Source organism: Balaenoptera ricei, chromosome 2, assembly GCF_028023285.1.
Source record: "Balaenoptera ricei isolate mBalRic1 chromosome 2, mBalRic1.hap2, whole genome shotgun sequence".
Classification (NCBI taxonomy): domain Eukaryota; kingdom Metazoa; phylum Chordata; class Mammalia; order Artiodactyla; family Balaenopteridae; genus Balaenoptera; species Balaenoptera ricei.
In genome coordinates, this window is record NC_082640.1 from 145,544,072 (window position 1) to 145,832,429 (window position 288,358).

At 38.4% G+C, this 288,358-nt stretch overlaps 4 protein-coding genes across 8 annotated transcripts; 3 read left to right on the plus strand and 1 right to left on the minus strand.

The window, feature by feature from the left end:
• The first annotated feature begins 10,134 nt into the window (after positions 1-10,134).
• TOMM20L (translocase of outer mitochondrial membrane 20 like) lies at positions 10,135-20,327 on the plus strand. Its single transcript, XM_059914315.1, has 5 exons — positions 10,135-10,270; positions 10,493-10,536; positions 15,834-15,915; positions 19,155-19,297; positions 20,274-20,327. Exons 1-5 carry the CDS (start codon positions 10,135-10,137, stop codon positions 20,325-20,327), a joined length of 459 nt encoding a protein of 152 aa, XP_059770298.1.
• Positions 19,955-33,943, minus strand: TIMM9 (translocase of inner mitochondrial membrane 9). Its single transcript, XM_059914316.1, has 5 exons — positions 33,822-33,943; positions 31,420-31,508; positions 22,368-22,432; positions 21,918-22,013; positions 19,955-20,913 (listed from the first exon to the last, which is right to left on the minus strand). Exons 3-5 carry the CDS (start codon positions 22,404-22,406, stop codon positions 20,779-20,781), a joined length of 270 nt encoding a protein of 89 aa, XP_059770299.1. The 5' UTR covers positions 22,407-22,432; positions 31,420-31,508; positions 33,822-33,943; the 3' UTR covers positions 19,955-20,778.
• Positions 33,944-34,500: 557 nt separating this feature from the next.
• On the plus strand, positions 34,501-139,797 carry KIAA0586 (KIAA0586 ortholog). Of its 4 annotated transcripts, none has more exons than XM_059914319.1 (32): positions 34,501-34,580; positions 35,068-35,349; positions 36,563-36,633; positions 39,085-39,154; positions 40,117-40,186; positions 45,141-45,315; positions 46,064-46,285; positions 48,290-48,443; positions 49,698-49,865; positions 50,869-50,992; positions 55,285-55,417; positions 56,032-56,249; positions 56,654-56,726; positions 58,154-58,381; positions 59,333-59,507; positions 62,807-63,001; positions 64,461-64,648; positions 66,456-66,569; positions 68,110-68,190; positions 75,381-75,574; positions 76,896-77,014; positions 81,696-81,895; positions 85,665-85,824; positions 86,238-86,457; positions 87,044-87,297; positions 88,406-88,482; positions 93,474-93,608; positions 98,207-98,384; positions 106,578-106,732; positions 110,617-110,725; positions 132,586-132,651; positions 139,490-139,797. In XM_059914319.1, exons 2-32 carry the CDS (start codon positions 35,094-35,096, stop codon positions 139,639-139,641), a joined length of 4,734 nt encoding a protein of 1,577 aa, XP_059770302.1. In that variant the 5' UTR covers positions 34,501-34,580; positions 35,068-35,093; the 3' UTR covers positions 139,642-139,797. The 4 variants fall into 4 exon arrangements, with proteins under 4 accessions (XP_059770302.1, XP_059770300.1, XP_059770301.1 ...); XM_059914317.1 differs by having other exon boundaries at positions 34,511-34,605; XM_059914318.1 differs by having other exon boundaries at positions 34,511-34,605; positions 35,090-35,349.
• Positions 139,798-215,057: 75,260 nt separating this feature from the next.
• Positions 215,058-224,931, plus strand: DACT1 (dishevelled binding antagonist of beta catenin 1). 2 transcript variants are annotated; one of them, XM_059915724.1, is made up of 4 exons: positions 215,058-215,487; positions 217,707-217,839; positions 218,926-219,081; positions 221,884-224,931. In XM_059915724.1, the coding sequence occupies exons 1-4, from the start codon at positions 215,143-215,145 to the stop codon at positions 223,782-223,784; spliced, it is 2,535 nt and encodes an 844-aa protein (XP_059771707.1). In that variant the 5' UTR covers positions 215,058-215,142; the 3' UTR covers positions 223,785-224,931. The 2 variants fall into 2 exon arrangements, with proteins under 2 accessions (XP_059771707.1, XP_059771708.1); XM_059915725.1 differs by having other exon boundaries at positions 221,995-224,931.
• Positions 224,932-288,358: the final 63,427 nt, after the last annotated feature.

The window sequence follows — 288,358 nt, forward strand, 5'->3', positions numbered from 1 at the left end:
TTGCCATTGTATTTTTACCAGTGATCCTTATGCACAAAGTCAGACATTTAGAAGTTGTCTTTGGTGTTCTTTTCATAAAGTGATTTAAAAGTATCATTTTAAAAATGTAAAACTTGTTTAACAGTCTAATCCCCAACTTAAAATATTCTTAAGCTGATGAGTTCTTTTTCCTCCTCTCCTTGTTTCTTCTTCCCTTCCCTCTTCCATTACTGTCATGCAGTTACAGACAGACTTTTGTTCCATTACAGGAAGACTACAGTATGTGATAGCATTCATCATCAGTGAAGGTTGAATGACTCTTAAAATGGAGTTGGCACTAATAGGGAATTTCTAACAAATACGTACTTGGTGTTTTCAGCATATAAATATTTTTTTAGTCCTTCACATTTATTAACAAAATCAAATGATGTTTTCCATGTTGAGAAGGACAACAAAACCTTTTTTATTCATAGAGACCCATTATATCTTTTTAAACAGAATAAGAAGGGCACTGTTTATAATTCTGGAATTTGTAGTTAACATAATTATGAAGCTATCTTCATTTTGTAATCTATACCATGCAAAATTCATTTTAAAAAGTTCTACTTTTGAAAAACTTAAAGAACTTCCATGTAAATATAATAAATGATTACTCTGCACAGGTAATTGGATTTCTTCTCAAGGCTAAGTTACATTAAACAAGACAATCTGATTCAAGAGTCTCACCAGTTTAGGGTTGCCAGATTTAGCAAATAAAAATACAGGATACCCAGTTAAATTTGAATTTTAGTCAAATAACATAATTTTTCAGTATAAGTATGTCTCATGTAAAAATTGTTATTTATCTGAAATTCAAATTTAACTGGGCATCCTATATTTTATCGGCAAATCCCACAACTAATTCCTTTACTGTTATATTCCAGTACATGTTATCCTCTAGAGAACCTTGGTCTCTGATGGAGGATAATAAACTGCTGAAGTTTCTCTTGGTTTCCAAGGATGAATCGTCCTGAGAAGTCTGTAAGTGATTTCTAGAATTAACCATTTCCGTGATGCAGTCATTATCTCCACAATTGGCCCTGTAATAGCTAAGCTTTAACAAGATAGTTGTGAACACAAGATTTTACTGGTAGTGTGCCTTTGATGGGGCACCTTTCCCACCAGTTGCTAACTGCTCTCAGAAATTCTCTTTGATCCTTATCCAAACCTACTCTTAAATAAAAACCTAAACTAAATCTGACTGCATTAAAATTAAAAACTTCTCTATGACAAGACATTTAATAATTATGAATAGAGCCACTGTAGATATTCATTTCTCGGGTAAACACCTAGGAGTAACTTTTGTATGACTGTACCATTTTGCATCCCCACCAGCAGCACACAAGAGTTCCAGCTGCACTACGTCCTTGTCAGCACTGGATATTGTCAGATGTTTTTGTTCTTTAGCAGTTCTAATAGTTGTGATATTTCGAAAGGTCAAGTGATTTGCCCATGTTCAAACAGTTAGCTAAGTTATAAACGACTGCTTATAAATCCTACTGAGCAGAATCCCAGACCCTGTAAGTTCTCCTTAACCATACCACGTGTTGGGGAGGATGCAGAAGAACTAGAACTCTCTTACCCTGCTGGTGAGAATACAAAATGGTACAACTACTTTGGAAAATTTTTGGCAATTTGTTAAAAATTTAAACATATGACCTAGCCATTCCACTCCTAGATATTTAGCCAAGAGAAATGAAAGCATGTCCACATATAGCAACTTTATTAATAACAAATACTTAAAACAACCCAAATGCCCATCCACTGGTGAATGGATTAATAAATTATTGCATATCCATACAGTGGAATACAACCCAGCAGTAAAAAGGAACAGATGATACAGGCAACAAATTCGATGAATCTCAATTATGCTGAGTGAAAGAAGCCAGTCAAAAAAGAGTACACACTTTGACTGCATTTATATAAACTTATAGAAAATACACATTAGAGCGACAGAAAGCAAGTCATTGGGTTTTTGGAAAGTTGGTGGGGGTTGTGGCATGGGTGGCCTGGGAGGGGGAGATTACACAGGGGCCAAGGAAACATCTGGGGGTGACGGTTGTGTTCATTATTTTGGTTGTTGTGATGATGGTTTCATGGGTGTACACATATGTGAAAATTAATGAAAGTGTATACTTTAAATGTGTGCAGATTGAATGTAAAGGAAAACAATCTTCTAAAACAAAAAAGGATAGGGAACATGCAAACCCAAAGTCACTGTGGTTGGCTAGTACAAAACTCAAGTTTAATCAAGTCAGTGGGTTTTTTTTAGCCTGGGGAAAGCAAGGAGAGATTTGTGCTTTTTCCCACCTACATATGTTATGACCCTTTTGAGGTTCCTTCATCTAACCAGAAATCTTAAGATCTTCCTGCTAACATAGGTAAAATAGACCCAGTATATTATTTTTCAGTGTTGAGTATAAATAGAAATCCTATTTTTCATAATTTACTGAAGCTAATATATGTAACCTTTTCCTCTAATTTCTGAACATTTCTCAAATACCTTTTTGAAACACTGATGCTATTAAATTGAATATTTTACTGTAATGACTTTGAGTAGTCACTCTTGAATTAGATTTTATGTGACCTTCATTTCTTGTTACTAGAGTTTATACTGTTTCATCCTGTTTAAGTTGCTAGTTTAATATCCCAAGATTCCTCCCTTATAGTTTTATTATACTTTCTCTGATTCACTGTGTCTTCAGCCTCCATCTGTTTTCTTCATTGTTTCAAGGTTCCTTCTCTCCTCAGTGCCAGTCATCTGCCTCACCTCCCTTTAGCCTTCTCTTGGAACACATCCTCAAGCATTTAACCTGGCCTCTGGCAATTTTGCTGAGTTATATCTTACTAGTCCTAAATAATTGACATAAGAGATAAGGAAATGGTTAATGTCTAAAAGAGAGTAATAATATTAAAAGGACTTTACATGCAGAAATCAGTGGGGTTTTTTTTCTTTTCATTCATTGGATCAGTAGAGTGCTTTCATACCATGTACTGCTCTGGTAGAGTAGGATTTTAGCACAATGGACTCAATTTGCCAATAATAGACTTCAAAAATAAAGAACTATCTTTAAAATTGATAAGCCTCTAGCCAGGCTGATTAGGAAAGGAAATAGAGAAGACACAAATTACCAATGTCAGGAATGAGAAAGGTGGCATCACTGCAGATTGTATCTATAGCTATTATAGGGATAATAAAGGAATACTATGAACATCTCTATGCTAATAAATTCAACAACTCAGATGAAATAGAAAAATTCATTGAAAGACACAGATTTCCTAAATTTTACTCAAGAATAAATATATAACCTGATTAACCCTATATCTGTTATCAAATGGAATTAATGTTTAAAAACCTTCCCACAAAGTAAACTCAAGGTCCAGCTTCACTGTGAATTCTACCAAACATTTAAGGAATACATAGTACTAATACTAATTTAAGGAAAACATAATACTAATTTATCACACTCTTCCAAAAATTTGAAGATGAAGGAATGCTGTCAATTCACTCTATGAGGCCAGCTTTACTCTGACACCAAAACCAGACATTGCAAGGAAGGAAAACTAAAGACCAATATCCTTAATGAATATGTATGCAAAAATTCTAAACAAAATTTTAGCAAATAAAATCCAAAAACATATTAAACGGATAATACAACATGGGCCAAGTAGGGTTTATCTCAGGAATGTAGGGTTGGTTTGATATTCAGAAATCAATATAATTCAGCTTATTAAATTAAAAAAGAAAAACCATCAGATGCAGAAAAGGCATTTGACAAAACCCAACATCCGTTCCTGAAAAAAAAAGCTCAACAAACTGGGAATAGAAGGCAACTTCCTCAACCTGATGAAGGACATCTATGAAAAACCTACAGTTAACATCATACTTGATGATGAAAGACTGAATTATTTTCCCCAAGATTAGGAGTAAGACAAGGAGAGCCACTCTCACTACTTCGATTTAACACTGTATTGGAGGTTCTAAAGCATTCAAGAAAAAAGAAATCAGAGGCATTCAAACTCGTGAGTTTAGCAAGAATGTAGGATGCAAGATTATAAAAATCAAATGTATTTCTATGTACTAGCAATAAATAATCAGAAATTGAAATTTTAAAAATATCATTTACAATAGCATAAAAACATGTTACAATGAATCTGACAAAGGATGGAAAGACCTAAACTGAAAACTACAAAGAATTCCTGAGATAAAATAGAGACAATCTATGAGGACATGTACCTTGTTCATAAAACCTAATACTGTTAGGAATTTTTTTGCTTCTCAAATTTAATCCCAATCAAAACGCCAGGAGGCTTTTTTGTAGAAATTGATAAGCTAATTACTAAATTCATGTGGAAATGCAAAGGACCTAGAATAGCCAAATCATCTCAAATAAGAACTAAGTTGGAGGCCTAATGCTACCTGATTTCAATAATTATTATAAAGCTATAGTAATCAAAATGTTGTTTTGGAACAAAATAGGGAGTCCAGACCCATAGAACAGAATAGAGAGTCCGGACTCATGGAACAGAACAGAGAGTCCAGAAATAAGCCTCCCATGTATGGACAATTGATTTTTCATAAAGGTGCAAAGACAATATAATGAAGAAAGGACGGTCTTGTTAAAGAAATGGTGCTGGAACAATTGGACATCCATATGCAGAAAAGATGAACTTGGAGCCATACCTCACACCATATACAAAAACTCAGAACAGATTACAAAACCTAAAACCATAACACTTTAAAAAAGAAATCAGGAGAAAATCTTTGTGACCTTGTGCATAACTGGGTTAGGTAAAGACTTCTCAGATACAACACCAAAAGCACAATCCATAAAGAAATAATTTGATAAATTGGACTTCATTACATTTTAAAACTTTGGCTCTTGAAAAGACATTGTTAAAAGAATAAAAAGACAAGAAACAAACTGGGAGAAAATATTTGCAAAGCATTTATCAGATAAGGGACTTGTATCCAGACTATGTAAAGAACTCTAAAAACTCAACAGTAAAGAGCAAACAATGCAATTAAAAAAAAAAAAAAAAAAGACTAAATATTTGAACACACACTTCTCCAAAGAAGATACATGAATGTCAAAGAAGCACATACAAATGGTGTTCATCAAGAGAATGAGAAGGCAAGCTACAGACTGGAGAAAATATTTGCAAAAGACATACTTGATAAAGGACTATGTCTTAGTCTGTTTGGACTGCTATAACAAAAATATAAACTGGGTGGCTTATAAACAAATAACTTATTTCCTATAGTTCCAGAGGCTAGGGATTCTAAGATCAAGGTGCCAGCATGGTCCAGTGAGGGCCTCCTGGAGTAGAAAGGGATGGGTTGTTCTGTGGGGCCTCTTTTATAAGGGCACTAATCCCAATCTTGAGAGCACCATCCTCATGACCTAATCACCTCCCAAAAGCCCCACCTCCTAATACCATCATTAGGGATTAGGATTTTAACATAAGAATTTTGGGTGGACACAAACATTCAAGTCATAGCAGACTTATCCAAAATAAAGAAGTCTTAAAACTGAACAATAAGAAAACGAACAACCAGATTTGAAAATGTGCTGAGGCCCTTAACAGACACAATCATTGACGAAAATAAACAGATGGCAAATAAGCACATGAAAAGATGCTCCACATTATATGTCATCATGGAAATACAAATTAAAATAATGAGATATATCACTACACACCTAATTAGAATGCAAAAATTCAAAACGCTGACAATACCAAGTGTTGACAAGAATGTGGAACAAGAGGAACTCTCATTCATTGCTGGTGGGAATGCAAAATGGTACAGCCACTTTGGAAGACAGTTTGGCAGTTTCTTACAAAGCTAAACATACTCCTACACATGATCCAGCAATCCTGCTCCTTAGTATATACTGAAATGGGTTGAAAACATGTCCACACAAAAATCTGCCCAGATGTTAATAGCAGCTTTATTCATAATTGCCAAAACTTGGAAGCTTCCAAGTCCTTTAGTAGGTGAATGAATGAACTGTGGTACATCCAGACAATGGAGTATCATTCAGCGCTAACAGAAATGATCTATCAAGCCATGAAAAGACATGGAAAAGGCTAAGTACTATACGGTTCTAAGTATGTGACATTCTGTAAAAGGCAAAACTATGGAGACAGTAAAAAAAATTAATGCTTGCCAGGGGTTGGGGAGAGAGAGGGATGAACAGGTGGAGTGAAGAGGATTTTAGGGCAGTGAAACTATTCTGCATGATACTATAAGGATGGATACATGTTATTATACCTTTGTCGAAATCATTATACATTTGTACAACACCAAGGGTGAACCGTAATGTAAACTATAGACTTTGGGTGATAATGATGTGCACGTAGGTTCATTGATTATAACTAATGTGCCATTCTAATGTGGGAGGGAGGAGTCTGTGCTTGTGTGGTTTCAGGGGGTATATGGGAACCCTCTGTACTTTTCAATCAATTTTCCTGTGAATCTAAAACTTCTCTAAAAAAATAAAGTCTATTTTTAAAAAGTGTTCAATATCATTAGGCATTAGGGAAATACAAGATAAAACCACAGTGAGAATCCACTACCTGCCTATTATGTTAAAATTTAAAAAGGTTGACCATACCAACTGTTGGCAACAATATGGAGGAAGTGAAACTCTCATATACTGGTGTAGCCATTTTGGAAAAATGTTTGGCAGTTTCTTAAGAAATTAAACAGACTCCTACCATATGATCCAGCCATTTCACCTTTAGGTATTTACTTCAGAGAACAGGAAAGATGTATCTAATAAAGACCTGTATACAACTGCTTATAGCAGCTTTGTCTTGTTTTCTTAATCCTTTTAACTTTATTTTTGTAAGTGCTAGTCTTTTTTTTTTTCTTCTCTTTTTAAATTTTGGCCACACCGCACAGCTTGTAGTTTTTCAGTTCCCTGACCAGAGATTAAACCTGGGCCACGGCAGTGAAAGCCCAGAATCCTAACCACTAGACAACCAGGGAACTCCCTCAGCTTTATTTGTAATAGCCCAAAACTGGAAATAATCCAAATGTCCATCAACAGATGAATAGTTAAACAAATTGTAGTATATCCATAAAATCAAAACTATTTACCAATAAAAATGAACTACTGATGAAACAACATGGATAATCATTATGCTGATTGAAAGAAGCCAGACAATAAAACAGTACACATTGTATGATTCCATTTAGAGTCGATCCTGGAAAAACATCGGTTTGAACTGCCTGGGTCCACTTACACATATTTTTCTCAATAGTAAATGCTACAGTACTACACAATCTGGGGTTGGTTGAATCTGAGGATATGAAACTACGCATACAGAGTGCAGACTGTAAGTTATACAATTTTTGACTGCGCAGAGAATTGGCACTCCTAACCCCCACTTTGTTCAAGGATCAACTGTATATAATAATCTAGAAAATGCAAACTATAGTGACAAAGCAGAGGATGGTGGGGGAGGCAGGGAAGGATGAGCGGAAGAACAGATTAAAAAAAGGGGCCAAGGAAACTTTTGGGGATGATGGATATGATTATTATTTTGATTTTGGTGATGGTTGAATGGATGTATACATATGTCAAAATGCATCAAATTGTACATTTTATTTTTTTAATATTTATTTATTTGGCTGTGCTGGGTCTTAGTTGCAGCACGCGGGATCTTCAGTTGCGGCATGTGGGATCTTTAGTTGTGGCTTGTGAACTCTTAGTTGTGGCATGTGGGATCTAGTTCCTGGACCAGGGATCGAACCCAGGCCCCCTGCATTGGGAGTGCAGAGTCTTAGCCACTGGACCACCAGGGAAGTCCCAAATTGTGCACCTTAAATATATGGAATTTACTGTATACCAATTATAACCTCAGTAACGCTGTTTAAAAGAAAGAGAGCTATCATCCATCATAGAACAATTATTAATGCTATCTCAATTTTGAAAAAGCTTTACTGGAATTCTTTTTTTTGACTGCGTTGGGTCTTCATTGCTGCATGCAGGCTTTCTCTCTAGTTGCAGTGAGCAGGGGCTACTCTTCCTTGCGGTGCGCAGGCTTCTCATCGTGGTGGCTTTTCTTGTTGCAGAGCACAGGCTCTAGGCGCACATGGGCTTCAGTAGTTGCAGCACGAGGGCTCAGCAGTTGTGGCTCATGGCTCTAGAGCGCAGGCTCAGTAGTTGTGGTGCACGGGCTTAGTTGCTCCATGGCATGTGGGAATCTTCCCAGACCAGGGCTTGAACCCGTGTCCCCTGCATTGGCAGGCAGATTCTTAACCACTGTGCCACCAGGGAAGTCCCTACTGGAATTCTTATCACCAAATTAGCAAGAGTGGTGTCTATATTTGAGAAGAAAAATCTACCCTTACTTTAGAAACTTGCTTGAAAATTTTTCAATTACTTTATGGCATGGTCTCCGTGGCAATTTCAACTTCAGTGAGCTGTTTATTTCTATTTGCCTTAATAGTTCTCCTACCTTTACATGTCACTGTTTACTTTGTCCCTGAACACCCTGCTAGTCTCCACAGTTTCCCTGGCGTCACCCCTCTCCATGTACCACAGGGATTAACTATGAGCTCAGAGGAAGTGAAGGATGGGAAGTGGGGGACAGGTAGAGTAGTTTTATTAGAAGACAAGAGCAGTCAGCCTAGAAAAAGATCGTTTGGAGCTGGACTAAACCCATCACCAGGATTCTGAGCTTAAAACCACTCCCAGATCACCAGTAACACTGGATGCTGATGCTACCCTATCTTCTGTTTGCGTTTATAATCAGGTTTTGACAATAGCCCAAGCTCCCAAATAGAAGAGTGAGTTATAGGAAGAAACACACAGTACTCAAGAAAACAATTACATGCATGTAACTTACAGCGACTAACTTTTTAAAAAAAAATTGATTAATTAATTAATTAATTTTTGGCTGTGTTGGGTCTTCGTTTCTGTGCGAAGGCTTTCTCTAGTTGTGGCAAGCGGGGGCCACTCTTCATCGCGGTGCGCGGGCCTCTCACTATCGCGGCCTCTCTTGTTGCGGAGCACAGGCTCAGTAGTTGTGGCTCATGGGCCTAGTTGCTCCGCGGCATGTGGGATCTTCCCAGACCAGGGCTCGAACCCGTGTCCCCTGCATTAGCAGGCAGATTCTCAACCACTGCGCCACCAGGGAAGCCCCCGACTAACTTTTGAATAGTGAGAGCATGGGCTGCTTCTCAGCCCCAATGGAAGTCACAGCAGAGATGATCACCTTGCTATGCACATGGCAGTAATATCAGGAAATCATAAGTAGCAACTGAATAACCAATCAAACAAAAAAGAAGGTCCTTACCTAGCTTATGCCTTCTCTTTGGCTTGGTATAAAATCAAATCTCTGATATTTGGAATAAAGTCTTACTTCCTTTCTGCTATGTCTGCTGAATAAGGCAAGTATTAGAAAGCATCTAGTTTAGTAAGTGTCACGGGCCTCTTGGAGTTGATTTTGCTCTGGGACCTTTGGCTGTCAGGCCCGGCCCAGACCAGCAAATTAACGTTTTTTTTCTAGGCTAAATTATTATTGTTGTTACTATTATTATTACTTCAACATGCCTCCTACCTCCTGCTATTGAGCTAAGGTGGCTGGGGACTTTGGACTGCTGGGTTCTTGCAGGTGACAAAGCATACCAGGTTGCGGAATACGGACAAGTGTCCAGGTGCTCGGTGGGCAGTACTGTGAACTAGGAGATGACCAGAGTTATGACTCAAATTTGCAGTTGAGGGAACAGAGGCCTAAGCCTCAGCTAACCAGATTCCCGACATGCTGTGATTTGCCTGAATGGGCGTCGTAGGCGGAGGGGCTGGGGTGCGTTTGGGTAAGGGGTTCGTAATTTGGAGCGCGACCGACCTGGGTTCGAACAGAGCTCTGCTACTCAGTGGCTGTGAGCCTCCCACACGCGTCCTCTAGGACCCTGGGTTTCCTCCTCTATCCGCCGGCCGAGGTGCTAGGCGTCGACGCTCAGCTCTTCACGCCCGCGGCCCGGCGCACAGGAAGCCCCGAGGCGGGGAGGGGCGCCGCGCCGACGGCCCCTGCCGGCCGGCCGGGCTCCCCGCGCTGGCGGGCCCGCGCCCTACGCTCGACTCGTGGGACGCCCGCGGCCGAATGCCCTACGTCCGCACAGTCCTCGGCCTCCTGTCGGGCCTGGCGGCCTGTGGCGCGGTCGCCTTCCTCGGCTACTGCGTCTACTTCGACCGGAAGCGGCGTGGCGACCCCGCGTTCAAGCTCCGCCTGCGCGAAAGTGAGTGCGACGGCGGCGGAGGCGCGGCGGGCCAGGCTGGGCGGGCCGCGGACGCGCTGACCGGGCCGGTGGCCGCGCTGACCGGGCCGGTGGCGGAAGGGCTGACTGGGCCCACGGAGCGAGGCCGGGCCGCGGGCGCCGCCGCCGCCGCCGAAAGGCCCGGGGGCCGCACGCCGGCGTGGGGACGGCCGCCGACCAGCACGTGCCACGTTGTGTTTGCAGAAAGAAGAGCCCAGCAGCAAAAGGCTGAGGGACGGGGCGCCCAGGTGAAGTGCTTTAGAGACGCCGAGGTGGCGTTACAGTGAGTAACCTCCCGCCGATGCAGATGCCGGCTCGGCCTCAGGGTCTCAGGCCGCTTCCTGAGCAGCCATTTCCCAGCGCCTCTCTGCCTGCCCTCACCCCGTTTCCGCTCAACTTACGTTTAGTTTTTATTGTCCGCTGCGAAAGGAAAGGAACGAAGGAAGAACCATTTGGGGTCGTGAAAAGGCAGCTATACAGTAAACGTGGTAGGAGAAGGCGCTCCGTTTAGTTTATAAAAAAGAAGAAAGAGGAGCCTTTGCCCTGCCTGAGCAGCACCAGACACTTAGAAACCCACGCCGGGCCACGGCCGGGTGACAGTGCCGCACCGCCCACTCCTGTCCTACTGGGCCTTTCTTCTTGCTCAAAAACAGAACATATCCTCTTTTTCTCCAAAATGGAATTTGATGAGTTGTTTTTAAAGATAATCACAATCATCTTAGCGATCGGTCCAACTTAACACATCATTTCCCAAACAGAGGGTTCTTAGGTCCTTCTATGAATTTTCATTCATTCAGTCGGTCGACGCCCATTTGAGCGCTTCCTACGTGTGAGGCGTTGTTCTAGGTGTGGCAGAGGTTAGCAATGGAGAGGGAAGACTACCCCCCACGTAACAGGAGCACAGAGGAGGTAGAGGATCACTTTCAGGGCAGGGTTATCATGGAGGTGTTCTACGGATCTACTGCTCCTTTAACCTTAGTGGCTTAAAACATTATCTTATTTTGCTCCTGAATCTGCAATTTGAGTAGGGCTGGGTGGGGATCACACCTTTCTGCTCCGCTCAGCTTCAGCCAGGTTGACCCCAGGGCTAGGTGCTGGGTCATCTGAAGGCTCACTCCCTCACACGTTGGGCAGTTAATGCTGGCTGGCCACTTAGCTGGGACTATTGCACAGAACACCTACACATATCCTCTCCATGTGGCATGGTCTTCCTCCTCACAGTATGGTTGATGCGTCCCACTGGGCAAGCAAGTGTGTGATATATTTGTGTGTGTGTGTGTGTGTGTTGATACACACAGTTGACCCTTGAACAACACAGTGGTTGGGGCAACGACCCTTCCCTCAGTCAAAAATCTGAATATAACTTTATAGTTGGCCCTGCGTATCGGTGGTTCCAAATCTGAGAATTCAACCAACAGCAATTCAACTGTAGTGCCTATTTATTGAAAAAAATCCACGTATATGTGGACCTGGGCAGTTAAAACCCATATTGTTCAAGGGTCAACTGTATATATGTATTTATACATATATTTGTGAGAGAGAACATGTGGGCGCGTGCCAGGTGGTGCCACTTCTACCGCATTGAGGCCCACTCAATTTCAAGGGGAGAGGAAATAGCCTCTGGCTCTGGGAATATTGCTGTGGCTGTTTTTGGAACATGCAGTTCTTCACAGAAGACTTTGGAAAAGAGGTGGCATCAAATGAGTGTGGAAGGATGTGTTAAATTTGGGTCCTGGTTTCAGGGGAGACAACATTCAGGATGAAGGGAACTGAATGTACATAAAGGTGCAAAATGGGGGATCTGCCAGGCCTATTCAGTAAATCAGTTTGACAAAGGAGTCCCAGTGGGGGATAGTGGGAGCTGAGGTTGGAGAGCTAAGTAGGGGCCGCATAGGAGAAGGCTTTAAAGGCCAGGTTAAGGAATTCAGATTCAATGGGGGAATTACTGAAGATTTCTGAATTCAGGAATTTTTTAAAAAAGAAGGAAAGAAAAAAACTTTTTAGGTTACATCAAGCAGGAGTGTGCTAGATAGAGTGGAGGAGAAGAAAGTTATTGCAGTAGTATAGGTGAGAGGTAATCAAAATCCTGAACTGCGGTGGTGTCAGTGGCAACCGGTGATGAGAGATGTGAGATAAATTTTGCAGAAAGAATAGATAGTTCTTGCTGACTGATGAAAGGGTCATGGAGAGCAGGAGTCAGAGATTTCTGAGGTTTCAAGATGGAGTCTCTTAGAGAAAAAGGTACAATTGACAAAGTTAAGAAAGCAGGACAGGGAGTATCCATGGCTGGGCATGAGAGAGATGCTTTCCCTGGGGCAGAGCCTGGGTCAGCTCCATGTCTCTCTCCTTCACTGCCCTTATCCATGGTTGAAGTTACACCATTTGTTTGTGTGATTATTTGATTAATGCTTTCTATTTATTAGAATCAGCTCCATGAGGGCAGACCTTCTCTGTGTTTTTACTCTCCATTGTCTCTCCAGTGCCTAGAACAGTGTCCGGTACATTGTAGGCGCCTAGCAAATATTTGTTGAATATTGTTTATTGTAGGCAGAGAGAAACAGCTCATGCAGAGGCACAGACTATGAAATTGCAATATTTAAAGTGTTGTGGCCAAAGAGATAGCTGAGTGGTAGTTTGGTGTCTTATTGTGGAGGGCTTTGAATGCCAAACCAAAAAGTTTTGATATTTTTCTGTCGTGGCGGATAACCAGTGATGGTGATTTTATTTCAGAGAATGGATGCAATTTTTTTTTTTGGAGTATGGGGTGGAGGAGGGAAGTCAAAGGCAGAAACATCAGTGGCAGTCTAGGTGGGAAATGATGAAGATCTGGATTATTTCAAATGAAGAAGAGGCAGAAGCAGGATTTTTCAAATGTTCTTTTATATAATCCTCATAACCACTCTGTTCTTCTAGTTTTATAGATGAATAAACTAAGGCACAGAGAGATGTCTCTTCCTACTTCCAGGATCTGTCTTCCTTCTCACACCAGGCCCTTTTTGTTTCCCAAAGTATGGTCTGTGGTCAATCTGCATTAGAGTTACCTGGGGCATTTGTTAAAATGTAGATTATTTGACCCAAGCACCAGCCTTTCTGATTTAGGAGGTCAGGGGTAGCCCAGTGGTTATGGGGGCAGTGATGCTCAGACTTCAGAATTTATAAGACTCTTCTGAGGAGCTCATTAAAAATGCACATTCCTGGGCTCTACTTAGAGAGACTGATTTGCTAGGCCTGGGTGGAGCCCAAGAAAACTGCAGTTTTAATAGCTCCTTCAGCCCACCCTTTGTGAAACGCTGCTCTCAGATTCTGCATAATCCCTCATCTCCCTGGAAGCTCCTTCCCTTCTCCATAAGTGATCTCAGGTGTACTGCTCTAGACCTGGGGCCCCAAATTTTGCCTGCCTGCCAGACTCTAGCCTAGATGCTCTGTTGGCATCTCAGCTTTGTGTGTTCAGAAGTATATTCATCATCTCGTCCCTTGCCACTGTTCCTCCTCCTCTGTTTCCTTGTGATGCTTCTGATAGCCCTAGGCTCCCTGCTGTGACCCAGCTCATCTTGCTTAAATATCAACCTCATCTTCCACAATCCCCTTATTTTTCTGTTGTCTCATACCCTATTCCCTTTCTATTTCCATTGCTCCTATACTACCTCAGGCTTTTATCACCTTTTACCCAGGATACTGTAATAATTTCTTAACTGTCTCACTGCCTCTTTTCTTATGCTCTCAGAGTAAATTCCTTCTAAACCGCAGCTGTGTATATGTAACACTTTGCAGTAGCTCCCTACTCTGCAGATGAAAGACGAACCCTCTCAGCTTGGCACCAAGGACTTCGCACCATGGGTGCCTTCTGTATTGACAGCCTTATTTTCCTAAGGATTAGAAATAATACATGGAAAGTTTTCAGTCCATAGCTGGCCTTCAGTAATTGGTAATTATTATTGTTGCTCCATGCACCCTATCATAATCCAGCTACATAAGCTCACTTGATATTTTTCCCTGCAGTTTGGCGTCACTTGTACTTTCTTCATCAGACTTTCACTGAGCTTCTGCACATCTCAAATGCTATCTTTTCTGAGAAACTTACCCTGATCTTCCAACCAGATGGAATGTACTATGAGCCCCAGAGACATTGGACTTTGTTGTTAATGTGTTATTGATCTCAAGCATACTTGTCTTTTCTCTTGGTTAGACTCTGGGCTCCATGGGGATGGGCACAGGAGTCTTGCTCTCCTTCCCCTTCCAGCTCTCCTTAGAGGGTCCTGCTCTTGGCTCACTAAGTATCTGTTGAATGAAACCTGTGGTTGTTACTGATCATCAGCATGTTTGCTGATAAAAGCTTAACATATGATCTCATCTGCAGGTTTATGCCATTTAAAAAAGAGAATTCTTGGGGAAAATAAACAGAAAAACTCTCTGGATAGAAAAGACTGAAGCTGAAGTGACTGGCGGTGGAGTTGATACTTTGGGCTAGAGATTGCCCACTTTAGCTTTAAAGGCCAGCCCTTGGCATGGTACCAGTGATGATGCCATCCTGTGAACCTCGTCACCTTCGTGAACCAGCCTGCAGCAAACCACAGCATCCTTCTGAGTATCACCAGCTGCCCGGCCAGCCCCCGCCATGCCCTTTGCTAAATCAACAAGCACGGTTAATACCCTAGGCAAGAAAATAGGTTTGCAACATACAAAGAAAACTACCTTTGTTATAGTTGATTACAGTGTGATTTCTCCTATGTGTACTTAGCAAACTGGGTAAAATATGGATGAAGTTATTACAAACATCTCAACCAAACTTGAATATGCCATTTTTTTTCATTTGTTTGTTTTAGGAGGGAGCTTCAACTTTTTTTTTTTTTTTAAATTATAACATGGGCTAAATTTAAGAAATTACCCTAGTCTTCTGACTTTATTTCTCAGAGTTGTTAGATCTAAATGGCAATATAACTCATGAAAGTATATTGAAAAGTACAAGAGCTGATATAAAATGGTAATCAGGGTTCCAGGTGTCAAGGGATTAGAGAAGCTGAAGAATAAAACTGGCCAGGCTGCAGCCTGGCAGACGCTGGATGTGCTGGTTTAACAAGGCACCATCTAGGAAGGCCATCAAATGTGCACGATGACAAGTCACCGCCATCGCCTGCTGTGTATTCTTTTTTTTTTGTCGCCTGAAATTATAACTCCATTTTAAGAAATTGTCTTAAATATAAAGAACAACTGTATTTGTCATGTTTGGATTTAGAGACTAGATTCAAGATGTGCTTTTAAAATAAAAGTTAAGGGACTTCCCTGGTGGTCCCTGGTGGGGTAAGACTCTGTGTTCCCAATGCAGGAGGCCCGGGTTCGATCCCTGATCGGGGAACTAGATCCCACATGCATGCCGCAACTAAGAGTTCGCATGCCACAACTAAGGAGCCCGCCTGCCACAAGTAACACCCAGTGCAACAAAATAAATAAATAAATAAATAAATAAATAAATAAAAAGTTAAATAATTTTGATGAGTAACCATATACCTTACATTTATTACTGTTAAATATTCTGTTACTCTTTTAGTTGTGGGATCCAGCAAAGAATGAAAAATTACAACAACTTTTTCTGCAAGAGGTACGAATGGGAGAACTTTGGTTATCCAGAGGTAAGAATGTAAACATTCTTTTGTAAGCAGTTATTTATGATAATTTACATTTGAGAAATATTTATGCATTGGTATTTGTATGTCAGATAACTTAACTAACTAGACGTGTTAACCAACTTGCTTCAGTTTAAGAGAAACTGTCCCAGCATTTCCACTTTATTACACTGTTCCAGCTCCACGATGTTATAGTTAGTGTTAGTTTTGGTTGCAGTCTTGGAAGTGGGCAGATGGAGAAGCAAAGCCAAATACAAGAACACCTTATTTACTGTCAGATAAAATTCTAAGTAAGTGAGTTTTCCAAATGACTAAATGTTGTATGAATCAAAACTTAAAAAAATTTTAACTACTTAAGGATACTCCCTGGATATAGGGGCAATTAAAATACAAAGAACCTTTCAGCTTTAACATTTTTTGAGCTGGGATAGTATAAATATGGAGAGGAAAATTATGAGTTATAAAACAATTATTTTATTACATTTTATTTTTACTTTATGTTTAAGAGCTATCATGTAATAGTTTAGATTTAGAGGTGAATGTTACAAATATTGAGATGATGAAAACAAAAATTGCAAACTTGAGTTTTTAAATTTTTCTCTCTCAAAGGTGATTAACATTATTTCTATGAGCCCCTAAATTAGCACTTTTAGGGTTATATACTTCTACTATATTTTACTTCTGAAATTCTCATCTTGGTTGCTTATTCTTTAAATCCCCCACCAAACCCAAAACCAATTACATAAGAATCTCTGGGGTGGGACCCAGGCATCAGAATTTTTTTTTCTTTTTTCTTTTTTTTTATTGAAGTATAGTTGGTTTACAATGTTGTGTTACTTTCAGGTGTACAGCAAAGTGATTCAGTTATACATATATTTATCTATATCTGTTCTTTTTCAGATTCTTTTCCCTTATAGATTATTACAAGATATTGATTATAGTTCCCTGTGCTATACAGTGGGTCCTTGTTGGTTATCTATTTTGTATTTAGTAGTGTGTATATGTTAATCCCAAACTCCTAATTTATCCATCCCCCTCTCCCCTTTGGTTACCATAAGTTTGTCTTCTCTGAGTCTATTTCTGTTTTGTAAGTAAGTTCATTTCTGTCATTTTTTTTAGATTCCATATATTAGTGATATCATATGATACTTATCTTTGACTTACTTCACTTAGTATGATAATTTCTAAGTCCATCCATGTTGCTGCAAATGGCATTATTTCATTCGATAATTTCTAAGTCCATCCATGTTGCTGCAAATGGCATTATTTCATTCTTTTTTTTTTTTTTAAATAAATTTATTTATTTATTTATTTTTGGATGTGTTGGGTCTTAGTTTCTGTGCAAGGGCTTTCTCCAGTTGCGGCGAGCGGGGACCACTCTTCATCGCGGTGCGCGGGCCTCTCACCGTCCCGCGGAGCACAGGCTACAGACGCGCAGGCTCAGTACTTGTGGCTCACAGGCCTAGCCGCTCCGCGGCATGTGGGATCTTCCCGGACCGGGGCACGAACCCGTGTCCCCTGCATTGGCAGGCGGATTCCCAACCACTGCGCCACCAGGGAAGCCCTATTTCATTCTTTTTTATGGCTGATAATATTCCAATGCACCACATCTTCTTTATCCATTCCTCTGTTGACGGACATTTAGGTTGCTTCCATGTCTTGGCTATTGTAAACAGTGCTTCAGTGAACATTGGGGTGCATGTATCTTTTAGAATTATAGTTTTCTCCAGATGTATAGGCGTCAGTATTCTTTAAACCTCCCTAGGTTATTACAGTACACTGGTTGAGAACCAGTGTTCTAATGCAATAATTTTTCACCCAGTTTTCTGTAATCTCAGTTTTCTGCACTCCCTTCTGCCACCACCCCCAGTTTTTCCTACTTTGCTGCCAGGTAGTTCTGTAGCCATCTCAGTTGTGTTTATGTCTATATAACCAGAGGGACGATAGAGCCAAAAGTTTTAAGAGAAATTTCTGATTAGCTGATTTGATTGCATTTATTGGTTGGTTGATCTAATTAACCAAACTGATTATTGTTTTTAGGTTACATTAGCTCCATCAACTTGCGAGGCACTATTATATCTTATTCTTTCTTTAAAAGGTTTGATACAAAGTGTTTATTTCCTACTTAGTTATATTAAATATGTCAAAATGTCAACTTCTGTTATTACATAACACCTGAAGACAGGCAGCACACTATAGTCTCAAGGTTCAGAAAGTTAGGTTCTGTTACTAATTCTGGCATTAATTAGCTTTGAAACCTTAAATTATTTCACTGATCTTTGCCTGTTTCCTAAAACGAGGTAGTGAGACTAAGTGATTACATGTTTTAACTTAAAGAGAGACTCTATCATTAATTTCCACTCTTCACAAATTTTCATTCTTAGTTACTTTACAGCCAATCATCCTAAAACTCATTTTAAAATTAAAACCACCTAGAAATCAAAGTTCATAAATCTCTTCTCTTCCCCTGGATATGTAATCCATGTTACACTAAGTCTTGTTTCAGCTCTTTGATAATACAATCTATGTTTTAAAAGTCTCATTTAGCTAGAACATCAAGATGTTTCACCTGTAATACTTCATCGATCACATATGTAGAGTTAAAGATAACTTGTATCAGTAACAGCAGACCCCAGCCTTTTTAAAAAACTCAGTACCTCCCTCTTGCATACCCAAATAGCAGAACATGAACACTTCCAATTCAAGAGTGCACTTTTAAATAGTAATTTGGGTCAGAAAGTTATTTAATTGGCAGCTCAACATTTTCCCCTTTACACTCTTTACTCTTTTTGCGACTTGTTTAAATAATCTTTATTTTTTTTTAAATATTTATTTGTTTGGTTGCATCGGGTCTCAGTTGCGGCATGTGGGATCATTTGTTGCGGCATGCGGGATCTTTCGTTGCGGCATGCGGGCTCTTCGTCGCGGCGGGTGGGCTTCTTTCTAGTTCTGGTGCACAGGCTCCAGAGCACGTGGGCTCAGCAGTTGCGGTGCGTGGGCTCCAGAGCACGTGGGTTTAGTTGCCCCACAGCATGAGATTTTAGTTCCCCGACCAGGGACTGAACCCATGTCCCCTGCATTAGAAGGCGGATTCTTAACCATTGGACCACAAGGGAAGTCCCCTAAATAGTCTTTAGTTTGATGTGCTTTTTTAGTTTCAGTGCTTGGTGCTTTCTTGGTAATTTGTAGAATGTATATTTTGAAGAGCTTTAAAATTCTGCTCTAAACTTATAAATCTGTTTCAGGGGAGCATCGAATGGGGGTCGAACATCTCAGCAATGCCCTTTTGGTGTGTGGGCAACCACAGGAACTTCTGAAAGTTTTCAAACACACACTTCCTCCCAAGGTATTTGAGATGCTGTTGCGCAAAATTCCCCTTATTTGCCAGGTAAGCACATACTTAATTATCTTTGTGAAATGAACACTGTAAATAACCATGTTGGGCTTGATTACATAGAAACAGCAAAGTATTGATATGTGTGTGAATGGCCCAAAGTTTTAAATGAGTAAGATCTCTGAATTTTTGTTTGCTTTTCTTGTCTTAAGATGAAACAAGCTTATTCTTTCATGTTCCTTTGACTATAATGAATTGTATATTTTGAGTATTATACATGTTTCAACATTTCAACTTTAAACATTGTTAACACTGTTTATCTTTGTACTTTCAAAGACATCACAATTATTTACTGACTGCAATGTGAACAGAGGTCTCTAAGTTACATGGTATTGCTAGTTAAATGACCTAATGGCTTAAAAATTAGATGTAATACAGAAAACTGTAAATTATCAAAGCAGAATACTTGTACTTTCCAATAATATGACAAAACATAGAAATCACTGGTAAATTTAAACATATATAGGCTAGTTAGTGTTCTCTTGAGTACAAGTTTATATTGGTAAATATAAGCAGACTGATACCTATTACTAAATTGGCTCATGAATGGATATCATTTGATACCAAACTGCTGGGTGTACTTATGCATCAACTAGAGTTTCCTGCAGTGCTTGGATTTGTTTTAGGATTCATTTAGCTCTAAGACACTACTTTAACTTTGGTTTACTTTTTATTATATTGATCACATGCAGTAGCTGAGAGTACACTGTATATTGTTGGTCTGACTTGGAATCATTCATGTTGGATTCTCAGCTTTTGAATAAAACACAAAGCAATATAGTCTCCACTAAAGCACAGTAATCAATTCTTAAACATTCACAAGCTAGTCTCAGATGGGATGTTTCCTGAAGATACATGAAAATGTAGCTAGGATAAGAATGTGTGGTGCCCACCCTGACACAAGAAGGGAGGCAAGAAAAGGATTGTGCATTAAATTGATTAGCAAGTAACTATTTTATGTATTTACCAGCAATTTGAGGCAGACATGAATGAACAGGAATACTTGGAGGATGATCCTGATTGAAAAACATTTCAATGTATCCACAATCCAGTCAGAATGCTGTGGTACTATATAGTATAAACTGCTCAGTGATATTTCCATTTATTTTCCTTTTAGTAATAAAAATTTTTTTTCTATCTTATACATGATTGAACACATATTTTGCTTTAAAATTAACAGTCATAATTGAAGAAACCATGGTTTATTTCTCTAATCAAGTGACCAAGCTGCTGAATCTTAAGGCCTCAACAAGTGTTGCATCTTATTATTTTCATTGAACAATAAGACCCATTTTGATGATTATTCTGGTAAATAGCAATTTTGTTTTCCCAGTGATTTCTGTTTGCCAAACAGTCATGACAGATTGTTTAACATGGTGGCTACTGCTTTCATGGGATTCTGTCAGGTGAATCCTCATTTCCAGTGCAACAGGTGTTGGCAATCTTTCATCAAAAGTCCATGCATTAGGACTTCTCTATCGTGGTTGGCCAAGGAGTCCTGCTTTGGCAGCCAGGGCTTCATTCTGCTGAATATGATATTCCTGAAATCTCATAGATATTCGTTGAGTCATTTTTAAATATTTCTGTAAGCAATGCTCTGAACAGGTGGTCTAGAAATAAAAAGATCCAAGAGGCAATACAAAAGTATTAATTAAAAGAAATTGCATCTATTCTAAAAGAATATAACCAGTGGGTACTTTTCTTTTCTTTGAATATATCTGAGAATTAAATGGTATTAATGAGTAGCAAGTGATCATAGCTTTCAATTGTTAATACTTTCATCCATTTACAAAAATTAATATATACTGAATGCTTACCAGTTTGGAGGTAATAAAAACAATGGTAAGTAAGTCCCTGCCTTCTGGACTAGATTTTCTGCAGGTATGTTTCAATATTAACTGAAATCCCACATTCCCATCTCTTATTCTGATTGTTAAAATGTAGGCCCAGTATCAGGTTTGTTCTTTTTTAATGAGAAACTCCATTCTCAACATTCTTAATTTTCAACTTTTTACTTTTTAATAAGACTATTGTACTTAGCATCTCTCAAACTTTGTCATTTATTTAACAAACACTTATTGATTGCTGGTTATATGTTAAGTTCTTGGCATGAATATTTATCAACATATTCCACTGGAGGAATTTTATGTCTCTTTTAGCCAATATATAAATGTTTTGAAGAGGATATTAAAAGTTAAGACTTCTAATAGGATTAGGCAATATGAGCCACCAAATTCAAGCTCTACTTTTTCCAAAATTAACCTGAGTTCTCAAGGTCAGATAGGAAAGCCATGTCAAGTTTCTCTAGCCTGGCCATCTTGAATGAAAGCTAATTATTAAGAATCTTTGCTTTGGAACAATGTATTCAGCAAGTCCCAGGCATCTTCTCTGAAAAAGTCTGCCGTAGTTCAGTGTGGCTGTGATATTAAATTTGGCATCGTTAAACTCAGTGCCACGGGTCTTTGGCTGCTTCAAGTTCCTATGAGCAATGGAACGTATAAAAGGTAGCCTAAATTCCTGTAATAACTAGGAACAAGCAAAATGCTTAGGGGGATCCCATTTATATTGTTTATGATGAGCTTAGAGAATTTTTAGTGGGCAACACTTTTCATACCTCTTCAGGTTTTATTTCTCTTGTTGTGAAGTCTTTAACACAGTCCAAAAAGCAGGTTTCTGTAAGTTTATTGTAGGTTCCAAGAAATTCCTTAAACTACAAACAAATCAGAAGGTTCTTTAATATTTGGTTTTTAAAACAAAGATGTTTTAAATACTGATGTATTTAGGCAAAATACCCTGTAATACTTGAAATCAAAGGTTCTTTTGCTACCTTAAATGGGTATAATATGATCTACAAAATATAGTCAGATTTTCTAGTTGAATATTTATTATTTCCTGGATTATCTTTCAAATTATCTGAAAAATGAATATGCTTCATATCATTTAACATCCATCTGTGGAAATGAAATATAAATAGTTATTTTGTGAGATCACTTACTGACATGGTTATATCCAGTAGTGCCTTAATTTTTTGCAAAATCCTTTTTCGTTAATTATAATACCTTACCTGTTTTATCTGATCAGATTCTGGTATTTGTGCAGCCATATTCTTTTGGTACGTTTATTAGTCACCTGATTTAAAAGTAAAAAGTTTGTCAGTCTGTATACAAATGTCTTTAGGCTAGTTGAAGGTAATCAAAACAAGCATAGATTTTGAAATAGCACTGAAACAAGTCTACCTGAAATTATTGTTTATATTTTATAAATTTCTGATTATGTAATTATATGCCCCACCCCCAATCTCCCAAGTCATTAATAAGAACCTTACAGTTTAGAACTCGCTTTTCTTAATGCTAGCTATGAGAACCAAAGGCCCTATCTAAATCTCCAGTTTTAAGACAGTTTGCTCTGTTACCTTGCAAAGCTACGTATTAAAGTCCCATGCGTAGTAGGGTTTTATGGGAAAGAGCTCTCTGGTGTCTTCCTATAAGTACTTAAGTTAACTATCCCCCTGGTTCCTAATACAACTTAGATCTGTGCTACTAAAGATCCTTTTACTATCTCTATGTAAATGCAAAGGTTCTATTAATTAACAAACACCATCCACTTATTAATCAACAACACTCATGAAAGAGAGTTCTAAAAGACTCTAAGAGGATGTCACAGGAGTTGTACATTCTACAGTTCAAAAAGGGTACTCACAGAGACTTACCAGAAACTTCTGAACATATGACACTTTTGATCTAACTTGGGGGCAACAGAGAAGTGAAGATAAGGAAGTCAAAGAGTGTTTCTGAATTACTGGGATTTTCACATATCCTAAATGGAGGACCCAGGATCAGTTAATTCTGATGTAAGAATGTATCACGTTATTTACTTATTCTATCCTGGCTAGTTCTAAAACAGATGAAATCTCATAAACTGGATGTGTATATCATTCTTACTAGTTCATCAATTATTATTTAAAGTGGCTGTGAAAAGCATGAAATTTTCATGAAGCTCGCATGGAGATTAAGTAGGAAATTCAAGCTTAGGGCAGAGTGTATGCTACTATCATGAAAGAAAATTTTCATTTTGATTAACAAATACTATCAATGGTAATTCCACTCCAGCATTCCCAACCATGTATAAAACTTTACCTCTTTTGCATTTATTCTTCCCTCCTCTTTTGTCCTTATCCTGTATGTTCACAAGTATTACTGCCATTTTTAAAAAGTTATTTTTTCCACATGCAAGGGAAAGCACCAGTTCTTTTCTATTTGCTATCCTAGTCTCATTCCAAAATTCTGACTGTCTATACTTCAGAGAATCTCTGGTTTAGTAGTAACAGTTATAAACTATCTTTTCTATTAAAATTCTTCGATATCTGCTACGAACAATGCAGTAGAGGTTTCAGATTAGCCCAACATTCAGGCAACTAGTGTTCCATAAACACCTAAAAAGTTACCAAGAATGCTCTTTATTCCTATTTTACTTCCCAGTTTTATAAATAATATATATATTTTAACCACATAAACTACCTGAAAAATACCAGGAATTAACCGAAGGTCACAATTTTTCAGGTATTGCTGTGACTATCATCATTGATAAGTCCCAGGTAAGATACTTCCATTATAGTTACTCTTTGCTCACTTAAGTCATGAAACACTGATTCCACACCCTCCAACTACAGAACTGCATAGAAATACAAACCTAATTATTCCATTATTTTCTAATATCAACTTCAAACTTATTTACAGTTTGAGATCTCAGCAGTTACTATTTTGCTAGATAGATGTGGGTAGATATTCATTCAGTAAACATTTATTTAATGTACCAAGTACTGTGCTAGTTATGAAACCAGCCATGCTTCTGAGGTAAGATGCATCTTTATAGCTGCTATAAAATTTTATCACTAACCAGCCAAGAAGCAGAGAATCCTGTAAGTATATCATACAGTGAGGTTTAGGATTTGTGCTTCTGGGAAGATGGGGTAGATGTGCTTTTCCCTATTCTTCTCACTAAGTACAACTAAAACCCCTGGACATTACACATAAAACAAACATAAGACTAAAAAGTAGAGAGGAGAAAGTATATTAGTTAGGGCCCTTGGGACCCGAGAAACATCACAGTAGTGAATTCTCTCCCTTGTCTGGGGTCTCATATATCACACACTTGGAACTGAAAAAGCTGGCAATCTGCAAATGCCAGTTGGGGTAGTCAAAAAGCCCCTCCCTACCCCCAGCCAAAAGTCTGCCTTCTCTAGCCAAAAGGCTAGGAAAGGGGAAGCCTATAAAACAGAAATCTTTTAAACAATAACTGCTGTACTCCAGGCCAACACAGAAAAAACTTTGGTTCTTATCCCCACCCACATCAGCATAAGCCAGATAAGATTTCCACCCTTACTAGGTTGTAACGAGACACTCCAACTCCCACACCAGAGTAGTGTCAGAGAAGGGTGATTAGGGAGCAGGGACTTTAATTCTTGCTGGGCATTAATAAGGACCCCTCCCCCAAGTGTCAGTGGAAACTGCATGGGGAGCCTAGACTTCCACCTCTGTTGTCAGTGATGAAGTATCTTTCTCCCTCCCCTCTCAGGTGGTATCAAAGGAGGCCTAGTTGAGATTCAGGACCTACATACTGCCCCATGGTAGTCAGGCCACATGCCCTCCTATGGTGTCAGTGGAGGCCACATGGGGAGTAGTAATGAGGCACTCCAGTCCTCAGCCAGGGAGACACCAATGAAGGCCTAGTAGAGAGCCGTAACTCCTACGCTCACCCAGCAGAAGTGAGGAACATCACCCCCACCCCCTGACACACACACCCACACCCCACCCACCTTCTCTAGTGACAGAGTGAGGAACTTGGACTTCTACCCTCACCTGGCAGTAATAAGGTGCCCCCCCCCCATGAAGCAGTGTCAAAAGCAGTCAGCTAGAGGAGAAGGTTTAAACAAGATCTAGAGTCTCATAACACAAGATGCAAAATGTCCAGGTTACAAAAAAACAGAAACAAAAAAAACTCATTCCAAGAACTAAGATCTTAAAAAAAAAAAAAGATGTCAAACACTGAGATGAGAGATGTTAGAATTATCTGACAAAGATTTTAAAATAGCTATTATAAAAAATGCTTCAATGAATAATTAAGAATGTTTGAAACAAATTTAAAAAATATAAAACTCAGCAAAGAAATATAAGATATCAAGAACCAAATGGAAATTTTAAGAAGTGAAAAATAGAAAAAACCAAAAGAAGCTCAACAGACAGAATCAACAGCAGATCGGAGGGGACAGAAAAAGGAATCTGTGAAGGAAGGAGGAAAATAGAAAATAGAATTATCCAATATGAATAACAGAAAAATAGAATTAAAAAAATGAACAGAGTACCAGGAATCTGTGTGACTGTAACAAAAGAACTGACATTTGTTTTATTAGAGTCCTGGAAGAAGAGAAAGAGGGCAGGGCTGTTAAAGTACTAAAATAATGGCTGAAAACTTCCCAAATGTGGCAAAAGAAGAGAAGCTTACAGATTCAAGAACTGAATTGCATTCCAAAAAGCGTAAACACAAAGAAATCCACATCAAGATACATCGTAGTCAAACATTTAAAAACTAAAGACAAAAAATTTTGAAAGCTGCAAGAGAAAAGTGACATCTTCTATAGGGGAAAAACAATTAGGATGATAGCAGATTTCTCATCAGTCAACCCAGAAACCTGTATCTAGCAAAAATATCCTTCAGGAATGAAAGTGAAGTTAAGATATTCTCAAATGAAGGAAAACTAAGAATTTGGTGCCAGCAGACCTGCCTGAAAAGGATTAAAGTTCTGAGCGGAAAGAAAATGAAAAAAGGAGACTTGGAACATCAAGGAGGAACAACATAGTAATAAAAATAGGAATAGGTACAGTACCCTTTCCTTTTCTTCTTGAGTTTCCTAAATTATATTTGACAGTTGAAGCAAAAATTATAAAACTGTCTAACATGGTTCTAAATGTATATTTTAAATGGGGAAGGTAAAGGGAGGTAAGGCTTTCTCATTTCACTGAAACTGGTAATATGCTGACACCATTAGACTGTGATAAGCTTCGTATATGTCATGTAATACCTAGAGCAACCACTAAAAAAGAACATAAGGAGATACACTCAAAAACATTACAGATTAATCAAAATAAATTACAAAAAATATTCAAATAATCCACAGGAAGGCAAGAAAAGAGAGAAACAAAACCAGAACAAACAGAAAATAAAAAGTAAAATAGCACATTTAAGCCTTAATAAGCAATTACATTAAATATAAGTAGTCTAAAGAATCAATTAAAAGACAGATTGGCGGAGTGCATTAAAGAAATGACCAAGTATATGTTGTCTATAAGAAACTAACTTCAAGTACAGTGATACAGACAGAGTGAATACAAAAGGATGGAAAATGATTTATCATGCAAGCATTAATACAAAGAAAATAGTGGATATATTAATATCAGATTAAGTAGACTTCACAGCAAAGGAATTTACCAGAGACACAAAAGGACATTAAGGGTCAATCCACCAAGAAGACATAGTACTCCTAAATGTGTATGCCCCAAGCAACAGAGCTGTAAAATATGTAGAGAGAACTTAAAGGAGAAAAAGACAAGTATAGTTGCAGATAACAGGAAAATCTCTGAACATCTGGAAAATAAATAACACTTCTAAATAATCCATGAATCAAAGAGGAAGTCTCAAGGAACTTTTTAAAAAAGTCACTGGACTGAATGAAACTGAAAATACAGCATATTAAAATTTGTGTGACACAGCTAAATCAAGTGCCAAGAGGAAAATTTTATAGTACTAAATGCATACATTAAAGAGGAAATGCCTCAAATCAACAATCTATTTTTTTTTCTTTTTACCTCAAGAACCTAGAAAAAGAGCAAAATAAACCCACAAAGCATGTAGAAGGAAGGAAATAATAACAGAAATCAACAAAAATGAAAACAGAAAAGCAACAGACAAAAATCAGTGAAATAAAGAGCTGGTTCTTTGAAAAGACTATAACAGACAAACCTCTAGCAAGACTAACAAAGAAAAAAAGTCACATATTATCATTATCAGGAATAAAACAAGGTATAGTACCATAGACCCTGCAGATATCAGAAAAAAGGATAACAGAACTATGAACAACTCTATATACATAAATCTAACAACTTACTCATGAATTTACAATTATCCTGATATCAAAACCAGACAAAGATACATACAAGAAAACTACAGAAAAATATCTTCATAAAATAGACATAAAAATCCTTAACAAAATAATAACAAATATAATTCAGTAATATATAAAAAGAATTACACACCTCTAATAAGTAGGGTTTATTCTAGAGATGCAAGGCTAATTCAATATTTAAAAATCAATAAATGTGATCCACCATATTAACAGATGAAAAAACAAGTCATGATCATATCAATTGATGCAGAAAAAGCATTTGACAAAGTCAGTACCCATTCATGTTACAAACTGAAAATTAGGAAGAGAGGGGAACTTCTTCAACTTGGTAATGTGCACCCACAAAAAAATCCTACACCCTGTACTACATAGTTAATGGTGAAAGACTGAATACTTTCCCCTAAGACAGTGAGCAGAGCCGGATGTCTGCCCTTACTACTCTTACTGAATATGCTGCTGGAAGTTCTACCCAGTGCAGTAACTCAAGAAAAAGAAATAAGACATATAAATTGTAAAGGAAGAAAATAAAACTGTCCCTCTTTGCAGATGACATGATTGTGAACATAGAAAATCCCAAAGAATCTACAAAGAAACCCTAGAACAAGTCTGCAAGATCACAGGATACAAGATAAACATGCAAAAATCAATTGTAAAAACTAATTTTCAGTGTTACTGAAATTAAAAATACAATACCATTTATAATCACTCAAAAAGAAAAGATTTATGGGTAAATCTAACAAGGCATGTACAGGACTTGTATGCTGAAAACTACAAAATGCTGATGAAAGAAATCAAAGACTTAAATAAATGGAAAGACACATTGTGTTCATGGATTGTAAAACTCAGCATAGTAATGATGTAAATTTTCCCAAAATTGATATACAGGCTTAATGCAATTCCTATCAAAATCCCAGTAACATTTATTATAAATATAGACAATTATTTTTAAATTTATATGGAAAGCAAATGGACTTAAACAAATTCAAAAAAAGAATAATAAAGTGGGAGGAATCAGTCTACCTGATTTCAAGACTTATTACACAGCTACAATAATCAATATTGTGTGATTTTGGTGGAAAAGCCGACACACAGATCCATGAAACAGGATAGAGAACCCAGAAATAGTCACAGAAATATGCCCAACTGATTTCTGGTAAAGATGCAAACGCAGTTAAGTGAAGATAGCCCTTTCAACAAATGGTGCTGGTACAACTGTACATCCATAGGCAAAAAATTTAACCTCAAAGTAAGTCTTTCACTTTATACAAAAATTATCTCCAAATGGATCTGGGACTCAAATATAGAACATAAAACCATTAAAACTTTTAGAAAAATAGAAAATCTTTGGGCTTTAGGGCAAAGAATTCTTAGACTTCACATCAAAAGCAAACTACGTATCTGATAAAGAACTAATAACTAGACAATATAAAGAAGTCTGCAAACTCTATAGTAAAAACACAAATAATCCAATTAGAAAATGGGCAAAAGACACCTCACCAAAAAGATATAGATGACGAATAGGCACATGAAAAGATGTTCAACATCGTTAGCCATTAGGGAAACAAAACCACGATATATATAGCATTACACACCTATCAGAATGGTTGAATTAAAAAATATAGTGACACCACCAAATGCTGGTGAAAATGAGGAAAAACTGGATCACTCAGATATTCCCTAGTGGTAATGTGAAATCATATAGCCACTGTGGTAAACAGTTTGGCACTATGTTAAAAATGTAAATGTACAACTATCATATCATGCAGCAATTGCGTTCCTGGGCATTTTTCACAGAAAAATGAAAACTTATGTTCACACAAAAACCTGTACATGAATGTTTATATACACTTTATTCATAACAGTCAAAAACTGGAAGCAATCCAGATGTTCTTCAACAGGTGAATGATTAAACAAACCGGTACACTCATACCATAGAATACTACTCAGCAATAAAAAGGAATGAGGTACTGACACACGCCAACAGCCTGGATGAAACTCTAGAGGATTATGCTGAGTGAAAAGCCAATCCCACAAGGTTATATACTATATGATTCCATTTATATAACATTCTTGTAATGACAAAGTTACAGAAATGGGGAACTTATTAGTGGTTGCCAGGGGTGGGGGAGGAGGAAAGTAGGTGTTACTATAAAAAGGCAACATGAGACTTTTGAAATGGAAATGTCCTGTACCTTGACTGTATCAACATCAATATCCTGGTTGTGATATTGTACTACAGTTTTGTAAGATGTTACCATTGTGGAAAGCTGGGTAAATGACACAAGGGAACTCTATTTTTTCTTACAACTGCATGTGAATCTACAATAATCTCAAAAAGTTTGAGGTTGCCCAGCTTTCTAATCCCTGCCAAAGAACAAGGTACAGTGTGCATTGTGGTAAATGTTAGCAAATGTTCAGAACTAGAGTTCTTTTGGCTTCCTACTCAGAAAACAGCCTGAAAAGATCCAAGAACTGGTAAGATAACTTTTGTGGTTAGGTGTTAAATGAAGACTTTGTTTTGTGGGAACTTAAAAAAAAAAAAAATACAAGAGCAATAAAACAAGAATTAAAGGAACCTGGTTTACCAGCAGGCCTCTAGCTGAAAGCACAAAAGGTTATCCAAAGACCTGTTCATGTTCGCTAATTATAATGCCAAAATCAGCTTCTTTTTCCTGTTCCTATCCTAGTATTTCTTCAGGTTAAAATTCATATATAATATGACTTTTTCAAGCAGAGGTCAGAGAGGCAGAAAGTATGAAATCTTTAAATGTTGTGTAACACTGCTGACTCTACGTCACTTCCCTCTTGGTATACAACTCATAGTGACAATTGGTGATTGTTATTGGGAAGTCTTTGAAGAGATATAGATGAGGAGCACCCCCAAATGTTGTTTGTATGAATTTTCTTGATATTGTCTTTTAATATACAGTCCTTAACAGTATATCTCCTCCTTTAAATGAAATAAAGTATATCATAAGAGTAATATAACCTATTTCTTGAGAATTTGGAAAATAAAAAATATTTCTACTACTCAAAGACCACTGTGTTAACATTATGATTTCCCTTTCTCTAGAATCATTCAATTATATATTTTATTTTTTCAAATATCTTTCCAGACCCACAGCTGAACTCAAGAGCTAACAGTCAGGGGACTTCCCTGGTGGTGCAGTGGTTAGGAATCTGCCTGCCAGTGCAGGGGACACGGGTTCGAGCCCTGGTCCGGGAAGATCCCACATGCTGTGGAGCAGCTGAGCCTGCAAGCCACAACTACTGAAGCCCAGGCGCCTAGAGCCCGTGCTCCGCTACAAGAGAAGCCACTTCTTTGCACACAGCAAAGAAGACCCAGTGCAGCCAAAAATAAATAAATAAAAATAAATAAATTTATTAAAAAAAAAAAAAAAGCTAACAGTCAGCAATTTTCTTAAGTCTGCCTATATCTCCAAAGCTCTTCTCTGTGGTCACCAATATCAAGATTATGGTATACCTAAGTGAAGGCAGTTGTTCCTAGAAAATATTGGAGACGGTTGAGTGAGTAGATGATTTTCAAATTTACTTGCTAGTTTGTGTCTTCTGAGTCTTCCAGCATTCTATCTTGCACTTATTTAATCATTAGTTATGTTGACTGACAAAGTCCAACAGCCATACAAACCACCTGATAGTGAGAAGCGGTAGAAGCAATGTGGCTGCCCTTTTATTTGGTCCTAATTACCAGATATTACAAGCAAATGTTTGGTACTGTAGAGGCAAATATCCAATCAGGGGATACCTTCTGGTTATATCCCTGAAACCTGAAGAGGGAGGGAAGGGATAGAGAGTTCTAGCATCTCTGGCTTGGGCCTTAGGAATGATTACAGCAATGCTAAGTAATTTTTGTGTCAAACAAAATATATCATAAAACCAGGGAACTTAAGAGAATTGTTAGTCATCAAGCTCAAACCTTTTCTGATGCATGAGTTTCCTTTCTGTTCTGGAAAAGTAGTTGTCCAACCCTTGCTTGAATGTCTCCAGTGAGGCCTGATTTCTCACCTGAAAAATGAGGGGATTACAATATGACTGCTGAGGCCCCTTCAAGCTTTAAGTCTGTTCGATGAAATCTAAACTTCTGCTGGCTAAGTCATTTTTTGAAAAGCCTTTTCCTTTTCAATAAGTGAAATCAGTTTCCTCAAGCTGTTCTGAGGTTACAGTTATTTAGCATATGTGTTATTATGTATTAAAAAATACTTAATATCCTATTTTGCCAGGTAATTTGGATGTTCAGGTGAACACACAAGGACAAACAATTCCCAGAAATTTCTGAGTATTAAAAAAAAAAAACAAAACTAATCAGGATGTGGTGGGGAGATACCCTCCATTTAGTCTTTAGAATCATATGCAGATTTTTACCAGGTCTGGAGCCAAATTTCTAATTCTGTTCAAACTTAGTTTACAGTAAGTGATTCTTCTGATGTCCTTGACCACTATCACTATAATTGATCCTGGCCTCAGCATGGCTGGTACTGGTAATTGGTAATCTTGTGATTCAGGCAAGGATCATGAATGGATGATAAAACTACTGGGTGATAGGTTGGGGAACAGGATATATGCATTGTATCAAAGCATCTCCACAGGTTACTTATCACAAAAAGAAAACTGTCCCTTTACATTGGGAAGATCTGCCAGTCACCACCTTAACCGGTGTGGTACCACCTATGTGCTATTCTTGACAAAAATGTTTGATGTGATTGATTATGAGGGAATAATTAGGAACAGCCATAATTTGGGACTATGTGTAAGATGACTAGACTGGTCTTTTCTAAAAATTAAAGTCATAAAGGAAAGGGGTAGAAAGGGCTGTTCTAGAATATGAGACTAAAGAATTATAACTAAACAGTTGTGAACTTTGGAACTCAAAACCATTTTTGAGTTTTAAAAGACTTTTTGGGATAATTGGAGAAATCTGAATATGTTATCTTAGGTGTGATAGTCATATTGTGGCTATGTAATAGTATGTTCTTAAGGAAATACATGCTGAAGAAATAAGGGTTAAAGGTCATGATGTCTGCAACTTGTAAGTGGTTCAGCAAAAAAACCCTGTATATCTCTCTCTATATGTATATATAGAGATATGAGAGTGGGAAAGAGAAAGCAAATAAGTAAAAGTGTTAACAACAAAAAAGAAATGAAAGAACAATCTTGTGAGCCATGTTTTTTGTTCCCGGGCTATCTGTTCTTTATTTGATAGGTCAGATGTCTAAACTGATCTGAACTAACTTGCTAGATTGACATAAAATAGGACTCTACCACATGTCCCTTTACTTTAGATCATTTGCAGCAGCTTTAGGAAATTGTGCCTGATTAACTGGCAACCCTAACTTATTAATCAGAGCAAAACATTCTTTTGAAAGATCACTGCATACTCCTTTTGGGTTTAAAGGATGGCTTCAAGTCCTTAAAGGATGAGCCTATGAGTACTGGACTAGATGGGGGCAAGACTACTTGGGTTTTAATCCCAGCTCTGATTAAAGGGTTGTAAGATCCAAAACAAGTCACATTTTTAATGAGTTTCTACGCCTATGAGCACACCTTAGAGTAGAGGGGAAAGGTCACTTTTTCTTTTACATATAAGTTTCACCTAGAAAATAAGGGAGATAAATCACCTCAAGTCTCTTACAGCTCTGACACTGTCATTATATCTTTTAATTTACATAAATTATAAAACAAATTGTGAACAGATACTACCTAAAAGCCTGGTAATGAAGGAAATGTAACTGAAATACAGAAACTCATCAAGATTTAAAAGGTTCTCTAAAGCTGAGCCCTTAAGGTCTCTTTTAATCCTAGGATTTCTTCTATCAAAGTAGACAGCTGAGATGTAAAAATAAATAAAAATTTGTTATTTAACGTTTACATCAGATTACATTTTTTGCTTTGATTAATCTTTTAGTAATGCGTAAAGGGAAACGTTTAAGTAATGCATCCTCGAAAATTAGCAAATCAGATAAGGTGTGTTGGCCCTGGTCTTCTGTCTAGAGAGAATTTTTCAGTTAAAGGAGGGTTCAGCTCAAGGTCACGGGGTGGATGCCTTAGTCTAACTCACTGTCCCAAAACAAGCCCCCGACTCCCCAAACCTGGGTTGAAGGTGGCTCTGAGCCTCGAATTCGACCCTCGCCACAGTGATGACACTGTTCCGAGGCAGGTCCCAAACCCGCTCTGGGGACGCGTTGCCCGGCTCTGCAGCCCCCCATAGCCCCAGGTACCCGCGGCGGCCTCCTTCAGAGACCCTGCCACTCTTCCTGAGGGTAGCTTGCAGCCCCCCGCCTGGAAACCCGGGATTCTGTGGACAGAGAAAAGAGACCATACTTAAGGATAGACTCTCGCATCCGACACCAGTAGGAGGTTGCGGGGCTGCGCTACCAGTCGAGTCTGGGGGCGGAGGATCTGGGTCAGGGCCGGCGCCGCAGCCGCTGGATGAAAGAGAACACGTGGGAATGGCGATGTCAAATAGCTCTTATACCTTACTTCGCCGATTCGTTATAATGCCGGACACTCTAGAGGAAAAAGCTGATTTCATAAATGAATTTTAAAATCCCCTGAGAATTGATTGTTTTGATTGTCTGCTTAGACAAAGCTATTTCTGACTTTCTCTTCAATATCAACACGAATCTGTTGAAACTTTTTGTAAAACTAATTTACTTAATCTCGCGTCCCTAACGGTCTCCAGGAGCTACCCTGTAAACAGTCCCTAATAAACAAGATTGGTATTATCATCTACGTCGGGAGCTCTTCAGGTCTTGGATGAAACTCCCGAGTGTTATTCAATGTTTTAAGTCTTGTGGGGGCAATGTACTGCCTTTAATAAAACAAAAAATTCACACCCGTTTTAAGCCTTTTATGTTGGGAGTTTGTTTCCACCCGGAGAGGGATGGAAGAGCACCGGAGAGCGTTTAGCTTTTTGGTTGGCTATTTGGGACGATTTCATGGCGCGCGTGCGTGTTGTGTCTGAAGGGCGGGTTTAAAAGGAAGTAGGTGTTGACCCGCGGGCAACTGAAGCTGTTGTCAGGTTAGACCTGTGACTCCTCTGCTGCCGAGGGTTCGGAAGACGCAGAGGGGTGAACTTAGGTGTCTGATGGTTGCTTCTGGAGGGGTGTGTAAGACTCTTTGGCTGAAGAAAGCTATTAAACTTCTTATGTGGGTGATTTTGAAAAAAATAGCATTTCGGTTTTACCTGCTTGACTCCCTCTTCTCAAATTTTAACTCCGCCTCCACATCTGGTTAGTTTTGCACTGCCATCTCTCCGGTTGGGGAGTGCTCTGTGTTATTGTTATTATTGCTTATGCGGCCATTCTCTTGCCATCCTCACTTTCAGATTCATTGGCATGGTGCATAAATAGACTGAGTGGGATTAATGGGTAAATATGTTCTAGTCGTCTCTAATCCTGGATTAAATACCAAATTGAAATTTCTGGCTTTGTGCATAGTCTGTTGAGAAGTTTTATTTAAAAGTTGATGACTGCATGTTTCAAAATCACTTGAAATTCACGTTTTCTTTATCATACTCCCACTTTATTTCTTCTCCCCTACCCCTGCCCCCCCGAAATCCTCAAAGCGGTGAAAATTTTGTTCTGAAGTTTTATGGACCCAGAAGAAAATTCTGTTCATAATTGTGGGACTAGTTTTGTTACCAGTGATATGAAAGGCTCTGAGTTTAACCCGGAAAAGAAAAAAAAGGTTAAAATACCAGCGAGGAGACTTCGTGAGGTAGTTTCTCCAAATCAGGGAGATAATTTGGCTTTGCTGAAATATGAGTTGTCCCGTGTTCCTCCAGCGTTGTCTGCAAATAAACGTCTTCCTGTTAGAACTGGGAAGAGCTTGAATGGAACGTTATGTGGTATGTGATTCCAAATAGTTTCAACCAGTTTTCACTTCTGTAAATCTTTAGTCTTTATTTTCATTTCGTTTTTTGTGCTTCAAAATTTAGAGGACTTTTAATGTTTAAATTCCTAAATATATGTCTAGTTTGTACAGGCGTTTGAAAAGTGACCCCTTTTCCTGGGAAAATGGCCAGGCACCGACAGTCTACATCGAATAATATTGAACAGATAGAATGAATAAAACATTTCGTATTTTGTTTTTTCTTTGCGTGTTTTTGGCACACTATTCTTGTCCACATCTGTGATGGACACACTCAACTAGTGTGATGTGCTTACTTTTCACCAGTAGTGCTGGCTTTTTACCTTCTGTTTGGATAGTAGAAAAGCACAATTTCTGCCTTTTGATGGCTTCCATGTCCCAATTCACTTGTCTGGAGCTCCCTGAAAGTGAACATAGCATATGCTCTGCCCACTTCCCTGGTAATCAAATTAATGAATATAAGTGCAAAAAACGAAAGAATAAATAAAGCAGCTTTTATAGTGCTGCTTTTGAGGGGTACAGCATAACATAGGCCTGCTGTTAAATTAGGCTTTTATATCATGTGCATGTTTTGTCCCTGGCAAATGATTGTACCCATAGTTTGTCCAAATCCAATAGTGTAATGATATATTTTATAACATTTTATACTTATCTCATTTGATTGTCAGTTCTGAGCCCTTATTTTCCAAAATATCAGATGTAAAAACCTTCATCAGGATATATTTAAGTACATTTTAAGATTTTTGCATGAAGAGTGGCTTCCAATTTAATTAATTGCATTAATATGGAGTTTATAGTTCTTTTTTTTTTTTTTTTTTATTTTTTTTTTATTTTTTATTTATTTATTTTTGGCTGTGTTGGGTCTTCGTTTCTGTGCGAGGGCTTTCTCTAGTTGCGGCAAGCGGGGGCCACTCTTCATCGCGGTGCGCGGGCCTCTCACTATCGCGACCTCTCTTGTTGCGGAGCACAGGCTCCAGACGCGCAGGCTCAGTAATTGTGGCTCACGGGCTTAGTTGCTCCGCGGCATGTGGGATCCTCCCAGACCAGGGCCCGAACCCGTGTCCCCTGCATTGGCAGGCAGACTCCCAACCACTGCGCCACCAGGGAAGCCCCCTATAGTTCTTGAATTATGTTTAAAAGGTAACATTCTGATTTAAAAATCACTAAAATTGATTCCTTTATTTTGTTAGGTTCATCAGACTTAACTTCTGCCAGAAATTATCAGCAGCCTCCATTAGAAAATCCCACTGTGTCAGAAAGTGTAAGCAAAAGAATTCTTAATTATGCTCATGTTAAAATTTTAAGTATTGGCAAATAATGCTTTTTAAAGTTTTGTTTGATTAGCAACAGACCTTGTTTTTATTTAAATTTCATATACCAAAGAAATGTTTTTACAAACTGTAAGGTAAAGGTAAAGCAGCTGTAACAACATAATTTAAGAAAAAGTGAGGTGTGAATTATATATCATTCAAACTATTCTGAAGCCTTTTGTGTACTTCTTTTTTTGAGAGGTCTTTAAGAAATAATAACATGAAATTCTCATCATAACATTTTTTATTTATAATGCTGAAAATATTTGATTATAAGTATAATGTTTGGTCATGCAATTTAATTAGACTTTGACCACTTATCATAATGTTGACCTATATATTGTCAATTTAACTAGTAAACTAAGAATGATATCGAAGCTGTTTACTTATGAACTTTGTCAAAAACTCACAATAAAAATGTGCTGTACTTCGTCCCTGAATAAATGCCTAGTTTTGGGTTGGTGTTTTTTGTTTCTTTTTTGAGCAGGCTTTATTTAATGATTAATGGTATTTGAATTCCATTATTTAAATAATTTCCCAGATGTATGGATATGCTATTATTGTATAATTGAAGATAAAAGGGTGGTCTTTGGAAGATCATCAGGCAGGATTCTGTTAGATTTAATACGGGCTCACAGCTTGTTTTGTGTAGATTTGCCTAATATAAAATATACCTGCAAAGCAACCCTAGTTCTTTATCATTTTACCATGAACATAAACTGCAATCTTTTTGCATTATGTTTTTATTTCATAAATGAGTACTAAGATTATAGTGTGTATTGACTTGACCCAGCTATTTTAATGAGAAAATTAAAGTAGTTTGTGTCTGATATGTTCACATTTTTAAGCTTATTTGGATTTGTTCCTATTCATACCTGTTTCTCCCTACTACCTGAAGATGAGATATACCTTTTCCTACTTGGGACAAATCCTTACACATGTTCAGAAAGAAAACAAAAACTTAAAAAAAATCACTATAGAAAATACAAAGAGAAGAAGGAAAAAAAGAAATTCCACAACTAAAATCAACAACTGTTAACATTTTGAGTTTTTTTTCTATGTGTATATATATTTTATGAAGTGAGACCATACTGTTTTATAATTTAATAGTATTAAGGTTATCGTTGCATGCCACTGATTTTTTTCCTAGGAACTTTTAATGGGTTCACAGAATTTCAGTGTATGTGTGTACCAAAGTTTATTTGTTCATATTCCTGTCACTTGACATTAAGGTTTTTTTCCCCCAGTTTTTTATAATATATACAACCAGGTGATGAACATTCTGGTATATATCCTAGCTCATTTCCTTGTATTAATTTCTAGGTGTAAAATTATTAGATAAAAGATTATGCACATTTTTTTGCAATGTTTCTAAATTGCCTCCAGAAAAACTGTATCAGTATATATTCACCAGCAAGGTCATGAGTAAGAATTGGTGGAATTATTTCCCCCGTCTTTATTTATACAAAGCATTAAAATTAAACCAAAAAAACCCCGGCCATTTTGATAGGTGAAAAAGGCATCTTATTGTTTTATTTTCTATTTCTTTAATTATTAGTGGAGGGGAAATTTTTTTCATTTATATTGCCACCTGTATTTACTCTTTTGTGAATTACATATTTATGTGCTGTGCTTTTTCTAACTGATTTGTGGGAGTTCTTTACATTAATTTCCCAGATACATTCTACTGTATTGTTAGCCTCATGGGCTATTTTTAGGAAGTTAACACCTGTTATCAGCAGATAGCTTGGATCAGTTTTCTTTTATGATTTTCTCTTTTCCCTTTAATGATTTAGCAGGGAAAAAAATGTGTGTGTAAGGAAGATGAAGCAATGTTGACTGAACCTAGTACTTAAAAAGTCATGGTGTCTTAGCACTGAATAGAATCTTAGAAGCGAAGTCTAGGGTTACACATGTGAGCAGAAAGCTATTTGCCAGTAGGTGTCACTTATATAGTGAAGTCTTCTGAGGCCACATTATAGTTTAGTGACAAAGAATACTGTGATTAATTTGTGATATTGTGCCATGCGTTGACCATCCTTACGAACTTCATTTGACTCACAGTGAATCACATTTTCACATTTAACTATAGCCACTGAGATGTTACATAAGTTGCTCTGCTGAGTACCAAATCAGGATTTGAATCTGAATTTCAAGGTCACAGTTGCTTGCTTGTTCACTTACCCATTCGTTCACTTGATGACAGCTCGTTACTCATTCAACAAATCTTTGAGTAGCTTCAAGGTACCTAAGCATTGTGGTGGTGCTGGGAATTAAGCATGTAAGACACACAGTCCTCTCCTCCCAGGGCACAGTAGTCACATGGCTAGTAAATGGTAATTGATAAATAATACATTATAAAGTTTATTTAGCCTTTCATTTCTTCCTTTCATATCTTAAAGGATTTTTCTAAAGATGTTGCAGGGCAAGTGTTGCCTTTGGATAAAACAGAAGAGAACAACAGACAAAAAGGTAAAAGGATAGATTTGATTTTTTTTGGTAAAACATACATAACATAAAATTTACCATTTTCACCATTTTTAAGTGTACAGTTCTTACTGTACACTTAAATATGAATATACCTAATGCTAGGTATATTCATATTGTGCAGCCATCACCACCGTCCATCTCCAGAACTTTTCATCTTCCCCAACTGAAACTCTGTACTCATCAAATACTAACTCTATTCCCCCTCCCACCATTCTACTTTCTGTCTCTATAAATTCCACTATACCTCATATATATGGAATCATACAGTTTTTGTCCTTTGGTGACTGACTTATTTCACTTAGCATGTCTTCATGGTTCATTTATGTTGTAACATGTAAGAATTTCCTTGGTAAGGATAGAATTTTAGATTTTTAGACATTCATTGATCTTTTTTTTAGATATACATTAAACAGCCTTATAGTTTTTTCTTATTATTTTCATTTTTAATTAGTTTTTCCTTCCAAATTAAGCTACTAATGGAATCTCTAAAGTCCAGAAAATGGTTTGTAATGGTAAGGATACTTTTATTATTGCCAACATATTGCGTAGGTTTGGTATTTGATACCTGTTTATACATGCTGAATTCAAGTTTTGTATAGTCTTTCGTAAGATAATAGATTAAAATGTACATTGAAAAAATTTATTTAATGACATTTTAAAAGTAGTTGGTTTTATTTTCATCTAAGCAGTTTTATTGTTAGAGTTTGAACAAATGTCTCTAATTTGGCCCCAGGTGTTTTTACACAATTTTTTTCCTACAGTCTAGGGTTATAACTATTATTACTCAGTCATTTAATTTGTTCCTTACCTTTTTAAATTGGGAAGTCATATTGCTGAATCCCCAAACATTTTTTTTAGTTAAAAAAATTTTTCTTTGAGTAGCTTATCAAAATTTAATAAATTTTCAGGAATCTAAAGTATATTTTTGTGTTTTGATTTTGCAGCAAATGACATCTTTATTTCTCAGTACACTATGGGACAGAAAGATGCTCTAAGAGCAGTTTTAAAACAAAAGTAAGTTTCATTTACAGAAAATAGGTGGGCCATTTCTTGTGTTTCTATATGGTTCTCTAAAATCAGCTTTATTTATACTTTGCACCTAGGAAAAATTTTTTTTTTCAATGTGTGAAATATGTATATGTGATAATATGTATAAAGCATTTTTCATGGTGCTGGGCATGTGTAAAATACTCAGTGGCTGTTAACAATTATTATTATTATTATTGAAGAGGTATTGTTCTAAGCATTTTATGTGCATTAACTCATTTAATTCTCTCAAAATCCAATGAAATAGATACGATTACTATCCCAATTTTACAGAATCCCCATTTTATAGATAAGGAAACTGAGGTAGAGAGGGATTGATTTTCCCGAAGTCATTTAGCAAGTATTCACTGGGCTGGGATTCAAACCCAGGTAGTCTGTCTTTAGAGTCCTCTCTTAGTCACCTCACTATACTGCTTATAGCAGTAGTCAAGTAGTTCCAAATATATAATACTTACTACTTACTATCAAAGGACATTTAGACTTTTTCTGGTTAAGATTTGAGAAAGGGACAAGCTTAGCATCTGGATGGAGTGAAGAGGAATGTGGCTACTACTCTATTCAAATGCTTCCTCCCAACTTTATCTTTAATGCCAGTGAAATACAGAACCAACCCTGACAACAGCACCATACTAAACATGAAAGAATATATCACTGGAGGAATTTTTTTTTTTTATCATTAGTGGTGGTGGAATGAGATACATATTCTTAGGCTAAATGTATTCTACTCCTGAACCAGAGCAGCCTGGGATGCCCCTTAGAAAATAGGAAAAATTTTTACTTACTTTTGAACTCTCATTTTATTCAAAAAGGAAATTTTAGATTACTTCTATAAGTGGAAAGTCAGTATTTCTAATAATACAATGAAAATAAGTATATAACTATTAAAATAAAGTTTATTCTTTTTTCACCTGTAGTTTTCCATGGTATACATATTATACTCTGGGAAACACTAACGAAATAAATATTACCTCCAAACTACAAGGGTGTGATCTGAGCCAGCCAGAGTTTCACAACTGGTTGTTTTGCTTAATGGTGCTTTTCCTTTTTACATTTGATCAGCCTCCAGTTCCCAATATGTGACATGGTGGTTAGGAGGAGAATTTGGATGGTAAATTGTATTCTGGGATTTGTAAATATATAAGAAAAGGCAAAAGTAAGGGCATGAGGAAGTAGTGCAGTCTCCCAAATTCTATACTTGAACTAAAAATTGCAGACTACATCTGACTCATTTGGAGAGAAAGTGATTACCATTTCCATCCAGCTGACCCCAGGTAGAAGTGGCTGCTTGCAACCGTAATAGAGACTTTATCAACTTGCCTTCAAGTCAGAACTCTCAGATCTGAGAGGGAGAAGTTGTTTATATATAAGTGGACTGTGAGAGGTAACTGTGAACACTACTCCTCTTACCTGTTCACAGTAGATCTCTCCCCATTTCAGGGTGGATGAACAGCATTTTTTTAAAAAACCAAAAAACAGAAAAACTAGGAAGGGCCTCTGAGAAGTTCATTGCAATGTAGAGAATAATAATTGAGTCAGAAGTATAAAATGACTCTCATACTGGGTTAAGAGAGATTTTGCTATAGTCAGTGTCACTTGAATTTTTTTTTTTTTTTTTTTTGGAGAATGGTGGATGGAATTTGGCAAAGTGATTCTAAAATTTACTTGGAAGGACACACAAGTTGAGAATATATACACATACTGTTAAGAATACATACATGTAGAATGCACACAGTTGAGAATAGCTAATTTTGGAGAAACAGAAATGGAATGATGGAAAATCTGTCCTATTTGCTACTATAATATGCTGTAAAGCTGTGATAAAAGGTAATCAGCTGGAGCCTTTGAGGAATGAAGAGTCTGTCCAGAGTGTCTAGAACAAGGGTAGAATGTCCTTACATGTGGCTGGAGAGGTAAGCAAGGGGTGAGGTTATAAACTACTTTAAAGAAGTTGGGACTTACAGAGAAACGGCAAATCATTTAAAAGTTTTAAAGTATGATATATTTTTCTTAAAAGGCTTACTCAGGTAGTTATGAAAAAATGGATTGGAAGAGGACTGCACTGGAGTCCAGGAAACCAGTTGACTATGAATTTTTCAGGAATCTTTTAAAGAGATGAATTAGATTGGTCCTGAGTACATTGGGGAGTGGTGGAATGTGAGGGTGGGAATCATGCTGGGCTGGAGAGGAGTACACAGGTTTGGAAGATGATCTGGAGATACAATTGACAGGAATTGCTTAGATGTGAGAGTGAGGAAGGAGCTAAGGATGGATCCCAGATTTTTGGCTTGTATAAATGCATAGTCAGTAGTAGTATTCATTGAGAAAGGGAAGCCTTGGGGGAATAAATTTCATTTTAGACATAAGCAGGGGTTTGAGGTACCTATGAGACATACAGGTGAATAATGTCCGATAGGAAATTGAATATAAAGGTCAAATTCACAAAAGGGGTCTAAGCTAGAAATCCATATGTAAAAGTCATCTGTATGTAGATAGTAGTCTAAGCTCTGGAAGTGATTGAAGTGACTCAGTGGGAGTGTGAGAGTGAAAAGAGATGGCATAGGGTAGGGCTCTGAGAAAACCAAACCTTTAAGAGATGTGCAAAGAAAGCAATGTGGCTTCTAAATGCTACTCAGAAAGTTTATCCAGAGGTGTAAGAGAGTATGGTCTGAACAAAACCAAGGGAAATGAGGTTCTAAGTTTGATAGCTGCTCAGAGGTAAAGAAAGATAAGGACTGAAAAGTGTCCATTAAATTGAGCAAGAGGAAGTAGTAATGGTCTTGGTAAGAGCAGTTTCAGTGTAGCATTGGGATAGATGCCAGATTCAGAGGATTTAGGAATAAAGAAGAAAGTTCTAGAAAAAGACTAGAAGGAAACAGTTTCTTCTGAGTGGGAGAGTTATGTGCATTTTTTCTAGTTCTTTACACTTAGAAGCTCATTTGCTACATTAAGCATTTATTAATTTGATAATTGGAAAAAATAAAATTTTAAAGCCTATGAAGAAGTTGATGTCTAGCCTTATAATGTTATTTTTCTTGTTGGTCAATTTAATGTATTAATGTAGAATGAAAGATCTTAAAGGGTAAGTCACATTCAGACTTCAGACAGAAATTCTAAAAGATACGGATTATCTGAATTACATTTTCTTAGTACATCACTCAGTCAGCTAAATATATATTGAGCATCTACTATGTGCTCTTTCTTAGTTGCTGTTTGGTATAAAAGAAGTCCCCGGCCCCCCACCCCAGGTTGCTTAGAGCTTGGTTGGGGAGAGAATAGGTAGATATATGGAGGAATGCATGATTAGAGCTGTGAGAGGAAACATTCAATACATTGTTAAACTGTTCTGTACAGACATTTAAACCATAAGATGGCTGACTATCAAGCCTCAGTTGTGTGGTATAGGAAATAAATGCAAAAGTAATTAATGGAGAGATCAAGAGGAAGTGTTATAAGCACAGGCTTATTGAAAAAGGTAAGGCTTTTTTTGTATCTTGAGGAGAAGGATAGAGGAATTTGGGTGAAGAAGGTTGAGAGAACAGAGTGAGAAAAAGCATGGAGTCAGCTGTGGGAGTGGCATGGAGTAGTCAGTGAGAGCAGTGTGACTCAGGAGAGAGGTGGTTTTGGGAGGAAAAGGGCAGTATGTATAGGGCAGGGCCAGAGGATGGAGTGTGTGGAAGGCCAAACAGGAAAGTAGCCTATGCAGTTGTCTATAAGGAATGATTTTAGATTTTTGAATGGTGGGAAAATGTGTGTGGAAAGTTTTTAAGCAACTAGAAACGGGAAGAATGAAATAGTTGACAAGCGATGATGGTTTTGTACTAGAGCAGAAGTCTGAAGGGAGAAGTGCTGTTTTGAGAGAGAAAGCTTGGTGTCACGGGACGATCTCTGGGAACTGGTCCTAACTCAGCTACTTACTAATTCTGTGACATGATCAAGTAAATCCTGTTACCTCTATGGACCTCAGTTTCTTCATGTGAAAATTAGGAAAGATGGGCTACTGGGTTCCCCCTGCCTCCGTAATTCCATGACACTAGTCCTGCAATTGTGATGAAATAATTGACAAAACCTGATGACTCAGTTGATCATGAGAAGGTAAATGGAGGATAGAGAAGTTAACTTCAAAATTTTGAGAATGAGAGAAAAATGACGCTCTTAATAGAGATGAGGTAGCATCAGTGAGGAGTAAGTTTAAGAGCTCTGTGGCCTTCTTCAGAAATCAAAGGGTGGAAGTTCAGCAGCTGGAGATGGAGCTCATTCCTGTTGATTTTACTTAGACTTACCTTAGGGACTCTTCAGTTTTGTCAGTGTTTTGTTTGATTTCTTTTAGGTCAAATACAGCACAAAATTGACCAGTCTTTTTCTTTTTTTTTTTTTAGGTGTTTAGTTAAATGCCTTATTGTGAATATGTATCTATTTTCTGGACTCATTTTTAATCCAGACTGCTTAGTAGTGTATTTTGTGCCCATTTTAATAAACTAGGTGACATTTATTAAATCTAAATGAGTTAGAATTTAAAAAATTCTTTTCAGCAGTTTTAACAATCCCTCTTGGGTTGTCTTCCTTTGGGAGTAAAACTTGATACCTAAATTCTTAGAGCCTTTTCTGCATGTTTTAAAATTTGTACTTCTTGACTATAAATCATTGTAATTGTGCCCATGTCTTTTCCACATACATAAGTCATATTTTCTGAATTATCAGTGCCTTCAAGGAATTACCTTTTTATTTTTTTAGTGTGTAGTGACCTGAGCCTTAATAGATTTCATTAACCAAATGACTGATAAGATGCTGATAGCGAAAAATAGGGATTTAACTTTTTAAAAAATCAGGAAAACTCACCTGCAGCAGATTACCACTTGTAGGTATTTCTTCTAATGGTTCAATATAGGTTACTGAATAGATTTTATTCCTTTTTTATTTACAGAGCTCAAAGCATGCCTGTCTTTAAGGAGGTAAAGGTACAGCTTTTAGAAGATGCCAGCGCAGAAAAGGACCCTATTATTCAGGAGAATAGAACTTCACCCAGTGGAATTGATTCAGCTGCAACTGTGGCTGCAGCAACTGCTGCCGCCATTGCAACAGCAGCTCCACTGATAAAAGTATATCTGTTTCTTCCCAGATAGTCATTACTACTTTGTAAAATGTAAAAATGTTTATTAGAAACTGATTCTGTAATTGTTGTGTCCAGCCATTGGCTAGGGATATTGCTGTCTGTAGTTGTGAATTATTTCTCAGAAGTTGTGAGATTTACCTCTCATCCCTGTGTTAGTTCTAGAAAATCCTGGACTTTCTTAGTTTTAGCACTGAAAAATCTCATCTTGGGAACCCCTCAGTCCTGGATACCTGGGATGGTTGGTCATCCTTATTTTAGAGCTAGAAGGGACCATACAGACCATCTATGCCAAAACCCTCAGTTTCTAAATGGGAAAAACAAGAAACAGGTCAGAGTCAGCAATAAGGTCTTAGAGCTAATAGGTGGGAGAGCCAAGACTGCTGACCTAACTCAGCCTCAGATTAGTGAAGTATCGAAAGCTACTTTGTTTTGCTATTTCCTTCTTTTTAATTTCCATTTAAGTATTTTTAATTTCCATTAAGTATTTAATTTCCACTTAAGAAATAAAAATTGTATGTGACAAATTTGGTATTTTTTATGAGAGAAAAGATCTACTTAAGGATAGCTATCTTCTGCCTTTTATTTCTGTGATTCTAAAAATAAAGGCGTAAAATCATCAGAAATTTAGAGGGTAAAAGCTCTGGTTTGATAATTTCTCAATACCAGTTACTTTATATAATCTTTCTAGTAATTGAGCATATTTTTGATATCTTTGGATATTTTTACTGTTTTAGGTGCAGAGTGAGTTGGAAGCAAAGGTCAGTACTGTTACAGAATTACTCAATAAGTTACAGGAGACCGATAAACAGCTACAACGTGTTACAGAGCAGCAGACAACCATTCAGAATGAACATGAGAAACTACACTGCCGTGATCATGGAAAGCAAATGAATGTGTTTATGGAACAGCACATTAGGCATCTTGAAAAACTGCAGCAACAACAAATAGATATTCAGGTAATAAAGGGATCACACATTCCATGACCTTTTATCACGTGGATCTCTAAGCTAATATTCCTTGATTATTGCAATAGCTCAGGAGATTGTAACAGTTTTAGTTCTTAAATAATGATTTGCTTTTGTTCAGAATTCTTTTCCTCTATGGGGGTAACTCTGCATGTTCTAGTTCAGATGTCTAGCTCTGTGAGACCTCTCCTTATAGTTGGCTTTTCCTTCTTTTGTGGTATTTCCGTTCACGGTGTTTTTAAAGGGCGTTTATCGCATTGCAGTTTTTTGTTTACATCAGTGGCTCTTAGCCTGGGAATGTGCATAAGACTCACTTGGAGAGCTTTATAAATATACACGTGCTTGTACCTCTCAGAAAGTCTGAGACAGCAGGTCTCAGATGGGGTCTGGGAATCCTTGAAAGCTCTCTAATGATTCTGTTGCACACCCTTGGATGAGAACCACCTAGTATACTTATTTGCTTCTACATTTACTTAATTAAAAAGAATGAACATTCTTATGCCTTTTGAATATGAGGCACTGGGCTATTATAAAAAGAAGAGTTATCCTCACAGAGAGCTAATAGTATAGTTTCTTATTTATTTTGGAATTTCTAAGTCCTGGGATACTACCCAGCACTCAGGTACTCAGTATAATTTCTTTTTGAATGAGTGAATGACCAGCGTCGTAAATGCATTGGTTTTAATTTACTTTTTTTCCCTACTTAGTATGCAGTTTAAAAACTTTTAAAAATAAAATTAAAATATAACATTCAGAAGAATATATAAAAATAAGCTTATCATAGCTCAATATAAGATCACAGAGTGAACACTAATGTCCTATTATTTTCAAGACTTCCTAATAGAGCTTGTCTTGAAATTTTCACGAGATTAAGATATTATTTTTATTGGAATGATTATGGGCATATAAAATAAAGTTTTAGTAAGTACTCCATACATTGCTAAAATTGAGTGTGCAGCATGTCATCTGGAGAGGCTAGGAGTGGGCCTATCAGAGTGCTGGTCCCCAGTCTACAGATAACTTTGCTTCTCTGAGCCTTGATTTCTTTACCTAGAAAATATTTTTGGTTCAGGATAGAATGAGATGACACATTTGAAAAGCACATTGAGTTTTTTTAAGGTAGTTCTAGGTGACTTCCATTCATTTATCCTTCCATAAATAAACGCATAATTTATTAACTTTCTGATTTTAGAAGAATGGAATCTTTGCTAATTCAGACATCTTATTTATAAAGCCTATAACTACAGAGAAAATTGAACTTTCAATGAGTATTGTAGTAGTTCAGTTAATGCTTAATGAAATGAAATTCTTTTTGAGTCCATCCCTCTTCTTCATGTAAGAGTGATCTCAACACACTTTTAAGAATTCTGTAAAACTATAAATCTTTTCGGTTTTCCTTTGCCTAGCATAAAACTCTTTTAAAATCAGTTTTATTAGTTAAGATACTTACACATTTCAGATGTTTTAATAGTGTTAAAACTGTGTTGTCACTATAGTTTCTATTTATATGTAAATGCATGTATTACTGATGCTACTATGCGCAGCTACTATTTTATTTGAGTGCTTTGTATCAATGGTTTTTAAACCTTTAATTAAAATAAAATCTTACCATCTAGGATATAAAAGTTGAGATGTTTTGGTTTTAAATTCTCTGGTTTAAGTAGAGGTCTAGGGCTAGGGTCCCTTCTTCCTGGTCCTCTCCTACCCTGCTTCAGTGTCTCTTGAGCCATCTCTGAGGTGAAAAGGAAGAAACTGAGGTTTAGAATAAATTAAATGATCAGGACCACACTGCAGAGCCAGACTTAACCCAAGTGCTATTATATGCTTCCAGTGGCATTGCTGCTGAAGTGGGTAGTTGCATGTAATGTATGTATTTTCATTGTTTATTAAATCTAATAGATTGTTTTCAAGTCTTCTAATAAATTTCAAGGTATTTTGGCATCTAACTCTTTCAAATGATATTTGAAATTAACAAAGTAATTTTATGTTTTCTAGACTCACTTCATTAGTGCTGCACTCAAGACTAGTAGTTTTCAGCCTGCTACTGTGCCCCCTTCTAGAGCAGTGGAAAAGTATTCTGTAAAACCAGACCATTTGAATTTTGGTAGCAGTAATCTATCTTCACATAACACCTTTGCTTCCAAACAAGGTAAAAATATGTAGTTTACTATGACTAAAAAATGCCAACTGTGAATGTTCTTTGCAGTATATAAGCTGAAAACTTACTTACAAGGTTGTGAGAGACTAAGTCTTTGCTTTATAAAATTAGGTTTTTTTTTTTTAGGTCAGGTAAGTTTTAGATTATTTTGAAAGTTGTTCAGTCAAGTTATGGATCATGTTCTACTTAATGGTTTTAATTAATAACTTTCATAAATTGTCAGTAGCACTTCTATATAAATTTAGAAAAATTTTACTTATCTAGCATCAAAAATGCTTGTCATCAATTCACCAATTTTCTGACAAACTGGATATTTACTGTTTTCTTGATTCTGTCAGGGGAGAAACCATCTGAGTACAATTAGAAACAATTTCTAAATATTTTCAAAGAGTTAGTAATGCAAGTCTATTTTAATGGAATTAAAAAAAATCTCTTTATAAAAACAGGGGAATACATAGCTTATTTGTGTTACACCTTTGGAATTTAAACTATATCAATAAATGTATCTCCAAATTATTGATATTTGAATAATGAACTAATGAAAATCAAGGGCCTATCCCTTTAATGATATACAGATCCATGTAGTACAATATTCCTGACATTTGATTTGTTAGAACATTGTTGGATTACAGACATGTTAAAGGTTCCTTATACTTGCAAGGTGCTTTACGTTTCCCACAAATGAGTGGGTCTTACAAAACTTTTGTGAAGTAATGTGAGTCAGTTTTTAAGTTGTAAAGGGAGGAAGATGAAGCCCAAAAAGGTTATGACTGCCTGCTCAAGGTCACCTGGCTTGAGAGTGAAAGTATCAGAGCTACAGCCAGAACTCAGGTTTCCACGCTCACGGTTTATAGTTGTCTAATGTATCTTGTACTCACTAACGTGGGATCTCTCTAGATCAAAGTATATAAAAATTTTAAGACTTGCTGTACTTAGCACCAGACAGTCTTATCAGTTTTCATTGCCATGAGCAGTGTCTGGCTATGCCATTTTTCACCACAACTTGAATAGCACTGAATATTGTCATATTTTTTTCTTATTTATTAGGTATAAGTATAAAGTATTTATAGTCTATATTCTTCTGATTTCTAGTGAGGATGAACTTATTTCTATATATTTGTTAATAATTTGAGTATCCTATATAATTTTGGTTTTATTTTTAAAATATGGGGAAGAGTAATATTACAATTTAAATGTTTTTAAAAAGTAAGTTAAATTTATTATTTTCTTTATTTTCTATTGAAGCACCTTCAATAGAGGTTGAAGATACCAATTTTGATAAACAGAAATCTCCTTTGGAGACACCAGCACCTCGCAGATTTGCTCCTGTACCTGTTTCAAAGGATGATAAAATATCAAAGAGGGAAAATCCTACAGATAAAAAAGAAAATACGGAGATGTCACGTCATACAGGTAATAAAGCAATTATAATTAGCACCCACTACTTTTATTAGACCCATCTCAATTTAGGAACAGATTTCCACACTCATGATTTATAATTCTCTAATGTGCCTTGTAGTAACTGAAGTGGGATCTCTATTTTTAATATTTGTATTTAAATGATACTTTCTGGGCAAATCAAGCTTCTTCAGATTCTTTGTAGAAGGAGTTGGAGATATACCTTTATAATTATTCTGACTATCTTCAACATGTTATTACTTAAACCTTTAATGAAAAGAATTTGTTATTAATAAATAAAAAATAATGCTTTATAGAAGGTAAGGTTGATTATCATGTTTACTTATATTGTTTTTAAGTGTGAATTTAAATACTAAAACTCAGAGAAATTTAACATTTATTATTGTGTTCAATTGGAAAAAGTGCTAATAACCTTTATAAGTGACAGGAAGTAATAATTTGTTATAGGTGCTTAAAATATAGCCTTTCTAGTAAAAGTAAGTAAAAATGTTAAATATAAGCTTTCATTTTTGGAGTCATTTAAATGCATTCCAGTCTTGTCTTGGACACATTTAAAGAATCTTAAGGAATTTAAAAGATAATAAAATCTTTAATAAATAAACTAACCTCACCAAAAAAAAAAAATTTTGTTATGTAGTCTCATTAAAGATGAGGCTAAAAGGAAGATTCAACCGATAGTTGTTGTGAAGAAATAGTTAAATCTCCCTATTACTGTTTATAAAAATAGTTCAGTTTACTGGGCTTTGTGATGATGTTACTTCTCATTCAAATTCCTTTTTTCTGTGATGGAAATAAATTCAGGCCTAAAATTTTACCGGTATAGTTTCCTTGAGTTATAAATATTTAGTTTTATTGATGAATGTATGTATAGTGTACATTGTAAATTGAGTAGGTCATCACCACATGAAACTAATTTAGTACAAATATATGTGAGATAGTATATAAAAGAGAAATGAATTAGTACTTGAAAAATGATACTGTATTTCTTCTATTGTAGAAAATGTAGGACTCTTGGAACAGATTTTGAATAACTATGATTCTTTGACAAGAATAAGTGAATCTTCAGACAAAAACTTACTAACTAGATCAAAAATAGGATGGAATCCTGAGAGGAGAAACAGGTAAAAACAAGAGATTGGAATAAAAGCTACATTGAAAAGAGCTTTGTTTATATTTTTAAAATTTCTTTAGAAATTTTAGTGAATTTAAAACATTGCTTTTAAAAATTGTCTTAGATTTAGTTACTATTTTCTTCTGCTAATAGATCTTTCCTCTTTTCTATAATATAATTATGAATACATCTAATTTTCTCAAACTGTGGATTATTTACTATTCATTTCTGATGAAATGATATCTGGGATTTGCTTCAATAATAATCCATTGTAGGGGCTTCCCTGGTGGCACAGTGGTTAAGAATCCACCTGCCAACGCAGGGGACATGGGTTCGAGCCCTGGTCTGGGAAGGTCCCACATGCCGTGGAGCACCTAAGCCTGTGCGCCACAACTACTGAGCCTGCGCTCTAGAACCTGCAAGTCACAACTACTGAAGCCTGTGCACCTAGAGCCTGTGCTCTGCAACAAGAGAAGCCACCACAATGAGAAGCCGGTGCACCGCAACGAAGAGTAGCCCCTGCACACCGCAACTAGAGAAAGCCCGCATACAGCAACGAAGACCCAACACAGCCAAAAATAAAAAAATAAAATAAATTAAATTAATTAAAAAAATAATCCATTGAAGGGTGGGGAAAACTGGGTTGGAAGTATAAATGAAATGAGAATACCCATAAGTTAGTTATTTTTGTAGTTAAATAAAGGTATATAGAGGTCATTATTACTATTCTTTCTACTTTTGTGTATGTTTGAAACTTTACATTATAAAGAGTTTTTAAAAAGTCAAGTAAATCTAAGCCACTATAATTTTTTTTTTGAATGTCATAAAAACTACAATAATAAAAACTAAATGAGTCACATATTGTGTAATCTCATAAGAAGACTTTACAATTTTAGTCCATTACATTTAATGTAATTACTGATAAAGTAAGATTTATGTCTGTCATGTTGTTATATGTTTTTTTATATCTTAGGTCTTTTTTTATTCCACTATTCCTCCATAATGTCTTTTTTTTAATTAAATAGATATATTCTAGTATAAGATTTTAATTCCCTTGTTGCTTCTTTTACTATATTTTTTGAGTTATTTTCTCAGTGGTTGCCCTAGGAATTACAATTAACATCTTAACTTAAAATGATCTAGTTAGGATTAATACCAATTTAATTTCTATAGGATTCAAAAACTTTGCTCTGATATAGATTGATTCCCTCCCCTTTTCTTTCTATTATTGTCATACAAATTATGTCTTCTTGCATTATAAGTTTATCTATACAGCTTGATAATTATTGCTTTATGCAGTTGTCTTTTATATCCAATAGAAGAAAAGAGTTATAAACAAAAATAATTTAATACTGTCTTTTATATTTACCTATGTAGTTAACTTTTACCAGTACTCTTTATTTCTTCACATGGATTTGAGTTAGTTTGTGGTGTCCTTTTATTTCACTCTGAGGGACTCTTTTTAGTATTTACTGTAGAGTAGGTCTGCTGGTGATGAATTCTCTCAGTTTTGTTTATCTAGGAATGTCTTAGTTTCTACCTTTGAAGGGTAGTTTTGCCAGATGTAGAATTTTTGGTTGACACTCTTTTTCTTTTAGTGCTTTGAATATGTCATCTCACTGCCTTCTAGACCTCATGATTTCTGATGAGAAGTAAGCTGTTAATCTTCCTGAGGAAACTGTATATAATTAGTTATTTTTCTCTTGCTGCTTTCAGGATTCTCCCTGTGTCTTAGGCTTTTGACAATTTGACTATGATGTAGCTAAGTGTGGATCTCTTTGAGTTTATCCTCCTTAGATTTTGTTGATCTTCTTGGATGAGTGGATTAATGTTTATTAAATTGGGGAAGTTTTTGGCCATTATTTCTTTACACAGTTAAATAGTGCACATGACCTTTTTTTTCTCTCCTAGGGCTATGTTGTATGTTGGTATGCTTGATGATGTTCCACAGGTCTCTGAGGCTTTTAATTTTTTTCATTCTTTTTTTCTTCTGTTCCTCAAACTGGATAATTTCAATTAATCTATCTTTAAATTTGCTGATTCTTTCTTTTGCCAATTTGAATATGCTGTTTAGCCTGTCTAGTGAATTTTACATTTCAGTTATTGTATTTTTCAACTCTCAGAATTTCTATTTTTTAATAAATAGTTTTTATCTTTATTGATATTCTTTGATGAGACTTCATTCTTTTAGGTTTCTTTTTGGCCGTGTCGTGCAGCTTGCAGGATCTTAGTTCCCTGACCAGGGGTTGAATCCAGGCCCTCGGCAGTGAAAGTGTGGAGTCCTAACCAGTGGACCACCAGGGAGTTCCTGAGACTTCATTCTTATACTTTCCTTTAATTGTAGTAGCTCATTTATATTCTTTCTCTAGTAAGTCCAATATTTGGGGTTCCTCAAGGACAGTTCCTACTGACTATGCTTTTTCCTGTGTCTGAGTTATACTTTCCTGTTTCTTTGTGTCTCACATTTTTGTTGAAAATTAGACATTTTAATGTGCCAGTTCTGGAAATCAGATTCTTCCAACAACTGCCACCCCCAACCAGCATTTGTTGGTATTGCTGATTGTTGTTGTTCATGTTGTTGCTGTTTGTTAAGTGATTTTCCTGGACTAATTCTATAATTTTAATTCTTTATCATGTGTAGCAAGTCTCTATTTGGTTAGCTAAGTCTGCTAATGATTGGAAGGAGATTTCCTTATCTGCTTTGAATGAGTAAGTCTCCCTGTCTTTGCAAGGGGCTGTGTGTGTGTGTGTGTGTGTGTGTGTACATACATGTTGGGGCACACCTTCAGTGCTCCAGCAGTTTATAAGTCCGTCTTAACCTTAACTTCCTACTCGCACAGAGCCCACGGTCAGCCAGATGTGAAAGATTAGGCCCTTTTTAGGTCATTCTTTTGCATGCACATAGCCCTGTACATGCACATGACCTTCTAGATCCCCAGTAATGTGTTGGAGCTTTTCAGAACTCCACCATGGACATCGCATTCCCCAGATTTTTGGTTTATTGTTTACCCTCTTGTTTGCCTCAACTGCCATGACCCCCTCAGGCAGCTAAGATGTTGAACAATTGGCGCTGTTTTCGAAGAATGACCTGGGGATGGGATTTCTCACTGAGATAACTCTGGGTCAGGTCTAAGGAGAAACCCTGAGAATGGGACTTTTTGAGGCGCTCCAAACTCGTTCTGACTTTTTAGTGGTTGTGAGGCTATTGGTTTTCTTTTTTTTTTTTTAATGTTTTATTTATTTATTTTGGCTGTGCTGGGTCTTAGTTGTGGCACACAGGATCTTTGTTGCGGCCTTTTTAGTTGCTGCATGTGGGCTTCTTAGTTGCAGCATGTGGACTTCTTAGCTGTGGCATGCATGTGGGATTGAACCCGGGCCCCCTGCATTGGGAACACGGAGTCTTTTTTTTTTTTTTTTTTAAATAATATATTTGCATGGGTTTCTTTATTATTATTTTTTAAAATATTTGTTTATTTATTTATTTATGGCTGTGTTGGGTCTTCATTTCTGTGCGAGGGCTTTCTCTAGTTGTGGCAAGTGGGGGCCACTCTTCATCGCGGTGCGTGGGCCTCTCACTATCGCGGCCTCTCTTGTTGCGGAGCACAGGCTCCAGACGTGCAGGCTCAGTAATTGTGGCTCATGGGCCCAGCTTCTCCGTGGCACGTGGGATCTTCCCAGACCAGGGCTCAAACCCATGTCCCCTGCATTGGCAGGCAGATTCTCAACCACTGCGCTACCAGTGAAGCCCGGGAACATGGAGTCTTACCCACTGGACCACCAGGGAATTCCCGAGTCTGTTGATTTTCAAAGCTACCACAGAGTTGGGGAAAGGGGTCTGGGAATAGGGCAAGTTAAAAATGCCATAGAGCTTGCTGTTCTTGTCAGCCATTTTCTTGCGTAAATATTCCTTGGGTTGTTGTAAGCTTTTGTTTAATTTCCAGCGTTCTGCAGAAGCTGATTTGACCATTTTTGCTAGTGTTCTCTTTACTCTTAACAGGAGTAGATTTTTAGAGATTCTTACTCCACCATTCCAGAAGTGCTTCTGCACGTTAGCTTTTTCAAAGCAAAACTGTTTTCTGCTCTTTTTCAACTATTCCTAAACCAGTCTGGCCAGAGTAATTTTGTTTCTTGTAATTTTTGGTGTTTCATATGTTTAATCACATAACTGATTAATTCTGTTGTACAATTTTAATATGACTCATTTAGAATTCATATAACTAAGGATGTATCAAAGATTTATATAATCAACTGTTTACTGAATTTATGACAATTTAGAAAACTTTATTTTTAAATCTTTTACAGCATTTACCCTCTATCCACTCAGAAATTTCCTTCCTATGAAGAACTAGGAACAGCTAAAGTGACTGTGCAGAAGTCTGATGATATTCTTCATGATCTTGGCCAAAAGAGGAACGAAACAAATGGCATACTCCAGGTAAGGTGGGAACAAAATACTAAAATTAATGATTAGTAAAGGTAAAAATTGCAAAGAAATAAAGTTATCAAGACAGAAAGCAAGAGGAAGGATGAAGACAAAGCATGGAAAGACATGTCAGCCCAGCCTGTTCCCCTTACAAAACTATTCCAAAAGCCCTCATCAAGTGATTTCTACTTACTACTTACTACTCCTTGGCTAAGACTGAGCCACATGGCAACCTGTAGCTCTCCAGCTTCTGTTGGAGAGGAAGGAAGGCGGAAGGAGAACTGTGAATGGCCCTCGTTTATCCGGTTGACATTGTATGCTCTGCCTACCTAGAGCCAACTTGCTCTTATTTTGTTTTAGCTTTCTTCACCAGATAGAGCTTTTGTTGGCCACTGAACTGCTGTGGGCTTCCCAGCCCCATTTCACTGAACATTCACATTAGTGCTTCTAAATGGAAAGAAACTTTAGTTGCCAAGTATTCTTTTATAGCTCTTCAATTTGACAAATTGATTCCTTAGACTATATTGTCATAGTATATGTCCCAAACTATAGTAATAGCTCTTATTTGGATTAAAATATTAATATGAGTTTTACATAGTAACATTCTTGCCTTTTTATCTTTTAAGCCAAAAGAATCTCAGACTGTGTCAGGGGTTGCTGATCTTCCACAGAATTCCATTAAGCTTCAAATAACCAATACGAGATCCGTATTGAAAGATGCTGAGAAGATTTTGAGAGGAGTACAAAACAATAAAAAAGTACTTGAAGAAAACCTGGAAGCTATTATTCGTGCAAAGGATGGAGCTGCCATGTATTCATTTATCAATGCTCTATCTACCAACAGGTAGGACAGGATGTTGGCATCCCAAGATTTTTTATGAAACTGCCAGTTTACAGGCTCTCATAATTTTTTTTCTAAGTGCTTCATTTTGTTTTAGTGTGTTTTAATGTTTAGAAAATGCTCTTCATTGCCTTTGACATGTGGACTTATTATAAAGTTGGAATTTGGGTATGTACATGTTGCTATTATTTTTCACAGATGTTAATTTTCCCTGTTTTTTTCTCTCCTTGGTACATTTCTTCTGGGATCTACATGTGCTTTTCAAACATTCGATGAAACTAATAACATTGGTTTTTCATTTTCAGATGAAGGATATTGGGCTACACAATAGATTCAAAACTAAGTAAGAGATCTATTCTTAGGAGCTTTAATGTTAATTTAAGAAAATTCTTTTTTCTGTTTTGTAGAGAGATGTCAGAGAAGATTCGGATCAGAAAGGCAGTAGATAACTGGATTAAAACTATTTCCGCAGAAATTCAAGTAGGTATTGGAAAAAAACAGAATTAATTGAATTCTTAGGAGATAACATTGATTACAATTTACAAGTATCACACATATTCTCAAAATATTCCTTTTAAGTCCACTGATAATTCTTAATTTCACTGTCACCCTTTATACTTACTTAGTAATAAGTTTCATTTTACTTAACGTGCTTTGTCTCATAAATTATATTATGGCTGTTAACTGGAAAATTGTGGATAATAACTAAAATATGAGTGATTTGAAAGAAAATTTAGCAAAAGCATTTAGAAAAGAAAGAAGTATACTTACAAAAAAAGTATCCTTTAAAAAAAAAAGACAGCAGATTTAGAAGCATTGGCTTACCAAAGTGAAAACATCAAAGTTACTTAAAAGGAAAATACTCCACAAGATTTTTAAGGTTACTAAGTTTAGAGAAGTCAGTTCCAGCTGGAAAAACTGCCACTTTCTCACCTTCACAAAGCTCATGGTGTATCTTCAGACATTAGCATTGCAAAAATCCAGGACAGTTGTTTTTATTAAGGGGTCAGTAATTTAAAGGAAATTCTTAAAATTTTATGTATTTGAAGAAGCAAAACTAGACAGGGTAACTCATTTTTACCTTGGGATGCAAAGTGTTTTTTTCCTGACTGTAAGATGTGTGTATATGTGTACTCACAGTGGTAGAAGATGAAGTGTTAGTTTTTTTCGGTTTTGGGGATTTTTTTTTGTTTCTTTGGGTTTTTTTTGGCTGCACCATGTAGCTTGTGGGATCGAACCTGGGCCCTCAGCAGTGAAAGCACAGAGTCCTAACCACTGGACCTCCAGGGGATTCCCTAATATACACTTTTAAACACTGTTGTTTTAAGAATATATATCTCTAATGTGGTTATAAAGAATTTATATTAGCTGCTATGTAATGCGCCAGAAAAAAAGTGAGCTAAGAGTCAGAAGACTTGGAGTTCATATCTGGTTCTGCAGAAGACTAGCAATATATGTCACTCTGTAACTGTGGATTTCATGCAAAATATGCTTGTTTAAACCTACATGTAACTTTAATTTATAAATAAATCTCAGAGTTTTATTACAAAATTGTTTACTTTTTGGAAACTTTTTTTTAATTTAATTTTTGGAACAGTTACTATATTCATATGGTTTAAACATCAAGAAGTGTAAAAAGCTTTATAATGAAAAGTTGCCCTCTTATCCCTGAACATTGTCTACTATTTCTCATTCCTTCTGCTCCATAAAACACCAGTCTTTTTAATTTTTCGTTTATTCTAAAAAGAATTTTTATTCATATGTAAACCAATATCATTTACTTGTAAAGCCTTTAAAACTGCGAAATTATATTTCTATAGCAGCAGAAAATAAATTCTAGTACTTTTGATGTGAAAGCATTACTACTTGGATAGATTTTAAGTAATTTTAATTTTGGTTATGTTAAGGATGAACTGGCAAGAAAAGATTATGAACAAAAGAGATTTGATCAGAAGAACCAAAGGACCAAGAGAGTTCAGAACATGAGTAAAGATATTAAAACCAACACACAAGACAAAACGGTAAACAGCTCTGTAATTCCAAGAAAACATTCTCAAAAACAAAAAGAGGAGCAAATTAGAAATCCACCTACAAGGAGCATGCCTGCTTCAAGCTTACAGAAAGAGAGAAAAGAGGTAAGATCCTAATCTGGTTTTGTGATGTAAATGTTGCATTATAATTGATCATTTTTTAAAGATATAAATAATGAAATGACTATGAAAATGTTTTAAAAATATGAATGACTATACAAATGTAAACCATCTTTAAACTATTGATATTTAGAGTTTTGGATATCCATAATGTAGAAATCACTGCACAAAGTACACAGTTCCTTCCTTCTGACATCTCACACTTATAATCACAGTACTTCAGTTACAGCAGGTATATCTAGAGATCATCTAGTACAAAAATTAGATCCGCTAGTTCATGGTATTCAAAATTGTATTTCATCTTTGTATGTTGTACGTGTGTGTGTGTGTATAAATTTTAGTTTGTTTATTTTTCAGTTTAACAAATGTCTGTTTAGTGCCTAGTGATTGAGAGGCATGGTACTAGATGCTAGAGGGAATTTTTTGGCTGCTCTAACTAAGCTGAAACTTTGTTAATGCCAAACATGGATTGTTGGGCAGATTCATAAAGCATCTGATTAATTCAGTACTTAGTACTTAGTAGATGCTCAATAAATGCTACCTTTCTGTGGCATTTAGATTATGATTGAAGGTGAGATCAGGAATGTAGGAAATTATTTAAAGACTTGGTTTATGTTATTTTACTGTACTTGACAGTTATTACTTTCATATGTAAAATGTGTTTAAACTTACTTTTTGTTGCTGAAAGTATGCTTAGTAGTGTAAGAACCTTCATGTGTTTTGGGTGGATGATTTTTGTATTTAATTTTCATACTTTGGAAAACTTTACAACTGTAGTTTGAGAACTATCTCCAGAATTTAAGAGCCATTCAACATAGAGGACTTTCCTGACCTGATCATTCTTAATATAGTACTTAAGCTGACAAAAGGAGGTTTTAGAAAAATAAGTGTTTGATAACTATTTTGCTGGTGAGTTGAATAACTTTGTATACTTAGGGGTTTTTGAAAGCAACCACAGTGGTACAAGACAAGGATTATATGTTACAAATCTATGGAAAACCAGTTTATCAGGGTCATCGCAGCACTCTTAAAAAAGGACCATATCTCAGATTTAATTCTCCATCTCCTAAGTCCAGACCACAGAGACCAAAAGTAATAGAACGAGTTAAAGGTAAGGAACCTCATTTTTTGGTGATAAAACTCATTTTTTGTGGTATTGGTTTAATATGTAAAGTTTAATTTTTGCTTTTTATTACTTATAAATACTGTTCAAATTATGTAATGCTTAGGGATGGAAACATTTCCTTTTAGGAAAGTAGGGAAAAATAGACCAGATTCAAGATAGGATCAGTGGGAAAAAATAGGATTCGGTGGTATCTTCAGATAAAGCATGATAAAATGTATGAGATGATGACTTTTAAGCAATTTAAATTATAATCTAGGGAACGTAGACATTTCCTTGCAAAGCTTACTCCATCATGTTCTTTATGAACAGAACGATAAGCCATATGCTGTACATTATCATAAAAGTGCTTATGGGCACTTTTGCAGTTTGGTTTGTCCTCAAAGAGCCTTAGTTAGGAAAGGGGAAAATTTTTTTTGTTACTTTTATACACAACTAAAAATATCTTTATTTATCACTATATGTTTTGACTCACACCTACCATTTCACTAGTATATTTAACTATAACTCTTAGTTAAATATTGAGTCTGTTGACTTTGGTTACATTTTGAAGTTTCTCAACTTGTGCTTTAGCAGTCTGTAAGGCACTTTGACAACATGCCATCACTCGTGGATCCCAACTCATTTTCCTTTCTGATCCTTTCTGGAAGTTAGAGCTATGGCAGTTGCTTTAGTTTTCCTTCCTTTCCTTTCCAAAAGTTAGTTGATCATATAGGGTGTCAGTTTATCTAGAAATCCTATAGATTTTATTTTACTAGGCTTGTGGATGATATTTACCTTAATATTTCCTTGTTTCTTAGAGCTTGCTATTAACTTATATTTGGGGTTTGGAAAGCCTTTGCAAAAAATAAGTTAAGGTTTTAAAATACTTTCAAATCCAAAAATCACTTTATGAAGGAACCCTTTTAATGATAGAAGTGATTGAGAACTTATGGACCCAGGCTCCTCCTTGGGCCTTGGTGCCTGTTATTCCCTCTGCCTGGAGGGCTTTTCCCTCAGACCCTTGCATGGCTCACTCAGTTTTTTCAATCTCTGCTCTTAGCTCCTCAGAGAGGTCTATGTTGACCATCCTATCCAAAATTTTATCACCTAGCCCTCTCTATTCCCTTGCTCTGCCTATTGTTCCTCATAGCACTTTTCACCATCTGACATTATACTTTTATTTGTTTATCAATTTTTTTCCTTACTAGAGTGTAAGCTACATGAATACAGTTGGTTTATTCAGTACTTGTAGTCCCTGTGTCTGGAATGATGCCAAGCACATTTTAAATGCCGAAAAAATATATTTTAAATAAACATTCAAGGGGCTTACCTGGTGGTGCAGTGGTTAAGAATCCATCTGCCAGTGCAGGGGACATGGGTTCAAACCCTGGTCCGGGAAGATCCCACATGCCGCAGAGCCACTGAGCAACTAAGCCCATGTACATCTGACTTTGATATTGTTTCTAAAAAATCTTTAAATACATTTTAAAAATCTTTAAAAGCATTAAAAGTGCTTACTATGATGTTACTATTAGACACGGTCTACATTCACTTCCCCCTCTGCCTTTAAGTTTCTGAGCATTAGAAGGGAGAGAAGTTACTGCTAGGCACCTTTCAGATTCTATATAGCACCTACAGTACAAACATGGAAACAAAGGTATCCGTACCACCTCAGAGGCCCCCTCCACTGAAGAACCATTTGTTTGTAGCAAGTAAATTAAATGGCAGTGTTTTCTGAGGTGGTTGCCTGGAAGCCCAGAATTCAAACTAATCTACTGTATTATAGTAAGAAATAAGCAACAGCATCCCTTTCAGACTAAACAAAACTGGGTGGAAACTAAGAAAAAGAAAAAGAAAACCTACCTTAGGTCTAGCTAAGGTTCAGTTAAACATATTTTTAAAAATACCTTTTATGTGTCCATCATTATTATACTAGGTATTGTGAAGGCCACAGAGAGTAAGACATTGTCTCAATCCTCTTTAACTGGAGGACTTCCCTGGTGGCACAGGGGTTAAGAATCCGCCTGCCAACGCAGGGGGACATGAGTTCAATCCCTGGTCCAGGAAGATCCCACATGCCATGGAGCAACTAAGCCCATGCACCACAACTACTGAGCCTGTGTGCTGCAACTACTGAAGCCCACACACCTAGAGCCCATGCTCCGCAACAAGAGAAGCCACTGCAATGAGAAGCCCACGCACCACGACGAAGAGTAGCCCCCTCTCGCCACAACTAGAGAAAGCCCACATGCAGCAACAAAGACCCAACACAGCCATAAATAAATAAATAAATAAATAAATAAATTTATCAAAAATAAATGAACATTCAAGAAAAATATTCCTTCAATTGAATGAATGAATACTTGAGAACATGATAAAAAAAATATAGATGTGGTACTAAAATTTTTCTTCCTAGGATCATAAAACTATATTTAAAAGTCTAGATTTATAAAACTACTCTTATATTAAAAGTAAAAATGTAGAAATGTCAGGTATTTATTTATCAATAGAAAAGATTTTAGTTTCTTTTCCTTTACACTTTTAGTTTTCTCCACTTTTGTCAGGTTCCACAGAAATTTATGTTCTTCTCCAGAGAGACAGATAATCAGAAAAATTTCTAATTATTTAAGAATTCAGGCTTTAATATCTATATAGATTTACTAAATAGTGATTAAAAAATGTATAATGTTATTAACTTCTGCAAGGTTTTAAAAAGTATAGAATTTGATTATCTGCACATAATTTCAAAGGATAAAGCCTGGTTATTCAGAATAATGAGAGGATGAAAAAATTTTCAATTCCAAAAATGATCATTAGCTTTTTTATACTCATAGGAAAAAATGTAATGAGTTAAATAATACCTTCTGAATATTCTTTTGAATCTTTATTCAACATTTTTTTCTAGTTATTGTATCTTTTCTATCATAGTAGTTGCACAAGTTGTTACATCTATTCAGAGGTTGAAAAACCATGACCTGCAGGTCAGCTGCGTGTTTTTATAAATAAAGCTCTGTTGGAACATAGCTATACTCATTCATTTAAGTATTGTCTATGAGTACTTTCATGCTACAACAGCAGAGTTGAGATGTTGCCCCTGAGACCACACGGCCAATGCTAAAATATTTACTCTCTGACCAATTAAGAAAAAGTTTGCCAACCCCTGGTTTACTTATATTTTGGGGCCCTGTAACCTTATTATATAGAATGAGATCTTTCTGTGAGGAAGGGTTGCTATATTTGTAGATGACTGCATAGTAGATGTTCAAACAATATTTTAAAATATCTGCCATTGGTGATTATTATAGGCACTAAAGTAAAGTCAATAAGAACACAAACTGACTTTTATGCAACAAAACCTACAAAGACAGATTCTAAACTGCAACATACCATAACTACACTGTCTCCTGGTGATCAGCAGTATTTGTTCAGCCCAAGCCGGGAAATGCCTACTTTTTCAGGTACACTGGAAGGTCATCTAATTCCTATGGCAGTTCTTTTAGGTAAGACCCAACAAAATATATGGGGTAAATTTAAAAATTCTAATCAGCAATAGCAGAAATTACAAAGTGATACTGACATAGTAGTCACCTACCTTTTCCTTTATGTGTTGTTTGTATTTGTGAATAGGGCCTCAGAATGTGTCTTTGTGTAGTAGCAGTCTCTGAAATGATGCTATATTTTCACTTACAGGAAACATTCTTTTGGTATTTTATAGTATATTGCTGTAGATGAAATGAAATTAAAATAATGTTTAGACGTGACAGACATTCATAATAATTAAAGAACTTAAGGATTTTGATTGGTTTAATATCATCATATCTTAGGAGAAGTACTTTGAATTACCTTTTATATACTTTTGGAATAGGCCGTGATAAGTAAAAATTATGTAGTTGTGTGTTCTAAGCTAATTGTTATTAACTTATTTGAGGTCTCTCAGACCCATCATTGTAAAAGTTGAGCAAATAATTTTTGTTCTCACACTAGCTCTTCAAACTTTGTTAGCTATTTTTTTCTTTCAATGTCACTGCGATTCTTAATTTTGATGAATTATTTAAATGTGAATATTTTTCAACATAAGAGAGAATTTTTTATTTTTGATATTATGGGTTAATGGCATGTCAACTTGGTAGCTGTCTGTTCAAACATGTTTTCTACTAAAATAATAGCTGATACTTATAAAGTCCTTACGGTGTGCCAGGGACATAGCTAAGCACTTTATATATATTAACTTATTTAATCCACTGTATAAAACGCATGGTAATGTACCAATTTTATAAATGAAGAAACTGAGGCACAGGAGAGTTCAGTAATTTGTCAAAGGCCACATAGCTAGAGTGGAGCCAAGATTCAAACCCAGGCAGTGTGACTTTAGAGTCTGTGTTTTTAATGAATGCACCGCACTGTCCCTCTTTACTTTGAAATTTAGGAAACAAGTGGAACTTTTGAAGTGAAAGGTAACAAAATTTTGACAGCTATGATAGTTAGCAGATAGTTGGCCTACGTGCTGTTTATTGGTAGTCAAACACTAGTATTCTGTTGTCGGTTTTATTTCTGTCTGTTGCTGCTCTATGAAGATTTGAGAATAAAAATAATACAACACAATGCAATACACTTTAGTGTTGGCTTTGCCACTTACTATCATAACCTTTGGCAAATTAGGTTATGTCTCTAAACCTCTGCTCCCTCAACTGTAAAATGTGGATAATATTAATACTCCATAGGCTTATTTAAATTAGATAGCGTATGTGAAGTGTTTAGTACATATGAGCGCCTAATGTTAGTCGCTGCTAAAAGGATGACATGGTGAGTATGAGGACAGTGGTGATGATAGAGGAAAAGGTGATTGCAGATAGTGCTTTCCTTTCCTATGAGAAGTTAGGCATAAAGATCTAGGTTTTAAATTAGAATTTTCTCTTTATTTCTGAAATGGTTGACTCCTTTTCCCCCCAAATTTTTTAGGACAAACCCAAAGTAATAGTGATTCCATGCCACCTGCTGGAGTAATTGTAAACAAGCCACACCCTGTAACAGTGACTACTTCTATTCCACCATCATCTCGAAAAACAGAAACTGGAGTAAAGAAACCTAACATAGCAGTTGTAGAAATGAAGTCGGAAAAAAAGGACCCTCCTCAGCTTACTGTGCAGGTATTCAGTGTGCATGAACAGAAAAATTTAAGGAAAAAAATATTTGGCTTAACTTTAGTACTTAAAATCTATTATATTGCTTCATGAAAACTGTGCTTTCATGATGGGTCTTTCCTTCTTTAAAACTATGATATTAATGTGATATTGCTATCCTTGTTCTGCATGATTTAAGCTACCTTTTCTAAGCTGATAACTCATATCCAGGTGAATTGATGATATTCCAAAGGGAACAATTCAATAGTTATAATTAATTTTAAAAAAAGGCTTAATGTGTTTGTCTTATATAATTAATACTTTATACAAACATATATAAGAGGACTTGAATGAATGGAGAGAGAACTTATAATGTGAAGCTTCAATATTCAAGATGACAATTCTTCCTAAGTTAATGTATAATTTAAGTGAAATTGTATTAAAAAAAATAAAAGCCATGATTTTTTTAAAACTTGAACTTTGGGATCATTTTGACATTTGAAAGAACAAAGGTTTAGAAAAGTTAAAGTGTTTTGATACTGGTCCTATTTCAGAAATAGCCTTGGTTATTTAAAAAGAATGTAATATGTGATAGATAGTTCATTAGTCAGTGGGAAATAGGGTTATTTTAAATGAAATAATGTATGTTATAATTAGTTAGCAGTGTGGGAAATAGATCGGTTTTAGACTCTAAACTTTTACTGTATAGCAAGTGAGTTCCAAATAGGCAATAGACTAAAGTGTAACTACAAAATATAAAAACATAGAAGAATTAGAAGATAATTGCATGTAGTCCTTATCAAAAATGAAGCTAAGTCTGGATATGAGAGGAGAAATCTTTGTTATGATAGAAAATAGATTTGAATCTATAAAATCTAAAACATATATGTAAAAGGTTCCTAAATGAAAAGGAAAACAATATACAGTGAGAACATATGAAAGGAATATGATAGAAAGTTTTAATTTTTAAATATAAAAACCTCCATAAATTAATAAGAAAACATAAGAGCAAATCCAGAAATATTCAAAGAACATGTATAAGACTCTACAGAAGAGGAAGTTACAAGCAATCAAATTGAGTAATTTAAATCTTGCTAGTTACCAAGGTAATGCAAATTAAAATAACAGTAATATACCTCCATTTAAAAACTGTTCTTGCTGAAACACTTCTGATATCTAATTTGGGTGAAAGTTGGGTAAAACATAATTAATTATGTTTTTGATGATGGAAATAGAGCTCTTCATTGCATTTTGGCAGTAATTACCAAGAATCTTAAATATTTATGATTTTTGGCTCAAGAAGTTAGTCTAATATCTGGCTATCTAGCATAATGAAATAATTCAAAGTTCAGGGAAAAAACTCCTATGTATATATGAAGTTTTTTGGAGTGATATATATCTATCTATCTAATAGTGAATATATAAGGAATATCCTAAATGTTTACCAACAGGAAATGATTAAATAAGGCATGTATTTTCTTGAAATACTATACACTCATTTAAAATACTATTATGAAGTCTATATGGAAGTATAGTAAGGTGTTTATGACCTAATTACAATGGAAAATCAGGAATGAAACTGTTTTAGATTTTAGCTATGCATAAGTGGATAGTAAAAACATAAAGGGAACAGTGAAAATGATGTTGTCTTAAGATAATAGGATTCTTTGTGTTTCCCTTTTATTTTCCAAATTTTGTAAAATATGCTTTCATAATTTAAATTTGTTATCCATTGACTTTGCAATAAAAAGTTAAATATCTTATTGATACATAGATTCACAAATATTTGAGTCAAAATGATGAACTGAAAGCTGTATGTTGTATTCTGTTTTAGGTATTACCCAATGTAGATATCGACAGCATTTCAAATGGTAGTGCTGATGTTGGTCTATCTCCGTCTAGTCCCAAAGAAGCATCTCCTCCTCCTCCTCTGAAAACCTGGATACAGGTATGTTCAGAAATGTATTCTATATCTTTGAGCAATGTCTGACTATAGATTTTTAACTAATGTTATTCCATGCAAAGTCTTCCATTATAATATATTTTAATAATTTTGGCATTAAGGAAAAGATTCAAAACAAATGTGAAATTGCTTTCTTTAAAAATTCATTAATTTATTTATTTTTGGTTGCGTGGGTCTTTGTTGCTGCACGTGGGCTTTCTCTAGTTCCATGGAGTGGGGGCTACTCTTCGTTGCAGTGTGCAGGCTTCTCATTGCGGTGGCTTCTCTTGTTGCAGAGCGCGGGCTCTAGGCTTTGGTAGTTGTGGCACGTGGGCTCAGTAGTTGTGGCATGCAGGCTCTAGAGCGCAGGCTCAGTAGTTGTGGCGCACGGGCTTAGTTGCTCCGCAGCATGTGGCATCTTCCCGGACCAGGGATCGAACCCATGTCCCCTGCACTGGCAGGCAGATTCTCAACCACTGCTCCACCAGGGAAGTCCCTGAAGTTGCTTATGAACTCGAAAAAGAAAGTTTGTTTAATATCCTTACGTTTATAAATGTTCTGAAAATGATAATCCTTAGTGTAACTTTTTGGTAACTTAAGTTGTAAGACTCATATGTGAAGAAAGAATTTCTGTCTCTTTGGAGAAGAATCTTGATTTAAATGGGAATTAAATTATAGTTTTCCTGAATGTGAATTTTATAGTGACAACTGGAGTTTATGTTTTGGGTTGTTACTTTGTCGTCATACTATTGGCACGATGCAAAAATATGCATTTCTTTTTGATATTTATTTGCTGCTTGTGACTGAATGACAAAATTATGACTTTACTACACAGCAAAATAGCACTGTAACATTTCCCCAGGTTTCATCTATTGTAAGCAAATTTGTTCATTGAGGATACAGTTTTAAGGAGAGGAAGAACATCAGTTTTTCACAATCAGAAATAGTAAAATAGAACTGGCCCTGAATGGCTCTTGTGCCTAATTTTATTTTTCATCAATAATTTTTTTAACCAGAAGTTTATTAAAACATACATGATTACAAATAATTTTTTGGACTGTTCATCATTCTGCTCTCACGAATTGTCTATTGTGGGTTTTGGTGACCAGATTATATATAATGAGGCCTAGAGGCTAAATTTGTAAAATAATTATTTTGTTTGTCTTTCTAAATTATTTGATTCTGTATCTGTCTTTTTGTGAGTTTGTATATGTGTAAACTTATATATCTATACATATAAATGCATTTCTTTATCTTAATTCTAGGAGAGAAATCACAATTATATCAACTTGATCAATTGACTTAAGTTGCATTGTTGGTGGAGTCCTTGATAGAAAAACTGATACCTGGTTTTTTATAGCTATTGAAATGATAACTTGGAGACTAGCTTGGATTTCATTTACTAGTTAAATCAAGTCTGAGCAGGATATCAAAATAAAACATAGGGGCATGTAATTATAAGCTTATGCTATGGTATTATGATAAATTAGGTATAAATTAAAAAGACATTAAACACAACAAAAACTTTCTGAAAATGCTTTCTTAGACTCCAGAATTTACGAAGGCAGATGAAGAAGAGGTGAAGTTTCCAGGAACTAACTTCGATGAAGTAATCGATATCATACAGGTAACAAAGCTTAGCAATCATGTGAATTTATTTTTCAACTAGCATTTTTTTACGTGACTTGATTATCTTTTTTTTTTTTTTAAGACTTCATTTGTTTTTAGAGCAGTTTAGGTTCACAGCAAAATTGAGAGGAAGGTACAGAAATTTTCTGTATGTTCCCTATCCCCACACATGCATAGTCTCCCCAATTATCAACATACCCCAACAATTTTGACTTGTTAAAATTGACACATCATAATCACTCAAAGTCCATGGATGACCTTAGGGTTCATTCTTTATGTTGTACATTCTATGGATTTGGAAAAATGTATTCATCATTATGCTATTATACAGAGTATTTTCTCTGCCCTAAAATCCTCTGTGTTCTGACTATTCATCCTTCCCCCCTACCCACCCCAGTCCCTAGCAACCACTGATCTTCTTACTGTCTTCATAGTTTTGTCTTTTCCAGAATTCAGTATATTTGGAGTCATACAGTATGCAGCTTTCTCAGATTGGCTTCTTTCACTTAGTAAAATACACTTACGTTTCTTCCATATCTTTTCATGGCTTGACAGCTCATTTCTTTTTAGCACTGAATAATATTCCATTGTCTGGATGGACCACAGTTTATTTATCCATTCACCTACTAAACGACATTTTGGTTGTTTACAAGTTTTGGTAATTATGAATAAAGTTGCTATAAACATCTGAGGGAATTCCCTGGTGGTCCAGTGGTTAGGATACCGTGCTTTCACTGCCAGGAGCCCAGGTTCAGTCGCTGGTCAGGGAAGTAAGATCCCGCAAGCCACGCTGTGCAGCCAAAAAAAACCAAACAAACAAAAACAAAACAAAACCAAACATCTGGTTTTCTTCTGTGGACATAAGTTTTTAACTCCTTTGAATAAATATCAAGGAGCACAATTGCTGACTTAACATGGTAAAAGTATCTTTAGATTTGTAAGAAACCACTGAACTGTCTTCCAAAGTTGCTGTACCATTTTGCATTCTCACTAGCAATGAATGATAGTTCCTGCTGTTTCATATCCTTGCCAGCATTTGATGTTGTCAGCATTCCAGATTTTGGCCATTCTAATAGGTGTGTAATGGTATCTTATTGTTGTTTTAACTTACATTTCTCTACCTCAACATAATAAAGGCCATATACAACAAGCCCACAGCAAGCATCATTCTCAACAGTGAAAAACTGAAAGCATTTCCTCTAAGATCAGGAACAAGACAAAGATATCCACTCTCACCAGTTTTATTCAATATAGTTTTGGAAGTCCTAGCCATGGCAGTCAGAGAAGAAAAAGAAGTAAAAGGAATCCAAATCGGAAAAGAAGAAGTAAAACTGTTACTGTTTGCAGATGACATGATACTATACATAAAAATCCTAAAGATGCTACCAGAAAACTACCAGAGGGACTTCCCTAGTGACACAGTGGTTGAGAATCTGCCTGCCAATGCAGGGGACACGGGTTCGAGCACTGGTTCAGGAAGATCCCACATGCCACGGAGCAACGAAACCCATGCGATGCAACTACTGAGCCTGCACTCTAGAGCCCGCGAGCCACAACTACTGAGCCCACGTGACACAACTACTGAAGCTCGCGTGCCTAGATCCTGTGCTCTGCAACAAGAGAAGCCACTGCAATGAGAAGCCCACGCACTGCAACGAAGAGTAGCCCCCACTTGCCGCAACTAGAGAAAGCCTGCATGCCGCAACAAAGACCCAATGCAGCCAAAAATAAATAATAAATAAATAAATAAACTAATTAATTAAAAAAAGAAAACTACTAGAGCTCATCAATGAATTTGGTAAAGTTGCAGGGTACAAAATTAATACACAGAAATCTCTTGCATTCCTATACACTAACAACGAAAGATCAGAAAGAGAAATTAAGGAAACAATCCCATTTACCAGTGCATCAGAAAGAATGAAATACCTAGGAATAAACCTACTTAGGAGGCAAAAGACCTGTACTCAGAAAGCTATAAGATGCTGATGAAAGAAATCAAAGACGAGACAAACAGATGGAGAGATATACCATGTTCTTGAATTGGAAGAATCAATATTGTCAAAATGACTATACTACCCAAAGTAATGCACAGATTCAGTGCAATCCCTATCAAATTTCCAATAGCATTTTTCACAGAATTAGAACAAAAAATTTTACAGTTTGTATGGAAACACAAAAGACCCCAAATAGGCAAAGCAACCTTGAGAAAGAAAAACGGAGCTGGAGTAATCAGGCTCCCTGACTTCAGACTATATTATAAAGCTATAGTAATCAAAACAGTATTGTACTGGCACAAAAACAGAAATATAGATCAATGGAACAGGATAGAAAGTCCACAGATAAACCCACACACCTATGGTTACCTAATCTATGACAAAGGAGTCAAGAACATACAGTGGAGAAAAGACAGTCTCTTCAATAAATGGTGTTGGGAAAACTGGATAGCTACATGTAAAGAATGAAGTTAGAACAGTGCCTAACACCATACACAAAAATAAACTCAAAATGGGTCAAAGACCTAAATGTAAGACCAGGGACTATAAAAATCTTAGAGGAAAACACAGAATGCTCTCTGACATAAATCACAGCAAGATCTTTTTTGATCCCCCTCCTAGAGTAATGAAAATAAAAACAAAAATAAATGAGACCTAATGAAACTTAAAAGCTTTTGCACAGCGAAGGAACCCATAAACAAAACGAAAAGACAACCCACAGACTGGGAGAAAGTATTTGCAAATGAAGTGACTGGCAAGGGATTAATCTCCAAAATATACACATAACTCATGCAGCTCAATATCAAAAAAACAAACAACCCAATCAAAAAATGGGTGGAAGATCTAAATAGATATTTCTCCAAAGAAGACATACAGATGGCCAACAGGCACACGAAAAGATGCTCAACGTCACTAATTATTAGAGAAATGCAAATCAAAACTACAATGAGGTATCACCTCACACTGGTCAGAATGGCCATCATCAAAAAATCTACAAACAATAAATGCTGGAGAGGTTGTGGAGAAAAGGGAACCCTCCTACACTGTTGGTGGGAATGTAAATTGGTACAGCTACTATGAAGAACATTATGGAGTTTCCTTAAAAAACTAAAAATAGAGCTACCATATGATCCAGTAATCTCACTCCTGGGCATATATCCGGAGAAAACCACAATTCAAAAAGATACAGGTACCCCCGTGTTCATTGCAGCACTATTTACAATAGCCAGGACATGGAAGTAACCTAAATGTCCATCAATGGAGGAATGGATAAAGAAGATGTAGTACATATATACAATGGAATATTACTCAGCCATAAAAAAGAACAAAATAATTCCATTTGCAGCAACACAGGTGGACCTAGAGATTCTCATACTGAGTGAAATCAGACAAAGACGAATATCGTATGATATTGCTTATATGTGGAATCTAAAAAAATGATACAAATGAACCTATTTACAAAACAGAAATAGAGTCACAGATGTAGAAAACAAACATATGCTTACCAAGGGGGAAAAGAAGGGGGAGGGATAAATTGGGAGATTGGGATTAACATATACACACTACTATATATAAAATAGATAAGTAATAAGAACCAACTGTATAGCACAGGGAACTCTACTCAGTACTCTGTAATGACCTGTATGGGAATAGAATCTAAAAAAGAATGGATATATGTATATGTATAACTGATTCACTTTGCTGTACAGCAGAAACTAGCACAACATTGTAAATCAACTATACTCGAATAAAAATTAATCAAAAAATTTACATTTTGCTGATATATGATGTGGAGCATCTTTTCAAATGCTTGTTTGCCATCAGTACATCACTTTTGGTGAGGTGTCCATTAAGGTCTTTGGCCCATTTTAAAAATTGGGTTGTTTTCTTATTATTGAGTTTTAAGAGTTTTTTTTTGGTATATTTGGGATAACAGTTTTTATCAGAATGTGTCTTCTGCAAATATTTTCTCCCAGTCTGTAGCTTATCTTCTAATTCTCTTGACATTCGTTTTCACAGAGCAAAAGTTTTTAATTTGAATGAAGTCCAGCTTATCATTATTATTTTTTAATTAATTTATTTATTTATGGTTGTGTTGGGTCTTCGTTTCTGTGCGAGGGCTTTCTCTAGTTGTGGCAAGCGGGGGCCACTCTTCATCGCGGTGCGCGGGCCTCTCACTATCGCGGCCTCTCTTGTTGCGGAGCACAGGCTCCAGACGCGCTGGCTCAGTAATTGTGGCTCACGGGCCCAGTTGCTCCGCGGCATATGGGATCCTCCCAGACCAGGGCGCGAACCCGTGTGCCCTGCATTGGCAGGCAGATTCTCAACCGCTGCGCCACCAGGGAAGCCCAAGTCCAGCTTATCAATTAGTTTTTTCATGGGTTGTCCCTTTGGTCTTAAATTTAAAAAGTCATTGCCATACCCACAGTCATCTATGTTTTCTCCTATGTTATCTCTAGGAGTTTTATAGTTTAGCATTTTACATTTAGGTCTGTAATCCATTTTGAGTTAATTTTTGTGAAGGGTGTAATCTCTGTGTCTAAATTTTTTTTTTGGCCTGTGAATGTCCATTTGTTCCAGCACCATTTGTTGAAAAGATTATCTTTGCTCCATTGTATTGCCTTTGCTCCTTTGCCGAAGATCAGTTGACTATATTTATGTGGATCTATTTCTGGGTTCTTTGTTGTGTTCCATTGATTTATTTGTCTGTTCTTTCACCAGTACCACACTGTCTTGATTGTTGTAAGTCTTCAAGTTGGATAGTGTCAGTCCTCCAACTTTGTACTTCTTCAATATCATATTAGCTATTCTAGGTCTTTTGCCTCTCCATATAACTTTTAGAGTAAGTTTGTTGATATCTCCACAATAACTTGTTGAGATTTTTATTGGAATTACATTGACTCTATAGATCAATTTGGGAAGAACTGACATCTTAACGTTATTGAGTCTTCCTCTCCAGGAACGTGGAATATCTCTCCACTTATCTAGTTCTTGATTTCATTCATTAGAATTACGTAGTTGTCCTCATATAGATCTTGTATGTGTTTTGTTAGATTTATACCTAAGTATTTCATTTGGGGAGGGTGTGCTAACGTAAATGGTATTGTGTTTTTAATTTCAAATTCTGCTTGTTCATTGTTGGCATATAGGAAAGTGATGGACTTTTGTATGTTAACCTTGTATCCTACAAACTTGCCATAATTGCTAATTAATTCCAGGAGTCTTCTTGTTGATTTTTTCAGCTTTTCTACATAGACAATCATGTCATGTGCAAAGATAGTTTTAATTCTTCCTTCTCAATCTGTATACCTTTAATTTTCTTTTCTTGTCTAATTATATTAGCAAAGACTTCTAGTACAATGTTGAAAAGGAGTGGTGAGAGGGAACATCCTTGCCTTGTTTCTGATGGTTGAATATCTTTTGACCATCAGTATTATGTTACAGAGCTTTGAGAAACTTCCTTTTACTTTGCAGTTAAATATATTTTTATTTTAAAATTATAAGTTGTTATTCTGTAGTACAGTATTATCTTCTATATCACCTAGCTACCTCCATGAAACTTAATGATTGTTAGCTGTTTCCAACCTGCATCTCCTCTCTCCTGCTTCTTACTTCCTTCTTCCTTATTGTTTCCCTTGGTTTCCCTCTCTCCAGTCTGTCCTTTCTTCATTCTATTATATTTGTCTGTTTTCATTTCTGGATTATTGGCAAGTTCGCCTGTTAGTTCATATTGAGGAAAAAAGTTGTGAGGGGTCTAAAATCCAAGGGAAGGGCCCATATAGCAGGAAGAGATATAGAAATGATAGAAATGGTTAAATAGAAGGAGGGAAAAAGTAGCTGGAAGTAAAATATAAAGGATGGGAGAAAAGATCGTAGAACATAGAGACTACTTGAATAATGATGTGTCAATGAACTTTAAAGGAGACATTTGTTCATATTTCTTAGACTTTCAGAACCAAGACTAGTTTTGTCAATCATAAAATAAAATCCTATTTTAAACATTAAGAGATATGCACTACATTAATGTTACTTGCTCACCAGTGTGTCTGCTCATGTGAGCTCGACGTGAATGTTTTGAAGGTAAGAATGTAGCAAAGACATTAGACAACTGTTCAATATATAAGTGAAAGGAACATTGTAGAAATAGCAAAGAATTTGGACTTCAGAGACAAGTGTTTCTATCCTTGCTCTGCCACTTAATAGCTGTGGACTTCATTTTTCAATGGGACAATATTACTGAGTTATATTTTTTAAAGAGCCCTAACTTTTTTTGAGATACATATTGCATTATTTACAGATAAAACGATATGGTATCTGTGGTTTATTTCAAAATGGTGTGCAAAGGGGAAAGTGGATGGGGGAAGCATAGATGACACAGAGTTCGTTATGAGTTGATAATTGTTAAAGCTGGGGAACAGGTAAGTGGGATTCTTATTATTTATATATAACAGATATAGTGCATGAGCACTATTTTGTTCACTTTTAAACATGTATATTTTTCATAATAAAAAGTTTAAAAATTCCGGAAGTAACTCTTTTGATCATGATGTGATGGTACAAATAATGTGTAAGATGATCTAACTGCATATTTAAATGTAAATTATATGTTCTGTAAGAGTAAGCAGTAATATTTGGAAGTGTTAGCTTTGCTATGATAATAAATTAATAAATTTATAGAGGGAAATGTTAATAATGTTTTATGTAGGAATAACCAAGTTTTCTAGTTTGTTTTATGATTGTTTAAAATGAATATATATATTTTAAAATATTTATTTATTTATTTGGCTGTGCCAGCTCTTAGTTGCGGTATGTGGGATCTTCCTTGTGATGTGCAGGATCTTTTAGTTGTGGCATGCAGGATTTTTAGTTGCGGCATGTGGGATCTAGTTCCCTGACCAGGGTTGAAACCCAGGCCGCCTGCACTGGGAGCGTGGAGTCTTAGCCGCTGGACCACCAGGGAAATCCCTGAATATTGGGCTTTAAAAACACAATATAATTGTGTAATTAAGTTTCTTCAATGTGATTTATATGACAAATGTGTATACTATAAATAATGTGATACCACCAATTAGAAAATGCTATTGATTAATTTAGAAGTGTTGGTTAATTCACCTACCTAAGTTATCTCTACTTGGCACTCAGTAAGTGTTGAACAGATACATGAATATAATAGTTTTGTTTTTATTATTACCAGGAAGAGGAAAAATGTGATGAAATTCTGGAATACTCTGAACCAATTCTGGAGTTTAACAGAAGTGTTAAAGTTGTTTCTACAAAATATAATGGCCCTCCGTTTCCGCCAGTTGCTTCTACTTTTCAGCCCACTACTGATGTTCTGGATAAAGTAATTCAGAGAAAAGAAACATTGGAAAATAGCTTAATTCAGTGGTGAGTTTACAGTGGTGTGGGGTGAACAGAATTATAGTAGCAAGTATAAATAGAATGTATGAAATTTTGGTTGAAAATCTTCCTTGTCTCTTTTTGTTTATTAAATTTTTCCTTTGCTGTAGTCACTGGACACTGACATGATGCTGAGGGTTTAACTAACTGTTGCAAGTGTTGTTTCTGTCCTTGAATATTTGTACTGAGGCTGTCTATTATGACAAAAGAAGCTATTGCTGAGTAACAAAGCATTAAAAATGTACAAGTTCTTTAATCCAGTGTTTTATTAACAGAAATTTATCCTAAGGAAATAATCAGTTCTGCTACTAGGCCATAGAATACTTAGCACTTATGGTGCTTACTACAGACAAGGCACTGTTTTGTTTGTTACTTATATAAACTCATGAACTCTACTTTTATACCTATTTTTACCTGTGAGAAACCTTAAAGAAGTTACGGAATAAACTAAACAACTGAATATTCATACAGTTATCAAGATTGGGTTTAGAAAAATTTTAATGATGTAGAAAGATATTAATAACACTGGTGCATAAATGAAGCAGGATACTAATGATGCAACCACAGTTTAGAAGAGCTCACTCAAAAATAAATGTGCGTGGGAAAAATATTGAAAAATAATACCAAATTGTTAACTAACTTTGTTTATTCTTGAATCTGGGATTGTGAGTGAGCCTTGTCTTTTTTATTTAACTTTTATGTGTTCTCTGATTTTTACAGTGAACATCTATTACTTGTATAATAATAATAATTAAGAAGCCTGTTAGCTTCTCTAAAGAAATGTACAAAAGCAGTCTCTTACTGTGTTTCCCTTCCTTTTCCTCTCCTACTTCCCTTCCTAAAAATGACCTTGAAAGTAAATTTTCTTTCCCTTTTTAGAGGAAAACTACCTGTGTTGCAGTCTATATATTTATTTCCTTGAAGAGAGGGCAGCTGGACTTCTTTTCTAGCTTTGATCTTGTGGGGTTTTATATGTGCTTTCAGAGTAGGGAACCGAACATTTTAGGTGCATGATATGCCAGGTAATCATTGACCTAAACCTTATTTTGAATTTATGAGGGCTGTTAAAGTTTTCATTAGACTAATCAGAAAGATTTTGATTTGATAAACTGTCTCCCACACAGAGATTCGGTTTGTTTTTCTAGGAGATATATTTGAATTTTTTCTTCTTTCCAGATTCAACTTTCAGAATGACTGCTTTCACATGTAAATGTTTGTGTCCATGGGTACCAGTTATTTTTAAGTGTGTTATTTCTAACCATCTATACATTTCAACTAAATTTAGGAATCCTTAACTTTTTTCCCACAGGGTAGAACAAGAAATAATGTCAAGAATGATCTCTGGGCTTCTTCCAGTCCAACAGCAGGCCACAGCTGACATCAGTGTCTCAGTCAGTGAGGCCAGTGAGCCCTTGACTTCTGACATTGGTAAGTGAAATGGAATCTTTTAGCTTTTTTTGTTATTATAAGACAAAACCTTCAGGTTGTTGTGGATTTATATATTCTAGAGGTCACATAGTCCTTGGTTGACAAAAGATAAAAGTCCTCTTCTTCTCAATGTCACTTCCCAGTTTTCTGTAGTGGAAGTTATTTCTCCCTCACTCCCTTATTACATACTGCAGCATTCAGATTATGCTATCAGCGTCCATCCCTCCTATCCCCAATCTCTCCATTATTTCCCATAGCACTTTGTGTGCGTTTGTTTGTGTGTCTGTGTATCTTTGTTATAGTAACCATCAAATTGTATTATGATTGGCTTGCATATCTGTCTCACTCACTAGACTATAAATTACTCACAAGTAAGGGTGATTCTCCTTTAGAGCCTAGCCCTTGACTGACACCTAAGAAGAGTTTAAGTATTCCCTGAATGGATAGATCCTCTTTCTTTAGGGAGCCCACACCATTCACCTCTTCTTCCTCCTTCCTCCTTCCTCTTCCTCTTCTCTCCCTCCTTCTTCGTCCTTTTCACCCTCCTCTCCTTCCCTCTTCTTCCCCCTCTTTCTCCATTAGCTTTTTGAGGTATAATTTACTTGCCATAAAATTCACCAATTCTAAGTGTACCATTTGACAAGTTTTGTTAAACAAACACAGCCACATGTTAGCCACACAACCATGTTATAGAAAAACATTTCCATCATCCCCAACAGTCCCCTCATGCCACTTTGCAGTCAATCCCTAACCCCCTCCCATGCCTACTAGACCCTAACAACCACTGATCTACTTTCTATCATTGAATTTTGCCTTTTCTAGAATTTCCTATATATGTAATCATACAGTATTTAGTCTTTTGTATCTGGCTTCTTTTATTTAGCATAATGCTTTGACAGTCATGTTGTTGCATATAGTAATAAATATTACACTCCATGGATATACCATAATTTGTTAATCCAGTTACCAGTTGATGGACATTTGTAGTTTTAGTTTTTGGCTATTATAAATACAGCTGTGCTATGTATATTTGCAAACAAATCTTTTATACACATCTTTTAATTTCTCTTGGTCATATGGTAAGTAGATATTTAACTTTATAAGAAACTGCTAAATGTTTCCAAAGTGGCTGTTCTATTTTGCATTCCACCCAGCAGTGAATGAGAGTTCCAGCTGCTCCACATCCTTACTAATGCTTGTTGTCAAAGTTTTTAATTATAGCCATTCACTAAGCATGTGGAGATATCTCATTGTGGGTTTTAGTTGCATTTCCCCAGTAACTAATGATGTTGTACAATTTTTCATGTGCTTATTTGCCATTTGTATATTTACTTTGACAAAGTGTCTTTAAAACTCTTTCGCTCAGTTTTTAATTGGGGTCTGTGTCTTACTATTATTGAGTTCTTTATTCTGGATACAAGTCCTTTATTGCATATGTTTTGCAGATGTGTTATCCTAGTTTTTATCTTACCTTTTTTATCTTACCAACACTGTCTTTTGAAGACCAAAGATTAATTTTGATGAAGTTTAATTTATCAATTTTTCTTTTATAGCTTGTGGGTTTTGGGGTATACTGTTTATGAAATCTTTGCCCAACATCATTAAGATTTTCTCCTATGTTTTCTTCTAGAAGCCTTATGGTTTTAGATTATAAATTTAGGTCTATGGTATGTTTTGAGTTAATTTTTATATGTGGTGTGAAGTAAAGATCAAGATTTTTTGTGTGTGTATGGATATCCAATTTTTCTAGCGTTATTTGTTGAAAGGATTATCCTTTCTCCTGCTGAATTGCCTTGACACCTTTGTTGGAAATCATCTGGCTATTATATATGTGTGGATCTGTTTCTGGACTTGCTGTTTGGTCCCATTGATCTACAAGTCTGTTTTTACATCAATGCCGCACTTCTTGATTATTGTAATTTAAAAATAAGTCTTGATATTGGATGGTATAAGTTCTCCAGCTTTCTAGCTCTTTTTTTTTTTAACATTCCTATATATCGTTATCTCTATTTTTTTTCACTTCTTTACAGTCCGGAATTAACCTCCTCTTCCTCCTTCTTAAAGTACCCCTTAACTGCCTAAATCCTAGACATTAGAGTCTGTATTTACTGCTTTACTTTCTCATTCTCACTTTCTCTTTAGTTTTTATGAGCTGGTTTCTTCTTCCTTCTCGTTAATGAAATTCCTCTCTTACAGCATTTGGTTCTCAGAGATAACCTTTTTTCAAATCCTTATTCTCCTAGAAGGCTCTGGTATGGGCATTGTTGACTACCTCTAATTATTAAAATGTTCTACTGGTTTTGGTTTCTTAGAATTCATTCTCTTGTTCTTCCCCTTTTTAATTTCTTTAGGACCTCATTTCCTCATCTTTTTCGTTTTTTCTTTTTGCTACTTGAATAAAAAATTTCCCCCAAGCTTCTGTCCCCTGCCCTCTTTCTTTTCTGTTTTTCTAGTCTCTTCTTGGCGTTAGTTATCCCGTGTCAGTTGATGACCCCTAAGCCACACATTTAGGCTGTAAACTTGCAGTTTTGCCTGTTGATGAATATTTTACTTCATGCTCCACTGGCATACCAAACTTGGTGTGTCCAGAATGCATCTCATTTTTCTAACCAACCTTATTCCTCCTTTGTTTCTGTTTCTGTTAATGATACCACTATTTTCCAAGTGCCCAATTTCCAAAGCCTTGGAGTATCGCTTGTTCTACTTTGTTTTCTTTGGTCTTCCTCAGTCCACACCCAGCCACGTCCCATGTCCTGGCTCCATACAATTTATTCTTATATTTGATGAATTCTTCCTATTTAGTACAACTCAAATGCCTCTTCCACTGCTACTATCCCAGGTTTTCTTTCATCTTCTCATTTTTTGAAGGAAGGAATAAAATGACCAACAAAGTTATGAGGAAATTTTTTTTACTTAAGATTAGTGCTTCTTTAATGATAAAATCATTTTGTCATGTTAGAAGATACTTTTTCAGAAGAAGACATCTAGGAATACAAATCCAAAAGAAAACCGAAACCAGTTCATCCAAATAATTGCTCTGAGACTATTTCAAAATCTGTTGAAAAAGGAACAGATGGAAAATACCAAGTGAAACTGGAATAAAAAAGAACTAGAAGCTAAAGAGAAGACAAAGGACCATGAAATATGCCTTGGAGAAACAGATAGTCGAACTTCTGTAGCTTTTGGTCAAAATTCTGGTTGTGGAGATGGTATTCAGCAGTCTCAAGACAAGGAGACCAGTCCAGGAAAACAAACAAGTGTCTCCAGAGATTTGTCCGGTTTATGATGGATACTGTCCAAACTGCCAGATGCTTTTTTCTTCATTGCTAGGTCATACACCTGGATGGCATATTTTGGAGTGTTTGGATTCTCCACCAGTCTCTCCTGCTAGCGCAAAGCAGGGCTAGTGATAGTCCTCTTAGCAGTCCTTCACATGGGTCAGGTGGTGGTTTCAGTGAGACTAATTCAGGCTTTGTAGCCTTAAGGAAAGATGGTCTAATAAAGAGGGTATTTAGATCCTGTTCCCTTTTCTTTAAAAGCATGTGTGTTTGCTTTTGTTTTGCCTATGTCTGGGTAGGGCTTTTGGGTTTTATAACAGAGATGTTCTGATTTTTGGTCATGCCAAAACAATGAATTATGGGAACTAAAAAGGGAGATGTGTTGATATATACTGTTGAATATAAATTTGGGATTGTGATAGTCTTTGCTATGGAGCTCCAGAGTAAATTGCTATTGCTTATCTCTCAACAAGTGATCCCAAGACACCTGTACCTACCTTTTAGGGAATTCTGGGTAATGCCGCCATAGTTGTACTAATTAAGGAGTACTCTTTGGAGAGGTCATGTCTGCATCAAGTTGTATAGATCACTGTTTACGTGTTTTCCACACAGAGCTTTAGAAACATAACCACTTTAAGCCTAATAAAGTCTGTTTAGGAAGTTTTACTGAATTTTAAGTACATTCACGCAAGTGAAAAGTACAACCCATTTGGAAAATTAATATACCTATAGAGCTGCTGACATCAAGCACCTAAACTACTCTAAAAGTTTGAGGAGGATTAGCCTGTAATGTTAGTAACTGAAGTATCTGAAACTAGACGGAAATAAGATTTGTCTTCATATTTATGAAGAAGCTGCCATTTCTCTAAAATCCCCCCACAGTCATTGTGTCCCTGTGTTTTGCCAAGATCTATCACAGGGTTTCCTGATGCCCTACTCTTGGAAATGTGGATTGTTTTCAGATGAAAACATTTAATGTGGATACAAATCTTTTTTTTCGCAGGGGTGGGGCGTGCCACGCGGCATGCAGGATCTTAGTTCCCTGACCAGGGATTGAACCCGTGCCCCCTGCAGTGGGAGTATGGAATGTTAACCACTGGACCACCAGGGAAGTCCCTGCAAATCCTTTTTATCACTAAATTTTGTAGTGGTAGGGAAGAGGCCATATAAGTAAATTTTCATCTGGATGTTTTCCTTCCCTTTTTAGTTTGTTTAGAGAGGATGTTCATTATGTGAGTTACCATCTTATTCTCTGTCACAATAAGTAGATTTTGTATTTTCATTTTATTCCTCCTCACACCGTCTCATACACATATGCTCGCATCTCTAAAATTTTAAGAATTAAGACTTAGAATGCAAGCATGTTTCTTGCACACTTACTCTGAAATTCTTTCATTTTTTAGTGGAAGGAACAAGCAGTGGTGCCCTCCAGCTTTTTGTTGATGCCGGGGTTCCTGTGAATTCAGACATTATTAGGCATTTTGTGAATGAAGCTCTTGCTGAAACCATTGCCATCTTGCTGGGTGACAGAGAAGCAAAGAAGCCAGGTCCTGTTGTTACAAGTGTTTCTGGGGATGTTTCAATAAGCAAAACACACTTGCCGGTAAGTGTGACTCTCCTTCATGACTTGGAGTCCTGGGGAATTTTTGATACCTTTGTTAAAGAACAGTAAAATGGACAGATTTTAAATTGGGTCATAAGATCTTGTTTGTGGTAGAGATTGGTTTCTTGTGGCTTTGATTACAATAACAGTTCCCCCAGCATTTTATTTTAAAAACTTTAAAATCTATAGAAAGTTGAAAGTATGATACAATGAACATCTGTGTACACTTTACCTACATTTACCAGTTGATAACATTTCGACACATTTTCTTTATCTGTCTTTATATGTTGTTTATTATATATGCTTTAAAAATCATTTGAAAGTTGCAGATATCATGACACTTCTAAAAGCATCGGCAATATCTCCTAAGAACACGATTCTTTATTACATAACCAAAATACCATTATATTGCTCTCCATATTTACCATTGATATGTTAATACTATATAATATAGAGTCTATATTTGAATTTCCCCAGTTGTTCCAAGAATATCCTTATAGCTAATTTTTTAAAAATTCAAGCTATAGCTAACAATCACATGTACTGCTTTTGGTTCTTATGTTAAGTGATATTTTTAATCTTTAAAAGAAAGTATATTTTAGGCATTTTTGTTATTGTTTGTTTCTAATTTATTATAGCAACATGAAATTATACAAAACCACTACCAGTGGAGGGGGGGAGGAGCAATATAGGGGTGGGGCAGTGGAAAGTGCAAACTATTGGCTGTAAGATAGGCTCAAGGATGTACTGTACAACACAGGGAGTAGAGCCAATATTTTGTAATAACTGTAAATGGAATGTAACCTTTAAAAATTGTATGAAAATTTTAAAAAACTAAAAAGAAAAAGAAAAAGAAATTATACAAAACCAGAATGTACTCTGTATTACCAACTGTTTAAAACTTCATGGTCACTTCTGATCCTGTCGATCATAAAAACATCATTTTATATAGGTGAAACATTTAAACTGACTCATTTGAAATATAAACATAAAGTTACATATTTGAATTTTATGGAGATTGGTGTAATGTAATTGGTGTAGTGTGATTAGTGTGCCAGAGATTTGGTACATACTTTTGTTCTGTGCTTTATTTATTAGCTCATTGGTAATGCATGCCAGTATCAGAGTTATGGTTATCTCTATGCTAATTAACTTTGGTTTGTCTTCTGCCCATATATTTCAGATATTTTCATAAGGGTGATTTAATGAGAAAATGTAGAAAAATCAGTATAAATAGGAAATAAATGTAATTGTTAAGAGCATGGACTCTGGAGTTGGGAAGTTCTGAATTTGAACCCTCAGCTCGGTTACTTTAGTCTTGTCTGTATACTAGAGATAAAATACTCAGAGTTTAAATGATGATGGCTTTACCAAAATCTGCTTTTCAAATATTAAGGAGGCCAAGTTCCCCTCCCCCATTGCCGTATTGTTCCTTATCTTCAGAATTGTCATGGCTTTTTTTGGCCTTTTCATCTTCGATACATGTTTTAAAATTAATTTTCAAGTTCTATAAAATATTTTGTTGGGATTTTTTTGGGAATTAATTCAATTTTGATTGGTTTAATTTGAGAAGAATTGACATCTTTATGATACTGTATCTTGTGAGCCATCATAGACGATTTTGTGGAAGATTCAATAAGATGATTTATGAAAGAGCTTAAGCTAGGGCCTGGAACTTGGTAAATACTCGGTACCTAATTGTTTATCATTATTACCCATTACCAAGACTAGTAGGATACCTTTGAATCCTCTCATGATGATGAGCCAGTAGCATTATATTTGAAAACAGCAATCTTAGGCTATAGGTTTATGCAGTCAAGAAGAATAAAACATAGTATATTTCTTTCACTTAAAAAGCAAAGCTAAGAATATGCTAATAATTAAGCCAATGCTATAGAATTTCTAATATGCTTCATGATTTTTAAATTGTATATCTCTTCGCAACTCATAATACAGAATAAAGACCAGTCACCCACTATAAAAATATGTTTTAGAAAGAGAAAAAAGGACAAATAGAAAAATGAGGAAAAGACATGTCCAGACAGTTCACACACAAAAAGGAAATACAAATGGCCCACATACATACAAAAAGATGGTCAGTCTCACTGATAGTGAGAAAAAAAAATCATTGAATCCATTTTTACTGATCAAATTGGTAACACTCCAGAAGTTTGATTAACACCATTGTTCAGCAAACCTTTGGGAAATGGGAATTCTCATACCTTCTGGTGTTATTGCATTGATAAAATAATATAACCATGTAGAGGGAAATTTGGCAATATGTATTCAAGTTAAGAATGCAATTAGACCTTTAACCAAGCAGTCTCACTTCTGGGAATTTATTCTGTAGAAAATCGATACACATATGAAATGACTTAAGTCTCAAAAAACTAAAAATAGAATTACCATATGACCCAGCAATCCCACTCCTGGGTATATATCCAAAAAAACCAAATACACTAATTTGAAAAGATACACGCACCCCAACGTTCATAGCAGCGTTACTTACAGTTGCCAGGTTATAGGAGCAACCTAAGTGTCTGTCAGCAGATGAATGGATAAAGAAGATGTGGTGTATACACACACACACACAATGGAACACTACTGAGCCATAAAAAAGAACGAAATTTTGCCATTTGTAGCAACATGGATGGACCTAGAGATTATCTAAGGCAGACAGAGAAAGACTAATATCATACAATATCATTTATATGTGGATTCTAAAAACATGATACAAATGAACTTATTTACCAAACAGAAAGACTCACAAACATAGAAAATAAACTTATGGTTACCGAGGGGAGAGGTAGGGAAGGGATAAATTAGGAGTTTGGGATTAGCAAATTAGTAGTTTATATAAACTACTATATATAAAATAGATACACAACAAGGACCTACTGTATAGCACAGGGAACTATATTCAATATCTTGTGATAACCTATAGTGGAAAAGAATCTGAAAAAGAATATATATATATGTATGCATATATATAACTGAATCACTTTGCTGTATACCTGAAACTAACACAACATTGTAAATCAACTATACTTCAATAAAAAAAATTTTAAGTAGGAATATAACCAACGTTTTGTAATAACTGTAAACCTAGTGTAACCTTTAAAAATTGTATAAAAATTAAAAAAAATAGAGTATTCTGGACATTAAAAAAATGACTTAAGATTGTATTTGATAATTCTGAGGAAAGGAACTAAGTAGATAGGACATGGGTAGGAAAGGAGAGTTAATTTTCACCATCATCCTTTTGAAGTTTGAATCGTTTGAATTACCTGTTTAACAAATTGATTTTAAAATGTTTGCTTTTTTCTTCCCCAGGGCTTTCCATCTCTACATTGGCTTCCTTTTATCCCCCCTACTTTTTCTTATCCTTCCATTGCTTTTCATAAGCTTTGTTCTTTTGTACTGAAAAGTGATTTTTGATGTCTTGTCAATTAGTTAAAATGCCCTCTTTCTGTCACATGGTCTACCCAGCTTGTGTTTGGGTTTGATCTTCAGCTGTCTGTTTAATCTTCCTCTCTATATTAGATAAGGGGGCCTAGTTCAGAGGCAGAGCTGTTTGAGTTGCTGGAGGCTTTCTGTAGGCCGGTCTTGAAACTAATAGCTAGAAGTTCAAGAGCTAGAATACAGAGGACTCCATTTTCCCCCCCCATCCATTTAAATTTTATGTAACTCTGAATGAGATCATTTTAGTTTTCAAATTGCCCTTATTTGGGGATTGTAAGCACCACTTATCTTGTTTTATTTATTTCAGGCAAGAGTGTGTACCCCAGTGGCTACCCCACAGCCAACTCCTCCTCTCTCACCTTCATCACCTCCTGAGGAGCGTGTGTGGGTAAAAACTCCGGATTCTTCTCCCTGTGTTTCAGATCATGATGTAGCTTTTCCCATGAAAGAAATATTTGCTGAAGAAGGTAGAAACCTTATTTCTATAACTCAGTTTTAATTTTAGCAACTATTAAATAAAATATCATGGTTTGTTTTATGAGTCTTTATAGATTAGTATACACATACCTGTTGCTTACTAGGTTCTAGTTAAGTCATTTTTTCTTACAAGGAAACTAAGGGGTTGGTTACCACTTTTTAAAGTATATAATCTAGTAGACATTCAGACTATTTTAAGTTCATGGTGATGTTGAAAGTGATGTCTTTTCAAGGTTATTTTTTGTACTTTACTAAATTAATTTGGAGCTTTTCCCATTAATGGCCATCATTATTATTATTAATTCTTGTTGCCATTATTTGTATGCCAAAATGTTAAACAACGTATCTTGCCTTCCTGTGGAATTCTTATTGACTTTTTTTTGCTTTTACAAAAAACCTTTAGGAAATAATATGCCTCCCATCACACTTGTTAATACTCCAACCGTTACCCCTGCAACTACACCTCCTCCCGCAGCAGCTCTTACCCCAACTTTGTCAGAGACTTCTGTTGATAAATTGAAGATGCCAAGCCCAGAGCTTCCCAAGCCATGGAGTAATGGAGACCTGCCACTGGAAGAAGAGAATCCCAGCTCTCTTCAAGAAGAACTTCACCCGAGAGCTATGTAAATGACAATATATTCATTTTTAGTAACTATACATTTCTTCTTATGTTGACTTAGGTGACCCATTGAAAACATCAGAAATGATAAATGAAGGTTGATAAACCACAAGCTAATCTATACTTTAGTAGGAAGAAGTTTCATAAATTTTATGGTTTTAAAATTTTTACCAGATTTATTTATACTTTCAGTTCTCTTCTTTTAAAATAAAATTTTGGGGGAAACAGATTAAAATAAAGATATCTATAATATTGTTAATAAAATAGAAGAAGATTTTTCCCCAGTGTGAATCTTCATTTACTATGATCAGTTAACTTTTATATTACCACATATCCCTATGTAGATTTATTTTAGAGATGGTAGAACTTTCAAGATGGTCTTTGATTAAAGCATGAAGGTGATTTTGGAAAAATAAATCTTGTTGGCTAATTATAGTAGTTCAGATTATAGAAATATATAGATATATCTATATATTGATATAGAAATATGTCTAAAGGAGACATAGTACTTTTGAATCTATTTTTTATATAAAAATTAATATAGGCCTTCACCGATGTAATACATTCAAACTATGTCTCTTTCTTCTTAGTGTAATGTCTGTGGCCAAGGATGAAGAACCTGAGAGCATGGACTTCCCTGCTCAGCCTGCACCTCCAGAGCCAGTTCCCCTTATGCCGCTTCCTGCTGACACCAAGGCCCCTTCCCCCATACAGATGCCAAGTTCAGATTCATCAACAATGGAGAGTACCTTGAGCGTTACTGCCACTGAAACTGAAACCTTAGATAGACCCATCTCTGAAGGAGAGGTTTTATTTAATTGTGGTCAAAAAGTGGCTCCTAAGAGTAAGTTAATTTTGTATCAATTGATTTCACTGGTTAGCTTATGATAATTCCTAAGTAATACTTTTCTGTCTAAAGTGTTTTTACTTAATTTTCAAGATTTAACAGGGTATAGTAGAAAGAATATGGACTCTGCAAGTTAACTTTTCTACACCTTAACCTCAGAATGTAAAATCTCCCTCATAAATCCCACCCTCCAGAAATAATATCACTGTTGAAAGTTTGGGGTATACCCTTCCAGTCTTTTTTTTTCTATGCATATATAGACACCTAAATACATTTGTATGTATATATATTTTTACCTTTTAAGTAGGGTCATATTATACATATTGTTTTGAAATCTGAATTTTTTAACCTTAAATATGTTATAGACATTTTTCTATATTAATACATATAGCCCTACCTCTTTTTTTCAGTGGCTGGGTAGTCTGCTAAAACAGTGCCATAGTGGTGGGCATTTAGATTGTTTTCAGTGTTTTCATACTATACATAACTCTCCACTGACAGTCCTTGCACATATATTTATTTATCTTTGTGAACTTCCATAACTGATAACTTCCTTAGAATACATGCCTAGAAGTGGAATTGCTGAGTCAGAGTATGCACCTTTAAAATAGCAATACATAGGGAATTCCCTGGCGGTCCAGTGGTTAGGACTCCATGCTCTCACTGCCAGGGGCCTGGAATCAGTCCCTGTTTGGGGAACTAAAAAATCCCACAAGCCACACGGCGTGGCCAAACAAAATAAAATAGCAATACATTGCCAACATGCTCTCCAGAAAGGTGAATCGGTTTTTAATTTTAATCAGTTTTTAATTATATCAGTAGTATATAGGAGTGCCTCTTTTTAATTTCATGGTTACAGTTGATGTTTAATAGCCCTTTTTAATTTCTGACAAGCTGGTAAGTGAAACAAAAATCTCATCTTTGTTATAAAATGTGCTTTTCAAAGAGCTAGTGAGATTGAATAGCTTGTGAATTATGATTTATGAACTTTGCCAGTATTTTTATTGTATAAGTTTTAAGTGTAATATTCTATGGCTTTATGGTGAGATTATTTACTAAATTTATGTTTCTTCTTTTTTCCAAATTTTTGCATTTTAATTTCTAGTTTTAGGAGATGAAGGACTGTATCTGACAAACCTAAATGATAGCTTATCCAGTACTCTGCATGATGCCCTCGAAATGGTAAGAAGTGATTGACTCCACATTGAATTCTGAGGTGAAGAATATCTTGATGAACTTGTTGCCACTGATCAGGGTTTTTTCTCAAATATTTGAGTTATAGTCATAAAATTTAATAAAATATCCATGAAGGAATTTAAGGCTTCTTACACATGTCATTATCATATTTATACATTTCATTATCATAATTGTGAGAATGAATAGAAAACTGTTGTTAACCCCTGTGGCTCCAGTAGTTGAAAAATGCAGTTAATTTAATTAGGTGATGAAAATCTAACTCAAGGCACATTGTCACCTGGATATGTTGCCTTTACAGTGTTTCAGGCAGGACCTTAGCTGTTGAAACCAACTCTCTTATAATACGTTTGTAATTTATCCCTAATCGTGATTATAATTCTTTACGCTAAAAAATAATTGAATTTAGTGGCTTTAAAAAAAAATACTGGGACTTCCCTGGTGGTCCAGTGGGTAAGACTCCGTGCTCCCAATACAGGGGGCCCGGGTTCAATCCCTGGGGAACTGTGGGGTCAGGGAACTAGATCCCACATGCATGCTGCAACTAAGAGTCCGCATGCCGCAACTAAGAAGTCCACCTGCCGCAACTAAGAAGTCCACATGCCGCAACTAAGACCTGGCGCAGCCAAAATAAATAAATAAGTAAAGATTTTAAAAAATAATAAAAAAAAAATACTGAAATAGGACCCAAGGGTACTAACACTCCTAGTTATTATCTAGCTTTATGGAAGAAAAATTCACATTTAAAAATATATATCTTAACATATATAATATATCAACATGTATAATATATATAAAAATACCATACAGAAATGATAATAGGGATTTTCTTTTGAAAATTATTAAGGAATAGAAATCTTTACTTTTTATGTTTTCAAACAACCTAAGCAAGGAAGGGTAGTTGTGCTCAACTTTCATCTACATTCATCCATAGCCTTTGCTAAGCATTGCTATTATTGTTGCTCTTTAAAAAAAAACTTATTTGATAATTTTTGACATATGTATGTATCTGTAAAGCCATTACCACAGTTAATGTAATGAACATATTCATCATCCATCACTCCCAAATCTTTCCTCAGGCCCTTTTGTAATCCCTCCTTCTCATCTCTCATCATTCCTCTCATTCTCTATACCTCTCCCAGTAACCACTGATCTACTTTCTGTAACTATAGATTAGTTTGCATTTCTAGATGTATGTAAATGAATCACGTGGCATGTATTCTTTTTTTTTTGTCTGATTGCTTTAACTCAGCATAATTATTTTGAGATTTATCTGTGTTATACTTTGTATCATAGTTCATTCCTTATTATTGCTGAGCAGTGCTCTATTGTATGGATTTGCCACAATTTGCCTATTCACCTGTTGATGGACATTTGGGTTCATTTCCAGTTGGGGGCTATTACAAATAAAGCTGCTATGAAGACTTGTGTACAAGTCTTTGTATTGACATATGCTTTCATTTCTCTCTGGCAAATATCTAGGGGTGGAATGGATGGATAATATGGTAGTTATATCTTAATCTTTAAGAAAAGCTGGGGCTTCCCTGGTGGCGCAGTGGTTGAGAATCTGCCTGCTAATGCAGGGGACACGGGTTCGAGCCCTCGTCTGGGAGGATCCCACATGCCGTGGAGCGACTGGGTCCATGAGCCACAATTACTGAGCCTGCGCGTCTGGAGCCTGTGCTCCGCAACAAGAGAGGCCGCGATGGTGAGAAGCCCGCGCACCGCGATGAAGAGTGGCCCCCGCTCGCCGCAACTGGAGAGAACCTTCACACAGAAACGAAGACCCAACACAGCCATAAATAAATAAATAAATAATTAAAAAAAAAAAAGAAAATCTGTTTAGGGCTTCCCTGGTGGCTCAGTGGTTAAGAATCCGCCTGCCAATGCAGGGGACACGGGTTTGAGCCCTGGTCCGGGAAGATCCCACATGCCGCGGAGCAACTAAGCCCGTGCACCACAACTACTGAGCCTGCGCTCTAGAGCCCATGCTCTGCAACAAGAGAAGCCACTGCAACAAGAAGCCCATGCACCGCAACGAAGAGTAGCTCCCCCTCACTGCAACTAGAGAAAGCCTGTGCTCAGCAATGAAGACCCAATGCAGCCAAAAATAAATAAATTAAAAAAGAAAAAAGAAAAGCTGTTTAATTTGATCTGCCAAAATTTTGCATAGACTTTTTCCTTCTATGTTTTATATTCCTATAAATATTTTTGAGCTTTGCTCAGGACATGGTTAAGTACTTAGAGACAGTTTTACCCTTTTGAGTCTTGCTTTTAAGATTTGTTAGGCAGTACCAGAACAGTACTCAATCTAGGGCTATTTATCCCCCGCTATGGAGAGAAGACACTTCTATGTACTCCACCCAGTGCCTCATTAATGAGGTTTTCCAGCTTGGCTAGTGGGAACAACCATTATCCAGGCCCTGTGTGAGCATCAGGCACTGTTATATCCAATCCCTTCTCAGGTGCTCGTTCCTCCAGCCTTATGTAATTGTCTCCAAAGCATCTGCTGAGTAGTACTCAGCTTAATACTCAAAGGGGATCTTCTGCAGATTTCCAGAGTTTTCTCCCTCTGCAGCTTTCACTTTTCTAGCAGTCCGTCTTATGAACTCTAGCTGTCCTGGCCTCCCTGGAGTTTCAGCTCCACCTTCTCAGCTTAGGCTCCTGTGCCACAGCCTGGAAACTCACAGACAGTAAGCTGGAGCAGGCATAGGGTTCTTCTGACTTGTTTTTCATTTCTCAGAGATCGCTGTCTTTTGTTACCTGATGTTCCATGTCTTGAAATGCAGTTTTTCACATACTTTGTCCATTTTTCAGTTGTTTCAAGGTGGTGGGTGTATCTGGTCCTTATTACTCCACCTTGACTGGAAGTTTTAGAAGTCTAGTTGCATTTTTATCTTTCCATTTGTATCATTATATAAGATCATGATGAAAAAAGAAAGATATTGGTGTACTTTTGAAACATCATGCCCTTCTATCCCCTTACAATCATAATGCTAGAAATTTCTTTTTTTTCTTTCTTTTTGGCCGTGCCACGCAGCTTGTGGGATCTCAGTTCCATGACCAGGGATTGAACCTGGGCCACAGCAATGAAAGCCCAGAATCCTAACCACTAGGCCACCAGGGAACTCCCTAGAAATTTCTTTAAAGCAGCCTATTCAAGTGATGTAAACTAGGACTGTATATTAAATTCACCAGTGGAACTTTTAAAAATATGCATCCTGCCCCCACCCTCTGATATGTGGATTCAGGAGGTCATGAGGGTTATATGGTATGCATGCATGTGTGTGGGCGGTTAGAAGCCTAAACCTGTATATTTTTAAAAAGCATCCCAAAAGATGATGCTCATCCTTTGTCAAAAATAGTAACTACTCATTTTACTTTGCGTTGAATGAGGTTAAATCACTTGTTTGTGTCACATAGCTATATAGTGATAGATCCACAACTCTTTTTATATGGATACATGATAATTTGCCTTTCATCTTAAGCTATCAACTTAAGCTAAAAACTGTAAATTTTGAGTTCTAATAGGAGCTATCTGAATCCTAAAGCTTGAGTTGCAAGCAGCTGGGTGTGTGTGTCCGGTGTTTGTCAAGTCCAACAAACAAAAAGCAAAAGATGCCATGTAGCATCTTTACGCTATTAAAGACACAATAGGGTAAAGATGCCAAATCTGGAGATTCATATATTCAAGTAATAAAATGTGTTAAAACAATTTGCTTTACTATATGTAGGAGTATGAAATAATTAATGAAGGAGAGTTTTGATAAGATTTGAATGGGGCAGTTACCTTTCTAACTAATTATTTATTACAAGTAATTGATTGAGTCTGTTCTGAAGAGAGTGGAAATCACTTTTATAAAATAATATGGGGGGGAAGCATAAAGGAGAAGTCTTTATTTTCAGAGAAGAATTACACTAACATTTGGCTTACTTAATATGTCATTAGGGCATTTTTATCCATTCTTAGAACTTTATCATGGTGCCAAAGCACATTTAAGTTTGTTTAAATAGCTGAACTGAACCAGGACTAAATTATAACATCTTTCTTTTTTTACATTTGAAACTAAACTTTAATTTTGATATTTTTACTAAGCCTAAATCAGATATGCTACAAATTCATGATAAAGTCACATGCAGAAGTACAATCTTGAAAAAGACTAACTTTGCAGTTATGTACCAGTAGGTATTTATCTGTGTACACCTGGGGGATAAAGACTTGTACTGCAGAGTTAAACTTTATTTCATTAAATGTAAGATACTTAAGTAAAAAAAAATACTATTAATGGAGTTTAAAATCATGTTAATCCTTGTATTTAGAAGGGAATACAGTTTTCTGACTCTCTGGCCCACACTGTCCTTCATTTTCGGGACTGGTCTATTTTGAGGCACCAAGAAGTCTAAGCTGGGTCTTCCAACTAGGGCTTTCAGTACCTGCTCCCTAGCAAGTACTGGAGGTCAGCGCAAAGGCAAATGGACAATCAAAGGTCTATAGGTGCCTCAGCGTATTTCTGCAGTTTTTCATTTCTGCCTGCGGTCCAGGTTGCACCACTGCTACGGTGCTTTGCCCCCATTGCCACACTGGGGGCACAGCTTTGTGTGCTGCTTCAACATGAAGCAGGAAACCGTGTGAGCCAAAAACTTGATGACACTGTATAAAACGTTTATGAATCATTGTAACTCAATCACATGGGACAAAGGGTCCAACTTTCATATGCTTTTATAGTAAATCTCTAGTTTAAATGTAACCCAATTATTTTATACTGTTATTTACATTTGAGGCAAAAATAAAGGGTTTTTAGTATAGTCGAATGGAAGTGAGATCTAAATGATAATAAAGAGTCCGTCTTCTTTCTGTAAAGTGCTAATATGACCATGTTCATGATGACTGTTAAGTTTTATTAATCATAAATTATGAAAAATGTAATTGATAGATTAATTTTTGTTTTCTTATTGTATTGTCTTTATATTTTACTTAGGAAGATGATCCTCCCAGCGAAGGACAAGTGATTAGGATGCCCCATAAAGAAATTCATGCTGATGCAATTCTTTCTCTTCTTGCTAAACAAAACCAGGAATCATTAGTTTCACAGCAAATGGTCTATCATTCAGAGGTATTTTTTAACCTTAACTTTTTTTTCTGTTAGATCTAAATACAGGAAAAAGATAACAAAAGTATTCCTACTTTTAGTTAAAGCACTCTAATACTTCAACTTACTCAGGGATCAGCCTTGCAGTAACTTTAACCTAGAACCGAAGAGTTATGAGTTTTACAGCTGAAAGGAATTTAGGCCATCTGTTCCAACTCTCTTATTCTACAGATGAAAAAAACTGAAGCCCTTTTAAATGATTTGTGAGGATCGTTCATTCATTCTTTCTTTCTTTCTGCAACCATTTACTGAGTATCTACTATATGCCAGACACAACCTCCGAAAAGGTACAAAGATGAATGAGGCAGGGTCCCCACCTCTAAGCAGCTTACAGTCCTGTAGGGAGAAAAGAGCTTAAACAATTACTCTACCATGTAGTAACTGATCAAATAGCTGGAGAAGTAGATTGAACAATATGATCGTAAAGAACCTTGTAGGCCATGGTAAGGCTTGGACACTATGGAGCCCCTTAAGATATTTTTGGGCAAGGGAGTCACAGGCTAAGATATTTAGGAAGACCTATGGAGCCATGGACAAGTGAGGGAAAGATAGAGGTTTGTCAGAACACCACTGGGGTAGTCCAGAATGAGAACATGAACAAAGGCAGTTAAGTAGAAATAGAAAGGAGAGAGATTTAAATTTAAGAGTACTGATTGGCAGTAATTGGTCACTGGTTAAGGGAAGTTGTGGTTGTACAGTTGTTGGCTTAGAAAAGCAGAGAGAAGAGTGCCAAGTATTGTGAGGAAGGTAATGAATTTGATTTGAAACATTAAGTTTAAGGTGCTTAAGGAAATTCCAGGTGGAAATATACAGTGTAGTTGCTCAGCCTGGTTGATGATAGAGGTGGGACTAGGATTCTTGATTCTATTTAGTATTCTTTCTCTTGTATTTGGTTGTCTTTACTTGAACAGGTGTGAAACTGGCTTTAGATGAGCTGAAGATCTGAAGACTATACAGAATCCAAGGAGATGGCTGGCTTTATTTTCTATTAATTTTTATCTTAAAAATTTAAATTCTTAGGAAAGGTAGAAGAAAAAAGATACGGAACTTAGTAATGGAAAAAATGGAAATTTAACTTACTCCTTCTTATTGAAAAATGACTAAATTTTCTGCAACTTTACTTAGCTATTGACCAAAAATTGATTTCACTGGAAAGATACTAGTTGTGATTGCTGTTGCTAAACTCAAGAAAGTACTCTCATAGCTGTAGAAACCATGCTGCTTAGTATAGAAACCAGCAGGCTGAGAGAGAAAGAGGAGAGAGAAAATGAGACAAACAAATGGCACAAAAAATGGTAGAAAATAGTAGAAATGTCAGTGTAGTTTAAAAGTTCCACTAACTAATCCCTCTTTCCTTCATTTTGGAAATCAGTAATATTGGTTCATTTATTCATTCGATGCTCAGACTTTTCCATCTTTTTAATGCTGGGAAATTTCTCTCACTACTTTTTCAATTTTTTTCTTCCTCTCATTTTTTCCCCCTCTGGCTAGAACTGTTATTTCCAGATATTAACACTTCTGCTTCTGTTTGTTTTATCCCTTAGACTTTCTATGTCTTCATTCTTTCCTACTCTCTTCTGGGAGAGTTCCTCAATCTGATCTGCCAACCACTAAGTTGTTCTTTAGCCTACTATTTATCTGATTTATTATATTTTTCATATCCGATAGTCTTACTTGGTTCTTTTTCTTTTAAATGATTTTTTGTTTCACATTGTTAATATCTTTCTTTATTCTTTGTGTGTATGATTAATGTTTTTCACTTTTTTCTTTTAAACACTAATTGATTCCTCGAGTATCTGTTTTTTTTTTTTTTAACATCTTTATTGGAGTATAATTGCTTTACAATGGTGTGTTAGTTTCTGCTTTATAAGAGTATCTGTTTCTTTTGGTATATGAACTCATGTTCCGGGGCCGGGGGCCTGGGATGGCGGCCGTGGGAATAAGCTATTCTGTGAGAATTCGTATTGGGTAAGGACTAAAATCAGACCATAGTTTGTTCCTGTGAATATAAGAAGAGAGGAGGAGATGAGCCCCAGGGATGGGCGTCTCAGGCAGCACAGAACCACTATTGATCGTGGCCACTGCTGTTTGCTGGTACTCTACCGTTCAGTGTTTCTGCTGGTTGTTGTGTCTTTAAAACCCTTAGGAAGAAGTTTCTTTGGGAAGTTTTGTATTCCCGTCCTGGGGTGAAGAAGGGAGAGAGTGAAGGAATGAATGGCCATGGGTTCCTGGTCAGATGTCACCTGTAACTTTTCACCCCAGCTGGGCCTTCATGCTCCCTGATGTTACTCTGGGGTACTAGTATCTGCAACCCAGATTGTTGCCAAGATCCTTATGGTTAAGGGACAAGCAGTGATGATCTCAAGTTAGTGAGGGAAAAAGGGAATGGCAGCAGCACTTTGTTCCAATCTTTCTTCTCACTAAACCTCCTCTAGCGACCCTCCTCCTCAGGATGCAGCCCCTTTCTTCCCACACACACCAGGTCAAGCTAGTCGTCAGTCTTTCTCAGTGGTTTTTCACAATTTTTACTTAGTTCTCAGAATCCTGGTTTCTTCCCACTTATGTAGTTACTACAACATTGTTTTGGGGACAGGGAGCTGGCAGCCTTTGTTAGTGTGCCATCTTGGCTAGACCAGAAGCCCAGAAGTTGGAAGTTTATCCTTTCCAGATCTTTTCCTAAGCACCTAAGCATTTGCATATGTGTGTGGTTGTGTGTGTTTGTGTGTGGTCATGTGTGGATAATTTTGAGGTATGTGTATGTGTTTTTCTGCCATCTGATTCTTAAAATTTAACTATAAATCCTAAAGATCCACCATATCCTTTTTATCTACCATGTAGTATACCCTAGTTTAATTATTCTACTACTGAAGGATTTTTAGATTGGTTCCAATTTTTTTTTCTCTCCAAACTGTAATAAGAATAAAATCCTTTTTACATTATGAGGAATTGCCTTTCTGTAGAAGATAATGAGGGGTGGAATTACTCAAAAGGCACGAGCATTTATAATTTAAATAGACACTAATAAATTGTTTTTCAACCATGTGAGATTCCTTTCCAACACCACATATGATATTTTTAATCTTAATCTTTTTTGCCAGTCTGATTAACAGTGACATTTAGTGCGTTATCCTACGTTTACAGAACTATCAAACATTTGTTTTGTTTGTAATAAGAACTTGTAGTAATGATACATTTGTAAGTTAAAATATTGCTTTGGTAAGAAAATAGTAACCATTCTTTGTGCTTAAAACTCTTTGCCCAGAGGGAGCATCAGGTCAGTGAGAGTAGTCTGATGACAAAACTGCAATTTGTACATTTATGTGGATGGGCCAGGTGTACTACTAGAGATCATAGGTAGCCTAACTTAGAATTGACATGAGTCTGAGCTTTGAGTATAATATAAGAATGATAACTGCTTATGAGTACGAGAGCATTTTGTGAATAGGGAAGCTAAATCTTCAGTAGGGTCATAGAGTATTAAGGTGTTAAGTAGTTCAGCAGTTACAAGTACCTTAAAAAATTGGTTCACAACAGAGAAGGTACTGTATATTGCACAACATTTATATGGTAGTGGCAGAGTAATGTAGGCACTGTGAAATATTTCTAGTTAGTTTCTAGGGAAAATGTATCTGCTGTCATTCTAAACTTTGCCCAAGAATCTCCAAGGGTTTTATATTAATTGCAAAACAATCTTTTTCTTTTTAAAGGATGTTGAGCAACTGATATTCTTAAAGAAAAGTCAGATTACAGGATAAGGGGAGCTACAAATCTGTAGAGGATAATTAGGGCAAATTGTAGAAAATCTTGAATGATGAGCTAAACAGATTTTATTTTGTAATCAACAGAGTCATCAAAGATGTTTCAGCAGTGATTTTTTCATATATTCTAGTAAAAAAACCCCACTTGGTTGAAATTAAACTCCTTTTAATAAAAAACATGAGAACTTTCATATACTGGAATTTTTATTCAGTTCTTGATTAGCAAACTCATTAATTAGAATATCTCCAAGTCACAAGAGGTGCTAGTGATTAGGGCATATTATTTTTAATACCAAAAGAAAATAGAAGTCATCATCTTTTTGGTTTTTATTTATTTCATATATTTGATAAAGAAACATATTCATACTTTTTGTACATTTTCATCAGTTGTTTTATTATAAAGTTCACACTAACAACTTTAGCCAATTTTCATTCATAAAGAACAAGAGGTGAATTTTCTATTCTTCTAATTAAGCTGTATGAACAATGTATAATGTGTGCCAGCATTTAGTGTTTTAAATAATAACATTTTTCCGGTGTGTTTTATTGTTGTCTAATTTGGAGGTTGAAGAAAACAGATAATGGGTATTTAACTTCATAAGAAATAAGATATGGAGAACAAAGTCTGCACTTAGATATCTTATTAAACTAACTGTCCTGTAGTGTGTGTGTGACATAATAAGGACTTCCTAAAATAGCTTTCAAGCAGTCCTGTGGTCTGCATCATGATACATTTGACAAATATTTCTTGTTTTGACTTGATTTTAATGTAATGTTTGTAACAATGGTTTCTACTTTTTACAGGACTTGGAAAACAGTGTAGGTGAACTTAGTGAAGGACAAAGGCCCAGGCTGACAGCAGCAGCAGAGAACATCTTAATGGGACATTCCACCTATATGCAGCAGCCTGTAGCTAACGCAGAGTCTTCAGATCAAAGATGTGCTCCTAAGCCATTATCTCAGCAGTGTGACACAGTTACAGGTATACACCAAAATATTGCTTCTTGAGGTATTGTCTGTTAGAGTATTCACTTCGAATCCCATCATACTTTTTTGGTACTGTTTCCATGTTGAATGCTGTATTCTGTTTTGTATTATAATCTACAGTAGTGTTCCTAATCTGAATTAAGAAAAGCATAACTATTTTCAGGTAGGGGCTTACAAAATTTCCTTATTAAAAGGGGTATTCATAATTGAAAAGTTTGATAATGACTTTTTCTATAGTATTTATAGCAGTATTTCCCCAAAGTGTTGGTCTGTGAATCACTGGATGGGGCATGAGATAATTTTGGTAATATGCATGTGTCCACCTAAAAATTTTTAATAGTGATGTATTTATTTTAATATATACTGGAAAAATATAACCAGCACATCACAACGGTGACATAACAGATCTTGCGTAGGACAATGTTAAATTAGGTAGTACTGTAGAAGTTCACTCTTCTGACTCAGTGCTCAGTGTACTCAGGACTGTTTTGGAATTTTATTAACTAAACTTTCTGCTGTAACACTTTGGGAATAAGAGTAGAGTAGAGAATACCAATTTCTAGCATATGTAGTTGATTTTCATTATCTATAGTACTTATGTCCTATAGAGTCACCAGAAACATTGAATTAGCAAATACTGAGCCACTGCTTCTAGGGGAAATACAAGGTTAGGTTCCTGTGAGCCTCTGATTATAACATTTTTGACAGTTGATCAATACATAACTTTGTTTTATGTGTGTTTCTATTTAAGGACACTTATTTAATATATATTGTTGATTCATTAACATTGAATCTCATGGCCAACAGCACTTAACTCATTCCTGAATGACACTTATCTAACACATATATTTTTTCTGTAAGGCCCATCGCAGCCTTCTTGCACTTAGGTACACTAGAGAGCACTTCTGCACTATGTTTGGGGGCCATTTTAAACACCCACAAAATCACCAACAAAACGTTCAAAAATGTGAAAAACGTGTCACTAAATAGACAGCGAAAAAGAACACTTGTTCACAGTGTAAGAGCTGATAAGAAAGTAGAGCAGTGTTCAACTTCATCTGCTGCAGTGTGTGTAGGGTGATTCAGGTTTCTGCTGCTCTACACATGTCCACAGATGACTGCAAATGTGCTGTGATTATTGATTTCAGGGTTATAAATAAATTTTTATCAGATAGGTGAATTTGCAAAAATGGAATCTTCAAATTAACGAGGATCAACTATGTTTTCATTTATTGATTTTCTCATGCCCATTGCTGCATTCTCTTAAATGAAAAGAACTTCTGGAGGTATGCAGATTTGCCAGAAGTTAGAAGAGGAGATGCTGGAAGTTAGAAAAACATTGGCACAGAGTATGAGCGAACACCTTATCATTCAGAACTGAGAGACATTCAAGACTGAATTTTCTATGGGAATAAATGTAAATTAATATTTGAATTATTTATTTTATGCACATAGTAAGAGTATTAGTTTTTTTACATTTTTAAAAATTAGGATTCAAAGTGGCATTAAAATATGACTTCTATATTTGTATCCAGCTAACCGTGCAGAGTGCAATTAAATAGAATTGACACTAGATGGCTCTCGCAGATCACTTGAGAGCTGCTTGGTACTTGGCGAACAAAGAGGTACTTGTTAAATTGTTACAGAAAATAAAAATAAATAAATAATAAATGTTACAGAATAAAATCCATGAGGATATATCCTGTTTAGCCCCTCCTTATACCTTGGTATCACCTAGCAGATTACCTATAGTACAGTTCATTTTTAATTGTAGGCACGCTATAGATATTTATTTAATTTAATTGGAAAAAATAATAAGTAATGTGGCATAAGATTGAGCATATAGATGGGTCAGTATGACAGAGTGGCTAAGAGTCTGAGCTTTTGGAGTATCAGAAATCACTTTGAATTCCAGCTCTGTATTTTTGGGCAAGTAACAATCTTTCTGAGCCCAAGTTTCCTCCTCTATCAAGTGGGGATAATATTAATGTATTAGTTACCTATTGCTATGTAACAAATTACCCCCAAATTTAGCAGATGAAGACAGCAAACGTTTATTATCTCACACAGTTCTGAAAGTCATGAATCTGGGAGTGGCTTAGCTGCACGGTCCTCAGGATCTCTCATGAGGGTGTAGTCAAGCTGTTGGCTAGAGCTGCAGTCGTATGAGGGCTTCAGCTAGGGTTGGAGGATCTGTTCTCGAAGCTCACTCCCATGGCTGCTGGCAAGATGCCTCGGTTCCTCATTACTGGAACCTTTCTATAGAGCTGTCATGACATGGCAGCTGGCTTTCCCCAGAGTGGATGATCTGAGAGAAAGTGAGCAACCAAGATGGAAACCACGATGTCTTTTATAACCTAGTCTCAGAAGTGACATGCCATTACTTCTGCCACATTCTGTTGATAACACAGACCAATCCTGGAGTAATATCGTAGGGGACTACAGAAAGGTGTGAATACCAGGACCCAGATGTTAGGGGACCATCGTGGATGCTGCTTACCACGAACAATATCTACCTCCTAAGGTTATTAGGGGTGGGTTGTAGGTGACAACGTGCATAAAATAGTTAGCACTGTGCTTGGCACGTGATAACTGTTACTATCTTTAATAATGCTTGGAGGATGTAAAAATATCAATACCTTCTCCAGTGTATTTAATGGAACCAGAAACTATCCACAGTTGCTTAAAAGGAAGGTGCCTATAGAGAGCTAGTTTGTTCCTCTTGCTCTAAGTATTTTGTTACATTATGTTTACTGTAGAAGAATGAGTCCCAGTGTATCACTGTTTCTGCTACTGGCTAATCTCATGCCTTTCATGTTGATTTTTAGTAACTTTGTTTACAGAGGCTCAGCTATTCTTACCTTGCCTGTCCCCACCCCTGCTCATTTTCAGAAAGCATCCTATTTGCAACCTATAGTCCCCTACCACTGTTTCTAATTCTGAGGCTTTCAGGTTGGGTTGAGTAACAAAAAGATGCTAAATAAGGTTTGAAGAATTGTCTCGAGAACCCTAAAGTGTAAACTGGTATTTTGAACAAACTGTGAGGACTCTGGGACTTACTACCAATTATAGCTCTTCATTTACTCAGAAAACTTGTATTGAGTACCTACTGTGTACTTGGTACCAATATATTAGTACAATATTAGGGTCTTGAGATGCAGAGGTAATAGACATCTGCTCTCAAGGAAGTTTACAAACTCGTGTAGGAGAATATGAGACAGCAATTTTAATATTGTGTGACTAATGCAACAACACAGACTGCTTTGGGAGTGCAGAGGAGGAACAGCCCACACATGAGAGCTCAGAGAAGGTTTCCCACAAGAGCCAATGTGAAACTGAATCTTAGAGGAATTAGCCAGATGATGAAGTGTGATAAGCACGTTCCAGTTTATTCATTTACTTATTCAGAAAATATTTTTTGAGTGCTTGCTCTGCTCTAAGCACATTCTACGTGGTAGGAATATAAAACCTGGTAAGACCTTATCCATAATGAATTTTTTCTCTAGTAGAGGTAGTAGAGAGAAGGCAAAAGCATGCAATAAATGACTGTAGTTATTGTGAAGCAGTCCGTATAGGATGGGGGTACAGGTCAGTTGTAACTGGGGAGGGCAATCAGGAAAGACTTCATGTGTGAGGAGCTAACTTGAAATGAGTTCTCAATGATGAATAGATGTTTGCTGTGTAGTAAGTGTAAGAGAAACCTCCGAGGCAGAATATGCAATGAGACAAGGGGATAAAGTTAAAGAAAAAAAAACAGTGAAACTTAAGTGGGGAAATGTAAGTACTTTATCAGTGAATTAGAGTTTAGGATGCAATGGGATTGGAACAGTAGCAGAAACCAGGTGGATATAGATAATAATATCAAGTGGTTTTTGGATTTACTCTAAGACAGTAGAGATTCGTTTGTGTGCAAAACGGAAAGTAATTCCAATCTTACTTTATATTTATGCCCATGGAAAATTCAGTCTTGAATTTCTGTCAATTCTGAATGTTTTGTGATATTCACAGATCCATTAAAGATTGTATGTAAATGAGTGACGTGATCATATTTACCTTTTATTTAGCAAGATCATGTGAGGTGCAGTGTGATGGATAGATTGGGGAGGATTAAGACTGGAGGCAAGGAGCCTCTGGCTTAGACAGTTATTAAAGTAAACCTGGTGAGACATTATTCAACAGCGAAGAAATATGAAAAGGGAGACTTGAGAGACATTTGAGGAGGAGAGTGGACAAGACTTAGTTGAATATGAGAGGTGCAAAAGAAGAGAGGGTCTAAGATGACTCCAGGTTTCTGGCTAGAATGATTGGATAGGTGGTATTTCCATTCACTGAGGGAGGGAGGGATTCTGGAGGAAAGACAGAATTAGGAGGAAATAAGAATGAGTGGGGTTTCATCTATGTGGAATTTGAGGTACCTTTGGGTTTCATACAAATGGAATAATTTATTAGACAGGCAAGAGCCAAAGCTGCTGCTGGCACTGGCAATTCAAGCAGACTTAGTCTTCTCTGAAAGTCTACCATGGTTGCTTTTTCAAAGCAGTAAGATTCTAGAAAAGTAAAATTAGGGATTTTAAATTATGATTAATTAAATTTGTCTTGAATGGAATAATACTTTAAGTGTCCCTCTTACAAAGGGCTAACTAATGTACATTACACTCAATGAGCATACTTTTTAGAAGTGACACAGCAAGTTCAACATTGTTGTGATTGCTGTCATGGAATCCTTTCCTGATCCCTTATCACTGGGTTAGGTACCGTCAAATATGCTCTCTGTGTAGTCCTCTAATGTCGCCTGCCTAATGTTGCTCTTATCACACTGATTTGTAATCTCACTTGAAAATGGAGACTTTATCTTGTCCACTGTAATAGCCCTGTCATCTAGCAGAGTATGTAGCATAGTCAGTAAATATAGGTTAAGTGATAGGGTGTTATGTGAGCTGAAAGCTATTATGCACTTTTAATGCTTTTGGGAGATGTTTGATTATACACTTTCTTGGTTTCTATATTTAATTTTTTTCTTCTTTTATCACAATCTACCTTGCGTCTTTTTTAATTAATTTTTTTCTTTACAACCATACATCAGCCACATATCATTTTACATAAAAATAAAATATGATTATATCATATATTACTTAAAGTTATAGACTTTTTTTTTGAATGCTCTTCATCTACCCCTCCTCCTCACATTTTCTCCTGTCCCACTTTATGCTTTAACTCGTGTTAAGATTCTGGTATGTAACCTTCCTGGGTTTTTTTCCTTATGCATATATAATAATTATATACACACACACATATAGTATACATGATAGGTACATATGATGTGTGTGTATTTGTTGTTATTTTACAAGTTGAGATTGTGTCATGCACACTCGCCTGCATTTTGTTTTCACCCAGTAAACCCTGCAGAAATTACTCCACGTCAAGTAGTAGTGCTTAAATTCATCTTTTTATTGACTTTTTATCCACTTTTAGTGTGGATTTCCAATAATGTATTCAGTCATTGCTCTGTTGATGAATATTTACTTTATTATCATTTTGCCCCTACTATAAACAGTGCTAAAGTAAATATTCACACGTGTGTATCCTAACATATTGCTGCATTTTATATTTCGGGAATAGTTTCCCAGAAGTAGTTACTGGGCCCAAGGGAAAATATATTTAAAAATTTAAAATAGATATACCAAGTTGCTGTCTTAAAAATTTAAACTAATTTATTTTTATCAGTAATATATTACAGCCTTCCCCCATATCCCTTCCAGAAATTGTGTTTACTACTATTTTTATTTTTGTCAGTTAAATTATAAAGATATGGCTGACTACTGCTGAGCTTATGTTTGTTGGCTATTTGTATTTGCTCTTCTGTGAATTACCTACTTAAGTTTTTCCCCCGTCTGTTAGGTTCTAAGTTTTTCTTGTAACTTTGTAAGACCTATTTCTGTATTTTAGATATTTTCTATCATCTGTATTGCAAATGTCTTTTCCCAAATTTGTACTTTGTTCATTGACATTATTTATATTCTTTTCCATATAATTTAAACAATTTTATAGAGTTATTTACATCTTTTATACTTCCTGTGTTTTCATCACGTGGTTAGGTTTCCCCCAATACAAGCTTATACCTGTAGTCTCAGATTCTTTTTGCAAGTTCATTATTTAGTATATATTTATATTGAAGTCTATCTGGAATTTATTTTTGCAAGTGGTGTAAGGTAGAAGTTCAATTTGATTTTCTTCCAGATAAGTAGTCAGTTGTGCCAATTATTATGTATCTTTTTCCTACTGAATTGAAATATCAACCAATTTGTATATTAAATTCTCATAGATGTAGGAATTTTTTTTCTCGATTCTTTATTCTAAGTATTCTAGATTCCTTAGGATCTAAAACACATTAGACTACTGTGTCTTTATGGTACATTCTGTTATCTGATAGGGCAAGTTTACTTTTGAAAATAAATTTTCCTGCTTTTCTTGACAATTCTCAGGTATTTATTCTTCCATATAAACTCTAAAATTCTGTTTTTCAATTGAAAATCACCCTGATTGGAATTGTGCTAATTTATGTATTAATATTGGAAGAATTGACATTTTTATATGTATATATAAAAATACATTTCATGTATTTTACTGTTTGTCCAGATCTTGTTTTGTGCTCTTCAACAAGATTTCATAATTTTCTTCATTTTCTTCTTCTATACCTTTCTTAATTATTTTACAGTTCTGGTCACTACAGTAAAAGATTACTTTTCTATTTCTAAGTGCATATTGCATAATATAGAGAGAAACCAATGATTTTTGTATATTTTTTTAGTATCCAGTCATAGTACCAAATTGTCTTATTAATTCTAACAAAATTCTTTTTCCTCACTAGGGACTCTAGGGCTTTCTAGGTATATAATCATATAATCAATACAAAAAGATTTTATGTATGTATGAATTCTTTTATCTTAATTCATTTGCCAGTCTTAAGAAAATGTAGGAAAAGTGACATAGGAATAGAAAAAGTCATATCAGAATATAAAAAGGCCAATATGAGGCTTGGAACAATGGTTGCTCTAAATGATGGATGTTATTACAATTATTTAAATTAATCTTATAAATAAAATGAGAATAAAACAGGTAATAATTTTGAGAAATTGTTTTGTGTAGATCAAATTCTGGAAAGGTAAAACTTAAAAGTCAGTGTATGTATTCTGCTTTATGTAAAAGCCACCTAAAAATATAGATTAACATAAAAAAATCAGAGAGTAATTATTTGCTAAACCTAAGAAATTGTCAACATACTGCCTTTAAGTGGAAAATACCTGTGGGGTCTTTAAAATATCATTTCATTTAAAACAATTTATGTATAGTGCTTCAGGTCTATTTCCACTGATTAAAATGAGACTGCATTGTGCTATATTTAAAAGGTGACCATTAATTAGGAAAAACAATTTTCTTAGAAATAATTTAGCAAGAATGTGAAATAAGGAACAGTGACTAGGAGTCGAAAGATGAGAATTTTAGTTCCTTTTCACCTCTTAGCTCTGATTTTTTGACAGTTAACTTCCCTGAGCCTTACAGGGAAAGACAGTTATAAAACTATCGGATCCTCCTGCCTTACAGAATGATTGTGAGATTCAAGTTAAATGAGATAATATATGTGAAAGTTCTTGGAGTATAAAATGTAGTGTAAATGTACAGTGATATTATTAGATAAATATTTATCTCCGCTCTTATTGTCTTCTTTTTATTGATTTGATTGAGATGTCATTTGGATGAGGAAAAGAGGAGCTTGATCTTTTGAAGAAAAATACCAGAACAGAACTAAGCAATACCAACATTTTCTAGTCAGGAAATTGCCCCTTGATTTGATATTACATTTTAGATGCAAAGTATTCTATTGACTCTTATTGATAGAAAAGGTAATCTGGAGTGTTAGGAGTTGGTGTGTAGGAGTGGGTGTTGGGTGCGAACTGCGTGAATAGCTTGCTGATTGGAACCTTAGAATAGTCCATAGGTTTGTTTGAACATAGGTACTTTTTGCGTTCTCTATGAGCTTTGGTTTTAATTGCAGTGAAGCCTTGGTGACACGTATTTTCTATTGAAGTACTTCTAATTCAGCAGGTAAGAAATATTGGTAATTTTAGCCAATTTTTCTTTTTCTAAGAAATAATTTATTTTAACTTTTTGTTTACATACTTGATAACAGATGATATTTATGAAGATTTATGTGCTAGTCATGGTCCAATGAGTTTGGGAGAATTGGAGTTGCGGCCAGATCCTCACCTTGCCCTTCCCACAGAACTTCTGACAACACAAGAAGATGATGTTAAACTATCAGTGGCAGCTGAAGATTTTCCTCAGGTACCCGATTAATAGCACTTGTACTTTACTTAAATCAGAATGGTAACAATATTGCCTTAGCATAGAACACTGTCAAGAGCACAGTCTTTGGAGTCAGACAGCCTCGAATCATGCCTCCTTTTTTCACTGACTCAAGCCTGGCTGTAGATCTTAGCTCATCCAATCTCTAGCTGTGACCTTGAATACATACTTAGCCTTTTTCTAAGCCTTAATTTCCTCATCTTTAAATTAAAGATTAAAATAATGTATGTAAAAATGCCTATTACCAAGTTAGATAGCTATTATCATTTACACCTCTATATTCCCATGCAATATCTAGTTTAGTAGTTTGTGCATAATAGGTACTCAATAAATATTTATTCTATTAAAATTTGTGAAGTGTGTTACCGTGAAAGCATGAGATATTTCATACTGAGTTAAGCCAATGGCCCATGCAATCTTGTGTACTGAAAAAGTAGGATAATTACTCTCCAAGGTGTAAAAAAAAATGCTCATGTTAAATTAAATACAGTTTTTTAATCTGTGTAATCTCACTGTAGATTAATTTATTCAATAAATAGTCATCATGGTATGGTATTGTGTTGCATTGCATGATGTTGAGGGTGAAAGCCAAAAGTATATAAAATAAAGATTGCTTATGGAACACACTATTATGTAGGGTTCAGTATTAATAACCTGTGACCAAGCAAACATCAGGAAAAAACTAGTAATGAATAAATATCTGTTAATTAATTCTGTAATAAAAGAAAAATTGTTTGTGACCTTGGGTTAGGCCAAAATGACACCAAAAACACTATCCATGAAAGAAAAAAAATTAATAAACTGGTCTTATTAAAAACCAGAACATCTGCTCTTCAAAACACACAGTTAAGAGAATGAAAAAACAAGCTACAGATTGGGAGAAGATATTTGCAAATCACTTATCTGGTAGAAGGCTTATATGCAGGATATATAAGGAACTCACAGAATTCAATATTAAGAAAACAAACAGTCCAATTAAAAAATGGATAAAATCTTTTGGACAGATACCTTATCCAAAGAAGATATACTGATGGCAAGTGAGCACATAAAAAGATTCTCAACATCAGTAATCGTTAGGAAAATGCTAATTAAAACCACATTGAAATACTACTACACACGCATTAGAACATCTCAAATTAAAAAGACCAGCATGGGCTTCCCTGGTGGCGCAGTGGTTGGGAGTCTGCCTGCCGGTGCAGGGGACACGGGTTCAAGCCCTGGTCTGGGAGGATCCCGCATGCCGCGGAGCAGCTGGGCCCGTGAGCCACAATTACTGAGCCTGCGTGTCTGGAGCCTGTGCTCCACAACAAGAGAGGCCGCGATGGTGAGAGGCCCGCGCACCGCGATGAGGAGTGGCCCCCGCTTGCCACAGCTAGGGAAAGCCGTCGCACGGAAACGAGGACCCAACACAGCCATAAATAAATTTAAAAAATTAAAAACTTTAAAAAAAAAAAAAAAAGACCAGCATGCCAAGTTTTGTCAAGGGTGTGGAGCACTTAAACTCTCATATGCTGCTGGTTGGGAATGTAAAATGATACAACCACTTTGGAAAACAGTTTGGCAATTTCTTAAAAAAGTATTGATAAAATGTACACCTACCATATGACCCAGACATTTCACTCCTAGGTATTTATTTACCCAAGAGAAACTACCACATATGTCTAAGCAAAGGCTTGCACATGAATGTTCATAGCAACTTTATTTGTAGTAGCCCCAAACTGGAAACAACATAAATATTCATCAATTGCTGAATGTACAAGTTGTGGCATATCTATAAGATGGAATACTGCTTAGCAATAAAAAGCCATGGACGGACTTCCCTGGTGGCGCAGTGGTTAAGAATCTGCCTGCCAATGCAGGGGACACGGGTTTGAGCCCTGGTCCGGGAAGATCCCACATGCCATGGAGCAACTAAGCCCGTGCACCACAACTACTGAGCCTGCGCTCTAGAGCTCACGAGCCACAACTACTGAGACCGTGTGCCACAACTACTGAAGCCCACGTGCCTAGAGCCGGTGCTCCGCAACAAGAGAAGCCATTGCAATGAGAAGCCCACGCACCGCAACGAAGAGTAGCCCCTGCTCTACGCAACTAGAGAAAGCCCACGCATAGCAGCAAAGACCCAACGCAGCCAAAAATAAGTAAATAAATAAATAACTTTATTAAAAAAAAAAAAAGCCATGGACTACTGATACGTACAGTGACATGGACGATTCTCACAAAAGTTGTGTTGAGGGGAAAAAGCCAGAACCCCCACCCCCAAAAAATAGTGCATACTTTACGATTCCACTTACATGACATTCTAGAAAATGCGAACTAATCTATAGTTATAGGAGGGAATTCATGTTATTTTGAACTTGGTGGGTATGTTCATCATATTATCTTGACTGTGATGGTGGCTTCATGGGTATATACATATGTCAAAACTTAGCGAATGATATACTTTAAATACATGCAGATTATTGTCCATCAGTTATACCTCAATAAAGATATTCTAAAAAATAAAAGAAAGATTGCTCTCCTTTAATTATTGGCCTGTTTTAAAATAAAACTGCAAAGTGTTACCAGAAGAATGGCTTCAGAAAAATTCATTTGTTAGATTTCCTTTATTAACAGAGAAGTATGGCTAGTACTAATACTAGCACACACTTGTTTATAGTGCTTACTCTGCCTGAGGCTAAGTTCATTATGTATTAATTCATTTAATCCTTTTAACAACCTACTGAGGTAATTATTATTATCATCCCCATTTGATGGATGAGAAAAATTGAGGTATTGAGGGGTTAAGTAACTTACCCAAGGTCAAAGCTACATAATGAGTTAGCCAAATTTGAACACAAGCAGTGTAGCTCCACAATACTCAGCTCTTAATCCCTGTGGTTAAGGAAGGGAGCCAGTAGGAAGGTTCTAAACTGAAGCAGCACAAAAGAGTCATAGTACCCATCTTAGAAATACACACCAAAATAATATTTCCTTCAGGGAAGAAACCTATATGACTAATGGCTCTAAACTTAGAAGACCAGAGGTGAGGCTAGTTGTTATTATTGCAGTCTAAAGCTACTCATTTTTACCTGTAGATAAATAAGTACTTGCCAGAACTGGAGTGGTTACATTTGAGTCCATGTGGACAGGTGTTTCAGATTCTCCTCTGCTTGTATCTGTTGTTAAGAGTTCAGAGATACCTTTTTAGGTTCCTGTCAAATTATATCTGACAGTTGTTTTCAGAGACTCATTCATAAATAGGCTCATAAAACAGGAAAGGGGAGAAAGAAAATGGCTAAAGTCATCACAATTTGTAATGTGTGATTGTGAAGGAATTTGTGACTACTGTAAATTTCAAATTTCGTTAGGTGGTAGTAAGGAAGAGAGATGATGGGGCTTATGGTAGAGTGTACTTTTCTTGAATGGCAAAGGAGGAAAACAATACCTACTCAACACTTGTGAGAATTCAGTGATGTTATTATATATAAAAGCTCTTTGAAAATTGCAGTACATTATGCAGATTTTCATTTTATGCAAAAATGGTTATATGGAAGTGCTTACAGTCAAATTAAGTTTTTATCCTGTCTAAATCCATCATGTATGTATCTAGAATAGTTGATTTATAAGTAGCTCTGAATTCTCTAGGAAATATAGAAATGATTTGAATATCTGAAATCTGTGTATATTACCCAAATCTTTTGAAAGATTTTATTTGCAATATCTTTTCTTTAGTAATATGTACTCCATCACCTGTTTGGTAGTTAGAAAGCATGCATGATATTCAAATTTTATATAATAAACACCTAAATAATTTAATTGCTCAGATCTTTTTAAAGTAACTTAAAAAATAATATTATGACTTCATGTCTTAAATTCTTCAGTACCAACAAAAACAAGACCAAGTTGTTAAGCAAGTTGAACACAAGCCAGTTCAAAGTCGTTTAATACGTGTAAGAAATAAATGTGATATTTCACTTTCACAGCAACAAGGTAAGATTTGTTTCCTTGTAATAATATAAGAGTTTGATATATGTTGTGATATTGAACACGTATATAATGAGAATTCTTTTATATAAGTTTTATTCTTATTCTCTAGGGGTTTTTTTTTTTTTGTTTTCTTTGATTTAGCCCTTTGGGATAAAGAATCTGGTATTGTATTTGAGTGTATATTTGTTAGTTCTTTTTACCAATAAACACTATTTCTAATGGATTTTAAAAACTCTTAGGTAGTATTTTTATTTTAATCTTACCTTTTGGTTCTTGTACAATTGAATGTCAGTGTCTTTTTATCTGTGTATAAGTCTCTATCTGTATCATAGTTGTCTGTTTTAAATTATAATATGATAAAGGCAATGGTTATGGTTGTTAAGGAGCTTTGTAAAGGCTCTTTATGTTGTGTGGCAATTTGATCAACAGGTACAACTTAAAAAACAAAGAACTCATGTTAGGTGCTATCATATGAATGAACTTTTCCGTACTGCTTGATTACCAAAATTGTGTGGCTAAATGATTCCACAGTCAGCATCACAGCATTTTGATGTTGTCTTTATGTTTCTGCAAAGCTGTTGGCCTTGTGCTTAGTTTGCCTTCTTGCTTCTTCGTCATTTAAATTTTATATAACCTAAATTCTGAAATTTGGCAGTAGAAATTAAGATGTCTTCTGTTTAAAAACTTTTGTCTACAGTCCAGGTAGAAGTATTAGGAGTATTTTGAGCCATAGAATGTTTTTCTTCACTTTTGTAATTGTGTTTTTTATCTCATATATTGAATGCCAATATAATTACAAATGTAACTGTTTGGCAGTTTGGGGAGGACCTAAATGAGGAAGTGCTTAAGATTATGTTATATGAGGTTTAGGTTTTTACTTTTCTGCTTGTTTTCCGTTCCTTTCTTGCTCCAACTTTTCAGAACTTTGCCCTCCTGACCACTTTTTAAAACCTAACAGTGGTACAGTAGTGTTAGTATCATATTTTAGAATCTTATGGAAAATTACCTGTAACACTTTCCTCATTGTGTTTAAAAATTAATCATGACAGTATATAGATATGAGCAAATAAATATTTCTAAGATAATATCAGGACTGACTTGATATCCTTCTACTGAATTCTGTTACCATTCATGGTGAATGACTGTATATTTAATTTAGTTTTTTTAAAAAATTATAATTTCTTAAAATTATAAATGAATTTTGTCTCCTTGGAGAATGTTGTATATAATAAAATGATCATTTTTCTCACCTGATAGGAAAATATCTTTGGTAAGATTTTAAGGGTAAATACCTCTCTTTAAGAAAGTGACATTGTTTTCAGTTTCATGTATATGAATGTCTGACCACAAGATGGCAATATTTAAATTTTTGACTTAACAACATGTCATTAAATAATAGTGTGCAGTTAACATTTAATGTCAATAAAAATCATAAGAAAAATAAAAGAAACCAATGTGTTAGCTAGTAGGAGGAAGTTTTATTTAGAAAGAATCTAGAACAGTTGGATTTAATATGTGTAAGAATTATTTTCATTTAATTTTACATGCAATACAGAAGTTAGGAGAGCCTCAGGCCTATGTCAGTTTTAACCAAGATAAATAAATACCCAGTGGGCTATAGATAAAACATTTTAAATAGGAGCCAAGTGTTTCACTCTATAATTGATACGTCTCCATACTAAATATTTTTTGGATGAATACAATTCCCTTGGCAAATATAGTCAGTTATGACTTTTTCCCCTATAAATTTTGTGGATTTAATTTTTTTCTCTGATGAAGCTCTGATACACTGCCAAATGTTTCAAAGAATAAGAGAGTCAGAGTGCCAAAATAATCCTCTAGGGCTTTCACAACTTTGAGTGACCTTGAAGGAATTCAATCCCATCATACACAAAGGGCTTGAAGATAATGAAGGAAATTCACCTTATCACAAGGGAATCAAAACCACATCTTTTCTGGAAGATAAATGCTTCTAAGAATACTTGAAGCCCAAATTATGGCTATTTCAGGAAGAAGTATTATGTATTTCACTTTGAAATGCATAGTAGTTTAATATATGTATATAAAGAAATCAAGCCGTTTACTAGCAGTAGCAGTAGTTTAGTGATCATCCATTAAAAATTGACTGAAGATATGGTAGGACATAGGTTCTAGCACTATGCTTCTGGGAGATCTGTAAAGTACTTGTCTCCTTCCTCCGCTTGATTATTACTTTCAGATTTTAATACAAAAGAGAAATTGAATTGAATTCTGAAAGGTAATATCCGTTTCTTTTGGTATTTAATTCATTGGGTATATTTTTGAGCACATGATACCACTTATCTGATTCTAAGTCCTGATTAATGTGTCTAACAGTTTTATAGTGAAAGCAACTTTTTAAGTAATTTAGTAAGTCATTAAAATTTTTTTCCCTTTCACTGTGCAGTTAACTTTCTTCAATACAAATGAGAGACTAGTTTTCAATCCATTTATTTGTTATGAACCCAGGAACAATTAAATTCTATAAAGTGATGTATTAAAATAGTTCACTTTTAAAAATATTTTTCTTCTTTAGTTTTTCTCTTAAAATTTTAAGAACCGCATAATAAAGAATAATTAGAAAGTCAAACAGGCTATACTATAATCATTGGGGAAAAATTAGAACATATGTTGTATGGTTAAATGCTAGGACAGATTAGTTGTCAAAGTTGTTTGAAAATCACAGCATTCTTCAGTTTTCTTATTTGTAGATGATATATGTTGCTCAGAAAATATGTATCAAAGTGCTAAAAGTAATTACTAATGTAATTGCACTAATTAATCAAAAGCAGGTTACATTTTTGTGGAAAATCACAATAGGTTTTTTTTGACATTATGTCCTGAGTTTAATTCCTAGCCATCGTAGCACCTTTTATACCTTAACATACAGTGATTGTGACTTTAGATATGTGAGAATTAGGAAATTCAAAGCTTATATATATTTAGAAGTCATTTCTAACCATATGTGCAAATGAAAATTTTTGCCTTTGTATTTGAAATATAACTGAATTATAATAGCTCAAAATTACAATTGATTTTAGTAATTTTAAAATCACAGTTAAAAGTTTTTTAAATTGATTTTTTCTCATAAAGTATGACAGTGATTTAAAAGCCATGTGTGTAGATCTCTGATAGGGAAGGAATGGGGCACAGAGTAATAAATCTGCCCCAAATCCATGAATCCAAAGGTGTAATCTGAATAAATGTGTCTTTCACAAATCTATGCTATTATTGATGAATAAAATAGAAATTCACTTTAAAATGTTGCTGAATGTGGGCATTCTGTTTCCACCTAGGAGGAGGAAAGTGGAGAGTGTCTCTTCTCCTAACTGTAATAAAATGTCAGATAAACTCTAAAATCATAACATTTCTTGAACCCATCAGAGAGCTTATGATGTAGAGCAACTAAGTAGCCTGAAATCCACGGAAAGACAGACTCTCCTCCCGAGAGATGAGACACAAGAACCCTGTCACTGTGCCAGAGCACAGTCACAGGAAGAGACACCACGCACCATACAAGCAGATAAGATGTATTTGACTAGACTTTTCTTTAATGAATTGCTAAAGGCCAAGCATAGAGCCATTGGTAGCTACTGATACAAAAGTGGTTCACTCCCACTTGCAGTCTCTTCTCCACAGACCTCTAGAAAAAGAAAGATTAGGAGACTGGAGAGATTCTTCTTCACTGGTGCAGGCCTGGAAGAGAAGAGTGGCCGCCACTGCCAGAAGGACTGAATTCTTTCCAGCATAACCCTGATACCAAAACCAGGCAAAGACATTACAGGAAAAGAAGATTATAAACCACTATCTCTCATGAACATAGACAGAAAATTCCTCTACAAAATATTACCAAATTGAATTGAAACTTCTTATTCTTCAACATTCAGCTGCATTTTCCTGAGTCCTTACTGAACCTCCATTTGAAAATGGCTTATTCATCCTTAGCCCCACCCTCCAGATCTTTGGTGTCCGGAACATAATCATAATCTTAACAATAGTTTCCATTTACTGAAGCCTTGCTGGGCACTCTACGCTATCTCTTTTATTCCTCATAATACCATGCCACGCAGGTACTGTGGCATTTATGTGAGAAAGGGTAAGGTTCATGAAGGTTAACTAATTTTCCCAACGCACACAGTGTAGCAAATGAAGGTCTGGAATTCAAGCCCATATCTACTTGAGGGCAAAGCTGATGCTCTTCTCCTTGTTTTATACCATTTTATTGAGTAAGCACTTAATAAATATTTGTGTGACTTAACAGTTTGTGGCAAGAGCTGCCTTTACCATCGCTGTATTCTCCAGACTGATTATTTAAAGTTTCAGAGAAAGTGATATATGGGATAGTTTTGTGGTTTATTTCTTAAGATAGGTTTTCCTATTTATTTAATAGACCTTGTTTCCCAACATAGCACTGTGCTTAAATACAGTCAGTGATCAATGTGTTCATCGAATTGAATTTGATAATTCATTCCATCACTTGCTTTTGACACCAAACAACGTTTAATGCTGTTATTTAGTAAAAAGATACAGGGAAGAAGAAAAGGAGAAAAATGAGAATAGTTCCTTATAATCATTTTTCAGTTGAAACTTTTGAATGTAGACATGGTACAGACAGCCACGGTGGAATAATGTAAAGTCATTTTTACTCTTCTAAAAGATTTTGTGATTTCTTTTGTAGTATAAAAATTTTTCATTCTTTGAGGACATGTTAGTTAAGCAAGAGGAAGGGGCAACCAAGCATATCCTCAAGGGTAGAGGAAGTTAAATCGGGTTACATGTTAGTCAGTGGGCAGTATTTTTTAACTCTAAATGAAAGAGAAATAGTGTGAGCATTCATCCACTCATTCTTTTTTTTTTTTTTTAAATTGAGATATCGTAAAATTTTCCCTTTTATAGTGTACAATTCAGTGGTTTTTAATATTTTTAAAAAGTTATGGAAATTCCAGAAAATTTTCTTTGCCCTAAAAGGAAATCCCATATTCATTCGTATTCATTCTCTATTCTCCCCTCCCCCCAGTTCCTGTCAACTACAAGTCTACTTTCTATGTCTGTGGATTTACCTATTCAGCACATTTTATGTAAATGGAATGATACAATATGTGGTTTTTGTGTCTTGCTTCTTCAACTTAACATGTTTTCGGGGTTCATTCATGTAGCAGATGTCATTACTTCATTCCTGTTGATGGCTCAATAATGTTCCATTGTACATTTATTTTTAGGTCAGTGTTTTTAGCATCCTTTTTGTGTAAAGGACTGTAGAAGGTGCTTTGGAGCTAGAGAGATGGATAAGACAAAACATCTGCTCTCAAGGGATAAGAAGAAAGGGCGTAGTTTGAGAAGAATAATTTCTTTAAAACACTGAGTCTCAGAAATAATTTGTTAGAATACTATGAAATTCAAAAAGACAAACATCTTTATGTAATCATACTGTCAAATTGTCACTTTTTTCTTATAGTGCTGAAAAAATAAACACATGGCAGCAAGTGTGTTAGGTCAACTTGCTGATTGTCTTTATGTATATACATTTCTTATATTTTCTGAATGGATGGAGGTGGGAGCATAAACCATATGAGAAAAGACACTCTTCTGGCACATTAATGAATTTTTGTCATAGATTATTATTTCAACTGTTCGTTCCTACAAGAAAGGATTTACACCTTTGCTTTAAAAAATAGAAATATATACACACATATATATATATAATCTAGGAGATAAATGTGCTTAACTAAGGCTATTCCCTAAAAATAAGCAAAATGCAAAGAGGATTGATAGGGAAAATCTATTTGAAAAGATACTGAAAATTATTCAAGGATTTCTATAACATTTTCACTTGTTGGTGCTACAGTGATTTCTTTTTCTATGTAGGAGTATTTTAATTGTGGAAATTATTTAGTTTTCTTATTGTTGTAGAATTAATTATACACTGTGTATGGAGCACATAGGTTTTTCTCAAGTCTTTGATATTAAATCTGTCTCACCAAATACATATACCAGGATTGTTTTGAAGACTCACCAGTATTCCAGAAACCTCTGCAACCCTTTCATTGTTCTTAGCCAGATTTCCTGAAACCTGACTTTAAAGTTTTTATGCTGTTTTTTTAAGAAACCAAATTGATGTAAAACATGATGTAAACTATTCATTAAACTTAGTAGCCTTTTTATTCAACAGCCACTAAGCAAAATTTAACCTTCCAAAATAATCACAGAGGTAAGTGTAGATTTGATAATATCTTTATATTTTAATATCAATGAAATACTGAACTAGGAGTAAGAAGATCAGATGCTACCACTGATCAGAATTATGACTTTTGGTTCTGTTGGACTGGGGATGATCCCTCTGCGCCCAAGAACCAAAGGTCATAATTCTGATTAGTGGTAGCATCTGATCTTCTTACTCCTAGTGTAGTAGTATTTCTATTATACTACACTGCCCTCCTCCAAGTAAAACTAACAACATTGACAAGTCAGTGTATTACAGATGCTTTTCTTCCAATCAACAGAATAATCATTTAAATTTTTTGTGATTTTAGTTTTATATAAATAAAATACAAATTAGATAGACTATTTCAACCACGATAACAATGGATTATTCTACTAACCCAGCTCTACCCTAAATAAAAGAGAAGCTGGATTATTTCAATTCAGAATGAATTAGAGCAGAGAAGTAATATTTTTATACTTGTAGGATGCACTACTCCTGGATTGTTTGTTAGTCTCTAATACATTGTCTCTCAAACTTTGACTTAAGAATCTCTTGCATTTCTAATTTAAAACGCAGATCCCCGGCTTCACCATGAGACTCTGATCGGTTGCCTGAGGTGGGGCCTGGGAATCTGAATGTTAAACTAGCACCGCTGGTCATTCTGATGCAGAAGAAGAAGGACCACCCTTTGTGAAACATTGCTTAATGACTCCAGATGTTCATGCTGATGTCTGTTCTACTGTAGAATTTGAAGCACTACAGCATACAGCTTGTACTCTGGGGTCAGATTGCCTGGGTTCAAATCCTAACTCTGCTAGCTATTCACTAGCTGGTGACCTTGGGCAAGATACTTAACCTTTCTGTGCTTTTCTCATCTGTAATATAGTATGTATTCCAGAAGGTTGATATCCTAGTGGAAGACAGGTAGTAGTGCACTTAGAATAGGACTTGACACATATTAAGAGCTGTGAAAATATTAGCTATTATTAGCATGACTGTCTCCAGGACACCTCTCCTTTTTTGAATACTCATGTTGTAATCAGCTCTTCTTTAACAGATAGTCGTTGAATCTATATTGGTTCTGAGCTTTAAGGACGTTGGTGAGAAAATGCTAGAGATGGTACATGTTCCATATAGTGTTAGGGAGGTAAAGTGACTTTCAACAAATTTTTTTACTCTTCAGTGAATATATTTAAGATAATTTATATTTATTAAAGCTTGAGGACTTAAGGACATGGGGAGGGGGAAGGGTAAGCTGGCACAAAGTGAGAGAGTGACATTGACATATATACACTACCAAATGTAAAATAGCTAGCTAGTGGGAAGCAGCCGCATAGCACAGGGAGATCAGCTCGGTGCTTTGTGACCACCTAGAGGAGTGGGATAGGGAGGGTGGGAGGGAGACGCAAGAGGGAGGGGATATGGGGATATAAGTATATGTATAGCTGATTCACTTTGTGATACAGCAGAAACTAACACAACAATGTAAAGCAATTATACTCCAATAAAGATGTTAAAAAAAACAAAACAGAAAAACAAACAAAAAAAACCTTGAATTTTTTTACAAAATTCTTAAATTGATTTGCATGTTGGACAATTAAATATAGTGAAGCTTATTAACCAGGATGATTTCCAATCTATAATCCTATCTATTGGCAAGTGACTGTTTTGGTGAATTGCGTTCTGTCAGCAATTCTCTCATTTTTTAATCCAAGAGAGAAACTGATAACTCAAGAGCTCAGTAATCATTTATGAGCTGTTGCATCCTGATTAAAAGTAAGGATTAAAATTAGGGGCAGTATTGGGTACACATAAAGGTATTAAAATGATTAAATTTCTTAGGGCAAAAACCCTGTAACTCTAATGGCAAAAGGCGATATAATTTCATTGTCATTCCTAGAAACTTTCCTCATGTGTTCTTGACAAACATTTTTCACCTTTTTATTGTACTTACATATTTTATTTTACTAAATTAATACTTTAAAGTTTCTTATCCATAATAATTTTGCTTTTTACCACTATTATCACTGTTATTATTGATGTTATATAGAATAAGATTTTATTTATATAAAATGCCCTCAATTTTTGCCTTTGGGCTCAGCCTTTTCCCTATCCCCACTCCAAACAAAGGTCTAACATCATCTGGGTAGGCTTAATACTACTAGCTTTATTGCAGAATCATTAAAACATTTTTTTAAGTGGGAAAAATCTTCCAAGATCATCCTTTGCTACAAAAAACAAATAACATTGGTGAAGTAAAAGCCATATTTTTAACCATGTAATTCATATATAAACATGTAATTCAGGCCTAATGGCAGCTTTTGAAGACATGTTCTACCAAAGCAAACCTGTAGTGATTTAGAAGTTAAGTACAAATGAGAATCATAGACACTGTTTAGAGATGGGAGGGACAAATTAAAATTTAAGCTTATGACTATGAAGTCTTCTAGGCAAGTTTTATTGATTTTGAACAGTGTTTATGATGTCTTTAAGAAGAAGAAATTCTAAGGGGATTGTCTTTAAACAGTTCTCATTGCTGGTCTAGGGAGAATTCAAGTTATTGACTCTCTTATTTCCCTTTCATACATAGAGTCATCTCCTTTAAGGAATAGAAGAGATGAAGACCTGGACTTATATGATGTTGTTCAGAAGTAGTAGGGTACTAATTAGCTGGAACTAAGTTTTCTAAGATGGCTTTTTATCACCTTTCATCTTCTCTAGATTTTCTCTTCTCCTTAGAAACCTCAATTTGTGGAAGAACCTATATGTTGGGGAATAGTGAGTTCTCCTTGGAGTATGTAGCGATAGTTGTCTTATCCATTATACAACTTACTACTTCTTTTCTCTTTCTTCCCCTAACTATCCTGGCTGGTTTGGATAATGGCACAGGAAGCTGATATTGTGAGGTAGTTAGTGCATCAGTTAATGGAGCCACTTCAGTCGTGTATTCATTCTCCCACCTGTACTGGGACTTCCATTTACTCAGTCCTATTTCTCTTGACTGGCTATTCCCTGGGCCCTGTATTTTGCCTGACCTATATGGTTAACCCATGTAAATACTGTCTTATCACCATCCAAGACTTGCGTGTCTCTTTGATCTGTGCTAATCCCCGTTCTGGATTCCTCCTGCTTTCAGGGGTCTCTGATTTTTTTCCTTGGTCATGAAATCCTGCTGAATGATGATGTGATATGTGCAATTATAACCTGTTAGCAGACTGTGCTGTGCGGCTTGAACTGGACTTTGGCCAGTTCCCCAGTAATTCTTTTAATTTCATACTGATTTTAGCTTCCAAATAGCACGTATTCCAGCCCTTCTTCCCAAACCCTTAATCCCAATTTTATCCCCTCAATTCTCTTTTTTTAATATATATATAAATTTATTTATTTTATTTTTAGCTGCGTTGGGTCTTCGTTGCTGTGCGTGGGCTTTCTCTAGTTGCGGTGCGCGGGCTTCTCATTGTGGTGGCTTCTCTTTGTTTTGGAGCGTGGGCTCTAGGTGCGCGGGCTTCAGTAGTTGTGGCTCACGGGCTCTAGAGTGCAGGCGCAGCAGCTGTGATGCACGGGCTTAGTTGCTTCGCAGCACGTGGGATCTTCCCAGACCAGGGCTCGAACCCGTGTCCCCTGCATTGGCAGGCGGATTCCCAACCACTGTGCCACCAGGGAAGCCCCTCAATTCTCTTTTAATATATGCTTTTGTTTTTCTAAGTTCTACTCTTTCAAATGTGTTTCAAAAGTTCTCTTTCATTTATAGCTACTCTAGCTCCAACTTCTTATGGCTTCACATTAATCCTTTCACTTTTTTCCCTTTTTGGGTTGAAGAAAGAGCCGTGCTTTTTAAAACCTCCTTAAAGGTAACTCTTCCACCTGCAGCCTTGATCCCATCTCATTTCTACTCTTGACAAAAGGAGAGGGAGAAAGATATAATCCTGAGAGAAGAAAAGAGTAAGTGCAGAGAAAGGAAAGGAGGGGGAATAGGAGGAAGGGAAAAGGTGGGGTTACATGAGATAGTAGAGGGGAAAGGGAAAGGGGAGAAGGGGAAAGAGCAGGGGGGCAGGGGAATGAGGTTGGAATAAGCAGGATCGTTCATTCTTATCTACAGAATGAGGGCGGGGCTTGATGATTCTTCAGGTCACTTGTGGCCACACACATTTCATAATTCTATTTCTTCTCAACCCTCATCCTACTACACTTACCAGTATCTCCTAAGCTCCCCTCCGCCATGCCTTTCTCAGTGTCTTCACTTGGAACTGTACCCTCCCTTGCCCTCTTTCACCACCTTTCCATCCTAGAAACAAACATTCTTGGTCCACTTTGTGTCGCTGAAGGGCCCGTACTATTTGGTATATACTTCACTTTTAGCCCTTGCATCATACCTTGTAGGATTATTTTCCTATAGCCTCTCCTTCTCTAGAAAGTAAATTTCTTAGAGACAATGGCCTTGTTTCATTCATCTCTGCACCACCTGCTCTCTAGCACAGCACCCTAAATGGTAGGTTCCTGGTAAATGTTTATTGGATCAAATGTATTAGGTAGTCTTAGTCTCCCATCTAGTGCAAGGGCCTTGTTAACAGTTTTCTTCCTTTTTCTATTCATTCTTGAGTAGTTGCTATGTGCTGGGTACTGTTCCAAACCTTGGGGATACTGTGGTGAACATAACAGTTGAAATCCTTGCTTTCACAGAGCTTACATACTTGTGTACATCAAAGAAAAAAGTAAATTAATTTACAACAATTTCAGATGATGTTAAGTGTTGTGAAAAACATAAAAGGTTTACAGAAGAATGCCAGGTGTCAACGGGCAAATGTGGAGTGACTACTAATGTTGGAAAGTCAGCATTTTGCAACCATCCTAGTAAAGATTAGATGGGGCAAAGGTCATCAATGAATGCTAAATGTAGAGGGAAATTTTAATAAAGAGCAGGATATTTGCATGGTCTTAAAGTATCTCCTCATAGATTGGTTCATTTAGTAGAAAGGGAAAACATAGGACAGTACCCAGAATGGATGATCAAAATTAGTATCGCCATAGAGGAACAAATGAATACTGTGTGCCTCCGGATGGGATATCTGAGCACATAACCTGAATGTAGTCACGGGGAAATATCACACCAATCTAAAACATGGGGAAGAAGTTAACAACTGTGAATCTGGGTAAGTGAAATATAGGTGTTCTTTATACTATTCTTGTAATTTTTCTCCAAGTATGAAATTCTTTCCAAATAAAAAGCGAAACATTTTTTTTTAATTAATTTATTTATTTATATTTATTTTTGGCTGTGTTGGGTCTTCCTTTCTGTGCGAGGGCTTTCTCCAGTTGCGGCGAGCGGGGGCCACTCTTCATCGCGGTGCGCGGGCCTCTCACCGTCGCGGCCTCTCCCATTGCGGAGCACAGGCTCCAGACGTGCAGGCTCAGTAGTTGTGGCTCACGGGCTTAGTCGCTCTGCAGCATGTGGGATCTTCCCAGACCAGGGCTCGAACCCGTGTCCCCTGCACTGGCAGGCTGATTCCTAACCACTGCGCCACCAGGGAAGCCCAAAAGCGAAACATTTTTAAAAGGTATTGCTTTATTTATTTTAAAAATAATGTCTATGTCAATTTGTATTAATGTTTCTACTAGTATCAATTTAAAAGAACATAAAGCAGGGTGATGAATAGTGAAGGAAGCACAGTAGGTGGTTTGTTCCTTTAGATCATGTGGTTAGGGAAGTCCTCTCTGTAGGAGTGGCATTTCCATATAGAATGAAGGGAAGGAGAAATCTTGCAAACATTTGGGGAAGAGTGTTTCATCTAGAAAAAGTGGGAAGAATGAAGGTTTTAAGGTGCGAATGAACTTGTTGTGCCCAAAGAACAGCAAGAAGGCCAGTGTGGCTGGAGGGGAGTGTGCAAGGGAGCTGTGGTAGGAAATGAGATAGGAGATGTAGGCAGATCGTGTCGAGCCCTGCAGACTCTGGGAAGGAATTTGGATTTCATTCTGAGTGTGATGAAAAGCCTATGGAGGATTTGAGCTGGGGAATGACGAACTCTAATTTACATTTTTAAAAGGTTCCCTCTGGCTTCTAGGTGGAGAACAGACCATAGGGAGACAGTCGTGGAAGCAGGGAGATCAACTGGAAGACCGTTGCAGTATTACACATGAGAGGTGATGGTGGCTTGTGCCCTAGTGGAGGTGTCACAGTGGTCGGGTTCAGGCTATGTACTGATGGCGTATACCTGATAAAGCTGAGGAATAACGTTATTTCAAAAATTACTTATTAAAGCAGAATAGATGTGGAATGTAATTGAAAGCAGAGTCAAGGATTAATTACTCCTAGATTTCTGGTCTGAAACTTACTGGGCAAATGATAGTGCCATTTACTAAGATTAGGAAGACTGAGGAAGGATGTGTTCACGTGTTCAGCCTCAATTTTTAGGGTGGGAAGAGTCAATGAAAATAATCTGGTTAGTGCAGCAAATGCAAATTGGGAAACCTGAGTTGTGTCTCAAGTGCCACAGTAATTTTCACAATTCCACAGACACATGTCTTCTCTTTTAAGAAACTAATTTTTTTATTACGAAAGTACGAAACAAAACAGGTTTACTTAATTATAAAATATGTTCAAACATGTACATGAAAAATGCTCTTATTTTCAGAGTTTCTTTGATGGGCTCCTTATTCATCACCTAAGAATAGTGATTACAAATATAAGGCTTTCTTGGGAGGCAGGTGTGTGTGTGGGGGTTTTTTTCCCCTAAATATTTATTTATTTGGCTGTGCCGGGTTTTAGTTGCAGCATGCAGACTCTTAGTTGTGGCATGCAGGATCGAGTTCCCTGACCAGGGATCAAACCCAGGCCCCCTGCATTGGGAGTGCGGAGTCTTAACCGCCGGACCACCAGGGAAGTCCCTTGGGTGTGTTTTTAAATTAGTAGTAAATGCAGAGGCCCAAGTTGTGCTGGGATTTCCAATGGAAAAAGATGCAGTTACCTGTGAATCATTTTAAGCTAGAATGCTATTTACTATCTTTTAAAATAGCAGAACAAACAACTCTGTTGTGGAATATATACCTACAAAGTCTTTAAGTGAAATGTTATTGCCAAAAGTTATCTTAAAATCTAATTGTTAATCTCTGTTATATTGTCAACTTAAGATGGACAGGTACTGTTTAGTGTGATGAGACTCAGGTAGTAAGGTTATGGAGAACACTGGCACTTTTTTACTGTGAATATAATTGCAATAATACTGTCCCATCTAATAAAGTCAGGAAAAAATCACGTAGGTAGAAATGTAGTTCCGAAAGTCTGTGATTACTGCCTTCGTGTTATTCTGCCTACGTTAAAACAAATCAGACTTAGGAAGTCATGGAAATATTATGTTGGATATTTTCTAATTACTGTGTCAGCCTGATAAATCATTTTCTAAATTTGCCAATTTCTTGAAATAGCTTAACCTATGTTCATAACACTTTACAGGAAGCAGCATAAAATTTCTATGTCGCCATATATTTCTCTTGGTGTCACAAAAATATATATTGTATAAATGAAATGTTTTTCTTTGGCAAAAAGGCCTGTACACCAAACTACAGTTAATGAATACAAGAATTAGAAAGCAAAACTTCGTTTAGTCTGAGGAAAAACAATTCTTTAAACTGTAACCACATGGCCGTTTCTTGTTTGCATCAACTCTGGGTGACTGTTATTGTCTTCTGTGAATTCTCTGGGGCAGGGGCCTGACTTTGTTGAATGAGCCAATTGTTTTCCTTTGTGTTGCCCATCTAGTAAGTTCCCATCTGGTTTGTATCAGACTGTTTTCACAGCCAACAACTGCTGCCTTCTCTATATCCTGACACTTCAGGGCCCCATGCTATCAAAGCATGCTGCGATGGCCTTGCTGGCAGGGCCCATACAGCTGTGCCTCACAGCTTGGAACTATTACCCAGAGTAATGGTAACATAGAACTTGGACTGGCCCTTATTCCCATTGGTGTCGTGTGTACACTGAGCAGAAATTCCCCCTTGCCTGCCTGCCCCCTCACCCCGAAACTTACTAGTCAACAGAAAGTCTTTAAAGTTCTAATTTTAGGATATGGAATAGTGTTGTTCTTATTTTCTAGTGGCTTCCTGTATTTGAAAGCTCATTTTTCATTCTTTCATTCTTTTTCCAAAGTTACCAGGTCTGGCCTTGAGGGAAGTGAACTGGTCACTATGTCACATTTAATTTTTGTTTCCAAATTTAGTTAGGAATGACTAGATATGGCAAAATCCACTGTAAAGACTACACAAATAATACACTGTATTTTTAGCGATAGTCACAGGCCAGAACTTGAGAGAGGTTTTCATATGAGAATTTCCATCTCAGAAAATGGATTTTCTGTGTGTAAATTATAGAAGCTCTTAGATTCAAACTGTTAAGTAACTATATTAGGGACCTACATTGCCTTCAGCTTTGTTAGCTATCAAATATCATTTATAAGAATGTGATAATAGTGACCTTCTATAACAATCTGTGGCCTCACATAATTAAAGTTATATGAATTACTGTTGAGTAAGAGTTATAGTTGAGTTTAAATATAGTTATGATATCATTGCTTTATAGACATAAACTGAAACAGCAAGCATTTGTTTTGTATCCAAAATAAGGAATTAAGTGGCTTTTACAGGATGTGTTAATATTTTTTAAAATATTTATTTATTTGGTTGCACCGGGTCTTAGTTGCGGCAGGCAGGCTCCTTAGTTGTGGCTCACCAGCTCCTTAGCTGTGGCATGTGAACTCTTAGCTGTGGCATACATGTGGGATCTAGTTCCCTGACCAGGGATCAAACCCGGGCCCCCTGCGTTGGGAGCGCAGAGTCTTATCCCCTGCACCACCAGGGAAGTCCCAGAATGTATTAATATTTTAGAAATGCTTTTAGAAATGCTTTCAAGATTAGTTAAACTGAGATTGGTTTGTGCTTTCAATTAAATTGAGTGGGTGATTGTTGTAAACATCAAGCATCCTAAGTAGTAAGTCAAACTAGACTTGTGAGAGTCAAACTAAAGCAACAGCGACAAAAGCAAAAACTCACCTCCTGCTTCTGAATAATTTTAGCTTACAGGTTTTTCAAGATTTTAAGAAAAGAAATAGGAAGGAATTTGTCTTTAGTCAGCAGTGTGGCTTGCTGCTGATGTTAACTTGATGTGAAAGCCTACCTAGTACTGTTAGTTATTTGGCATTTTAATTCATTGGAAAAACAGTTTAAAACTATAAGGGAATCATCTTTTAATTGATGAAACTAACCTATTGGTTTTTTTTCAACCTCAAGTTTTTCTGGAAGTATAATATACATACAGAAAAGTACACATAAGTGTACAGCTGAAAGAATTTTCAAAAACTGAACACACTTGTAAAACCCATACGTAGCTCAAGAAGCAGAATATTGCCAGCACCCCCAAAGCCCCTCACGTTCCCTTTCAGACACAGCTTCCACCTCCGAAAGGATAACCACTATTCTCACTTCTAGCAGCATAGATTAGTTCTCTTGTTTTTGTACTTTAAATAAATGAAATCATACAGAATGTATGGCTTCTTTCACAAGGCAAACCTATTGTAATTTTTAAGATTCTTTTAGTTTTCAAACCATTATGGCATGTTTTTATAAAGAATTATCTGAGAGGAATTTGTTTTAGTAGCTGTGTCGTAGGCTGTTCAACCAACAGGAAGCACCTTGTAGATAAAGTTGTCTACTAAAACATCGTCTCTCGGTTCTCAACCAGATTTTAATGCTGGAATGTCTCTCTAGACATTCCTGGCCCTGAAAGGCAGGAACTCTCTTTGTCATTACACTACACAGCAATACATTCAAGCACTTAAATGGTTTTTTAATGAGCCTTAATAATTGAGTGTACATTATTCAAATAAATCATGGTCTGAATTCAGGTTAGGTGGGTCATCTATTTTCTGAATTACCAATCAGTTTCCTGGCATTTGAATATAAGCTTTTATGCTGCCAAGATACTATTTCTGAAAATCCTATTATTGACAAGAGTTGTATACCTATTAGATATGCAGCCAATGAGTAACTTATTTGTTTCAAAAGTGTTAACTTCTTCTATATATATTTAACTACTTTAATAATATTCCTAATATTCCCTTTTTTGTTCCTTCAGTGAACTCAAATTAGTATAAAAGCACCAGCTATTCTGAATGCTACTAATTTTAGATTTCTCCTTATTAGATTTGTTTCAAATTCTGGATGTCACTCATTTAAAAACTCTTGTTTTGGGGGTTAAAAAAATTCATGTTTTGGAGGCCTTCATCTTTATATCCTTGTTTTGCAGTTAACAGTCCTGTAGTACTATATGGTTTTCTTAAATACATAAAGAATTTGTTTAAAACAATAATATAATGATTTACAGATTTAAGTATTGCTATACTAATGATTCTTACTAAAGATAGTATTACAGAGCAGAAGATAGATTTTCAACCAAAAATAAAAATTTTTTAAATACAAGAGTAGAACATAAAGCCCAGGTTCCTATCCTTTTAAATACCACTTTTTGAAATACAACATGGTTACTTTCAAATTGGCACCATATAGCTACAAGATTTTGAATGACCATTTAAAATAAGTTAAAGTACTGAAATACAGTGAGTGTTTGGAAGAAGCATAGTGTACAAGTGGTACAATCCCAGTACCGTTGGTGTGCCCTCATTTAAAGCTTTTTCAGCAGTATCCCTGCTTTCCCAGCCTTGGAATCTATTTCCAAATCTAAGAACATTTGTTTTTATTTTGTGGTACTTTTAAACATTTAAATAAAGGTTAACACGTTTGCCTTTTGTGGTAAAGGTAGAAGGATAAATTATATTCATGGGTAATTTATGACTCAATTTTTAGTCAATATTATCCACTCACAACTTCCACAGAAATGTTAATAGAAATTTATAGATAAAATATTTAGAAATGTTCTCTTCTCATTCTTTCACTTAAATACCAATGAGTATTATGTTTCCTCAGTTTTGAACAGCGGGATGAGGAAGTGTAAGAACCAACAAACTTGATAAGCAGTTTTCAAAGCACATTGGCCATGGTGTAAGTTGTGTTTGCTACCTTAATCCTCACCTGCAGAGCACAATATTCACACTTCCAGTAAACCCTATCACCAGCAAGTGACAATTATGAGGCAGCTACAGGAAAAAACGAGAATAGTCAACTCTGATATTGACATGGTGGCCTTTTTTTTTTTTTTTTTTTTTTTTTTTTTTTAACCATTAGGAGAAGTCATTGTAGAAATAAAGATTCTCCCCCAGTTTTGGTACAGGAGAGTTTTGTTTATAGTTATAATAACCGCAATGACAATATGTAATAGCTGCCATCTATGTTTACTTCCTTTATGTGATGCACTCTGCTAAGATCCTTAATCAATCCAATTAGGTAGGTAATAGTCGTCTCATTTCATATTTGAGGAACCTGAGACTCAGAGAGGTTACATATTTTGCCCAAGGTTACACAGCTAATAAATGATAGAGCTAGGAGTCAAACCAAGTCCAATTCTGAAATCAAAGGCTATGCTCTTCAACATACTATATATTTCCTTCCTTGACAAATTTTTAAAAAGTAGAACAGATAATTTCTGATTATTCTTACAGGTCTCAATATCTGAAGATACATCTTGGTAGAAGAGTATGAAAATGTTGCGTGGTGGGGAAAGAACTGTTTACTATGGGTTTTTAGTTCCTACTGCTAATTTGTGACATTGATTTCTTTGTCAGTGAACCTTCCTGAATCACGATTTCCTTATTAGTAAGGATAAGATCATCTCTGAGATCCCTTATCGTTCTACTGCTGTAATATGTGATCTTAAACCAAAAGTCTCCCTGTCAAAATATATTTTGAAAAGATTGCCTTAATGAGATCAATTTTTTGTCAATTGGGAAAAGTTAGAAAATAATCATAGGTTAAATAATAATACAACTACCATCTATTGAGTGCCTCTGTAGGCACTGCTCTAAGTTATTTACATATATCGTTCCGGTTAATGATCGTAAGAAACCTATAAGCTAGAAGAGGAAATAGAAGCACAAAGTGGCGCTACTTCATGGAGTGTGGTATTTCTCCCGGTCTCACAGTGGTTGGCACTGTGATTTGCATTCAGGTAGCTTAGCTTCTAAGTCTGTGCTTTTAGCCTCGAGCTTACAGCTTTCTCTCTAATAAGAGTGTCTGGTTGTTATTTACTTGCCAAAAATGTTTTTATCTTGCATACCACAGTATAGAATGAACGGAAAAGAAGCAATTTTTTCTAGAAAATGATCAATAAAAGATCACAGGGTATTATATCCGTTCCATATAAAGTTTTCAGAAACATTGGTCAGCTGGATATTTCTTGAACAACTATATACAAAGAACTGAAGTAGGCATCTTAGGGAAAATGAAGAAAGATAATGGAGGGAACCATTTATTTTCTTGTCCTTTAAGGAAATCTGGCATTGCGTTTTTTTACTTCAGCCTATGAAGTGGCTTATTGGAGACATTCCTTTAAAAAAATAACAGATTTTGTATGTTATTTTAATTTAGACAATTTTACTGATAATGTAGCTTTTTGTTGGCTATAAAGAGATGACTAACATTTACTTGGTTTGGACTAATGAAATAGTTGTTATTTTTTTAGTTAAAATTCATTTTTTAATAAAGCAAAAATAAGCTGCTTTTGAAAGTTTCAAGAAAATGTTTTTATTAAGCAAAGGACCTGAATATTAGAGAAAACATTCTCCATTTTTTATTGAAAAAAATGGAGTGTATAAAATTCCCATTTAGTTGTTATGAATTTAGAAGAGTGTTCCATTGTAGCAGCAACTCTCTTTGGGGGATACATCCCCTTTGGAGTGTGAGCCTGTCAGAATAGAAGGGAGCCCTTGTTGGTTTGAGAAAGCCCCAGAAGTGATTCAGACTTTCCCTTCTCCTACCCCAACCCTCTGTTGAAAATCACTGGTTTAAAAAAGGTATCACAGCTCTTTTTTCCAAAGTATCCGGGTACACTATTTAGTACCTTCTTTATTAATTTTTTATTTTTATTTTTTTTTGGCTGCGTTGGGTCTTCCTTGCTGCACGCACACTTTCTCTAGTTATCGTGAGCGGGAGCTACTCTTTGTTGTGGTGTGCAGGCTTCTCATTGTGGTGGCTTCTCTTGTTGCAGAGCACAGGCTCTAGGTGCACGGGATTCAGTAGTTGCAGCACTCAGGCTCAGTAGTTGCGGCACACGGGCCCTAGAGCATGTGAACTTAAGTAGTTGCTGTGCGTGGGCTTAGTAGTTGTGGCTTGTGGGCTCTAGAGCACAGGCTCAGTAGTTGTGGTGCACGGGCTTAGTTGCTCCATGGCATGTGAGATCTTCCCGGACCCGGGATTGAACTCGTGTCCCCTGCATTGGCAGGTGGATTCTTAACCACTGTGCCATCAGGGAAGTCCTCCAGTTTAAGAGGATTGAGACAATGTCTTACTCTTTGAGGCCTTCACAACACCTAGTATAATAATGATGGACACATAAAAGGTATTTTTAAAAATTTTTTTAACTGAACCCTAGCTAGACCTAAGGTAGGTTTTCTTTTTCTTTTTCTTAGTTTCCACCCAGTTTTGTTTAGTCTGAAAGGGATGCTGTTGCTTATTTCTTACTATAATACAGTAGATTAGTTTGAATTCTGGGCTTCCAGGCAACCACCTCAGAAAACACTGCCATTTAATTTACTTGCTACAAACAAATGGTTCTTCAGTGGAGGGGGCCTCTGAGGTGGTACTGATACCTTTGTTTCCATGTTTGTACTGTAGGTGCTATATAGAATCTGAAAGGTGCCTAGCAGTAACTTCTCTCACCGCTAACACTCAGAAACTTAAAGGCAGAGGGGGAAGTGAATGTAGACCGTGTCTAATAGTAACATCATAGTAAGCACTTTTAATGCTTTTAAAGATTTAAAAAATATATTTAAAGCTTTTTTTTAGAAACAATATCAAAGTCAGATGCTCAGTTTGGGTCAATTCTGATTATCGGTGTATAAGTAATTTGTATTTGCCTACAAATTTACCCTTATAAAATTATATTTTCTTCTAAAACTATACTTTTTAAGCTTTAATTTTTCTTCATTGATCTGTATTGCCTTTAAGTTTTTTACTGAAGTATAGTTGATGTACAATATTATATGTTACAGGTGTACAATATAGTGATTTACAATTTTTAAAGGTAATACTGTATTTATAGTTATTATTAAATATTGGCTATATTCCTTGTGTTGTAGAATATACCCTTGTAGCTTATTTTATACATAATAGTTTGTACCTCAGCAAATGAATGGATAAAAAAGATGTGGTGTACACACACACACACACACACACACACACACACACAAACAGAGTGGAATACTACTCAGCCATAAAAAAGAATGAAATTTTGCCATTTGCAACCACATGGATGGACTTGGAGGGTATTATGCTAAGTGAAATAAGTCAGACAGAGAAAGACAAATACTGTATGATATGACTTATACATGGAATCTAAAAAATACAATAAACTTGTGAATATAATGAAAAAGAAACAGACTCACAGATACAGAGAACAAACTAGTGGTTACCGTTGGGGAGAGGGGAGGGGCAATATAGGTGTAGGGGATTAAGAGGTACAAACTATTATGCATTTAATTTTTTAGCATTTAAATCTGTGTTTCCTACAGCGTAACTACAATAGTTTAACATGAATGTTTGTCACCAGTGGGAATATATTGCTTGGCTTAGTGAACTATGTAATGCTTAAAATCATTTTAATTTAATTATCTTCTTTTAAATCCACCTGAAATTTTCGTGAAATAAAGGAAGCTTGAGAGATGACTGATTTTTGTCTTAGAGAAAATCAGAAAATACTGATTATACCATACTGTAAATTTTTTTCTGAATCATTCTGAATAACAGTGTTTATTAACAGTAACTGACTATATTTCAGAGCATAGGTTAACAGCATGCCATCAACTGGGGCATATGCCTTAGGCACCCAGGGTATCTTTTTGGCCTGAGAACTATATGTACCACAGGTTTCTCTCTTCAGTTATTTAACTTTTCTCGGCTTTATAATTCTCTAGCTATAAAAAGAGTTTTTCCCCAGCCTGTTTCATTTTAATATTAAAATTTGGCTTTGGTTTAACAGGGTAGTGTTCTTCTGTGCTCCCTGACAACTTTACTGGTTTTTTCACATGGATTGTCTTGGGTAATATGCCACAGGCTGGCCTAGGGAGAAGGGAAATTCTAAACTTCTTTTTATAATGATTAAATCCTTAAGGAAGAGAATCTGTGAAAACTTTTAGCCTTGGAAGAAATGGCCCATGAGTTTCTCTTATTAAATACAAATAATTGTGCAAATTCTTTCATGATCCTTGGTTTCCCCCTTTCCCTAATCTTCGATGCATAAAGATAATAATCTATTAGGTAAAGTATTATTCTATTGGCGGTCATTAAAATTCAGCTGTTTATCTTCCTTCTTTATATTAAGGCCATAAGGTCAGGCTTCTGTTTGCCTGGTTTTATGAAAGTAACTGTGGGAGTGCATTTGGTTTGTGGGGGTATTTTTTGTTTGTTTGTTTGTTTTATAGCAGGAATGAATCATGATTATTTCTATGCTTAACTGATTTTCTTATGAAAAAAAATTTTTTTAATGTAGCTTCACCAGGTGATATGGATCAGACACAAATTGAGCCCAATCTGTACCTCACATCCGTATTTACAGGTAAGATTTTTTTACTTTAAAAGTTTCAGATTTTTTTCGTTTCCTTCTTTCTTTCTCTCATAATAATCAACACAGTAGAGAAAATAATTCCAATTTTTTATTCTTTTAAAATATCTATAAACTCACCCCAGGTATAGAACTCCCTTCATGCACTAAACTCAACTCTCCAAAAGTTAGGAGACAAAAAAAAAAAAATCTATCATTTCCTTTTGGAAAGTTTATAAAATGTTGAATTAAAAGGCTGCAGGTGTGGTATTCAGAGCACTGAGGCTAGTACTCGAGATAATTCCATCTGGGGGAGGTTATTTGTTGGGACAGGACACTGTTTAAACTTTGAAGTCAGTTTTAAACAAAGTGAAGCAGCTGGAACCTGGCATAAGAAGAAACAAATCTTTCACATTAACTATTGCTTTTTGGAGAAAAAAAGATTTGGACTTGTTTTTACAGGTGCCAATACATTTATTCTTCCTATAGGAACTGCTGTATTTTTATCTTAAATTATAAATTTTAAAATAAGCATTTGTGAACTCACTTAAAAAACAGAAGGAATAGTAACCTTAAAAAATGTAATAGGGTTTATATTTCTAAAACACATTTTGGGATAAGACTATAGTAACATTTTAAAGCACTCTTTTAAACATGAAAGTAAGGAAAGAAATGTTTAATACTGACTAATTCTGTAAAGCAGAGGCAAATCTCATTTTACATACTATATACTTAACATCAAATGACCAGGCATCTTCTTCATCAAGGCTTGTAGTATTTGTTCTCAAGCACTGAAGCTATGATGTTGCAAAATCTGTAGGGCTGGGTTAAGTATGCGAGGAGAATTGAATACAGCAGGATAGTTTAGCAGCTGCTTAAACAAGGAATTTAAGCAAGTGTAGATGAACCCAGGGTGGACAGGAAAAAAATGCTTCAAGAACTCAGTAAAACACAGCTGAAATACTGTAACATTTTCATAGACAGCTGGGAAGCAACTGTGTTGCTGGAACTCAGGGTTGATTTTAAAGACTGGATCTGGTCAGCGTGAGTCTAAGCAAGCTGGTAGCCATGAGGAACCACAGACTCTCTAGGTAGAAACAAATCAGCTTGGTTCAGCAATCATTTTAAGGCCCAATGTGTACCTAGCATTATGCTACAACTTTGTAGAATGCAGAGGTAAACAAGACAAAGTCGTTGTCCTCGGGGGGCACATTTAACAGGAGCAACAGACCCACAAGCAAATAACAGTAATACAAGACGATAAGGTCCCAGATACTTAGTTTGTACCTACTGTACTAGTCACTCGGAAGACAATGAGTGCAAGTCGCAATCCATGCTCTTAAGGAATATATTGTCCAGTGGAAGTGACAGACACATAAATGATTACAGTGCAGTCTCCTAAGTGCTGCAGTAGCGTTGCTTTCAGAGAATAAGGCATCCGCAGTTAACAGGAGAGGAACCCCTGTATTTCACCACTACGGCTGGGAAAACAACTCAGAGAGTGTAATTCATCTGTACATGTTCTTGAGTATTCAGGGTCCGCAGACCCCTTAGAGACATTGATAGCTATGACTACCTGCCTCCCTTCCAAACTGTACTTACATGAAAATAATTTGCATATGGTTTCAGGGTATTCACAGATAGGTCCCGGGTCACCCATCCATGGACTCGGGATTCAGATCCTTCGGGTACTTGATGAAAGATTATTACCTTTGTTTCCTTTTTAATTTTACTTTTAAATGTGCAGTGTGTAAGAAACTCATCTTGATCTGCATGTAGAAATACCCAAATCCAGGCAATTTAAAGTCACTATACTATCTATTCATCAACTCCTAGAAGAATCCCATAAGTTTCTGTGGCTTATGCCATGTGCAGTTACTGAATCTGAGTGAGGAGTGTGCGGTGCTGCATTCTTCTGTGAAGTTACTGAGGAATTTTTTACTTCTTTTCTCTGCTTGCCTCCTGTTGTTTTAGGAGAGACTGCTTTGTTTGGATTCCTCTCAGTTTGCAAATAACAGAGACATAATAATGGGTTACCAACTGTTTGAAGATTAGAGTCAGAATCTAAAACCTGCTGATGAAATGGATTATCTAAACCTAAAAAGCTTTTAGAAAGTTATGTATATGTATTTTTAAAAATACACATGTGATAGGCAAATTCTTAAATGGACATAAAAAATCCTGTATTATTACTTTATTGCTTAGAATAAATTAGTTTTAGATTTTCTGTTCCTTAGTCTTACAATCAAAGAACAAAAAACAAAATTTCTTTATGAATTTTAAATATTTTTAAAGCAAAAAAATTGAATTTCAAATGTCTAAAGAGTTTTATAAATACGACTTAGGATGCTTCAAATACATGGTCTCGCTCAGTGACATCTCCCGCTTAAATGCATGCCAGGTTAAATGACGTACTGCCTACCCATGGAATCAAGGAATAGTCTCCCTTCTTTAAAAACAAATCTGAAAACAGCTGTTGAAACAATTACATCATAGAGTAATGACATGACTGTGGAAAGTTAAAAAGTCAAACTTTGAAAGCATCAAACTACATTTAATATAGGTAGAAAATTTATGTTTGCTTTAATGATGATTTATTAAGATATTATATCTTTTCTTTAAAAAAAAATTAAACTCTGTGAGGACCATAACTGGATATGAATGTGACTCTTTTTGCCTGTTAACAGTGATGCTCTTGAAAAAAAGTTTCCAGTCTAAAAAATTCTCTTTTAAAGCTCTAAAACTGTGACTGTTTAGCTTGTGTAAATGAGCGCTTCAAAAAACCTTTCCAAAATGTACATTAACAAATACCTTTAGATAAGGTGATGCATTTTATTGATATAACTCATTGATTAAAACTCAGTTACTAGAGTTAAAAATAGCATAATTATTTGGAGGCCTTCTAAAGCTGTGGGGTTTTTTTCTTAGTGTATTTCAGTGACACATTCTTATCCCTCTCTCCTAAGTCAACTGCCTTTTGCAGCCCACTCTGAGGGTCATTGCCTCTTAGGATAATTTCTTTCCAGTTCCATAAAAGTAAGTGCTAATCTGTTTTAAGTGCTTTTTATTTGCCAGCACTATTCAAAACACTTTGTATGCATTATCCCATTTAATCCGCATACAACCCTCTGAGGTAGGTACTCTTACCTTTATTTTGTAGATGAGGAAATGAGGGTTTAGAGAAGTTATGTAACTTTCTGAAAGTCCCTTATCACTCATTCTCCCTCGTACCCCTTACCTATTTTTCATTATAGCACTCATCACCACCTGACATAATATATGTTTGTGTCCTTACTTGTTTGTCATTTGCCCTTCACATCCCACTGGGATATGATGTCAGTGAGATTAGAGCCTTTGTTTTCTCCACTGCCGAAATCTCCAGAGTCTAGAACAGTGCCTGGCACATAGGTGCTTAGTTGATATTTATTGAGTTAACAAATGGATGAGCCTAGCACTGCCCTCTTACGGAATCCAGGCTCTTATTCCTCCCCCTTCCTCTTTTACTCCTTCCCACATGAAAACCTCACACTGACAGTCTTGATGGGACCATTCCCAGGTGACTGAACAACAGGCCTCATTTGGAGCCCAGACTTGACTGATCATAAAGGGACTTGTGCTTGAAACTTCATCACTGCTCCTCTCCTTAGCTGCCCGCTACCATTACATACCACTAGTAAAATGGAATTTCCCTCAACAACCTTTAAAAGTACTAATTTTTTATGTGGATAATTAAGGTATTTGGTATCAGGCAAAAAGCAGTGAGCTGTAGTCTCAGCTCTACCAATTACGAATTAGTTGAATTACACTAGACTCTTTTGAAAACCTTGTGTGACTCTTCATTCTTGGGTCTCTTCCTACTTATCTAACACTTCCCTTTTGTGTTCCTCTATTTTGTCTTTATTCACCTTTCTTTGTCCTTCTCTTATTTCTGTCATCATTTATTTTGTTCTCTTTTTCTTCATTGCCTTCCACATCTTTTAAGTCCTAGCTTAACTGCTACTTCCACCTAATTTAAACCAAGTATTCCTCTACATGTTTATCTCCACTACTAGGTGTTTTTTTTTTTTTCCAGTTTTACTAGGATGCTGTTTTTATTTTTAATTTTTTTAAACATCTTTACTGGAGTATAGTTGCTTTACAATGGTGTGTTAGTTTCTGCTTTATAACAAAGTGAATCAGTTATACATATACATATGTCCCCATGTCTCTTCCCTCTTGCATCTCCCTCCCTCCCCCACCACTATAGGTGGTCACAAAGCATCGAGCTGATCTCCCTGTGCTATGCGGCTGCTTCCCACTAGCTACCTATTTTACGTTTGTCCACTACTAAGTTTTAAGCTTCTTGAAGTTGAGGACTATTTCATTTTCACCTGTGTATCATCTTCTCAACACCATCTTAGCTCCACACATACAGTAGGCTTGTATAGATGTTTAGTTAGTGAGCATATGCTTTTGGGAAAGCCCACTCTGACATCTCTGTGCCTCAATTACCTTAACCTTGTCTGCCTCCCAGAATTACTGTTAGGATGAGATAAGATGATAGGCAAAAGATCTTTGCAAAATTTTAATTGCTGTATAAATATAAGGCAGTAACTACAAGAAATAGCATAACTTTACAATAATTGAATTTAATATGTTTCTTGAGACTTGGAAACTTCTTCAGGGGCCAAAAAAAAATAGTTATAGCTCTTGTTACATCACTGAACAATTTAATCAGTAAGTTAATGTGCAGAGTAGAAAATAAAGGCACATGTAAAGCAGTTTTGTGAAACTGGATAACAGAGAAAAGAAGAATATCTGGCATCAGTGTAGTTTTTGACAGATATGTAAGTAATGCAAAGCAGGGAATTTTTCTTAATCGGGGGATGATAACATTTAATTTTACAGGTTGAAAATTAATTTTGCTCTCAAACCTTAGTTATATCCTGTGTTGGTTTTTACTTTATTGACGAGCTAAGCTCTGATCTTGGATACTTCTCTTGGTTATTTTGTATATTCTGCATCACGGCTTTGTAAAATGTCAGAATATTTAAACAATGCTTATGTCCTATGAAGATTTTTTAAAAGAAGTTCTTATTGTTTCTTTTTTTAAAATTTATTTCTTTTTTAAATTTATTTTTATTTTCGGCTGCGTTGGGTCTTTGTTGCTGCGCTCAGGCTTTCTCTAGTTGCAGCAAGCGGGGGCTACTCTTTGTTGCGGTGTGCGGGCTTCTCAGTGCGGTGGCTTCTCTTGTTGTGGAGAATGGGCTCTAGGGTGCGCGGGCTTCAGTACTTGTGGCGTGTGGGCTCAGTAGTTGTGGCTCGCGGGCTCTAGAGCACAGGCTCAGTAGTTGTGGCGCACGGGCTTAGTTGCTCCAAGGCACGTGGGATCTTCCCGGACCAGGGCTTGAACCCATGTCCCCTGAGTTGGCAGGCAGATTCTTAACCACTGCCCCACCAGGGAAGTCCCTTGAATGTTTATTTAATATATATTTTTTCAGCATTTAAAATGTGTTTGGCATCGTTCCAGACACAGGGACTACAAGTACTGAATAAACCATAAGTTTCTTAATTTTAGTTTTTATCATATCCTGACAGAGCTAAATTTCAACAAGTCTTTTCCTATTTAAAATATTTGTTCTATTTAAATTGATATAATAATTGCTTTCTTCTTAAAGGATTGTGCTGTGGCATTACAGTTTGTAGTACTGCTATAATTATACAAAATCTTATTTCCCTTTCCTCTTTTATTAAAAAAAATTGATACAAGTAACAAAAAGGAATGGTATATTAAAATAGTCTTTGTTAGACTTCCTAATATGAAAGGAATTTGTCTTTTACAAGTATTTTGATCATCTTGAACAGCTGTTATTGAGTCATCATTGAATCTCCAAAACTGACTACTTTTACTGTGGTCCCTATAAAAACTTGATGGAAAATTTCACTTTATTCCTGTGGAAACTATTTTAAAAGTATAAAGGAGTTTTAGAAAAATTACTATGACTCTTGACTCAGATGTCTTTAAGATTATTTAGGATAATTTACTTTTAAGATGCTTGTTATCATGTATATATAGTAAGTACATGAAATTTGAAATGAGGATTTTTGTGGTCTTAAATAGTACCAAGTTGGCATTCTTTACATTCTTAGGCAATGTGCTTTTTAAACTTAGAGGAGTGAATTAGGGTATACGCAGATAGATATACATATGTAGTCAACTCTGGGTTTTTTTAAACATATTAATGAATTCTTCATTTCAAACTGCCTCCCCTACTTGGTCTTACCTAGCATTTATCATTTGTACCACAGGTTTGGGCACTTGTATACCGTCTTAGTCTATTCAGGCTACTATAACAAAATGCTATAGACTGAGTGGCTTTTAAACAACAGAAATTTATTTCTCACAGTTCTGGAGGCTGGACATCCAGGATCAAGGCACCTCTTCCTGATTCCTGTGTCCTCACATGGTTGAAGGGCTAGCATGGTCGAAGGGGCTAGCAAACTCTCTGGGGCCTCTTTCATAAAGGCACTACTCTCATTCATGAGGGCTCCATCCTCATGACCTAAGCACCTCCCAAAGACCACGCTTCTTAATACCACCACACTAGGCATTAAGATTTCAACATATGAATTTTGGGGAGACATAAACATTCAGATCATAACATATACTTCTAAAATGTTGTCTCTTAATTGTTCAGGGGTGGGAGTGAAAAGGAGGGTGTATTTTATCTCTGTGACAAGTTCTGAGCACCTTGAGAGAAGAAATTATTGCAAATGCAGTCCTTTTTTGATCCCCAGTATTATTTAGGAAAGTTTAAGGCACATAAATACTCAGGTACACTTGTTTAGCTGAAGGAGTTTCTCCTTTTTACAGGTGGTGAAGCAGTTCCACTCTTCACTTCGCAGACATCATCTGCCAAGATGTCCGTGACGCTACCCTCAGTGAACCTGGAGGACTGCTCTCAGTCTCTGAGCGTCAGCAGTGTCCAGGGGGACACAGAATCCTCAGGAGCAGATACCTTCTGAATGTGAAGTGAGAGCCAGTACAGTATGTGTGCTACTGGTTTTGAGGTCATTTTTCTCTGGCATAAAACTATCTCTCAGACTATTTTGGTCCTTCAACATATTCAGGAAAACAATTTTTTTATTTTTTATTAAAATGAAAAGTGTAATTTGGGTAGTTAGGTAACATTTTTAAATAAAATAACTTAAATGGATATCATCATGAGTCTGTGTTATTTCTTAGAATCCTGAGGCAGCATAGAATAGTGGAAAGGGCATAACTTTTGACATCTAAAAATTTATTCTACAGATATAATTATCTGTACTTAGTTATGAAATTAAGTTGCTCAAGGTTATTCATTCCAACTTTTTTATAAGAGCAAATAATTGGAAGCAATCGAATGTCTCTCAGTAAGGAACTGATTAAAAAATTGATAGTACAACTGAATACTAGGTGGCACAAAAAAGAATTTTAAAATGTTTATGTATTGATATGGAATTATCTCTGAGATCTAGTGGGGTTTTTTTCACTGATTTTATAAAATTGAAGTATAATTGATTTACAATATTATGTCAGTTTCAGGTCTACAGGATAGTGATTCAGTATTTTTGCAGATTATATTCCATTATAGGTTATTATAAGATACTGGGTATAATTCCCTGTGCTATACAGTAAATCCTTGTTGCTTATTTATTTTATATATAGTAGTTTGTATCCGTTAATCCCAAACGCCTAATTTGTCCCTCCTCCCTTCCCTCTCCCCTCTGGTTACCACAAGTTTGTTTTCTATGTCTGTAAGTCTGTTTCTCTTTTATATATACATTCATTTGTATTAGTTTTTAGATTCCACATATAAGTGGTGTCAGTATTTGTCTTATTTGTCTTGTCTCACTTATTTCATTAAGCATAATAATCTCTAGGTCTGTCCACGTTACTGCAAATGACAATGTTTCATTCTTTTTTATGGCGGAGTAATATTCCATTATGTATATATATATATATATATATATATATATATACCACATATCTGAGATATATTGTTAAAGTGAAAAAGGCCATGTGCAATATAGTGTATGAATTATGCTACCATCATTTAAAATGAGGTGGGTGGGAATCCAAATATATGGCACGTACATACATATATGCTTACATACACATATTTGCTTATGTATCCATTAAATATATTTGGAAGGATAGACAAAAAACAGCTAACTTGGTCTCCAAGGAGGGAGATTGAGTGGCTAGGTGATAGAGAGGTTGAGTGATAGGAGTTAGGTATGACTGTATTTACTGTGGATTTTTATATACCTTACATGTACACCTTATAAATCTTTATAGTGTATAAACCTCTGAAATGTGACTGGATTAACTTTAAAAGTATAAATACATAAAATTAAAAGAAAATAAAACATGGCTTTGTAATCAGACACATGTATGTTCTAATTCCAGTTTCTTCACCTTGGTCTGTGATGGGGCAAATAAACCCCTCCTTCACAGCTGCCTGGGTAAATGGGTTTAATACCTGGTTTGCAGGATACTGGGGATTATCAATTATGTTGGGAGTAGCACCCACCATGGTGCCTGGCACCACATAAGTGCTCAATTAATGGTGTATGTCATTATCTTGAGGGGTTTAATAAGCATCCTACACTGGACAGTAAGCATATAAGAAAGAGGGCAGCCTAGCATTAGCAAAGACATTTATCTCTCTGAAAAATTTTTTCTGTGACAACTAAAATTCAAACAGTAACTATAGTCATCCTTGACTTTTCTCAGCATTTTCTGGTGAGTCTCAGCCCTGGCTGCACAGTAGAACCTCTGGGAGCTTTAAAAATGCCTGGTTTCCATATCCAGGGATTCTGATTTAATTGATCTGAGTGGGACCCAGGCATTGGTATGAAAAAAGAAAAAAGACCTTCCCAGATGATTTTAATGTGCACTCAAGGTTGAGAATTACTGAAGAGCAATGTAGAATTCCTTAAACTTCTAGTAGGACCCATTGTCGGGGGAACTTAGAGAGAGTCTGAGTGTTTTTTCTCACTAAAGATAGAAGATTCAAGAACCTGTGGAAACTCAGAAATGTGTCCACACATGTTTCTTCTTATGTCACAGCTCCTCAAGCTTCATTCAGATACTGGTTACTGAAATGCTCTAGGTTTCACTTTAGAACCTATTTTTCTTTGCTATGGCCTCTTAGACATGTCTGCTTGTAATAGTTCCCATTAAACAGGAAGAAGAAAAATGCTGTGCTCTGGATCATAATTTGTTTCTGATGTTCACTTACAAGTCTCTGATATACGAAAGCTGCTGATATGTTTCTAAGTGCTGCTTCGTTTTAAACATTACCCACCCCCCACCCCAGTTTCTGGTTTTCAGGACTTTTTCTGTTTGGGAAAGATGTTTCTTAATTTTAGCAAAAGCATTTTAAATGATTTTAATTATTGTGATTAAAATATTTTTATTCCATCTGCTTCTTTTTTCTTTAATTGAAGTATAGTTGATTTACAAAGTTGTGTTAGTTTCAAGTATAGAGCAAAGTGATTCAGTTATACTATATATATAGTTTATATATATACTTTATATTCTTTTTCAGATTATTTTCCATTATAGATTATTATAAGATATTGAATATAGTTCTGTGTGCTATACAGTAGGTTGTTGTTGCTTATCTATTTTATATATAGTAGTGTGTATCTGTTAATCCCAAACTCCTAATTTATCCCTTCCCCACTCACTTTCCCTGTTAGTAACCATACGTTTGTTTTCTATGTCTTTGAGTCTATTTCTGTTTTGTAAATAAGTTCATTTTGTATCATTTTTTTTAGATTCCACATATAAATGGTATCATTTTGTCTTTCTTTGTCTGACTTAATTCACTTAGTATGATAATCTCTAGGTCCATCCATGTTGCTGCAAATGGCAATATTTCATCCTTTTTTATGGCTGAGTAATATTCCATTGTATATACCACACCTTCTTTATCCATTCTTCTGTCGATGGACATTTAGGTTACTTCCTTGTCTTGGCTCTTGCAAATAGTGCTGCTATGAACATTGGGATGCATGTATCTTTCGAATTAGAGTTTTCATCTTTTCCAGATACATGTCTGGGAGTTGGATTGCTGGATCATATGGTAACTCTATTTTTAGTTTTTTAAGGAACCTCCTCCATACTGTTCTCCATAGTGGCTGCACCAATTTACATTCCCACCAACAATGTAGAATGTTTCCCTTTTCTCCACACCCTCTCCAGCATTTATTATTTGTAGACATTTTGATGATGGCCATTCTGACCGGTGTGAGATGATACCTCATTGTAGTTTTGATTTGCATTTCTCTAGTAATTAGCGATGTTGAGCATTTTTTCATGTGCCTATTGGCCATCTGTATGTCTTCTTTGGAGAAATGTCTATTTAGGTCTCCTGCCTATTTTTTAATTGAGTTGTTTGTTTTTCTGATATTGAGCTGCATGAGTTGTTTGTATATTTTGGAAATTAATCCCTTGTTGGTCGCATTGTTTGCAAATATTTTCTCCCATTCTGTATGTTGTCTTTTCGTTTTGTTTATGGTTTACTTTGCTGTGCAAAGTCTTTTAAGTATAATTAGGTCCCATTTGTTTATTTTTGTTTCTATTTCCATTATTTTAGGAGATGGATTCAAAAAGATGTTGCTGCAATTTGTGTCAAAGAATGTTCTGCTTATGTTTTCTGCTAGTTTTATAGTATCCAGTCTTACATTTAGGTCTTTAATCCATTTTGAGTTTATTTTTGTGTATGGTGTTAGAGAATGTTTTAATTCCACTCATTTACATGCAGCTGTCCAATTTTACTCAGCACCACTTATTAGAGAGACTATCTTTTCTCCATTGTATATTCTTGCCTCCTTTGTCGTAGATTAATTGAGCATAGGTGTATAGGCTTTCTTTCCTGTTCCATTGATTTATATGTCTGTTTTTCTGCCAGTACCATACTGTTTTGATTACTGCAGCTTTGTAGTATAGTCTGAAGACAAAGAGTGTGATTCCTCCAGCTCCCTTCTTCTTTCTTAAGATTGTTTTGGCTATTCGGGGTCTTTTGTGTTTCCATACAAATTAAAATTTTTTTCTTTCAGTTCTGTGAAGAACTAAAGAAAAGAACTAGGTATTTTATTCTTTTTGATGTGATGGTAAATGAGATTGTTTCTTTAATTTCTCTTTCTGATATTTTGTTGTTAGTGTATAGTAATGCAACAGATTTCTATATGTTAATTTTGTATCCTGAAACTTTACCAGATTAACCGATGAGCTCTAGTAGTTTTCTGGTGGCATCTTCAGGATTTTCTATGTATAGTGTCACGTCATCTGCAAACAGTGACAGTTTTACTTCTTCCTTTCCAATTTGGATTTCTTTTATTTCTTTTTCTTCTCTGATTGCTGTGGCTAGGACTTCCAAAACTATGTTGAATGAAAATGACAAGAGTGGTTTAGATAGCCTCAACCACCAGAGGACAGACAGCAGAAGCAAGAAAAACTACAATCCTGCAGCCTGTGGACCAAAACCCACAGTTACAGAAAGATAGACAAATGAAAAGGCAGAGGGCTATATACCAGATGAAGGAACAAGAAAAAACCCCAGAAAAACAACTAAATGAAGTGGAGATAGGCAACCTTCCGGAAAAAGAATTCAGAATAATGATAGTAAAGATGATCCAGGACCTCGGAATAAGAATGGAAGCAAAGATTGAGAAGATGCAAGAAATGATTAACAAAGACCTAGAAGAATTAAAGAACAAACAAACAGAGATGACCAATACAATAACTGAAATGAAAACTACACTAGAAGGAATCAATAGCAGAATAACTGAGGCAGAAGAACGGATAAGGGACCTGGAAGACAGAATGGTGGAATTCACTGCTGCGGAAAAGACTAAAGAAAAAAGAATGAAGAGAAATGAAGACAGCCTAAGAGACCTCTGGGACAACGTTAAATGCAACAACATTCGCATTATAGGGGTCCCAGAAGGAGAAGAGAGAGAGAAAGGACCAGAGAAAATATTTGAAGAGATTATAGTCGAAAACTTCCCTAACATGGGAAAGGAAATAGCCACCCAAGTCCAGGAAGCGCAGAGAGTCCCATACAGGATAAACCCAAGGAGAAACATGCCGAGACACATAGTAATCAAAATGGCAAAAATTAAAGACAAAGAAAAATTATTGAAAGCAGCAAGGGAAAAACGACAAATAACATACAAGGGAACTCCCATAAGGTTAACAGCTGATTTCTCAGCAGAAACTCTACAAGCCAGAAGGGAGTGGCATGATATACTTAAAGTGATGAAAGGGAAGAACCTACAACCAAGATTACTCTACCCGGCAAGGATCTCATTCAGATTTGATGGAGAAATCAAAAGCTTTACAGACAAGCAAAAGCTAAGAGAATTCAGCACCACCAAACCAGCTCTACAACAAATGCTAAAGGAACTTCTCTAAGTGGGAAACACAAGAGAAGAAAAGGACCTACAAAAACAAACCCGAAACAATTAAGAAAATGGTCATAGGAACATACATATCGATAATTACCTTAAACGTGAATGGATTAAATGCTCCAACCAAAAGACACAGGCTTGCTGAATGGATATAAAAACAAGACCCATATATATGCTGTCTACAAGAGACCCACTTCAGACCTAAGGACACATACAGACGGAAAGTGAGGGGATGGGAAAAGATATTCCATGCAAATGGAAATCAAAAGAAAGCTGGAGTAGCTATACTCATATCAGATAAAATAGACTTTAAAGTAAAGAATGTTACAAGAGACAAAGAAGGACACTATATAATGATCAACGGATCAATCCAAGAAGAAGATATAACAATGATAAATATATATGCACCCAACATAGGAGCACCTCAATACATAAGGCAACTGCTAACAGCCATAAAAGAGGAAATCGACAGCAACACAATAATAGTGGGGGACTTTAACACCTCACTTACACCAATGGACAGATCATCCAAAATGAAAATAAATAAGGAAACAGAAGCTTTAAATGACACAATAGACCAGATAGATTTAATCGATATTTATAGGACATTCCATCCAAAAACAGCAGATTACACGTTCTTCTCAAGTGCGCACGGAACATTCTCCAGGATAGATCACATCTTGGGTCACAAATGAAGCCTCAGTAAATTTAAGAAAATTGAAATCATATCAAGCATCTTTTCTGACCACAGTGCTATGAGATTAGAAATGAATTACAGGGAAAAAAACGTAAAAAAGACAAACACATGGAGGCTAAACAATACATTACTAAATAACCAAGAGATCACTGAAGAAATCAAAGAGGAAATCAAAAAATACCTAGAGACAAATGACAATGAAAACACGATGACCCAAAACCTATGGGATGCAGCAAAAGCAGTTCTAAGAGGGAAGTTTATAGCTATACAAGCCTACCTAAAGAAACAAGAAAAATCTCAAGTAAACAATCTAACCTTACACCTAAAGAAACTAGAGAAAGAAGAACAAACAAAACCCAAAGTTAGCAGAAGGAAAGAAATCATAAAGATCAGAGCAGAAATAAATGAAATAGAAACAAAGAAAACAATAGCAAAGATCAATAAAACTAAAAGCTGGTTCTTTGAGAAGATAGACAAAATTGATAAGCCATTAGCCAGACTCATCAAGAAAAAGAGGGAGAGGACTCAAATCAGTAAAATCAGAAATGAAAAAGGAGAAGTTACAACAGACACTGCAGAAATACAAAGCATCCTAAGAGACTACTACAAGCAACTTTATGCCAATAAAATGGACAACCTGGAAGAAATGGACAAATTCTTAGAAAGGTATAACCTTCCAAGACTGAACCAGGAAGAAACAGAAAATATGAACAGACCAATCACAAGCAATGAAATTGAAACTGTGATTAAAAATCTTCCAACAAACAAAAGTCCAGGACCAGATGGCTTCACAGGTGAATTCTATCAAACATTTAGAGAAGAGCTAACACCCATCCTTCTCAAACTCTTCCAAAAAATTGCAGAGGAAGGAACACTCCCAAACTCATTCTATGAGGCCACCATCACCCTGATACCAAAACCAGACAAAGACACTACAAAGAAAGAAAATTACAGACCAATATCACTGATGAATATAGATGCAAAAATCCTCAACAAAATACTAGCAAACAGAATCGAACAACACATTAAAAGGATCATACACCACGATCAAGTGGGATTTATCCCAGGGATGCAAGGATTCTTCAATATACGCAAATCAATCAATGTGATACACCATATTAACAAATTGAAGAAGAAAAACCATATGATCCTCTCAATAGATGCAGAAAAAGCTTTTGACAAAATTCAACACCCATTTATGATAAAAACTCTCCAGAAAGTGGGCATAGAGGGAACCTACCTCAACATAATAAAGGCCATATATGACAAACCCACAGCAAACATCATTCTCAATGGTGAAAAACTGAAAGCATTTCCTCTAAGATCAGGAATGAGACAAGGATGTCCACTCTCACCACTATTATTCAACATAGTTCTGGAAGTCCTAGCCACGGCAATCAGAGAAGAAAAAGAAATAAAAGGAATACAAATTGGAAAAGAAGAAGTAAAACTGTCACTGTTTGCGGATGACATGATATTATACATAGAGAATCCTAAAACTGCCACCAGAAAACTGCTAGAGCTAATTAATGAATATGGTAAAGTTGCAGGATACAAAATTAATGCACAGAAATCTCTTGCATTCCTATACACTAATGATGAAAAATATGAAAGAGAAATTATGGAAACACTCCCATTTACCATTGCAACAAAAAGAATAAAATACCTAGGAATAAACCTACCTAGGGAGACAAAAGACCTGTATGCAGAAAACTATAAGACACTGATGAAAGAAATTAAAGATGATACCAACAGATGGAGAGATATACCATGTTCTTGGATTGGAAGAATCAACATTGTGAAAATGACTATACTACCCAAAGCAATCTACAGATTCAATGCAATCCCTATCAAATTACCAATGGCATTTTTTACGGAACTAGAACAAATCATCTTAAAATGTGTATGGAGACACAAAAGACCCCGAATAGCCAAAGCAGTCTTGAGGGAAAAAAACGGAGCTGGAGGAATCAGACTCCCTGACTTCAGACTGTACTACAAAGCTACAGTAATCAAGACAATATGGTACTGGCACAAAAACAGAAACATAGATCAATGGAACAAGATAGAAAGCCCAGAGATAAACCCACGCACCTATGGTCAACTAATCTATGACAAAGGAGGCAAAGATATACAATGCAGAAAAGATAGTCTCTTCAATAAGTGGTGCTGGGAACACTGGACAGCTACATGTAAAAGAATGAAATTAGAATACTCCCTAACACCATACACAAAAATAAACTCAAAATGGATTCGAGACCTAAATGTAAGACTGGACACTATAAAACTCTTAGAGGAAAACATAGGAAGAACACTCTTTGACATAAATCACAGCAAGATCTTTTTTGATCCACCTCCTAGAGTAATGGAAATAAAAACAAAAATAAACAAATGGGACCTAATGAAACTTCAAAGCTTTTGCACAGCAAAGGAAACCATAAACAAGACGAAAAGACAACGCTCCGAATGGGAGAAAATATTTGCAAACGAATCAACGGACAAAGGATTAATCTCCAAAATATATAAACAGCTCATTCAGCTCAATATTAAAGAAACAAACACCCCAATCCAAAAATGGGCAGAAGACCTAAATAGACATTTCTCCAAAGAAGACATACAGACGGCCACGAAGCACATGAAAAGATGCTCAACATCACTAATTATTAGAGAAATGCAAATCAAAAGTACAATGAGGTATCACCTCACACCAGTTAGAATGGGCATCATCAGAAAATCTACAAACAACAAATGCTGGAGAGGGTGTGGAGAAAAGGGAACCCTCTTGCACTGTTGGTGGGAATGTAAATTGATACAGCCACTATGGAGAACAATATGGAGGTTCCTTAAAAAACTAAAAATAGAATTACCATATGACCCAGCAATCCCACTACTGGGCATATACCCAGAGAAAACCGTAATTCAAAAAGACACATGCACCCGAATGTTCATTGCAGCACTATTTACAATAGCCAGGTCATGGAAGCAACCTAAATGCCCATCAACAGACGAATGGATAAAGAAGTGGTGGTACATATATACAATGGAATATTACTCAGCCATAAAAAGGAACGAAATTGAGTCGTTTGTTGAGACGTGGATAGATCTAGAGACTGTCATACAGAGTGAAGTAAGTCAGAAGGAGAAAAACAAATATCGTATATTAACTCATGTATGTGGAACTTAGAAAAATGGTACAGATAAGCCGGTTTGCAGGGCAGAAGTTGAGACACAGATGTAGAGAACGGACATATGGACACCAAGGGGGGAATACTGCGGTGGGGTGGGGATGGTGTTGTGCTGAATTGGGCGATTGGGACTGACATGTATACACTGATGTGTATAAAATTGATGCCTAATAAGAACCTGCAGTATAAAAAAACAAACAAACAAAACAACTAATACTAAACTTTCATTGGGTTATTTGTATGGAAATATGTTAATATAAGTGTTTCAGACATTACATGAAATTTCTAAAAATCTTATATGTTCTGGTATAATGTTATAAGTCATAATCCTAGTTATTACCTTAAAATGTATATCTCAGAAATAACTAATTTTCTTGTCAACTGCATTATTATGAACTTTCATCAAATCTTTAACTGTGGTCATTTTTAAGTCTTTTGTCATTTCCAGACAGTTCTGGGTGTACTCTGATGCTTTTGTAAATATGTGCCTATAAAAGGGTTTCATCTTCAGGAAATTCATGGAAAAGACTCTGACAAGTACAGGTTTCTGGTAACTGACTGTACTGCTGAATTGAATGAATAAGCATTTTCAGAACTCTATTGAAAAACTGATGAACTCATAAAAGTGCTAACAAAAGATCAAGATGAAAAAGAAAAATTAATTACATGGGACTGAGTGAACTGATGAGGATGAGTATAATTTTTGTGACTTTCTGTCTGAATTAAAAAAAAAAAAATCCAACAAGGACTCAGAGGCAAAGAATATACAAATCAATTTTCACTGCAAAGTAAAGGAGCTGTTACAATGGAGGATTACTGGACTGAATGTCAATATTATGACATAGTATGAGTGTGTTTCATGTTTGGTAATTGCAATCATTGTTGCTTTTGTTGTGGTCATCCATGAACAATGCTTGGTGTCAGTCTATTTATCTCTTGTAAAAATAAAATACAGTGTGTGTGTGTGAAAAAAAAAAAAAAATGACAAGAGTGAGCATTCTTGTCTTGTTCCTGATCTTAGAAGGAATGCTTTCAGCTTTTTACCATTGAGTATGACGTTAACTCTGGGTTTATCATATATGGCCTTTATTATGTTGAGTTATATTCCCTCTATGCCCACTTTCTTGAGTTTTTATCATAAATGCATGTTGAATTTTATCAAAAGCTTTTTCTGCATCTATTGAGATGATCATATGGCTTTTATCCTTCAGTTTGTTAATTGATGTATCACATTGATTGATTTGCAGATATTGAAAAATACTTGCATCCCTGGGATTAAATCCCATTTGATCATGGCACATGATCCTTTTAATGTATTGTTGGATTGAGTTTGCTAGTATTTTGTTGAGGATTTTTGCATCCATGTTCATCAGTGATATTGGCCTGTAATTTTCTTTTTTTGTGATATCTTTTGTCTGGTTTTGATGTCAGGGTGTTGGTGGTCTCATAGAATGAGTTCAGAAGTGTTCCTTTCTCCGTAATTTTTTGGAACAGTTTCAGAAGGATAGGTGTTTACTCTTTTCTAAATGTTTGGTAGAAATTACCCTTGAAGCCATCTTGTCCTGGACTTTTGTTTGTTGGGAGTTTTTAAATTAGTGATTCAATTTCAGTACTGGTAATTGGTCTGTTCATATTTTCTGTTTCTTCCTGGTTCAGTTTTGCGAGATTGTACTGTTCTAAGAATTTGTTCATTTCTTCTAGGTTGTCCATTTTATTGCTGTATAGTTGCTTGTAGTAGTCTCTTACGGTCCTTTGTGTTTCTGTGGTGTCGGCTGTAACTTCTTTCTCATTTCTAATTTTATTGATTTGGGCCCTCTCCCTTTTTTCTTGATGAGTCTGTCTAAAGATTTATCAATTTTGTTTATGTTTTCAAAGAACCAGCTTTTAGTTTCATTGATCTTTTCTACGGGTTTTTTAGTCTCTATTTCATTTATTTCTGCTCTGATCTTTAGTATTTCTTTCGTTCTACTAATTTTGAGTTTTGTTTGTTGTTCATTCTCTAGTTCCTTTAGTGTAAGGTTAGGTTGATATTTTTCTTGTTTCCTGAGGTAATCTTATATCGCTATAAACTTCCTTCTTAGAACTGCTTTTTAGCAAAAGCATTTTTTATTTAAAGGTGTTGGTAGTTTTTTCACCCTAATCAGAAAACCTGCCTTTTCTAGTTTAAGGTAGAAGTATAATCTTTGATTTATTCCACTCTGTATGTACTTGAGCTTTTCTTAAAAAAAAAAAAAGTTTAGTATCTTTTCATCAGTATTTTGTTTGTTTATAGGATTATTTCTGGCCAAGTTTCCGTCTGTGTATATTCTGCCAAGCACCTCAAACTTTTTGGAATAAAATTATGTATGTAAAAGTAAATGGTAATTTTGATGTTACAAGCTTTAAAACGTTCATTTTATATTTAATTTTATAATTTCCATCTTCCAGAGTGGACTATTTAAAAGACATGCTGTTAATAAGTAGACTCTATCAAGATCAAGGCTGTTACTATTGTTGGGCTTACATGCCAGGGTAACAGGTATTTTAAATGTTTCATTGGTTTAAATCCTAAAATAAATTTGCTTTTTGTGCATTTTAATAGAATCTTGAAAAAATGTTTTTATTTTCAAAAGATGATTACATCAGTATATTTCTTATCACTTGCATATTTCTCATCTCTTAATTTTTCTTTTAAAATATTAAACATATATTTAAAACAGTTTTATACTCTTTCTATTAAAAACTCAACATTTTTCTAAAAAATAAATAAAATAGCATTTCTTAGTTTGTGGTGGATTACTGCCCCCGATCCAAGAATAATTCTGTAGTTGAAACATTTTTTGAAACAACTTTTTAAAAATGTCCTGAAGCCATCATTTCCTTATAGATGAGTAACTTGAACTTCTGTGATGTTGCTAAGAAGAAACCCACTGAAATATTCTTTTCTACTATACATCCATATATGTATCTGTTTAACAAAAATTAACTCTGAAGGCTGTTGGGCACACAGTGCGGCGTGGATACTTACGGCCCGGGCTGGGTAGCCATCTCAGGATTCATTCTCTCCCTTTGGTCATCTGCCTCTCCTGGAGAATGAAGGTTGACCAAGGAATTGTCTCTTCCTAGTATGGAATCGCCATTTGGTCACCTAACATCAGTTACACAATAGTTTTAAAAACTCTCTTACAGATGCCTTGGAAAAAATGAATATTATAATGAGAAATCCCATCATTACAGTTCAGAAAATTTCAGGAAACCAGTTTTTTACTTGACCTAGCGCATGCCAGGAGAATAGATTCCAAGTCTCAGACTGTCAAACCTTTGAGAGTAATCAGCCCGTGTCTGTACTTTTTTCAAAATTAATTAATTAATTTTATTTATTTTTGGCTGTGTCAGGTCTTAGTTGGCAGCACGCGGGATCTTTGTTGCGGCATGCGAGATCTTTTGTTGGTGGCATGTGAGCTCTTCATTGTGGTGTGCGGACTTCTCTCTAGTTGTGGTGCACAGGCTCCAGAGCACATGGGATCTGTAGTTTTGTGGCACGTGGGCTCTCTAGTTGTGGCCTGCAAGCTTAGTTGTCCCGCGGCCATGTGGGATCTTAGTTCCCCGACCAGGGATCGAACCTGTGTCTCCTGAATTGGAAGGCGGATTCTTTACCACTGGACCAGAAGGGAAGTTCCTGTGTCTGTACTTTTTAAAGGTATTATTTCTTCTTGTACTGAAGTGTTTACCTAGAAACAATCGGAAATATTAGCTAGAGTGCAGATGTCCCCCTGGTGAGGCCAATAAATATTGTAAAGCTATGTGATGGAAAGCAAACAAATCAAACCTCTTTTGCTGGATTATTATAGTGTGAATGGTCTCATTTAATAGTTTCAGCCATAGTAAGGGATAAATTACTGATACATCTCTTAAATTCAGGGACCCCTAACCTAGGTAAAAACCCTCAAGCAAATCAATAGACTCCTCTAACTTCTCCTGGGAGGTCGCTTCTATGAGACCTCTGAAGAGACCCAGATAGTGAGACTGAACAGGATTTAAAATCTTGAAGGGAGCTGGTAAGAAGTCCCAGGAATAGTTCTTGGTATGCGTAGAGGTCACAGATAAAGAACAGGCCTGGCACTGCACAATTGATATGATCTATATGTAAAGAGTTGAAAGTGTATGTCTTTTTCCCTGAATCATTATGACAAACAGTGATAATGATTTCAGTCGACACTTTGTAGCCTGCTTTTCCTGAATGAAGATATATTTTTCTTTTCTATTTTTCATGAGATGTTACATTAGGAATAAGTATCAAGTGAGGAGGTATTTCTACCATGGGGATAGTTTAATGAGATTTCTTGGTAAGCTTGGTAAGTATTTTTATTTCCTCTTTGCATGGGTTATGAAAGTACCATAGACACTCAGGATTATTTTAAAAGGTGATTGGGTTGATTTTTCTCTGTGGATAAAATATTGGCTGTGTGTAATTCTATATAATTATAACAACCAGCTTGAATGTCTGGGTTGGGAGATAATCGTTGTAAGTATAAAGGAGATGTTCAGATCATATTCTTGACGGGCTGTTTGCTAGTGTTAAGCAGAGGTATTCCTATGATTTGAGTGACCCCTGGAGTTGGAAATGGGTAACAGGCCCAGCAAGAGGTCAGGTTAGTACATGAGGAAACATTCTTAGAAACGAGATGAGGAAATAATATATTTTGTTTCAGAAAAGGGAGGGGAAAATGAAGAAAAGTAGAGTCATAGAAAACACAGAGAAGGAAATCAGTAGTCCATAGTGACATATTAACAATCTTACAAGGAATGCAGTCGGTTTGATTGGATATAATAAAGCTCTAGTTTTGTTTCATTGTCTTGGGTGGAATTTGCACTTCTGAAGTTGTCTGCTTGATCAGAAAGGTCTCCGATAACCTGTTTGTGCCTTGAAGCCATCTGCTTCTGGAGGCTTCTTTGGTTAGCCTCAACTTGCAGTCTCTCATGGGAGTGAACGTCCATTGGTCTGAGTTGGAAGTTCCTTTTCATTATGACATATTACACCCTGGGTAGACTTCTGTAGCTGTTGTCAAGAGGACCTGAAATGGCTCCTTTCAGTAATTTAAAGCATTTTTGCATCTATATCACTTAGTATTTTCTGCAAAACAAACCACCCCAAAACTAGGTGGCTTAAAACAACCATTTATTTATTCATGATTCTGTGGATGAGCAATTTGGCTGGGATCAGCTGGGATAGCTTTGCTCTGCTCTGCTCCTCATGGTGTTGTCTGGCCTTATACATGCATTTATAGTCCGCTGATAGTTGATGGTGTCATTCACACATCTGGCAGTTGCTGGCTGTTGGCAGGGGTAACTGGGCCCATCATCTAGCAGGCTAGCCTGAGCTCATTCACGTGATATTGGTTGAGGGTTCCTAAGAGCAGCAAGAGAGGGCAAACTCCAACATGTGAGCAGTTTTCAAGCCTCTGCTTGGGTCATGTTGTTAATGCCTTGTTGGCCAAAGCAAATCATTTGCAAGCACAGACTCAAAGAATAGAGAAATAGTCTCCATCTCCTTACGGAAAGATCTGCAGTCACATACAAAGGAGCATGCATATGGGATGGGAAGAATTTGTGGCCATTTTTGCAATTAAACACACACTGATATCTTTTCTGGTGAACCTGGTCACTGAGCTAGGAGTCATACAAAGGTGTGGATGATGTCTCTTTTGGAAAGGTGGCTTGTGCATGTTGAGCATAAGACAGTACCCTAGATTGACTTCTTACAGTATTCAGCTAGATCTGCATGCAACAAAATAGAGTGATTGGTGGCGTTATTCCCAATCACATAGGACATCCTGTAATGATGTCCTATGGGAAAAAATCTGTATGAGCTCTGAGGAGGTGATCATGTGGCCATTAACAATAGTGACAAAACATTAGACTAAGGCAGATTAAGGATTTTTGATAGTTTAAAACTGGAGTCAGCAAATTTTCTCAGTGAAGGGCCAGATAGTAAATTTTTTATAGGCTTTGAAGGCCAAATATAATCTCTGTCACGTATTCCATATTCTCTTCCTCCTTTTTTTTTTTAAACAAAATTTTAAAATATGTAAGAAACATTTTTTAGCTTGTGGACCATATGAAGAGTCTGTAGGCCAGATTTGTCCCATGGGCTGTAGTTTGCCAACCCCTGATTGGGACAGTTTTAGCTTCAGTGTCTCATTTATTCTTTCTACCTTTCCTGCATGGGGAGTACAGTTTTTATGTTAGGAGAGAAACCCTGCAGAGTTCCTATATGATTGTTACAGTGAAATGAGTTCCATAGTCACTGGGTAGGAAAGTAGGCATTCCCCATGCTAGGAACACAAAGTCTAGTAACTGTAACATCTGTAGCTTCTCATTAAGGAATGCGTTTTTTCCATCCTGAAAACTTACAGACTACCGATAGTAAATATAGTCTAGAGACCTGGGTAGTTGTATAAAATCCATTACTAAATGTTCAAAGGGCCTTGAGAAGGAGTTTCTGTATTTTGTCTTGACCCTCTCAGGTTTACCTGGGTTATGTTAGCACAGGTAAGATGTAATTTTACCACTTTCCAGTCAAATTTTGTAAATTTTTCCATTATTTATCTACTGTGGAACTTGATTTGTTCCTGATGTAGAAAATCATGGGAAATTTAATTAGCATCCACTGGTTGGCTCGTGGTACTCCTGAGCAGTTGTCAGGCGATTCTCAGAGCCCATCTTTATGGAGAAAATGTCCCTGTAATTGCCAATATTGTTTTTCAGAAGTTTGGGTTGATTGTTATGAGCCAATTATAGTGAGTCTAAATTGAGCCAGTTTTCCTTCCAAGTTTGGTGGGGATACATGTCAATTTGGTAGAACTCATAGTTGGGGTAATAAAAGCTGCTTGTTAGAATGTGAGTTAGCAAGGGCATTCATTGGTTTCTGGAAGAAGGTATTGTCTATGAGTATCTCCCTTAACTGACAGGTGTTTTTCAATATCAAATAGCTTTTAGTGAATCGTTAATATCTTTACCATTTTCATTAAGGTATCTTAAGAAACCGAAAATCCCCTTTTTTTCCATAGCATTCCAAAGTTATGAACAATTCCAAATTCATATATATCTGTTTAATGTTTACCATTTCTTCATTTGCCAGAGCGTAAGTCAGAGAAATTAGTTCATTCACGTGGGCAGATTGAACATTAGGCAATGGAGCATCTTTGGGAGCTGCATGTTCAGTGGTGACAGTGTATCCTGCTCAGGAAATGCCTTTATCCTTTTTAAGATAAGAGCCATCTACAAGTAGACTTAAATTAGAATTGACTAAGATTTGACCTGGGCATTCTTATGTATATAGTTTTTGCTTTTTCCTGAAGTATATAATTTACACAGAAAAGTGCTCATCCTGGAGAGCTCAGTGAATTTTCACACGTGTATACATACCTGTGTAACTACCTCCCAGCTGGAAATAGAACATTTCCTAGCACTTCAGAAGCTTCCTTTGTGCCCCCTTCCCAGTCAAAACGTACCCCTTCTTGTCCAGAGGTAACCACCATTCTGACTTCTACCACCATCAGTTAGTTTTGCTTGTTCTTGAATTTCATGTAAGTGGAATCATACAGTGGATAGGCATTTCCTTTTGGCTGCTTTTGTGCAGTATAATGTCTCTGAGTACATCAATAGTTTGTTATTTTTATTGTCATGTGGCATTCCATTGTATACATGTTCCACAATTAAGTTATTCTCCTATTGACGGACACTTGAGCTGTTTCTACTCTTGATTCTGAATAAAGCTGCTATGAATATTATTGTATTCTGGTGGACAGATGCGCTAATTTCTCTTGGGTATTTTTCTGGGTAATAGGGTAAGCAGATGTTTATATTTAGTAGGATTTAGGCATTCTTAATCCCCAAGATATCATTAAACAGTCATGGATTCCTCTTCATCTAGAAGGGGAAGTGAGTGGTGGAATTAAAATGTGAATGATGTTAAGCTGCGATACGTGAAGTGCACAGTGAAGAATTTCCTAAGCCGTACAGCAGCTGACAGAGAAAAGCTGAATGTTGCCTATAAGTATCAGGGATTGCACAGCACATGGAATGCAGAGTTAGTGCAGAAGTAAGCACTCATCAGCCTAGATCAGAAGCTTTGATCAATTACATGCTGCTGCCCTCATGTGCGGGCAGGGAGGGTGGGTTGTGACTCCAGATCAAAAGAGTTGTTCAGATAGGCAACAGGCTTCTGGTGTGAACCTCTCTACTAAATTAACACACCTATTAGGCAACCTTGTCTTCCCTGAACGATTAGAAGGGTTTGGCACAGTTAGGGACATGCAAAGTATAGAGTTGCTGTGGGGAGCTTCTACCTTAGGAAGGGTTCTGGATTCATGTTTTAGTACTCTTGTTTGGGCAATCCTGAATATCCTCTCAGTTGTTTTTGAGTTTAGGGGCTTGAATATAATGGAATGGTTTTTATTTCGGAGGAGGACAGAGAGTGTCTGCCTATAGACAGAACATGACCAAAATTAAGTAGTTTCATATTTTATAGTTTGTAATCATGTAGTTACAAGTTTTCAATTATGTAGACCAAAATTACATAGAGTTGTAACTTTTCTCTAGACGCTTTATGTCCTTTTCCAGTCAATTTTATTAAGAGATATTTGAAGCCTTCCTGTGAACAACTCAGATCAGGAGAATACAGCAATAAATTATCTACCTGTTGTATTAGAGTGGATTCTCATGGGAAAATGGAATCATTAAGGTAATTTACTTGGACACTGAGAAAAACATGAGGGTGAGTCCATAAGTCCTCAAGCCCCATGATATTTGCACAAGTCCTCAAGCCCCTCAAGTCCTCAAGCAAGAAAGCAACCAATTCTTCTTAACTACTGGTTGCTAAAGAATGCTGCACAGATATCCACTGCCATAAAATAATTACTTGTGGAGGGAATGGAGAACAAGATAGTATCTGGGTAGGAATATGATGAATCTAAGAATCGTAATTCTTTTGATTTCTCTGAGGTCTTAAATCAGTAGCATTTCCCATTAGGTTTATTAATTAGCAATGTGAGCATTGCAAGGACTGGTGCAGTAGAATTAGCCCATGTTCTTAAAAAATGGCTTTGAATACGAGATCCTTCAGGTTTGAGTAAGTCTTGGGTAATTTAGGCAGGTGTTTATAAGGATAGATCTCAATCTTAATAGGGTCAGTATTAATAAGCATAGCCCTTAGCCTTTGGATATGGTTCTTATTCCTAAGCTATGGCCCTTCTAGGATTTCAGTGGAATGTTCAAATTGTTTACCGGGCTCCTCTCAATTGGAGGGACTCTGTCTTTCCAGTATTAGGCAACTGTTGACATCTCTACTCAGCTCTTTCATACTTCCAGCTGTTGCTCTCCGCTGGATCCTTGGATTTTCACCCAGCACATGTCAGGAGTCAGCTAAGGATCTGAGAGTTTGTATGAAAATATTGCAACCCCCATCTGTGGCTCCCTTCTTTATGAACTTTCCCTGACCAATATTCAGCCTTTCTGAGAGCCCTGAACACTGGTCCTGACTTCCAAGCCCAGCAAAACTGCCCCTTTGCTTGAGTGTGTCCTCCACGTGTTGGGAAGTACCCCGGATAAATGTGGATCTCAACAAGTGTGTTTTCCTTCTTTCAAGGTATGAATGTTCTCTTGTTCCTGCCTGTTTTTGATTCTGCCCCAGTTTCTTCAAATGACTGGTTTTTATATTTTGTCCAGAGTTTGTAACTGTTACTGGCAGGAGGCTTAGTCTGTTATAAATACTTTACCATTACTAGAAACTGGAATAGGAGCAGCAGTAAAATGGTGAGTGAGAGGTATCCAGACCTTCATTTTTTAACCTTCTCCTTCCTTCTGTCTCCCCTCTCTGCCAACAATCTTTCCACCACTGGCCCTCACCTAGAAAGGCCCTGGACCTCAGTAAGAAGAAAGGAACAGAATAGGCTATTGGCATGAAGGGGTGGCTCAAGAATTTGGGGAAGAAAGATGATCTCCCTGTGCACGTAAGTCTCCTCTCATCAATGATATCCTGAAAACACTAGAGTGGTTCCAAATCTGGCTCTGCACAGTTTAAAAACCAAGATGCACAGGCCCCACTCCACACCCACCAAATCAACAGCGGGTGGAAGGGCCAGGTGATTCTGATGGTTAGTCAGGATTGGGAACCATTACTAGAAGAGGCAGGACTCAGATGTCTCTTGAATGAACGAGTGAATGAATGCATATGCACAACGGGCGATGGTGAGGTCATTCCCACAAGGTTAAAACCGCCTGCTCTTCCACAGCCCTGGTCTCCAGTATCCTGAGTTGTTGAGGGCTTGTCCGAGTGCTGTGGAAAGTAGCAGCCAGAGTGTGTTTTGACAGTGATATATGATGCCTTGCTTCACGGGAAATAGTTCAGGAACAGCCAGGAAGTCTGAAGTCCACTGAGAATGTGTTAAATGTGAGGTGTCCTGTTAGGTTTCTCAGTCTCTCAACAGTCTTGAAATTTGTTTGTCCTTGTTCCAGTTTATATGCTCCTGAAAAAGGCCTTTTATTGTCCTGCGTCTGTCACTTAAAGATATCCTTAACTCAGGAAACAAACCTCACTTATCTTTAGGAGTGTTTTACTTGGATCAAAAAGCAGCTGAATACAAATGCTTTATGATGCCTGAAAAATAACACCCAGAGGCACAGCTCTAAAGCGACTTTGAAATCCTCCCCTTTTAATACGAATCTTTCTCCTTCGGGAGGATAATTTTTTGAGAGGTAATAATCTGGTTCTTGGCATCAACCTAAGACCCTCTTGCTATTAATTGTTGTAAACAAAGCTCTTGCTTGTAAGATGAACATACATCAAGTTTCAGGGACTTTAAGCTTCCCAATAAGAAAAGGGACAATTTGCAATGAATTAATAGCCTCATTCTGTGACCACGTTGGAGGACTTTGGTTTAGGACAGGGAGACCATCCACCAAACGGCTTACTTGGGGGTGAAAAGATGTGGTTCCCATTCTCCAAGTGCTAAAGATGGTGTAAGTTGTTCCCTAATAGATTTCTAGAAGGTACATTGTTATATCTTCACTTTTACTGCAAGTTTATTGCAGTAACACTAATCAATGTGTGTGTGTATTTGTGTTGTGATTTTTCTCTTCTGAAACACAATCAATAAACCAGTTTTGTTTTTAGTTTGTTCTCTTTTTTCTTGCTACACATTCACATCTGGATTTTCTCTTTTGGAGTGTAACTTCCTGTGATGATGATTTTAAAGAAATCATCAGCAGCAATGATGATTTTAAAGAAAAAATGAATATAACACCTAGCATAAGGTCGTGGTCCTTTAATATACAAAAGTTTTTTGATACTTATTAATGATAATCATATGCACCATTTGGGACCTTGTGAAATCATGGACTATGCAAGCAGAGCTTGAATTGTACTTCTTTGCCACCTATTTTTCCAATAGAAAAACAACTAGGTAAAAGAGTATCTATTTAGAAACTTTACCAGCATATTTTCTTTTTTTTTAAATTGAAATATAATTGATTTACAGTGTTTCAGGTGTACAGCAAAGTGATTCAGTTATATATATATATATATATATATATATATATATATATATATTCTTTTCCAGATTCTTTTCCATTATAGATTATTACAAGATATTAAGTATAGTTCCATGTGCTGTACAGTAGGTCCTTGTTGTTTATCTATTTTATATAACATATTTTCTTTTTCATGTTAGAGTTTTCTAAAGTTTTTGCCCAGCATTATTGTTTTATTTGATTTAATCATCCACATGGAATAGAGAATTAATTAGAAGGAAGAGAAGTAGAGAAGAATTTAAATGTGTTTTGGGCTACCAAAGAATTTAAAATGTACACTTTAAACTCAAATTGCATTGGTCCTTTTCATATCTATTTGGACATAAAGTTTATGAAGGGGCCCCTAAATTCCTTGTTTTTAATGGGATTCTTCCTTAATCTTCTCCCCTTTTTTCCTTTCTCCCTTAGAATGCTAAATATCCTCCTTCTATGGAGACTAAATTAGGTGCATCTTGAATTCATTTCTTAGAACATAAGAAGTCTTTCTCTTCCCCATAAGCTGTCAGTATCATTTATATTTTAAATGAAAGGCAACCCTTTTCCTGAAGGAGGAACTCCATCTTTCTTTGGGGATTATCTAAACAATGTCACGTGTCCTCTTTTCTCTGCTCCATCTTCACATGAGAAAGCATAAATCATGTAACCCAACAAATAAACACAACTGACATGTTATTTCTCTTTCTATAGAGACATCAGCTCTTTAATCTCCTATTTCTTGTGAGCAGGCCTACTTTGGAGGACTGAAATCCTAATGTATACACAATGGTATTCTGTAAGTAAGAAAGGAAACTCTAATGGAACAGTATGTTAAAGAAATTTAATGTAACATGACTACATGAATACCTCTTGCTGTTTTGCTTCTCTCATCCCGTTTGGCTATAAAAACCAGAAAGCATTCCTGCAGAAAGGAAAAGAACAGCTAGCTAAGAAGAAAATCTAACCGTGAAGGGCTGGCAATGCTCAGTGCCAAGAACCTGAAACTTTCTTTCAAGCATGATGTTTCATTGTTAAGGTTTTATAAGAAGTTAGCTTTAACCTATTAAGAAAAGGGTGATTTAGAAATAGGGGGAAAGGAACAATTTTCCCCCATTCATTCTTCTCTAGTATAAACAAGGTATGAGGCTAATGCTTTCTTGGCATAATATGAAGCTCTGAACTAACAAAAGAGTGCAATTAAAACTCACCTGGCCTCAGAGGTCTTCTTTCCATAAAAGTTAAACTCTAATGATTGGCACTCAGTGGCCGAGATTGGCTCAGGATATTGGCGGCATATTTAATTGATACAGAGCAGTTCTACCAAAATAAAAGTCATTAAACCAACTGGAGGAAGCCTAAGAGAGGAGCAGCAGGGAGATCCTCTTTACCTATTTTTTTTAGGGGTGAGCCCTGTGGATGGGGTCTGCTGGTGCGAATGTTTGGTTTGTGAGCCTCTCAAGGCAATCCAGGGGTATCTTTAGGAGGCTGCTTCAGAAAGACCAACAACATGAATCTTGTTCTCAAAGAAAATGGGTTGTGCTGTGATTTTTTAAAAATTTATTTTATTGAAGTATAGTTGATTTACAATGTTGTGTTAGTTTTTGGTGTACAGCAAAGTGATTCAGTTATACATTTATAGTCTTCTATACATTCTTTTCCATTATGGTTTATTACAGGATATTAAATATTGTTCCCTGTGCTATACAGTAGGACCTTGTTGTTTATCCATCCTATATATAATAGTTTGCATCTGCTAATCCCAAACTCCCAATCCCCCCTCCCCCACCCCCCCCTTGGCAACCCTAAGTCTGTTCGCTATGTCTATGAGTCTGTTTTTGTTTCATAGACAAGTTCATTTGTGTCATATTTTAGATTCCACATATAAGAGATATCATATGGTATTTGTCTTTCTATTTCTGACTTACTTCACTTAGTATGATAATCTCTAGGTCCATCCATGTTGCTGCAAATGGGCATTATTTCATTCTTTTTTATGGCTGAGTGGTATTCCATTGTATATATCTACCACATCTTCTTTATCCATTCATCTGTCAATGGACATTTAGGTTGGTTCCATGTCTTGGCTATTGTAAATAGTGCTACTATGAACATGGAGGTGCATGTATCTTTTTGAATTATAGTTTTGTCTGGATATAAGCCCAGGAGTGGGATTGCTGGATCATATGGCAACTCTATTTATAGTTTTTTGAGGAACCTCCATACTGTTTTCCATAGTGGCTGCACCACTTTACATTGCCACCAACAGTGTAGGAGGGTTCCCTTTTCTCCACACCCTCTCCAATATCTATTGTTTGTAGACTTTTTAATGATGGTCGTTCTGACCCATGTGAGGTAATACCTCATTGTAGTTTTGATTTGCATTTCTCTAATAATTAGTGATGTTGAGCATCTTTTCATGTGCCTCTTGGCCATCTGTATGTCTTCTTTGGAGAAATGTCTGTTTAGGTCTTCTGCCCATTTTTTGATTGGTTGCTTGTTTTTTTGTTATTGAGTTGTATGAGCTGTTTGTATATTTTGGAAAGTAAGCCCTTGTTGGTCGCATCATTTGTAAATATTTTCTCCCAATCTGTAAGTTGTCTTTTCATTTTTTAAAAAAAAATTATTATTTATTTATTATTTATTTTTGGCTGTGTTGGGTCTTCGTTTCTGTGCGAGGGCTTTCTCTAGTTGCAGCAAGCGGGGGCCACTCTTCATCGTGATGCGTGGGCCTCTCACTATCGTGGCCTCTCATTGCGGAGCACAGGCTCCAGACGCACAGGCTCAGTAGTTGTGGCTCATGGGCCTAGTTGCTCCGTGGCATGTAGGATCTTCCCAGACCAGGCCTCGAACCCATGTCCCCAGCATTGGCAGGCAGATTCTCAACCACTGCGCCACCAGGGAAGCCCATGTCTTTTCATTTTGTTTATGGTTTCCTTTGCTGTGCAAAAGCTTATAAGTTTGATTAGGTACCATTTGTTTATTTTTGCTTTTATTTCTGTTGCCTTGGGAGACTGACCTAAGAAAACATTGGTACGATTTATGTCAGAGAATGTTTTGCCTTTGTTCTCTTCTAGGAGTTTTATGGTGTCATGTCTTATATTTGTCTTTAAGCCACTTTGAGTTTATTTTTGTGTTTGGTGTGAGGGTGTATTTTAACTTCATTTGTTTACATGTGGCTGTCTAACTTTCCCAACACCACTTGCTGAAGAGATTGTCTTTTCTCCATTGTATATTCTTGCCTCCTTTGTCGAAGATTAATTGACCATAGGTGTGTGGGTTTATTTCTGGCCTCTGTATTCTGTTCCATTGATTCATATGTCTGATTTTGTGCCAATACCACACTGTTTTGGTTACTGTAGCTTTTTAGTATTGTCTGAAGTCTGGGAGGGTTATGCCTTTTATCTTGTTTGCTTTGGTCCAAGTGATTCCCAACTTTCAAGCAATAGGGAGCAGGCAGTGGAGCAAGGCATTCTGGGACTCAGGTTTGGTGTGGTAGCTGCACTGATAACATCTAGGAGAGCCAAGTTGCTTTGTGTGGAATAAATGAATCCCCTGTAACAAGCAGATAAAATGAACTCTTTTTCCCAATCCAAGGCTAGATAATGGGTGGTAAGTATGCCTCCATTCTACAGTGAGGTACTAGACCCTCATGGAGGACCGGCAAAGGGAGTGGTGATAACCTGACCCCAGCACCCACCTCAAAGATAGAAAAGGCTGATGCTAGATATTAGAGAGAACTTAGGCCGTTGGGTGTGTTTTCCCCCCAAGCAATATATCACCTGAGCCACAGTAGCCTGTAATGTATGGCTTTAATATATTACCAAGGGAAAATGTTCCAGTGGGGGTGGTGGTGAGTTTGATGGGGCCCAGCACAGGAAGCTTCAAGGAGACCACTTGGAGACCTTGTTGTGTCCTGGGAGTTTGAGGAACCCCCTAGACTATTGTCTCAGGAATGTAAAGGTGAGATGCTGTGGCTATTACCCTGATGCAGCAGAGGAGAGAGAGCGAGAGCAACTGTGATGTATCAGGAACTAGCTACACTTCCCACCAAGGGGGAGGGGAAAAGTCCAGGGATATGTGAGTGGTTTTTTCTTGGACCAGAAGTGGGCAATGCGGGAGAGAGCCCTGCTGGAGACATTTTGCATCTTCCCAGAAGGACGAACTAGAGGGGTGATGTGACCCCAACCAGGGTTGGACAATGAAATTCCCTGGGGCTGAGAGGAAGAAATAAAAACAGCCAGCCAGGGGGAAATGCATTACACACGTGAAGAGAATTATAGTCTAATGTTCCCACTGTGATCTCTGAAGAACTCAGAAATGTGCCACAAGAAAGGTGGTCAGCTTGAGCCATTCACCAAATTTAGGGAACATCAGCTTAAGATAGCTATACAGCAAGAAGAGATCCACCCCAGGTGGTATTGGTGTCAGTCAAGTAAGATCTTTTATGCCGCTGTCCCCTCCCCCTCCCCCATTGTACAACCTTTCAGGAGGCTGGGCAGCCTAGTGAGTTGGGGAGAGCAGAAGTAGGAGAAACAGAAAAAGAAATAGGAATCTTCCCCACCGCAGGTCTTCCTGCTGCAGAGCCCTGGTCTGTGAGAGGGGAGAAGGTTCGACTTTAAATGCAGTTCAGAATTCTCACAGTAACACTGGGCATTTCGATTTTTGTGGGGGTTTTTTGTCATTGTCAGTGATCAGAGGATTTTTTGTTAACTAGGAATGAGTGGATAGCTGTGAGTCCTGCTTATATTACTTGTGATTTTACTTATTATCTAAGAATTAATAGTAATATAATAATTAATCATGCTATTAAGCTATTATCATGTAAGAGTGAGTGGATAAGCTATGGGCCCACATGACGTGTCATCTGGGGGTCAAGGAACAATGAGCCTCAGACAGTGGACTTGAATGGGACTTGAACAGGAACAGAGTTGTGTTCTGGTTGACCAGCGCATGAGTCAGTTCTGCTTAATCAACATACCAGGCAGAATTAGGAAATTACTTTCTAAAAGAAGATGTTTCACATCCCTCTTCCTCACCCTGACATAGATATTTTATGCTCCTGAAGTGCATTTTGGGTAAATAAACAATCAAATAAATAGTTTCTGGAGCAGCTAAAAACGTCATTAGAGAATTTAGTGTCCATGAAAATGAAGGGGAATACACAGCCTCTTCAAGGTTCACAGACTATGTTAAATGTTACTTTGTCCAGGATGCAGGCATGTTTCATAGCGATCATCCTCCCAGTGGGTAAGAATCCGGAAATAAAAATTAATAGGACCATTTTTATGCAGTAGAAGAGACATTATGTGTAGAGCTATTGATGGCAGGCACATGGCCACTTTAATAAAGTCTCACTTTAAACATCCACCAACACTTGATGAGATCACTTGTAGGCTTTTTTTAATGGTGTGTTAAGTTCTAAAATATCCAGTTGGTAATCTGTTTCTGAAGTAGGGCTCTTCAGAGAACGACAAGGTAATCAGTTCAGAATAGCAAAACTCTGCTGGCTAGTGCAGCTCTCTGAGGTCAGGTGGAACATCGGCTCTTGAAGAATGTAAACTGGTGAAATAAATTGTAGATAAAGATAAACTTGTTCATGCAGGAGGAGGAAGGAGACTAACAAAACTGCTAAACTCTTGAAAAGCATCATTTCTCAATGCAGTCTATGGAGTCTTTGGAAGGAAATGGTGATTAGTACAAAGGCTGCAGGGTGTCTGATAATTAACGTTTTATTTAGGTTCTTATTTGATTAATGTCTGCTCATCCACGTAGCTTCCTGAGAGCAAGAACTCCTTGTCTCTCAGATTTAAAATGCTGCCCAGGCCTACAATCATTTGGCCTCTTTTCTTTCTTTTTCTTTCATTGTCAAGGGTATTTCCCTGGGAAGGACATCATCTACTGTCTCTCTCATCAACAACTCCCTCTACTAGGCCACACACGCTGCCCACTTTCGCGTGTCTCTCTCAGGGCTTGCGGGTGGGGGTAGTGGAGGGGTGTGCAGGCGAGGGGCTCCTGCACACACGGGCCTGCGGCAGCTTGGACACACTCAGGAGACACTGGCCCTTTGCGGCAAATCCAGAAGTGGTAACTGACCTCTAGTGAATATCCCTTTTATTTTGGTTGGTCAGTTTTTCTGGTAGAACATACTTCAAATTGCAGAGAAATGTAAGCCTTCTTACACTGTATCAGGGCGGCTTGGTACAGTGAGAAAATAAAATGCAGAAAAGCGCCAGGGTTTATTCTTTATCCTGGGGACCCTTCTTCTTCGTGTCAGCACTGACAACTCTGTCAGGCTACTCTCCATTTCAATAGTAAACAGACGTGTGTGTGTGTGTGTGTGTTAAGCAGGGTATAGTCCATAAGGAGAGAGTAGGAGATATTGTTCACAGAGGAGAAACAGAGCATGTACCCTTAACCCTGTTCTTCATCCGGTGTCCGTGGGTCCCCATTCTATAACTTCCTTCATCAGAGTTTGCTTTTTAGGATCTTTGTATTTATAAACTATCCCTCCAACAAGTGATGTTAAACTGTTTTTAAAAAGTGAATGACTTCTGGTTTTATATTTTGGTTGTTGTGTTTGGCAACTAAACGGGAAATTCAGGGCAGGCCTCCCTCCTCAGAATGTATAACTAGGGGACTGGCCTTTCTCCTTCATGGAGACTCATGGTAGAGAGACCTTTCAACAATTGTTCATCTTAAAATGCACCTTAAAAATTTCGAGTAACTTGTACACACAGACACACAGACACACACACACACACATTAATTTTACCAATGGGAAGGCAGATTTAAAGCAAAAGCAGTGAGATCTTCTCATTCCTTCCAGAATGTGGTCCAAGGTGTTAAGTTTAGAATACATTAAGTTTAGAGCTTGGGATTTACCTAATGGTTTTCAGAAGTCAACTCCATAGCTTTGATTAATGCTGCCTCATAATACCAATAATGTTGTACCCCAGTAAATCATTGGAACAGTTTCCCTTGCTAATATATTAAAGCCATACATTACAGGCTACTGTGGCTCAGGTGATATATTGCTTGGGGGGAAAACACACCCAACTGCCTAAAGGCCGTGTTGTACACACTTGGGTAGAATTAAGCCCGGCTCCCTTCTCATGGAATCTGCTTGCAGCGCTGCGTGTGCTCAGAGAACTTTTGTTTTCTGCCCCCCGTGCCTGACGTTGAAGACATGCTCCTCAAATTTGCATCGGTTCCTTGTTTGAAAGGACCCAAACTCCGCTCAAGTGCAAATGCAAGTGAAAAATGTTGAACCAGTTAAAAGTATGGATTTTGTAGTCCTTAAAATTGGTGGGTTTGAATTACAGCTGTTTCATTCGATGGGCTACGTGGTCTCGAGTGAGTAAGTCATTTAGACTTTCTATGAAATGGGGAGTATGTGTGTGCGTGTGCGCGTGTGTGCCTCTGTGTGTGTGTGTGTGTGTGTGTGTGCTGTCTACCTTGCAATGTCACCAAGAGGATAAGCTGAGATCCTGAGTGTAAGTGGACAGCCCAGTGCTGGGCACCTAGTCAGTGAGCGGTAGCTAGTTTTGAATGTTCTAGCAGGGACCTCCTGACCAGCATTTCTACACCCTACTTGGAGCCTTCCCACAACAACTGCTTTATTTTGAGCTGCTTTGAGTGACTAGGTTTATATAGGAGTCAAGGTTAATGATCCAGGTAATGGCCTTCCATTTGGAAATGGTGTGGCAGAGTTGCAGGGCAGTGCTAAGTACCCTGTCCAGCAGGCTCCATCCTCCCGAGACTGCCCTCCTTGCCAGGCAGTAATGACCAGCTTAGCTCTGCGATCTGAGCACGGCGTGGACAGGATCTCAGGGAGAGAGGAAGTAGTGGCCATCCTACTTCTTGTCCTGTGTTTTGGCTTTTGGTGCTAGAGGTAAAAGAAAAAAATGAAACTGGAGAGACAGCTTTTTTCACCAAGTTCAGGTAAAATAATTTGGTTTCAAGCATCTCAGATAATCTCTGCTAAACTTTGGTCCCAGCTGAGGCTGCCCTGGTCTGATCTCACAATCAGCAAAACCCACAGTTACCTTTTAAAAAATGCCCCACTTGGGTTGTTATAGAAATCTACCTATGCCTCATGTGAACAACTTGTGGGGGGAAATCATATTTATTGTACATGAAACATATCAATAATAACACAAATAAGGAATTTTTCTATAATTTCACCAGCCTGACACAGCCACCACTTTCATTTCTCTAGAATCCTCTCCAAGCTTTACCCTATGCATACATGATTTTATATAATTACATTATTGCATAGTTACGATCATTAATTTAGATTAATTTTATTAGATAAGTAATATATAAATATATATGTGCTGTAAAAATGTAAAACGAGCATTCTAGAGAGCTAACAGGGAAAGTCTTTATTACCTCTCTCCAACCAGTTTTTGTTTTGTTATAATTTTGGGTTTTTTTTCAAAAATGACATCATCTACAAGTGTTGTCTGTGACTTCCTTTTATTCACTTAATATATCTTAGAATTTTCCTTGTTGGTACCTAGACCAACTGTTACAGCCTTCCTTTTGTATTTAACATTTTTATAAACTTTTCTTCACGTTGCCAAATATTTTCAGGATTATCATTATGAACAATGAGTGTGAGTGGAATTGAGACCCACATGGCTTATTTCTGGGACATGAAACAATCTAGCCACAAAAGGCGTTATCTCAGATGAGCAGTGCTTATTTGATACTGAGTTGGTTGGTGAAACATAGAATGGCTCACTGGAAAGACAGTGAACCTATTCCCATTTTACAGATGAGGCAACTGAAACCCTTCCCCACTTTTTCCTGAATGGAACACAGCAAATCTGAGGATGCTAAGAAAGGGCCTGGGTCCCTGACGACTTCTTTGAGCAGTTCTGTCAGCTCTGGGTTGCCTACCTCTGGACTTTGTATTATATGAGAGAAAAAACCAGCTACTTGGTTTAGTCGCTATAGCAGGGTTTCTATCACATGCAGGCCAACACTTTCCTAACTGATACAGCTGTGTTCTCTCATTTATTTATCCACTTACCATTTATTGATTTCTGGTCATGTGCCCACATGTACAGATGATGCACATAAGAGTAATAGTTAGCATTTATAGAACACTTACTGTGGACAATTCTTGTGTCATGACCTTCACATGTCTTCTCATTTAGTATTCACAATAACACTCTAAAGTAGATATTATTTTCCTATTTTTACAAATGAAGAAACAAACTCAGAGAGATGAAATAACTCACTCAACAGCACTCATCTAGTAAGCTCCAAGCCTCTCTGACGTTTAACTGCAAGAAACTGCACCCCATTTATCCTTTAGGGAATAGGGACCCAAGAGATTTTTTTGAGAAGCCAAACAATATGATTAAATAAATCTTTACACTGTGAAGTATGTACGGTTATTCCCATTTTCAAATGAGATTCAGAGAGATCAAATGACTTCAGTGCAATTAATTCAGTTTGACAAGCATCCACTGGGCACTGGGTTCTGGAGACTTTCTCAGGTGCTTGAGGCTGCACAGCCAGATGAGGCAAAGCCTGGCTGAAGTGAACCCTGCAAGGGAGGCAAGACTTTTCTGGAATTAAAGCAGTTGCAGAAGTTGTGCTTTCTCCGGCTGGCATCAATTACTGACGTTCTGTCAGCAGAATATTCCAGATGGGCTGGTTTCTATAAAATCCCTAGGGAGAATCCCAGGGCTTAGGTTCTGGGGGAAAGGAAGGGAGGAAATTGGCAAAAGAGACTGAAAGGGCCGTTTTTCAGTCTTCTCAAATCAGGTACAAAATAATGAACTTTCACAGAACACTTTCTATTTGTTAATTGTTCATTTCTCCCAAGCACAGAGAGGAGAGTGAGAGAAAGGCAACCTTTGCCATGTGATTGGACTCAGATCTGTTTACCAGATCAAAGCCCGCGGGTAATGGAAACTTCAGAGCGGGAGAGGGTGGGCCCGGGGAGCAGTGCCCGCAGCATCTACTTAGCTGAGTGCATCATTCTTTACGCTCTGGAGCTTGAACTGCATGGCTTGGAAATGCTAGCTCTCTTCAGACTTGTCACAGGAGGGTTCTGGGGCGCTGGAACTGCTCAGGGATGCTGGATGCTAGGAATGTTTATAGAGTGAAGCTGCTGGATCACATTCCTCTTCTATTCTGTAGACATCTCTTGCTTCTTAAGGGAAAAGTAACAAGTTCTTGGTTCCCCTAACGTGTGTAGCTAATTTTGAAACTATTAACATTTCCTGATGATAAGCTTTTTTTTTTTTTTAATAGCTGGCAGAAATTTATTTCTTCTAGTTCTGAAGGCTGGAAGTCCAAGATCAGGGTGCCGGCATAGTCAGGTGAGGTCCCTCTCCTGGTTGCAGAGTTCTAGTATCCTCACATGGTGGAAGGGGATGATAAACTTTCTGAAGGGCTCTCTGTATATCTAATGTCTTCCAGGGAAATATGGAACCTACATTGTTATGGACTGCATAATTCTTATGTTGAATCCTAATCCCCACGGGGATGGTATTAGGAAATGGTGGGGCTTTGGGGAGGTGATTAGGGTTAGATTAGGACATGAAGTGGGGCCCTTGTGATGGGATTAGAGTCCTTATAAAAAGAGGAGGAGACAAGGAATCTCTGACTAAACCATACACTGTAATAGTTTTACTGAGAGCCATTTATAATTCAAAAAATTAAGTATAAATGTAGAGCAAAAGGGAAGGAAGGATGTACCACAAACTGATATCCTGGTCATCTCCAACGAGGGAAGCTTAACGGGAAGAGGGCCAGGAAGACTTTTACTTTAAATGTAGTGTTTGGATTTTTCTTATAATGAGTCTGTACTAATGTGTTACTTCTATCATTAAAATATTTTTTTCTAAAAAGAAAAAATTCTTTACACAATACTTATTAAAAGTGGTTCTTGCATTTAGTTATTTCAAACTGCGAGGATTCTCATTAATCCTTTAAAAGAACAACTCAGCATAATGCCAGGTCTTGAAAAGTAATGTTTTTAAATGACAAGATAGTTTAGGATTAGAATTCCCTTATAAAGTGGAGGTTGTTTGCACTGGGAATGGACGGATAATACTTTGCAAACAGCGGTTGAATGATTTGTGATTGCTAAGTGCCCAGAGGATGAGCAGTCCCCAGTGCATGCTTGGTACTGTTATTAATGTATCTTTCATCTTTTGCGCACTCTGCAAATGTTAACTGGTTCACTCACTCTCAAGAGTGATATGAATACATTCTTACTGCAGTTGTAACCTGAGGTATAGGGAGAGGTCAAGGGGATTTTTTCACTATAATTTTTATGGGGGTTGACTTAACAGTGGATGGACTAGTCAGGGTCTGGGAGACAAGACTTCTGTTTAATCACCAGCAGGATGACCTTTATGTTTTATGTCCGGGGTCCTCTGCCTCTGGGCCACACTTGGGACACAGGCGTCGCTGGTGAGGCTGGGAGTCCCTGTGCCTGGGGTCCTGCCTCCTTGGGCCCACCATTGGTAAAGTGTTTTAAAACACCCTTTCCCTTTCAACTTGAGATTTTTACTTTCTGTTAACTTTCTCTGTTTCCTCTGAAAACCTGAGAAAGGTACTGTGGCAGCTGTGTTATTTCTAGGTATAGTAACTTATGGCAAAAATGACCCTTCGTGGTGAATTGTATCTGCCCTGGGAGAACTAAGAACCTGAGGGGAAGCCATAGCTTTGGGCTTACCTGAAAGCGGTGACTCTTGAAACTGGCCAAGTCCCTTGAGGGCACTGGGCAGCTATGCCTGTGGAAGATGTTGGCTCCTGTGCGGCACGAGGGTCTAGACGGGGGCGGGGATCCCACACCTACCTCATGTGGTCTCATCCTCTTGTACTGGAACCCTGGGAAACCAAAGAAAAGAGCCCGTGATGGCTATGTAGATTGCTGCATGGATCACTCCCGGGGAAAAGGAACACTGCTGCTGCCCTGCTGGCAGGATTTCCGCTCTTATATCCCGAATCCAAGTGTGGTTGACTGTGGTCTTATGCGTCTGGATCCTGAGTTGAGCCTAAGAAGCTGCCTGCCCGGGTAGGTTTTTCAGATCCACTCTGCAGCCATTTCCGGAGGTCTCGTGCCTCTCAGGGGGTTGTTAGGCACCCAGGCCAGGGCCACTTCAACTTCCTGGAAAATCCACTGACCTCTCCCCTTCTCAGACCACTGGGAACCTCTTATTCTGAATCTCCCCTTGAAGCCTTTTTGATATTCCCATTTTCCTTCCTACTCTTAACACTATTTCTTTGGCAAAGTATCGTCCTTTAAATAAGATTGGAAGAGCCATTGCTTTCAATCATCTTTGCCTTCTGCCCTGCAGATATTGCTAAGAAAAGGAAATACAAAAGGCCACCTGTTAGGAATGGTGGGCAGGTGATGGAAAATAAAACTCTAATATGTGGAAAAGTCATGCTACCACACCTGTTAATATTAAAAACTCTTTCCATTATATAGGGCTTGGTTATTTGCAAAGGGTTTCCACATCCAGTCTCTCATTTCAGCCTGACAATATTATAAGGGAAGCAGGCAGTGGCAAGCCCTGGGAAGGAAGAGGGAAGACTTGCTTTGTAACATTTGCCTATTTCCATGGTGTAAATGCTCACACCATGGCCAGTTCCAAACTACCAATGAGTTAACAAGTCTGAATTTGTGGATATTTAACAATCAGCTTGGGAGAGTTGATGCAATCTGGCTCCAGGACACCACTGGAGTCAAGACACATATAATCATCCTAATTTAAAGGTGAGCAAAGCAAAGCTCAGAAATTTTGTCCAAGGTCACAGAGATAGTAAGAAGCAACGCTAGGAACTTGAACTCACGTCTGCTATTCTGTGCCTTTTTCTTGCTGAATCAAGTCTGTCCTTCATGGTATTGGAATAGTAAAAAACTGAGTCTATTTACCACCTGTGAGAAACGCTTAAAAATCCCTTCAAATGTCTGCTTTATCATCAGTCTTACTTCCCTCCTTCACCACCCCCCTTTAAGGAAAAATTCTCTCAGTGTACACAATCCTACCCCTCCCCGCTCATCTGGAACCACACTCCACCGACTGATTCCTCTGTCTTACGTCTTTGAATCATCTCTTCCTCCCTCTTCTTCCCTCACCTATAACTCCTTTTGCAATTTCTCTAAACCAGGACTGATGCCCTGCCTTTGACTTACTCACCATCTACTTCTGATGACCATGCTTCCTTTTTTTTTTTTTTTAATAAATTTATTTATTTATTTTTGGCTGCTTTGGGCCTTCGTTGCTGCGCGCGAGCTTTCTCTAGTTGTGGCGAGCGGGGGCTACTCTTCTTTGTGGTGCGTGGGCTTCTCATTGCGGTGGCTTCTCCTGTTGTGGAGCACGGGCTCCAGGTGCACAGGCCTCAGCGGTTGTGGCGCATGGGCTCAGTAGTTGTGGCTTGTGGGCTCTAGAGCTCAGTCTCAGTAGTTGTGGTGCACGGGCTTAGTAGCTCCGCGGCATGTGGGATCTTCCCAGACCAGGGCTCGAACCCGTGTCCCCTGCATTGGCAGGCAGATTCTCAACCACTGCGCCACCAGGGAAGCCCTGATCATGCTTCTTGACAAAGTCAGACTTATTTCAGCACTTCCACTCCTGCCTTAGGTCACTGTCATTTGACTTGCACCCCCAAAGTCCCCAAATCTCCCCTCTCAAGGCCAAGTCCCCGCTTTATCTCAGTTGTTCTCTAGTTTATCCTTCTTTTGCACTTGATACTCTAACGATATTCTAAAAACGCATTTCTCACTTGGTTGTCCTGCTTGGTCAGGCTCCACGGTTTCTCATCACATCTTTCTGAGTGATCCTCCTTTTGGGAAAGGGAGCTTCGTGAGCATCTGGACAGAGCCTGGAGCTAATGCTTGATTGTTCAGTCATCGACTCTGGCACCCTCTCTCTTCCATTTCTCTCTACTGTTTACATCAAACCTGACACTTGGCAGAGCTACCTGGAAGCCTTTGGAACCATCACATTTATTTCACTTTATCTGCCCCATGACTCTGTGAAGATGATGCACCCACTAGACAGCATGTATCCAGATGGTATAGGAAAGGAATACACCAGAATAGCCTGCATTTCTAGGAGAAATCCAGAACAGGGAGACCTGATGGAACTGGCCCCTTGACCCACCCCTCTGAGTCTTACGGTCCCTGACTTTACTATTCTCATATACTTCTCTTGAGTCCTTTAGATTTCCACAGTTTGGCCTGTTGGAAAGAATATAGACTTTGAGATGAGAAGGATCTGGGCTTGAATTCTGGTTCTGTCACTTACTAGCACTGTGGCTTTGGGCCTGCCCTGTAACCCTTCTAAGTCTGTGTTGTCATCTGAAAAAGCTAAGACCCTGTTTGTAAGGAGACTGTGAGCTGTGAATAACGTATGAAAAGGGTCTAGCACGGCTGTCCCTCAACAAATGACAGGTCATTTTCACTGTCCTTCTAACCAGGTTTGTGTTTGGTGTCTCCCCACAGACTCTCTCAATCCCGGCCACTCACATCCCAACCAATTTGGATAACACCCCTCCTGGCTTGATCCACTTTGCTTCTATCTGGAGCACCTGTCCCACAGATGGCACTCCTATCCAGACCCTGGCCTTTGTCTCTTTGACCTCTACTTTATTCCCAAATTGAAGACATATAAGAAAGAAGTTTTCACTCTATTTTAGTCCAGCTAGCTTTGCCAATTTCCTAGGTTCTCCTTTGCCTGGTTTATGACATAGTAGGGCCACATTTTGGTTTGGAATTTCTAAATAATTTAATGTAAACTGGAATGCTTTTTAGGTGAGGTTTAATACGTGTGCAGGTCTATATTTGTCCAAGTTGGCTGGCTATTTCTTTGATTGTTTATTTGTCCTTTGAGATCTGTGAAAAACGATCACTTCTTGGTTTGGAAAGAAATACCTATCTCTTTTGTGCTCCAAACCAGTGAGTTTCTGAAAGCTAATTACGTTTAGCTCAAAGAATATTTTTGTATTGTTTTGTTTAAAAACACATTTCCCAATGCTGAGTACTGAAAAGATACTTTCTCAGTAACTTCTGTTTGGGGGATGAATTAACAAATATAGAATTTTTGCCCTAAATATGATATCATCTGTAGTTTTGCTTGTTTGTACATTTGTTTATACTTGCACCCTACTTAGGACTAGAAAATTGTGAAGATGCTTAAATCAGATAATTATCATGTATTTCTGAAAGGACTGAAAAGATTAAAATCTTTTAAATTATTATTTGAAGAATAATGTATACTCAAATTCAGTCTAGAATCCTTAAGATATAACACTATTAGCATAGCGTTTTAGATGACTTTTGTACGTGTACTAACAAATGTATGTGTGAAAAAATATATGTGTATGTGTATGTATACATGCTTGTGTGTGTGTGTATTCACATAATGCTTTGCAACTTGCTTTTCTCACTTACAATGGACTGTTATTTCTTTCTGTGTCTGTAAATAAAATTTTGGCTTCTTTATTTTTTAATCATATGTATAATAATGCTATTAAACAGAGGTACAGTTTTAAGTCAACTCATCATTCTCATTCCTTACAACCACAGAACTTCTGGTTCTTATAAGATTTAACTGAATAGTACCTAATTATTTAAATAGACAGCTCTTCCTGCCTGATAATTTATGAATAAATAATTCATTAGTAACTGGGGACTACCACAAACCTAGATTTCCTAGGAAAGAGGGGGCTTATTGAATTAGGAGGATTTGTATACCTAAGCAGAAACAGCATGACATAGAAGAGAAAACACTGCGCTACAAGCCAAAGATCTTTGGTTCTAGTTCTGACTTTTTTCTGTTGAACAAAGCACCAGTATCACTGGGCTTCAGCAGTGTCATTAAGATGAGGATATTAATATTTACCTGCTTAACTCAAAAGGTTCTTTTGAGGATTCATAAGATAAAATATATGCAAGCACTTTAAAAACTATCATTTTTGCTAATAAGTGTTATTTAATGATTTCAGTGAGTTTGAGCAACTGAGAATAAGTTGGTAGCTTACACTAATGTAGAGATCTCTAATTATATCAGGTCTGGGAGATTTGATGGCCACAAATTCTTTGCTATATCTTCTATTGAGAGGTGATGTCTAATTCTAATATTCTTTTTGTGTTATCTAACCGAAGGACTGGAATGCAAAGTCTCTGTAGGTATCAGCCTGTCTGTAGGAATTTTTTCCATTTAGTGTTGTTGCATTTTTCTCACCTTGGAAAATTAAAAGAGAAGCCATTCTGACATTTTTGGTGTTCAAGTATAAAGTATATTTTGTCTCAGAATGTAAAAAAAAAACCTCAAAAAACCTTGTTTTGGTCAAATCCATCTGGCCAGAAGAGTGTCTTGCTTTATTAATTTTTCCCATGTTCCCAGAATAAGATGCAGCAATCGAACATCAGTTCAGGCTCCCTCACAACTCTGACTGAATTTTAAAAAGAAGTAAGTCAGGCTTCCCTGGTGGTGCAGTGGTTAAGAATCCGCCTGCCAATGCAGGGGACATGGGTTCGATCCCTGGTCCGGGAAGATCCCACATGCCATGGAGCAACTAAGCCCGTGAGCCACAACTACTGAGCCCGTGTGCCACAACTACTGAGGCCTGTGTGCCTAGAGCCCGTGCTCCGCAACAAGAGAAGCCACTGGGAAGCCTGCACACTGCAGTTAAGAGTAGCCCTCGCTCACCGCAATAGAGAAAGCCTGCATGCAGCAACGACGACCCAACGCAGCCAAAAATAAAATAAATTTATAAAAAACCAAACCAGGAAAAAAAAAACTTAAAAAAAAAATGAAGTCAATGAGAAATAAGCTTTCTGCTTTAAAGGTGAAGTCTCAGAGAAGAGGAATGAGTGAAAAGTTAGAAGAGGGGGCTATAACGGGGTGGAGAGATGGGGACACTAAAAAGATATGAACTCTGGACACAGACCCAGGCTGCCTCTGTTACCATCACATTCATATTCTTCTCAGGGCACGTGGTACCCTGAGACCCAGCTCTACTGCTCCAAACTGCCCAGGAACAGGTAAGAGGCAGGTGGCCAGCTCACTTAGTCATGGTCTGGGAGCCCTAAATGATATGCTTTCATCATGCCCTCCCAGAAGGAGGAGTGCCCAGACCACAAAGTCTCCAACCTCACCCCAGAGAAGGGAGAATAGTGAATGGGCACTGGCTGTTGCTCCCTTTGGGTACGACACCCAAACTAAGTTGCCTCCTTAACTTCTCTCTAATAAAAATCATCATGTAGGGACTTCTTTGGTGGTCCAGTGGGTAAGACTGTGCACTCCCAATGCAGGGGGCCCGGGTTCGATCCCTGGTCAGGGAACTAGATCCCGCATGCATGCCACAAATAAGAGTCCGCATGCCGCAACTAAGGCCCAGCACAGCCAAAATAAAGAAATAATAAATATTTTTTAAAAAGAAGTAACATTAAAAAAAATCATCATGTTATATCTAATATATATTAAAAAATATGGGAAACATACACATAAGTGATGAAGCACAGTGGTAAAATGGAGACCCTCAATCCCACTACCTAAATTAAGAACTAGATAGTAGAAGTATGAATATTAAATTTACCCTTTCCTTTCTTTTTAAAATTCCTAAAGTGGAGTTCTTAATTCTGTCAAAACACATACATAGACTAACAGACTATAAATAAACCATAAACCAGCATCCTTGTTAGGTGGATATCCAGTCTTTAATTACATACTTCCCATGACAGGATATTCACTGCCTCATAATGCAAGTTACTCTGTTATTGAGCAGCCCCCTTTTAGAAGAGTCTTCCTTATATTGAACTGAAATCTGCATCCTGTGACTTCCATCCATTATTCTTAGCTTTACCGATGGGAGTCACTGTGGTTACGAGTGCAGATTCTGGAATTGAATAGATCTAAGTTCAAATCTCAGCTCAGTCACTTGCTGATTGTGTGATCTTGGCAAGTAACTTAGCTTCTTTGTGCCTTAGTTTCATCTTCTGTAAAGTGGGAATAATAAAAGCATCCATTTTATAGGGCAAGCTAGACCAGACCATAATTACTGGTCTGGGTTTGAGGACTGGTGAGGTTTTGTTTGAATTATTGTAGCTTTTATGTATTGTCTGCCCAGCTTGGAATTACAGTACATTGTTGTTCACAGAAACTGGAATTACAATGGTTTTTAAAAGGTAGAATTTTAGTTTTCCTTCAAGTAAAAGGGAGTAGGCAGTCCAGAGCTGGTATTTTTCTGCTCTGCCATTTTTAGTGCACGGTTTCATGGTTCAAGATGGCCACTGAGTTCAAACCACCATCAGAGTTCTAGACAGAAAACCCAGAAAGGGAGAGAGGGTGCATGCCAACAACCTTTCTTCCTTTTAAGAAGCTTTTCTGTAAATCGTAGTCAACAATACTCGCTTACCTGTCATTGGACAGAGCTAAGTCACGGGGCCATCCTTGGCTATAAGGCAAACTGGGAAATGTAGTCTTTTAGCTAGAACATTACCATCCTAAATAAAAGTAGGATTCTGACACCAAGAAAGAAGAGAAGAATGGATATAAGACAGGCAACTTGCAGTCCCCACTACACAAGTGAATCAAGCAGTGAGCAGTGCAGAGTGTATAGACATAGTGTAGAGTCAGTGTTCTCCAGAGAAACAGAACCAATAGGATTCATTTTAAGGAACTGGCTCATTTGACTGTGGAAGAGGACAAGTCTGAAATCTGCACGGAGGCCCAGCTGGAGATCCAGGGAGGAGATGATGTTGCAGCTTGAGTCCAAAGACAGTCTGCTGGCAGAATCCTTTTTTTTTTTTTTTAAAGTTGTTTTTTTGTTTGTTTGTTTTTTTAAATTTATTTATTTTTGGCTGTGCTGGGTCTTCGTTTCTGTGCGAGGGCTTTCTCCAGTTGCGGCGAGCGGGGGCCAGTCTTCATCGCGGTGCGCGGGCCTCTCACTATCGCGGCCTCTCTTGTTGCGGAGCACAGGCTCCAGACGCGCAGGCTCAGTAGTTGTGGCTCACGGGCCTAGTTGCTCCGCGGCATGTGGGATCTTCCCAGACCAGGGCTCGAACCCGTGTGCCCTGCATCGGCAGGCAGATTCTCAACCACTGCGCCACCAGGGAAGCCCCAGAATCCTTTTTTCTTGGGGGACCTCAGTCTTTTCTCTTAAGGCTTCATCTGATTGGATGAGACCCGCCCACATGATGGAGGCTAGTCTGCTTTACTCAAAGTCTACTGGGTTAAATGTTAATCACATCTAAAAAATGCCTTGACAGCAACCTCTAGACTGGTGTTTGACTGAGTGCCGTGACCCAGCGAGACTGATACACAAAGTCAGCCATTACACATGGTCACAGATACAAGCAGATATGGCTGCTCTGTGCCTCTGTTTCTAATGGATTGAAGTGGATGTGAAGTTCAGTGGATTCGCCAGCCCTGGAGGAACTTGCCAGGTCAGAAGAGCCCAGAGCCTTGGCTTGTTGCCTTTTGCATCTTTTCAGGCTCGGGGGTGGGAGGAATGCTTTGACACTCTGGGGTCACCTTGTCACCAGGGAATGGAGCCTCTGTGTTAGTCACAAAATGTAGTTACTTCCATGTTTTATTTCTTACTGAGTCCTAAGGCCTAAGCTCACTTTCAGCGCTACAGCCCTAGTCGGGGCCCACTGAGAGTCACGAGTGGGTTCTGTCAGCTCTCTCACCTAGAACTCTCCCAGCACGGGGCTCAGCACAGGCCAGGGCTCAACAAAGCTTTACAAAGACCTCATTCTCATTCCTTATAAATATTTGATTGTCACTCTCATGTCTTCTCGTAAGTATTTCTTCTCCTACACGTACCTGGTTTCAGTCTTAGCACTTTGTAACCCTAAATGTACATTGTCGTGTTGGCGGGTGTGGGGTGGTGGTGCTGGGGGCATGGGAAATGGGATGGATTAGTGCATTTTCTCACTGTAACAGATGTTGGTGCGCCGTGTAGCTAAATACAGACTTTAAACAGTGGCGTTTTATGTTTATGTTGAATAATAAAAGCAGTTTGCTTATATGCACTTAAATAACTCTAGATAGAGGAAAGAAATCCTGTGTTCACGGGGGCATTTCTTTTGTGGGTGTGCAGCTCCCTCCCACTTCTTATCCGATGAGGCCTGATCTGGTGACAGCTCATTTTGCAGACAACACAACTGGAAAAAAGCCAGGTCAGAGGAAAGGAGGGGGGAGGGTGGACTTGGTATTTATTATTTGGTGATACTCTGTAGCTAAATGGTAGCTTTACTATGCTTTCCCCCAAATCCTCCAGGTATGAAGTCCAAGTAGAGTCGATGGGATAGAGGTAGAAAGAGATCACTGTGATGTACTTGCAATTATGTCTGGTGACTTCTCCTTGCATTCTTACACAAGCCAGATAAGTACGTCTTTATTAATGGAGAGGGATAGTGGCAAGGGGTGGGATGGAGGAATGCATTTCACAACTTTATATATATATATATATATATATATATATATCTTCAATTTGAAACTTCCCTTGGTTTCCGTAGCCCAGCTGCAGAAGGCCACCCAATTAGTTAAAAAGAAAAAAGGTTTGAGATCATGGCTGGGTTACTTCATGTGGACTAAAATAGAGGAAATGGCTACAATTGCTTTGCCAGGGATGTCCAACCCTGCATTAGAGTAAAAAGGCATCTTACAGCATCAGACAATTTAAAAAGATGCAATAAGGGAGCTGCCTACTTTGCACATCTGTTAAGAACATCTGGTTCTGGCCTGAGCCCTGGTAACTTTGACAGTTAGTTGGTGGCCCACAAATTGAAAAAGAGGCAAACCCTCAACCTGTCAGCCTCGTCTGTAGAATTTCCTGGTGGCATAACTACCAAGCTCAAGGGTGAAAAGCAGCTGGGGCATTTGTGCAGCTGCCCACATTGCCTGTGCTGAGCTTACTTCCTGACTGCGGATTTAAAAGAGAGGGGCTTTTGAAGACTCAGGTGCTGGCCTCAGAAAGCAGTACATCTGCACCCTGCCCCAGAGGGCCCTTCACCATGAGCATCTTGAGGGGTGTCTAGGAGGCTTAATCCCTCAAATTACTGCTCTCTTTCTTTTGTGGTACTGGGTTGTTGACGAGATGTGCCCTGTGGCAGGTTGCATTTTCCAAAGGTGGTTGTGATGACATCCCTCATCCCACGTGCTCGTGTGCAAGTGCTACTGTCAAGAGGCAGAGGCTTCTGTCCCTGCCCTTGAATGTAAGCCGGCCACAGTGACATGCTTGCAGCCAATAATGTGGCATGGAGGTGGTGACTTCCGAGGTTTGGGGAAGTCCCCCAAACCACTAAATCTTGAGGTGGTTTGTTACACAGCAATAGATAAGTGGAACACCAACCCTCAACTGGCTTTATTTCTTTCACCACCAGTGGTGTCCTGGATCTGGCTCATACTGGCTCGTGAGAGCAGGGGGTTAAATTTTCAGGAATTCTGTGAGCCAGTTATTAAACAAAGCCATCATTAAAAATTAAATAATTCAACTTACAATGAAATGAATTATATTAAAAACAAGAGTAATATATCCTCAAAACTCATAACTTCCTAGTTCTTTTCCTATGTGTCACTCTCATCTGTGCTTTGAGGTTGTTTATGCCGCTTGTGTCTGTAGGTGGTGGGGCTACTCTGCAAAACTGCATTACAGCTTGTCTCCTCCCAGCTTCATGGTCAGGGATATCACACTGGGAGCTCGAAAGTGACTGTGGTGAAGGTATTTACACCATGGAAATCGTCGAATGCCTTCCGGAAAGCTGGTCATTAAATATGTTACCAGACACCATTACCACTGGTCACTGCACTTAAAACCAGCTAGCTGCTACATTAGGTATTTATTGAGTATTTCCTTATCGTTTTCCCCGTCAGTGGAAGGTAAGCATTCTGAGAGGAGGAGCTTTGTCCTTTTTGTTCACTGTCATCTCCCCAGAACCTAGGAAAGTATCAGGCACAGACGAGGTGTTCAATAAATATTTTTGCATGAAGGCATTCTGCTCTGTAACATATGTGTAGTGAAATTCACAGGTCGTTTGCCACATCCTCTTCTCTGGACTACTGGCTTCACCCTCAGCAGTGGTGAGACTTTGCCGTGCTGGCCACAGATACATGGTTCAAGCTGAACCAGTAAGCATCCCTAAACTACACATTCGGAGTTAAGTGAGGGAACCCAAGATGATAGTGGATGTGTGACGAGGAGAGAGTGAGAGCACAAGCCAGCAATTGGAGTGGCTGGTACTTTGAAACTTGCAAGCTTGCAAGCTATTGGTGCCCATTTCCTGTTCATCATGGGGACTGAGTAGCAAAGAAAGCTCTTCTTCCAAGAAGATGAAGCCATTTCTCAGAGAGATCCAGTTATGAGTGTCGGCCGCTCCCGAGGCCTCATGTATTCTCGACCTTGGGGTCTCCCTGTATCCTTGATTTCTGTTACTTGTAACCCCAAACGTCCTAACAAACACAACCTCCATGTTTGTTTTAATATAATCTTTTAAATTACTTATCATCAGGGGGAAAAAAAACCCAGCAGTGGGCCTCTATGGTTCCCTTTGGTAATTTTGGAAGGATGAGTCATGTTTAGTCTATACACTCTGAAAACACGTATGTGAGGTTTGTCTCCCAGCAATTTGTCTCCTCTTCTCAGAGTCACAATATGTTGAAAATTAGGTTAAAATATAATTGTGGGTTGAAATAGCAACCTGTTTCATCAGTTTACAATGTGTATTAGGGCCATGACTATGGAAAAGACACTAGGAATTGACACGTGTGCAGTCCACATTGGAGGGAGTTTCACTTAACTATTTCTTATTATATGGTCAGTTTTGGGGAGAAGGAAAGTCTGATTTGAGACAGTCTCTTTTACTATGTCAAAGAAATCCTGGTCAAAGGACTCTTTCATGAACAAAGAGGATTCATGATGTTTATCTTGCCACTTACCCTGAAATTTTTATCACAGGTAAATGAACTAAAGATCTTCTATGACTTGTATTCCCCACAATCAACGTTATGGCTTTACAGATTTCATTTTCCTCACAACAGCCTTCTTCTGTGCAGGGAACACGTTTGCAATCTGGCCTTCCGCTTGACCATGGAGAGTGGTTAGTCTCGACGTCTGCAAGTAAGCCCACTTTCGGAGGCACTTTCATGATTAGGTTGAATACTGAATTCACTCACCCTATCTGGGTTTTTCCTCTTTGTTTTGATGGTATTTTTTTTTTTTTTCTTCATGAGGAAACAAAACAGAACAATTCTGAATTTGTATTCTGGTGATACCTTTTCTTGGTTATGCCAGCCTATGTTTTTGATAGGAGGGTTTTCAAAGCTACTTCACATTTCATTACCATTTTGTCTAAACTGACTAGTATCTAAACTATTGTCTTGTTGTTGTTGCCTATTTGTTAGATTATTTAAATTTATATTTCATACCTCACTGAAGTCAGAGAAAAAAGAAGAGCACTTTGAGTTGAGCCCCTGCTGGTGAGTTCAGGGGCAGCACCCCTTTGCCCAGGCCACCTGCCCAGCCCTTTTTTTCTCCTTTGACTTAAAACAGATTTGGCTGCAACAAAGGGAGTGGATTTTTCTTCACACAAGCTGCACCTTCCAGCGTCATTCTGAAACCCACCTCGAAGGAAGCTTTGAGCTACTCCTCACTTACTTTATTTGCTTTTCCTTGTGCTGTTATGAGTCAAGACTCCTCTCTTTTTAGTTGCCAAAAACTCTGCTGCTTTTCCTTCGAAATCTACACAATTATTTAAAAATATTTTAAAATACTTTTGTTTTAATTGGGGTATAGTTGCTTTACAATGTTCTGTTAGTTTCTGTTGTACAACGAAGTGAATCAGCTATATGTATACATATATCCCCTCCCTCTTGGACCTCCCCACCCACCCATCCCACCCATCTAGGTCATCACAGAGCACTGAGCTGAGCTCCCTGCGCTATACAGCAGGTTCCCACTGGCAATCTGTTTTACACATGGCAGCGCACATACGTCAATCCCAATCTCCCAGTTCATCCCACCACCCTGCCCCAAACACACAACCAAGTATAGAGAGTGACATAACAAATACCTGGCTCACCACATAGATTTAACAAATATTTACATTTTGCCATAATTGCTTTAGGTCCTTTTTCTTACAGAAATTCAATATTACAAATGGAAAGAAAGCTCCTTTTGTAGCCTCCTCTTTCCAATGCCTCTCCCTTCCTCATGACTGGTTTAAAAATGTCATTACAAGAGTGACAGCTTCATGTATTATTCCTTGGGGCTTTCTCATCTGAGAGGCACTGTGATTTAGGCCCATTTATATCTTCAAAATAATAAAGCCCATATTCGAAATGAGCATCCAGATACATATTCTGTGCTTGTATGTGACAACTGCATCTACACTTTGTAGAGGGACTCACTGTAGTGGGGACTGTGCTAGTCTCTTGTTTCCAGGGCACATGAGGGTCTGCAGGCACCTCATGTCTGTCAGAACCTCCCATGGTTTCTTTCAGTTTTTTTTTTTTTTTTTTTTTAAATTATTTATTTATTTTTGGCTGTGTTGGGTCTTCGTTTCTGTGCGAGGGTTTTCTCTAGTTGCGGCAAGCGGGGGCCACTCTTCATCGCAGTGCGCGGGCCTCTCACTATCGCGGCCTCTCTTGTTGCGGAGCACAGGCTCCAGACGTGCAGGCTCAGTAATTGTGGCTCACGGGCCCAGTTGCTCCGCGGCATGTGGGATCTTCCCAGACCAGGGCTCGAACCCGTGTCCCCCGCATTGGCAGGCAGATTCTCAACCACTGCGCCACCAGGGAAGCCCCTCTTTCAGTTTTTAATTTCTCTTATATTCCATAGTTTCACCAGTTTTCTGTTTATGCTTCAGACTTCCCCCAACCCACGTTCCCAATTGAAAATCGTTACCCTTTTTATAAGGTCGATGAAGAATGGCACTTAAAGTTACAAAACCAACAATGTCTGGGACCTCTGTGCTAAAGGAAACTCCAGAGGCACTTTGGTGAACAAGCAAGGGGGAAACAGCCAAAGGCTAAATCTCCTGATTCCCTCCCGTGTGTGATCCTCCACATACACGAATAGGTTGTAATGTTTCAGCCTCAGATCTGAGCTGCACAAGGCAGCCTGTGTACTCGCTTTCAAGGTGACTTCCATTTAAGATAAATGAAGATTCTGGAGAAAAATTGCAGACATCCTGCCACAGGGAATAATCTATCTCCAAGTTGCCATCTTCCAAGTCTCTGATTCTAAAGCTACAATATATGAAAAGTGTGTGGGAAACAGTTGAACTAATTCAAATGGCACATGTCTGAGCTATCAGATATCTGTAAAAGGGACTCCCTTTCTCTAGGAAAGAAAATTGTACTGAGTTTAACAGGCCTTTGTACCAGCGGACAACTTTCCCTTCACCACATAGCAGGTGGCCTTCAAGGGCAGGCCCTTCCAAGGTCCCATTCATTGTCATCTGGGTGATTCTGGCCCCTGCCAGCTCTTTTTTTTTTTTTTTTTTTTTTGGCTCTGCTGGGTCTTCGTTGCTGCACGGGCTTTCTCTAGTTGCGGCGAGTGGGGGCCACTCTTAGGCTGCGTTGCGTGGGCTTCTTATTGCAGTGGCTTCTCTTGTTGCGGAGCATGGGCTGTAGGCGCGTGGGCTCAATAGTTGTGGCTCGCGGGCTCTAGAGTGCAGGTTCAGTAGTTCTGGCGCACGGGCTTAGTTGCTCCGCGGCATGTGGGATCTTCCCTGACCAGGGCTCGAACCCGTGTCCCCTGAATTGGCAGGTGGATTCTTAACCACTGAGCCACCAGGGAAGCCCCCCTGCCAGCTCTTGTGTGGGACCTAGTGGGAAATAATAAAAATAATAGCAAACATGGGCTTAGCATGCTCCTGGCACTGCCCGAGATGGTTTATATCATTTTATCCTCATAGCAACCCTATTGGGCCCTGAGGTCACACAGGAGTGAGCTGGAAGGGAGGCAGTGTGACCTGGAGCCTGGGACCCTGTGGTGGTATTGCCGCGTTCCTCTCCACCCAGCTCTCATTCAATTGCCATAAAACCACCTCGGCAGCCAGACACGTCTAATAGCTAAGTGTCTAGCAAAGGCTGCATTGTCTTTGGAGCCTTAAGCACAGCTCTTTTAATTGGAATTGCTTCCTAATTCAGCTTCATATATCTTCTCTCCTCCCACACAAAAGAATCCATTGTGTTGGTCTCAGGGACAAACTGGATGCTCCTTTGATATGCTTTGCATGTAAATGTAAGGAACAAGACTCATTTGATTTCATTATATGCTTTATTGATGCGCCTGCAGCATTTTATTGGAGGTTTTTGTGACTAGAATTTCTAACAAAGGAGGGAGTGGGCTTCCAGGCTGGCAGCTCAGCCTAAAGAGGATTTACCACATAGGGCTCTAAAGAGATGCTCACTTGTGGCTGGTGTCATTCCTAAGCTTTTAAAAGGACTGGAGGTTTCGGGAGCTGCTGCTATTCCATGACTATAAAAGTGTTATCAAGCATGAGACGAATGCTCCTTGCCACTATGGGGGGGAGGTGGGGAGGATTTACTGAGCCCCCGAAAAGAGAGGCAGGATGACTTGGTATCACTGGGGGAAATAAATGTGCTCACATGCCAGGACTGACAGAGCTGGTACCTAATCCTTCCTACCTGCAATGACAGGCTCCTGGGACTATAGCATGGGGTTAATTATTCCCAACATTCTTCATTATAATTCTAAATGAGATAATGATTAGAAATAGTACCTAGTCATTGAACTGTAAATGCCCAAGGCATTCTCTTGCTGGAGAAACTAGCATTTTTTCCTATGGCATGTTAATTCCTTTGGCACTATCTTTTTCTTTTTTCCTCCCAGGTTTAGTTGGTCTTTTAAATAATTGGAGCCTCTACAACTCTCTCGTGCCAAATAGAAAGAGTTACCAACGACTAAAAGCTGACTAAGCACCGGGTACTTTATTGTGTTGTACTTAATCCTCACAGTAGCCCTGTGCAACTGGGATTTTATTATTTCCGTTGTATAGGTATGGGATGCCACAGAGTGGCTAAGTGCTTCCACTGGTGACACAGCTAGTATGCCGAGGTTTCAGGACTTGAATCCACGGAGTCAGACTGCAAAATATAAGACATTGTCTCCTAAGACCTTGAGCTTTCTTCCCTTAACACCTGGCTTGGAGGTCTGGCCATATCTCATCTAGAAGCCTCTGAGGTCTATAGCCTTCCTGATGGACATCACTTTTAAATGGCCCCATCAGCCTTCTCTTTGTCAGTGTTCCAGATCAATCTGTTCATTCTACTATCTTTTAACAAGGCCCATCTGGGACCACACCACATCAGCCAAGGTTTTGTTAACTGGAAAAAAAAAAAAAAAACCCGCCCAATGTGAGAGCTGTGAGTTCAGTTTTATTTGGGGCCACTGAGGACTATAGCCCAGGAGACAACCCCTCAGATAGCTCTGAGGAACTGCTCCAAAGAGGTAGGGGTATCAGTATTATATATGATTTTGGTGAAGGAGAAAGTGCAGTCAAGCACACGTCTCGGTAGAAGGCTGCCACTAGTCACAAGGAGCAGATGTTTCTGTTAATGATTTTAGTGCTTTTCTAGGCATAAGAAGGTACAAGAAATTGGGTTCATAAAATTTTCTCCTGAAGATACCTATCTGAAGGGCTGTTCTGCCAGTTTTTCCCAAAGCACAGAGTGCCTCATTCCTGATCTCCTTTCAAGGTGTGTTAAAAGTCAGCGACTGGACTGCAGTGGCTAGTGACCTCATCCTTCTAGAACCAAATGGAGAGCAACATTTCTTTAGTTTGCAGTTTCAGTGGGCACTGCACTTCACGAAAACTAATTGAATGTAGTTTTTAAAAATCAGTTCTTCACTATGAAAAGTCTTGGTATACAAAAGTATGCATCAGTAGGACAGAAGTCTTAGGTTGCCTAATTATATACACCGCTAAAAGCTTTACTTTGACTTACTGTAGAAATCCTTCAAATACTGAGCTCCCTGGAGCATTTAAAGTGAGATTCAATTGATGACAAAATTGATTCATTTAAGAATGAAGGCATAAAGAAAGCAACACTCTTTAAGTAAATTCTTTCATATATATTCATATGCTTCCTTTAACCTAGAAGCTCCAGTGCTAAACATGACTAAAGGTTTTTCAAGGCTTTCACACATCAGTGGAGCCCAATTCTCTTCCCGTTCTCTTTCATTCCATTTCTAAATTGAGTATCAGAATGATGGAAAATCAGTCATCAGATAATACTTTTAAGTGATTCTAGAACTCACACACTGCTTTCTTTTATTACCCTTTGAAAAAATATCTTCAGATTTTCTAGCTGATTGGAGAGCTGGATGAGAGCACAGTAGGGTCTAAATACTATTTTCTTTCAAAGATATAGCAAAGAGCCAGAGTTGCTGACTAATTCACACAAGCACTTTGGAGGATAATCAGTAACCTTGAGAGTATGTTTCTGGGTTTTTTTGTTGTTGTTGTTTTTTGGTTTTTTTTGTTTTGTTTAAACCAGCTATGATTATGGATGTGCTTCAGATGATAATCAAGTGAGTGGTGGCTTTTATTTCAGATCTAAAAAGCAATTTATTACTGCCTTTCTCACTTATGTTTCCCTGTCAAGTAGGCAGTCCCATGCTGGGCTCTTAGCAGCTGAGCACCTTCAGTTAGCTTTAATTATCATCTAGCTCATGACTTCCTTGGTAGGCTGGGTTCCCTATTTGGCCCTCACCCCTAATTTTCTACCCCTCTCTATTAAGTTTTCTCTTGTTGTGTAGCACATTACCAGAAACTCAATGCCTTAAAACAGCATACATTTAGGATTTCATGGGCACTGCTTAGCTGGCTTCTCTGCTCAGAGTCACACAAAGCTGAAACTAAGGTGCCATCTGGGGTTAAGGTCTCATCTGAGGCTTGGGGTCCTCTTCCAAATTCACATAGTTGTTGGCAGTTCATTTTCTTGCAGCTGCAGAATTCATGACAGCTTGCTTCTTCAAAGCCAGCTTCTCTGAACTCTAGACTCTCTTTTAAAGGGCTCACCTGGTTTGGTCAGGCCCACCCAGGATAATTTCCTTTTAATTTGAAGTCAACTGATTATAGACCTCAATCACATCTGAAAAATCTCTTCATTTTTGCCATATGACATAACAATCATGGGAGTGATGTCCCATTGCCTTTGTCATATTCCACTGGTTAGAAGCAAGTTACAGGTCCCACTGACACTCAAGGGTGTCACTGGGCAGGGGGGTGGATGTCATCTTAAATTCTTCCTACCACATTCTCTTTCTGAATAAGAACAGACATGAGGCTAGTGAGCACTCAGTAGCCACTCTCTCATGCATTCAGTACACTTTAATGTAGATTAATGCTCAAGAAAATGTCTTATGTCACCTATTTACATCATTGAATCATATCCCAAAGTCAAAGATCCTTGTTTTGAGAGTTTAAGGGTTTTCCTTTATTGGGCAACTTTGACATTAACAGGACTATAGATCCAGTGGAGGTGAAAGGTGTGTGTGGTCATTTTGGGTGTTTAATTGTTCTTTTCCAGAGGATATCAAGGAACAAAGAAAGCTGAATCTATTATAGAAATTTTCTTCCACCTCAAGTGGAAAAGCAAAGGTGTTTCAGGATAAGATCAATAAGGGCCACAGGTCCAAGGGAAGTATTCAGCCTCTCCTGTGTTTGGAATAAAGTGAGTTCTTCCTGGTCCCTAGTGTCCTCAAAGGGAAAATGGCTCCAGTCATGACATTCATAGTAAGGTTGGGCCATGGCTCTATGAGTGTTAAAAATGTTTCTCCATAAACACTTTAAAGTAGTATAATTTTCATTACCTGTACCCTTCTGCTTTCCCATTAACACCTTCTTTTCATTGTAGGTCTGGCCCTGGAAATCCTGGTAAAGCTACAAGTAGACTAAAAAGTATCATTCACAGCACAAGTGACGTGTGTAAGTAGATTTTGTAGAATTTAAGATTCCAAAATTTGTACATTTGGAGATGTACTATTTGGAAGAGAGAATTAGAGGAACACCCACAACACCTGTGTGCACATGTATGCATGTATATTCACACCTCTCACACTTTCTCATTGCTACTCAGGTATGACCCTAAAATAACAACAATACTAATCATTTATTGAGGATAACCATGTTTCAGCCATGTTACATACAATATTGCTTATCTATCTATGTATCTATCATCTATCTATCAATCATTGCTAATGTAATACAGATAATGTTGAGCTTGCCCTACCTTTGCAATTTATATAAAATTGGTTCGAATGTCCTAACTTTCTGTGGAAATCCAATTTTCTCACCAAGATTGGGATAGATTCTTGTGGTCACTGCTAGCTCTGATTTCATGTTCCTACTGCATTCTCACTGTCATTAATATCTGGCCTTTGGAGCTTTTCCTTTGTCTGTCCTGCAGACCCATGGACCCCATAAAAGAACACAGATTGTGCTCCTGGAACAGGACTGACTGCATAATTTGTAGAGCCCAGTGCAAGAGGAAAATAAGGAGACCCTCTGTCAAAAATAATTAAAAATTTCAAGATGGTGACAGGAGAACATTAAACCAAGAATGTGGCCTTTCTAAGCTTGGGGGTGCGACTGCACAGGTCACGTGCCCATGAAGGTAGCCCTGTCCTAGAATTTCCCCAAATACCACTCCTTACAAGGCAATCAGATGGACTACGTATTTATTAAAGTGCCTAGGGTAATAGTAGAAGAGCACTGGTCTAGGGATCACAGTAGCTCACAGCAGAGAACTTCAGATTAAATGGTTCCCTCAAATTTCTGTCCATATCTACTGAAATTTAGTTTATCTATAACTTCCTCTTTTTTTCCCTAATATCTTTCTAAACCATGGCCCATGCCCAGGGTTTGAGTGTGGGTGCTCATCAAAGCATTCTACTGGGCAAAAACTTGACCTACTCCTAAGAGAAACTGTCTCCTTCCCTAGGGACAGAAGTAGGACTAGTTGTATTTTAAAGAGCAAATTACTCTTATTCTCACTGCTCAAATTATTCTCTTTTGTGCAAGGTATTATTATTATCATTCTCATTTTATAGGTAAGGGGTTCTGATGCTCAAGAGAACATAGCTGGTGAAATGATATCTAGCTTCAACATTTATATTCTTTCCACTATGCTTGCTGCTCTCTAAATCTGGAAAGGTTTTTGAGAAATCACAAATTAGCCCCCGAATGTGCCAAGACTATCTCTATGGAGGTGCAGCCTGGTATAAATCTTTCAGTGGTTCCACTAGAACCCAACAGTTTGGACTATTGGTGTCGGATTATCATGTGAAGCAAGGTTAGCCAGAGGGCTGTCATGGAGGAAGGTTAGACTATGTCCCTCTTCCTTTCCTAGGCAATATGGGATTTAAGGACTGTTTAAGATCCCTTTCTTCAACTCTTTATGGAATTGGAGACCATCATTATTACCTTTATGCTCTATGTACAGTGAAAAACATAGCTATCCTCTTGGGACTGTCAGAGCCACTCTTGTTACTGAATTTCCCTCTTTCTCCACAAGGGAGGAAGAATCCTCCAATACTTGGCAGACATCCTTAGAGATATTTTGTGCATTGTTGGTGTGGTCCATGTACTGTGGTCAGTCCATTATTCAGTCTTAGGATAACCTAATTCAAAACCACCCGAGCCATCAAACCATCTATGTATTTAAGCTGGGTACATGTGAACGTGCTGCAGTCCACTTTTTGGACCAAATTTCAGTATGAAAATGCCTCCTTATGAATAGAGTGATTATATAATTCATCATCCAAATCTGGACAGTTTTAAGAATGAAAGGGTACTAAAAAATTAATTATATAGTTTTAAAAAATGTACATTTATTAACCAACAAATTGGTTTTATTAGAATGGTGGACCTATAAAGTCTGTTCAAAAACTATTTTCAAAAAAGAAATTATTTTTCAAGAATAAAAATAATAGAACAGTGTACATGAAGAAAAAATTTAAAGTTATTTATATCTATTATCTGAACTTTGAAATGATATCATCTGAATAATTAGTCTTGGTATATATTAATGTGCTTTAATCAGTTGCATAGTGTTCTGTCTGATAATCAAGCCGATTGTATTTTTCTGATATTCTTTTCAATATGTTGTTATTAAGTTAAATGTTCACATATAAATGCTCCCAATCATCTTAAAGATTACATTTTAAGGTTTATAAATTTTAAAATTGTTAACACCTTAAGTTGGCTCTTGTCTGAGAAAATACTCTCTATAGATGCTGAGATACTTGTTAAGCTCAGAGCAAGCAAATTCTGCTAAGTAAAATATATTTTCAATTTAAATTTTTAATTTGAATTTTCAAATTGAGTATTTCAGCCAAATATTTTCACAAAGACTGTCTTTTTGTCTCTATTTATGATAACTATTTCAACAAATAATTTTATAAGCAAAAGCTCATTAAATAAAGTTTTCACCATTTATGAATCTTTTGACTGTTTTGCCAAATTTAAATGCCCCCAAACTGTAGACCTTCTCAAATTTCTTTCTGAAACAAAATATAAATTTATCCAGTTAAAAACAGGAATTTTATCAAAAGATACTTCCTACAAGATGAGATATTCCCAGGTACAATCACAGAATTTCAAATCATACTTGGGGATTATTCAAACTCTCCTTTCTGGGTTGTTCACTTTCTCTCTTGCTTGTATAGGGATACATTTCAATATCTTTTTATTTGTAAGCTTTGTTTTTAGTAATTGTGATTTCATTAAACTTCAGAAGCTGAACTGTTTGGCATTCCATTCAATAAATACTTTAAGTATTTCCAGCTAATTTTGAATGAAATGGAGCCAAATTTAGAAAACTTGTTTATAAAAATGTTCAATGACATTGATGGGCACTTAAGTTGATATAGAAAATAGTTCTTCAAGACTCAAGCATTTCTAAAATCTTATATCAGACAGGAAGGAGAGAAAGCATGTAGTGCCATGCTGGTATAATTTAGAGTCTTTAATATCAGGTTTGTAATTCAATAATGCTATGTGTAGGTAATTATATTTATCCATTTTCCTAATTGAATCTTCTGTGGATATAACTACTGTATAAATTATATGCACTACACTAATTGTTATACATTTCTGTTCCATAACTGGAGAACACTGTCTTTACCATGACGGTCTGCTCTACCAAAAGTTGAATTATTATCACAAAAAATTTTTATTTTAAGTGTCAAACTTTTAAATGGAATTTTCAGTAGCATTCACAATAATATCAGATGTGGAGGAATCAACGTTTAAAACCTCTACTTTGATTCCATGAATTGGATGAAAAACAATGAACCAGTATTTCAATTAAAAGATTTTTCTATTTGAAGTAAATGATGACACTAACATAAAACTGGTGGCATTTAATTGTGATTCTAATATTAGTGGAGATAACACATAACATCTCTTGTTTTACTTTTTCTGTGTACACAAGAAAACTTGGAATTGAAAATATATTGGAATGTGTTTAGGAGAACAGTCATTTGATTTAAACGTGATCTAAACACATGCTTCACACACAGTGAGTATAAATGCACCTTCTGAAGCTTTAGTGGTTAACATTTTTCCCAGCACATTCTTCTTAAAATAACTATTAAGCATCGATATTGATGCTTCCTTAGTAGATTTAGTCTTCTGGCTCTCATGTGGTCAGTGATATCACTGTGACCCCCATATAGAGAATGATAGACGTCAACAAACGTTTTGTCCAAGAAACATGTTCATCATCAACTTTCTTGGATGTTTAGTACTTAATTTTCCACTAAATATGCTCCTTCATTTTTATTGAATTCATTGTGGTCAAAAGGATTTATTGCAGTATAAACATGTTATCAACAAAATAAACAGTTGTAGATTTATAATAAATGGCTAAACCACCATGTAAGAACTTATTATCTAGACTCTCTCACATTTGTTACAGTAGCGTGTCTCTATGTCTCATGTTTCTCATTGATCCCAGCATCTCTCTGGCTCTGATGGAGTTCTCTTAAATCTACTCCAGCTTATCTTAATGCAACAATTGCTAATTATACTTTGTTTAAAAATGAAAAATTGCGAACAAATTCTAAACCACATGAGATACTGGACAACAGGCATAAACCAGGAAAGTCCCAAACAAAATGAGACATAGAGACATCCTGCTGATGAAGAATGTAAGCTCTGCTCTCCAATATTCTAGGATTTACCCATAAACCCTGCACACTTGTCAAAATATCCTCACTTAGTGTTATTATAATGTGAGACCTTATGAATTAATTTTCCATGCCAGGCTGACCTTTTTTATTATTTTTTTAGGTTAAAAAAGGCTAAAGTAATATTTAATGAGGAAGAATCTGTTATAAACATCATCAAGTAAAACTTGCATATTAGAAGTGAAAATTATTAGTTTTTTTTTTTATAAAGTAGTTAGGAAGTTAATTTTCATTGTGTTTATCTCCATGCTTTCTGAGATACTGTTGCTATTAAAAATGCCTTGTACTTAGAACTGCTAAAATAAAAATAGTGACAATACCAAGTGCTGGTGAGGATGAGGAGAAATTAGATTTCTGATACAGCCATTCTGGAAAATAGTTTAGCAGTTTCTTATCAAACTAAAAATGCATTTACCATAAAAGCAATTGTACTTGGGCATTTATCCCAGAGAAATAAAAACTTATGGTCAAACAAAGACATGTGCATGGATGTTTATAGAAGCTTTATTTGTAAAAGATAAAAATCAGAAACAACCCCAACGTCCTTCAATTGTTAAACAAGCTGTGGTACGTCCTTACCATGGAATAGTACTCACAAGAGAAAGGAATGAAATATTGATCTATGCAACAACTTGGATGGATCTCAAGAGCATTATGTTGAGTTTAAAAAGCTAATCTCAATAGGTCACATACAGCATGATTCTATTTCCATACTATTCTCAAAAGGACAAAATTATAGATATGTAGAACATATTGACGGTATCCAAGGGTTAGAGACAGGGGTGAGTGCAACTAAAAAGAAGTAGCATGAGGGAGTTCCTTGATAGTGATGAAACAGTTTTGTATCTTGTGTATTGTGGTAGTGATTATATGAATCTACACAGGTGATAAAATTTCATAGAACTATACACACACACAGACACACACACATGAGTGCAACTTCCTGGTTTTGATATCACACTGTAGTTACCAGTGTTCTGAACTCTTTGTCTGGTAAATTGTTTATGTCTGTTTCATTACACTATAGCTATGTGAGATGATGACTGGGGGAAACCGGGTGAAGGGTACTATTTTTGCACCTTTCTGTGAGTTTATAATTATTTTCAAACAAAAAGTTAAATGAAGAAACAAAGATACATTTGCCCCTTTTATGTTGTATCTGGTATTATGATATCTGCTTACCTGGAAAGGAAAAGTAATGATCAAATGATTTCAAGTTTCAATTATCTTTTTTTCTTTCTTCTTACCTGTATTTCTTATTTGTTTTGTGGTGAATACATATTATTAACATAAAAATAATGAGGAGATAAAGTAAAGGTTGGACTACTAATGTCAAGGTGGATTGAGGTGAGGGAAGAAGCAGCAGCAGAGATAGTGGCCACCAGAGAGACATCAGGGGCTGTATTTTTCAACGCGGGGCATAATGCATGCATAATGGACGCCCCCCCAATAGGTGCGCGATGATAGTTTACTGAATGGAAGAATGAATGTTCAAAAGGTGTTAGACACAAGTCAGAGCAGATGGAAAGAGGTTCAGAGAGAGGCTGGAAAGCCATCAGGTAGCAAATAGAATGGCTTCCAGGGCACATAACTGGAATCTGTTTAAAAAAAAAAGGACTGATAATCTCCAAATGTGGAAGAAATCTAGGTCAGAACTGTTTAGACCAGGCTTAAATGCTAAACAAAGTCTCGCTGAGTTCAGGGAATAAACCACTTGGACCACTAATACTTCCTTGGAGCTGGTAAGCCAACATTGTGTCAGGTAGGAAGGCAGCTTTTTGTTCTAAAGAGCTAAGTGGGTCTACGATATGTTGAAGTCCTGCTAGGCATAGGTTCCGTACCTTAGAGGAAAGACCAACATCCCATGTCTCTCAGAGCAGAACTGTGTGAGTTCCAAAAATGATCTGAGGGTTTCTTGGAGTAAGTCATTACCTTAATCCCACAGGTCAAGTTTAGCTCGTGCCAAGAGAAGAATGGAGATTGGATTCTTTGCTGGGCCTGAATAACCTGAGATCGTCTGACGGGGACTTCCGTCAGCCCCGTGTTCACTAAAGCTTGCCACACCACCAGCGATGGTTTGCACCTTGCCTCAGCGTCTTCGTGGATGCCAGGTGAGAGGCTCAGCCTGTGTCCCGTGCGTGGTGTGGGCTCTTCATCAGTCACGTGTGTCAACCACACAGGCACATTTCAGTGCTGCCTTCCCTCTTGTAGTAATTGTCATTATGTAAACAATCAATCTGAGTGCTAATACGTGTAATTTCACTGAACTGACAGTAATGAGTCTTGAGTGTGCTGTTCCACAGACTCGCTTCTTTCCCAGGTGAGGGGCGGCAGCGATGAGCATCCCTTCTGTGGCCACACAGCGTCCACGGGTTTTCAAAGTCTTCAGAGGAGCACTTCAGTTTTCAGGTCAGCACCCCTTTTCTTCATCAACTTTGAGTGAAAATCGTAATAAAGCATACAACGGGTTGTAATGGAGAAGCAGCATACTGTAGTTTGAGAGAAGAATTACAGATTTTTAGAATAATATTTGATGGTGCTTTGGAACTTTTTTTTTTTTTTAATTTATTTTTGGCTGTGTTGGGTCTTCGTTTCTGTGCGCAGGCTTTCTCTAGTTGCGGCGAGCGGGGGCTACTCTTCATCGCGGTGTGTGGGCTTCTCATTGTCGTGGCTTCTCTTGTTGCGGAGCACAGGCTCTACACGCGCAGGCTCAGTAGTCGTGGCTCACGGGCTTAGTTGCTCCGCGGCATGTGGGATCTTCCCAGACCAGGGCTTGAACACATGTCCTCTGCATTGGCAGGCAGATTCTCAACCACTGCGCCACCAGGGAAGCCCTGGAACATTTTTATGGTTGAACGCTTATGTCGTGGGAGCAGGGCTCTGTGAGCCTACCTACTTCTACCAACTAAGCCACCCAGTTTCACTTGTAGTCTGTGGTCAGTTGTCTTCACGGTCAGTCTCCTGGCTGAGACATATACGCAGATCTTCTGGTTCCAACCCTCGCATTTTAGAGTTCAGAGAAGCGGAGGCCACAGGTATAGGAGGGACAGAGCTGGTCCCAGAACGTGTCTCATCCTTCTCATTGCAGCGCCACTTCTCCCAGGCCGTGCACCACCTTTACAGGCTGCAGGACACCAGAGGACCAGGGACCACTTGTTAGGAGAGAGGCCAGGGGACAGTTAAAAGTGATATTACTTTGTGGCATTCAAAGCTGCGAGGAGTGATGGCAGCCAGATGTATTCATTCGATCCATTCAGTGATTATTCATCGAGTACTTTCTATGTGCCGGGGACTGGTTTAGGCACTTGGGAAACAGAAATGAACAAAATTGCAAAATTCCTCATCCTCGTGGAGGCCACACTGTAGCAGAAGTAAAATGAAACGCACAGTCCTAACTGTGTCCCAGTCCTGTCCTCAACGCTGTACATATATTAACTCATTGAATCCTCACAATGACCCTTTGAGGTCGGTACGATTGTTAATCACATGTTGCAGGTAAAGAAACTAAGGAACAGGGAATAAAAATTAAGAAACTTGCTCAAGGTCATGCAGCAAGTAAATAACCAGCCTAGGATCCAGCCCTAGCTACTTGGCTCTGAATTCCTGCTCTGAACCACTACACTTGACTGCCTGATTCATGAGTGAGGTTAGAGCCGTGGTTTTCTTTCTTTCTTTCTTTCTTTTTTTTCCTGTAAGCAGTGGAAGCCTCCCTCTTTTTGGAAATGAACTTCCATGTGGAGTACCAAAAAATAAAATAGTAAAAGTGGCCCTGTTCTGGATGAAGAGAATGGAGAGGGTGGGGAATTCAGGTTGTTCTCGCTGGATGGCAGGAGCTGATCAATAGATGCCTGCTTCCAGAGAGCCTCTGCCCCTCCTCGGTTCCCACCCTGTTAGACCTGGCCCCCTGCACCAAGGCTTTAGAAAGAGCTGGAGTGGATGTACAGAAAATGGGACGACAGACATGTCTAGGTCAGCCCTGGGAGGTTAGAGGCATTGTAGTATTAGTGCCAGCAGAATAACTCAGGAATTTTCAGTCTGTACCCCGACAGTGTGTGTTTGGGGGGCTCTCTCCCATCCTTTGAGAATAACTGATGCTGTGGTGCTTTTCTGTGACTGATGGCAGAGGGTCTTATAAGGGGAAGAGTGGGAGGTTAAAGGTACATTGAAAACCCAGGGATGCTTTTCTTCTTCTCATCATTCCTTCTTTTGCCTCCTGCCTTGACTATCTCTGGCCCTGCATGATGGAACCACAGACAGTGCCAGAAAGAGGCCTCACAGCTCTCGGGCTGATGGTGTGTATCCCTTTGAACATCCACTGAGGTCAAGTTTTACAGACTTCTACTGGCTACTGTGGCAGTATCGAGGCAATTGCCTTCTAGTGGCACCATTATTTCACCATCTCTTGAAAGAGTAGAATAAACATTACCCCTACTCTTCCCAAGGAACCTGCCCAAAGTTGCCAGATTCAAAGATTCAAAGGGCAGTTCCTGGGGTATTTTGTTTCAGAAAGTCCTGGAATGGAGCAGTTTATAAAGTCATTTTGCTAAGCCTTTCTTTTGCAGCCACTCCCATTCCCAGCCCTCAGTAATCAGCTGGAGGTTTGGAGATCACTTGACCTGGCCAGCCTGGAGGTAGCTTTTCCCCAGCTACTCCTCCAGGTTCCTTTTCACTGGCCTCTGCTTTGAATTGTTAATTTCCTGTCTGAAGGCCCTGTCTGACTTTGTTAGCAGGTCTGACACTGTCTGGCTGCTTGCAAAGAGCAACTAGTGCCACTAAGGTGCCAGCACTCTTCTAGGCATGGGAGACATAAAGGGGAAAAAATCCTTTTTCTAACCTCAAGGTGCTCACAGTTCAGTGGGGAGACAGCCAGGTAAACACGAAATTACACCGTGGTGTGATATCGTATTGTAATTGTCAAAGGAAGGCTGTAGTGGGAATGGGACAGAAGGATGCCTCATGTGCTTTGGAGAAGCAGCAGGGAAGGCTTTCCGAGCGAGGCAACCTAGAGCTGAGACTTGGAAGGAAAGGAAGAACTTCAGGGACATGTACATCAAGTTGGAAGAAAACCACCGCCAAGGGCTTTGTGGCATCACGCCACATGCCATATCTAAGGCACTGGGCTGTGTTACCAAAAGAGAGAGGCACTGGGTTCCTATTCCTACTTCTCTATAATCAGGGCAATCAAAAGTCTTAGTTTAGAAGTTGATCATTGCTTCCTTTGAATTCTCGCCAGAACCTCCTTGAGAACCGGTGCTTTTTAAAATTTCACTTTCCCCTCTTTCCCATCCCATCTCACCCCCAGGAACAAATATAATGACTTTGCCAATTAGCACTAAATAATGGGAGCTGAGTTGAACAATGAAAGAATAAAATGGGAAATGATAGATGGAAATTAGCCAGCCAGATTGGGGAGAGCCTTCAATATCAGGCTAAGGAATGTGGGCCTTACTTGGTAGCAGATGCAAGAATCTGATGAGGACTAAAATGTAGTGGAGACAAGTTGGAGCTAGAGATAAGGTTTAGGCCGTCATCAGTATGCTGAGAAACATTAGCTGAAAGCAGCCAGATGGTGAAAACTTCTCAGAGAAGAGAGAACCCGAAAAGAAAAGAAACGAGAGCTGCACATATAATCTTGAAGACACAACAGTTAGAGAGCAGACCCAGAAAAACCTATCTTAAAGCATTGGCTTCCACGTATGCGGATATTACTAGCACCACCCAGTCTGTCTGATACTAGGAGTCATTGAAATAATGCAAGAAAAGTGCGTAACACAGTGCCTGGTGCAGAGCACTCAATAAATATTACTCTTCATTATTATTATAAAAGAGTGATTTTTTTTTTTGCATTGAGATAAGGTCAACTGATGTACAAATACCAATTGTTAATATATGCATTGATGATTTGTTGCCCGGTAACTATGATTTTTGAAGTGACAAACTCATTTCAGTGTTTGCCTTTTAATTAAAATGGGTACTTCGGCATTTTAAAATTCATTTTTGAAGGAACCCCCTACCGAGCTGCAGCATCTCAGGCACAGCAGGGGTATACCACCATTTTTAAAAAGCCAGCTAACAATTAATGTCATAATTTTATATTTATCCTGCTAATTACGGCAAAGACAAATCCCAGTTTGTCCACGACTGTGCAAACAAACAAAGAAGGCTCAGCACCATGAGGCAAGTTACTTGCAAATTTGCATATTAATTACTGTTTACCACCTCTGCTCCTGTGGCTGATTACTTCTAACAAAGAGCAGACGTATACAGTGGCTTGGATTGTCTGAGACAACCTGAAATGCAGCCCGCCACTCTCTGAGCAGGCTAGGAGAAGGCTGTGCTTACTAGTGGTGACATGACCAGAAGGGAACAGTCCACACTCCTGGCTCAAGGGATCTTTATGTGAAGAGCCATTAAGATTTCTGAGATGCATTTTATAAAGCATAACAGACAACAAAAGTGATCCTACAGATTCTCACTCAAATAAGACCATCTTTGCTTTAATGTACTTTGGAGCAGTATTATTCTTGACGTGTGCTATACACTGTGAAAGATAATACCTATTTTTCTGTGTGTGCTTTGAAAGGTTACTCGTCCATTATGATTAAACTCTGGCTACAGCACCCTGGAGTAAAAGATTTCCTTAGAGTCATGAATCTACTTTCTTTCCTCAGTTTTGGCACCAGTTGCCAGGAGGAGAGGGTGCTCTGGGTGGAGACACCCAAAATCCAGTCCTGTTTTCTCCTGATGGTGTCGAATGGATTGGGACAGTCTTACGTCTGTCTAACCTGGGAAGGGACGTTAAGTGTGTACTGGAGAATTTTAACTTGGTTGTAATTGGAGACAAAAACCACATAAGTTGATTTAAAGACACTAAGCCTGAAAGAAATTCTTTGTGCTCACAATTCGGAATAAGCAAAAGCAGCCTCCCCTTGAGACAAAGTCCTGTCCAACAAAACACTTGATGGAGGCAAGAGAAAAATCAGTGGAAAAATTTTAATGCTGACATAAGCATAATATATTATGCATGATAATCTTCAGACTTTGAAATCCACTTATAGGCAAACATTTGAAAAAGCAGGGGCTGCTTTACAAGGTGACTTCAGCTTCCTGTAGTTGTGTGAAAAATGTTCAAAGTGTAAGAACAGGACAACTCCTGTCTGTTTTTAGTCTCTGAAAGAAGAAAACAAATACTTGTATTGGTAATGGCTCAATAGCCACTCCTTAGGAAAGTCACAGTAATATTACAGTAATAATAACAATAATAATAGCTAACAGCTATCAAGTGCTTACTCTGTTCCAGACGCTTAATATGCATGATCTCACTTAATCCTCAAAATGAAGAGGGTTTAATTTTTCATCCCCCTGAAAACAGCTGAAGAGACTGAAGCTCAGAGTGATTAAGAAACTTGCCCCAAATCACAAAAGAAGAAAGTGGAAGAGCTGGGATTTGAACCCAGGCAGACTGACTCTACAGGCCACCATGCTATGCTGCTTCTCATTTTATATGTGAGGAAGCTGTAGTTTATTTTCCTAATGCCCCAGGTTTTGTTGTAAAGTTGGAATTCTATTCCAGTTTTCTGAGCTCCAAAACTCATTATCTTTACATTCCTCCATGCTACCTTCCCTAATCAAAACAAAGCATTAGATTTGAAATATCCTCATATATTAGAGCAGAGGTCAGTGAACTAACTGACCAAATCTGCCCACTACCTGATTTTGTAAATAAAGTTTTATTGGAACACAGCCATGCCCACTTGTCTAAGGGTTATCTGTGGCTGCTTTTGTGTTACAGTTGAGTCATTGTGATAGTCAGTGTAAGGTCCACAGCCTAAAATATTTCCTGTCTGGCTGTTCACAGAAAAAGTTTGTGGACTCATGACTTACACGAAACATTTCTTTTCTTTTTCCTAACTAACCTGTGGCCCAAGTCTTCAGCAGCAGCAGCTTTGAGCAAGAGAATAGATGAAGTGATGACTAGCCTGGCTAACTGGGCTTATTTTAAGTCTGATAGTGTCTGGGGCCAGTAGAAGGGGACACGTGAGCACAAGGACAGAGGCTGTGGGTGGCTTGTTATTGGTCTTTGCTGTTTTCTCTCTACCTGTCCCAGAATCCCAAGAAAAACTATTCCCTCCTGTATCCCCAGCACCTTCAACACTGCCAGAGATATAGTGGGTACACAGTAGATAACTGTTGAATTAATAGTCAGAAATATCTTGGAATAGAACATGAATTCTGTCTCCAGTCAGTCTCCAGGATGGAGTTCAAGCTCCTTAGCCTGAGAGTTGCGATCCTGTCCCCTCCCCCTACGTATCATAACTCATTTGCCTATGCAACACTTTCTATTTTTTCAAGACTTAACTCCTGACCATTTGACCACTCAGGAAGGTCAGGTTTGCTAGGTGGGCCAGATCACAGCTGGCTTTGGAAGAGGACCGATGTGTTCAAAATGATGCTTATGATATGCAAAAGAACCTGTAGGGGGGAGAGACTAGAGGCTAAGGGATCAATTGGGAATCTATTTGAGGTGATAATTGTGTAGACAAGGGCAATGAGAATAGAGAGGAAGGGACAAATCGGAGAGACATTTGAAAGGAAGCATCTTCAGGAATTTGATGACTTAGTGATCTGAGGGATGAGGAAGAGGGAAGTGTAACAGAATAAGAATTTTAGTGTTAGGACTAGTAGATGGTGTTGTCATTGACAAAAATAGATACTCTCGGAAGAGAAGCAGGGTAAAGGGAGTGAGACAAAGTTTATCTGGAATTAAGATTGGGATTATCCTTCTGAAAATACCTGTGTGGAATAGGATATGTGGCATTAGTGCCACTTTCGAGGTGAGGCCTAGAGATTTTGACCCAATAAGAATTGACAAACACAACATTGTAAATCAACTATACTCCAATAAAAACTTCAAAAATAAAAAAAAAAAAAGAATGGACAAACTGACTCATTGATTCATTCACTCAACAAATATTTGAGCAGGCATAGTGTGCCAGGCACAGTTCTAGGCCCTTGGGATATATCAGTGAGCAAAACAAAGATCCCTGCTTTTATGGAACATGCATTCTAGCAAGAGAGACAGGCAATAAATAATGAACATAATAAATAAGTATATAGTGTAATAATGTGTTAAGTGCTATGGAAAAAAGACAAGGTAAGGCAGGGCAAGTTGGCTGGAGGCTCTGGGGGCAGGTGAAGGCCTTTGCAATTTCCCAGATAACATCTAGAGCTCTTTTTCTCTGTACAGTGGTTTGTTATTCATTTTCTGACCAAAGTGTCAGAAGAAAAAATTGTAGGGCATTGGCTACTGTGTGATATTTTAATAAAGATTCTTTGTATGCCACATCTGGTGGCAATTAAAAAAAGGGAAACTTCTCATGGTTCCCATTTCCTGAATGAGTAGCACTGCAATGAAATTTCGATGAGTTGAGGTTGATAATTTTCAGCAATTTAAATGTGGTTGCCTTTCCTAGAAGGAAGAGCTTTGTTTGTAAACAGCTGGGTCAAAAGAAAACGTAGCCTCATTATTCACATTCTTCTGATAGGCTCCCAGTCAGAACACATGGGACAGAAGGGATATACAGGGGCCTGAAGCATAATTACCTAGCTTTGGGGTTTTGTTCTTTGTGATGATGGGGGAAAGGTAAAGAGCTAATTTCATTCTTTCTTAGAAGACAAGTTGGACGGGATGACAAACTTTTTGTAAAGACCAAGAATTCAAGCAATTACCTAGTGATGCATAGCAACATATCTGCATGCTTCCCTTCCTGGATTATTAAGGGTCAAAGTCCCCGCTTGGGTCACATGCTAAACAGCTCTCAGTTTTCTGTTTCTTCAACAGGATATGATATGCCAAAGATCCACTTTAATTTCTACTGCCTTCCATTGCCAAGATGCTTATTTAGGGTCCTCAGAGGAGAGGGGATATTTAAAAAGGAAGGAGGGAGGAAAGAGAGGGTGACGTGGTTTGGACAGTGTCAGGAGACACAGTTGGTCCAGATTAAGAGAGTGGTATATGCGTTGGAATTCTAAAATGGCCTCAGCTCTATTGAAAATAGAGAAGCTTAATTCTTTGATGTGGAAATGAGCTAAAAGGGGAAGGAAAAGGTATACTTGTAAGCTCTGGGCTTTTTTTTCTGTGCTGCTTTTCCTAAGCCAGTGAAATCCCCCAGGTGCAAAGGGCAGCCTGATGCTTGAAGGGACACCGGTCATGCCACAGCCCCAGATTTCCCTACCTTTGTAGCTGACTGAAGCAGCTGCAGCCACAGCAGTTGGCAAGGTAAGATCCTGGCTTCCTGGAAAAATCCTGAGAAGAACCCAACATCAGTCAGAGTTTATTTGGGTCTTTTCCAGGTGCAGGTTGACTAGGAAGAGGGGCTTGAGGATGGAACAGTTTTTAACGTAAAACTTTTTGCGCTCAGAGAAGTGGGCTCACATGCATCCATCTTTGGAAATGAACCATTTTTTTAAAAAAATTTTATTGAAATATATTTGATTTACAATGTCGTGTTAGTTTCAGGTGTACGTCAAAGTGATTCAGTTACATATATATATATTCTTTTTTTACATTCTCTTACATTAACGGTTATTACAAGATGTTGAGTGTAGTTCCCTGTTCTCTATAGTAGGTCCTTGTGGTTATCTATTTTATATATAGTAGTGTGTATATTTTAATCCCAAACTCCTAATTTATCCAGCCCCCCCCCCCACTTTGGTAACCATAAGTTTGTTTTCTTTGTCTGGGAGTCTATTTCTGTTTTGTAAGTAAGTTCATTTGTATCATTTTTTTAGATTCCACATATAAGCGATAGCATAGGAAAGGAAACATTTTCAGTTAGAAGAGCCCTCACCAAAGTATGTCTTCAGTGGAAATGCATTTGTTTAATCTTACATTAGTGATTTCTACCCCTTGTACCTACCCAATTCAACAAGCATTTTATTAAACTCCTAGTAGGTGCTTAGGACTCTGTGAGGTGCTACAAACTATCAGGAAGGAGTAAACTTGAATTAATGACAAAAGAAAATGAAACCATTTTTAAAGAATCTTCATAGGAATTCCATTATGGGAAGCAATGAGAAAGCATGGATCCCACATCAGTGATACCCCCTGCCATTCCTCATCCTTATACGCAGCACACACACAAACACACACAGATGTGCTCAGGTAGAAATGCTCTTTGGGTAAAAATACCCACAGCTTTTTACGCAGTGCCAGTTGGCCTGGCTGGGCTACCCCATGGTGTCCTCTCATTGATGAAATGCTGATGAAGTTGCTTTGGGCTCCATAATGGACCAGTGGGTCATTCTCTGTTTCTTGTCAACTTCAAACAGGCTGGGCAGTCTGAGTTTGTTTTAACTCTACTGACCCCAAATGCCTTTTGTCTTTATCAGACTTTCTTATCTTTTCAGAAATGGAATGGTTCCTCTTTTTCCTGTTTCCTCAATATTTTCCTAAAAGACACAAACTTACAAAAGTTGTTTCTGAAAGTGGAGCTGACTGGAAAAGTACCCAATTTTGTTTCTAAATATCTATTTGTAGAATTTTCCAAAGCCAGTCCGTCAGAGACAGGGGATTCCATCTCAATCTACCTTGAAAGGCGATTGAATTAAACAAGCATTTGGTGAGTATCTGCTTTGTATCTGGCTTTGTTCTGAGGGAGTTAGAGAGGAAGTAGGATTTGTCCCTGCCCTTGAGGAGTTTAAAGTCAAATTGAATAAGAGGCAACACTAATTAAGCCAAGAATTTACTTATGAGTTTTTGAATTCGCATTCTTGGCTTCAGTGTTTCTATGTATAATGGCCAAAAGGGTCCAGTAGTTTTAATCTATGTATCATAGTAGGTTTAGTTGTTCATGAAAAAGGCCTCTCTAACCCAAATGAAGGAAACTCAATCTAGACATTGGGGATGCTTTAACTAATTTTCAAGCTAATTTGGCTTAATTAGTTCTTTTCCTAATAGTACTTTGTTCCAGACTCTATGACTTTGAACATTAAGCACTCACCCAGCCACTTTCCCTGGAGAGGTAAAGCTGCATCAGGCGTGAATCCAGTTCTCAAGGAGCTCACTGCCAAGCTCAGCAGGTGAGACAGAGCACGAGGGAAATAGTCATTGGTGCACAAGAACAAGAACCACGGGACCAGTAACTGGGGTCTTGTCCTGAGAGGCTGTGAGAATCACTCCACTGCTTTTTCTTCAGGGTAACTTCATCTCCCCACATCATGATGTACTCTAAGGATTGTGGGAAATGCTTTGCTCCCTTTGGATGAAAGGTGTATTATATAAGGTCTGTAAAAGGTTTTTGGATACGTTTAGAAAAAAATAAGTGATAACAATGATAATAATATCTAGCATTTATTGAATGCTTATTATACGCCTGGCATTAAACTAAAGATGGGAATACGGCTTTAACCTGTAACTCTATTTTATATCCGTTGAGCCCCAAATTATCAAAATATTTATTTCTAAATGTGCCCTGTTCATAATCTGTTTTTAATTGTTAACCTGGGTGATGGTTTCATGGGAATTCATCATACCATTCTCTCTACTTTTGTGTTTTGAAATTTTCCATAATCAGAGGCCATGCAAAAAAAAGGAAGGGGCCAAATAAACTTCATTAACCTAAATAATACCTCAGATAAATGATGAAGGCGAAGAAAGAAGGAAGTCAACCGTTCTTCAGCATTTATAATGTGCCAGATCCTTCATATACTGTCTTTGACTTAACTGTGATCCCATTTTACAAATAAGGCAACTGAGGCTCAGAGAGATTAAAGGACTTTTTTAAGGAGTTGAACGCTGGCCAAAGCTTATGTATGCTGTTTCCAATACACCATATTGCTCTACGGGTCCATATAGTTTCTAAGGGCAGGATCCCTGTGTTTCATCTTGGCAGCCTCAAGTGCCAGTGGGTGAAATCACAGTTCAAAACCAGATAAAATGTTTTGAAAACAATATGACATGTATACTTTAGGAAAAATTTCAAAGCAATATATGAAAACTGGCAAAGCAATGGTTAATGATAATTTGTATCTGAGAGGAACGTCCTTAAATGTCCATTCTCTGTGTGGGAGGGCACAAGCACGTATAACATTGGGGACTTTGGGGTAACCAACATTTATTTCCAGACATTTCACAACCTCTCTTTAAGGTTAGGTATAAGGCCCATTTCACAGATGAGTAAAACGAGGCTGAGAGAGGTCCAAGTTGGCAGCACCAGTGTATGGTGGGCATTACCGAGCCATGGAGTGGGGTGCAGCTGGCGTTCAAATCCAGCCTGGCCTGACCCTCAGCGTACATCCTCTCACCACAACAGTGAGTGCTATGTTAGAATCGGATTCTTTCTTCCGTGGAAACAGCATGTATTAAAGGTTAGAGAGGGTCAACCAGATTCCTCCATGGGGCCTGGGAGGGGGAAGAGTTGGGTGTGACAAAATGGCAGCGTTTCTTTATCACGAGGCAAAACTCCCCCCACTCTGTTTGGATTTAGTCTGCGCGGACCAAACTGAACAGAAGCGAATTGTCCCATCTGTTGTCAAAAGCATCCTCCCTGACTTCAAAGAGTCGCGGCCCCGGAGGGAGAGACCCCCGGGGCGCAGAGGGAGATGGAAGCGGAGCCCCTCGGCCTCCCGTCGGCCGCTTCAGTCTCCGGGGGCTGGAGCCGCTGCCTGTCATCCCAGCTGACTTGTCTTTGAATCTGCGGCGCTTCGCCACCCCCTGCCTTCCCCTCCGCCCAAACAGACCCAAGGCCCGATTTCTGTTTGAAGTGGACGTGCCACTCTTCACACGGCGGGCGCTGCCGCGGAGGTGCAGCGGGATTAGAGGAAGCGGCTCCCTGCGGGGCGAGGCCACCTAAGCCTCAGGCGGCAGCCGGCGCTTTCAGCCGCTCTCGGGGCGATAATGGCATTCTGGACTTTTCCACAGGGGTCCTGAGGCCCCCGAGGGATCTTAATTAAAGTGGCTTTGTGGGTCTTGGAGGCAAACACCGGCCCAGAACTCAGGGTGGGAGCTCGTTATGAGTTCTGGTTCCGTTTCTCCCTGGCCTCAGAGAGTCTAGGTTCATAGGAGCAAAGGAAATGAAAGAACTGGACCTACTGTCTAAATCCTAAAGCAGAAACCTCTGCTTTCACCTGAGTAACCAGAGCTCTCCAGCAAAGCATCACCTGGTCATTTCCCTTTGCTGGTGTAGAAATGATGATCGGGAAACCACACTGGAAATCGCTCAAAGTACCATGCATTGGAGCGAAGCTTTCTCCTTTCTGAGATTATTCTGAGGAAAAGGTAATAAACAGATCTGTAAGGAAATTAGTTATCTTAAAGTTTACTTACATATATTAGTTACTACCTTTTAATGAATGATATTTAGATGAAAATTTTGTTATTTTGCTATAGATCAAGTATCTCCCTATAGACATTTCAAATGTAGCTCTAAGGAGAGTAAATGTTTTTTAAAAAGATAATAAAAAGTTAAATATAAGATCCCCTTCTCTGTAAAAAAACTTTTATAAAGGTCAATAATTTTGAGGGGTGTGTGTGATTTCACTTGAGTATTACTTTTTGGATAGAATCATAGAATATATCTGCTTTGAAAATATTATTTTAAAAAAGAAAAATGAAGTGTGGGTGCCATTTTTTAATACAATATCAATAATTATATTTACTTGTTAAGATGACACAACTAGACAGGATTAAAAGAAATATTAGCCTCCAAGGATAATTTATATTGATGCCTTTCTCTCTGTTCTTAAAATATGAAATTATTTACACATCCCACTATATTATTTTGCAAATTGTGGTAGTTTCACAATTTGGAAATATATCTATATATCTATATATATATCTCTTACAGATGTGTGTAATTACTTAATTAGTGTCAGTTTACCTCCTAGACCTTAAGCTCCATGAAGGTAGGGACTATGTCTGATTTGTTTACCATTTTGTCCCCAGCGCCAGACATGTATTAGGTACTCAAATATCTGTTGAATACATGAATAATCACTCAAAGAGGTACAATGTAATGATGATGGTATGTATTTGATTTTATCTTATAAGAATGCCTGCTTTAAATTTTTTTCTCTTAATTAAGAGACTCAGGTTATACACTTGGACTTTGTGATTTTAAGAAATCACTAACGCTTATCTACAAAAAAATATGACTGAAAATGTTCTTTGGATTGTCAAATCAGATGTGCAATGGTTTGCCAGTTCATGGGATTGAAACTTTCAAATAATTGGTGACTGGTCCCAATAAATCAGAGTTCGGGCAAAAATCCACTGAATATAATTGTTTAAAGAGGCCACTTGTAATTGAAACACTTTTAAATTTTGCCTAGGGATGAAGTAGTCTTATTTCATGGTGTTGTTACCGGAGCAGGTAGTTCTAGGGTATTTGCACGGTTGCTATGCTGCGCTTTCCATCTGTAAAGATAACCAGCTGAAACGGCAGAGCTAAGGGACTGAAGTCCAAAGCTGGTGGAGACATCAGTGATTGAGAGTGTGGGGAGCGCCAGGCACTGCCAGACAGATGTGCTGGGGATACACCCCCGAACTTCATGGAATCACCTTGCGCTCCCTCCTTCAACGGAGATCTGGTGCCGTGCCGGGGAACTTCTTTCACAGTGCTGAGAAAGAGCTAAAAGATAACCTTTTCTTCCAGGAATAAGGATGCCTCTGGTTGTGCACGAGTCAGTGAGGGTGGAAGAAGCTGTTTCATAGCCTTGCAGACAAGACCAGCATTGTCAAAAGTTTGTTTCCGCTGCCATTCCCCGATTCCCCTCTGCCCTCAAAAGATTTGTAAAGTGGTCAGGGCCATGATGTTGCCCAGTTTTGCTACCAACCTTCTTTTCTCTTGATCTTTTGTTTCAATGTCTGCTTTCTTTCCCCTACGTGCTCACTGAAGCCTGATTGTGGGGTCAGGCTATAATTAGTTTATATATGAAGTTTAATTCACTGTGGCTCTTCTGGCATTAGACTCAGATGGGCTTTGATGTCTGGCTGGAGCTTTGATCCCAGTCCCTCGAATGGTGGTCATCACCCCAACTCAAAGGATTGCCCTTTATTTTTTTCCCTCCTATTTGGAGACAGCCTTTCCCAATTACATCATTTGTGTTTGGCCATAAAAGCTGCAAGGCATCATTTTGTTGCTTTGCTCTATAGCAAAACATGCAGTTGATGCTCCTTACTTTGCTTGGCTGCAAAAGAATGTTCGCTGCTGGATGAGGCATTTGTACAGTGATGCTCGGACTTTGTGAGGGTGCTGTTGGGAGTTGTTCTGCCCAAGGGCAAAGCGTCAGACTGTGTGATCTGAGGGACCCTTTCTGACTCTGCCCAGGAAATATCTTTAAGCATAAGCTACACGACTGTGATATATTCAGTCGAGACTTTTTCATGCAGGCGACTTTATCTTACTCTCCAGATCTTCCGGGCAGCAGATCCACCCCGTCTTTAATGTCACACTTTCTGAGCGTCGATTAGCAGCTTGTCTGAGAAGACAGAGGCCTCCAGGGATAGCAAAAGAACTAAGGAGAGCGGAGCGATACTACAAAGAAGATGAAGTGGCATTAGAGGAGGAAGAAGCACCAGCACTTGCTTTAAAAAGAAAGGGGGGCTTCCCTGGTGGCGCAGTGGTTGGGAATCTGCCTGCCAATGCAGGGGACACGGGTTCGAGCCCTGGTCTGGGAGGATCCCACATGCCGCGGAGCAACTGGGCCCGTGAGCCACAGCTGCTGAGCCTGCGTGTCTGGAGCCTGTGCTCCGCAACAAGAGAGGCCACGACGGTGAGAGGCCCGCGCACCGCGGTGAAGAGTGGCCCCCGCTCGCCGCAGCTAGAGAAAGCCCTCGCACAGAAACGAAGACCCAACACAGCAAAAATAAATAAATAAATAAATTAAAAAAAAAAAAAAGAATTAAGTGAATTGATGACTAAACCCTCTAGGGCAGTGCAATATAAATATTAAAAAAAAAAAAAAAGAAAGAGAAAGAAAAATCAAATCGGGGTTGGGGTCAGGGTCGGGGTCGGGGTCGGGGTGGGGGTGGGGGGACACTTCCCTGGTGGCGCGGTGGTTAAGGATCCGCCTGCCAATGCAGGGGACACGGGTTCAATCCCTGGTCCAGGAAGATCCCACATGCTGCGGAGCAACTAAGCCCCTGAGCCACAACTACTGAGCCTGAGCTCTAGAGTCTGCGAGTCTCAACTACTGAAGCCCACGCGCCTAGAGCCTGTGCTCCGCAACAAGAGAAGCCACCGCAATGAGAAGCCTGCGTGCTGCAACGAAGAGTAGCCCCCGCTCGCCGCAACTAGAGAAAGCCTGTGCGCAGCAATGAAGACCCAACGCAGCCAAAAATAAATTTAAAAATAAATAAAAATTAAAAATTAAAAAAAAAAAACAATAGGAGGAAGTGAGATCCTGTCTCTGACAGGAGGGAGCAGTGAACAGTGGGTGATTACCTTCAACTGTGTCCCAAATACCTGCAACCAAAACAAAGAATCAAAGAGGAAAGAAAGCCAGAGGAGTAAATTGGAGAGGAGAAAAATTGGCTGTTGGGTTAAGAAGAGAAGAGGGGCAACCCAACCAGGCACACTTAATCTGACGACATTGGGAGTTTTCCTGGAAAAACAATTACAGCATTGAGCTCCTTGCTTCTAACTTCACTTGACAGCCTGAGTTTGTTTTAATTGGCGCGTGAATGAGCAGCATTATTTATTAATGTGTAATGGACACTTTAGAAAGCATGACCTTTTTTCCTATTTGCGACCATTTTATTGGCGGAACCATTTGAATACATTACTTTTAATATTGAAACTTGCTGGGAACACTTTTTCATGGAGATGTACAAGCTGTTATGGCAAATGGTTGGCTTTGGACTAATGAGCCAGCTCAAAGTGGCATTTGGTGGGGAGGGGGCTTGGGAGGTGGGGAGGTTTGGAGACACAGCGACTTGTCTGTCTGCTTTAACAAGATTTATTAGTAGTGTGTAAAAACATGTTTCAGCTTTTTTTCCCCCCTCAACTATATAAATATAGCTGTCGCTGTGTGACATAACACAGGCCACAATAAGAGATTCCACCCAGCCAGAAGGAATCTAATTCAGAACTAGAAAGCAAGAAGCTTGCCTAGAAATGAATAGCATGAGACAATGACAGAGGACATGGGTGAGTGGCATTTGGTAGACAGGATTAGTCATTATTCTTTAGTACCTTACTAAAATTAAGGAGGAAAATTTAGTTCCTGTATTATCAAGTATGGTGTTTGGCACACAGTAGGCATAAAGCATAGGTGAACTGAATGGAATTAATTTTGTATGTTGATGAGCACCTAAGCATAATTCCATTTTTAGATCTAATATACAATCTGGTTAATTATGAATCATGGATGTAGTTGTAGTTCCAGTTAGTCTGTGAGGGGCAGCAATGGGGAAGTCAATGGAGGGTGGCAAGAGAACTCTTGTTTTTGTTTTTTGGTACATGTCAACTTGACTCTATTTGTTGCAGAGATTAAATGGGTACTATTAAGTTAGTTGGAAAGTATGTTAATGAAAAAACAATTTACAACCAACCTGCAGTTTCTTGAATGGTTGCAAAGGCATTGTCCTGAGTACAGTAATACTAAGAGGATATTAAAACAATCACTGCCTTCAGGGAACTTTAATAATGCAATTGGAGAGAAGGGATACACATAAACACCTACGTACATAGATGTAAGTGTACATACTGATATAAATAACCATACAAATAGCATTTGGTAAGAATAAAATATTCATGCAGTTAACAGGAGTTCAGAGGAGAGAACTGAAATGATCTTGGAGGGAAGAAGGTTGGACTACACAGAGGGGAGAAATGGAGAATTCTTAGCAGGGCTAAGCAGCTGGGTAAAGGTGTTAAGAGTCTGAAATAATGATATAGGATGCACTCCTTCACACAACACTTTGCCTGAACTTCAGCAAATCGTGACTTGCTGGATTCGATTTCTGAGGCTCTTGGATGTACTGCTGTTTAAAAGAGATATGGTACTTTTCCCTAGACAAGCCAGCTAGTGGCATTTCCAGACCCCTATCCCACTGAAATTCCCTGTGACCAGTGTCCCAAGCAGAGATGACCATACCACAAATGCTACTGCAGAGGAAAAGTTTATTAGTCCCTCTGGAGGAAAAAAAAGATACAACTCATATAACCTTTACTATCTACGTGCCTGCCACGTTGTAAACACCCCTACTCCCATATATATTATATACTGTATATTATTATAATTCTTACAACAGGCTTCTTCTGTTAGTAGCTCCATTTTACCGTTGGGGAAACGGAGGCACAGAGAGGTGAAGTTACTTGCCTGCACAGCTAGTCTTGGCTGGAAAGGGGATTCAATTTCAGGCAGTCTGGTTTTAGAGTCAGAGCTCTTGTGCTCGCAGACTAAATAACAACAATAAAAAACTCAAACAAAAACCAAAGCGCGCAGGCGCGCGGACTCACTAAACCCCGCGCTTGCAAAAGAACTGATGCAACCTCTTGCTATAGAGCGACATCCTCCTGCCTAATTTTATTGATAAATGCCTTCCGTGAAAAGATCAAAACAACAGCAGCAAAACTAAGAGTGAAACAGTTTTAGGACAACGTTGCACTGTGCCTTGTAGGGCCTGCCTTTACAACTTGGAGTCCAAAAAGCCAAACCCAAGAAATGGTCTTTGAATACATTCGCAGTACCTTGCTGGGTAAGGTGAAAGAAACCTAAATCAGCCTGAGTGGGTACGAACAGTGGACGGGTGGGGAAAGGGTTAACGTTGTGTGCTTCAACTCGGTCGAGTTTCAGAAAGTTCTCTGGGGAGCCCAACTGCCGCGTCCCTTCGCGGACCCTGCCTGCGAGGCCGACTGTAACAGGATGCTGGGGCTCGAGGTGCTCGCCCCTTGCTTTGTGCGAGGGAAAAGAACCAATAAGGAGCGAGGCAAAAACTGGGTGCTGTAAACCCGAAAAGGGGGCGAGGAGGCCCGCGGGAAGAGCGGGGGAGGAGAGAGGGAGGAGCGGGGAGGGCCCGGCGAGGAGGAGGCCGGCGCCGAGCGCGAGCGGCGCCCCTGACACTAGAGGGGGAAGCCGGGGGGGAGCGGGCCTCGCAGCCGAGGGGCCGGCGCGGGGAGGCGGGCGCCGGGCGGGGGTTCGCCGGGCCGCCGCGCGTGACGTGGCGCCGGGCAGGGCGTTATCAGCTGCGGGGCCGCGGCGAGGGACGCGTGGCGACAGCGGACGGCGCCGCCCGGTCCCGGACGGCCGCAGCCCGCGGCCGCGCGCGCGCGCGCGGGTTCCGAGCGCTCCGGGTCTCCGCCCCTGCCGCCGCGCCCCGGCCGCCGGGAGGCATGAGTCCGCGGCCGCAGCCCTAGCGCCCGCTCCTCCGCCCGGGCGGCCCGGTTGCGGGGACGGGTGCGCGCTGCAGGGTTGGGGGCCATGAAACCGAGTCCGGCCGGGACGGCGAGGGAGCTGGAGCCGCCGGCGCCAGTCCGGGGCGAGCAGCGCACGGCGGAGCCCGAGGGGCGCTGGCGGGAGAAGGGCGAGGCGGACACGGAGCGGCAGCGCACCCGCGAGCGGCAGGAGGCCACGCTGGCCGGGCTGGCGGAGCTGGAGTACCTGCGCCAGCGCCAGGAGCTGCTGGTTCGGGGCGCCCTGCGCAGCTCTGGGGGCGCGGGGGCAGCTGCAGCCCGCGCCGGGGAGCTGCCGGGGGAGGCGGCGCAGCGCAGCCGCCTGGAGGAGAAGTTCTTGGAGGAGAACATCTTGCTGCTGCGGAAGCAATTGGTAGGTCGTGCCCGGAGGTGGGGCACGGCTGTCCCTGCAGACGGGCCGGGGGTCGGGCAGGTGGCCTGCGGTGGGCGCTGGGGTGCCTCTGACTGGGGAAATCCTTTGGCTTCCCGGGACCCCCGCCCGGTGCCCCCTTGACCCGGGTTCCCGAGGGCGCCCGCGGCGCGTGGGCTGCCGACGCCCACGCGATCCCGGCGTGTGCCCGCTTTGTGTCAGGTAAGGGGCTGGCAGCCCCGCGCGGACGGCCGGGCCGGGGTGGCCGCTCTCCCCTCCTGCTCCGCCTTTGGAATTCTTGGAGTCTCCTGGTTGTTACCTTCAAACTCTCCAGTTAGACGAAAGCGTGCCCTCTCCCCGAAGGTTTGCAAAGCCTCATTTAAAATAGCATTTCTTTGGGGAGCTTCTTGGCTTCATGTCCTCCCGCCGAGAGGGGACAAAAGCCGAGGAGGGGGCTTGTGGCGCGGTTGACCGTCCAATGCCGAATTTTAACGATTACACGGAGGCGGCCGCGGGGAACCTGCCCCTCCCAAGGCTTTCCCCAGCCTGCCAGCTTTTGCCGGGGCTGCTGCTTAATTTAAGATAGAAGCCCTTTTGTATAAGGCGGCTAAAACCGATGCAAATGATGGAAATTTGCCTAGAGAAAGTGCCCCCTCCCCTCATATTTTATATGTACTGCTCGCTGTGACTTGAGGTGGAGGTGGGCGAAGAGAAAAACCTGCTCTCAGGGAGCATTTATCATTGGATTTGTGTCAGCGTCTCAGACATTCTCTGCCGTCTTCATTAATGGGGAAGAAAAAGAACTTCGGCGCTTAATGTATTGATGAACAGCTTTTGACCCAGCCTCAGAGTAATGGCGGCAGCTTTGTTTCGGTGACCTCAAAAATGTAGTTTTGAAAACAGGAGAAAAAAAAAAATCCTTATCTGACCATGTGATACTATCTGAAACTAGACGCATGCTAGATAATGTCCCTCCTACGATTACCAACAGAGTGATGCTGTGTGGTTATTTGTCAAGTGTTTTCTTGTATTACCTCTTTTCAGAGAATTTGTCTCTTTTTTTGAGCATCAAAGTGATTTGACTTGTTTGGTTCATTTTTTCTGAACTCATTCTAACAAACAAGCGTGTTATGTCTCCAAGCTTTTTAAGTCAAAGAACAGACAGGAGGGGTAGATCCATATGCATCTGTTTTGTAAGGATGTACAATATGTATCTGGTGGTTTGTGCAATACCTCTGTTTTGGCATTTTGCTGTGTTTTTTGGTAGCAGACACTGATCTGAGCCAATTCTTGCTGGTTATGCCTGTCATTGACATTGTGTGCATTGTCTTATACAATAGCACCTTCTTGTCTTCATGAATCTCACAACTGTGAGTGGTGCATTCCTGTTGACCCCTGGAGGGGAGCAAGGCAGCATGTCAGGAGAATTCCCGTCCACTCAGTGTTTGTGGTACTGTTTTCATTTGTAGACTTGGCATTTGTGATTTGAACCAGATGCCTTTCGAGTTTTGTTTTTTTGCTTCCCCAGCAATAGGAAGCACTAGGTGGCGGTGTGAGTTAGCACTACGGTCTGTCACCTTTGGAAACCCGAGCTGAGTTCAAATCTTGACGGACCTTCCCTTGAGGGTTTTGGATTCTGCCAGCTCACATTATACTTGGCACTGGCTATTAGTATTAGTTTCTCACTTTCAAAGGCCCTAAGACTGATTAAACCCCACAAAGCAACTAATAGAAAACAAAACTCTGCAGGACATTTGGCCAGAAAATCTCACCTAAGTAAGATTATAGTGTATTGTAGGAAATCTGTTATACTCTGACTTCAAATTAAAGAGTCTACAGTGAAGTACTGTTCTGTAAAAAATTGGCTGTACACAGAGGTTTTTTGAAAAATCTCAGTGGGTTTTTCTCACCTATAAAAAGTAAGTTTATATATATATATATATATATATATATATATATATATATATATATATATTAGTTGAAACTAAAAGCAAGTCTTGTTTTTATGAAGAAACTATATTGCCACAAAATGTGAGAAAGTGGAATTCAAGGTAGGACATATTCTTGAAGTTTTTCTTTATTTCAGGTCATCCAGTAAAAATTTTGGTTTTGGAAGATTTAGGGAACTCTTCAGATGGTAATTGGAATACTTAGAGCAGACTTTCTGGTTCTTTGTCACCAAAATGTGTTTGTTTTTCCTTTCTCCCTTTCTTCCTAATCAGAATTGTTTGAGGAGAAGAGATGCTGGTTTGTTGAACCAGTTGCAGGAACTCGACAAACAGATAAGTGACCTGAGACTGGATGTGGAAAAGACATCTGAAGAGCACCTGGAGACAGACAGCCGCCCCAGCTCAGGTGAGTGTGGGAGCACAAGCAGGAATTCTGCGGTCATGAGTTGTGCCTTGGCCCCCGGTGCTTAGCGTTCCCAGACCTGCAAATGGCAGTGGAGTTTGTTTCCAGTGCAGAGAGAATAAAACAAAACAAAACAAGAGAAGTCTGCCATTCAGTTGCATAAGAGGGAAACAAAATCAGAAAACAAATTTTTTAAAAAATTTGTTCTGTTGAAGTATAGTTGATTTACAATGTTGTCTTAATTTCTACTGTACAGCAAAGTGATTCAGTAATATGTATATATACATTCTTTTTCATATTCTTTTCCATTAGGGTTTATCACAGGATATTGAATATAGTTCCCTGTGCTATACAGTAGGACCTTATTGTTTATCCATTCTCTATATAATAGTTAGCATTTGCTAATCCCAAATTCCCAATCCATCCCTCCCCCCACCCGCTCCCCCTTGGCAACCACAAGTCTGTTCTCTATGTCTGTGAGGCTGTTTCTGTTTTGTAGATAAGTTCGTTAGACAACAAAATTTTTAATAATGAGATTGATCTGACTGAAGTCTCCTGAGTTTAAAAATAAAAGCTTCTATTCAGATTTCTGGAAGAATGCTTCTCCTTTGAAACTTGAGAAAGTCAGAACTGGGCTAGAAAATTAGTCACACTTCAGCTTCCTGAGACCACTTCAAAAGTTTGTTCTTTTTTTCTTTTAAACCATTTGGCTACTTAAATAGATTTGTTTTTCTCTTCAAGTTATTCTTTCTGAAATGTTCGTGAAAAAGTTGAAGTTTGACAGATCTAAGTCTCTTTCTTTGCACATCTTTAAAGGTGGGGTCTAGGAGTAAGGTCAGTTTGAGAGTGAGGGTACTCTCAGCTTTGAAACATACCCATAGTTATGGGCTCTTTGCCTTTTTCCAAAGATTGCTGGAAATGAAACCATAAAGTCAGGACACTAAATCTCGTGAACCAAAATTGGTTCCCCTCCCTCTCATACTCTCCCTTTCCTACCTTTTCTACATGATTACCCCTTTTCCTTTTAGGCACAAATGTGTGTTATTGCTTGATATGATCTTAATCCCAAATGGTGTTTTTTATTTGTAGGGTTTTATGAACTGAGTGATGGGGCTTCGGGATCCCTTTCCAATTCTTCGAACTCCGTCTTTAGTGAGTGTTTATCCAGTTGTCATTCCAGCACCTGTTTTTGCAGCCCCTTGGAAGCAACCTTGACTATCTCAGATGGTTGCCCCAAATCTGCAGGTAAGACTTTTTACAATTGATAGACATTTTTAATTGGAAGGGGTCAAAGGTCTTTAAAGGTTGTCTAGCTTCTACTGATGAAAAACAAAGGCTCAGAGAATTTCATCAGCTTTCTGCATTTAGTGCCATCGTTGCATCTAGAATCAAGATCACCACTATTCCAGTCCTCTTTGGGTATCACCTGGCTTTATATTCTGATGATAGCAAGACAGCTTATTTTTAGAAATCCTGTCCCAATATTATAGGTCTTGAGCTCTGTTTTTGAGCTTTTGCTGTTCAGTTGTTCGCATTTTCTTTTCAGAATTACTTTGGATCTGTTTTCTTCTTCTTTTAATCATTTAAAGCTAAAGCTTACATTAAGTTAAATATATCTGTCAGCCTGGCTAAGAGCTGCTTGGCACTTCTGGTAGCAGTGGCCCCTCCCTGTTCTCCAGAATGCCTTGCATGATGGCATCTCTCTTCTTTTAGCAGGTGGATAGGGTGAGATCCCCTAGACCATGTTCCCCATTTTGGGCTATTCTTGCAGTGACCTCTAGAGAGAATCATGCCATTGTTGGTACAGGAAGAGTTTCTGCATTTCCACTGTGTGTCACACACTGCTGTGTGCTCTGCGTACGTTTATCTGCTTTGAATCCTCCCGACAATTCTGCAGGGTGCAAGGGTTGTTAGCTCCATTTTACGTATCAGAAAAATGAGGCCTGGTGAGGTTAGGTTAGGTAAGTTGCTTAAGGTTATATAGAGAGTAAGTGACAGAGGCAGGGTTCAAGCTCAGGACTATCTGCCAGGTCCATGTGTTTCCACCACACCAAGGGAATCCAGAAATTGTTGTGTTCAACCTTCTCAACGAACAGAGGAGGAATTTGGTTTTATATGCCTTTGTCAGAGGCTTCTCATTTGCTGAATGGCAGAGTTGTTGCTGAAACTCGGGACACCTTCCTTAGTTCTGCTTTAGTACGATTCCTCAGAAGATCAGAGAAAATATGGAAGTTAGAGGAGCTGTGGGTTCCGGCACAAGTCACCGCACCCTTGGTTTGTATGTGTTGTCCACTTGGGTAAAAGGTTGAATTTCTGAGGTCCAGGCAATGCAAACATAACACTAAACAACTGAGGCTGCTAATTGGCTGGTGTCTTTGTACAATGTGTGTTGTTAGCAGCAAACGTTTGGCGAAGCACAAATCTGTGTTATCTAGAGTATCTGGGCCTCAAGTTCATTGGTAATTGCTCCCTTTCACTCTGCAGATCTGGTTTCAGAGGGAAATTTTATAAACCTATTAAAGGTACTTTGGTATAGGTTTTCCTAAAAGACAGACTCCTGCTATCCCAAATGCCACATCTTCACATAATTGAGACAGTTGGGCTGGCCCTTGCCGGCTGGGATGCCTGTCTTGTTCCTTAACTTTATGGAGGAAAAAGAGATGAAAGATGTCGTGTAGGTAAATGTGGCTTAAAGTAAGACAAGGATAGGCCTTGGGGTAGTGAGGAGGGATGGGCAAGGATATTAGCTAGAGAGGTTTCCCCTTCTTAAAACAAGCTATTTATTGGCAGTGGAGGTGGGATTGGGGACATGGCACATTTATTTTACAATAATCTTTTGTTTACACGTGAATCATATCATTTCTGGGTCTAGGCTGTATTCCCCCCCTCCCCGCCCCCCCCAACTGCTAATTGTCATTGGAATTCATGGAGCTTTCCCTTAAATTAACAATTAACATAGAACCTAGCATGTAGTGGGTTTTCAACATTTGAGTGAATAAATATAATTATAATGGACAACAAATTAAATAGTGACAAAACCTTTGATTTTCTCTAACTAAAGGTCATTCAAGGGATTTGATATTTATAATGTATGCCAAGACAAGAGAGCAAAATCATTTAAGAAAGCTTGATGTCATTGTATTTTGGCATCTACATTTTTGAGATGTGGGAAATTTATTCATTAATACTACTACTCAATCTTTTAAAACATCATCAAGAATTCCCTCCTAAAATATTGTACTTTATTTTTTAGTGTCACTATTGAAAACATAGGGTGATTATTATTTAAATTTAATTAGTCTCTATTGAAATTTGATTAGTTACCCTGACCTTTCAATTGACAGTTATACTAGAACACATGTCATTAAGAATTAGGTCTAAAAAAAAAAATAAAAAATGAGGAGGAAGCCCATAGAGAGTATAGTTTATCTGAAGTATTTTAAAGGGAAACCAGGAATAGAACACAGAAGGGAGAGTGGCCTAGAGAAAGAACGACTCAAAAAACATTTATTTTTCCAGTAATATAATATACTGGAAATATTGCAATATACTGCAATATATGTATAATGCAGTACATATTTACTGAAAATTTAGAAAATAGAAAATAAAGAAGAAAGTAAACATTACTTGCTTTCCCACCACATTGAGATGCTCGTGCTTCATTAGCATCTTGGTGTGCTTCATTTCAGACTTTTTTCTTTGAATATATCCAGTCTTAATAAAACTATAATCAATAGTCTGGTATTATGATTTTCACTCCACTTTAAAGTGTTTTCCCCATATTATTCAATAGTTTGAAAGCATTTTTAATGACTGAATATTTTTCCTTCAGAGCTATAGCTTGTCAAAAATTCCTTTGTTAATTATTTTTTCCGTCACCCAGTAGTGTGAACTGTATGTGAAATAGTAGAATAGCTTGTGGAGTATTTGTTGATTCTTTGGCATTCTCCCTCTACCCATGAATTTGTCTTCGTAGAAACTGGCCAGAGTCGAGATGGTGCTGACACCAATTCATTTCTTCAGAGTGTACCTTTAAATGTTTTTCAGATCTCATAGGATGGTTGGAATATAAAGAAGGCCACTGTGAAGACCAGGCCTCAGGGGCAGTTGGCCGTTCCCCCTCCACATCACAGTCTAATTCCCTTGGTGTCATTGCAGATGTGAATCCCAAGTACCAGTGTGATCTGGTGTCTAAAAACGGGAATGATGTGTATCGCTACCCCAGTCCGCTTCATGCTGTGGCCGTGCAGAGCCCAATGTTTCTCCTTTGCCTGACCGGCACTCCCCTGAGGGAAGACGAGAGGCTCGGTAGCCATGCCAACGACATTTGTGTCGGATCTGAGCTGGATGCCGTCAAGACGGACACTTCCTTACCCTCTCCAAGCAGTCTGTGGTCTGCTCCCCATCCTTCATCGAGTAAGAAAATGGATGGTTACATTCTGAGCCTGGTCCAGAAAAAAACACACCCTGTAAGGACCAACAAGCCGAGAACCAGTGTGAACGCTGACCCCACCAAGGGGCTTCTGAGGAATGGGAGCGTTTGTGTCAGAGTGACTGCGGCCGTCTCACAGGGCAATGGTGGGAACCTTAAGAATTCTAAACAGGTGCCTTTGCCCTCTGGCGGGATCCCCTCTTTGGACAATGGGACGTTGTCCCCACTGAAACAGTGGTCAAAAGAATCAAAGCCAGAACCACTGGAAAGCAAGAGGTTGCCCGCGCCTGAGGGCATCTCCCCAGGCGCTGCCATTGAACTTCCAGGTAAGCATCTGCCCAAAAATGCCAAGCCAGCCTCCCAGGAACTTGCCAGGTGTCCCCCTGCTGGGGCAGGGGAGTCTCCTAAGGAAAGCGGGCAGATCCCAGCTGCCTCCCCAAAAGAGAGCCCCGGGAGGGTCCCCGCCTCGCTGCAAGAGAACAAGGTGGTCCAGCCACTGAAAAAGGTGCCGCAGAAAAACAGCCCGCCGGCTCTCCCTACGGCGGCGCCCCCTCCCGCCGCTTCGGCTCTGCTGTCTCCCGCTTTCCCGGTGGAAGAGCGGCCTGCCCTGGATTTCAGAAGCGAGGGCTCTTCTTCTCAGAGCCTGGAGGAAGGGCCTCTGGGGAAGGCGCCGCCGGTCCTGGCGCAGCCGCCCGGCGTCAGGCCACCCCGGGGTACGCGGCCCGCGGCTGCCCCGAGGGGCTCCGCCCTGAAGTCCCGGGCCCCGGCCGTCCACGGGCCGGAGAGCGCGCTGCCCGCCGTGAGGGAGAAAGGCCGGGCGGCCGGCAAGAAGTGTCGGTTCCCCGATGACGCGGATACAAATAAGAAACTCCGGAGAGCCCCGGCCAAGGGGCGGCGGGGCGGGGGCGGCCAGCCCGACGCGGGACCGCCCAGCCGGCCGCTGGGGACGGGCCACCGGGCGGGGAGCCGCGGCCACGGCCACGGCCACGGCCGGGAGGCGGTGGTGGCCAAGCCCAAGCACAAGCGCACCGACTCGCGGCGGTGGAGGTCGGCCGCCGAGGTGTCCTACGAGGAGGCGCTGCGGCGCGCGCGGCGGGGCCGCCGGGAGCCCGCGGGGCTGTTCGCGGCCGGGCCGCTGCCCTACGCCAGCCCCTACGCGTACGCGGCCAGCGACTCCGAGTACTCGGCCGAGTGCGAGTCTCTGTTCCACTCCACCGTGCTGGACACGAGCGAGGACGAGCGCAGCAACTACACCACGAACTGCTTCGGCGACAGCGAGTCCAGCGTGAGCGAGGGCGAGTTCGTGGGCGACAGCACCAGCACCAGTGACTCCGAGGAGAGCGGAGGCTTGATATGGTCCCAGTTTGTCCAGACTCTCCCTCTGCAGCCGGTCCCGGCCCCGGACCTTCGCCACAACCCCACCAAAACCTTCGTCAAAATAAAGGCTTCACACAACCTCAAGAAGAAGATCCTGCGCTTTCGGTCTGGCTCTTTGAAACTGATGACGACCGTTTGAGTAACATCCTTGGTGTAGAAAGTGGGGTTTTTCTAGTTCCCGAAGAAACGGCGGCGTCTTACTGTTTTGTGCGTAATGATCCCATGGAATGCTTTCCTTTGGTTTAGATAAAACCGAGGTGAATTATGTCTCATCTTCGTCAAGTATGGACGCTAGTGCCTTTAGTGGAAGGTAAAGAATGTCTTTGCTGGTTAGAAGTGAATATTGAGTTTCAAATGGTGGTGATAGTGACTTTTGTGGTATCAGATGGTTTTTATTTGACATTTTGTGAGCATCTGTGAAGGCACAGGTTTTGATCAAGTGTTAATGGGATGAGACCTTTTGATCTGGAGGTCAGGTGGATGGAATTTTAGGACATACATTGGCTTCTTTGGTTCTTTAGGGCAGCGTCTCCAGGAGGGTTTTCCTGTTGGGGGTATCACATACAATTGTGTGAGGTAGATACAAGGGGCAGTCATGGTTTTCTGTAGTTTTCTATATACTCTTCTTTTCTCGGATGTATCCCCATTCTGTATTCTCCTCAGAACTCTTTGGTTTACTGGACTCAAAACTTGAAGACCAGACCCTACATCCAGAGAGGTGACCTGGATAGGGAGGCTGGTAATACTTTAAAAGGATTCACTAAAACCTTTGCCACACTTGGTGCCTAGGCCCTGGTTACAGTAACCCCTTCTAGGGCCATTTACCCAACGTTGATGCCTTTCTCCTCCTCCCTAATTTGCAGCAGATCCAACCATTCCTCCCTTGGAGACTTGCCTTTGGGAGAACATTTTGGTCATCGGGTACAGAGAAATTCACTCCTAGTGAAATAACCCTTGGGTACGACTCCAAGCTCAGAACTGCTCGCGTAGCACTGTGCCACCTAAGCATTAGCCCAAACGTATTAGTGCAATCCAGTCCAGATTGGACCACTGACCCTGTTTGGAAGGGCTTTTTAAAAAAAAAAAAAATTTTTTTTTGGTAAACAGTATTGTGTAAAATTCCTTTTTTTATACCAGTATATGCATGTTTTGTGCATGAGTAGTATTTGTTTTGATATTCCTGTTGATGTTAAATGACTGTATGATATAAACAGTATGTGTTTTTATATATCTTTGTGTAAATTTAATATAACGCATTATATGCTGTAATAAACGATTTGTTTTACTGCTGTTAAGTTTGTTATTTGGGTATAAAACCAGATGTTTACACCTATAAATCTTGTACTGATTATTGTGGGATTTATATTAGGCCTGTTCTAGCATTAGAATATTATTTGCAATAATAATTAAGGCAGATTTTAGGAGTGTTGGAATGGATGGTGAATAAACAAATGAGGAAAAGCAAGCTACTTCTTTAGAATGGTTAAGGTGCTTCTTTAAAATTTAAGGTACATTTGATAGGTCTCTTCTAAGGAAAATATTTCTGAGAAGACTTCCCCTGTCTCCCTCAACGTCTAAGTATGAAAAATTTTCAACATGGAAAAGTTGAAAGGATAGTACAATAAACACCTGTACAGCCATCACCTAGATTCAACAATTGTTAACATTTTGCCATGCTTGCTTTAACACTCTTTATGTATTGATATATATTAGATTAAACCATATTGCTGGTTTTGTGGGTCAAAGACAGATTTTGGCAATCCTCCCTCTCCCCACCACGCTACTACATTATTTTAAAGTAAATTTCAGGCATCATGATATTTCATCTCTAAAAATTTAAGTATGTATTTCCTAAGAACAAGGAGATTCTCCTGTATAATCACAACACCATGATCACACCCAAGGAAAATTGACAATAATTCTTATTATCATCAAAAATTTAATCTCTATTCAAATTTTCCAATTTGTTTCAAGAATTTCTTAGTAGCAGCTTCCCTGCTCCTCCCAACCAGGATTCAGTCAATGCTATACGTTGCATTTGGTTATAGATCCCTAGTTTTTTAAGTCTGGAATAGCCTCTCCATATTTTTTTCAAATGACATTGGGTTTTTAAAGTCAGAGCAGTTGTCTTGTAGAAGGGCCCACATTCTGAATTTGGTTGTTTCTTTATGTTGTCTTCTAACATCTTCTAGTTCCTCTATTTCCTGTAAACTGTGAAGGCTTGATTGGATTCAGGTTAAACATTCTTGGCAAGAAGATTTCACTACTGATCGTGCGTACTTTTATTGCTTCACATCAAGAAACAGAATATCAGGTTGCCCTACTATTACTGAATTTAAGAGTGATCCCTTTAAGAGTCAAGTCGGTGAGCAGAATTTTCTCCACTATAAAGGTTTTGTTTTTCCTCTTTGCAAATGGTTAGTGTTTGTGGGTGACTCTTTGGTAGCGTGTGTGGATATCCTGTTCTTCATAACCTTCCACTTAATGGCTTTAGTTTACTTTGCTGATCCTTGCCTGAATCAGTTATTGCCTTGGGGATGCAAAATGTTTTTCTAAGTATCTTTTCTTCTTCTTCGTTTTTTTTTAAAATTTATTTATTTATTTTTTATCTTTTCTTCTTTTACTAGCTGACATTCTACAAAAAAGAGCTTTCCTTGTTTTTTTTCCCTGTCTCTTTTTAAAATATCATGATGGATTCGTGGATTTTTATTCATTTGATTCTTTACAATCACTTACGGTTATTCTTTTTGATGCTCCACATGTCCCAGATTTGGCCAGTGGGAGGATACATTTCATTAAAAGGAGACTCTGGAATCAGCTCAGTCTCATAATTCATATATTTATTATGAGATGTACTCCATTAAAATGATTTTTTCACATGCTAAAGTGCAATGCAACAAAAATCCCTTAACTATCCATTTTTTTATTCTGTCTTGGAAATGATCTCTTTTCCTATATTTTATATCCCTCTTATCTCTAAGAAGGCTTTTAACTTTGAAACTATAGCAAATTATTTCTCCTATAAAACTGTATCTTATCTTTATAAAGATAAGACTTTTTTTCAGCAAGACATCTTAGACAATTTTTGCAAATGTAGAGTTGCTAGTCTTTTTGTATTCATATGTTTTTATATGCAGTTATTCTTCTTTGACTAGAATTTCTTTGGTTACCTGATTAAATCTAAGCCAAGCGCAAACAAGGGGATGATCTCACCATGTTTTCTAATGGTGTGATCCAATCTCTTTGGGGGCAAGTTATAAAGTTTATTGTGTAAGGCAACTGGGACCTGCAATCAGTTGTTGAATCATGTCCAAGTTGTTCTCAATAAGCATTATTCTCAGAAGGGGATGCTTCCTGAAAACTAGCTTCTGAATAATTGCATGTTAGGTGACAGAATGCCAAAGGAAGAGAAGCATGAAAAACAGGATTTTTCAAAGAACTTTGGGTTTGTCCACCTCTGTCTATTGCTTGACTTCCCTGTAGCTAGCAGTTGTACTGCACTTGGAAAATTGGGTTTTGTCCATTATTTTCAATGACAAAATACCTGCTATTGTTGTTTCAAACAAAATGGCTCTTTAAAGTATTTTCCTTTATTTAAATAAATTACAAATACTCATTGTCAGAAAAGAAAAAGAAACCAGATATATACACAGGTGTTTACACTCTTCTCTCTCAATCCTCCTCAAATCCTACTCTTCAGTAACGTTGGTGTATATATTTCCATACTCTGTTATATGCACAAATATATAACCTTTATATTTTTTCTTCAAAACCAAGTCTCAGTTTATATGTATCATTCTGTAACTTGCTTCCTTCATTTCGTGAATATAATTCTCTCTTTGTAATGGGATTCCAAGTATGTCCTTGGAAAATAGGCACCAGAGGAAAAAGGCACCAGATTTTCTGGGGCTACTTTTTTGCTCTGCTTAGAAAAATACTAATATTTAGCAGCAAAAGTGTTACCTGAGTGCTATACTTTTGCACACATATTGCCTTTCTAGTTTTCTCATGTATTTTGTTATTTTGTATTGTGAGGTCACTTCAGTGGGGTATTATTGCGGGAATCCTATGAGTCTTGATTAAGGCTTTTGCCATACCGAGGAGCTTTGTCTTTTTTTCTGGCAGGTGCCTCAGGGACATTTCCAGGCTGGACCACTTTTAAGTTCATTTCTCTGCTTTGAGGTTACCTGACTACAGAGGTAGTATAAATTCAAATCCTAAATCCACATGGAAGTTACATGTTCTCAGAGGAGACCTTTCCCAAGGTGGAAGAGATTCCTTATTTTCATCCTGGGCCAAGAAGTGGATTTTTTTTTCTTGGACCAACTCTTCACTGAGGGTATAGTGCTTCTGTGCCTGTAGGAATATGGGGAAGTCTCAGTCCCAAATCCTACCCTCGGAGAGCCAAGTCCTTGTCCTTGTGTGCCTTGCTTTAGGGACCAGAAACTTCTCCCTCTACTCTCCAAAAAGATAGACCAAACTTGGGTTCATTTCTAGTGAAGTCAATATACACTTAACGAGGATGTTTGTTAATAGTTTACCCATCATTTCCAAGTGTTTTACAGTGAAATGATTAGGTTGTCTATCCATCAAAAGGCTGGAAACAGGAACCATAGAGCTACCCATTGCCTTTGCCAATAAGTTGGATTCTCCTTTCCCCCTCTAATTTTTGTACAATATTATTGAGGTACAACTGAAGTACGATAAAATGCACATACTTGAACTTCACAACTGGATCAGTTTTGATATACTTATATACCCGTGTAATCACCACAATCAATAATAACGAACATTTCCATCATTCTCAAAACTTTCCTTGAGATCTTTGTACTCCATCTCTGCCTCCACCCCTTTCCCCAGAAAACCACTGATCTGCTTTCTGTCACTATAGATTACTATGTATTTTATAGAATTCTATATAAATGGAATTAAACAGTGTGTACTCTTTTTTGCCTGAATTTTTCATTCTGCATAATGATTTTTAGGTTTGTCTATGTTGCTTCATGTCTCAATAGTTCATTCCTTTTTTATTGCTGAGTTGTATTCTTCTGTACAGATAAATAATGATTTGTTTATCCCATTTACTTGTTGATGGACATTCGGGTTATTTCCAGTTTGGGGCTATTACAAATAAAACAGTGAAGAACATTCATGCACAGGTCTTTGTGTGGACAGATGTGTTTGTTTCCCTTGGGTAAATGGAATGCGTTGATCTTATGGGAGGCGTATGTTTAACTGCAAAGATATATTCCAAACGGGTTGTACTATTTTACATTTTTACAAGTAACATGTGAGAGTTTTGCTTGCTCCATATCCTCACTATCATTTGGCATGCTCAGTCTTTTTAGTTTTAGCCAATTTAATGGACGTATAATGGTATCCTGTTGTGGTTTTAATTTGAATTTCCTTGATGACTAATGACATTGAACATCTTTTCATGTGCTTATTGGCCATCTGTCTATCTTCTTTGGTGAAGTATCTGTTCACATAGTTTGTCCATGGGTTGTTGGGCTTCTTATTATTACGTTGTAAGAGTTTTATGTTTTTTTTAAAAATTTCATGTAAAAGTCCTCTGATATATATTGTGAGTATTTTCTCCTAGTCTGTAGTTTGCCTTTTGTCTTTCTTAATGATGCCTTATGAAGAACAAGCATTTTTAATTTTGATCAAGTCCAGTTTTCTATTTTTTCATTTACAGTTTGTGATTTTGATGTCCCATCTAAGAAACCTTTGCCTAATCCAAGGTTGCAAAGATCTTCTCCTGTGCTTTCTTCTAGAAGTATTATGGTTTTAGGTTTACATGTAGGTCAATGACCTATTTTGACTTAATTTTGGGGTATGATGAGAAGTAAGGACAGATGTTCAATTTTTCCAAACAGATATTCAGTTGGTCTAGCACTATTCACTGAAATGACTTTCACTTCTGAATTGGCACCTTTGTAAAAAAACAAAAAAAAATTGAAATATATATATATATAAATATATATATATTTATAAATATATATATTTATAAATATATAAATACATATAGAATATATATATATTTATTATATATACAAACTATATATATATTTCTGGATTCTATTCCTCTTTTTTAATACATTTATTTATTTATTTATTTTTTGGCTGTGTTGGGTCTTCGTTGCTGTGCACAGGCTTTCTCTAGTTGCAGCGAGCGGGTGCTACTCTTCATTGCGGTGCGCGGGCTTCTCATTGCGGTGGCTTCTCTTGTTGTCGAGCACGGGCTCTAGGCGCACGGGCTTCAGTAGTTGTGGCACACGGGCTTCAGTAGTTGTGGCACTCAGGCTCAGTAGTTGTGGCTTGCAGGCTGTAGAGCGCAGGCTCAGTAGTTGTGGGGCACAGGCTTAGTTGCTCCGCGGCATGTGGGATCTTCCCGGACCAGGGCTTGAACCCATGTGCCCTGCATTGGCAGGCGGATTCTTAACCACTGTGCCACCAGGGAAGCCCCAACACTGCACCACCAGGGAAGCCCCTCTGGATTCTATTCTTTTTCATTTATCTATATGCCTATTTTTTCACCAATACCAACTGCCTTGATTTTTGTAGCTTTACAGTAATTATTGAAATCGGGTAGGGCAAGTCCTCCAACTTTGCTTTCTCATTCTCCTTCATCTTAACTCCTTTGATTATTCTTGATCCTTTGCATTATTATGTAAATTTTAGAATCAACTTATCAATTTCTACAAAACAACAAAACAAAACAAAACAAAACCCTGCTGAAACTTTTATTTGTATCACATGGAGTATAGTTCACTATAGAGATACTGCCATCTTAAAAATAATGTCTTTCAATCCATGAGTATGCCGTATCTTTCCATTTATTTAGGTATTCTTTAATTTTCTTCAGCAATGTTTTATAGTTTTTAGTGTAAAGGTCTTGGTCATTTTTTGTTAGATTTATTCTATGTATTTTTTGATTTTTGGTGATACTCTAAATAGAAGTTTTGAAAATCTTATTTTCTAGTTGTCTGCTAGTGGTATATAAGAATACAGTTGATATTGTATATTAACCTTAAACTCTGGTAAATTCATTTATTAATTTTAGTAATTGTTTTGTAGAATTCCAATCCTAGAGTTTTTGATATTGTCCTAAAGATCTGGAAACCTTTTTTCCAATATTTTCTCTCTTCTCTTCAGTTTAGATAATTTCTATTGCTCTATCTTCATTTTCCTTTGCTATCTATGTTCTACTATTGAGCCCATCTAGTGAGTTTTTTAAAAAATTTCAGGTATTATATTTTTCAGTCTTAAAGTTTCCAGCTGGATTTTTTTTGTTTGCTTGTTTTTGTTTTGGGGTGTGTGTGTGTGTGTGTGTGTGTGTGTGTGTGTGTGTGTATAGTTTCTATTTCTCTACTGAGAATTTCTATCTGTTCATTCACTTCAAATGTGTTTTCCTTATGGAGCATAGTTATAGTAGCTGCTTTAAGTCTTTGTTTGATAGTTTCAACATGTAGGTCATCTTGAGGTTGGCATCTGTTGATTGTTTTTCCCTTGAGAACGGGTCACATTTTCCTGTTTCTTTGGTTGTCAAGTAATTTCAGATTGTATCCTGAACATATCAACGTAATACTGCATATGTTCTGAGTCCTTTCATAATCCTCAGGAGAATGTTGATGTTTTTGCTTTAGCAGACTATCAACCTGGTTAGGCTCTGACCCTAGGTTCTTCTCACCTTTGTGGGCAGTGGTTTAACTCTGAGTTCAATCATATAAGCCTTTGTTGTACTGCTTTGGGTCTGTCCTGTAACCTGCATAGTTCAGGGGTTAGTCTGACACTTAGGTAGGTGGTTCATATCTCATTTAAACTCTCAATGCCTTTGCTGTGTTGGTTTGAGTCTGTACCTTGCATGCTTGGCTCAGATGTTAGATTGAACCAAGGGTTCCTACACAGAATTAGGGGACCCCTCTCTCTAGTTTTTTCCCCTCTGGGATTTCTCCCACTCACTCCACCCCACAAAGTGATCATTACCTTGTCCCTCTGGCTAGAAAGACATGTTTTCTATTGGAATTTTAGCTGCCTATGGCACGCACTGCTTTGAAGCTGGGATCTGTTCTTAGGATAAAGCTGCATGAGAAAAGAAAAAAATGGACAATACACCCATCCCCCCAAATCCATCTGCTTTTGTTTACTTTCACAGTCCTCAGGTAGTTTTTTCTCCGCATATTTTTGTCAGAGTTTTTAGCTGTAATTAGTAGGAGGAATAGGCTGCCATGGCAGATCCAGAATCCACTGACCCATTTATTTTTAATATGGGTAGAATTCAAAGATGCAGCAGAGTCCTGAAGGAAAGCCAATCATGTGCTTCCCCAAAATTCCCCACCCCACTCTGAAAAACACACAAGGCTTTCTGTGTTCTGGTTTTTAAATCTCATAAAGCAATAAGAGTCATTAAAAGCAAGGAAATCCTTTATCAATGTGCAAGAAGGGGTATTTAGGATTGGAACAGTCAATTTTATTTCAATTTTTTCTAGGTGTAGACCTTTAATTTGGAGGATAGAGGGGAGCTATATAATTATTTATTTCTTTGATTCTTTCTTTTGGGGCTAAGAAAAAAGGGTAACATTCTCTACACATAGGTATACTGCTTGAAAGGTAGTATAAAAGTGCCTTTTGTTTCCTTGAGAGTCATTTTGTTTAGTTTCAGACCTGTCACTTTCAATTATTTACCTGATCATCATATCTCTGACTATAATATAAATACAGCATATAATTACACTTTTGAAAATGGTTATTTACTCATTGGCTCACAGTGGTTTTTTGGAGCTGCTACAACCTATCTGTGAAACATAAGGAGTAGCAGCATGAAGCCCAGAGCTGATTCAGAGAATTATTTTAATTTGAGGACCGTTGCCCAGATAAATAACAGCTGCTTTGGAATCATTACAGCTGAAGTGGTCAATGAATAATTTACCTTTATTTTTAACTATAACAGATGAATATTTCAAGGTTACCAAAATATAAAAAAATGTCTTAAATATCACTAGTTCATCTAGCTGTTATATTTTAAAGGGAATGCTATACACAGATACTAGGATGTAGAGGTGCAGCCTGGAGAATTTTGTTGGGAGAGTGTGACTAATGATGGGTAACATCAAAATGATCAGAGTATGAACCTGGTTTTGGTAAATCACCCTAAAATCTATTTATTTATCAAAAAATTATGCAAAATGTGTTAAAGCTTTGAACTGGCAAACTTGGGCAGGTAATCTCGCAAAAGCAACTTTTTCCCATGAGATTTTCTTTTTTCTTTTAAAAATTATTAGCACCTTTAATTATTATTTATTTATTTATTTATTTAGGCTGTGTTGTGTCTTCGTTTCTGTGCGAGGGCTTTCTCTAGTTGCGGCAAGCGGGGGCCACTCTTCATCGCGGTGCGCGGGCCTCTCACTATCGCGGCCTCTCTTGTTGCGGAGCACAGGCTCCAGACGCGCAGGCTCAGTAGTTGTGGCTCACGGGCCCAGTTGCTCCGCGGCATGTGGGATCTTCCCAGACCAGGGCTCGAACCCGTGTTCCCTGCATTGTCAGGCAGATTCTCAACCACTGCGCCACCAGGGAAGCCCGAGATTTTTTTTTTTAATCTATGTTCTTTACTTAAGAGGATGCTTCCCACATTTCTGGCTTTCTATGGGTCTGACATTTTATTCTGAATATTGTACGTAGCCAGAACCAGGAAATGCAGAGGTCTATTTTTAAAACAGAAGGGAGCTTTTTTTTAATTGAAAATATTCTTTTATTATTACAAACACAGTGTATGTGTATTATAGAAAAATTTTAAAATACAAATAAGGGAACTTCCCTGGCAGTCCAGTCCACTCTGCACTCCCAATGCAGGGGGCGAGGGATGGATCCCTGGTCTGGGAACTAGGATTCCACATGCTGTGCGGCGTGGCCTAAAAAATAAAAAATACAAATAAGCAAAAAATAAGAATATAAAAACACTATTTTTATTATCCAGAGATGATTCCTGCCAACCCATCATTGTATATCCTTTCGGATCCCCTTCTAATTATGCTTATATATATTTTTGTCCCTATAATGAGATTATACCTTACTTGCTATTTTGCCACTTGATTTTTAAAGTCAAGGATCTCCACTTTTCCATGTACAATAAATGCATTTTCATCTTATCTAATACCTAGTTCACATTCATATTTCCCCAACTGTTTAGAGGAACTTAAAAAAATTTTTTTAATTAAATTCAAACTCAATCTTTGATTACTAAGGATGTTATTCTAAATATTTGCCTGAATTGATTGGATTCAGAGAATTCATGGGAGGTCTTTGGCAGGCCTGATAGTTGGTATTGATGATCATGTGGTCAATTTGGCATATATATTAATTGATTCTGATCATAGCTCTAGAATTTCCAAAACCAAAGATCAACTTGTGCTCTGGTGAATTGAGGAACTAAAATGACTCCCATTCTGTCAAGAAGTTCCTAATAAAAATGAGAAAATATATAATGTGAGAAGTATAATAGTACTTATATTTGTAGCATTTCCCTTTCTTTTGTATTTCTTTATATGATGCGTTTGTTAGGTTTACCTTGGGAACAATTGAGAACCTTTGGAAAGGACCCAGGTAATTGCTGACCATTAGAGTGTATTCTGTAAACAAGGTTTTTGAGTTTTGTCCCCTAAATGATATCCCATGTCAGGAAAGAGTTACAATTATTCCCAAAGAGCCAAAAGTAGTCCAAGGAAGGAACATTCTTTCTCTGGAATCTCATCAGTTGATATTTAGAGGAAAGATTTAGGAGGCTGAAAATATGGCTCGCTGCCTAAGACACACATATTTTATTCTTAAGAAACAAATTTCTGGAAGAGTAGCACTATAACATTTAGATAAATGTGCCTAATTTTCTTGTGCCTAATTTTCTTTTTGTCCTCACATCCAAGTTTTTAAACATAAAAGTTTAAAACCTGAACATTAAATAAAATTTAACAAATAGAGAAAAAAGGCAAATCATCATTACCTTCCTACTCAATTATTAGCATTTTGATATGGTTCCTCCAAATATTTTTCCTATGCATATGCCATAGCTGCTATCATATACATGTATACATATGTATATACACATATACATATATACTTATATATAAGTACATACCATGCATATATATGTGTAAGTATATATATAGTTTCATATACATATAGTAAGTACTTAGATATATTTTTATATATGCATATAAATATATACACATACATGATATATACTATACGTACATAAACGTATATACTTAGCAATAGTTGAGCATTTTTCTCTGATTACTACAGTCTTCCTAATCAGCATTTGGTAATGGTTACATAATATCTTATTCTGGTATTCAATAATTTATTTAGCCCTTCCACTCATGATGGAAATATATTTTGTTCCTATTCAGGACCCAGCGTTTCCTGGCCCACCCACCAACTGCGCCTGAGATGCTCTGTGGAGGGTTCTTCCTCCCGTTCCCCTCCCGATCTCAGGGCACCTCTCCAAGATCCACATTCTAGAATGTTCCCTCAAGGAGCCTGATCTCAGGGGTCAAGCCTCATTTTGGCTTTCTCGCTCTGCTCTACCCTGATGGACTTGATATTTTGAACTCTTCTTTCTTGTAAGTCTGCCTTGCCAGGAAGTTGGCCTCAAGTTCTGCGTTCTTCTCTGCCTCTTCCCAGCCCCGTCTGCATCTTCCCAGCTAGTCCCGGGTTTATAGCTCTCGGCCTGGGCCAGAGTGCTCAGCCTCAGCTCACCATTGGATGCGAGTCAGGGTGGCAGGGTAAGGTCACTGAATCTCTGCTTTGTGCCTATTATAAATGACTCTGGGATGAGCATTTTTTTCATAAAATTTCCCCTCATACTTAGGATTATTTTCTTAGGATAGAATCCCAGAAATGGATTTACTGAATTTAAAATTACGACTATTTTTAAAGCTGTTAATATTTATTGCCAACTGAACATAGCTAATATTTAATAACTGTTTCTGAGACATTATCTCATTTAATTCTCACACCGGTCTTATACATATCCCCATTATGGAGGCATAGAGGGGTATGTGTAACTCGACAGTGCATTATTTTGAGCTATCGTCGTGGCATCATCATTGTTTACTATAATTTAAAAGGCAACCATAGGCTTTGTTAATGTCTTTACCTAATTTGGGGGAGTAGGGATGGCAACAGAAAAGGTTTGTTAAGTAATTTTATTTCCTTTAAAAAGCAGCTGTGATTTTTTTCTTGAGCATTATTTGTGCAAATATCCTCAGACATGAACACAAAATCCGTTTTAAACCAAAAGATAAACAGGAGGGCTCTTTGTTGACTTGTTCACCAAATATTTCAGCACCTACTAGATGCCTTGCTGTGTGGAGGCTGAGCTAGAATGTAGGCTCCATGATGGGAGGACAGGAGAGGGACTCTGCCTGCTTTGGTCATTGCTGTATTTCCAGAGCCAGGATGTTCAGTGCCTGACACACAGTAGGTGCTCAGGAAATGTTTACAGAATGAATGAAAATACAGTCACTGTTTTTATCAGTTAGGATTTGGTTCATCAGTGAGTGACAGAAACCCCAAAACAACAGTGGCTTAAGCCAGATAGAAGTTTATTTCTTACATAAAATAAATCTAGAGAAAAGCAGTCCAGGCTGTTTAAGGAAGGTTCATAATATCAGGGCCCAGTTTACTTGTGTCTTGTTGCTCTGTATTCCTTGGCATGTGAGCTTTACTTCAGGGTCCCAACTCACTGCTTGAGCTCCAGCCATCACATCAACATTTCCAAGAAAAAGGAGAAAAGAAGAGCACGCTCCCTCTCTTTAAAGGCCCTTCCTGTAAATTTCACACAGCCCTTTTACTTATGTCACACTGGCCAGAACTTAGTCACATTGTCAGTTCTAGGGCAAGGAGGCTAGGGAATGTGGGCTTTGTTTTGGGTGGCTATGTGCCCCAGGTAAAATCAGGGGCTCTATTACTCTGGAAGAGGGAAAGAATGTATTTAGCGGACAACTAGCAGGATCTCTGGTAGTGAACTTAAATCTTCTTAAGAGGTGACGCTATACACACATTAAATTTTAATTTACCACATAAAGCTTTTATATTATTGAAACCAAACAAGTCGTACAAATGATATGAAGCACAGAGAGACCAACTGAAAGAATATAGTTAAGAATGGCATCATAGCTGAGGGGTGGGACTGGATACACAGAGGGTGGTAGGGAGAATTGGAAGCTAGTTCAAGGGCAGCAGATGTTTTAGATTAAGTAGAGGTGGTAAAAATATAAAAATAAAATCATGATGGTGATGAATAAAATTCTATCTACTTTTGATCATCAAGAAAAGGTCATAGTAATACAGTTTCAAAATCAATATTTTATTTAAGGGGTACTTTTACTTCCTTTAAGCAAATCTTTAAAGCCATGTTACTTGGACTTCCCCCTTCGAGTCTCCTGTGGTTCTTCTGTGTTTAATCAGTGGTTCTCCAAGGCCTCAATTTTCTTTATAAGGCTCTTCTGTTCCTTTATGGGGCACAGAGCACTCAAGGAATCCTTGTGGCCAGTGGAGATTTCTCCCAGAGTCAGGCACCGTAATCCTTTGCTCCCAACCCCCCAACCTGGCCCAGTTCAACAACTGCTGTCTCCTAAGTCCCCAATATAAAAAATGGAACAAAAAATTTCCCCATGTATTTACAGGCTGAATTTCCTTCTCTTAACTTGTTATTTTTTTTAAAAAATCACAGATATAGTGCACATTCACGAAAGAATTAGAAAACAGGGGTGAGCAAAAAGAAAAAAATAATCTGCAATTTCCACTCTTCAGAGTTGGCCACAGTTCATTTTTTAAAAAAAATTGAAGTATAGTTGATTTACAATATTGTGTTAGTTTCAGGTGCACAACAAATTGATTCAGTTATATATATATATATATATATTTCAGATTCTTTTCCATTGTAGGTTATTACAAGATACTGAATATAGTTCCCTGTGCTATATAGTAGGTCCTTGTTGTTTATCTATTTTATATATAGTAGTGTGTATCTGTTAATCCCATACTCCTAATTTATCCCTCCCCACCCCTTTCCTTTTTGGTAGTCCTAAATTTGTTTTCTATGTCTGTGGGTCTGTTTCTCTTTTATTACTAAATTCATTTTTATTATTTTTTAGATTCCATTTATACGTGATATCTTTTAATATTTGTCTTTCTCTGCACAGTTCATATTTTGATGGTAAGCCCTAACAGACATTTTAACCCCTTTAAAAAATATATTCACATAAACATTTACTTAAAAAAAAACTTGTCAGATTAATGTTTTATAATCTTCATTATTAAATTGAAAATTTAATAATCTAGTGTGGACTTTTTTTGGTCAGTAGATGTAACGGCATCATCATTTCAAATGGCTGCCTAATATTTAATTGGGAGGATGTGGAAGGACCAATTTTCAGTGATATGAAAAGCCTGTGTGCTGTGCTTCTTTTCATCAGGAATTTAGGAGAACTGCTAACTCACAGGAGCTGAGCGGGAACAGAAGGCTTGAAAGAAGGTCACCAGGAAAGGTTAGTCGCACAGTTGCCCGGGGCTGAGAGACTGAATCTAATACCTGGACAACTGGTGTCTCCCGAAGGGCACTGTCTGGAGAGGTGACTGTCAGCGGGGATCAGTGTCGCTCGTAGCTTGGGGCTCCCCCAGGAAGCGGCCCGGAGCCCAGGTGAGGGCCTCTTTGGAGGCAGATGGCTCTGGAGAAGTCACCTCAGGCCAGCTGGTGTTCAGAAAGCGCTCATCTGCCGGATGAGGACCTTGCCTTTTCTTCAACTGGTGTTAGAAAGGGCTCTGTGTAACTGGGTGTAGTTTTAGAACTTCTTTAGCTGCTACCTCATTCCTGTTACCTCACCCCTCATTCTGCAGTCGCTCAAATTCCGCTACCACTATCTGATGGCCATGGAAAGCAATTACTTCATGAGCTAGGTATGTGCGCATAAGCCTTCCCACTCAGGAGCCTTTTGAAATAAAACTCAGATTAGGTAACTGCTAGGGCAGGATAATCCTGTACATTTTTTAACCGTGACATAATGACTTTTCTCAGTTATTTCCTATTGTTTGAAGGGGATCATTATCTCTCTGTGAAGCCACATCTGATATGGAGGCTGAAGTGAATTTCTGAAATACCGGTCCTTACCTCTGAATGGTAAGAGCCCACCTGCCTCCGTCTAATTGGCTTTGCACCATCAGGACACTGAACGGATGCTGGACACTTGCAGGCTGCCCTGCTGTTGTGCATTAAAGGTACATTTCTTATAATGTGAGAACTACACTTGATATAGATTCTGCTCCATAAGAATAAACTTGTTCTTTTTTGAGGATAAATGACCTTGGGGATCACTGGCTTTTAAGTGTTATAAATTTTTATGACATTATCAAAGGAATGGAGGCTACAGTAAGCCACTTAGTATTATATTTCCATTTTCTGGATAATGGATTATGTATAATGTCCCAGCTAATGTGAGTAGACTCCAGAGAGGAGACTAGAAATGGAATAGGACTCAATATATGTACAACAAAATTGCACAAGAAAGTCCAGTTAGCTCTCCTCTGATATGACCAATTATTAAAATACAAAATACAAGGTAAATGCTCAGGAGCAGTGTTAATGATTGATGGGAAATTAAACGAAAATAAAATCTAACTAAGTTCTTAGAGGACCCTAAATCTGGAATTTGGAAAGGGTAAAAGTAGCCCGAATAGCAGAGACTCAGGCTAGATAACAAGCAGGAAACTGGGGAAGTAAGTAGAGATGAAAATAGAAGAATTCAGAAGGGATGAATGCAGAGATGTGAACCTGAGGAAGAGAAAGAAAGAAAGACAGAAAAAGGAAGGGAGAGAGAAAGGAGGGAAGGAGGATGGGAGAGGAAGGAAGGAAGGAAGGAAAGAAAAAAGCAAGAAAGGAAGGAAGGGAAATAATGGCAAATATAATCTCTATCTGGAAATAAAAATATTTCATAATGCTAAACAAGGGTTTGGCAGCTAGGAGAGCAGGAGTTTGAAAAGAATTCACATATTAATAAGTAGGATTCTGCATATTAAAAAATCATTTTTACTCTTTTTGATAAGGGGAAATGGAAAGATAGTGAGAAAGATGCCTCATGTTACTAGGGGATAATCTTTTTGAGGTACGTTGCCCGGAAATTATTCTTCCTGGTAATGGTCATAGAGTTAAAATAAGTAGCTTTTTTTTAAAAGGGAAACTGAGGTCAGAGACAAAAGGAACCTTGTGATTTGGTAGTCAAGGCCATTGGCATTGGGCTGTGTGTCCATGGGAGTTGGTGTTCAGAGAAACAAAATACCCTGAGAAACAGATGGGGAAACAGAGCTAGAGAACCATAAAACACTTTGCTGGACATCACATTGCTGAAAGTTGACATAACAAATTCCCTCATCATTTAGACAATGCTAAGGAGTTCAGTGCCTCTGGGGCAAGTCATGGATTGATTGGCAGGAGTCAAGTGAAAGGATGTTTCAGCGCTATACATTTAGATACTGTCACATTATGTCTGTCTCAGCCTCTGTTTCCACATCTGTGAAATGATGGTGTTGGAATAGATGGTTGTGACCCTAGTGAGTGTTGGAAAGGGGGCTGGGGCTGTGCAGTTGGGAAGGTTGAGTTGAGGGTTGTTATCTAAGATTATAGTGAATTGGTCTTCTAGGCAGGAGTCATGAGGCTTAAGTGGTGGTGGGTCAAATGTGGAAGAGCGAGTTTCTAGGACACAGTCTCCAGACAGGGTCAAATGGCCAAGCTTTGGCATTTTGCTGTTAAGGGCTTCTTTCTGCCTTGCTCTGTACCTGAGCCTTGTCAGTCTTAAAGCAGCTATATTTGGGAGCAACTGTTAAACACAGATGTTGTATTTGTAAGAAAAAGTTTGTAAGTATCAGAAAACAGTGGAGCCAACTAAGCAAAAAAAGGGAAGTGATTATTAGGAGACAGGGGTGCTTGGAACCTTAGTAACAGACTCAAAGCAAAGACTGGAAGGCTGCTGGGACTTTCCATCTCTAGTCTTTACTCCTCTCTGCGTCTCTGCTTGGTCTGTTAGGCATAACCTTATTCACATCAGCACCGTCAGTGCACAGCTGGAATACGGTATCCTGGCCTGGACTTTACATCCTGAGGGGGGACATGAAGGCTGTTCAAAGGAGAGCCATAGGAATGATTAAAGAGCTAAAAAAATTTAGCCCTGAGGGGAGATGCTAAAGGACTAGGGATAATTCATCAAGAAAAAGTCTGCTGTTGGGCATAATGCAGTCGTAAGGATATGACAGATTATTAGTGGAAGAAGATGGTGACTGAAGTTCTTTGTCTTCACTAAGGATAAACCAAGAGGGGATAGACTCCAATCACAGCAAAGAGGATTCAGGCTGGATGAATGATAGGGGGTGATGGCAGTGGAGACTGGAGGCATCTTGATGGCTTTCAGGGGAAAGCTGAGACCTCTCCTGTAGCTGCTTTGAGAAACAGGTGATTCTTGTCTCTCTGGAATGATGTTTGTTCTGGCTTCAGGCTGTGTGATGACCTGGATGGGCTGGCCAGCCACTCTTTTTTTTTTTTTTTATTTTATTTTTGGCTGCATTGGGTCTTTGTTGCCATGCGTGGGCTTTTCTCTAGTTGCGACGAGTGGGGGCTAGTCTTCATTGCGGTGCGCAGGCTTCTCATTGTGGTGGCTTCTCTTGTTGCAGAGCACGGGCTCTAGGCACACGGGCTTCAGTAGTTGTGGCTCACGGGCTCTAGAGCGCAGGCTCAGTAGTTGTGGTGCATGGGCTTAGTTGCTCAGCGCCATATGGGATCTTCCCGGACCAGGGATCGAACCCGTGTCCCCTGCATTGGCAGCGGATTCTTAACCACTGCACCACCAGGGAATGGCCAGCCATTCTTAATCTGGGGGGCAGATATTTGGTTGGATCAGAGAAGCACCAATTTTTTTCCGGCAAATCAGTGTCTGAAGGGACTTCTTGTGCACGTTGGTATTGTCTCAGGTTTTCAATCATATTGTGCCATTAAATAATCTTCTACCTTGTATTCATTAGTCTCAAGTTGACAAAGTGCATTTATGTTAGATTTGCAGGTTTGGGACATATTTGTTGGTGGTTGTTTAGAAAAATGCATTTATGTTAGATTTGCAGGTTTGTCTAGCTGACAAAGTGCATTTATGTTAGATTTGCAGTTTGGGGACATATTTATCACTGGTTATTTAGAAAATGATTAAATAATATGATGTCTAAGCTGCTTTTTGCCTTCAAAGCATCCAGTGGCTATTTCACAGATATGAGCCTGAACTGCTTATTTTGTTTTCAATCACATGATTTGATTTTTCAAATAAAAATAATATGTGCCCTTCAACTGCAAAAGAAAAATAATTACTATTTTTTCCACTTAACTGCTTTAAACTCAACCGTTACCTCATTCAGGTACACGTGATTCAAGTAATTGAAAGCTGCTCAGCTCACAGTGTGAGAGCAGAGGGGGGAGTAACATTTTGTAATGAAATCCTTAAAACCAGCTTTAAACGTTGGCTGTTTTACATGTTAAACAAAAACCTCCAGATGATGGCAAAAAGTCAATTGAAACTTTCGTTTATCAGGAAAATGGCTTCAGACGTTTCCCAGCTAAATGCACAGAAAAATTATAACAAGAGGAAGAGTGTTGTTATGGGTTTTTTAGTGCCTAGAAAATCATTAGGATAAAACTCACCCTCACATTTTGATTCTTTTCCCGGGTGCATTCAGCCCTCAATTGCAAGTCCCTCTCTAGGTTGGTGGTATCTCTGACCAGCTGGAAGTGGTTTTAGTGGTGAACAGGACTCTTTTCTAATAATACGAAGCTATCACAAAAAATAAGGCCTTGGAATAACAATCAACTATTTCTGTATTTGATAATTCCACACAGAATTTGTATGCAGCACACATTTTGACAGTAATAGAGTGTTTTGCTTCCAGATGGATGTCAGTTTCAGTCACCCTATAATGCCTTCTCCCATATATTACCAACTTTCCCAATATTATAGTCCCTAATGATAGAAATTTCATATCGATCTTAAGTTATTACAGCCCCAAATGTTATATTTAGTATGGTTTTGTTTTATTTCTCTGTCAAGTTTGGGCGAAATTACAAAGAACTGGGTTGAGGGATGTGCTAGCCTTCCACAGCCTCCATCACTCAGGTGTGAGGTATCTTTGAAGAGAGTGCGGCCTGAGCCATAGCTGCTAACAGGGTCAGATGACAGGGGGCAGGGGAGGCTTACAGGCAGGGGCTGCTGCAGAGGGCTTGTGGGAACCCAGGGTGTTGAGAGGTGGCTTCTCTTTGAGGTGGGGCAGGCAGTGAGAGGCCAGAGAAAGAGCCAAGGGCCTGGTGAGGCCGGCAGAGTGGAATTCAGACATTTTTTTGATGAATGACTGATATGGGTGTTGGAGACCTGGCTACTGCAGAAGCAATGTCCACCCGAAGGCCTTCACCCCAGTTTTCCCTGAAGTCCTTTTAGAAATGTTGCTGTTCTCATTAGACAGGGTGTTTCATCCTAGTTCTCCCAGACACTAGTCTTGAAACCATTAGGTTTCTCTCTTTTTTTTTCTTTTTTTTTATGATAACATTCTTTATCCCAGAGAGATGTTATTTCAGTAAATAGCCCAAGGCAAAGACTGAGTGCCCCTCCTCCACTGTTTGTCCAGCCCTGCAGCCCTTGGGTGCAAGGCCAGCCTAGACACTCTCCCTCCCCTTAATCGTGCTTAGGCTCTGCTTTCAGTTGGGTGGGCGTCCCACATCTAAGCATAAGGGTCTTTTTAAAGCAACACTGACTGGGTTATGAGTCCACATTCAGTGAGGGAAAAGCATACAGTTTCACTTAGACAAAGCTGGCTCACCACATTACACTGTAGATGGCGTTTATTCCCCTAACTGGTTAAAAGTAGAACTCCCTAAGACGATTAATCTACTTTGTAGACATTTCTGCAACAAATAGAAATAGCACTTTTCCTCAGAGAGTAGACAGTGCCCAAGTCCCACCACTGAACGGTGCTGGAGTATTCCTGTCTCTTGTCAGCTCTGGGGGCTTTGAGCCCTTTGGGCACAGAGTGGGATAGGAATGGGGGTGGGTGAGTGGAAGATGATTGGCAAAATCCTGAAGCAGATACGCTTAACTTTAATCTCTTCCTGACGTCTGTTTTTAGATTTGCTAAAGATAGATGGCCGAGCTTTGAGAGCGGGAACAGTGGTGGAGAGAGCGTCTTGTTAAAAGGTGTTAGGGGGATGGGGTCAGACGGCTTCAGGAAAGCTAAGGATTTGTTCCTAAAGGTAAGGGCAGTGGACTTGGGGCCACGTGTGCGCAAGTGAGGGCTGAAGCAGCCAGCCCAGGGCAAAGCAAAATGAATTACCGAGGGCTGTGAGGATTGACCCCTGCTGCCCGACCGATTCTTAGAACCGCAGGGCCTCTTGTTCTAAGTAGCTGACAGCATGTGCTCCTGATTTGGAGCTGGGGAGAAAGCGTTTGCCAGAAGAGCATCCTAGGAAAGTCTCTACTCCAGGCTCTGGAGTAAGGAGAAGACAGCCTTGCTACCCTGTATAGTGACAAGCTGAAAATCACAAGGGAGCCTTCTGTTTGGGTGTCGTGACCTTTCCTGTCACATCTCCACATTCTGGCAGGCTGTTGGAGAGGAGATTTGTGTGACAGGTTCACCTTTCAGCACGCCTCAATCACACCATTTAGATTGCAGGAGGGGAGAGGCAGGGGAGAGGCAGGGGAGAGAAGGGAGCTGGCCCCTGTTTCCTAAACACTCTCTTCTCTCCATCAGGACCAGGTCACAGAGGTCACCTGTCATGTGGAAACATCCTGACGATAAGTGGAGGCCTCTCCCTAATCCCTTGAGTGTGGCGTTTGCATGGGTTATTAAAGAAGGGACGTTTATCTCACCTGGGCTGTCATCCACACACACACATCCCAGCCCCTCTTCCAACCCCCTCAGCTAAGACACCTGCCTCAGTTAGTATCCAGCCTTCACAGTGGGGAACTCTTGATTTTTAATTATGCAGGAAACCACTTTCTCTTCTCCCTCCCTTTAAAAATGATAAATGACTTGAGGAGAAGCAGACACAACTGTGTCGTTTCAGCATTGTGTAGGAGATTTGGAGGTAGAGATATGATGGACTGGATTTGAATTCGCTTAGCTCTGACTAAGATAAATTGTCACGAAAATCATAAGGTTGCATATTTTCACAGTCAAGCCCATTTCACTTTTGAAACTAGCTATTCTCTATAGGCTTTTTGTCAGCAACAGGGAAGAAATGGGATAATAATTATCAGATGAGAGGAATACCGTTAAAAGTACTGACAAAGTCGATTTGCTTGGTTGAAATATTTGGTTAGGCTGCTGTTCTTGCTTTCCCTACAGCTGGAAGTGTGAGAAAACGGTTGGTCTCCGTGGCCACCGTTGCAGTGACACACGTACCTGTCATAGCAAACGCCATGATATTCCACAAATACTTGAAAGTGACCTCTGTTCACATCACCAGACAAAATACATTTCTAAGTCATCTTCATAATGCCCAGATAAAAACAATAGACTTGCTCTGGGCAAAATTTTCCCAAAGATTATATATTTGTAATTACTTATATGCATAGACCACCTCTGAAATAATACGCAACAAACTGGTAACTTTGGTTGCCTCTGTGAAAGAGAACTGGATGATTGGGAGAGTGGGCTATTATTTAATCATTTAAACACTACCCATTAAAATATTACCTATAAAAATAAAAACACAAAAAAATTCTTTTAAATATTTTCCTTTATTGAAATGTGGATACCACGCAGTTACTACGCGTGGTCAACCCATCGTAGACATTCACCTGCCCTGGCTTGAGTTGAAGACACATACAAAGATGTCGGCACAGGCATAAAAGGAGGAACAGAAAGCAAAATCTATCAGAACAATTGTCCCACCACATCTTCCTGGAAGGTCTATGACTGTACTTGGCTAGAGACTGCTAATTGATGTTAATTTAAACATGAATTTAAGATCAACCAGCATTTACTATTTATCTTATATATATGCTGTCTTTAGTAGGACATTTAGAAATGTTGATAAAAGAAGTCGCCCATAATCTAACTGCTCCGAGATCATTGTTGTTAACCTTTCAAAATATATCTGTATAGGCCCTTTTCTATGTTTATCTATTTCCATATGTGACTGTGTCTGTGTGTCTGGGCATGTGTGGTGATGCCAACTCAATTCCCTGTAAGAGCCAAGCAGATAACATAAACATGGGAAATGAGAGAATGATGAGACTTACGCTAAACTGGAGAATTTACACCAAGCCTAAAGATACTCAGAGCTTTAAAGATGTGCTGCCAAATATAACAGTTTGCAGGTGGGATTTAGCTTGAGGGGCACTGGTTTGTTTCACAGGAGGCCACCAAGGTTATTATTTTCTTCTGTATCCTTTCAGAGATATCCTGCATGGGTATGTATGTGTGCATGTGTGCATTTTATAGGTTCACAAACACATAAATCCATTCCTCCCCCCCTTTTTTTGTTAAGCAAGTGACAGCATGTCAGTTGCAATTTTAACTCGAGACTCAAGTTGAACCTTTTGGCTGCACTATCATCCTGTCTATATTATCACCTGTTACTTCTCTTCTGATCACCTTCTAGGTTTTTCTTGATCCTCTTCCGAGAGTGTAGGGGTTCAACCCTACTACAGTATATTTGCATTTCTCTTTTAGTGAAAAATCTCTTCACTTCAAACCTTAAACTGTATCAAGTTCCTTTTTATTTTCTTTCCCCTGCCTTATTAGTATTTCCATCACCCATCAGTTATGACTGTCTTCAGATTCTATTAGCATGTTGTTACGCACGCTGCAAGAATCCTAAGAGATGTTAAATAGCACTAAGCCTGAGCTTGACCCTTAGGTCACTGTATTAGACTCGGCCACCTTCCCTAAATTGAATACTATGTCATCCATCATTGTATATTCTAAATGCTCTTGCCAACAGCTTTTAGCTGTAAGGAGCTGCTTTCAATATCTACCATCTGCTACCAACCCTCATCTAACCATGTAACAAATTTAATGAAGACTCTTTTTCCACTAATAAGATTATTAGGCATGATTCTGTTGACAGTGCACGCGTTGGCAGCTTTTCTTGGGAGCTTTTTAAAAAATTGCTTGGCTGAATATCGTTTGTATAAAATAGCCCTTTCTTCCAAAGTGCTTTGAGTGAAAGAAGTGAATAGAACTGAGTTCTAATCTTGATTTGATTGATGTACGATCTTGGTAGGCATTTAACTACTGAGCCTTGATTTCCTTGTTGATAAAACAGGGTTAATAATATCCATTCCAGTTATGTCATAGGATTATTGGAATCAAGTTACAAAACGACTGCAAAAAAAAAAAAACAAAAAAACAAATGCAAAAGCAGCCTTATTAAATGCTGTATGCATTGATACTTTTCCACTCCAGGGCTGCTCCACAGTCAGTTAAGAAAATAAGATAGAAGTGGATTTATACTTAATGCTATTTTAAAATTGCAATTTCCCCCTGAACCTCCTTACTCTCCTTCAGTCTCTCCCCTAATACTCCTCATACAACAGGTGAATTTGACCTGAGGCTCTAGGCAGAGGCTTCCTCAGTGTCTCTCTTCCCTGACTCCGAAATCCTCACTTTCAGTCTTTCTTTCATGACTGCACTGAAGATGGTAGGCTCAGCCCTTGATGCTGGTGCACCCCTCAGCCTGTGACCTGCGTTCTCTCCCCTCCCTGACTTTGCTCTACCCTTCTAATGCATAATTTTTCTCCTTCTCTATTGGCTCCTTCTCCTTTCCCTCAAGTGTGCTTGCATTTTGTTTTCTAAAATCCTTCCCTTGGTGCAGCTATTCCCTCAAGGCTAACACTCATTCTCTCTTCCTCCTCATCTCGCCACCACATGTCTGTGCCTCCCCGTTCCCTTCCCACTCATTTTGGCCTTAGCTTCTTGCAGTTCACCCCTCCATACAATCCTGAGGCATCTGATGCCTTGAAGACCACATCCTAATAACCAAACTCACTAGTTTTAACTCAGTTCTCATCTTTCTTGAATTTATTACATCATTTAACACTATTGGTAATAATGTTTATTACATTCCCAATAAAAGCTGGTTTCTCTTCTTTCTGCTCCTTAAACTTAATTGTTCTTCAAGGTTCTGTTCCCAAACCTTGGTGGTTTTGTCAAGTCACACATCTTCTGTGGATAGTCCCCCAATACTACGTCATATCCTCATTGTAGTCCCAAATTCCAGACTCGCATTTCCAACAATCGGCAAGGCATCTCCACGTGAAGGTCATGATGAAGCCAATCAAACTCTACATTTCAAAGTCAAACTCATCATCTCCTCAAAGCTAGTTTGTACACTTGATTTCCCTATTGCCATTCAGATAGCTTTTCCTATAAATTGACAATTACTTCTAAAGCTGCAAAATGAACTGGACCTAGACTGCTAGGCTAGTGAGGAATTAGGTGGAAAGCAAATCAGGAAGAATATTAGAGTAGTAGTAGGCCAAGGGAAGTCAGCATGAACCTCAAGAGAAAACCAGGCAGGGGGACAGGAAATTAACATCATGTATTTTGCTTAGAATAGAGTCAGAAGATCAGGACTTCTCAATATGCCAGTGTTTGTATTTCTAGTTTTCAATCAAGGCTCCTGACTGGCAGATACAAAGCCTGGACCCACACCACAGTAACTCATTGTTTTAAAACTGCTATGTGATAAAAGTATCTCTTTAGACTAACTCCTTATACTCACATTTTAAATTTACACATCCTTCATTTTTCTTTCCTCTTACTATGAAATATTTTAAACATACAGAGAAGTATAGATAACAGATACTTCACTACCATTAATCACTTTGCCATTTTGTCATATTTGCTGCAGCTATTTGTAAAACATTTTATCTTGAAATAATTTTAGACTTAAAAAAATTGCAAAAATAATAGTCTGCATATACCCTTGATCTAGCGTCCTCAAATGTTAACCCTTTACAAAACCATAGCACAATGATTGAAACTGGGAAAATAACATTGATACAGTACTCTTAACTAAGCTACTGACCTTATGCAGATGTCACCAACTTTCCCCACTAACGTCCTATGTTGCCACTAGGATAGTTCCTCATATTCTTTTGTCTTTTATGATTGGACATGTGAAAAATACTGGCCAGTTATTTTGTGGAATGTGTCTCAATTTAGATTTGTCTGGTGTTTTCTAATGTTTGAATTCATGTTATGCATTTTTAGCAAGAACACCACAGAAGTGACTTTGTGCCCTTTTCAGTGCATCACATCAGGGTGTTCTCAATGTGGATATGTTCCATTACTGGTGATGTTCACTTTGATCATTTGGCTGAAGAGAATTTACTCTTTTCCCCTTTGCAATTAGTAAGTATTAATGAGTATCTTATGCAGAAATACACTGAGACTATGCAAATATCCTGTTTTTCATCATAACTTTAGCATCCATTGGGGGCTCTTGTCTGCCACAATGATTCCTTTGGTGTTTGCCAAATGGTGATTATTTTTCTATTTCCATCATGACTTCTCTCATTTATTTATTTAGTTAATATTTTATTATATCAAAGTGGACTCATGGAGTTTGCTTTATTTTATAAGCTATAATTCATTACTATCATTATTTTGTCATTCAAAATATCCTAGATTTAGCGACTGATAGCTCTTTCAAGATGACTCCTACATACTTTCCACACACTCCATCTTTTTTGAGTTCCTCCTTCCTTCCTGGTACCACAAGGTGTTCCAGACTCATCTTGTCATTTCCCTACTCCATCCCTAGATCTTTCTTTTTTCTTCTTCTAAATAAGCAAAACATCATGGAAATCCCCTGTGCCCTGTGAACACTTTCTCAATCAAATTTCCTTGTTTCCCTCATCAGATGTTTTTACTCTCCTGATGCCAGACATATCAACCCTGTATATGTTCCCATTCATGACTTTATATCTTGACTACATGTATGTGTATCCATAAATAATGTAGTTTGGGGCATTTTTTATAATACTAGATGAATGAAATAATGTTGTGACTATATATAACTAGACATTTACAAGTTCCTATTGGTACATTTGGCTCGACACCTCATTCATTTTAACTGCTGTATAATATCCTGTTGTAGGATTACACCAAATTTATTTATTTTTTTATTACTTGATAGACATTTGACTGTACCCAATTTTTGCTGTTATAAACATGTTCTTGTAAGCTGTCTGCTTGAACTATTATGTTAGAGTTTCACTGGATTATATACTTGGAAGAATACTAGGCCTCAGTGTATGCATGTCTTCAACTTCATTAGCTCTTTTCTCTAAAATGTTTATTTTTATTTATACTACTACCAGCCTTGTGTGTCCCTATGTCTACACATCTTCACCAAACCTTGGTAATATCAGTCATTTAAATTTTTGCCTAAGTGATAGGAGTGAAATGGTTTTTGTTGTTTTTATCTGCATTTCCCTGATTATTAGTGAGGCTGAGCGGCTTTTAATGTTTATTGGCCATTTCTCTCCTGTTTGTAATCTCTTGCCCATTATTCTGTTGGATTGTTGTTCTCTTGTTAATTTGCAGGTTTTTACAAGTTTCACCTACTGGCACTTTGCTGGTTATCTGTGATGCAAGTATCTTCTCTCAGTTGATGGCTTATTTTCTAACCTTGCTCAAAGTATCTTTTCATCCTTCTCATTTCAATACACTCTACCAAGTGGGTTTCCTAATTGGACATATTAATGAAGTGCTTTTGGCATGCTACTTGTAAATCAATTTCTTTTAACTAAATTTTTTTCACCAGGAGTTTGAAACAACTAGATGAGTTTAAAATGAATTTTTGGACTCAAGGATCAGAAATCCACTCAGAGATGAAAGAAAGAAAGAAAGAAAGAGAGAAAGAGAGAAAGAAAGAAAGGAAGAAAGAAAGAAAGGAAGGAAGGAAGGAAGGAGGAAAGAAGGAAAGAAAGAAGGAAAGAGAGAGAGAGAGAAAGAAAGAAAGAAGGAGAGAGAGAAAGAAAGAAAGGAAGGAAGGAAGAAAGAAGGAAAGACAGAAGGAAAGAGAGAGAGAAAGAAAGAAAGAAAGGAGGGAAGGAAAGAAGGAAGGAAGGATAGAAAGAAAGAAAGAAAGAAAGAAAGAAAGAAAAATCAAAAAGCAACTTTGATCCTTTCACAAGTGAGGTGTAATCTTCATCTGTTTCTTTGTAATAGAATTTGAGGCTGGGAAGGGGATTCTTTGATATCTGTAATATCCAATTTAAAATTCACTGAATTTTAGATATAAAGGACTAGACGGAATCACAGAGACCATCTGGTTCAGCCCTCTCATTTTACAGGAAATAGAGGCTCAGAGAGATGAAATGAAATATTTAAGGTTGAGATCTAGTTTCTTTTCCCCCAAAGATTCTGATTTTTGAAAACGATGGATCTAGCCCTACATCCTCTCAAGGGAATGAGACTCTCACAACTTGACTTGGACACACATAATATCCTGTAAATTTCACTCTTCTTTTGAGGAATAACCATCTCCTACCCCCTGCCATTTACTATCACCCTTGGAATTGGATATAAGTCCTGGTGAAATGCTTTGGACACAAAGCAATTCATATTCTGCTGAACCTAATGGGTATTATATATCAGTCTGCAGAATGGATGGGGGACTTCCGTTTTCTCTTTGTTTTCTTTCTTCTTTCTCCTCCTCTCCCCCTTCCTCCCCCTCCCCCTTCTCTTCCTCCTCCTTCTTCTTCTTCTTCTTTTTCCTTTATTAAGATCCATTTCCCTTCTCTAGGCAGAGAATACAATAATATTCTTTCTTGGATTTAGGAAACTTTGGTTAGAAATAAATCTCTCCAAATGGTTAGCTGAGAGTCCCTTGAGCAAGACTAAAAGGCCCCAATATTTTTTTCCCACTTATTTTTCTTATGCGGGGTCTGCATCTGAATGGCCCACAGTTTATTTTGGTTAAGTCAGTTTTCTTTTCTAAATAAAGTGCTAAATGAGGGGTTATGTTTCTAGTTAGAGTACATTTTGGCGCTAAACATCTATGAATCTAGGATAAGATACATCAAAAGGGCTTTGAGAAAAAGCAGAGCAAGCAACTGAATGTAGAAATCCTTTGGGATCACTAGTAATTACTATCGATCTTAACTGCCCAGTGTTGTTAAATCACCACTGGCTTTCCTTTAAGCTACTTTCTGTAGTAATTGTCAGATTTCTCTGGGTCCTTTCTTTAAATTACAGCTCTCCACAAACAACTTAGCATGCTAGAAACCAGATGGTTAGCTCCTCGAGGACATGTCACCTTTGTTTATTAGTGTTGCCTAATGATAACAATGATGAAAACGGTGGTCCAAGAAAAATAAACTAGTTATGCTTATTATATGCCAGACAACGCTCCAAGTATTTCATATGTATGAATAACTCATTTAATCCTCACAAGCCTAGGAAGTAAGTTATTGTTATTTTCTACGTTTTATAGATGGAGGCGTGGAGAGGTTATGTAATTTATCCAGAGTCACAATGTTTGTCAGTCAGGATCCAAACAGAGCATAGATGACACATAAAGATAGTTAACGTGGGAGGGTTTATTTACAAAATGGGCTAATTATAAATGTGGGTTTTGGGGAGGAATTGGTGGAACTAGGAGCAGGCAGGCTGTTACTATCCCAGGTCTGAATGGATGAGGGTAGTGAACAGTCAGTAAAACTCTGGAGGAGAGAGGTACATGAAGCCAACAGCACCTTGCAGGGAGCGGTGATCTCTGGGGTAGGGGCAATGTTAGCCCATGGCAGCCTTGCAGAGAAGGAGCCATGGGAAGAAACACCCTAACCCCTTTTCCATCCCTCTGGGCTCCTGCCAGGAGTCTTTAGTGGTAGACTTAGGCAGACTTCATCAGAAGTTCAAGTTTACTGAAGCCTCTTGATGTCATCCATACAGCCCAGCAACAGAGCAGAGATGCAGGGTCCATCTGGCACAGACCACACAGTAAGTAGCAGAGCTAGGGCTTGAACCCAGGTAGTCTAACTCCAAAGTCCATATTCCTAACCATATACAGTGTCATATAGTGCCTTGTAGATTGAGGAGGCACTACAGCACACAGTGACCAGCATATAACTGGAATGTATAAGATAATGCATCTAAGAGGCAGTGATTGGTTCAGTAAATCACTGGACAGGTTCACATACCACTGATGTTTGTTAATGTTTGTCCTGATGGCAAAAGAACCAGCAGTACCATGTTGATTTCATTATTTATTTATTTATAAGTGCCTAACAATTCAGAAAGGATTCCAAGCTGTTGGACTCATCTTCCCCTCCATCCTTAATCATATATCGATCTTCGCTTTTTAGGTTGAGCAAAAATCTACTGATTTCCTTCCAATTATACAGGCTTTCTTGCAGTTGTATTCTCTTGTTGAATTATTCCACAATAATTGGATTACAGTTGATCTGTAAGTTGCAAGTTGTTACAGGTTAAACTGATCCCTTTTAATTTTCAGTTTCGGGGGAGATCACATAAATTTGAGCTGAATACAGAATCAAATTTTATAAGCAATTACCAATTACTTCAAGAATCACTCATCACCAGGATAAAATATTTTGCTATTATTGTTTTCAACTTAGTTTCTATTTTACACAGTAGAAAAATCCTGGGGCACCATGTGATAGTTCTGGAGTAGAAAAACTGGCAGAAAGAATCTTTGGTTCTGTATGAAAATAATTGAGGCCAGGGATGATGGGTGAGTTCCATCCTGATAAAGTGGCCTAAGTGCAGATTTCATATCAGAGGCTTCACTAAGGAGGTCGCCCAAAGGGAATGCACAGTCTTAAGGCCAGAGGGAAAAAAATAGACTTAGGAGGAGAACACAGAGTGATGTTTTAAAAAGATCTGTATGTCTTTGATTTTCTTTTTTAAACTTTGGGGGTTGAAAAATTGCCAACGGGAATAAGAATTCTGATTCAAATACGACTGTACAAGTTGCAATTTATTCTGAAGTTTCAAAAGCAAAGGGTAACGTAAGAGAGGCAGTTACAACGCTCTCCAACTTCTTTAAGTTGTGCGTACTATCAGCACTTGTCCAGCTGCTCTGGAGGGAAAAAGCCCTGGGACTCAGAGGACAGATATCTCTCTTTAAATAAAGGAACTCACTCTGCAAGAGAAGAACAGCTAAGGTCCTGTAGTTGAAGATCTTTCCTCTCAATTACAGAAAAAATACAAAGCATAGAATGGAAGTGTGCTTCACTCTCGTTTTGTGAGATGTGAGCTATGTTAAATTGCCAAAGAACGTGGAGAACAGTTTTAGCGTTACGGACCGCAACGCCACTGTGAAGATTGTTCAGGACTCAGTGAACTGTCACCGACAACGATGGCGCTGTCAAGAAATGGTATGTTCAATGGGTGGCGCCCTGCCAACAAGGTCTGGGAGGGGAGAGCTGCTCTGCTGAGTGCGGTGGGCTTGCTCTTCCAGAGGAACCTGCAGCCGGAGATTACAGTTCTGTGTTCCCGCCCCTCCTCTTCCTTCAGGAAGAGGAAGTTGCTAGCTGCTTCATATGCAGGCAAGGACAGAAACTAATTCTGAAACACAGTTTCCTTATACTTTAGCAGAATCGCTTGTGTGGCCCCCCTGAGTTGCATGCATGAATGATTAGGTATCGTGATATGGAGAGAGAGATGGCTGAGATGCTGGAGCCCATCCTCACTCAGCCTTCCTGGGGTCGGCTGGCTCACTTGGAAGTGGCTATTTACGTGAACTAAAAGAACTGATCACTAAGAGGGTAGCACCCAGGGCTCAGGTCTTTGAGGAGGGGGTCTGATGAGGAGGAAGAAATCACCATGTCTTGAAGACTGGCTCAGTAGCTGTGGCTCACGGGCTCTAACCTCTGTCCCCTGCGTTGGCGGGCAGATTCTTAACCACTGCATCACCAGGGAAGTCCATGTTTCTCCAGTTTTAAAGTTGTTTATAAAATAATATAAAGTATGGTTAGACATTTTATCCTGTGCCAAGTGATTTGAATACCTGGGTGCAAAGGATTGGATGAGTAAATTTTTAATATATTTTTTAAAACCAAAAAACTATAGGATAGAGGTCAAGGAATAAAAATCCTTTATAATATTGCTGTCTTTGCGGACAGCAAATTTATTTGAAATTTGATTCAAAGACTGCCAGGTTTCTCTTGGAAAGGTTTCTGCTGGCCTTGAAATTCTTCAGCGAGCATTTTTGGGGAGCTGGTTGGTATCTCCTGGTGCCGATTCCTGAGACAGCACAATGAGCATATTCCTACTTGGCAGGGTGATTTAAGTGCTCAGTGTTAAGTAGGTGTGATGGGGATACCCAGAATGAAATGGTGCCCTGCTTTATGATTTGGTGCTGAGCAGCAGAGCAGAATAAGAATAGAACTCAAGGAGAGGCTTGTACATTTTAAGCACTAGTGCTCTTTTCCCTGAGATCATTAGCTCTAAGAGAAAGCTAAAGTATTAGGGTTTAGCGACAATGGAACTGGGCTGAATTATGCAATTGCGTACTGTGCTGGCGAAAAAGAAATCACCAGGTAAGCTCTGAACAACTGAGGGAAAAATCGCTTTTTTTGTCACTTTGAAGAGAGTAGGCTTGAGCCCCAAAGCTCCTTCTTTTGTTTCCTTAAATTGAGAAGGAAAGTTGTGATCTCTTTTGAGGTGGCCTAGAGGCACTGTATCTGACTTTTTTTTTTTTTAACATCTTTATTGGAGTATAATTGCTTTACAATGGTGTGTTCATTTCTGCTTTATAACAAAGTGAATCAGCTATACATATACATATATCCCCATATCCCCTCCCTCTTGCATCTCCCTCCCACCCTCCCTATCCCACCTCTCTAGGTGGTCACAAAGGACCGAGCTGATCTCCCTGTGCTATGCGGCTGCTTCCCACTAGCTGTCTGTTTTACATTTGGTAGTGTATATATGTCCATGCCACTCTCTCACTTTGTCCCAGCTTACCCTTCCCCCTCCCCATGTCCTCTATTCCATTCTCTTTGTCTGCATGTTTATTCCTGTCCTGCCCCTAGGTTGTATCTGACTTTTAAGCAAGGGTTCTTCTAAAGCAGATCACTCCCTCAGACAAGTGTATGGGGTACTTTTTCTCCTGTGAAGTGGAGATTTCATGAGAGTTTTAAGAGGTAAAATGAGAGTGGGGCTGGTGAGACAGGCTGTTCATTGCCAGCACCTGTGGAGGGATCCATACGTGGTACAAAAGCAGTGGGCATTTATAGGTCCTCTATGTGTCAGGCAAGGGGATGATTATATAATAATATACTGTCCTTGCCCTCACTCAAGGCACTTAGAACTTTTCTCTCTCCCCTTACAACGTTTTTGGAGACCAGAAGCCACTGACACTAAAATTCAGTGATATCAGGATTCAATTAAACTCAAAGTATTTATTGGATATCTCTGCCTTGTACCAAATGTCATGCTAGTACTCTTCAGGTACTTTATCAGAAACTATCCTAGCTTTCAACAGACTTGAACTTGAGACAAGAAAGGATCAGAAAGTAATATCTGAGCAAATACCATTGAAAGCTTTGGTAGTCAGGCACCCAAAGGCTGCTACTGCCTGAAGATTTTGTCTACAAGGAAAGCAATATTGTACTTCATGGAGGAAATCAAATCTCTTCAAACTTCCCTTCCTCCCTTTGGTCCCCAGCTACAGAGTTGCTTCAGTGGCTTTCTTTGTGGTAGTAATTGGCTCTGAATACTTTCCATCTATTTCTAATTCATTTATTCTTATTTATGTTCTACAACTATCCGAGTACCTCCCATGTGTGACGTATTGTGCTAGGCATGGGAGAAGGAGCAGAGAGCAAGGCTACGCTTCCTGACCCATGGAGCTTACTTTCATGCTGGAGAGACAGATGTTAAACACGTAATCACATATTGAGTTAATTGGATGTGTTAAATGCGTGAAGGCAAAATGCATGTTATAAGAGCAGAAGACTTGCCCTGGTTTGAAGAATCAAGGAAGATTTTTAGAGTGAAGGATGTTTGAGCTGAACTTTGAAAGATGAGTAGGAATTAAAATTAGACAAAGGAATAGGGGGTAACATTTAAGCCAGAAAGAGCAGCCTGTGGAAAGGCCTGGAGCAGCAGAGGTCATGAAGGGGCTTGATGGATGTTAGTCTTTATCACCGCTTTTACAATGAGGAGTCTTCAAAAGATTTTAAGTTTCACAGGAACATGAACTAATTTGCATTTGGAAGCTGTGGTTCTGGGCAAGGTGTAGAGAATGGGTTGGAGGGAGGAGAGAGTGGAGGCGATTGTGTCAGTGCAGGGAGGAGATGAAGGTTCCTGAAATAGTGTGGAGGAGATGGAAGGAAGTGAACAGATTTGAATCGTGCTTAGGAGGTAAAATAGGACTTGGAGATTGATTAGCTCCAGGGGTGAGGGAAAGAAAGGAGACCAGGAAGCCAGGCTGTGGTGGAGAAGGACCAGGTTTGGTGGCAAGAAGGAGATGCTGGGTTGAGAGCTGGATGTGATGATTTTGAGGTGCCTTTGACACAAGTGGAGATATTCAGCAGGCACAGGTCCATTGGAAGAACAGTTAGTTGGATAACCCAATAGTCATTCTCAACTCCCGCTTCCCTTTCTCAACTCCCATGATAGAATAAACCAGAAACATTCTTTTTCCCAGTCTCACAGACAGAGGTGACCATGATACTAAACTCTGACCAATGAAACGAAGGGGAAGCATATTGGTGAATCTTTGGATTCCCTGATAAAAAGAACAGAAGCAAGAGAGGAGTTGCTTCATTAAGAGAAATGAAAACATATACTTACACAAAAATTTGTACACAAATGTTCATAGTGACATTATTCGTAATAGAAAGTAGAAATAACATAAATATTCAACAAAATGGATAAACAAAATATGTCCAAGTGTGTGACAGGGGACTTCAGTTTCATTGTCTTGTCAAATCCCTCCACTGAAAATAGATTTTCAGTTTGAAGTGGGAGTGGGGGAGAGAGGTAGAAAAAGGAAAAGGGGGAATTCCCTGGTGGTCCAGTAGTTAGGACTCGGCGATTTCACTGCCGAGGGTACGCGTTCAATTCCTGGTCAGGGAACTAAGATCCCACAAGCTGCATAGTGTGGCCAAACCCGCCCTCCTCCCCAAAAAAACCAAAAAACCCCACAACCCCTCCAATAAAAAAAGAAAGAAAAAGGAAAAGGGATAAATAATGGGAGAAAAAAATCAGTTAATATTTTAAAATATGATATTATCCCATATATGGCAATTTATAAAGAGTATGCTCACTCTTTTCACTGTAAGTTGCCAGTCACCAACAAGATGAACAATGTGCTTTTCTTCAAGGGAGAATGGAATTTTCATATTCTGTGCATTTTCTCTGAGATATATTTGCTATAAAGCAAATAATTCGGACACACTGATTCAGCTTTCTGATGGGATGGTTCTACCTGAAGCAAGGTGTTCACAGCTCCCCTATCAGTCCTCTCTGAGGTAGCTGACCTGTCCAAGCAATTATTTTTGCATTGGGAGGACTGAATCCAAGTACCAGTCAGAGCCAGGGAAAATCCACAGTAAGCTCAACATCTAAGTGTCTAAGTCAGGAATGGTAAATAGGTGACATGCATGCTACTAGCACACACCTTTCCTTGCCCATGGCAGACATCACTAATCTACTGCATTGCTTTTTTCCTACCAAACCCAGAGGTAGCCTTGGAACATTTCTCCAAAAGGGGCTCCAGATAATTGATCAGTTTAGCTCATGAGGAGAATCCAGTGTGCCATCCTTGGTCCAGGAGGTCAACTTAAGAAGTCCAATTTTTCATAACCATAAATGTATGTTAAATACTTTTAGTGTTGTCTATTTAAGAGTCACTTAATGCAGACACTTTATCTTTGGACCCTTCCTCATCAGAGGTTTTATCCATTGTGAATTAGGGGTAGTGCGTGCAATGGAAAGCTGTTGTCCTCTAGGTTCGAACGGCTGCATGACTGTGAGTCAGTCACTTAATGCTTCCTGACCTCACTCTTAATCATCTGTAAGATGGGGAGTTTTCAATGGAAACAATTATATGTGTCTGAACAGTGACATTTATGTAAAAGTCATAATGTGTTGTCTGTATTTTTGGGGTCACAAACAACTATAAAACACTCTATTTAGCTTTTTAAAAATGATTTGGAAAGCTTTGCCCCAACTTGCCTATTCTTGGTCAGGTTTTTCTGTCTTAATAGTCTTGTTAAGCACCACCTAGTATCTAACCAGAATCCAGGGCTCTTATTATCTCTTAATCCTTACATTAATTGCATATAGATTTGACAGCCTGGCTCTATTTGCTTAAAGTTTACACCCCTTTTCCCTTCACTGGCATTCAGCTGAGCATCTTTAGAATCCAGTCATTCGTAGAATGAAGAAGGGAGACGTGAGCTCAGCTCCCCCAAGATGAATGCTTTCTCAGTTATACCCATTGACTTGTTTTTAAATTTTGCTTTGGAATATTTAAATCCAGACACTTGCTGGTCTGCTACTTTCACATGGTTTCAGTGTGGATGCTAATTCCAGGGTGCTATGGGATAAAGGAAACAAAATAATTTTGATTTCCTTTTTTGGTGCCTTTAGCCCATTCCTCAGATACTGTTTCGGTAACTTCCCAGGGATATCGAGTGTCATGGTTTAAAGGTAAGCATGGTTTGTCTTAGAAACAGAATTTCACATCTCTTTAGGTGGTGTTTACTGTGTATAACTCCTGGTCAATTGTTTAATTAGTGAGTGGCCAGTAAATCCTGCTAAGTTTTACACATTATCACAGGGTCAGAAGGAAGGTCAAGGTCAGTAACCAAAGTGAGGTGTTTAACTGTCACTTGGGTTGTGTCTAATCAATAACCAAAGCAAACAACTGATACACATACAATCGAGTGCGATTGTCAGACATTTGCTGAGCATCATGCTAGGTCCTGGGGATATAAAGTTGTGCAAAGCCTTTGTGACTTCTGCCTTTGAAAGGCTCACAGTCTCTCTGGAGAAGAGGAACCTACTTGCAGAGGCATAACAACCTGAGGGAGTGTATCTGAGTCTGTAGAAGGCTGTGTCACCTGGGTTCAGAGAAGGGTCTGCTTCTGAGACCCTGGGCCTTAAGAGAAGGCATCACGAAAGGGAGGGATTGAGGGGCCTCTCAAGCAAGGGAAGGACCTAGGAGGGGTAAGTTGTGAGGTGGCGGTAGGAGAGTGGGAGAAACCCAGAGCTGGGGGAGGCGTTCCAGCGTTCTGAAGGACAACGAGACAGTGGGTTTGCCTGGAGCCAGGGTTCACATAGGGTGTTACAGGAGAGGACTTGGGACATCAGGCTGGGGCCAGGCCTCAGATGCATTTGAGTTCTAGGCTGTGGCATTTGGAGCTTTTTCTGGTGTGTGGGCAGCCTCTGCTGATTGCGTTTAGATGGCATTTTAAAAAGATTGATCTCTCACTGTTGTGTGGGAGGAACCACAGTGGTGGAGAGACCAGAGCTAGGGAAAATATTTAGGACACAGTTAGTTACAGTTTTAGTTACAATATTAAATTTTTTTTTTCTTTTTTAAATCTAAGGACAAAGAAACAAGTTAAATGTCACTGAGCAGTTGGGATGAAGGAAAAGTCAGGTAGCCAAGAATTTACCACTATGAAGTTTTCGTTTTGATTGACTACTTGTAAAAAATAAAGGATTGGATCTGGACCGTGATAGACCCGCATATCCACAGATCATCTCGGATTGCAAGTGGATTTTAGTACGAAATGCGAGAGGTTCCCATGCACTGGGAAGGTGCTGGGAGGCCATGGCAGTTTGTTCAGGGACAGTGTATGCTTGTCCATTTCTGCACCCTCTGTACTGCAGAGTGCAGCGCCAGGTCAACTCTGGTACTTGACACGCTTCCTTGAATAATTGAAAGCCGTTAAAGATAAGAATGGATAAACAACAGAATTGCCAGAGGAAAGATAAAAGAAGAGAATAAGAAGGCAATCTAGAGAAACAGGAAAGAGGTCACTACCAATCCTCCAAATGGGAGAAGCTGGAGAATAAAATGTATATAACTTGTCAACACCCACTGTGTTGCAAGTGGCGAGGTCAGAGCCAGATCTGCCTACTAGTGAAAGCAGGGTTATGATTAGGATTCCAAGGAGAATCAAGGAAGACAGGTGGTGACTTCAGTATAGTTAGTCCTCAATTTTCTGGTCACCTGGGCATTTATTCAACAAAAGTTAACCAGTTCTTACTCTGAGGAAAACTAAGCAGTTGGGATGTTTGGATTGAGGCAGCATTTGCAAAGCCATGAAGATATGAAAAAGCAGGGTGTTAGGAGATATTCAAAGTATTTGGGAATTGCTAGGGCAAACAGATGTTACAAGCCAGCAGCCTACAGAAGTGTAGTATTTGGCTGAAACAGTGTTTTGTTTTGTGGTTTAAATTTATATTAATTTTCAGTACTATAGTTGGTGGATTTCACACAGAAATACCTGTTCTGTTTGCCTATTACTGTGTAAGAAATCGTCCCCAAACTTAGTGTTTTATTTATTTTTAAAAATAAATTTATTTCTTTAAAAAAGAAATTTATTTATTTATTTATTTTAAAAAATAAATAGATTTATTTATTTATTTATTTTTGGTTGCGTTGGGTCTTCGTTGCTGCACGTGGGCTTTCTCTAGTTGCGGCGAGCGGGGGCTACTCTTCATTGCTGTGCGTGGGCTTCTCATTGTGGTCGCCTCTCTTGTTGTGGAGCATGGGCTCTAGGCGTGTGGGCTTCAGTAGTTGTGGCTCACAGGCTCTAGAGTTCAGGCTCAGTAGTTGTGGTGCACGGGCTTAGCTGCTCTGCGGCATGTGGGATCTTCCCGGTCCAGGGCTCGAACCCGTGTCCCCTGCATTGGCAGGTGGATTCTTAACCACTGCGCCACCAGGGGAGCTCAGTGTTTTAAAATTTAACTATAATTTTAGTAATTCGCACTCTTCTGGGAATTGACTGTGCTCAGTGAGAGGTTCTCCGGCAGGGTCTTTCGTGCACTTGTAGCCTGAGGGTGGCTGGGATTGGAGTCATCTTGAAAGCTTCTCACCCACGTATGTGGTGTGTTGAGGGGACTTTAACAGGGCGGTCAGCCAAACGTCTACACATAGCCTCTCCGTGTGGCTTCTTCCCAGCATGACTGTTGGGTTCCAAGGGCAAGTGTCACAGAGACAGGAAGTGGAGGCTCCCAGTTTCTTAAAGCTTGGGCCTAGAAATGGACACAGCATCACTTCCACCATATTCTATTGGTCAAGAAGTGTTATGGACCAAATTGCTTACCCCCAAAATTCATATGTTGAAGCCCTAATCCCTAGTACCTCAGAATAAGTGTATTTGGAGACAGAGTCTTTAAAGAGGTAATTAAGTGAAAACTGTGTCATTTTGGTGGGCCTTATTCCAATATGACTAGTGTCCTTATAAGAAGAAGAGGTTAGAACACAGAGAGGGACATCAAACATGTGCACACATAGACAGAGGGGCAACCATGAGAGGACACAAGAAGGTGGCCGTCTGCAAGCCAAGGAGAGAGGCCTCAGAAGAAACTAAACCTGCTCACACCTTGATCTTGGGCTTCCAGCCTTCAGAACTATGAGAAAATAAGTTTCTGTTGTTTAAGCCATCCAGTCTGTGGTACTTTGTTATAGCTGCCCGAGTGGACTAACACACCACTGAAGGGTTTTGGGTCACAGGGTAGTGTGAGTCCTTCTCTCCCTCTCCCTCTCTTTCCCTCTCTCTCTGGACAGTGTGACTGTTGTGCTGAAGGTTAGTGTTCAGAGGCCAGAAGTCCAGATAAGCAGTTCTTTCAGTAGTCAGATGACTGGGCAGGTAATTAACAAGTATATTGGGAATGCGAGGACCAGACAAAGCAGATGTACAACTTTAAGATGTAAAATTGGCAGTATTTGGTGATTGGATATTTGAGGTAGTGGTGGAGGGTTCCCTAGAGGGAAAGGCCAATGAATGCCAGATGGAGAATAATTGTCCTATGGAGGGGAGTTTGGCTGGCAACATTCCAATAGCATCTTTCACTGACAGAAATTGATAATGACACAAATAATACAAAATGCATATGGGTGTGCCTCAGAAATTAGAGCCCCTTATTTCACCTTCCTCCTTCTAGGCTAGGTGGGCTAAGACTCTATTTCGTGGGGCGGAGGGTGATTGGCAGAGGGCGTTCTCTCCTTTTCCAGATAACCCTCTGTCAAGGGGACCCTGAGCACACCCTCACCATGCCCAGGATGCACCAACCATCCTGAGGGTGGCTCTGTGACCATCTGGGCCTGGCTGTGTCCCCATAGACATGTCCAGGACCAGGGACAGAGATGGAATCTCCTCTGCCTCACTGCTGCTGCCAGCCAAGCCAGCTCTAAGGATCCCAGCATCGCCGTCCTGTCAATGCCCTGGCTGAGTTCGTTAATAAGGCACCACCGCAGAAGTGTTATGATGATAAAACCATACGTGTGGGGCAATATTTGACCAGGGAAAGTAGATTAATTTGGAATCTGTGATTATTCCTAGTAGGAGCTAAAGGTGACATTTTCTTTAGAAATATTAGGGAAAAAAAAGAGGAAAACAACAAGCCAGTGAATAGAACAGACAAAAATATCAAGAAGATGTTTACTTCCTCCAGGAAAGGAAGTGTTTTCTAGTGCTTTAGAAAAAATCATTTGCACATAAACAAAGCCCCTTCCGGCTGAGGCCAGCATGGCTCAAGCTGCTGTCTCAGAGTTAATTATAAGTCATTTTTCTTCTTTAACTAAAGCCATGTCTCTTCCACTACACCTTTCTTGCTTTGATGCTGCCCGAACTTGAAATTAAGAAAATCACTTTTCCTCATTCATGAACACCATTTCATACTTTCTTAATTTAAGCAGATTCTCTTTCTCAAATACTGGAATACAAATTAGGAAGCAGGGAAAAAAAAAAAAAAAGGATGAAAAGAATTTACAAAATTTAAGCACAAATGAATATCATTTGATGTGTTCTCCCTCGGTCCCCACTTCCCTTAATTTCTATTTGCTGCTGGAAGGCCTGAGCTGGGCGCAGTGCCCTGGGCTTCCTTGACCCCGTTCAGAGCCAGCCAGAGCGCTCCTCTTCCCAAACTGTATCTCTGGCAAGCTGCAGACCCACTATGTCTCACGTGGCAACTGCACGGGGAATTTTCCCCTAAAAGATGCAAGAGATGGTGAAAATTTGATTAGCAGAAAAAGGAGAATCTGGATAGATTAAAACCCCCTCCACTCATGATGTGCACATCCACAACGCCACCGGTGTTTTCTTTCCGTGACCCTTAGGTTCCTGGCCGGCGCTTCTATTCTAAGGTTTGGACGTGAACACAGTGACGCCACTCTGGGCACAAACAGTGCTCAGCTCTCTCATTTTTTTCTTCTTTTTCTTCGCATCTCTGTTTAAACCTTTCAGCTCAGCGTGCAATGTGTCTGAAAACGGCTCGGATGTAATTACTAACAATGTTACCTCTCTGCTGAAGCCTGTAATTCCCTCTTGATTAAGATGGCGATATTGATTTGGCTGGGAGTGCATGCAAATAAACTGTGACATCGGGAGAGGTGTAGCTTTTCAGTTTGCAGTGTGTCTGTGATTTCAGTCTAGTAGTCAAGTTTCCCCCACCCATATGGTTTGACTACAGCATTTATATGGATTAATACCTGTCTACTAGGCTCAGATGGAAAGTATAGCCATCAAAAGTTCTCATCTGGAGCCTTTGTTTAGCTTGTGCCTATCAACCACAGCCATCTCTGCTCTTATATTTATCAGAGAAATTGAAGAGGAATTGGGGTCTCTCAGTCAGGCTGGCTGTCAAAAGGTCATGGTACTTCAAAAGGAGACAGGTGGAGGAGGGGATTGAGAAAATATTTAAGACGATGGAGTGATTTGGTAATTGACCACCACAAAAGGGTCTATTCTACATTCGCCAGTCAGGCATTGAAGCATATGATCTCTTAAAAGAAATGATTACCCGTTCATATTTGTTTAGAATGAAATTTGCAGCCATGAGTCCTTTTAGGGCTAAGAAAAAGAAATGCCTTGCGAGGACATAACTATACCTACCATTCAAACAGACATCGTGTTGCCTGGAGAAATGGATCAGACAGGATGAGTGCCATTGAGGGCAAATCTGGGGGCTATGGGTTGTCAGGGATTCCTTGGCAAAATTAATTTGGAAAATGTGTAATTTAAATGAAACTGGTGTCTGAATTAAAATAGATGCCTTTTTTTTTTATTTTTTTTTTCTGTGTTCCAAATAAAGGGAGACCAAAGAGACATGACAATTAAATGTAATACCTGATCCTAGGCTGATCCTTTATTAGAGGAGAAAAATGCTACAAAGGACATTATTAGGTCAACTGACAAAATTGGAATATGAACAATAGATTAGACAAAATTATTGCATCAAAATTAAAATTGCTGAAGTTGACAACAGTGGTGTGATTACATAAGAGAATATCACAATTTTAGGAAATATACATGATGTACACAATTTACTCTTAAGTGATTAAAAATTATATGTATATATTGTATAGATGATGTATATATATGAAAGAGAGAGGGAGTAAGGGAAAGAGAGAGAAAGAGAACAAATGATAAAAAAGTAAATGGAAAAAAAAGTCAGTGGGTGAAATGTTAATAGTAGGTGGATCTCGGGAAAGGGTATAGGAGTGTTCTTTTTTCTATTCTTATTCTTGCAATTTTTCTGTAAGTTTGAAATTATTTCCAAATAAAAAGTCAAAAAAGAGGAAGGGATGCCTTTAAATGTCTGATCCAAAAATTTGTCTAATCCAAAGCTCTTTTGCCATGGGATAAGTAAAAATTCTGACCTTGCTTTTTTGGTGTCTTTGAACAAATATTAGTGTGCTACTTCTTTCCTGTTTTCCTCTTTCTACCCAGACACTTAACTGGGAGAAGGTGCCAAAGCCTCATTTGTGATGACATAGATGTTGAATTACTCAGGATGCATGACAAGAGCAGATGTACTTTGCTAAAGTCAAAACGCTGACAGGGTGAAAGAAACGTAAATCATGGATGTGCATGCTTGTGCATGTTGTTTTAGCTGCCAGGAATACTGTAGAAGTCCTTTCTCTATTCAACCCTTCTCTCCTCTCTCCACCAGTTTCCTCCTAGCAGTTAGAATTACCTTCAACTGGCAGTTTTCCTCTCGTGCTGTCCTTATTCAAGCACTTAGAATTCCTCCTGTTCATCCATTCTCATCTTCATGTTCCTATAGTTTCCTACACTCCATCCCCAAACAGAACTTCCCTTCATCTCTGCTATCACTCCAATTCTAACTTCATACACTTCAACTGACCCTAGCTCTCTGATTACTTATATTTTCTTCCTTATATATGATGTGACTTTTTCTGATAACTTATGAAAATAATGCATATTTATCATAGAAGATTTGGAAAACACAGAAAAGTACAAAGAAAGAAAATGAATGAGTCGCTGATAATTCCACCAATCCAGACAACCACTGTTTTTTGATATATTTCCTTCCCTTTTTTCCATGCATATGTTTGTAAATGTGTAGAGATTATATATTATATAAGGTCTTTTCTCTTTCTTTCCCACCTAACTTTCCACTGTGATATCATTAAACATCACTTACAAACATGACTTTTAACAATTGTATGGTTTTCAGTTACATGGAGGGACCCTAGGCTGATATCCAGCTGTTCTGTAACATGGTGGCTAGAGGTAGGGTTATTTACAACTTCAGTCTAAGTGGCTGGTGAATCTGTTATGATTGGTTGGTCTATTGGTTTTGATTGGTTGGTGGGTTGGTTATAATTATAATTGATTGGTGCCTATGCCATAACAGTTATTAGATATTATGAATACCACCTATAGTTATACCATCACAGAATTAACTTTCCCTATCATTGGACATTTAGGTTGCATTTAACTCATGCTATTATAAGTAAATCTATTTTTAAAAACCTTACACAATATGTATTTTTTAAATAAATGGCTGATAATTTCCTCTGGTTAAATTTCTAGAAATTTAATAACAGTGCAACGATATGATTATTTTAAAGACCTCTCTACCTATTGCCCTGCAGAAAGATTAGATTCATTTACGGTATACTCCTGCCAGAAGGGCACATAGGTTTCACTGAACTCTGAAAGCCTGAATATTATCATTTAAAAAAGATCTTTGTCAATCTGATAGTTGAAAAACTGTGTCTTGCTTTAATTTGTATTTCTTTTGGTTATATTTTTAATGTGAACGTTTGAACATTTTTTTACAATGTGTTTTGCCATGTTTCTCTGCTCACTTTTCTGCTCTACATTTCCTCAGTGCTTCTGGGCTCTGTCTTGACTCTTTTTGTAGATATGACAGCTGTCCCCTCACTGATTGCCAGGGTTAGTTTGGCTACTCTCCTTTGCAAGGCTGGTGCCACTTTCTTCCTTTGCAAACCCACTTGCAGGCCTCCTAAAGCTGTTCCCTAGTTGGAGGAGATTGGTTTTATATTTGCGGATGAGTTATATTGTAGGGTATATATGTTGCTTTCTGTGGGTGTGTTGCTGCTTCATCTATAATCTAAGTTCTCCAAAGGCAAGGCCTTTGCTTTTTAATAAATACGAAACATTTCTTTGGAACTGGTTTGATTATCTATTGCTATGTAACAAACCACCCCAAAACTCTGAGGTTTACAACATCGATTTATTACTGTCACTCAAGTATTGTATTTTTGGTGTGTTGTGTTAGCTGGGCTGTTCTTGGTTGAGGTCTCTTGCAGTTGTAGTCAGAAGATGGAAGAAACTAGACTCATCTGAAGGCTTGACTGAAGGATGGGCTGGATGTCTGGCTAGCTTCTCCCAGAGCAAATACTGCGAAGAGATCAAGGTGGAAGCTGCGAGGCTTCTTATGATGTAGACTTAGAAATCATGCAGCATAGCTTCAACCACATTCTGCTGATCAAAAGGAGTCATAGAGTCTCAAAAGTGAGAGCCCTGCTTAAAGGGGAGGAGCTACATAGGGGAGTAAACACCAGGAGGCATGGTTGGAGGGGCGTCTTTGGAGACAAGCTGCCCCAGGTGCCTAGTGTTGATTGTGTTACATCCGTAGTTAGCATTCAGTGAACTCTTATTAAATGAACAACCTAGAAACAGGAGATAAATTGTTCAGTGAAAAAGCCATTTGACTTTAATTTTCTTTCTGATGGGTTGGGCCCAGGGAGTGAGCCATGAAAAATGAGACTTTGACATAGCTGAAGTCTAATCTCGGAAGAGCAAGTAACCTCAAAGAAATTCACTTATGGGTGTAATCATATCCTACTGACAACTGGATATTTTATTCCAAGATTCTATTATCCTTAGTTATTTAACCAATATTTTCCTATTATTCCTCATTTTCTGCCTCTGAATAGGGAGGCAATTGCATGGATGCCAGATCTCCCATCACGTATGCTGTTGCTAAACATTGTAAAGTTACTTCAGTGCCGTTGAATATTCTTTCCTAATATTAGAAGTTTGGTGTTGGTTACAGTGACAGCCCATGTTCTCATGAAACCTAGATGCCAAGGTTTGTTTCTGAATATGGGTAGCAGACAGGGGCAGCCATTGTGTCTCTGACTGACTCAGTTAGGGATGTTTTTGGTCGTCTGCTTTGACCTAAAGTATAATATAAAATTGATCTGCTCATCTCTCAGACAATAACAACTCCTTCTGCTGGTCTCCAAATAGAAAACACATGTTGCTTTAAGATTTCATTAATTATTTAAAGATGATTTATTAACTATGTTATTTATTTACTTATTTATTTCTATTGAAGTATAGTTGATTTACAATGTGTGTGAGCTTCTGGTGTACAGCAAAGTGATTCAGTTATACATACACACATATATATGTATTATACTATATATATATATTTCATATTCTTTTCCATTATGGTTTATTACAGGATATTGAATATAGTTCTCTGTGCTATACAGGAAGACCTTGTTGTTTATCTATTTTATATATAGTAGCTTGTATCTGCTAATCCCAAACTCCTAATTTATCCCTCCCCCACCCTTTTCCCTTTTGGTAACTATAAGTTTGTTTTCTATGTCTGTGAGTCTGTTTTGTGAATAAGTTCATTTGTATCATATTTTAGATTCCACATATGAGTGATATCATATCCTGTATTTGTCTTTCTCTGTCTGACTTACTTCATTTAGTATGATGATCTCTATGTCCATCCATGTTGCTGCAAATGGCATTATTTCTTTCTTTTTTAGGGCTGAGTAGTAGTCCATTGTATATTTTATATATATATATATATATATATATATATATATATATATATATATATATATATACACACTCACATCTTCTTTATCCATTCCTCTGTCAATGAACATTTAGGTTGCTTCCATGTCTTAGCCATTGTAAATAGTGCTGCTATGAATATTGGGGTACATGTATCTTTTTGAATTAGAGTTTTCTCCGGATATATGCCCAGGAGTGGGATTGCTAGATCATATGGTAACTCTATTTATAGTTTTTAAAGGAACCTCTGTACTGTGTTCCATAGTGGCTGAACCAATTTACATTTCCACCAACAGTGTAGGAGGGTTCCCTTTTCTCCACACCCTCTCCTGCATTTATTATTTGTAGAGTTTTTGATGATGGCCATTCCTGTATGAGTTGGTATCTCATTGTAGTATTGATATGCATTTCTCTAATAATTAGTGATGTTGAGCATCTTTTCATGTGCCTCTTGGCCATCTGTATGTCTTATTTGGAGAAATGTCTGTTTAGGTCTTCTGCCCATCTTTCGATCGGGTTGTTTATTCTCTTGTTACTGAGTTGTATGAGTCATTAACTGTGTTTAAGATCATACCACATGCCTTCTAGGAACTTAGAACAGAGAGGGAGATAAGACATATAAACCTAGAGCCCAAGCCAGGAAGCCTCCACAAAAGGCCATATAGATGATATAGGTATGAGATGCTATGGGGATTCAGAGTAGGAAGAAATTACTGACCAAGATGGCATTTGTTGGCTTCTGAAAAGGGTTTTGATAGATAAATTTGTCCAATTTTAGAGCTGAAAGAGCCTCAACACAGAGCCCAACGCAACTGGGAAAGGAATGGAGCTTTGTTTCTCTGGCAGCATTTTCTAAGCGTGCTTAGGCGGCCTGGGGAGACCAAAGCCGGTTAAGCCCCTCCATGCCCTCTAAAGAGAAACCAGACACCCGAGGAGGAGCCCCCGTGTAGCCCCACGGAAGGCAGCCTCCAGTTCTCTCAACGTGTGCCAGTGTTGCAAACGTCAGTGGGTGTGGTGGTTTCTCTGCTGTAGGTTTGTGGGTCCCTGATGGGCGGGGAGGCCTGGCAGGGGAACAGTCCCAGCACACATCGGGAAACAAACGTTCGGATGTTCATTTGGGGGCCTTGAGCAGCACACACTGGTTGGGCTCTGGAGACAGCCAAGGCTCTCAGCAGGGAAGCGGTTAATGTGTCACAGCACACTTCTAAAGCCAGAGGAATCTCACCGTCCCCTCCCCCCATCAGGGGCTGGATTCTAGCTGAGTTTAGGGGATTTGGAAGGGATTTGAGGTGGGTGTGGTTCTGGTGATTCAGTTTCTAGGAAATAAAACAATCCTTTTCTTTGACCTTTAATGTGATTCAGATCAGCGTCTCCTTGGCACGAGGCCTTTACTGTGCAGACGGTTTGCAGTGCGTGTAGCCCCTCGACTTCAGTTTCATGCTTCTTCTCTCCATCACTGGCAGTCTGAATTCTGAGTGGGAAGCCCGGGGATTCAGAACTCAACCTCTGACTCCTGTATTGGCTGAGGCTTGAGAAGTTCAAAACCCAGCTCAGAGCCTGACTCCTCCAATAATTGCTTCCCCCCCCCTTATCTGTACATGCTGAAGGGGACGAGGCCTCCTTTCACACTTGGTGAATGGCAAAATTGCAGGGGCTTAAGGAAGGACTTATAAATAGTGATTGGATGGTCTGGAGCCACACTTTGGAATTGTCACCTGATCCCAAATGGCACGCATCATGCTCTCCGAGGGGAAGCTGAAAAGCAAAAAATCAAAGAAGCTAGGGACAAAGGAATGTACAATAAACTCCTTCACAAACCAGGGATTTGATTAATCCCAATGGAGCCATGAATCTGACTGAGGGAAGTTCTGTTTTTCAAGTACTCTGCGATGCACCGTGCCCCTCTGTAGAAACAGAAATCCTATCATATATTGCATGCTGCCTTTCCCCCTCTGCTCTGATGTTATAACATGGTTGGGCTGTGCACTTTGTAGCTAAAAAAAAAAGCACATTTTTGCAAAGCGTCCACATTAACAGTGTAGATGAGGTTATCAGGTAGCTTTTGAAATCTGGAAAGAATCAATATAAGAAAGATAATTTTTTTTTATTGCTAAGGAAACACAGATTTTGTTTAATCAATGGAGCATAAACAGGTTTAACTACAAAATCAACAAAATTTGAGGCAGACAAACCACCCTAAGTGATAAAGACTAATCGTTCAACCTGGAGTCAGTATGCAGAGAAGCATTGTAAAAAACAGGAAGGATAGCAGTGTTCTCAACATGTAGGGGACATAAAAACCTTCAAGGGGACATGTTAAAGATGTAAATTCCCAGAAATTTTGAGACAGCAAACCCATTTTGAAGGCAAAAACCCAGAGTTTTAAATAAACACCCCAGGTAATACTGATACTCTGGGGTCCACAGGTTGAGATGTGAGCTAGGGTTCTAAAGTGGATCTTGATCTTCTATGCAAAAGTGCCGACACAGAGATTCAGAACCCAGGTAGTTTAATAATCAAGATCCACCGCTGAAATCTTCCTAACGTCCTCACTGAGTCAAGCAATCTATTAGTTAGGGAATGTATTTGGCTGTGAGTTACAGAAGGCTGGAAAATAGTGGCTTAAACTAATGAGGATTTTTACTTTTTGGAGCAGAGAGGATAAATGAGAAATCTTGAGGCAGGCAATCCAGGTATAGTGAGTTTGATGGTGACCCCCCCAAAAGAAATGTCCACGTCCAAATCCCTGGAAACTGTGAATGCTGCCTTATTTGGACAAAGCATCTTTGCAGATGTAATGAAGTATCTCGAGATCATCCTGGATTCCTGGGTAGCAGTGGCTGCTGCTGTCTCCTCACTGCCTCCATTGCCTGGTTTGATGGCTATATAACTTTGTCGCAGAACATACTAATGTGAAACAGGATTCCTTGAGCCAAGATTTTACCGTCAGTGGTTCTCAATGTGGAGACACTGGCAGTGTCGAGACATCTTTATTTGTCACAACTCCGTTGGGGAGGGAGTGGGAGGTGGTGCTACCCATATGCAGAAGGTGAGACCAGGGTTGCTGCTAAACGTACTACAATGTACAGGACAGCCTCCACTACAAAGAATTATCCAGCCCTAGATGTCAGTAGGGCTGAGGTTGAGAAAACCTGGGATAAATAAACAATAACTTTTAAAATAAAAATAAAATAAATAACTTAAAAAATAAATATTAAAGACCTTAAGTTAAGCAAACAAACAAACAAAAACCCCAGACAACCAAAAACCTTTTCTTAATGTCCTTCCAAGTCTTCCATGAAAGCCAAGGAGGCAAATGAGACCCGAGTTGGCTGCTCGCTATGGATGGAATTATTATTGTTATTATTTTTGTCTGAATGAGGAAGATTCTATTTCTAGGTAAGACAACAGCAAGTAAGGTTTTTCAAAAATAAATAGTTAGTGTTTTCACAGTGTTATCTTGCTTGAGCTTTGTGCTTTTAACTTTTAAATGGAGAACGTTTGACGTTCCCACCACTTGCTGCATTAGTCATCCTAATAGCACTTCCTGGGAGGGGAATGGCTGAGACCAGCCTGTCTGGATCTTCTGACAAGTCCCAAATGATCCCCTGACCATCAAGAGGGGGTGATTTGCCTCCTATTCAGTGCAAATGGAATCAAGGCTTTTGAGGTAGCCAGTTACTAATCACTAGGAATGCATCAGCACATATTGGTCAAAAGGGTGAAGCCTGTTGCACAATGTAACCAGACATTTTTGAGAAAACTTGTGTAACGCCATGGACTTAATGGTGTTAGTCTATCTTGTGTGATTTTTCCTTTCCATTTGCTGGTCTCTTCAGTTCCCATCCAAGTGACGATCTGTTAAGTAGATTAACTTAAATCCGAGAGAGATAACATTACTGTTTGAAGCATTACAAACAAGCATGGGATGGCTTATCTTTTAGGCTTCAGTTAGTTTACAATAAAAGTTGTATTCCAATCAGTTGATTGCATACAAATCAAGTGCCTCAAACACTGTTCCTTGACAGTTTTCAAGTTGCTTCATCATCTTTCAACTGCAGCTTTTGCCCTTAGTTCTCCAGGGTTAGTAGACAGACAGCTCAATCAGATGCTTAATAATAGTTACACTTCCTTGGATGCTCCAAGAGAAAAAGTTTGTAAAAACATCTGTGGAGAATCCAGTCCTTCACTGCCTGGAAGGATTAACCACATGAGACAACTCTTATGAATCATGTTTATTCCTCTTTCAGGCACTATTTGTATCCAAGCTTTGCAAAAGCCCAAATTCAAAAGATACGTTTCCTTTCCTGAGTATTGTTATTTACATAACTCTGGACCTTGGAGTTTAAGCTCATAAAAGCCAGTACATAAATGTTCTTCTTAAGCTTTTTAAAATTGTAGATGATCTTTAGCTACATTAGAGCATTTGCATTTTGGGAAGAGAAGTCTATTAAATGTCTGCTTTTTACTGTGAAATATAACTGAGATTGGCTAGCTGCTTGATGATTAAGACTGAACTCTCTCTGGGCAGAGAGAATTTCTGTTTGAGTCTCTGACCCATGGTTAAGAAATGTGAATATATGTGAGCCTGTATGGCAAATCATTCCTGTACTGATGGAGGAATGTGTGGAATTGATTTTGTTTGTTTCTTAGTTTCTAGGTGGATGCATCTTTTCTATTTCTCCTCCCCTTTTTCTCCTTCCTGTCTTGTTTCCCACCATTTCTGCTAACCCATTGACCCACTGTTGAGTGATTTCCTAGTTTTGAAAAAACAGACTACAATGCTACTTCTAGTTGCAGATGGACTTGCTCTGTCACATTTTGACTCTGAGTTAAAAAACAGTTATGCTTTGGAGGCCTTTGATTTGATAGGAAAGCTTTCTCAAAGTCCATACCACTTTGCATCCTTGGGTTATCTTAGAAATTCCCACTTGGAACTTTTACAGTCTTGGTTATTTGAAAGCAAATAGAACAGTTTGTGCTGATTTAGGACATCTCTTACCCAGTTAACTACAAAAGGCATGAATCTTAATCCCTAGTACTTCAATCAAGAAAGATTTTCACAATTTGCACAGCTAGAACCATGTTATTTGGGCAAGTCATTTAATCTCTATGGTTCTGTTTCCTCATCTATAACATGTTTCTTCAAGGTGTAAAATTATATGATTCTATGATGTATTTTTCCATGTGCACATTACCCTTCATTGAATTGAAGTTGAAGGTCTGCAGCAAACACCAGAGCTACATAAAATCCAGTTTATAGACTTGGGATAATATCCTAGCTCCCCACCATTTTTGAATTTGAACTACTTATGTACCTTTCTGGGGTGGGTTCTTTCTTTTTTTAAAAATTATTTTATATATAGATATATATTTTTAATTATTTTATATTTTTAAAATTTATTTTTTATTGAAGTATAATTGATTTACACTATTGTGTTAATTTCTGCTGTACAGCAAAGTGACTCAGTTATACACATATATACATTCTTTTTTATATTCTTTTCCATTATGGTTTATCCCAGGAGATTGGATATAGTTCCCTGTGCTATACAGTAGGACCTTGTTGTTTGTCTATTCTATATGTAATAGTTTGTATCTACTAACCCCAAACTCCCAGTCCATCTCCCAATCCTTCCCTCCTCCACGTCCCCTCCCCCTTGGCAACTACAAGTCTGTTCTCTATGTCTGTGAGTCTGTTTCTATTTCGTAGATAGGTTTGTTTGTGTCATATTTTAGATTCCACATATCAGTGATATCATATAGTATTTGTCTTTCTCTTTCTGACTTCATTTAGTATGATAACCTCTAGCTGTGTCCATGTTGCTGTAAATGGCATTATTTCAGTTTTTTTTATGGCTGGGTAGTATTCCATTGTATAAATGTACCACATCTTCTTTATCCATTCATCTTTCGGTGGACATTTAGGTTGTTCCCATGTCTTGGCTGTTGTGAATAGTGCTGCTATGAACATAGGGGTGCATGTATCTTTTTGAATTATAGTTTTGTCTGAATATATGCCCAGGGTGGAATTGCTGGATCATATGGTAATTGTATTTTTAATTTTTTGAGGAACCTCCATACTATTTTCCATAGTGGCTGCACCAACTTACACTCGTGAGGTAGGGTCTTTCATCCATGAAGTAGGGATAGTATTACCTGTCTCATAAGATTCTCATGAGAATCAGAGATAATTTTAATTAAAGAGATAAATTTCAAGTCCTTGAAATAGTGCCTGGCCCTTAGTAGATGCTCAATAAATGTTAGTTCCTCTCTCTTAGAACCGAATAATAAAACTCTTAAATGCCCTAATTTCTTCTGTGTTTGTGAATCATTTCTCATCAGATAGATATTGGCATGACTGCCCCTCTTTATTGAGCAGAGGCCAAATGGGACAAGGTGAAACCAAGCCCAAGATATTTGTCTCTTGCTGTAGACACAACTTCCTCATTTTTGTCATTAAGGGCTCTCAGCAGCGAAAACAACTTGGGATTTAATAGGAAAAAGCTATCAGCCAGGTTGACTCCTGTCAAAGGCTCCATGTCAATAAACCTTTACAAGAAATGAAGCTTGATAAATGTGGCTTCATCCCAAGAAATGTGTGGCAAGGTCAGCTTTGTGCCTGATGCTAAGATCTTTCGAGATTATTTTTCCATTTGGCATCAGCTTCCCTCCAGTACAGAAGTAATTGAAACCTGAGTGCCTATGAAGAATTTCCTAGACAGTGACACTGACTTGTTTTAACCAGGAAAACAGTAACAGAGGAGGAGATTTCCTTCTAAAATAAGACTTCCTTCTGCATTTAAGACCTAAGCATCCTCATCTTCTTACTGAAGATGAACCTGCCATTCTTCATGCCGGTCAAACATAGCTGAGATTTATTTTGGCCAAAGAAACTTTATTTGTTCAGGCTTTGTTATGCCGATGGAATTGTAGGATTCTGGAACTGAAAGAGGCTCAAAAATGACTGAATCCTCCTCCTTCCCCCCTTGCAAGTGAATGAGATGAGCAAAACTGGGAAGTCAGTGGCGCAGTCAGGGCTCAGAGTAGAGAGTGAGCCAAACTCCTCATCCTTTTAGGAGAGTCAAGAGTCAGGACAGCAAAGTGAACCACTGTGGGCAAGAGGGGGGCTGCAGAAGGAGCCAAGAGAAGGGGGCCAAGAAGGAGCTGGAAGAAAGTAAGTAGGGTCCTGGACCATTGCTCCAAAGAGTGGGTGTATATGTGCCTTACAGTTTGCAGGTGCCTGGGGCATAGGAGGGTCAGGCTGGCTTGAAAATTCAGGCAGGTGATAAAGTCAGACCTCATCATTTTTCACAAGAGAAAACTGCTGCACGGAGAAGCTAAGAGATAATGCTAACATTGACATAGCTGGTTGGTGGCAGAAAGGACTAGCTCTGGGGTCTCCAGATTTCGTGTTTATCTCTCTTCCCAGGACTCATTTCTTCTTTGTTATTTAGTTCACGGGCCCCCATTTACACTTGAGCCATTCTGCTTATTACAATGATTCTCCGTTTCATTTACATAGATATACATAGTAGAGGATGATATTCTGTTCAGGGTGGCCTATTTCTTATTACAAGACAAAGTTATAGTTAAAATGTGTCTGTTCAGGAACCTTCCTATTCAGAAATGGATTCTTCACACAGAACAGCATTCATAAACATGGAGTGAGAGTGAATTTAGAAGTTGCAGAATAAGATTATCTTTTTCTTATAGTTTTTCACTACCCTTTGTCTATTAGTTTAAAGAGGGTTTTATTTTATTTTCAGCTTGTACTTTTCTGGTATCAAGGGGAAGTTACAGAAAATTATTTTAAAAATCTTATTAGACTATTTTCCTTAAAATATCTGTGTTAATGGTATTTGTTTTATTGATGCCAACTTATAAATTTACATTTCAAAATAATTAGTTCAGAGAAGTCCGGTTAAATACAGCAGAATGTATACTTGTGTTTATAGCCACTTCTTCGTTAAATGAAACTTCATTAAAAGGAGAAGTTTATTAGGAATTAAAAAAGAGATAAACCCAGAGAGCCAAGATTACCAGTGAAAACAACATCACCAGATGAGAGAGGTCCATACAATCTGGAAGACAGAAGCAGTTGAATGAGCAGGAACTGACCTAGCAGAGTGTAGAACACTGAAATCCTACATAAGCAGAGGGAAAACCAACAAGGAGCACCCCAACTTGTGCTGTGGAACCCTAGAAAGGCTAAAGAACTAGAAGCACCAGTTATCTCTGACAGCAAAGGTGAGGTGTGGAGCAGAAAACAGATTGGTCGAATAGCCACCAGCAGACTGGTTGATAACAGACTGGTTGAATCTTTACCAGCTCTACCCCTATACCTCTTGCTCAATAAGAGCTGCTCAATTTCCTTTTTTGTCTTTTAAGGTTCACAGTGATTCACTTTACATTTTATATAGAAATGTGTCTCCACACACACATGAAATTGGGGAAAAGTTGGATTTAAAAATGCTCATTTTGGAAATAGTTTAATCCGGTGAACATCTGAGTGTTTACTGTGCTGAGCTGATACAAAATGACTAAGGCAAAAACTCCTTCCCTCTGAGTCTCAGAACTAACTGGGGAGACAGACAGCCCAGCTAATTATAAACATGGCAGAATGTGCTCGAGGGCTGTGAGAGCAGCGTGAACTACAACAGGATCACAGAGGGAGGAGCCCACAGTCGAGCCTGGAGGGGAAACGGGAGGCCGCAGAGAGGAGGGGGCGTTGAGCTGGCTCAGGAGCTGTGCGTCTGGGGAGGGAGAGGCTTTTCAGGAGCCAAGAGCAGCATGAGGCACACTTAAGGAAAAAGTTTTTAGCTTCTGTCTCAGACCATCACTCTAATAGTGCCACACTGTCCGACTGTGAAGCTCCGGAGAAATGTAAGGAACTATTTTTGTTGTTAGTGAGTTGTTTTTGTTGTTATCATTTAATCAGAGCACTTAAAGGGATCTTCTAGGATAAGCAGGCTGGCACCGATAACCTTCTCTGGGGATGTCATTCCCTGAATATCCAGGAACTCATCTGAGGGTGACTCCACTGATGGAAATATCAGACATCATGAAAGCCCTCAAGGAGATATCTTTGGGGGCACGTGGGGCTTAGTGAGAAGAGCCCACGTGGGCAGTCGCATTGGTCATAATCTCCAAGGCTGCTTCACCTGGTGTAGGGAGAAGAGCAGTAAGAAGACAGTGAACTGACAGAGCCCCATGATCTACTGTGGGGCTGGAAAGCAAGGATCATGGTGTACGTAGCTTGGCATCCCCAGAGCCCATGTTGGTAACTTGCCAACTAGGAATGAATGGTACTGAATTTCCCCTTCTTACCGGTAGAAGTTAGTAATGATCTTACCTGTTCTACCAACTTAGCCACTCCATAGCGATTAGTTAATTCAATAAATAATTACTGAATAGTTTCCATGTGCCAGGCACAGTCTTGACTCATTCTTACCTCCTAAAAAGCACACCTGCCTCCTTGGGTTCCCTGGGTTTTGCAAGGATGAGCCTATTCCTAAATTTTCTTGCTAAAAGTGCCCTGAGTCCTGGATAACATGGACTCAAGTCACCATACTGTATTTGTCAGATTTTATGATTTGAAAATTTATTATTTGACCCTTCAGTTCTGAATTTTATTGGCTACTTATAATGATTTATGTTCTACTTATTTACCTAACCATTTGGAGTTCTAAGAGTTGTTTCATAAGCATCAAAACTGACTGGACTGGATTAAGTATCCGTTTTAAAAGTTCCTAATATTTGCTACAAATCCCAAACTTAACAAGTGCAAGGTTTATTTTGAAATCACGGGGGTGAAATTGTATGGTCTTCAATGTCCATGAGGGAACAGATTTTCCCCTGCATTCTGGACCACAATTTATTATTGTTTAAATCAATGCATGACTCTTTGCATACCAGCCTGTACTTTGGGTCATACGGACTTAACCTCAGAACAAAATCACTTTGTTCAATGAAAAACAGGGCCCCTCCAGTCCTCTGGACCCCTTTCCATGTATTCCATAAGAAAAAAAGTTTATTTGACTGCATGATAACCTCAAGCATAATTCCTCATAGAAATAACCTGACAAATGTCTTACCCACCCTGCCACAGAGGGGAACTTAATACCGGCTATAGCTTAACTCCTGCAAGGCAGGTAGACAGTACTCCAAAAAAACAATAGCTTAGGAGAGCAGGCACTTCTTAACAAAATAGTGATAATGAAACGTTCTTATATGTATTCAAAGTTCTTTTACATACATTCTCAATTTTATCCTTTCAATAGTTCCAAGTCTTTCACGGTATTATGCTACTAAGACAATTTTCTAGAATCATGGAAACTACTTCAGCTTTAATTCCCGTAAAAGCAAGGTGGTTAGTAGGTGAGCAGGGTTTTGAAAGTTTCTGACATGTCTGTGGTTTATCCCCACTTTTAAGAAGGCATTTGTCCAATAGCCCCCATATTTTGGTGTCATCTTAGAGATGGAGGCGCTGCTCCTTAAGGGACTGCTACATGAATTTGGGTCTCCCGGTATAATATTTTGTGATCTTGCTTGGCTAAGGGTATCTAAGACTCTTAGGTGTGATAGAAAAACACTTCTGTGTGTTTCTCCTTTATTCCCATGCTAGTAGCACACTCACTACACTTCTGACACCAGATGTGTATTTTTTTCCCCCCAAGCAATTCTCTGTGACACCAGCTGTGTGTCCTACAATTCAGTTCAATTCTGACACTAACTGGAGTTAGCTCAGATCCCACAGGTTAAGGGCTCAGTCACAAGAGACTGTCCCCCTACTTCAGACGCCAATCGCAAGTAGTAGTAGGTTCCTAGGTTACCTGCAATTTCTTTGTGACTTGGCCACAAATGGGAGGTTCCTATGACTTCCTTCTTGGATTCGATCATTTACTAGAAAATCTCACAGAACTCAGGGAAACACTTACTGATGTTTATCAGTTTATTATATAATAAAGGATATCATAAAGGATATAGATAAAGAGGTCATAGGGTGAGATCTGGAAGGGTCCCTAGTGCAGGAGCTTCTGTCCCCGTGGAGTTGGAGTGTGCCACCCTCCCTGTACGTGGATGTGCTCATCAACCCAGAAGCTCTCTGAACACTGTACTTTTGGGATTTTTATGGAAGCTTCGTCACATAGGCTTAATTAATGGGTCATTAACTCAATTTCCAGCCCTCTCCCCTCTCTGGAAAATGGAGGTGGGGTGTGGTGGGGCTGAAAGTTCCAAGCTTCTAATCATAGTTTGGTCTCTCTGGCAACCAGCCTCCATTCAGAAACCCACCGAGAGTCACCTTGTTGGAACAAAAGACATTCCTATTACCCAGGAAATTCCAAGGGCTTTAAGAGCTCTGTGTAAGGAGCCAGGGTCAAAACCAAATATTAGAACAAAAGATGCTCCTAGGGCTCTTATCATTTAGGACATTTCAAGGGATTCAGGAGCTCTGTTCCAAGAACTGGGGTCAGAGACCAATATATATGTATTTTCTATTATTTCGCATAGAAGAGAAGATTTTTTTTTTAAAATTTATTTATTTATTTATGGCTGTGTTGGGTCTTCGTTTCTGTGCGAGGGCTTTCTCTAGTTGCGGCGAGCCGGGGCCACTCTTCATCGCGGTGCACGGGCCTCTCACTATCGCGGCCTCTCTTGTTGCGGAGCACAGGCTCCAGACGCACAGGCTCCAGACGCGCAGGCTCAGTAATTGTGGCTCACGGGCCCAGTTGCTCAGCGGCATGTGGGATCTTCCCAGACCAGGGCTCGAACCCGTGTCCCCTGCATTGGCAGGCAGATTCTCAACCGCTGCGCCACCAGGGAAGCCCAGAAGAGAAGATTTTATTTAAACTATTTAAACTTTGTAATGTGGAAGCTCCAGGGCTCTATACGTCTACTGTTTTGGATCCAGTAGCCTTTCGGGATAGGACTAGTGCTTTATAAAATTGCAACAAAGGCACATCTTGCTCCCTGCCTTTCCACCTCTGATACGCATTGTCAGTCCCCTGAGACCCTCCTGGTCTGGTCTCTCTGATCACTGTTTATTGCTCTCCCTGTCACTTGGGGTGTGTGCGTAGTGGGCAGTCATTGTTCTGTTTGTCTAACACATTCTTTTTGTCTGAGAACAGTACCCTCCTTCCTTACTGAATTTTTTGAGAACTTCTCCTCCCCTTACTCTCCATGGGGTTCCAGTGAAAGCTGTCATCTTTTATGAATGTATACTATGGCCCTCATGGCCATAGCTGATTAGCCCAGAGTTGGCATTGACTGAGTCTGGGCCAATCAGAATCCTACCCTGGGATTTTAAGAAACCGGAATGAAGAAGAAAGTCAGTCCCTCTCTGGAGGTTCTAGTGGTGGGTGGTAAATCTCAGGAGAGCTCTTGATGTCTTATTTCTTGGCATGCAGAGGAGACCAATGTGCAGTGAGAAATGGTGCTGCTATGTAGAGAGAAGCAGAAATGAGAGATGGAACCAGGATGCAAGTGCTTTCTGGTTGCAAGTGCTCCTAAGCAAAGCTGGATCCTAGCCTTTCTCTCAGTTTGGTCCTTCAACTTTTCCTTGGATTTCGTGGTCTAAAGAATCCCCCTTTCAATTCTGCTAGTTCAAATTGGATTTCTGTCACCTGCAACCAGAAGAGTCCTGGCTGATACCCCCCTCCCCCTCCCCCAAACCCCTTCCTCCAGCATTTGAAAGATACCTATCTTGTAACTCATCTTTTCTGGGCCCCAAACATCAACTATCTAATTTGGTTAGATAATAGTTACACACAGTTGGGAGGAAACAGTGTTCCCACTAAACTCCGGAGACACTTCCCTACTTTGTTATCTTATCAATTATTGATACTAAGGTGGGATTTTTGGGCTTGGCAGAAGGTTGTTAAGAGGCTTGGTGATATGCCTCAAATAACAGAGGGACAGATTAATGGGGCCCTGCCACTGCATGAACACCTTCTGCTTTAGGAATATAGAGCTGTTGACTTGGTATAATTTACTGATGAAAGTATTGAAGAAATAGGAACGTGGAAGAGAAAATCTGGTTGTAGTTTTGTGAAACTGTGTAATTAACGCCAATACAATTTCTTGATAATATCTGAATTAGATTTTAAGGAGTTCTATCTGTTCTATCTGATGGATTTCTCAATTTTGCTTACCTATTCTCTGTCTGAATGTTGTAACTTTTCAGGTTGACTTAATTTTCTAGGAGTAAAAACAATTAATACGTCAAATGAAAGAAAGTCCTGAAAGGAGTGAATTGGATAGAGAAGGGAGAAAATGTAGAACTTGAAAAAGACAAAAGAACAGAAAAGGAACACAACAAAGGAGATGGGAAAATGAGTGAAGGAGTGATAGGCAAGTATCATGAAACAGGAAATAGGTTAGAAAGAAGAGGTCAGTGAAACCAAGAAGAAATTAAGTAGGGAGCATGAATCTTCTTCTATTTTGGAAGAAATGGAGAGTTTCTCATGCTTCCAGAAGGGAAAAATGTCAAAAGTAACAGCAAAGTTCCAACCCACGGTTTCCTGTCCAGCTGGAGTGAGTGGTTAGCTAAGGAATGAACACCAGCAGTATGAGCCTAGTAGCCTTTCCTACGCACTTACAGTTCAGGTTGGCTCTGATCTGGCTCAGGCCATGATATTCTGAGCCAGAGTAAGTTCTGTCCAGTTTGGGACTGGATCCAGTTTCAGCCGGGCTTTTGGTCCAGAAAGATGCTGCCGGGAACATTCTGACATCCCGAGTCCCATTCCCTGGCCTCTCCTTATGGGAAGACTTAAAGACAGGGACTCTTGTAATGCTCTGGCTAGCTTACTCCTTGACTTAGAACTCTAGCACGAGTCTGCCCATCTCCTTGGAAACACAGCTCCTAGTTTAGGTTCTGGAGTGAGTGAGCTAATTTCTTGCCCCAGAAGATGATATGTCTGTCATGTAGTCTCATTTTTCTCCTTTGTTTTCCTTTCTTTTGTGTTGGTTAGATGAGCTATTTTCTTACATTTTCATTAACTCATGCCTCCACTGGCTTGTAAAGCACAAAGAATCAGCTGATTCATCTAGAAAACAGCTTCATGCTCCCTACACACTGTGGATTCAGCATAAATGCAGTTTAATCCTATCACCTCCCAGACAAAGTCAGCCTTTCAGTTCCTTCTTGAAGGGCGAGCAAGAACAATAGGAGAGTGTTTCAGCGGTTTCAGAATAGTTAGGAGCAAGAATGTCACAAGCCATGGAATATACAAAACCTTTGCCAGCCAATATGTTTGATAGATGATAAATGTGTTTGTAAAATAAATCCACACTTGGGCAGGGACCCATTATCAACAGCTGCGAAGCTTAAAGAGGATATCCTGCAGGGATACTTTCACAAACATAAAAACACATAAATAAATACCAGGGTTGTTTCAGATGGACTCTGTCACCACTAAAAATTCACTTTTCAGAGGTAAAATGTCACCATGAGAATTTCATTGCTTCAAGAATGACCTTAGCTATGTTATTTATGGACTAGAATTCAGGGCTTTTCCTCAGTATGCCACTTTACTGAGCTGGTAATCAAACGGAGCGGAGATGGTGGAGAGGAGAGGTTTTGTGTTGTGATAGAGCAGGATGATGATCCCAACTGCTAAACCAGCTGCATTATGAATAACCCACGTAGAACAGATGCGATGTGGGTTGGGGAGAGCTGCGGGACATATCTGTGAATGAAATGGTTAGTCATGTAAAACTCTCTATAAATATTGAAAGGCAACTATAATCACTGATACATATTTTTATGAAAAAGCTGAATTGGAAAGTTAGATCGAAGACTTAATGGTAATGTAATGGCCAGTCTTCATGAATTCAGTGTCTTAGTGAATCTGTATACCATTTTATGCGATCCTCCAAACCAGAAAACTGAGCAGGAACTCTCTTTCTCCTGCATGCCCCACGTCCAGCCGGCCATCAGGCCCTTCATTTCCACCACTTAGATATTTATTGAGTCTAGTTTCACCTTTTTTTTTTTTTTCCAAGTTTTATGGAGATATAATTGACATGTAACACTGTATTAGTTTAAGGTGTACAACACAATGATTTGATACATGCATCTATTGTGAAATGATCACCACAATAAGTTCAGTTAACATCTATCACCACACATAGTTGCACATTTTTGTTTTCTTGTGAGGAACTTTGAAAATCTACACTCTCAACAACTTTTGAATATCCAGTATAGTATTGTCAACTATAGTCACCATGCTGCACATTACATCCCTAGGACTTATTTATCTTATACCTGGAAGTTGGTACCTTTGGACCACCTTCACCATTTCACCCACTCCCCACCTCTGGCAATGACCAATTGGTTCTGTTTCTATGAGCTTGTTTTTTTAGATTCCACACATAAGTGAAATCATACATTATTTGTCTTTCTCTGTCTGACTTATCTCAGCATAATACCGTCAAGGTCCATCCATGTTGTTGCAAATGGCAGGATTTCCTTCTTTTTTTTATTAGCCTCCCCCTCTTAAACTTCATAACCAATAACCTTGCTTCAGGTTACAGTGAGTCCCCGGCATACAAACGAGTTTGTAAGTCCAATTTGTTCATAAGTCCAACAAAGTTAGCCTGGGTACCCAACTAACATAATCAGCTATATAGTACTGTACCGTAATATGTTTATAATACTTTTCACACAAATAATGCATTAAAAACAAACACAAAAAATAAAGAAAACATTTTTAGTCTTACAATACAGTACCTTGAAAAGTACAGTAGTACAGTACAACAGTTGGCATACAGGGGCTGGCATCGAGTGAAGAGGCAAGAAGAGTTACTGACTGGAGGAGGGAGAGGAGGTGGGAGATGGTAGAGCTGAAGGATTGTCAGCAATAGGAGATGGAGGGCAAGCTACAATTTCACTCACACCTGACATTGATGGCACAGTTTCTGGTTCCTGGCTGGATTTAATTCTATCTACCCTCTTGAAAAAACGATCCAGTGATGTCTGGGTAGTTACTCCTTTTTTCTCATCATAGATGACATGGTAGCACTGGATTGCATTCTGAATGGCTGCTGCAACCTTCGTGTACCGTTCTATGTTCAGGTCCTTTGCCTCAAAAACTAGCAGTGCCTCCTCAAGTAAAGAAAATCCCCTTGCCATTTCCTGTGTCGTGAATCTCTTCAGTTCTTCAGTTACTTTTTCTTCCTCTTGTCCCTTTTCGTTCTTTCTTTGGGCCTCCAATTCCATCAGGTCTTCATTAGTAAGGTCCTCGTGTTGCACAGCAAGGAGTCCAATGAAGTCGTCCTCTTGCAGATCTAGCTCCAGCTTCTCGCTGAGGGTCACTAAGTTGCTAAAGACCTCTTTGGACTCCTCAGCCACCTTTTCAAATCCACAAAAATCGTGAACAAACTGCGGGCAAAGGTTCCTCCAAATCTCATTACTGGTAATGGCCTTGCTCCACTCTCTCAATTATTTTCACTTTTGTTTCCATCGTTATCACTTGGCGCTTCTTAGCAGTACCAGCCACATCACCACTGCTTTTATGCTTGCTTTCGGACATCCTGGGCTTGAAATAAAGATTCTGTACTATTGTACTCTATACAGTACTGTACAGTAAAGTACACAAAAGCACAACCACTTGTAGAGGATGCACGCACATGACAGTGTACGCCAGACATGTGAACTAACTTACATGATTGGACATGCGAATGCACGTTCGCATCTTTGAAAGTTCGCAACTTGAAGGTTCGTATGGAGGGGGCTTACTGTATATGAGATGTTTCTGACTGAGATTCCACCCCATTTTCACAGCCCTTGTCTCACCCATCCAACACACCTTCCATCCAGCTCAAGAAAGCAAATGCTTGCTTAAGGTATCTGTCTCAATGCTCCCCATCTCTTTGTAAAGGATAAAAAAAAAAAAGTAAATTCCTGTGTATGGTATATAAAGCCCAACGTGATTAGCCTGCTTAATTGCTTCAGTTATCCCCCCGCCGCCACAGGCACATTTGTATGAAGCTAACTAGAATTCCCTGGAAAAAAATCATGACTTTTTTCTCTGTCCACTGCATTAGTGCATGGTGTTCTCCTAGCTTTGGATGGCCTGTCCACACTCATCCCAGCCTTCTCTGGCCTACCAAACTCCTACTTATCCTTCATAATTTGGTTCCAAAGTCTCTTCCAGTCTCCTGTGTGAAGCATTTCTCTTGAGCATCCCTGCAGAGTTAGAGAAGCATAATGAATGCTTATTTGCTTTGCTGTTCAGCACCTGCACACCCTTTTGGGGGGCACAGTTTTCCTTTGATGGCACCCCTTTCCCATTTCAGTCCATGTGCTTCAAGTGAGACTGATGTCATCCCTGGGCCTCAGGGAGTGGAGCATGGGATTGAGGCTGAATCAATCTGTGTAGTCCATCCCCTTGGCCACAGCCATTTTCAGCCATGAGCATGTGATCAAAAGTGGGCCAATCAAAGTCAAATGAAATTCAGTTCTGGTCCTGCTGTTTGAGCTATTGGGGAAGCAGAGTTTCTTGTTATTGAACTAGAGGTTGTGAAGCTATGAACCTGCAGTGGCTAGAAAGCATCCCATGGAGTCAAAATTGGAGCTTATCTAGAGGAAGAAAAGCTGGAAGGAAGAGCCCAGAGAGACATTGTTTGTGACTGAACCAACCTTCTTAGCAGGCAAGATCCAATATTAACCCCTCAGTTCTGTGACCCCATAAAATATCCCTTTTTTTCTCTTTTGCTTAAGCCAGTTGAGTTTGGGTTTTCTGTCACTTGTAACACAAATAATCCCAACTGATACCTCAATTATTTATCTCTGTTTCATAGCACCTTATATATCCTCATAATTTGCCCTTGTCCTACTGTGGAGATTTGACTAAAACCTACTGTCTGGGTGAAGGTGGAGAAGCTTGGGCTTTCCTGTCTAAGGGAGGCATGGAAATCAACTACCAAGGTCTTCCTTCAATGTTATTGACTGAGCATATTACATATCTGGCATAGCACTGTATGCCTGGAGGAAGAATGGATAAAAACTGGAGAAGGCAAAAGTAGAAGGACATAGGGCAAGGATAGAGGTGGTTTCTATACTAAATGCAGGAAGATGGAATTACCTCTGGGTCTTTGCCTCTATTCAGATACAAAGAAAAGGAAAGATTGAGTTGAGAAAGGAAGAAGAATGGAGGTTTCTACCCCAGCCACTCACAGTAGTGAGGACCAGGGAAGATATTGCCCTCTTGTTTATATTTTCAAAGAATATGGAGTCAGTAGTCAGATGAACCTAGACTTGACCGGCCTTAATCATGGTTCCCATGGAAATTGATCATGAGCATAGGCATTTTCACAACTTTCACAAGGGGAGTCCTTGACTATTTAGAATTTAGGTGAAACCAAAGCAATATAATTTCCTAGGGTGGCAACCTAGAGACCAAGGGCTAACTTAATAGGTCAGTTTAAGAATGACAGCCTAGTGATCCGTGGTGATGCTCAACAGGGCCCTGATGGCCCTTGTCCAACACTGGATTTGCTCCAGATGTCCCCAGGAGCTCTGTTTGATAGTTTGATAGTATGTTATTTCAAAATTCCCTTGGATTAAGGAAGAGGCCAGAGACTATTAAATGTCACTGGAGTTGATGTTCCTTATTCTGGAAGAAAGAGGTACTATAGTTAATAACAAAGAGTCCACCATTAGTCAAACACACACATGGAGTCTGGAAACATTTCAAATGGACTATTTCAGATCCAAGTGATATATTCTACTTACTTCCAAATTTTCAGGGTGGTGGGAATTAGAAAATTCAACTTATCCTTAGTCTTAAGTGCTTGGGACATGTCATGTGGTCAACCATATGGGTAACTAAGACTCTCTTTTGTCCCCTCTCCCTGATAGTCTCTCTGCCTCTTTCCTTGCCTTACAGCTCCTTAGTGCTCTGCTTCTTTATTCTTCCTTTCCTCCCACCTCTTTTCTGTCTAATTTTGTGTCTAGCTTCAGGAGAGTGTTGTCTGACATTCTTTGCTTTCCTGGGGGTGGGAGCAGGAATGAGGTGGGGGCTTTGGGTCCTAAATGAAGAGGAGGGATGGGAAACATTCTCTTTGAAGATAATCTTAGGGTAGAAAATTTAAGTAATTGGATTGCTAATGTTAGTTTTCTGCTAACAATTCCCCTTGTTATTCCATTAAAAGGGTTTATTCTTCTACTTATCCTCGGGTTACCTTACAGAACCCAGGTATCTTGGTAGGTACCAGGATCCAACAGCAGGTATGGTAAAGGCCTGTTACATGGGAAAAGTTAACTGTGCAAAGAATCACCATGCTCCTGAGATCTAGGGCAGAAGACACTCAGATAGTCTTTTAGGCTTTTACTTGGCCACATAGCAATTGCCTCATTTTATGG

Coding starts and splice junctions, on each gene's coding strand:
- TOMM20L (XM_059914315.1), top strand. CDS start 10,135: ATGCCCTACGTCCGCACAGTCCTCGGCCTCCTGTCGGGCCTGGCGGCC. Junction 10,537..15,833: donor CTGAGGGACGGGGCGCCCAG/GTGAAGTGCTTT, acceptor TTACTCTTTTAG/TTGTGGGATCCAGCAAAGAA. Junction 15,916..19,154: donor AGAACTTTGGTTATCCAGAG/GTAAGAATGTAA, acceptor AATCTGTTTCAG/GGGAGCATCGAATGGGGGTC.
- TIMM9 (XM_059914316.1), bottom strand. CDS start 22,406: ATGGCTGCACAAATACCAGAATCTGATCAGATAAAACAG. Junction 22,014..22,367: donor AATCTGATCAGATAAAACAG/GTAAGGTATTAT, acceptor ATTTGTTTGTAG/TTTAAGGAATTTCTTGGAAC. Junction 20,914..21,917: donor GAGAAATAAAACCTGAAGAG/GTATGAAAAGTG, acceptor TTTTATTTCTAG/ACCACCTGTTCAGAGCATTG.
- KIAA0586 (XM_059914319.1), top strand. CDS start 35,094: ATGGACCCAGAAGAAAATTCTGTTCATAATTGTGGGACTAGTTTTGTT. Junction 50,993..55,284: donor AATCCTGAGAGGAGAAACAG/GTAAAAACAAGA, acceptor AATCTTTTACAG/CATTTACCCTCTATCCACTC. Junction 88,483..93,473: donor TGCATGATGCCCTCGAAATG/GTAAGAAGTGAT, acceptor TATTTTACTTAG/GAAGATGATCCTCCCAGCGA.
- DACT1 (XM_059915724.1), top strand. CDS start 215,143: ATGAAACCGAGTCCGGCCGGGACGGCGAGGGAGCTGGAGCCGCCGGCG. Junction 217,840..218,925: donor AGACAGCCGCCCCAGCTCAG/GTGAGTGTGGGA, acceptor TTTTATTTGTAG/GGTTTTATGAACTGAGTGAT. Junction 219,082..221,883: donor TGGTTGCCCCAAATCTGCAG/GTAAGACTTTTT, acceptor AATGTTTTTCAG/ATCTCATAGGATGGTTGGAA.